This window comes from Amblyomma mixtum, chromosome 2 (assembly GCF_055824585.1).
Source record: "Amblyomma mixtum isolate Tamu chromosome 2, ASM5582458v1, whole genome shotgun sequence".
Lineage (NCBI taxonomy): Eukaryota > Metazoa > Arthropoda > Arachnida > Ixodida > Ixodidae > Amblyomma > Amblyomma mixtum.
Genome location: NC_143013.1, coordinates 26,696,593 through 26,982,461, shown reverse-complemented (window position 1 = coordinate 26,982,461; position 285,869 = coordinate 26,696,593). Strand labels below are relative to the sequence as shown.

Here is a 285,869-nt window from a genome sequence, read left to right as displayed (position 1 = left end):
CAAACGCTGTTGAAATTCGCTTCGTTCATTGTTGTGATTTTCCTTCTGCCAGTGTTGTAGGTTAAAATGACAATAACTGGCTCGCACTGTTGCTGGTAATGACTGCCTTATAACTATAAAGGTCAGATGGTTGTGCATGTGACGTAACGGTGATGCATCAGGTATGCTTCCACGGTGCAGACCGCAGGAGGTGGCGATAAGCGCTCAGGTTTTCACCTTTCTTCTGGTTCTCCAGCATGGTGGCTGCAGTGAAATCAGTACAAGCCATCTGTACTTGTTCGTTTCTTAAGTTAGTGACCTCGGCATTAGCGAGTAGACTTTTCGGACTCCGTTTTGGCTGATTCTGGTTCGCAATGCGTTCCGAATTCAAGCCAAAAAAAAAAAAAAAGATCAATGAGCGATGATCGATGACAATCGATCAAAACGTGACATCCACCCAGCTTAGAGCACTTGCGAAGAAGTTTAAAATGCAAATGGTCCTGTGCAATCAGAACTCTCTGTGTTGCGAATGTGTGGATATAAAGTTTTGTATTCATTTCACAGTTCTTAACTTTAGTTAATCATAATACGTTACAATTGAGAAATTCTCCACTACATTTGGGCGCAATAAAATGGAAAAGTGAGTGGCGCGAGAAGTCTGGTCGGATAACTCTCGCGGCCTTCGAGGAGAAGGAAAGAAGTCGTTAACCAGAAGTATCTCCCGGTGAAAGGAAAAAGGGTACGATACTAATTACGATACGATACATATTACGATACGATACATATTTCGCCCGTTACTGTACATCCATCGTAATCGTTTATATTCCATTGCTCCGAACCGCCCTCCTAGTAAATACCCCCTTCGGCAACACAGAAACTTGGTCCCTAAAACAAGGACAAATTACGGAAAACAAAAGCTCGAATATCAGATTCCAGTCGTTCTCAATAACCCATCTCTAAGTGTCATGTTTGATTTCCCAAAGAACAAGTTTAAAAAAGACATCAAAAGGTTACTAATCAGCACTGACGCAATATAATTTCGGTTTTACTTAGCGTAGCATCTCTTGTTTTCATGTTAAATTGTTTGTGTGTTTGCGTTTCCTTTTGTGACCTCCTGCCATGTTTATATACTACCTTTGATATGATTTATGGTGCACTGTCTTTGTTTTATTTATTATTTAAATACTGTCGCTTGCTGCAATGTTTTTTTGTCCAATATCATATTACTTTAAATTGTTATTTATGTGCAGCACACTGCTGCATGAACTGTTTTGGGGAACTGTGAACTCGTCAGGCCTTATCGCCTTTTGTCAGAGCTCCCTCTTTCATGTATTTGAAGGAAAATAAACCTCAAATAAAAGGAGATTAATTATTAATAAAATAATATCGTCAACTATGAATGTGTGCACGACAAAGTCATAGCATATATATCGGGCTTTAACGACAGCCCCAAGAAACGGTACAGTGCCGCTTCGCAGGCCTAGAAGCTAACGATCGCAATTATCGTGACGTAACGTCAAGAGCCTGTAACGTGTTGACCGAACATAATCAGCTCTCACGCAGTTAAATTTTATTCGGTTTTCCTACTGATCGGCAAGAAAAACACACATCTTCTTGCACGTAATCGGTTCGTAATCTTACTGACTGAAAAACAAGAAAAAAAGTGTTTTCACATTGTTCCCTTTATTATTCTATGTGGTATCATAAGTGCGTGTACATAAGCGGTTCTTGGCGTTCACTGATAACGTGACGCTCTTGCAGGGCAGAACGCAAGGTGCAGCGATAAAATTCGTCGTTAGAGGGGCGGGTGTAAGATTTCGTAAGATTTGTCTGCGGCCGAGATCTTGTTCCTCGTTCCTTGCCCCACATCTCCCTCTCTGCTCTTTTTTCTCTCTGATTATCTTTTTTAGACGCTGACCTCCGACTTGGTCAGTCGTTGCGGCCAAGTCTTGCCGTGAGGGCGCCACGCTCGTAAATCGTGCTGTTCTCCCTCCTTCTCTCTCCATCCTCCTCACCACGTGCGAGAAGGCGTTTTCGCTTTTCTTGATTACATCTATAGCGAGTTCTTATGTTTTCTTTATGCTTTCGTAACACGTCGTGACGGCGCTCAGCGGGACACGTGAAAACAAACGACTTTCCAAATACATACCGGAGGCGCGGCCTGTTCTACAAGCCGCCGGACCGCGCCGCCTTCGGTCGTCTGCCACGAACGACCAGCATCGCAGACGACGCGGGCTGAGGGCGTCTGCTACGACGGCGATCACGCCAGGAACTCACACGTTGATGCGTCTGCGTGGCGCCGCAGTGATGAGTTTTTTTTTGCTCAGCAAATGCATGCCTGCTCGGACAGTTACTAAACACACGATGCAAGAGCGCAGAAACAAAAAGATGACTGCAATAATAACTTGCTAGCCTCGTGGTTCTGCATATACGAACGCGCATGCGGTAGTATACAACCATGCATGCAGACGGAATCCTTCGCAGCAGACGACTCGCGCGCGAACAGACGATCGTACGCCGCAGGACATTATTCTTTTTGGCAGCTCGCAGGCATTTGTCTTTTCCTTAGCAGTCGAAGCCGCTGCGGGCCTGAGGGTAAAACAAGAGGCGGTCGAAGTCATGGCGAACGAACGCCTAAGCACGCATGGCACTGACCGAAGGAAGCAGCTCTGGGCGCCTAAAATGGAAATAGCGCGTTAGGCAGAGAACACAGCTGGGCCTGTGTGTTCGAAGCCCGTTCCTGTTGGATCGAGATGGATGCGCTCCTAGCGGATAGAAAAATGAAAAGAGGCAGAGGCCATTACTCTTCGAGGCAAAATCAATGTGCATGCTGCTTCATGACGAATGTCGAGACCAGCTAGTTTCCTCTTTTTATTTTATTCTTTTTTTTTCTTGTTTCCTCGAGTGGGATTCTTCAGTACTTTTGCTTCGATTGCAAGCGGAGAACAATAGGTTTGCAGGGAACAATAGCGGAATGCGCGAACAATGGGTTGTTGACCTGCAGATTCTGCAGTGCCACATGCCAAAGCGGCAATTTAAAGGAGGAACTGGGCATTTTACGCCAACAAAAGTTCACCTCCGAGATAACAGTTCCACTTGACATTACAGTCCCTTCCTCGGGTGACACTGTTTTTCTTGACATACAAGGATTGGCATTTATTTTGTTTTGATTTTATTGCCCCAGTTATTGTTTTTCAAGCAACTTTCAGAAAATGATTCCAGTGTCGATGCCACCACATGTAGTCCGCGATGTTATTAGACATGGTCATATGCTATACGCGTAAAACTCGTATTATGTAGAAACTGGTGTTGAATGCCCTGGTACTGTCACGCCGAAGTTTGGCGACAGACATACGTAGGCGGAAAAAAAGAGTTAGACTTTGCGAAGGCTACAGTTATTCTGCCTCATCAAAATCTCCAAAGAATGTTGTCTGCATTGTTCGAATTCTATTTTATACAATCGTTAAGCTTATTATTTTGCTACAACCTCATCTTTAATTCTGGCACTTGGATAGTTTGCAGCTGTTAGGGTCGTGACACTTTCATACGACAATAGTATTGATTACCATATTTGTGCAGCGCATTTAACTTTCAAGATCAGATCATCTATTTCGGGTTAAGCGTGCATACGCACACACCGCATAAATTCTGTGGCATCAACTACATGTGGCGCTACAGTCAGGGCTCTCGTAAAAACCACACTTCAATTTACTAGGAAAGGTGGCGCTCGCCGCCACCCCGATTCAAAGGGCATGCCAATACAATCTTTCCATCCACCGGTTGCGCAGATGTGGCGGTACAAATTGATGTCTAGATTGCAAGCAAAATGGCCTGGTGATTTTTCAAGCATGGACTCGATTCGGTGATTCTAAAATCCTACGAATGGCGGCAACGATTTCTATATTTAAGTTTTCATGCCTCGTTTAGTTCATTGCATGAGACAGATATTGCCGAATTACCATTTTTACGAAAATCTTGGGGATGAGAAGTGATTAACGGATCAAGGCTGACAAGGTTGGAGCGGCTGATACGAGCCATGTTGCCGCCAAGGAATAACCCATGCAGTTGATCGGGCAAGAGAAGTTATCCAAAATAGCGCGGGCATAAGCCAAGAGGCAAGGTTGACAAACATTGCAGACAACGGACGTGCTCGCCATCAGTGCACTGCGCTTGAAATTTATATGTTGAGGACAATGTGAACATCTTCGCGGGCGCACTCTGAGTGCAACCAACATGAATTGGGAATCATTATGAATACGGGAGCGACAGTTCCATCGAGGATATTCCCCGCGTATGATTGAGAAGTATAGTTTTTTTTTTTCATATTTCCTCAAGTAGTTTGCCTGTGAACGAACCGTTCCTGTAAAGCTTTCTTTAAAACTGGCGCTGAAGATAAACTAAAATTGTTCTCCCACGTATATTCCCTGTCCTCTTCCATTATGCCGGTGCCTGCAAACAGTGAGCCCGTAGCCTGCGTTCTAGCCTGTTGTGAAGAAAATTCATGTTCCCTTTACTACAAACATTGAAGTCCCGCTTCATTCTCGCCAGCCAGTCTCCCGGATGTAGCAGAAGTGGCTCTACAAACGGTTGTCTTCGGGGAACTCCACTTGACAAGGCCATTCCCACATCGACCGCAACGAAGTTACTCTCTAGAACCCGAACGTCGTGTCAGAGAAGGCGATATTTCCCAGTATACTCCAGGACACTCGAGCTGGGCCGGCTGCCGCTGCGGTGACATGGGTTGGGCCGGTGGTGGCAAGTAGTGCCGATACAAATAAAAAAGAATCAGCTAAGCAAAAAAAAAAAAAACCCTATGCGACCGAGACCCTGAGCAGTGCTTGGCGTTCGCTTATGCAGCTGTCAGGACCGGGTGGGGGGGAGGCAGCCAAGGCCTTCGCACCGCGGCTGTCAGGCACCGTAGGTGGTGTCTAGACGGATGGGGAGGTTCGCGGAACCGGGCGCCGAGGCACCACCGTCGAGCGCGCGCTTCTTGACCCGCGAACTCCCGCGGAGTGCGTTCCGTCCACGCAGCGCGCGTGCACGGGGCCGAAATAACAAGTGTTCGTGCTCGCAGCGTAGGCGAATAGAGGGGCCTCGAGCTGCGCGCAGCATGGCTAGTGGTACGCACCAGAGGAAAAAGAGCGAAGCAAGCCTTGCGTTCGGCTTCGCCGCAATGTGTATAATCACTGCAGTGAAGCCCTCTTCAATAAAAAAATCATGATTAAAAAAATTGATGCATGTTTGCTTGGGAGTGGCGTTTACGGGCAGAGTGCGAAAAAGCTAGAACTATCAGTTCTTCCCCGTGACAGACGGCGAAGGGTCTCGGTTTTTTTTTTTTTTTTATGCAGAAATGATTTTGAGGGCTTGTGCGCCCGATTGCTAGCATACCAGTTTTGTGTTCACATTAGAGAGCTCACGCCGATAAGAATAGAGAGTACGTATGTCTTCATGACCACATACATTACATACATGGTCAAGCGTAGTACATACGTTGCCTACATGCATGACCGTGTATTAGGAGGACAGGTTAGTCATATCCTGCAGGTGAACTTGCAGGAATAGTGAGACGAAGGAAAGGAAGAAGTAGGTACAAAACGGACGAACGTAGCGCCGGTAGAATACATGTATCTCTATGGGAGCTCTTGTAACGAGAAGAAGAGACGAGGAGGGGCTCGGTAACCTGATATAAGGTGGGAATGCAGCCGCGCGGCAGTTGCGTTCAACGTTTGGTTGATGTATCTGAAATTGCAGTATTAATTTCTTTGCTTCACACCTAACCTTACAAGCAACAAATGTTAGAAGGAAAAAAGAAAAATGAAGAGGAGAAGATGAAGACGGGCACAAATTTAAAATTAAAGTAGCACACTCGTCAAAGCTACAGTGAGGGTTATGACTGATGCCGTAGTGGAGGGCCCAGGGTTAATTGCAATCACCTCACGTTGTTTCAAAATGCACCTGCAAAAACTGGAATTTAACGATGTCAGCGGTGCCTCAAATCTGGTCTCCACGCGTTTTCATCTACTGGAACCGTTTTCGTCCTTTACCAGTCTTCCTGTCTTAATGCATTCAGGTCAAGCCTCAAGAAAAAGGGCATATATTCATAATAACTAAGCTTGTCACTGGCTATACATGCCGGCTATTGTGTGAACGATAAAACTATACGAGCGAATTATCGTCCTTGGTTCGGCGAAAAACGTGCGAAAAGAAGGAGCAAATCTAGGGAGCAGCACATTCCGTCTTCCTGTGGGCGGCAGATGTGTCAGCTGCCCTTTCGCGCGGTCTTCGCTCTCGCCAAGGTCATTAAAAACGAAAAGAACGTGAAAAGAGTAAGAGAGAGGGGGAGATGCAGGGATGGCGAGGAGGAAAGATTGCGTCCAGCGGCGCAAGGGCGAGGTGTAATATTTGGAGCAGCAGGTTTAATTTTCGGCTCTGGGGCTGCGTGGTATGGTGCCTCGCCAGGGAGAGGTGGCGGAGGTCACGGCTCGCGGATGAGAGATGATGTGACGAAGTGCGCGAGAAGGAGCGTGGGATGGCACAGCAGCAGTGTTCGAGGAAGGTGCGTTAGCTGCGCCCAGCGCTGTCTCGGTGGGCCGAAGAACAGCGCGCCGCAGATAGGAAGGGAGGCGCGAAGATTCTCTCTTCTCTCTCAGCGCTCCGTCTTGCACGGTTCATATATCTCCGCGCTCCGTGCCCCGCTGAACGGCGCTGCGAACATGCAACATGCCCCGCTGGTTGCGATATAAATTCCGGGCCTGGGGGCACACCCACATGCGGTGACCAATCTGTCCTCCGCCCGCATCTAACGTGGGAGAGCGACGCGTCGGACGCGCGCCGCCATCTTCTTCTTCTGCTTTCGGTTCTTCTTCCGTCTAGTCTACTCTCTGTAAGCGGCGGCAGACGGTGCAAGTGCACCTCCTCCCGTAGAGGCGCGTGATGCCAGAACGGACGGCCTAGGTGGCGCCACCGAGCGACCGGATTCGTGGTAGGCAGGTGTCGCTCCAGGATGAAGTATTGAGAATGACCTTTGCCCCGTAGAAACCTCGCCTGCGTGTGCAGGAGTCAGGTGGAGCTGCTGACGGAGTTTTTTGACCGTTTCAGATTGAAACTGCGTCTCGTTGTCGCATCAAGAAGAAAAGTGTATTTTCGAACGCATATGGTGGGAACAAGGCGTAATGTAGAGGGGGAGGGGAGGTTGAATAGGGCAGGAACGTCCAGCACTTGCTCGAGCCAAGAATTCTGGACATTGGTGCATCGTTGGTGGCGAAGGGAGTGACAGACGAGAGTGAAGATGAGAGTGAGAAGATTTAACAACAACAACAACAAAAAAGATGCATGAGCTTGAATGACAACGGCTTGAAGTGGTCCGATATCGAAGGTTGCTCGTGCAGTTCTTAGTGGGCTGTGGAAGACCAGACAGCTCAAGAAAAAGAAGTGAGGTGACTTGCTTCTCCGCACTTGTGATTACGAAGTGTACGAGTACACAGAGGCATAGAGCGACTCTAAAGCGTTATCTTTTACGGACACTGGCTTGCGCTAGATAACGACAGCGCCTTACGGGAGCAATAATTCTGTTGTCCCTACATAGACACCCAGGAACAGCGAGCCAGCAAGTAATGCGTGCGTGCGAGAGCGGCAGATACGCATTGTTGAGACCAAAGGCTGAATCCATGAGATTGCACTTTGGAACCGGATCGCGCTTCCCGGCGGGCCGCCGGGGAGCGAGCCGGTTCCAGAGCGAACAGTCTCACGAATTCGGCCCAATGTTTAACTGCGGAGGGAGGGTCGTCAAGATGTCCAAACGTTTGTTAGTCCAGTTAGTCCAGCATTGTCCTGTGTTCTTCTCCCGGTGTCTCGTACTTTCGCTGGTAAAGTTATGTCTGATATACACCAACTAGCCCACATGGTTATCTTGTTACAATTTGAATCCCACATCAGAGCCTATGAAGAGACTTTATTCTGGGTACTTGTACCATTGTCAATATATATCTCGAAGTGCTGCTTCGCAGCAATAGAGCACTTTAAAGAACTTCAGCGACTATGCTCAAACTACCAGTCTCTTTCAGTCACTTCGAAAGTAGGGGTATTCTATACTCCGTGACAACTTTCTCGTTCGTTTGAAACATTAGCACTTTTGATCGCGGAACATACAAACGCACAAAAAAAGCCTCCTTCCAACCCCTTGTCATCAAAAGGTCCCTTCAAGGCGCACATGGGTCTGTCCCGTGATTGAGGCTGTCCCCATCATGCAACATCTGACAACGGAGCAGTTAGAAGCCTTGATTCCCAGCGAGTCCAGGGATGATCAGCGACGGTTGGTCAACCGTGTATTCCGTGTGGCGAGAGAAACTGGATTCCTGGACGGAGGACCTACCCGCTGGGGACCGCAATACCTCGTATATAGAGCAAATAAACTTTTATGCGAAGCATACTAGCCGCACAACCGAGCTCTTCCTTGCTGCGCCGCGCGCGGCCGCGTAGCTACCACTTGACCTACATCGGCGCACCACGTGATATGACGTCACAACAGCTGTGAAAGCTGGGGCTCAACTCGTGCGCTCGCTTGCGGACGTGCAGCCTCCGCCGGCGGTATGCTTCGCATCCTAGACTTAACCATAAGCTAAGCCAGGCCATTTTTTTTCTCCTCCTCCTCCTCCAATGCCCGGAAGGGTCACACTCACTAAAAACAGGTTACCTGCATGGGTAACATTCTCTAGAGTGCCCGTTTACTTTTCTCCCTATAGGTATAACGGCTGCACTGACCAGCAAGTGATGGCGGGAGATTTCGGTTACTATGTATTTTGTTTTTTTTTTCATGCGTACACCGACACAATTCCATCATCATCAGCAGTAGAAGCAGCCAGATTACGTCCATTGCAGGACAAGGGCCTCTTCTTTTGATCTCCTAGTATCCCTTCCTTGTACTAAATGCGGCCCAACCTAACAAAGCAGGCTTCCAAATCATATCTTTCGATCTGATTGTCAGCAGTCCCACGCCCCGCTTTCCTTGCATTGGAGTTAACATTGTTACTCTAACGGATCATTGTTACTCTAACGTTCTACCTATCTCGGCCCTTTATTTTTACAACATTGGTATCCTATTCTTTAAGATTCTTCATCAGCATCTCCCGCTAAGCATATTTTCTCCCGGCATGATCCTGAGCAACATCGTCACGCGTTTTGCGCTGCGTAATAACTTTTTACTACCTAAGGTCAGAACTAACTACGGGAAACAATGCCTTCATTTTTCATCCTGTATCATTTTGGAACTCTTTGAACATAGACATCAAACAAACTAATACGCTTTCTTTACTCAAGGTCAAACTAAAGCTTTTCCTTCTTAATTTGTGATTTTTTTCGTTATCGATCCTATGTATCGCGGCATCTGTGAGTGTTTTATGCTAAGCATATTACTAGAGCTACACTACAGCCCGTCGAGCGCGGCGGTGAAGCTACCATTGACCACGTGATCACGTGACGTTTAGCGTGACCACGTGACACCACGTGACAACATGACGTCACAGCAGAAGAGAGATGGGCTGCCGGCGAGCGCGGTCGGCCGCGGCGGTGGAGGCTCCACATCAGAGGCGCTGCAGCTGACCACGTGACGCTACAGCAGCGGTATAAAGCTGAGCTTGCCTCGCTCTCCGGGCACTTACGAGGCGGCCAGGTGTTGGGATGCCGCCTAGAAGCAGGGATGATTTGAACGAGAAGCGAAAGCTTCAGCGTGCCACAGAGACCGATGAAGAGAGGGATGAACGTCTGGCTAAGCGGCGTGCTCAATATATGCGGCTCGGCGACAACGTTCTACAACAACTGAAGAACAAAGCGAGGAACTTTACCAAGCCTAGCCATCAATATGCTTCGCATCTGACTAGGCTTAACCTTAGCTAAGCCTCAGCCATTTTTATTGTACATTATCCTGCATTACATTGTTTGTATTTAAATATTTCAGTAACTAATATTACACTATGTACCTACATTTATTCTGTGCGTCGCTAATTAATGTGTTGTGTATTTTGTATTATGTTGCATATTGAAACTTATTTTCATGGGAGGTCCCGCCCGCGGTCTTGTACCATGGGACCTCTCGCTGTATACAATTGCAACTTTGATTGAATTCCTCAATAAACTTTCAACTTCAACTTCATAGGACGAAACTCCTGTGTGTCGGTACCTTTAAAATTGACGAGTATCAGCGGTTTGCCACATTGTACCTCCAGTCCATACTTTTCTCGTAGATTTCCGTTGGGATCTCGTTAACACGAGCTTGTTCAATGCTGTCTACCCCAAAGAAGTTCCCTAACACAGCTACTGCAAAAAAAAAATAATCAAAGTGAATGAGCGAGGCGACATTCGTTGTAGCCACTGCGTGAGCTCTGCACAGTCGCACTTGGCGTGCTGTGTAAGTGCGGCTGTATCTCGAAACAAGGCGCGCGCTCTCGTGCTGTGGTGGCTGCGGCGACGGAGACACGACGACCGCGTGGGTTTCCCTTGTTTACATTTCGCGGCCGACAGGATAAACAAGCCGTGATGGTGAGTCCTGCGCAATGCCGCAGGAAACCCGACGCGTTGTCGCGACGGCGGAGGCTGTTATGTCACACGCGGACGGCACAACAACGGCGCGACAGCGGGGCTCCTCTCGGTCGGGTCTGGCTGTCTGCGTGACACGCTTGCGCAAGAGAGCTGTGCTTAGAGCTAATGGGGCTGCAGAGGGTGTCCCGACAGAGACACTGGCTTTTATGTGCGATAGCATGCTAAGGGACCCTGAGAACATTTCCATGAATTCTATGAAGTTAATGCCGGTGAAGCGTAGCCTCCGAGATCACCGATTGGGTGTCACAGACCGGTGCGTGGCTGCCACACCACAGCACCCGCATGATATTTTTTACAACAAAGAAGAACTAATCGAAACTGAATACGACAAATGTTTTGCGACAAGAATTATTATATGAACTTGAACTATGGAAATTAACAGGGCAATAAATTAGCAAGAAATTCAAACTATGGGCAGGTGAAAACGGGCGTATGAGTATGCGTAGGAATGGCAGGTGTCAGTATAGCCCAGAATTTTAAGCTTGCCAGTCTCACGAAAGTGAAGGGAAAACGCGTTTGTTTTTGTTTTTCTTGGCCACCTGTAAAGCGCAGCGTCGCTGCCACGGTCGAGTACATATACTGACTATAGAAAGAAAGCTGCGACCGCTCTGCCACTCTCCCCACATTCTTTCTAATCGCAGTGAGAACCATTATGGTAGCGTACCCGCCGCTGTGGGTCAGTGGTTACAGTGTTCCTCTGCTGCGTCCTACAAAACGGGTTCAAATCCCAGCCGCGGCAACCGTGTTTCGTTGCACAATAAATGCAAAAGTCGCCCAAGTTCTCTGCGAAGTAAATTCACGTTAGCACTTTAAAGCGGATAATTTAAAAATAAAAAAAAATTGTAATTGCAGCATTGTACCAGTTGAAAACATGTTAGTGCCGTTGAAATTTGGGAAACAGTACGTCGAGAAGGGAGGTATTGGCCAGTCTTGCACAACTAGTGCGAGTTGTGAGGAAGATGAACTCGCATATCAATATTCGTAATAGAGACAGGTCAATCAATTTTCCTTTCACAGACAGAAGTATAGATTGCAGTCATGGAAGCAGAAATATGTCTCTGAATTCTACTGCAAGAAAGAAAGAAAGAAAGAGAGAAAGAAAGAAAGAAGGATAGAAAGAAGGAAAGAAGGAAAGAAAAAGGTCTGTCTTCCGTAAAGTAAGCCACGTAACCTGCCTCTCCTGTGCAGGAGGCGTGCGCCCATGCCCCGTTTGCCACCTGGGTGAAAACCTGAGCTCACAAAATACAGGTAGAAAGAGAGTCACTGTCCCAGTTCGCAGCGGTAATAAAAGCACACAGAAGTCACAGATGCCTGAAATTCTTGGACATGCCAGCGAAGCGAATTCGGAACGCGTGCCTAGCGCGGGCTCTTCCTCCGCTCGCGCGCCCCAGCGCTTTTTGGCATGCACTACCCACGACGACGACGACGAAAGGTGTCTGAACCCCGCTTGTTCCAGTTAGCCCGCCCGCGGAGTGGTGCCCCGCAATTAACGGGGCACTAACCCCGCGAAGAGAAGGCGCAGTGGAGGCGGCGCTACCGAGAAGCGCGGGGTTCTGGCACGGGCTCAAGGGAAACACGGCCGGCGGCGCCGGCGGACGCGCGACAATTCGCGCCCAGCTCGTCCGCACCCACGCGCAACGCTCGCACGCGCCCTCTCTATCCGGGCGCCCCGCCTTTCGCAACTTCCGTGCAGCACTGACAGTCTCGCTCTTAGATTCAAAGGAACATTGAGCTTGAGCCCTCTGATCATGAGTCCGGAAATTCCGTTTGAAAACCTAGCAGTGGTCACTTCTCGGAGGTTAGCAGATCGTCGCGCCACCTGTGAGCTGAGTTATAAATTACAGGCGGCGCCCCGTAACTGTTAGTTTAGTTTATTAGGGTTTAACGTCCCAAAGCGACTCAGGCTATGACGGACGCCGTAGTGAAGGGCTGCGGAAAATTTCGACCAGCTGGGGTTCTTTAACGTGCACTTACATCGCACAGTACACGGGCCCCTAGAATAATTCGCCTCCATCGAAATTCAGCCACCGCGGCCGGGATCGAACCCGCGTCTTTCGGGCCTGCAGCTGAGCGTCATAACCACTGAGCCACCGACTATTTCTTTCCTTTGTTCATATTTAGAGCAGCGCCGAGAAGTTCGTTTGAAAGCCGCAAGGGGTGCAACAGTTTTTTAGTTCCAATTTTTGGGCCAATCAGGGGCCCGGATTCTAATACAAGGGCCTTATAGGGGGTTTTGCAACTTTTATGATCAGATGACTTCGACTGAAAGCAACTCTACCCACTATTTTCGTTCTTAATAAAATTCAATTCTTCGGCATTTTGTGAGTAATGGTGTTTTATTGCTATCAAAAGACGTAATCATGACTAGGAAATTTGGACTTGAATATGTTTCCCCGCAACTCAATTCAAACTCATGATGTCAGTGGTGTGGTGAATTATTGACTTCGTGATATGTGGCTATAAGTGGATGGCGATAAGGTCAAGCCTCAGAGATCCGTGAACAAAAAACACTTGATGAAATTAAAATTTGCATGTGAGAACAGCCTGCGTAGGCGGTCCCTGTATTTCATATCCTGACCAGCCGCCGCGGTGGCTCAGTGGTTATGGTGCTCGGCTCAGTAACCCTAAATACGCGGGTTCGACCCCGACCGCGGCGGCCGCGTTTCGATGGAGGCGAAATGTTCGACGTTGTTGTAAATTACACCAGTAACTTAAACCTCGAGATCAACTCAACTTCTTCTTTTGGACGGTATTATACAGCGGGGATGTCGGCAGCGTTTGTAGATTACGAACGAATAGACGTTGAGCAAGCCTGTAACTGCTGCTGTAACCATCAGCAGGTATTTCTGCGACAGAATATTACGTGCTGGCCACAGGCAGTGGAAGAGAAACAACGTGGCTATAGACATGACTATCTGCGCAGCTACACCGAAGCGTTCGCGCCACTGCACTGAACTGTGCGGGCGCAGTTTTCGCGCTCGAGGGCGAAGGCAAGCCGCTGTCGTGCGCTTCGAGCGACGGAGATGTCTCGAGATGACCGCGCGAAGCGAATGGTACTAAGTGCGCCCAAATATAACGCCACCGGGCGCTGCACGGAGGTGACGAAAGGACGCGAGGCAGGAGGAGGGAGAGAAGGGGGGGGGGGGGGGGGCATATCCGTTTAGCGAAACGAAGCTGTGCCCTGCTGTTTTCGCTGGAAGTGCCGGTTGGGTGAGGTGGTGCAATGCCAAATTTGCCAACTATGCAAGCGCGGCACTAACGCGGTGCGGGTGTTCCAGGGTGAAGAGCTAGGATTGGAAACACGGCCTTCCGTCAGAGAACATACGTCCTCTGTCACGTCACACACCCATGCCAACCGAGGTAGCGTCGAAACTTTTGGAAAATATTTTTTTTTAACTTTTCATCTGTATCATCGTCATCATCATCATCATCAGCCTGACTACGCCCACTGCAGGACAAAGGCCTCTCCCATACCTCTCCAGTCAGCCCTGTCATTTGCCAGCTGCAACCACCCTATCTATCCCCGCGAACTTCTTAATCTCATCCGCCCACCTAACTTTCTGCCGCCCCCTGCTACGCTTGCCTTCTCTTGGAATCCACTCCGTTAGCCTTAACAATCAGCTGTTACCTTGCCTTCGCATTACATATGCCCTGCCCAAGCCCACTTCTTGATTTCGACAAGGAAGTTCAGTAACCCGCGTTTGTTCGCTGACCCGCTCTGCCCACTTCCTATCCCTTAACGTTACACCAAAAGCTCAGAAATACTGACACTAACCAGTAATTTATTTTTCAACCTAACATTTCGACTCGTTCCCTTCTTCAATGGAGACTGAAATGCGAGTCAGCAGCAGCATTGAGCGGTCTTCGCATTCCCTTTGTTACAGCTATCATTTTCTTTTCCATAGCTGGCTGCGATGTCCTCAACATAAGTTGAACCATTTTCGTCAGCCTCCACGCTTCTGGCCCAACTAAGAAGTGACGGTCGAATTCGATGGAGGCGAAATTCTAGAGGCCCGAGTACTGTACGATGTCAGTGCACGTTAAAGAACCCCAGGTGGTCGAAATTTCCGGAGCCCTTCACTACGGCGTCTCTCACAGCCTGAGTCGCTTTGGGACGTTAAATCCCATAAACCAAACCAACCACAGTACCTTGTCGCCGTCATCCAGCGCCACATGGCGACAATTACAGACAGGCTGTTTTATTTCCCCCCACCGTCTCTCATGCTTTCACCCCACCTTTCTTCCTGATTGTACCACCTGTGGCGTGCCCAGATCCACGCTTTTCTACTACCTTTGGGAATGTCCTTCCCCAAAGGCAGTACCCCCCATCCCCGATCCCACTCATTCTTCCTGGGAGGCTGCTTTACGGACCGCTCAGCCCGCCGGCCAGAAATGGCTGGTGGATCGGGCTTTACGTGAAGCACAAGCCCGTGGACTCCTGGACCAGTAGGGGACCACCTTGGAAGATTTTTTTTTTTTGTAATAAAGTTGTTTCCATCCATCCAGCCTTCCATTTACTCTTGACAGTGCTAGTATGTCAGGCGCTTGCGGGTTATGACCGATTCAGAACGGCCGATGCTCCTGGCGATAGGCCAATGATACGACAACCGGGCTACCTCATTGTTCGTCTTTGTAGACAATGCACTTTTGTGGGCGCTCTAGCATGCGCATGAAAGCCGGAAACAGTGCCGATGAAAGCGAAACAGCTGACGCTTGTGCGACTAAATACGGCATGGGTTGAGTGGCAGGCACCGGAAATAGAACTGGCGAGAGTGGTTTAGGGACCGCCTTTAACGCTTAACTAATCTTCACGAGTTTCGACTCTGTCCGCCCACAAGTGTATTATACGCCCTCAGGGAGTCGCCGCAAACGGTAGCTGATTGATGCATCCGTCTTTGGCTCGGTGACAATGCAGCAGGCACGGCCTGCCCGCTCGAGGGTCCTCTTCCGCGGCCGTCTCACAACTGGCTCTGATTGGCGCCAATGAGGACCCATTGGACGCGCCGCTTCCTAAAGCGCTTCTAGGCTCCATTTCCCCCTCACCCTCTTCCTCCGCGACCTCCGTGGCCAACGCCGAACCGACAGCAGCACCACCACCATGGCGCCGTCAAGGCTGCCCTCGCTGCGACTATAATGAGGAAATCTCAGCGTCACATACGCGTCGCGGGTGCGTTGCCGCGACTCGGCCTGCTGAGGCTGGCATTCTCCGTCCCCGACTCGTAGTGCCTTTAATACCGGCCGCACCGCCAACTCTGTCCGTATTGACGGCTCAGACAGCGAGGCTCCATAGCCGCAAGGAGGATGTTGCATGACTGAGTCTCGCACAACTTTCGCCGCGTCTCCTCCGCGTGCACCCCGGCCACTTTATGGCGATATCCGCTATGCCGTCCATTGGCCTCGAGAACGGTCGTTTCCTGCTAGCTCGCTCCGGATGCGGTGCCTAGATTCTGGAGATGATGTCGTTGGTATTGGGGCTTCCGTGGTCTTTCTTTCTCCAGAGCGAATGATTTTGGCGTAGTGTCGTAATTGAATGACCAGTTTAACTGGGCGAGTTGGTTTTGCTTGGAGAACACAACGCAGAAGAACAAACACGACACAAAGGACAGACTACGGCCTGTCTGTCTGTTCTGTCCTGCCTTTGTAATGTCTTCGTCTTTCTGATCGAAGTTCTACAAACTATGCGAGTAAATAGTGTTCTGACCGATGAGAATGTTATTCAGACGGGCTACAGTTAGGGAAATCACGAAAATCTGATTTTTAATGCTCTCGCCACTAGGGGCACTTGGACCAGGTTGGCCATGTAGCGGGCGCTGGGAGGAAGCTGGGAACGCTGGGTTAAGGGCAAAGGAAAGGGTGTAGGTGGGGGCAAAGAAACCGGGAGTTTTGGCCAGCCTCTCCTACCTGACCACCCGAAATTCCCGAGGAATTGTTGATGAAATTACGTATGTGCGGCAGCACAGGCAAGAGCGGGTTGGTCTTTAAGCCTCGTTGGTTGTGAACACAGCTAGCCGACACTGCTTCCTATGTACTCTGGAGTACAAGGGGATATGGCGGCTAGCCTAGTTACCAGGCGAATGTATGCTTCACCTGCAACACTGCGTCATACACATGAATGGAAATGTAGGCTGAAACCGTTTTTTTTTTTTGTTTGCAGGCGTTGATGCCGTGTCCGTTACTTCAGCTTTGACCATTTACACGCTCGCTCTGATCAACACGGCTGTTGGACAAAACCCGCCACTATACAGTTGGCAAGGCCCCAAGTCGTGTCTGTATTCGACCAACATCGTCGGACACTTCGGTACCTATTAAATTACCGAGGCACTGAGGAGTGAGAATGAGACTCCTCCTCATCTTCTAAAGATCTGGAGCTCCGGATGTGTCGTAAACGCGACACTACAAGGTTCAAAAGCGGATCCTGCGGCATGGGTATTTTTGACCAACTGTGTACATCTATTTCATTAACGACAACTGACTCAAATTTCGGGCCCCGTGCTTTCGTCTAACTTCACGATTACAAACGCGTGATCAAAACGAGGGTTCTGTACACAAAGATGTCCGGTTATGTGTGAAGCACCCACCTTATAAAGTTCGGTCACCAGTGTGGCCTCCCATGTACCCTGAAGTCGGCAACAAGCTTTCGTGGAACGAAAGGTTGCCGACCCAACGACAGCTTTACAACGCCGAGGTGTAAAAGGCTTTGGGAATTCTCCGACCGCTTATCGCGAATGTTGAGCGCGCGACATCGAGCCCCTTCGTCCAGGATATAATTACGAGGTTCTCACTCTCTCGCAAGTCCTGAAAAAGCAGCCACGTGGAAGGACAGTTGCTCCCACATTGTGCATCCTTTACATGCGGGATTTTCTCTTTAGCCAATGGCGTCGTTGTAAACGTACGATGTCGTAGCTATCACCAAAACCTTCCCACGTTCACGTAGTGGTTCTGGTTAATGACGCGGTTGTCTAACAAGGAGAGAAGTGCTGCCCTCCTGGTCGAGGTTGATACGATTCACGAGGATCTTATGATGGCAAGGAGAGGGTAGTTGCCGTCTCCAACCCTTTTCGAGCCAAACAGAGCGGGTTACAGCTGCCATCAGCGCTTGGACGCCGCGTTTACAGCGACAAGCCGTTTCAAGCGTTTCTCGGGAAGAAAGAACTTTATTTCCGTCGTGGCCGCAGCAGATGCCAGCCTCGACCCGTCGTGCCAGATAAACAAAGCAGCAGCTTCGAGCGGACAAACAGCTAGTGTGGCTGCTGTTATTGCCAGAGAGAGAATGGGGGGGGGGGGGCACCAGTCAGTCGCTCGGGATTCCGGTGCGGTCAGAAAACTCCGTAGTTTTGGGCGTTATCTCTCACTCCTCTAGCGCAAAGTGATAACGAGGGTTGAAGGCGGGAAGAACACACACACACACACAGTGGAGTGAGACGTGAACTAGAAAATGACGGCGGCAAAGCAGCTTTATACCAAGTGTACGGGCGCCGGAAATACGAACAGAATACCAAGAATAAGGCCCGTATAGCGACAGACTAGAGAGAGAGAGATTAGCATAGGAACGGCGTTGAACACGAAGCACAGCTAGGAGGAGCCGGCCTGCCTTTTACGACCCGCCATTCTGGCGCAGTGTACTACGAACACGTACGCACATACAGCCTTTCCTCTTCTTCTCATCCTTCTCTCTTTGCGTCTTTCTTTATTTTCATTCGCTTCCAGAGGGCGCGCTATTTGCACGGCGAGGCAGGAGCGGCGGCATCGGACCAGAGGGGGACGGTGCTTGTTGAGCCGCGATTACGCCGCGAGCACGAGGTTGTATATACATCTCCATCCGCTGCTGCTGTTGCTGGTGCTGCTCAACGACGACGGGCTGTTCTTTATAGCGGCTGCTGATAGCGAGCGAGCGCGTCGTATACTCCCGCCCAGATCAGGAGGGACTCAGGAGCAGCTCGTCTGGCGCTACGGGAACTGCGCGTCCAGCCTCGTAAAGATAAAAGAGCCGTGGTACGACGTCTCCCGCCCTGTGTCCGCGCGGGGTCCTCACGCGAGCGAATGCAGTCATGCACGCGAGCGGCGAAGAACTTGGGCCGGTCGAGAAGATGGCGCGGATCGCTCGCTGTATTAACGGAGGAGTGGGGTGCTGCGCATTGAGGCGTGAACAAGGGTGTACAAGGGCGTCGCGCGATAGCTGGATCAAGGTGTCAGTCCGGGTTCCTCTTGCCTTTTGTTTTTATTGCTGGGACGCTTTATAAGTATACACATCTGCATCCCCACTTTCCCGTGTCGGCATGTTTTTATCTTTCCGTCCTTCCGTCCATGGACGGACACCTCACCTGCGTGAGAGAATGCTCAGATGATCAGTGAAGAGCACCCGTGTCTTTAGTGTCTTTTCAAGCGTACCGCGTAAAGAGAAGGTTATGAGATAGGTCATCCATGTTATCCAAATGAAGAGGAGGAAGAGGAAAGAGAAGCAGGCGAAGAACACAGCGTCGACAGAACACATCAGTTTTATAGTACGAAGGCATTACTTCACGATATCAAGCTGGCACACCGGGTTTTTGTGAAGCTTTACCTTAAGGGTCACCTTGGCCAAGCCATAAATAAATAAAATAAATATTGCCGTGATGGGGATTCGAACCGCGGCGGTGTGAACAGATCAGCTGCGCTGGCCACTGCACGAGTGCACGTTGCTATCGTCGCAGCGTATCACTCCTCGTGTTAAACTGCAACACACTCGCGCGGTGCATACCACATCGTCGTCGCCTTCAACTAATACTGCTATCGAACTAATTACGCACTGCTCTGTGAATTGCACATCGTAGTCTTCATCAACTGGCCCTACTATAGAATATCATCGCCAGACGTGCCGATGACCCAGCCATAAAGTGCTTCTGATGAAAGAAAAGGCGCAGAAAATGTCTCACTTTCGATGGACAGCTAAACCTCAATATGGGAGAAAGGGTGAAGGAGGGAGTGGAAGAAAGAAGTACTACGGTGCAGGCTATAGTGCAGCAGTTGTCGGCGTCATAATCTCATAAGAAAGGGGCAGAAACACTAAGTGGAATACAAAGATATTGCGGGAAGCAAAGTGCAAATGTGCTGACTCTGGCTCCGAAAGAAATGTACCATGTGCTGCGCATCTGCAATCTTAGAGCGCTTAATCGACAACTCTCAGAGCTATCTGAGCAGGTGACAAACACTACATACGGTAACGAGTAAAAAATTCGCCACTCTTAGCTATCCAAAACTCTCCTGTTATCTGACTGCCGCGTAAGATGTCACGCCAGGCAAATGAACTGGCCAGGACTACTCAAAAAGTGAAAAATAAAATTTGCGGTGCTTCACCAATCGGTAATTCCATGTATGCGTTTTGATGAAAGTAAAATTGATTGATTGATTGATTGATGGATTGACTGATTGATTGATCTATTGATCGATTGATTGATCGATCGAGCGAGCGAGTGAGTGAGTGAGTTCAGGTTGCTCCTCCCAACTCAGGAGCCATTATTTGAAAAAAATCGGCGAAGAGCAACTACGTTTCACCTCTGAGTGCGAATTTCCTTTCCGCAACATGCTCCACTGGGAGCCAGCTGCCAGATGACAACAGTTGCTGTTGTTATTATCTCTCAGCATGCACAGCTTTGTATCTGCATGCCATTTAAAGCAGAGTTCAGATGCCCGCTTTGTTCGGACTGGATGGCAACGGCCGACCACGAAATGACGCCAACAGGACGTCTAGAGCAACACTTCAGCTTGTCTGCTCGTGGATTTTGAATTCGTGGCCAGCGGTGTCTCCGCGACATTCTCCGGAGTCGGGTCTCAGCAGCGGCGACAGCGATATAGCAATAAAGAACTTTACAGATACCTGAAACTAGGCACCAAATATAGCATATCCGGCTGTATGGTGTAGTAAAATATGGTTAGAAAATCATAAACCTCCAAAATATGGTTAGAAAATCATAAACCTCCAAAATATGGTTATAAAATAGAACGGGTGATGCTGCTTTCGTGTAAGGACTGCACCCCGCCAAACTCGCTAAAAAATTGGCAGTAGTTTAGCCTGGTTAAACCTGGAGTATTGCGAAAGCAACGAGGAGAGAGAGAGAGAGATGCGGTGGAGAGCGCGCGACAGCGGCGGCGGCCACGGTACCCTCGCGCAGCGACGGCGTCGGCGCGCCGTGTGACGTCACCGCTCCTCGCGCTTGCGCAGTATGGCCTTTGATCAGCTCCACGAAATGGCTCGGCGACTCGCGTAGTGTTGCTTTCGCAACGAAAAAAAAAAATGACGGGTGGTCATACAAGCTGCATGATGCGGCGAAGCTACGAAAGCAAGGCGCTTTGGCCTTTCTATCTACATTGCTCGTTTTTCCATTGCGCATCTGGTTTTTAGTTCCGAAGCTGCGAACTTCCGGTCAGTGGAAGCTTCAGCCCTTTTAAGCATGAATACACCTATATGGGAGGGAGAATGAAGTGTTCTAGAAAACAGCTTACTCCCTTTTTACTCCTTTCTGTACACTTTATGCAGAATGGAGTAATGGGGAGTAAGTTGTCCTTTAGCGCACTCCTTTTCGTAATAGGGATTGCGCCAGAGGCGAGCTTACTCCTTTTTCACTCTCATATAGGCGTATTCGTGTTTGATTGCAAGGCCTTCTGGAGGTAGGAGTCTGGCGGAGGGTGTGTGGGTGTTAGGGTGGTGGGCTTCTTTGGTCAGCTCCTGGTGGGTGGAGGTTTCTGGAAGGTGGAGGTAGGTTGGAGAGGTGGGTGGAGGGTGGCGCTTCTGAAAGATGGCGGCTTCACTCAGTTGCTCTCAGACCCCGACGCCGGCATTTTGCGGAATGGCTCTACTACTGCGTCGGCCTGCCTTAAGGTCATTCACGGAAGGACTGGCCGGCTTTAGCTTCCTCGCCTTGCTCTTCATTCTCCACGCTCTGGGGGCTGTTGCACGTCGAATCAGGCAACCCCCCAAAAAAGGACTAATTACGGAAAACAAAGCTAAATTACCAGATTTAGTGTTCTCAATAACCCGATTTTAACGAAATACATTAAAAAGCGATTATTCAGTGGACCTAATATAATTACATTTTTCTCAGTGAAGAATGTTTGTCATCTCACGTTGACTCTCCGTCCTTTTCTTCGGTGATTCTGTGCCATGTTTATAGGCTGCTTTGAGTATTTGGTGCAATTTCTGCGCATGCGTTTAATTTGCCTTCCGTAATTAGTTTTTTTTTTTTTTTGCTCTGTAAAGTTTCAACTTCTGCGTAGCGCACTGCCGTATACTGCACTGGGAAACTGTGACCTCCTCAAGCCTTCCCGTCTTTTGTCACAGTTCTTTTTCGTCCCTGCAAGAAAACAAAAAAAAAACCTACAACCTTCCATCTTACCGCTGTTGCCTAAGCCTTTGTTGCTCAGCCCGCTTAGCGTGTCTGGCCGCTTCGGAATCACTCACTGAAAGACTGGCCGCCATCGTCATCCTCCTCACCCCAGCTCACACCTATTTCCTCTTTCCTCCGCTAGAGGCAGTGAAGATGAATTCGCGCTGAAGATTTCACGTTTACGATGGTGGTGCTCCTGTGAGTGGAGGCCGGTGGATGAGCCGCCCGAAACCTTTTGCTTTCACTCGGCACGCTGACGTCGTACTTTGGAGAAATGACCCTATTACAGCTATCGCAATAAAAATGCGGCCCTTTATTAGTCGAGTGCATGCGGTGGTTAAATGCGCACTGAACAGTAATCTGAACTCGTCTTTTTGCCGCGGGAACTTGGCCTACACGTTCCGAGAATTCTTAGAAACGTCGAATTATTGCCCTGTGAGTCCGATTTCCCTAATTTAAATCGGATTAACATCCGGCTCCCACCTTTTTCTTTTTTTTAATTTCCCGCAGACGGTGGAAGGAGTCGACCAACACATGGAGTGCCTTTCAGGCAGTCGCGTGGAGGCTTTGATTTCGCTTTTATTTTGTTTTTTTAGGTTTCCGTGAATAAATAGATCTAGCCATAGACTACACAACGGCAAATTATGCCCACGGAAATAAAAATACGCGTGGACTCTTTGCTTTCGCCGATCACGACATATCACTCCGCCGTTGGCAGAGCGGCAAGCCGCGACGGGACTGGGTGAAAGGTTGGTCGACTGCTCCCACCGTTCGCAGGGAATTAAAAAAAAAAAAAGGCTGGCGCCCGACGTTAATCCGATTTAAATTAGGAAAATCGGCCGCACAGGGCAATAATTTGAAGTTTCCAAGAACGCTCGTAACGTGTAGATCGAGTTCCAGCGGTAAAAATACGAGTTCAGATTCCTCTTCAGTGCACCTTTAAGTAAGTGGTGCAGAACTAATCGTTTGCATGGCAAGAGGGTCTTTCCTATCGAATGAGAGTTTATAGGAGGTGTTCCCTGCTAACTACCCCTCTCCTGTAGGCGTATTCTCTCTCTTTGCGCAAACAAGTTGACATAATCAGTTCTCATCGCGCATGTGGTATAATCAAGAGTACACCCTCTATACACCTTTTCAAATTCACCTTCATGGACGCAGCCATATTGTCACTTGGCTGTAGCAACATAACTCCGGTTGGCAGATTTCACAAGTGCAGTTTACAGCGCATGTGCGACGCAGTCCGTTATGCACGTGTGCTCAATCTAGTTGTAAACAGCGGAAAGTTCTATATCACGATGATTTGTCGGTGCGTGCAAGCTTTGTTTCGCGCTTGAACTCAGCTGCTCCGCATCGCATGCTTCTACCGGCCGACGTGAGATTGGCAGGCGTTGCGCGGGACAGGAGAGTTTATTAACAGGACCGGCAGCTTAAGCTTCTAGCTAGTGTATGTTCCAGCTTCGACTTCCTATTTATAGCCCATGCGCCTCTGCCTCGAGCCTGAATGCTTAGCGCTAATCTTCGACTCAGGTCGAAGTTATGGTCGGACGTGAGTCCCAGCTTAAGAGTACCTAGCCCGTATTTGTCAAGGCATGAGATCACGATGGGCACTTGCAACCCCTGTGATCATGGTGGGGCTGTTACGTGTCAGACAGGCTCAGCCTCATGCTCCGTTAGTAGCTTTGGCACATGTCGAAGATCAGCAAAAGGCTGCGATTTCCATGTAAGCTTGCCACGCGCCAAAGGCGTGGGAGGGCTAAACGGCGCCCTCTCTATACCAGCACTCATCGAGTTCTTTCTTTCCTCCATGACCAGCATCGATCTGTGGCGTAAACAAGATGCGCCGGTAATACTTGTACATTGGCTGTTGGGTGCGGCTGGGAGTAACAGTTAGGGCTGCACCCTATAGGAATGCATGAAAACAAAAGTTTTCAAGACAGTTTCTAGCTTCACATTGCACCTATGATGTCCTTTGGGAAATAAAAGCCAAATTCATCCTAGAACAAAATGTGAAAGTACGAAACAACATTTCAAATGTTGAATTAGACAGCGCTAAAGAGGAGCTGCGCTCGTCTTGTGAGTTTCTCTATCTTTCGTAAAAAAAAAAAATATCCAGTTCGATAATTTTTCAATTATCGGCTGTCCAATTCGACCTATCGTACCACTCGCTTCAATAGTCGGTTTCTTTTTCTAACTTCAGAAGCGATGTATTCTTGAAACACCGAAACACTATCGAATTGCAACCGCCGCGGCCGTAACCAAACCTCTAACCTTGGGATCAGACCCGTATGCCGTAGCCATAGATCATAGAGAGGTTACAAAGTAAATTCATAAATAAAATGAACCCTTGACGCAAAATTATCCTTTGGGAACCACCGGGCTGCCTAGCATGCACAGATTCTCCCTGGTGAAGAGGATTTCGAAATAGCTGCGAATATCAGCGCCATGTTGCAGCAACGACGACACCATATGTGTGTTGTCTACGAAACGCCAGCGGGCGCGCGCGCGCGCACGCGTCTAAACACAACCGCCCTTGAACTCGTCGCCGCTTGAAGAACGGGTGCGGCCGTGGGGCCCAGAACGGTGGTAGCTGTGAGCGCTTGCTTCAGGCCTTTTAAGCCACACTGCGAGTGTATGACGGCTGAGGCCTTGAAGTAACGGGGAGGGTAAGCAGGCAAGCGTTTCGACGGCACCACGAGAACAGCTTTATGCGCGTGGTGGTCCTCAGTGAGCTGTGAATGCTATGTCAAAGAGACAGCCACTTTTCGTTACACTGTACACAACTCTGCACGCGGATGAAATAATTATTTATTGACTTATTGGCGTTGCCTGTCCTGGGGGAGTGGGTATCACCAAGCGATCTTCGTGTTTCATCTTCTCGCAACTTCACAACTTGCACACTAACAGATATTTATTTATTTCACAGCGCAAATAAAGCCCTAACGGCTCCAACGCATGACATGCCTTATGGAGGAGAGCTCTGGACTCATTTCTGCTCGAGCATTCTTGCGCTTTAGACGGGAAGAAAACATATCATGGCGGCGTTACTGTGGCGCCGGAGTGAGGGAACTGTACTAGAGTCACTACGGGCATATTCTCTTCGCGATTCCTTCTTATCTTCCTTGCAACCGGTCAGCCTTATCTTCGAGACTTCGATACATATATGAACCGGCGAATGACATACTATTAGGGGTGTGCGAATATCAAATTCTTCGAATACGAATCGAATACGAATACTTGGCTCCGAATATCGAATCGAATATCGAATAATCAAGGACAGACGCATTTAACCACTACAAAACATTTATTTGAGCACCCAAGAACATCACAGTTCAACTATCAATGATTAAATGAACACAAAAGGTGTGTGTATCAAAGTCTCCAACGTTATTTATTACTACAAGAGTGGAAATCCAGTAATATACGTTGTGGGGCTAGTTGGTTCATACTCAGATTTCTTTTATGCGCACAGAAAGACGCGCTCTGTCCTGTCTACCTTGTCTTATTGTGTCGTCTTTCTGTGCGCATAAAAGAAATCTGAGTGGAAATATCAGAGAAAATGGCTAGTACACAACATTGATTAAGGCTTGCTTGCCATAAGCACAAAAGCGCGTTGCTGGGATGAACATAAAAGGTTGTTGTGAAGGAAAACCAGCTGCTCCACATGGTCAGGCAGAAGTCGTTCCCTTCTAGCTGAAACGACTTCTCCAGCCACAGAAAATGCCCTCTCACTTGGCACTGAACTGACACGTATTGCGAGGTACTTCGTGCACAGCTCTAACTATACCAGCTTCGCAGGTATAGCCACAAAGAAGCTCAGCAGCGCAGTCAGCTACGGTAAGGCCCAACGTTACTCATTGCTCTGGGCGCCGCCGTGTTGTTATGTCTCTGTCTATATGACTTGCGGACCGAAATGAACGGCGGTGCTCGCATAGAATATTCGGCTATATACGAATATTCGCGCCTGATCGAATATTCGAGACGACACGAATACTTGGATTTCGAATCGAATTCGAATACTAAAAATATAATATTCGAATTATATTCGAAACTTTCGAATATTCGCACACCCCTGCATACTATGTTTAGCCGCCGGTTGTGACGTCACAAGTCAGATCTGCCAATAGTTCAAAAGTATCTTCTGGCGGGCTAGTTGGTCTGAATCGTTCATATTTAAAACTGCGCGAACAAAAACAAGGACCGAGCAAGAACACAGTAACACACACAAGCGCAGACTTCCAACTTTTATTAGAAAAGATTGCCGCAGTCTTTTTATACCCTCTGTGGATACTATCAACACAATTCCTTGCGAAAGCGGGAGGTAAGACAGAAAGAGAAATAATTGAGGCCTTTCTTATTGCCAAGAGCGCAGATCGATGTGTGAGCACGCCGTCAATTCACCTGTCTGATAAAGAAATCGAGTTTCTAGAAGGGAGCAATGCATACCGTCATGGTTAGATTTTCGCCTTCCTCTTAGTCCTGTAGGGTTCATGCGTAACCCTTTTAGCTTTCTATGGTTAGGTTCTCACTTTACACTTGTTTCATGTCACCCTTTTAGCTTACTATGCTTAGGTTCTCACTTTACACTTGTTTCGTGTTTTAGATGGCTTTTGTTCATTGAGGTATGAGATTAAAAAATTTTTTAGCTCCTTTTTATTTCTTTAGCTCCAATGTAGTGGCCTCAGAGTTGTTTTTCCGCGTTCCTGTTGGTTTCGCATTTTTTGCTCAGGTTTTAGTGATCTCTCCGTTGCCTTTTACCATGTTTATGTCTTCATTTCGTTGTTTTATCTGTGCTTCTTGGCGTGTTCGACATGTCGTGGACAAGGCACGTGGCTCACGATCTTCGTCTTTTTGAGGTAAAATTTGCGCGTGTTTCTGAGTCACTTGTGTGCCGCTAGGCGCCTGGTCATTATCGTGGATTGTTTGGGACGTTCAGAGGAGATAAGCGCACGTGTTTTAAATGTTACGGATGGTTTTGGGGTGTGTTGATAGTATCCATAGAGGGTATAAAAAGACTGCGGCAATCTTTTCGAATAAAAGTTGGAGGTCTGCGCTTGTGTGGGCTACTGTGTTCTTGCTCGGTCCTTGTTTTTGTTCGCGCAGTTTTAAATATGAACTGCCAATAGTAGAAGGGCAAAAGATAGAAGAAAGACAATACTTTTCACAAAAATACGATCCCTGATGAGGCCGTTGATGAGCGACCTTATAACAGACCCCTTATAAAGGATATCTGCGCGTCGCCACATTGCTCGTCACACTGCGGTGCGCACACGGCGCTAGCACGGTGGAAGCGGCAGCGGAACCTGTATGCGACAGCCCACAGAGGAGGCATTTCGGCACCTCCCTCCCTCAATGCCAAGGTATATAACTGGTGAGCATTGCAATCCCTTGAGTATGGTACATCACTCGAGTGTGATGCTTGCTACTGCGTGGTCATTCTGAAACAAAGGATTACCGACAGCATGCTGAGATTTGAATCCTCGATTTTCATTACGACCGTTCAGGAACGCAATGACGATGGGTGCGTAACCAGTGACACTGCACCCTTCCCTTGAAGACAATAACAACAGACTCAGAGATAACAAGCTGCGCACATAAGCACGCGCTCTCTTCCTGGGCTTCCTGCAACTCCGAGAAACAGTGCAAAGAAGACTGCTCATGCGTCAAAATAGCCTTCAAAATATATTTGTGCTCACGAAGTGGTTCCTATAGCAAGTATCGGACGCCATATCATGGCTGGATTTTCCCTGTAACCCGCTTGTCAGGAAAGAAAATGTGTCAGGCAGGGAGACACGATCTCACCTATGCTATTCACCGCCTGTTTACAGGAGGCATTCTGGGACCTGCAGTGGGGACAGTTGGCGATAAGAGTTAATGGAGAATACCTAAGTAATCTGCGATTCGCTGATGACATTGCCTTGCTAAGTCACTCAGGACATGAACTGCAAAGCATGATCAATGAGTTAGACAGGCAGAGCAGAAAGGTTGGGCTAAAAATTAACATGAAGAAAACCAAAGTAATGTTCAACAGCCTAGCAAGGGAACAGCAGTTCGCAATTGGTAGCGAGGTGCTGGAAGTAGCAAGAGAATATGTCTACTTAGGGCAGGTAGTCGCTGCTGATCCGGATCATGTGAGGGAAATAACTAGAAGAATAAGAAAGGGGTGGAACGCGTATATGGCAGGTTCTCTCAGATCATGAATGGCAGTTTACCAATATCTCTCAAGAGAAAAATATAAAACAGCTGTATCTTACCGGTACTCACCTATGGGGCAGAAACGTGGGGGCTAACAAAGAGGGTTCAGCTTAAGTTAAGGACAACGCAGCGAGCTATGGAAAGAAAAATGATAGGTGTAACGTTAAGAGATCCGAAGCGGGCGGAGTGGGTGAGGGAACAAACGCGGGTTAATGACATCCTAGTCGAAATCAAGAGGATGAAATGGGCTTGGGCAGGGCATGTAATGCGAAGGCAAGGTAACCGCTGGTCCTTAAGGGTAACGGAGTGGATTCCAGAGAAGGCAAGCGTAGCAGGGGGCGGCAGAAAGTTAGGTGGGCGGATGAGATTAAGAAGTTTGCGGGGATACGGTGGCTGCAGCTGGCAAAGCACAGGGTTAATCGGAGAGACATGGGAGAGGCCTTTGCCCTGCAGTGGGTGCAGTCAGGCTGATGATGATGGTGACGATGCTTGTAAACGGTTGTTTGTGACACAACTAAGAATCGGCACTGCGATTGCCTTTCTTTCTCTATTCTCGTTTCCATTTCCCATCTTTTTCTTGCTCCTCTCTTTTCGTCATTTCTTGCCTTCTTTTCCTCTCTTTTGATTTCTTCTCTTCTGTCTTTATTTCCGGCCAGATTTGTTTCCCACGTGGCGGCTGCGTGGCTCAGGACTCAAGTATGCCGGTCACCTTAGAAACAGCGCAAGCCCCTGCGTCAGACTGATCGTACGATTCGCACGGATGCAAATGTATGCCACCCGAGTTTGGGAACGGCCTCCGAACATCGTGCGGCTCCTTGCACGAATACGCACAGTTGCCACGGCAACGGCGCCTTCCCACCAGCTTTAGTTTCAGGACCTCTTTTCTATGCTTTTACATGGCAAGAATCACGCGAGTGCCACTGCTGCGTCACCTGAGTTTGGGAACGGCCGGAGCTATGCATGCATTCGCGCTTTGAGCACACGGCCGATCACAGAAGTCGACGTCGTCACAAAACAACAAAAGGCAGCGGAAGTGGAGGGCTTCCAATGACGGCGGCAGCGAGAGGTGGCGTAGTATGCGTCGCGCCAGTGCCAAGCTCGCCGGCGTCGCGACGGACGACCGCGACAACCGTGCGACCGGACGCCGACACCGACGGCGGCAGCGTTTGCTAGCGCAGCGACCCCTGTTGTGCGCACGCATGGCAAGCGCGACACCGTGAGACGACAACGACAACGTCGGACCGCGAGAACGAAGCCCACCGCGCACACAGAGCGTGCATGATACGCGACGCCTCGCTCACCTCCCTCCCGCGATTGTGCTTTCGCATAGATTCCTCACGTCTGACGACGCATACCGATCGTGCAACGCGTTTTTCTTTCTACCGCCCTTCTTTTTTTTTTTTCTTTCGCGCTAGGAATGCGTTTCGTGCCTGCGATCTCCGCTTGCACGGTACGCGGCGTGACTTGCGCTCGCTGCACGAATGCTTTATCGAAAGCAAAACTGCGCGTTTAAGTTCGAGCGCAGAAGCGTTCGTGGTGCGAACAAAGTGCGCATAGACTGAATGCATGTGTTCCCTTGCCGTATATTTCTCGTTTGTTTCATCATCATCATCATTATAACCATCAAGATGGAAGCAATGGACGTTTACCAATATCGCTCAAAAGAAAAGTATATAAAAACTGTATCTTACCGAAAATCATGTACGGTGCAGAAACGTGGAGGCTAAACAAAAGGGTTCAAATTAAACTAAGGACAACGCAGCCAGATATGGAAACGAGGATGCTATAGGTGTAACGTTAAGTGACAGGAAGAGGGCAGAGTGATTCAACGAACAGACGCGGATTAATGGCGCATTCTAGTCGAAATCAAGAAGAAATGGGCTCGGGCTTGTAATGAGAAGGCAAGATAAGGGCTGGTCCTTAAGGGTAATGGACTGGATTTCAAGAGAAGGCAAGCGTAGCAAGGGACGGCAAAAAGTTGGGTGGGCGGGTGAGATTATGAAGTTTGCGGGGATAGTGTGGCCGCAGGTATATGGAGAGATATAGGAGGTACATTTGTCCTACAGTAGGCGTAGTCAGGTTTATGATGATGGGAGTAATGGAAGTAGTGATGATGATGATGATGATGATGATGGAGATAATGACGGGGGTGTGGAAACAATATTAGTGATTTCGTATGTTTTTACGGCAATGTAGGGGCATTCATTCGCCTCGTATAACGTATAGCTGTACGAAAATCGAACTTCCCTGGAATAAGCGTCTTGTCGTCATACTCGTTCGTGAAAAAGAAAACCTTCGCGATTTACCATTGCGCGTGGGGCGGAGAACAAGGGCGTAGCCAGGGGGGGGGGGTATTATGGGGATTCGCCCCCCCCCCCCTGGATTTTTTCGTACTGTCATGCACGATCGACAAAAACAACACCCGGCGCCCGCGGAAATGATTCTGGATTTTTTCTACGTCTTTTTTCAGGCTGGAAAAGATTCTTCGGCGCAAACATTGCAACTCGGTCTCGATTTCGTGGCCGCGCCCATGCACCTGGAGTCACATAACCCAAGGAGCCCCATCCGAGCACAAAGCACTCCCACAGAAAATGGAGCTTTCGTACACTCTAAAAAAGAAAGGAGTGAAAGGGAAGCAAACTAACCTCTAGCGTACTTTCTTTTGTGAGCTACGCACTAAACAAGAACACGTCTATGTGGGAGTAAAAAGTGGGTAAGTTGTCCTCTAGCGCACTACCTCTAGCGCACGTCCTTTTGTGTGCTACGCACTAAACATGCATACGTCTATATGGGAGTAAAAAGGGGGTAAGTTCTCCTCTAGCGCACTACCTCTAGCGCACGTCCTTTTGTGTGCTACGCACTAAACATGCATACGTCTATATGGGAGTAAAAAGTGGGTAAGTTGTCCTCTAGCGCACTACCTCTAGCGCACGTCCTTTTGTGTGCTACGCACTAAACATGCATACGTCTATATGGGAGTAAAAAGGGGGTAAGTTCTCCTCTAGCGCACTACCTCTAGCGCACGTCCTTTTGTGTGCTACGCACTAAACATGCATACGTCTATATGGGAGTAAAAAGTGGGTAAGTTGTCCTCTAGCGCACTACCTCTAGCGCACGTCCTTTTGTGTGCTACGCACTAAACATGCATACGTCTATATGGGAGTAAAAAGGGGGTAAGTTCTCCTCTAGCGCACTACCTTTAGCGCACGTTCTTTTGTGTGCTACGCACTAAACATGCATACGTCTATATGGGAGTAAAAAGGGGGTAAGTTCTCCTCTAGCGCACTACCTCTAGCGCACGTCCTTTTGTGTGCTACGCACTAAACATGCATACGTCTATATGGGAGTAAAAAGGGGGTAAGTTCTCCTCTAGCGCACTACCTCTAGCGCACGTCCTTTTGTGTGCTACGCACTAAACATGCATACGTCTATATGGGAGTAAAAAGGGGGTAAGTTCTCCTCTAGCGCACTACCTCTAGCGCACGTCCTTTTGTGTGCTACGCACTGAACATGCATACGTCTATATGGGAGTAAAAAGGGGGTAAGTTCTCCTCTAGCGCACTACCTCTAGCGCACGTCCTTTTGTGTGCAACGCACTAAACATGCATACGTCTATATGGGAGTAAAAAGGGGGTAAGTTCTCCTCTAGCGCACTACCTCTAGCGCACGTCCTTTTGTGTGCTACGCACTAAACATGCATACGTCTATATGGGAGTAAAAAGGGGGTAAGTTCTCCTCTAGCGCACTACCTCTAGCGCACGTCCTTTTGTGTGCTACGCACTAAACATGCATACGTCTATATGGGAGTAAAAAGGGGGTAAGTTCTCCTCTAGCGCACTACCTCTAGCGCACGTCCTTTTGTGTGCTACGCACTAAACATGCATACGTCTATATGGGAGTAAAAAGGGGGTAAGTTCTCCTCTGGCGCACTACCTCTAGCGCACGTCCTTTTGTGTGCTACGCACTGAACATGCATACGTCTATATGGGAGTAAAAAGGGGGTAAGTTCTCCTCTAGCGCACTACCTCTAGCGCACGTCCTTTTGTGTGCTACGCACTAAACATGCATACGTCTATATGGGAGTAAAAAGGGGGTAAGTTCTCCTCTAGCGCACTACCTCTAGCGCACGTCCTTTTGTGTGCTACGCACTGAACATGCATACGTCTATATGGGAGTAAAAAGGGGGTAAGTTCTCCTCTAGCGCACTACCTCTAGCGCACGTCCTTTTGTGTGCTACGCACTAAACATGCATACGTCTATATGGGAGTAAAAAGGGGGTAAGTTCTCCTCTAGCGCACTACCTCTAGCGCACGTCCTTTTGTGTGCTACGCACTAAACATGCATACGTCTATATGGGAGTAAAAAGGGGGTAAGTTCTCCTCTAGCGCACTACCTCTAGCGCACGTCCTTTTGTGTGCTACGCACTAAACATGCATACGTCTATATGGGAGTAAAAAGGGGGTAAGTTCTCCTCTAGCGCACTACCTCTAGCGCACGTCCTTTTGTGTGCTACGCACTAAACATGCATACGTCTATATGGGAGTAAAAAGGGGGTAAGTTCTCCTCTGGCGCACTCCCTTTTAAACTCTAGCGGAGTGCACCAAAGGACAGCTTACTCTCTTTTTACTCCCATGTAGGTGTATTCATGTTTAGTGCGTAGCACACAAAAGGACGTGCGCTAGAGGTAGTGCGCTAGAGGACAACTTGCCCCTTTTTTACTCCCATATAGACGTGTTCTTGTTTAGAGTGTATGCTAGAAAAGACGAGAGAACGAAATGCAGGTGTTGCCATCACCGGCTGATGTTGCAAATAGAATGCATGTGTCGACACATATTTTTACGTGGACCTCGGCGGCTCGACCCGCTCCGCCACCGTGCAATTCAGAACGGGTGAACCCGTCATTTTCTGTAAGGACATCCCGAGTTTGAATCGACTGGCAGGAAGGTCTCTAAAACACAGTCTCCTGGGTGATAACTGCGTCTTTTGCTGCCACAAAAGTGTCGAAGTGCCCTGAAAAAGACAGAATCATTTCTTTCACTGCGAACAATAATTGGATGGACTTATCCTCAGAGGCCCTTTAATAGAATTTTGAGGAAATGTTCTGTTGAGTGAAATTTCACTAAATTGAAACGAACGCGCTGTCACTCATTGTTATGTAAATGCAGTAAAACCACTCTAGTTGTTTCTGAGGGAATTTATTTCCAAATACGTAAAAAGGAACACATGAATTGTGCGCATAGGAATAAGTAGAGTAATTTATCGCGAAAATTTTTCATTCACCATTGCCATCTTCGTAAACAAGGTCAGTTAGTCTATGCTGTTACTAGCTGTTTTGGTTACAATTGCCACTATTAAAAAAAAGTTAGTGAAAAGTTAGTAAATGGGTAGTAAAAAGGTAGTAAGTGCAGAAGTTACTAATTCTGACTTCGCTTTACTACTTTTTGCTGACTACTTACTACCCTCTTCGAGGTATAGTTACTAAAAGTAGCACTTGCTACCTTTTTACTAAATGTGGTCGCCAGCTACTACCTAGTTAGTAACCGTTCCTTTTGCCCCAAAATAAAGTCAAAATATAGTCAAAGAATTTAACTGGCGCAGACTGCCGTGCCAATAAATTGGTTTTGTAATTAAACATTTATGCAGGGGCATGCGGTTAGGTAGATTAAAGTGTTTCTACAAAATCAACTTCATAATTAACGCTGGTATCTTAGCTCAACCGGTACGAGCCACTAGCCCGTAAATGAGTCTGATTTACGGAGTATATAAGACTGAGATTTCCCTATACGGAGTGTATAAGACTGAGAAAAAATTCCCTACATGTAGAGGCATTCGGCTTGCAGCCTTCGGGCTGCGGCCGTGTATCTGTTTTTTCAGCCAGCGTCCGTACCGGCGGACGCGGTTGTTGCGACGCGCGTCTTCACTCTCTCTTTTACTCTGTCCTCTTATCTTTCAACTCTCTTCTATCTGCACGTGGCAGCGGTGGTGGCTCGGCTTGAGACAGTTGGCAGGCCCGTGCACTTTTCCTTTTCATCCTTCTCTCAGTCGCAGCCAACCTACATGTGCACGCGGAGTGGTGGTGGTGGTGGAATCTTTTATTGCCAATGATGTAAATCGTGGGGGCGAAGCCCCCTACGTGGCACTTGGATGTCTCCTCAATGTGAGGAGGAGGCACCCTTACAACGCGAAGGATTGCGCGAGTGTGACTCTTCCTGATTTGTGCTTTTCCTGCATTCTGAATCTTTGTGTGCACGCGGTAAGCTCGTTGATGCCACCATGTCGCATAATTTCTACATATAATGAGCGGTAAGCTTAAACCTAAGTGTGTGATTTACAGCCAGCACCCTCTGATAGCTCTGTTTGGATTCCAGAATTAGTCAAATTGACTGTGAAGCTTTTTTATTTTTTGAGTACACACAAATTAGAAAAACCACGCCAGCACACCGTACTCAGAACCTAGCAGCATATGCGAGTTTCTTTTCATTTTCTTAGTAAATACTACTAGCTTGCCGTTACTAACTGCGGGTAGCAGCCGTTACTAACTCAATGGGTTAGTAACTGTTACTGACCTCCCCGTTACTGGCTGCAGTTGCTAACAGGGTAGTAACATAGGTGACAACCAGTTACTACCCCAAAGTTAGTAAGTACTACTACATTTTTTCTAAGAGTGATGAACGATACGTTCGTACCTCTTCCTAAAATTCTCCTCGCATTTTTTTTTTTTTTGCAGATAAATTCTCAGAGACAGAGTGAGGAAACACAGAGCGAATGGGGCCTTGCTGGGCGAGTGAAAGCTGACAGATTGGAAACTTGGCGGTCATTCGGATATGAGAAGACACAGGACAAAGCAAAGCTAGCTTTTACTCACTAAGCTGACAGTAACTCGTGAAGCGGGAGCTGTCGCCTGTAGTTTCGGATTCTCCGAAATACGTCCGCGGCCGCCCGTTCGATTTTTAAAATCTCAGTAATATAGTAAAATCCCGAGACGGTTGCGACCTTTTAAAGCGACTGACCCAGCTTTACTTGCTTGTGATCGCAAAGAAACGAAGACGTTGGTTTACTGGTTAATTGGGTTTTAACGTCCCAAAGCGACTCAGGCTATGAGGGTCCTCTTCGTATTAGGAGCGGGAGGTGCTCGGTGAAACGAGCTTGACTCGTGTGCCGGAGGTGCATTTTTAATGAGCAAGCATTAGAACACCAAGTCGGAAAAATCTGTCCGTCCGTCTGTCTGTCTGAAGCCTCGGATGGTAGGTGGAAATGAGGGGAGAGTTGCTGGGTACCGATGGGCTTCTCCGGTGTGTAGAACTGTTTGGTGGCCGCCCAGCGGGATGCCGACCACCGAAATTCTGAAATATAAAAAAGTTACTTGTTTCTCGTCACTTTTAAAAAGCACCTGACGTTTCAGTACCCTGATCAACACCTCAAAACACACAAAAAAAGTGTCGTGCTGAATAGAAAGCAGATATTTTTCGGAGGCATCACAAAAGCTATTTCTTCTCCAAATATTTTGAGTAGAAAATGCTGGGAAGTGCAAGAACATCTACAAGATGAATATTCTTCAGAATGCACGCATTTAGAGACTAAATGAGGGCTTGTAATTCACATGAAAAGTTGTAAAATACAAAAATTTAGTGAAATATATGACAGCAAAACTTCAAAAGATGTGGGAGTATCAGCAGAAAAAAAAATGGCTACTGTGTGTCAGGTGCACAAATTGTTTCAAATTGAAGTGCCTAAAGGCTACGCATAAATTAAGAGCTGTATCTCAATAATGCTTTCAGCTACAAAAGAAAACCTTCATATGCCAAGCCTCACGTGCTAAACAGCTCCTTAATGTTGAAAAACACACACAGGCACCCAAAACGCACAGAACAGCAGCAAAATATCATGTGTGAACATTAAACTGGGAAGGAAAAGACCATAACACAAGCTGGCAACAGCCGAGTACAGATGCAGTAGTTGGAACACGACGATTTTCTTGCATACATATGCAAGGCATGAAATGAGACGCGCCTCTCTACTTGCGACCTTTTTTCGTATGTCATCGACTTTAGCTCAAGGTTGTTTGCTAGGCATCAACTTACAGACGCTTTTTGTGTTGACTGAAATTCTAGGGCCTCTACAGAAAAAAACATCTCGATAAAATCGCTTCATCTTATAGCCTGTTTGTCTCCACAGCACTGTGCCATCGGCTTCACTGCTCAGTGCCTTGCGGGGGAGAGGTGGGGGAAAGTAGTGGGGGGGGGGGGGGGGGGCGTACTTTTTTAAGGCAAAACGACTGTCTCTGTAGAGATGGTGGAGGATCAAATCATGGCCCAGCAATGTTGATGCATGGCAAATAACGGCCGCAATACTGCGATTATCCCCGTTACATTTCAGGCGAGACGAAAGAAAATGTAAACTGGAAGAAGGTAGGAGGCAATGTTGCTCGATGAACAGCAGTTGAGGTTTCGGGCTGGTTTCTTGATGTATTCATCGTAAAAAGTAAAACCACGCTATCTGAAATCCTCCTGGGGTTCACTGCTACTTCTATATCATTCAAAATAAAAATATTCTCAAAGGCCAAGAAGACAACATTGAGGTCGTATGTAAGACGTTCCGGATATCAGTGTGGTTTCCCATGCTTGCCAAGAAAAGTTGGGCCCCGCTCTCTTCAGTCCCACACCGATATGAAATGAATCCGCAACGAAGTTGCAGATTAAGCTGCTTCATTTCTTCGACTACATACCTGATATCGTAGCAAGTCACAAAGTGCATTGGTAGCTTTGGAACTGTGCACTGAGCGCAGGAAAAAGTTAAGCCGCACTGGGGGTCGCGTTTGTCGTTAAACACATTTTTTTGTGCCTTGATACAGAAGAAAGAAGCGAGGCGTATCTCTCTCGCATTAAATCCACCTTGCGAGACGTGTCCGATGAGATTCTGTTCAAAGTCGACAACGGGCGCCATTTTTACGAAAGCTGGACCCCTGCCCTCCCTCAGACATTAGCCGTTGTCTAACTACTTACGAGTCATGCTCAAATGATGCCTAAACGACAATATTAATATATTTTAGAGGAGATATTTTTGGTACCGTTGATTACTGCTATATGTGGAAGGAAGTGGAGAATTATTTTTTTTTATTTTACTGCGCATCAGCGAAAAAATATCCCGAAAAACTAATGTTCGATTCGCATATAACTTCGATTGCGTCACAGACACAGAACACTGCCAACATCTCTACAACCAACACTTCTACAAGTTCCACTTATGCAGACAATCACCGTTATACTCCGCGGCAAGAACTTCACCTCAGCAGGCTTTGGGACCGCTGCAAGGAACCGCTACTCAGAGGAAGTATATACGCTGACACCAGTGCATGCACGCCGCCGCGGTGGCTCAGTGGTTATGGTGCTCGGCTGCTGACCCGAAAGACGCGGGTTCGATCCCGGCCGCGACGGCTGGAATTTCTTTGGAGGAGAAATTCTAGAGGCCCGTGTACTGTGCGATGTCAGTGCACGTTAAAGAACCCCAGGTGGTCGAAATTTCCGGGGCCCTCCACTACGGCGTCTCTCATAGCCTTAGTCGCTTTGGGACGTTAAACCCCATAAACCAAACCAAACCAAACCAGTGCATGCACAACCTAGTGGGAGCTTGACATAATTTAAGGGAGCTTCCTTTTAAATTGGTTTAAGATGCGACTTCCTTGAGCACGTATACAAATACAGGAATTTGTTGCATATATTTCCGAACTGGTGGTGCACATGGGGCGACCAGCCCACTCATCAATTAACTGTATTTCTTGTTAGTCTGTTTCCTTCACTATCGCAATATTTGAAATGTATAGGGGACATTCCGGCTTAGTAACAATGGAAACTTACAGACTGGACTGGAAAAAAAAAAGTGGAATTCATTACACATGAACAGGGGGTGGCGGAATCGATGAAAACGTGACTGAAGCTTCACTAGTTCTGCCCCTTCCCTTATTCTGAACATAAATGATTCTCTGTTACTAGGCGCCGCGTACGATCTTGCATTGCATAGTAACAGCTTCTAAGCTCGTAGATCATGAAAACTGCTGGTGCGTCTCGCAACAGCCCATCGACAATTGCAGGCGGAGAAAGAACTCGGTGAACTTTCGCACAAACTGTATCTGAAGTTTGTCAAGGCAAGCCAGCGAAAGGCCGACGAGGTTAGTGACCCCAGTTTCTTAGAAGTCGTCGTTCTTCTGTTCGGAAATGTATCTCTGAAGTGTCTCTTTGGGGACTTTAGAGACAGCTGAATGTCGTGCGCCACACGACCGCCTGTCGCTTGTCATTTGCGGATGGTAAGGTCGTTTAGAAATTCTCGACGGTGACATATTCCGCGGCGGTGCAGCCCACTCGAAAGCAGCGGGTCGTGGCTCAGGGGAAAAAGCCAGCTGTGCGAGCTTAATTTCGAAAAAAAAATAAACAGTGAGGAAGTGCCCGATTTCGAGCACAGTCGTCTTTATCACTATAAACTTGGAGGCTTGAAGAACATGATTTGGAATGTAGAGTCTTTGTCAAAAGTATACATCCCAAGGGCTCTGCTTCCCAGTCCTGCAGCGCGGCTCCTCGTGCGCACTCAGGGACCCTAATGTCATGAAGATGGGAGGAACCTAAGTTCTGAACCCTCCCAAGCTTAGGGCTGTCAAGTGTGCTGTGTCTGCGTCTGTTTTTTTTTTTAATTTACAACATGAACTCCACTCTTAAAGATGCATTGATCACAACACCATTTCATCCCGCATCGATCACTCACGGAAAGTTGGTGTTCCTCGTTGCCGGCCAACATCCTGCATAAATTATTTTATTCCAAAAACATCGTCGGAGTGGAGCCACCTACCACCACATATTGTAGCTGCAAAGGACGTTGATGAGTTTAGGACAATGTTGTCATTACATTACAGTTTACCATAGCCTCAGTTGGTTCACTTTGTTTTGAATATTGTGTATTTAGCTCTGTTCCTTTTTTAGTATGCACTTTGTTTTATTTATAGCCTTCTGCCATCGCCAGTTGCTCGTTCAATGTTTCTACGAATGGTGACGTTCTAGTACAGTCGGGGACAAAAGTCTCCGGACCACGTGTTCTTCGAACGAAGCCGATAGCACTGCGATTAGTCGCCGGCTGGAGACCACACTTGTGGAGGTAAAAGTTAAATTTTTGTTCTTTCATCTCAATAAGTGCGGCCTCCAGCCTCTGTCTGATAGTAGAGCTATAAGCTTCGTTGGAGGAACACGTGGTCCGGAGACTTTTGTCCCCGACTGTGCATATTTTTGTGTTTACTTGCAACGTTTTTAGACTGTTTTTGTGAATTGATTCGTTTTGGTGTTCGTATTCCTAATTATTGTATTGTTTCGCTTTTTCAAATCATGTATTTTCTTGCAGCTAGTTTTCTTTTTGCAATCGTGATATCATTTTTTGTACGCATGTCTATGTATGCGTTACCCCTTTTTTTGTAACTGTTTCATTTTATATTTATGTACCACTCCCCTCAAATGCCCTGTGAGCCATGAGGGTATTGAAAATAAATAAATAAATAAATAAATATTAAGACCTCCGCTACAAGGCTTGGAAGCAAACCCCTTGGTCCGTACATTTTTGACGAAGACTACATGTGGAGTACCTTGCATCGAAGTTCGCATCATCTGTTGACATTATATGCAGGACAAGGCATATGCTTCCAGAAAAAAAAAATTATAATTTCACTCGACAATGCATTAGTTCTTCGCTTTTACAATATTGCTCTAGAATCTGGTGTAATACTGGTGTTACTAACTTGTCCAAATCACATCTACTGCAAAAGAGGGCAGTCTGATTTATAGCAAATGTACCCTATTGTCATCCCCCTAGTGCTTTGGTTTTTGAAATACGATATTCTCCCAGTGTATTATTTGTATCATTACAGATTAATACACTACAGAGCCTTCTTGAAAACTAACAATAATATCATAATAGCCCTTGCGAAATTGCAGGAAAGCTTTTCTGTACGACAAACACGACATAGAGAAAGATGGCACATCCCTACACCGCGGGCACATTATAATACACAGTCTTTATGTTATACGTTGCCTGTTTTGTTAAATAGATTGACAATGGAATTTTTTGACCCGGCTCATCGATCTAACAAATCTACTAAGTGTTTTTGTCGCGAGAACTTATTCTTGTAACCAAGGTTCCCTTTTAGTAGTATGTGATACAAAGCATGTTACGCGCAAATGAGTTGCATTTTTCGTCGCATTGTGTAGCGCGTATTGAAGTGGTAACTTTTTGTAAACGGCTTCTGTGGCCTTCGATTTCGCTGCATTGCCACATTTTTTCTAGGTGTCAGGGCCCTCGTCAAGCTGTTGAATACAGCTTTTAGCCCTGGTTTCCTTCTTTGCAAAAGAAAGAAAAAAATAAACTGAAACTAGAAAACTGGAACTGAACTATGTGATATTAATGCTAGCGTAACTTTCGATTTACCCAATATTAATGTAGGCTGCGTCAATATCTCTTCTGACATATTTTCTAGAGGCCGGTGTACTGTGCGATGTCAGTACACGTTATAGAACCCCAGGTGGTCCGAACTTCCGGAGCCCTTCCCTACGGCGTCCCTCATAGCCTGAGTCGCTTTGGGACGTTAAACGCCCATAAGCCACAAACCACCTTCTGGCATATTTCTTTGAAATAAAATGAAACAGTTGAGCTGAGCCCGCCGCAAGGCGATAGTGCCTGTCAAGGCTATAGGTTTCTAATAGTTAGTTTTTAGGGGCGCGCCAAGGTGACACAGAGAGGGGATATCTACGTCCTTAGAAATTTTCCGCGGGAAAACCATGTCAAGGACGAGGATGGTGATGATTATGACGACCAAAAGCCGGGACTTTCTTGAAAGGGACAACTTTTCAGCATGAGCGCTGCACGTCTCCTTTCCCTTCGTGGCACTTTGGGGCGCGGCCGCTGGGAGTGTAATCTATGCTTTACATCCCTAAAAGTATTTTGTTATCTGCTGTAGTTCATGTCTGCGCCGTTGTTATCAGTATGCCGGGGCTCACATTGCTACTGTTGCAAGGCAGTTAGTTCAGGACACTTGACAGAGCTATGACCTGTGCATGAAAGCAAAATAGTTGCGTTCTCTGCGGCTTCAGATCGGACGAGCAACCGCCGTTGCAACTCCAGAAAAACTTCCTACTTATATCAATAACGCTGGCAGGCCACAAGCTCCTGCGAGCAGATTTTTTCAACTACCAGCTAGCTAAGCGGCAGCGCTCGCACTTGGCTACACAGTGCTGACGGGCATCTTTAAAGAACCACTCCTCGTGTTTTTCCAACATTTTGAGTTTATGATCGCATCACATTCCTTGGAGTTCCTTGCTTAGGGCACCAGAAACTATTTTTTCAAAATACCGACTACAACAGTTTTTTTAAACAGCAGAAACAAAACCGAAATTCGAGTTGTGGCCGGGGACGAAGCTCAGGTTGAAGCAGCGATGACGTCACATAAATTACAGGAAGAACCCTCATACGCGCGTTGAATGGCTGAAATGACGGTCGGAAATCATTACTCCTTTGATAAACTACCGAAGACACACTAATACAAGCCTCAAAATTTGTTCTTCACACGGGGTGCGGAAAGCAACGTTAAGGTCATGTTTGTGACTTTGCAAATGCAGTGTTACCCGAAGAGATGACCTGAAATGAGGCCACAGATATAGTAAAAATTTGAATCGAGTTGAGCAGGAATTACTGCATCGGTGCCAAACTTGGTTGAAAGTATCAAGATGGGGATGAAAACCTGAATTCAGTAAATGTTTCATTAGAAAAAGAAAATAAAGAAATGAATCTTGAGAACGCTCTGGAGTTGCCCTTTAACATGCCCCTTCAGACAGACGGACGGACGGTCGGAGGAACAGACGGGTGGGTGGGCGGGTAGGTAGGTAGGAGGGGGAGAGTCGGAGTGATGGAGGAAGACAGGGAGGGAGGAAAGGAGAAATAAACGAAAGAAAGACAGAAAGGAAGGAAGGAGGACAGAATGAAAGAAAGATGGAAAGAAAGAAAGAAAGAAAGAAAGGAAGGAAGGAAGGAAGGAAGGAAGGAAGGAAGCGAGAAAGAAAGAAGGACAGAAAGAAAGAAAGAAGGAAAGAAAAGAAGACATGAAGAAAGAAAGAAAGAAAGAAAGAAAGAAAGAAAGAAAGAAAGAAAGAAAGAAAGAAAGAAAGAAAGAAAGAAAGAAAGAAAGAAAGAAAGAAAGAAAGAAAGAAAGAAAGAAAGAAAGAAAGAAAGAAAGAAAGAAAGAAAGAAAGAAAGAAAGAAAGAAAGAAAGAAAGAAGGCGCCGCGTGCTAAGCAAAGTGACTTTCGCGCCTTTTCCCTCCACGACGGCCTGCCCTGTGCTGCCGATTTCCTGCGCCTGCCGCCATCCGCCTTTAGCAAACACAATGGCGGCAAGCGCGCGGGCGCGCACATACACATAAAGGCGCGCGCGGAGGACGTCTTCAAGCTCGCACCTGTGGCAGCAGCAGCGGCGGCGGTGCCTGAGCAAAAGGCAGGATGTGTCCTCTCCCTTTTCCCGCCCCTCTCGCTTTTGCTGTTCCGTCTTCCGACTGCCAATGCTGCGAGCAGCCCGTCTTTATTTTTTTTTTGCCTTCTTCTTCCTTGATTCCCTACGGCGCTAAGCAAAGGAAAAGCTTCGGGGCGATACCGCAAACACGAGCGGCAAGTCTCTTTTATGGCAAGCCGCTAGCGCGCGCTGTGTGATGCCGCTGCGAACGCAGCCGCCGCCGGCGCAAACGTCGCAGAGGGCTCCACCACCGCGTAGGCTTCCCCTCTGCTTCGCGCAGCGTCGCCGGTGGCAAAGCAAACAAAGGCGACACATTCCTCGATGACGAAGAGATCGAGCAGCTGGCGGATCCTGCCCCTACGCTTTGCCGGGGGGTCCCTGGCTGCTGCTGCTGGGGCTGCTATTTCTCTCTCGCACGGCTGGGAAAAGCCGAGAAAACTTGCCGTAATCCTCGAAGCACACACGCGCACTGGAAGCGCAGCTTTCGCTTCGTCACGTGAGCGCGACGAACGACCTCGGCGTTCTGCATTCCCTAAAAGCTGGAATGTGGGCTGCATGCGTAAGCTGCAGACACACGAGATGCATGCAACTTTAGGCAGACGCGCTTCAGGGCTTGTTGCTTTGGGACGTTAAAGCCCATAAACCAACCAAACCAACTTATTCTCTTTTTCGCCCAACCGCGTGTGTTCCGTGTTCGTGTGTTTGTGAGTCCACACACAGCTGAAGTCGAGAGCCCTTGCGCTTGAGCCCGGTATTGTGGTGATAGATTCTTGCTACGGCTATGGCTTCGAAATATATTTTTCGCCCAGACGAAGGTATGGTGGGATAGTGACATGTGTTTATCAAGACTTACGGAAGATAGATAGCCTAAAATGTGGGGGAAAGAAGCATGGCGAAGGTGTACTAGTCACTTTTTACCCTTTTCAAAAAAGGCTAACAGAACTACAGATTAGTTACCCAGATCCCCGGATTTCGAGCGACGAAGCGTAAAAAGCGAGCTTGGTGCAAATCGCCTCAGCTCCGTTTCAAAGGAGGTGCTCATACAATCCGTCATTCTTCCGTCCATATGTGGAAACGGTCTTTTGCCCTGTTTACTCAGCACTGCCATTTTTGAAACCCTGCATTCCAGAGAGATAGATTTCCAGAGAGATTTGTTGATGCGTCTGGATTGGTGAGGGCCAAAGCCATCTCTCGCTAAGGTAACGGTTTGCACGGACCGCATTTGAGAGCATTTTTCGTCTTCATGTCTGTCCATTCTGTATAGGCTTTCTACACTTGGGCCTGGTGCTTTCGTTACTGACGTCATGTTTGATTTCTGGTTTCCAGATTCGCTCGGAATTTCGCCAAAGCCTTCCCCACTGAGAAGGCGCGTATGATGGAGCTCGCATTTCATGGGTTGTTTGCGCTTCCCCGTCGATGTTTGCGCCAGGTGCACGTATTTTTTTGTGCGCAAACGTCCGCGGAGGAAAGTAAAAATAAAACTAAACAAACAAGTGAGCTTCGGGGCGGTCAGAACAAATTGCTCAAGCGCCCACAGGCGCCGTTTGCACAGCGGCAGAAATATTAGATGAATGCTCAAACCTTATAGCTTTTTTTGTGTGTGTGACCCTGGTTTTGTGACTTTCCTGCATTGTTGCTCTCGCAGTAAACACCGTCCTGGCTTGCGCGATACCCACCTGTTTCCAAATTCTCCGCGTTCTTTCCAGCTTTCCCGCTTTTCAAATGGCTGCGAGAAGCTCCGTTTTGCCACGGCTGGCTGTAAAGAAGTTGAGGCGAAGTGGATTGAACATTTCGAACGATGCTCTTCAACTATGACGCCTGAACGCCAATTTCGCTGTGTGTTGGCAATTTGGCAAAGCTAGCCGTCAACGTTTTCGGCGGAAATGACGTCACTTCCGGTCTGGTGACGTCATTTTCCTCCAGCCAATGGGCTAATTTTATGACCGACGATGCACTTTGGCCCGATAGGGCGTCTAATGCCCACGCATTAATGAGAACACTTGTCACTAGTGGGGTGCTTGGCTGTCTAACGAAATTAGCTCGGTTGTGTTTCTCTGAAACGTTTCACACACCCAAAAAAACATGAATGCAGTGCACCTTGTGAACATCGCCGACGTCTATTGGCTCATTCAAAGAAACTACATAAGAGCGCAGGTGCATCTGGTTGTTGTTGTTCAACGTTCTGTGAAACCAGTGCAAACGAGCAAAACAATATTTTTTCCTCTCTCTTTCTTTCCCTTCCGGTCTCATCGAATCTGAACTTCCTCCATTTCTCAGGAAAGAAGATACTAAACTTGAGGGGTAAGCAGGTTAACATATTTTTAACTATTATATGAAATAGCGTTCTTGCAACGCTCCGCCCCCAAGGTGTAAAGTACAGGCGCGGCAGCGATGGGCGCATGAGCCGTAAATTACGAGCGACTGCGACAAGGAACGGTGAACCGTAGGTCGCAATGAGGTCGCCACGGCGATTACAGAGAGCCACTGTTCTTTGTGAGTGCATTTACACTACCGCGAAGTTTTTTGGGGCAGAACCGTAGTAGAATAGAACACCGGCAGGAAAAATCTGACTTACGGCTGATATGCTTCTACGAACGAACTCAACTTCAAAAAACGCCGGATGAAGATGTTCTCAGTGGTGTAGCCACTTATCACCCGGCTGAAATAAAACGGGAGAGGAAATACACTTGGAGAGAAGGAAAGAAGAGAAAGAGAGATGATACAAGGAAGAAAGGAAGGGAATGTGAGAGGAGAAAGAAAGGAGAAGTTAATGTAGAAGAAATGAAAAAAAAAAGCGAACCCATCACCTTTGTTCCGTTCTCCTTTGTTGCAATAGGTGCGTAGTTCATTCCTGCGCCTATCACCGTCTGCCCTTGATTTGTCGGGCAACTTCAGTCCGATGTGTGCTAGCCGTATACTCTTCGATCGCTGCGCTGGGGATGCATGCGAACGCCGCCTCAAACGCCAACTGATAAAAAACAAAAACGCAGCAGTACAAGAACTGTGCAGAAGGCGGTGCAGCCCCCGTCCCGCGCACCTGAGGAAGTACGCTTACCGGTCTCCCTTTACGGTCGCTCGGGACGCACCTGCAGACATCACACAAAGAGGGAAGAGACGGTAGGGGGCGCACGAGAAGAAGTGCTGCACGTGCGTCTTGCTTACTTTTCTTTCCATTTCTTCTGTTCTGTCTTTCCTCCTTTTTGTTCTCGCCTTCCTTCGTTTCTTCTTTCTTTATTTGCTAAGCCGTGGATTGCTGTGGTTTGTTTTCTGTTTTCTAAGGGGCTAGGGAGCGGAGGGAGCCAGGCAGGTGCGCGGAGGATGACACCGAACAAGGACCTCGGTCTTTGTGCTGTTGGCCCCCACCACCACCATAAGCGAGCGTTCGCAATGCATCCGCGACTCCTCGCTGACACAAAAGCCAAACCGACGAGGCAAGCGGTCGGTGACTTTTGTCGATTTGAGCCGAGAAAAAACAGGCAGGAACGGCTGACACTGCGGGGTCGGGATAAGTAAGCGCCCTGAGCCGTGACAGCTGTGCATGTTTGTTCCTGTTTGCCTTCTTTAAGCGTTCGGAGGGTTTGCAGGTGGCCTGAATATTACTAAGACACCTACATCTGGAGGGATTATAGCAACGCCGTCGTTCACCGTGAACGAAAGCTCCAGCTTTGACGAGTAGATCGGTGGGAAGAATGCTATCCAGGTTGGCAGAATAATGTGGGGACGTTCTCGTGTTGTGACGGCGTTCTCGAGTTGTGACGCCGTCCCGCCCGCGTTGCACTACAAATTGCCGTAATAAGACTAATTAGCAAGCCAATTATGTTGTGTTCCGCCTGTCATGCACCGCGCCGTAGACCTCTGATGGCAGCCTCTCGTGTCACTCCACTAAGCACGCGCTAATCACCCACCTCGGTGCTTACAGGATCGGTGTGTTCCGTGCATTCCGTAGACAATAACTACGCTGACGACTTTTGATTTTCTTTTCGTTGAAAGAAAACGCTTGTTGCGTTCTAGAAAGGCGACACAAGTTTACAGGCCTTAATTGATTTATATTTAGCTTGATTGATGTGCAGTGTATTCCATCGTGAGCGGGTATGAAAACAGAATTGTCTTTAGCTAAAATTAATTCATCCCTGCTGCACATTGTTATTGAAGATACTTAACCTATGTAGTACAAACAGTAGTTACAATGTGTATCTATTTTCTTAAGTCTCGATAATGGGATTCTCTTTTTAAATTCAGTCTTACCGAGCAATGCTTTCTGAGAGACACACTTCTTTCGCTCTTTTTGTTTCGCTTCCTCTCATCTGACATTTCTAATAGGCGTACTTCTGTTTTCTTTCACATATATATATATATATATATATATATATATATATATATATATATATATCGCATCTTTAGCATGCAGTTTTCTGATAAATGTGCATAATCAATCAGCACGGAAGTTGGAATGTTGATGAGATGAGTGTCAGCACGAAGAAAAGGTCTCGAGAGACACCATACATGATGTTCGCAAAGCTATGATTAAGAAATTAATAAATGAGAGAACGAGCAGCAATGGAGAAATAAACAACTGGCCATCAAAGCCATGATCAGTATGAGAATTGCGACGAAGAAGAAAATTCCAGGTTAGGTTAATATATGAAGAATGCTTGTATGACATTTACCGATATCATATAGATGACAGTTTGCGAGTGGAAAAGGCCGTGATACGCGGAATCCCAGCTTTTCTTCTTCACACACAGCCTCGGCGTTCCGAGAAGCATGCGTGACATTTGATGCGGCACGCGTTTCCAGAGTATTTCTTCGCACGTATGTGCGGTGCCAGTGTGATGCCAACTTGTTGCGAAGGGCTGATGCCAACGAGACTATATTGTGAGAGAAGCCAACAGCCACAGAAACCAAGGGGCACAGGGGATTTTTTAATTCATTTATTTATTTTGTGGTGTTGATCAATTTATAATACTACTGAATATGTTATCGCTTAAAGCTAATTGATTAGAAAAGCAGAAGAAAAAACAACCACATGCCGCCGGTGGGATCCGAACCCACGACCTCCGAATTACGCGTCCGGTGCTCTACCGCTGAGCTACGGCGACGGCTGTCAAATCTTCTGCTTTCGGGGGTATTTATGTTTACAAATAACCTAACCTTGGGAGTGGAGACTATATTGTATTAGTCTAAGCGTTTTCGGAAGTCGTACAACAGCAGCGAGAAGCTTCGAAGAGCAAGACGTGTAAGAACTCAAAATTATATTCTTTCACCGCTCCAGAACTGACGACTACAAACTTCTGTTGTTATTATACATAAGCCCGCCAGTTCTAGATATATTTGTGGCTGGGATGGTGCAAAAGACCCATTCATTCATGAAAAATCTGCAAATAAATGTGGAGTAATTATTCCCGCCACTCGATTTTAAATGCGCGAAGTTTATGGTGAAACCGAGTGCATTTGAGACTCAGGAATCGCCCTCTGAAAGTGGCTGGCGTAGGAATGTAGTCCCAGGGATGCTTATTCAAAAAAAAAAAAAAAATGTGTCATCGCAGCTTGCCTGCTAAAAGGCCCGCTGGCAGTGATACCTGCATTTCGTTTTCTTTTGTAGCTAATATAAGGACCGCTTTCAATGAAATTATCCTTGTTTGCCGTTAGGGGGCGGTACAGTAGAGCCCCGCTATTAAGATCCCGGGTACTGCGTTTTCCCGGCTGCTACGTTTTCGTGAGCAGCAGTTCCATAGAAAGCAATGCAATACAAATTCGTCTTTTACGTCGCAACCGTGGCAGTTTATCCACATGCTACATTGCCACTGTCACTTCACGACAGTGGTTCGTGCCGTGCCGGCATTTTGACAGCCTAGATTTATCTCGCGCGGTACGGCGACGGGTCTAAAGCCGATCTCTGTAGGCTCCATTGTTGCTGAGCCACCACCGAGTGTTCAGCGGCTTCAGGCGTGTCGTACTCACGCAGACACTCAGTACATTTAAGGACGGCGTGAATATAGCTGCGGCTGTTGGTGCACTTCGGTCACGTCTGCGGCGCGAGCTTGAACTACTGAATGCGGGAAAACGAAACTATGCCGCGGAAAACTCCTCCGCATCAGCAGCGTTGTACGAAATACAGTTGCGTGGGTTAGCTGCGAGGCATATTTCTACAGTTCGCGTTTTTCACGTTGCCTGATAGGTTAAAAACGCGATTTCTAAATTCTAATAGGCGAGGATTGTGTAGGATTCAAGCGACCGCCCTGAAAATAGTGCCGAAGCGCGCACGTGTTCTTTCTTCCCCTTATAAAAATGGTCTATAGACATCTATATACTTCTTATTGACTCTATTGACTTCCTATAGATATTGCTTTTTGTCTATTCATAGTCTATAGACCGTCTATAGACAAAAGTCTACTAAAAGTGTGTGGCCATAAATCTATAGATTGTCTATAGACTGTCTATGGCATTTGTATTGCCTATAGACTTTTGTCTATAGTCAGTCTATAGACTTTATCGACAAAAGTCTATAGACACTCTATGGATCCACACACGCTCCGTGCGCCCGCCCTTTTCGCTGCTCCCTGTCTTCTAACAGCAGCTGCTCAAGAAGACGGAGAGCTGTTGCAGGGCGTTTAGAACTTTCTGTGGGTGCGATTGCAGATTACAGAGAAGTATGTTCCCCTTACTGGAAGTAAAACAAAAACAAAGAGAAAACGGCAGGCAGCGATGTACAGCTTGAGTTTACTGCAATTTTTCGACAGCACAGTGCAGCTTTGCCAAGGTAAGAACTCCCCTGCCTAGGCCCCGGGCGCCATACAGTTGTCGCAACACAAGCAGCACCAACAACGTCAAAACATTATAGTTCATTATGTATAGAAACGAAATGTAGTTCAACGTTAATACTTTTAGGGGAAAAAAAGAATGTAAGAAATTTGTCCTACTTTCTTTGCTGCCGGCGAAATGCTCGCGCACACGCGCATACAATTTTTTTTATTAATGCTAGAGCATTATATTGCTCTGTCGCGACAGCAAGAAGTCCCCGCAATTTTGACCGCACGATTACGTCGTTCTCAGAAGATAATGTGTGCAAGTGTGATTGTGACCGATAGTGTGTGATAAATGTTGCCGTGGGAAAAATTTAGTTGATTAGGTTTAATTAGTAAATTAAACGCGAAAAAACGCGAAAATATACTTAGACGTCGAAATAGCCATGGACGTCGATATAGTACATGGACGTCACAACAGCCACGGACGTCGATATAGAATGTGGACGTTTTGCTTTCGCATTGCTCCAGTGCGGGTAGCCGCAGTGATCTCAAAACTTTTTATCATGACAGCATACCTTGCAGCATAAGCGCACCTGCATGCGCACACGCTCAGCGGAGCCACGCGAGAGCCACGGAGGCTGGGATGCAGTTACGGCGCACGGGACCAAGTAGGAGCCCGGTTGCTGACGGGCGAGCGGCGACTGAACGGTGTACGGAGATCACAGGAGGGAGCCGATGCGTCGTCAGAGCCAAAGCAGGGCAACAGAGGGAGCACAATGGGACGCCTCGTTCCTTTCCCGTCGCTCGCAGGAATGAAAGGACGAAAGCGTGGGGCGACGAAAAGGTGCGGCGCTGCGGCCGGTTTTGTCCCTCCTAGCAGTAAAGCCCCTTCTAGCATCAGTGCTACGTGGAAGGACCGCCACACCAGAAGACGGCCGCAGCAATCACCGCTGCTTTCCGCCAGTGGGCGCTGCGGCGCTGCCACATGCAACGCTGGCAACGATGGGCTGCCAGATATGAACCGACCAAACTTCCTCCACTGCTCGGCTTCAGCGAGTTCGAGCAAGTCGTTCAAGACAATGTTGCTCTTTGCACAGTTTAAAGCCGAGACATGGGCGAGTTAATACGCGTGTATTACGTGTCACACAGCAACAACAACAAAAAAAGATTAACACTATAAGGTGTGGAGAGAAAGAAGAACAGATGAGCGCTGACTAAATAGTCCTCGGCTACTCAGTTTGACTTCATCAGCTACATACCGGCGGTCGGATTTCGTTGGAGGTGAGATGAAAAAAATTAACTGAGGGTTCAGCTCTGATAAAACCGGGCAAGTTGCGTAAGCATCGTGGAGCCTGGTCGAGCGTTGCTGAAACGGTTGCTATGGCAACGGCGCTCCATCTGTTTGGCCTCGCTGCGGCTGATGGTCAACCGTGGCCACCGCCAGGAGCTACGCGACGGCTCGAAACCTGGCGAAGTATTGCTTACGCAATAAAACTTCCACGCACCGATATTTGGTGTAATCTTCCCAAAAGCTGCTCTCAAAGAAGCTCGTTTTTTTGAGCAAATGTCGATGGCATTGCACCAGCTAGGTCCCACTCATGGTGGGTGACTGACAAACCCCGCAAGAATTGCCCAAAAGCTCTGGCGGCTTCAACGCAAGAAAAATACCCTTCGAGGGTGTCAAACTGTCCCCCTTCAAAGCCGCGACCGACTGCGCTTCCAGCATCTTTCGCGGGTACACTTTGAACACGAATACGCCTATATGAGAGTAAAAAAGAGAGTAAGTTGTTCTTCAGCGCACTCCCTGTGCGCTCGTTTTATCTCTTTATAAAAGGCAGTGCGCTACACTCCCTAGCTTACTCCCTTTTTACTCCTTTCTGTTTGGAGTGTAGCACTGAAAAATGGCGTCTTCCTTGCTGCTGGTGTTTCTTGTAGCTTAAGGCTACGAAGAACGGTGGCATGATAAGAGTGGCACTTCATTCGAATGTGAAGTGCCTTTCTTCTCTCTCCACCAACACACTTAATAGGCCTAATTAGCAAACTAAGAAAAACGGAGTCCGTCGCAGCCGACCCCTGGCAAAGCTGAAAGGCAAGACGCGCAGCAGTGAGCGCGACTGGGCTTAAGACCGCACTGCTGACGTCACTAAACCGGTTTCCGCTCGCTGTTCTCATTGGCGGTGCGCTTCCAGGTGCGATGAAGGGCGCAGCGTCAGCACAGTCTTAATCAGCGATTAGGTTACTTCTAAATAAAGAAATTGAGAAAAAATTGTACTCTGTTTTTTTTTTCTTTTTGGTGCCTCGGTCAGGACACTCGCGGCTTTTTCACTTAGATAAAATTTAAGCCATTAAAGCGGCCAGGCAGGCGCCATTCTGCGTTGTCGAGGGAAGAAGAACATTTTCAAGATTGCATTTCCTCGTTCTCTTATTTTTTCCATAGTCAGCAGTCTAGCTGCTTTCTGTAGCCTTGTTAAAATGGAAAGACGGGCTAGATGGTCTTGGTACGTAGAATGCATTTTTTTCTGTGCAAAAACAAAAAACAGCACAAAGAAAGGAGATACATGCAGGACGAACGCAGCGTTCTTCGTGTGTTCATTGCGCTGAAAAAATGCATTCTACGTTTCTGTAGCCTGTCGTGAAAAAGAACATCTGCTCTCGAATGGTTGCATAAATTCCCCTGCCGGCATTGTTCCCCACCAGCTTTCGCAAACTCAATTTCGCATGCTGTCCTCACTGATATGTTCTCAATTTCGCATCTCCACATTCTATTCGTTCCTTTTATTTATTTCTAGTCCGGCCGCCGTTCCAATCTATTCCGGTTTCCTCTGCACACTGCGCCTCCTCTGCTCGACAAACATAAGCTGCTGTATATGCGATCGGTGTCAGCGTCCGCCATTTGAAGAAGTCGAAAGAGCGATTGTACTCTCTGTGGAGCGGCCTCATCGTGTCAAGCGACAGTGACAGTTCAGCTGCCACGTCTGCGCGCGACAAGATTGACCGCCATCTCCATCCTTTTGTCGAGGAGGCACGGCTGAAAGGACAGTCGAAAAAAGTGCGCGCGCGCGAGAATGAAATAAATGCCGCGTCTGCGGGCGTGAGGAACACGCGTTCCTGTATACCACGGATGTCAAGATTCGATCGAAGAAAAGAAAGGCGAGGAAAAGCGAGAAGCGTTATATAAGCTAAATTATGGGCAACGCAGCGAGCTGTGACAAGTAATATACGGGGACAGAGCATTGGGTCGGCCAATCTAGCCAATCATATTTTCCTAGCTGTAATCAAGGAGAGGGAATGGACGTTGGCAAGGCATGTAATGCGGACAACAGATTAACGTATAGTCCCTTAATGTAATGAAGAGGAACAATAGAAGGTAAACGCGGCAGGGTAGGCCTGGGCGGCAGTGGGTCAAAGGGGCAGTTGGGTTGAGGAAGTTCTCTGCAATGCAGTGGAATGGGTGCGAAGTGGATTGCGTACTAAGCAGGTACGGAGTGGGATAAGGCAAAGATAATCAAACCTGAGCTCTAAAACCATTCCAACTGCGATACAGCCTAATATATTTATAGCTATAATTTATAGCTAATTTATAGTTTTGGGCATGGTGGGGTTAGAGACAGGTGTCGTCCAATTCAAAGATATGCTGGTGGCCACAATAGATGACCTCTGTCAGCTGTGTCGGCTGACGGCTGATGACGGCTGATGACGGTTCACCTCTGTCAGCCGTGGAAACAAAATTTATGTGACTCCGATTGATTTCGGTTATGGAGAAATCCGTAAACCTTTATTGTGACTATTTCGTATATTTCAGTGCCTGCGGTCATCTAAACTAATGTTACCGACTCTAATTGATGAAAGACGCCAAGTCACTGAAATCAAATAATTAGCGGAAATTTTTTGGTGCGTGGTGTTATTTATGGAATGACTTTATCAGCAAAATCGTGCTTTCTTTTTCGATTTCATTTTCTTTCGAATTTCTTAAATGTCGGAGAACGACGAAAAAAATGAAAATTCTGAACTTTTATCGGAAAGTTTTAGTGTCAGGACAGTGCAGTGTTAAAATGCATATGATTCGCGAAATTCTCGGAGCTGGCCTTCAAGTCGAAATTATGCTCGGGGCGTCGCTCACACAAGTTTGGCTTTTGCTCTCAGATGCGGCAGGTTTCACCCAAATGTGCGGTCGGCAGCATTGACGTTCTCCGGCACCCACAAGTGCACGCAGAGTGCGCCACTGTCGTCGTCGCCTTGTCTGTCAACACGCTCCTCGTGCGCACCTTGTCGGCGGTTATTCCTGGCGAACAATGGGGAGACCTTTTGTTCCGCCCCCTTCACCCCTTTGGCAGCAACGCGCGGTCTCTCGGGGAACGCGCTTTCCGTTACCTGTGTTGCGCATCAGATTGGCGGAGCACCGCACGCGGTCTTTTTCAGGCTTGGCGTGCACGGTGCAAAACATTGCCTTCACCGCGTTCAATGCGTTCAAGTTACGCGTGCATTGCATCACGTTGCGTTCAGTGCGTCTGTAGTGCTTTCACGGCTGGCAGCGTTCGTGTGTTCCGTGCGCGCAATCTTTTTGTGCTTCGCGTGCTGTACATCTCGTTGCACCTTACAAATATAGTCTGTAGACTTCTTATAGACTTTTTGCGTTCCTATAGATATTTCTTTTTTGTCTATTCATAGTCTACAGACAAAAGTCTACTAAATGTTTATGGCCACAAATCTATTGATTGTCTGTAGGCTGTATATAGCATTTGTATTGCCTTTAGACTGTTCTCTAGGATTAATCTATAGAATCTATAGACTTTATAGACTATATTGCCTTCCTATAGATATTTCTTTTAGGTATATTTATAGTCTATAGACAAAAGTCTACTAAACGTTTACGGCCATAAATCTATAGATTGTCTATAGACTGTCTAGAGCATTTGTATTGACTATAGACTGTTCTTTAGGATTTGTCTCTAGAGAGTCTATAGACTATATAGACAGAAGTCTTATAGACAGTCTATATACTATATCTAATTTTTTTTTCTGTAAGGGATTCACCGCTTTGAGGCTTCGCGCACATTGCACCGAATTGCGTTCAGTGCGCTCACTGCTGAATGCATTCAGTGGGCTCAGACAGCAAGTTGTCGTGATTTGAAAGAACAAGATCTTGTACGTTCGTAGGCCCAGAGAGGTTCACTCAGGCTCCGCCCGCGGTCTTTAGCTCGACAAGGGAAAGTTTCAGCGTGCAGGAGAGGCACACTGGCTGGTCAGTTATATACGGCCGCGTGCTCGTATATAACCAGCCGGACACTTATTGCGCATGCGCGGTGGCAAGCACGTACACTCTCTCTTGTCCCTTTGGAACTAGCGGATTGATTGCGGGACGCCAACCAGTTGTCGTGCCGTTGTGCTCTAGAGCTTTTTAATGTGTATAGAGAAAGCCAACTACGGTGCCAGCGGCTAGATGCTGGGGGAAAAAAAATCCATGTCCCGAGTTTCACCAGGAATTATTCAGATGACAACGCCAAAAACAAACGAATAGTTTCAGACGCATAAAGCACATCCCTCCCCCTCTCTCCCTTTTTTTTTTAAGTATGTCACGGTGACGTAGCAGGATGAAGTATACGGAGATTGGAAACGGCTTGGCGCTCGAGAGCTCAGAGGTTCAGCGGGGCATGTTACAAGATCCGCTATTGTACGATGCCGACCAATCATGATCTCTCAACGACACTGGAATGCGACGTGACGTGTGCGCCGAAAAGACTTGCGTAAACGTCGTTTTGTTTTCCTTCTAGTTTAATACCACTGTCAGCCCCCCCAAAGTCCAAGATTTATGTAACCATAGATACGGTGCCCAAAGCTGAGCGCGATCAAAGTAAACGTGAAATGCATTTTAAAAATGTGAAACAAAGTTAATCGAAAGGGGGCGTGTGACACGTTCCAGCGTCAAACATCGTTCATGATCAGGAACGTCATTGTCTGGCATCCAACTTTTCCAGCTGCGCACTTATTCCTTTCATTGTGGTATTTTTCACAGCCCCAAGTCGAAGTATCTTCTTTATTGGACAGGCACTGCTTGTGACGCCAGCAACATAAGCTCTTTTACCAGTGCACCCTGTCGTAATGGATGACACGAAGCTTCAGCACGCTGGCCTAGATGGATAACACGAAGCTTCAGAGCCGGTGAACCGGGGAGTATGCAATACAATGTGGCACGCTTTTACTATTGCAAGGTTATTTTCTGAAACGCCACTAGCGCAAGTTTCTAGAAATTCATTGGCCGATGCTTCTTCGATACAGGGCTGCACAATCAGCGGATGACTTTGATTCTTAATTCATTTCATTTCTGCTAACGACACAAGACTTTTATGAGGCCTATAAACAGTCGCTTTTTTAATACCTGATGACCGCGGTGAAGAACTTTTTTTTTTTTATGATCTGGCAGCGATCCACCGTGATAGCTTGGTCGAAAGATTCTTAGCCTCCGTATACACGCGTCTCACTGACCAAGAAACTTACGCGGAAATGACACGTGACCTCTTCCAGCTGCAGAATGTGGCGCGTCGTGCGATATCTCGCAGCCAAGCTCCGCATATTTAATATCGCTGAGATATCGCAGAGCGTTTGCATATAGGTTCGCCTGATCAATTTCGTGAGCAACAGTCGGAGGTGTATTTAAGGGAGAATGCAAAAAGGCAAGGAAAAGCAGCCACAATTCTGTTATAGCCGAATACAGGTGAACAAAAAAGCGGCTCTTCCCCGTCGAAGGACCCCTTTCCGGTCAATGGTGTGGTCCCCCCAGCAGCGCAGGTAATCGGCCCAATACTGCAAATAGATGGCTTCACTCTGGGCCGACGTTTGCCAATACGTTTCCAATATTAAGGCGAAAGCCTTGAATGCCTCAGGGTTGTTGACAGAAGGTTGTCACCAAAGGTGTCACGCTTTTTCTAGTCAGATCAGAAAAACAATCTTAGTGCACGATGGGATTCGAACCACCATTCTTCCGTTCCGCAGCCGAGTGTGCAAATGTTTACGCTACTTCCTGCCAACGCATATGTAGTTCTTGTCTAGGACGCTGGAGAGTGTTTACAGAAAGGCGTCGAATGAGACGGATGCCTCCCGAACGCCCTCCAGTGTCTTCAGCATTTAAGATTCACGAACAAAGCGGCGGACGTAGTACGTCCTTTATTACAGCGAGTGCCACGAAGAAACGTGATCGAACTGTGAGGGCAGAAGCAGCGCGAGAACCATCTTTATGCCTATGGCGTCAAGACTGCCAGATTCGAGGACCTCGTTAGGCTATTCAAAAGACAAGGGAATGGAAAGAGGGGCTTCTTATCACATATATGACGAAAGCCAACAGTCCCTGAAACCAAGGAGCACAGGGGATGTCTTTTTTTTTTTAATTTGTGGCTTTCATTCGACGCGAAATTCGGAGGCCATGGGTTCGGATCCCACCTGCGGCATGTGGTTGTTTTTTCCTCTGCTGTTATTAATCTCCCATCGATGAAAAACCCCAAAATAAAAAAAAAAAGAAACCCATCCTCTATGCTCCCTGTTTTCGGTGTCTGCTGGCTTCCGTCATGTACCTATATGTGATAACGAGTACCTCTTTCGATTCCCTTGTCTCCTTTGTCACCTCGTGTGATATTCCTCAATCTGCACTCTGCGCGCGCCACTCGAGCTGACCGAGTGCGTTACATTTCTAGCCGCCTTTTATAGAAGCATCTAGAACGCATAGATAACAAACAAGCAACACTCTGGCGCAGACTACAGACACACTCTCTCCCCTCACCCCTCCATCCCCCCCCCCCCCCCTCCGACTCCCTATCAGCCGAAACATCGTTTTGCGGCACTTCCGAAAGTAAAAGCGTTTTTGTTACCTCCCTTTTTTTCTTTCTTATTCGCCCGTCCGAGATGTAAGAGATACAACGATATAGACGCCGCAGTAAAAGAAATTACCAAAAAAAAAACAATGGGAAAACCGACAAAGACAACGAAGACAACAATCCCATTTATTTTCTTTACTCCTACAACAGAAGAAAGAAACGCCCTTGAAAGGCTTTTGGGGTTGGCTTCTTTCTATGTTTTCTTTTTCGCGGCTCCTTTCGATGGTCGCGCACCTTCCCTTTCGTTACAGGAATGCATCCTGATTCCTTTGTTGTCACTGAGAGAAAAAAAGGAGTCGGAGGGTATCCCGTCCGGGGAGCCGCGCTGGAGTCGGGTGAACGACCGGAAGTCGTTGCTGATAAGAACGGATAGCAAAATTAGTCTTAACTCGTCGGAAATCAACCGCTTTTCAGGTGCCAAAGTGCCCGCAACCGCCTTGGCGATTCGAGTCGCGCCGCGGAGAGTTAAAGAAACGCCACCCATTTTGGTGGAGTGCAATGACCTTCGCGTCTTTGTACCTTGGAAAAGCAAACTGCGAATGGGCAGCGAGTGGTGCGTGCCAACTGTTTCTTGCCTTGTTAGGATCTGTCAAGCGAAAGTGTTTGCAAACTCTGCTTGTTATTCGAATAATTTTCTACACAAAATGCTTCGTGTGTGGAGTTTTCCTTTGTGTATTAAAAACATAAACCAGCCAAAACGACGCACACAGGGAGATAGGAAAGAGGCATTTGCGCCTTAAGCAAATGACTAAGGGCATGGACGTTCCGTTGCTATCCATTTCGGCGCCGCTCTTGCCATGTGTGTGGATTTTTTTTTCAAACGATGTCCACTTTTCAAACGACGTTCACTTACTGTAAAAATTGCGCAGAAACAACGAGGACAAAACAAAGACACGACACAAAGACACTTTTCAGACCGCTCACCTAAAGCTGCGTTGTGTTGTGTTGGGTTTAGTGGCGAATAAGCTCCTAAGGCCATCATCATGCGCTAGCTCATCAAAACCAATAGATTAGAGACGGTGCAAGATAATTTGTTTATGCATTCCTTTCAATGTATGCATAAGGCCTGCAAGGACATTGAGTTTTTAATAGGCTTTCCGTTTTAATAATAAACACGAAATTTCAGGATTACGTTAATGATTTTAAAACAAAAATTATGCATTTGCACGCAAGATATAACGTTATTCATTACTAACAAATACAGGTTGTCATGAAATAGTACTTAAAAAGAGCGGCAACAAACAAAAATACAAATACAGAAAACACGAACAATGGGCAAGTGTAATCAGTAACCTGAAAAGTTTCACCAGTTTCTCGTGAAATTATTGGTAGTTAGGTGAGGAAGCGATTTGTTCGCGAAGGTCATTTCCCTTTACAATAGAACGCAGTTAAATTAACTCCAGTATTAAGAAGTGTTTTGGACATGAGCACAGGTCATTCGGGCGACAAGGGATGTGGTCTATGTTTATGGTTATGAAAGACCACCGCTGATAGCCACTCTAATGATCTGTGCATCCCATCTGATGAGTTGCTTGCAATAGTGGGGAAGTTAATGCGTCCGCAACCAAATAGAATGTCGTTGGCTGATGAAACACTCTGCCCATCATGCGGTGGCCAGCGCCAACACCACCTAACTAGGTTACGCACTGGCCGAGTGGCCAATAATCAGGCTGGCATTGCGTGGAAATTAGTTTTACTTGCCATGAGTGCCAAATCTTTTCTCTTTTTTATTCACGCCTACAATGATAGGATGGGTTGTGGCTCCATCTGCCGAAAATAAACAATACCATCCGCAAACCTGTCGCATTTTCTGTCTCACATTGGGTTGACGCTGAAGTGGAGACGCGCTCGCGCCACCAAGTAAGGGGCCTACTGGTCAAACCACGCTCAAAACACGAAATAGCGGTCGATAACTGCCTCGCACCTGTCACTTCACCAGTCGCGATAGACCCGCGCATGCAATAGCGAAAGGGCCAGCCAGTCTCACAATGTTCAAACTCGCTAATAGCTTTGAGAACACAGCATTTGATGAGTTGACGTCACCGGTAACTTGAGTACCAGCATCGTTGAGGCAGAGTGGAGCAAAAACATATCCGTGTGCTGCGATATATTTGTTCGTGCTAAGGAATCACACAGGGTTGAAATTAATTCGAGTTATCCACTACAGCCACTCTCTCTCCCCCTTTGAGAGAGAGAGGATAAACTTTATTAAAAAGGAAAGTTAAAAACCTTCTCCACAGTCAAAGAGCCCCCACGCCTACCCTCTAACCAGTTCTGGTCTGTCAGCTTGCGCTGTTCACCGCCTCATGTGACCAGATCTCTTTATTTATCGTTTGCCTGGCAGTGTGGTTCGAATGTCCTCTCTGAATGATACAATCACAATGTCTCTCATTTTTCAACAACCAATTATTATTACTCATGGTGTTGTACCAGAAAAGTAAACACTTGTAGGAATGCACATCCGTGGATGGTGCGCAGTTCAAGGAACAAGGCGTTTATTACCGTAATTATACATATGGCGCCTCTTGGTACTTGTTCACACGTCATAACTGTGTTATATTCGGCTTCTAACAAGTCCTTCATTTAACCGTCTCCTACCCTGTCCAGTCAGCGAAGAATACAAGTGGTCGTCTGCTTTACGAGCTATTTTTCGAGAAACCAGATCCACTTTTTTTGGTTGGTTTAAAAACTCGAAAATTAACTGACTAATAAGCCACTTACTCTGGTTAAATCAGTTTCGTAGTTATCTCAAAACACGCCGAAAAAATGGTAGTTCGTCACCGACATGTATATGCACACAATCTGGAACTCTGCAACAACTGGCCACGGAACGTGCCTTGGTTTTGAGTCACAGTTTAGTAACTGAAACTGATACGAAACTCAGCAACAAGTAAGACGATATCGGATGACTCTGCACCACCTATAGATGCACAAGAAACTTCTTCGGCAGTTTTAAAACCGTGACACCACGAGAAACAAGGGCGGAATTCAAAACTGGAGACACGCCAGAGCATACTCGCTTGTTCGCACTTACGGGCGCACTCTATTCTTGTCTTTATGTTTGTTTGTTTGTTTTTCTTGCAAACACATCTTCGTGTTCCTTTTTAGTTCCTCTGTTTTCATACCTAACATTCCTCGCTCAGACGAGGTACAACCTCCCTTCTCCTTCCCCCTTCTCTTTCCTTCGGTGTCTATACTCAGGCAGGTCCACCTTTGCTTTTCCAACGGAGTCAGCCCGCAGCTATTCCTGAGCGCTCACAGAATGCACGCTCTCTCTCGCTCTCTCTTCTCGGTTCACGTGCGGATGTATGCACACACGGGCGCCTCACGGATACGCCTATACCAAGAACAAGCCGCTCCTCCTGTGTTGACTTGACCGTGGCTGGAGTCAGGGTCGACGAAAGAGCGCCTCGGTGCGCCAGCGATCACACACGGGGCATGGCGTGCTTTGGTTCTTTCTGCTGCTTATTTCTTTATTTTCTCTATCTCGATGCATACCACTTTAGTCGCCTCATTAGCCGCTTCCGAGGCGAAGCCCGATTTTAAAAACTCCGCGAGCACTTTCGCCCCTGATTTGGCCGTATTTCTAGCGTAGAAAGACGAAAACAAAGAAACGAAGTGTACACGACCCGGCGCTGTGTCCCGTCTACTTGGTTTCTCTGTCCTCGTCTTTCTGTGCTAGCCTTCCGGTCAAATATGTACCAACTACCAACTAGTCTGCAAGAATTTTTCATCCCCTGATGTTCGAAGAACTCGCATAGCAACAATAGCTGGCAACATTTTTTAATAGTCCACATCGGGGCAGCACCACCCACACTCCCCCTTTCACCACTCACTCGAAATCAAGCTTCCCACGGCCTAATGCTCGGCTTGTCTGTGGTGAAATGCTTGAAAAATATATATATACATATAGGTCCTTGATCTCCTTGTGTATAGACTGAAGGCATGTTTCCCATGGCTTTCTAGGACCAACCCTTATAAAAATGCTCTATAGACAGTTTATAGACTTCTTATAGAGTTTATTGCCTTCCTATAGATATTTATTTTTGTCTATTTGTAGTCTCTAAACTGTCTATAGACAAAAGTCTACTAAAAGTGTATGACCATAACTCTATACATTGTCTGTAGACTGTCTATAGCATTTGTATTCCCTATAGACTGCTCCCTAGAATTTGCATAGAGAGTCTATAAACTTTATAGACAGAAGTCTACATACAGTCTATTTACTAAAAAAATTGCTTAAGGGAAGCTGCCTTTGCGCATTCAAACCCAAATCATCGTCGTCATCACCATCATGACAGCCCCTTCGTCAGCCTCTATGTTTCGGCCATATTTTAAGGATATTTAAAATAGACTCCAATCAATTTAATTCGCTTGTTGTGTCACTTTCACGCCAAGCGGGTACCGGCTGATGACAGCTGCTGCAGTGCGCGACGTCATCACCTCACTTTGCCACGTGATGCTGTGACGTCATTTTGTTTGAAGTACTGGATAAAACAGCACAACAGAAGACGAGACAAGAGAAGGACAAACACCAGCGCTGTACCAAACATGTACCAACCAGCACGTATTTGCGCTCTTCTGGAAGTCATTTTGTTCCTTACGACCCTCACCATTACCTCCAACGCCGAAATCCTGCCTTATACAACTAGCACTCCTAAGAGTCACTGGAATAAGAAGGTTACTCCAGTCGTGCAGTATCTCGCACCTCTGAGGAGTGATATTCCAGAAGGGAATGCTACAAGCTAGTAAGATATAGTATAGGCCTCTAGTCACCGCTGGCCCAGGAATTCGCAGAACAACAAGTAATGCTTTCCTTGGCCGTTTGTTTTGACGCTGTCGAGCGAGACGCGTGGAGCTAAAAGCGTCCTGGCATCCACTCTGCTGGTGCCAAATTCCACTGGTCGATCCGTGGGGCACTATTTTGTTTCCGCGGGTGACAGCTCAAGTTTCTGAAGTTCCTTTAGTCATTTTACAGTTTTTCTTCGTTGTGTGATCGTGGGTTTATGGGTTTATTATTGGTTCAGTAGAAGCAAGTTTCCCAGAATCCACGCATGAAAGGATATTGCACCAATTGGCTCTATCAACATCCGTCTTCTCACAGCCAGAGATAAATAAATAAAAAATGGGGGAGGAGAGGGGGGGGGGGGGAGGACCACGTCAGCGGAATCTACATGGGGACATGTGGAAGGACAAGAAAGGACCGCATTCTGCTATTTTGTTGGGTTGAGTTACAACCCCGTGAGAGTGCTTTCAGTTAGTTGCTGGTCTCTGAACAACCGTCTTGTAGGATTGGCAAGTGCCTTGGGCACAGCCCGTCAATCGCTCTGGATGATCAGCCAGTCACTGGTGAACCCTTTGTTCTCTGTCTGTCTTTGGTTTGGTTTATTGGGGTCACTTACCTATTACTGCAAGAGGGTGTTCACTAATCTTTATTGAATATATGATGCTTACATATGCACTGTAGTCTTTTCATTGTTCTGTCCGTGTTCTGTTGCTGCCGGTTTTAATGTACGGGGGTGCGCCCCTCTGTCAAGCCAGTCATAGGCTTTTTGGGTGTACCTCTAACATCCTTGATGTTGAAATAAAGGTATTTGTATTTGTATTTAACGTCCCAAAGTGACTCCGGCTATGAGGGACGCCGTAGTGAAGGGCTCCGGAAATTTCGACCACCTGGGGTTCTTTAACGTGCACTGACATCGAACAGTACACGGGCCTCTAGAATTTCGCCTGTCTGTCTTTGTTTGCCCCTATATATAGCCGTGTCGGGCCTAGAGCTTCACAATGTTACCCGGTGGGGAAACTTGCTCTAGAATCCTTCATCCCTTGCAGAAATGTCAGGAAGTGCTAATTTCTTATTTGTCTTGGCTAATATTTTGCCCGAAGCATGGATTCGTCTTCAGAAATATAGCCTGAGGATTCCTACCACCTGGATAACAATGCAGGAATAAGCTTTCCCGGAAAGAGATAACATTAACGAGCACCAATGCCTTTTTACGTAGGCTTTTTTGAGTTAGAAGAGTTTTTTTTTTCTGTATAGCATTGTCAGCAGTGTAGTTCGTCAGAATGCAACTAGGATTCGCTAACTATAGTTGGCTGGTTAACTAATATGCAGTAGTAAACTGTTTAACTATTACTGTTAGTCTCCCTATTTATTGAGAGGCATGTAGCCCAACATAAGTAATATTCATATCTGTTTCTAGAATTTCGAAAACGCAGTTATCCTCGGCGCTGTCGCCCAACAAAATTTGCCTTCATCGAGTCAAAATACATGCGCTTTCGCGAACCTTGCAGGCAAAGAAACCCCTCCAGTGCACGTAACTCGTCAAAATAGCCAAGAATTGTTGGGCCACAGCGCTGAGGTATAGCTGCGTTTTCGAAATTCTAAAAACTGATATGGATATTACTTTCGGTTGGAAACATGCCTGGCAACAAATAAGGAGATGAAAGCAATAGTTATAAAGTTTACTCCATATTAGTTAATCAGCCAACTAGTTAGCAAGTCTGAGCTGCAGTGTATTCTGATGCGCCGCACCGCTGACAATGCTGTGCAGAAAAAAGTACTCTTCTAACTCAAAAATTTTATTTTGGAATTTGAAGAACATTTTAAGTGAAACACCTGGTACGGTCACGTAATCATCCATGTTCTTAAGCTTAGAAGAACAGGTTGGATTAGGAGATGAATAAAGCTATATCCTCAATACAATACATGGCTTTTATGGGAAGACTCCTAGACAAAAAAAAAATTGGAGGCTTATCAAGGTTAAGCCCAGTGGATGCGAAGCATGTCCTTAGCGTTTGGAGGCATCTTGACCGCATACACGCCCGGCGCAAAGACGCTGGCGCGGTTGCGGGCACAGAGACTGACGCGACGGCAGGCGCGCGCCGCCTCATCCCTGGCGTGGCGTCACATATCACGTGATGCAGCGATGGTGGCGCCGCCGCCGCGTCGCGCGCGACGGCGCGAACCGAAGCGTGGAGGCCTCCGCCGGGCGACGTCCGACGGCGCGATATGAGGCCCCATCTGCAGCCGGTGTGACGTCATCGCGTGACGTCACGTCATGTGATCTCACTTCAAGGGTAATGGTGACCACCGCCGGGAGGCGACCGACGGCGCGATATGAGGCCCCATCTGCAGCCGGTGTGACGTCATCACGTGACGTCATGTCACGTGACCTACTTGAAGGTCACTTGAAGGTCAATGGTGGCCACCGCCGGGCGTCGCGCGAAGGCCCGAAACCTACGTTAATATGCTTCGCATAAAAAAGCAAAAAAAAAGACGCGGTGCTCTGATCACTCTGCCACCATTCACGCTACTAATCGCTAGGGAAGCATTTCTGCTACAGTTGGACACAGACTTTCGCGGGTGCCTCTGCACATTATTGTTGCGAAAGCAACACTACGCGAGTCGCCGAGCCATTTCGCGGAGCTGACGAAAGGCCATACTGCGCATGCGCGAGGAGCAGTGATGTCACACGGCGCACACATCCGCCGGTCACACATTCGCCGCCGCCGCGCTCGTCAGTTGCGCATGCGCAGTAGCGGCGCATAGCTAGCGTGCCGAGGCTGCCGCGCGCTCTCCATCGCCTCTCTCTCTCTCCTCGCTGATTTCGCAATCCTCCAGGTTTAACCATAGCTAAACCACTGCCAATTTTTTCTGCCCTAATGCGCCTGGCCTCCAGTGGAAAAATCTGATCCATTTGTGTCGTCCTAGGAGGGTTTGATGTCGACGCGGCGTGTGCGTCGGAAACTGCGGCAGTAGAACCGCAATTCTCGATCTCCTCTGTGTATGCGTTGGTGATTCTAGTTGTGTGTTTGCGCGCGCGCGTGTGTGTGTGCCAGAAGAGCGGACGCCATTTACATCTATATGACCTCCTAGGAACTGTACTTCTTCAGCTCTCGAGGCCACCGTTTACGAGCCTACATTCCCGGAGGAGTGTTTGAACAGCCATACAGAGGGAGGCGCATCCGCCCTTTATGTACTCGACAAAGAGCGAGCAGACGGATGCCTCCAGTTCTTCGCGCCTGTAAAACGTGGAGCAGACGACGCGCCCGCCTTTACGTTTGGAGATGGTCTGAGTGCACGCCGACCGACCTTCTTCGAAACTTTTCTACAGGCTCGAGCACGAGGGGCACTGGTCCGCGGAACGGACAACCGGGGCTCTTTGATCACACACACTGGTTGCGAAATTCCCCACATGGCCCACTGCCCACGTTGTGAAACCGGGATATTTTATTGGTTCAAAGCTCAGACAGACGGACGGACGGACGGACGGACGGACGGACGGACGGACGGACGGACGGACGGACGGACGGACGGACGGACGGACGGACGGACAGACAGACAGACAGACAGACAGACAGACAGACAGACAGACAGACAGACAGACAGACAGACAGACAGACAGACAGACAGACAGACGGACGGACGGACGGACGGACGGACGAGTTGGTAGATGAACAGAAACGTCACATTCGATAATTAAATTGCTCAAAGCATGCAAAAAGGCAAGTTGTACATGGCGTGCAACCAAGGCTTACTTCTGAGATGGCGACTTCATGTGCTAACCTCCAGAGATTAACTGGTCAGAGGGTGTACGCGGGTTATGATTTGGAGCTTAGCGACTACAGTTACATTACATTATTGGATTCATGCCTTTAGAATTAGGCCTAAATTGAAGTAGAGTGATTTAGGTGATATTCCAGGATACATCGTCAGACGAAGTTGGCATTTATCAGCTGCAAACGTTCCTCTTTGCTGTCTGGGATTATTCTCAAAGCTGATCCCACACATGCCTCCGCTCATCTCACTCTCCATGGTCACCTCGCACTTGTTCTCTTGCATAAGTTGCAGCTTTGCAGCAAATCTTTTGTGTACTGCCTGCAGAGCATAATGCGGAGCGCCCCGCCGTGGTGGCTCAGTGGTTACGGCGCTCGGCTGCTGACCCGAAAGACGCGGGTTCGATCCCGGCTGCGGCGGATGAATTTCTTGAAGGCGAAATTCTAGAGGCCCGTGTGCTGTGCGATGTCAGTGCTCGTTAAAGAACCCCAGGTGGTCGAAATTTCCGGAGCCCTTCACTACGGTGTCTCTCATAGCCTCAGTCGCTTTGGGACGTTAAACACCAATAAACCAAACCAAACCAAACCATAATGCGGAGCCCTGTCGACGGTGCCCAAATTGTGTTGCATCGGCGAAAAGTCAAATCGCACCTATGTCCAACATTCTCAGCAAAAATTTTGTAAATTGAAAAATTGCAAGATTCTGTTATGAAAATATTGAAGGTAACGGTCCATTCTTCTGATATGTAGCAAAATCTTTCTTTTATAGTGTTTCCATCGATAGCATCGAACAGTTAAGACTGCCATAGAAAACCAATGGGGAACGCTTTTGACGATAGCAGAAGCGTGAATAGAAAAAAAAAATACATGTGCGGATATATTGGTTGTTATAGTGCAATCTTCCGTTATATGAAACAAAAGTGCGTTCATAAATGGTTTCCCGCTAAAAAAATGCTTTTGTCCATAATTTTTGTGTATGAGTGAAGCGTTCGCAATCCATTCGCAATGTAAATTACGAATGGACTAATTTTTTTTTTCAATTTATGGCGATCAGATTGGGCGCATTGAAGCAACTTGATAATCGGGTATTGGTGGAGTCAGGGACAGCTTGTATTCACTAATGTACTCGCTGAACTTTGATTTTTAAACATTGTGGCAGTTGGCATGCAAGCTGACTTCTGTAACCGACCGCGACAGCCTCAAATTTATCGAAGATCATTTATTCTTTTCGCATTATTGGCGAATCCCGGAGACAAATATCACGCGTTTTGCTGTGAAGAAATTCGATCCGCAGACAAAAGGCAAGGGCGTTGCTAGGTTCTAGCATCGGCGTGCGGCAGCATATATTGTGCAAGTTGATCGATTTTTTGTCTTCTTTTAGAAGTCGACGACCCGTTAAACGTTTTGTTGCTACCAATATCAATATCGTCGCGCCATGCGTGTGTCTTGGAGGTCGACTCTTTTGAGTAAGGCTTTGCTAAGAAAAGGTTTCTGAAGGATTCCTCTGAGACAGCTGTGAAATTTCTTCGCATTCTTTGTCGTCCTCATTTATTCCTGGTGTTTTCTTGCTTTTCGTAGAACATGTTTTATGTATTTGTTGACAGTACAGGCATTCGGCAAGCTGTTTTTGCAAAAATGTCAGGATTCCTCCGAGATCTTCAGTTCATTTTGTTTTGTTATTAGAGTCGAATACCCCCTCGCCCCTACCCCCCGAAAAAAAAAAGGAAAGCAACGCTAACTACCAGTCAGTCTTCATTAATGGGGCCCGCATAGATTTCAGAATTGAGTACTGGAATGAAGACATGAATATTAGAACTGCAGTACAGTCGCGCCTCGTTGATATGGAAACTTTGCTTCTCGAGCAAAATTATCAATGAAACGATTCATCCACGTAAAGAACCCTGAAGAGAAAAAAATTTCGATATAGCACTTAGTGATTAAGTCCTTCTTGAGTGCATAGCCGTGTGCAGTGGAGTGGAAATCGCAACATTTTAGGAACTCCGAACGAATTACCCTGGCCGCCATTATCTTAAAGTTATCTTAGTGGTGCAGGAGACATGGCATCTCCCGTATACACAGTCGGCTTACATCAGCTTGAACATGGCTTTAAGCGCAGCATAAGCTTGAATACTGGAGAGAGAGTTTTCGTCGGAGCAATTCGTGCAACACGACAAATTAAAAGGCGTGTCAACGAGGCACCTTTGCTAAAGCATGAAACCAGCAAAAAAAAAAAAAAAAGGCCGTTACTGACTCCCTTGCACTTTTCCGCTGTCTTAGCACCGCATAATGCCTTTGGCTGGAGCCCTCCACTTAAAACGCACGAGAAGAGACATATGGTTGGGATAGCCGTAGTTCCCATCGTCGCTGTCCATATTACCGCGTCAAAATTACATGGTGCCCTAATGGGCTCGGTGCATTTTCACCCTGTCCACTGATCACACCACGAGTTTTCATATTACCGCAGCGTAAACACACTGGATACACTTGGTCCCCAGAAATATTGTCCATAATTCGAGTTGCCAATATTGATGAGGGTCGTACTAACGGAACGCGGCTTAATTCAGTGAGAGGGCATTAACTCCAGAGACTGGTGTCTCTTCAATTATCCAATATTACCCGCTGCACTCCAGCTATAAAAGCAAGTTCTTTTCCTTGCACGAATCTTACATACAGTATGAACCGAGTATGCACTGAAACTAAAGTTAATGGAAATGTGTAGTCTGCTTCACCGTAATGCAGATTTGAGAAAACACGTCATATTTAATTATAGATTTTTTTTCCCGTTATAAAGTTCTGGCCTTTGAAACAGGCTATCTTGCAGAGGCTGCAGAATATTTTCGCCAGCCGAGTTTCTTTAACGACAGCCAAAATGTACGGTACATGGGCGTTTTTTGCGTTTGGCTTCTAACCCGAGATCTCGAGCTCAGATGGAGAGCGCCATAGTTTTAAAACGCGTAAGGCCGCTCGAGAACACAGCCCCAACCGGCAGCTATATAAGTACGTCAACTGAAGTCGGTTAAATCTCAACTCATATAGATAGGTAACGCGCTTGTCTACGCAGCTACGCGCTCAGTTGCCTTTTTCTCGGTTTGTCTTGCTCTTTCTGTCGTTTTTTTTTTCTTTCGTCGGAAACTAATTCGTACCATCACGTTTGTTCTGGAGCCCTTCTTCACCTTCCCCCCCTTTTTTTTCTTTGCCGCACGCGTTGGCCAGACGTTTGTAAACGCTCGTGCCTTCCCTCCATCTCTTTATTTTCTCTTCCCTCCGTCGCTGTCTTCCATCGGCAGCGTTCCGTTTGAGTTTTATTTGGTTTGCGTTCTTTTCCTTCCGTCTCTGATGGTTAGACTTCGTTTGCGCGTGCAACGAGCAAGCCACGTCTGCGGCAACGATGCGTCCTCGGCATTTAAACGCACCGGTCAATCTTCCCTTTTTCTTTATTACTGAAACACCTGCAGCGCACGTATTCTCGAGCCTGCTGCATATTTCGTGATCTTTGCGGGACCAGATATTTAGGCTTCGACTGAACTTTCTCGCATCGGAACTACATCAATAAGTTTCAAGTAGATCGAGCGCTGACACTTTTCAAAACACTACAAATGTGTTACAACTACCTGGCATTGTGCCATCGTGTTACTTCTCGTTCACTGTTTCTGCTCTGTTTTTCATTCTTAACCTTAATGGCGTACAACTTATTGGGCGATTTATTGACACATTAATTGTTTAATTGGTCCTTTGAAATTTTAATATTTGTTCGATTGAGTATTTTGATTATAAGGTTATTTTAAAATACAGTAAGTATTTGTAATTTGCGGACTGCATGTATGATTTTACAATCCGAACACTGAGCTGTGAGACGCGCCGTAGTGTTGTGCTCCGGATGGATTTCGACCATCCGGTGTTTTTTGACATTGCATGCTTTTCGACTGCGCTTCGTAATCGCTGCGAAGAGATCGAATCAGTTTCAGAACTTATGGCCTTTCTTTCTTGCTGGCTAAAGTCTCTTGCGTTCCCATTAGCCTGCAGACACGAACTAGGAAAATATAAAGTCCCTTTATGAGCTTTTCTAAAAAAAGCTAAGTACCGAAAACGTTTGCGGCGCCGCCGACGCACACTATTGGACAGCGCCCACTTCCGGTTGGGAACTAGTACCGTTCCGCCATGTTCTTCCTAAGTCGTCCGGCTGCATAGTTTGACGGCGCTTGCACGCTACGTTTCTTCGTGACGCGAGAAGCGCCCGGACTAACCTCCACTGATCGCAGTCATGCAGAGCTGCATCTACGTTTTTCCAGATTACTGTAGATGATCCTGACCTGGTTGTCTCGAAGTTTCCTTGCCGGCTTTTAATTGAGCGATGCCGCGAGCGGCCGGCATTTCGTAGTTCGGCTACTGACGAGCACGTCTGTTGCTTACGGCGCCGCCGAGTGATTCAGTTGTTTTGCGGGCGCAAGTCAGCACAAATAAAGAGCTTCGTTTGCAAGTTTTGTTGCTGTCTTCCTGACCGCTGGACTGCCGTCACTACAACGTGACAGTATAGTTGTGCTGGCCACGGACATTCAGTGGAGGTGACTTTATATTTGTCGCTGTTTGCTGGAAGTCACTTTAGTTTATCGGGCTCTTTTTTTGTGTCCGCAGCAGCAGCCGAAATTCCGGGCTGTTGCACCTTCGGGTACTCAACCCAGTCAGGAAAAGGTCTGGCGTTGTTTTCAGTGCCGCTGGCGAAGAACGATATTGTGCGACAGAAAGCGTGGCTCCACAGGATTGGGAGAAAAAATTTCAAGCTGACGAATTCTAGCAAGTTATACGATGCAAGCTCAATTCCTGTTTTCCATCGTTGAGATTCGATGCTCTAGTAGCAAACTTTGGCTGGCGAGTCAGAATTGCTAAAGCTCCCAGCTCGCACTATGCTTGACGATTGTTTGATTACGCGCTGCTGTCCGCCTTTGTCATTTCGTAAACATGCATGTCAGTGCAAGTATGCGCGCGTATTTCAGCCTACGGCCCCACTCCGGCACCTACTGCAGCTGGTCGATTGAGATCAAGTAGCCAAAACCTTTTCGCTCAGTAATGCGCCCTGAAACCGTAACCTCTTGCGAAGTGTTCTGCGGTACGCCCTGCCAATTCTTTAATAGTACCGCGCGACCGTCGACCAGCCGGCTTGTCAGCGCCTGATGACAGCGCTGAGCGGCAAAACGAGCGAGAACCAGTGCATCTGAAACAAATGCGCTTATTCTCGCTTGATTCGCGCTCCGCGCCATGATAAGGCGTTGTCCAGTCGACGCTCGCGCGGTACTATTAAAGATTGGCGGTGTGTACATAACTCGCGCTCCAATTCGATGAATTTACATGTGTTCACACTCGCGCATAGCATGTCTGATTTATTGGAGTGTCTGCTGCACAAGTGCTCTACGTGCCAAAAGTTTGTGACGCGGGCGCAAAGGAATTTTATTGCTGTGCGAAACCAAGGGTCAGTCTCAGCATCCAGTGCCCATAATATTCCTTTCATTCTATTCTCACCACACAAGTAATCCGCGAGGCAGCACCGTAATTATTTCGTGCATACCGGCACCCCGCAGACATCGGCTTCCGTCTGTCCTAGAAATTCATGAAGGGACTTCAGTGTGTTCACCTGCACAGCTAGGTTTTTGTATTTTTCATCTTCATATATATTCCTAATACGACTACCCTTCTTTAAAGCTCCATTTTACTGAAGATCAATTCGAGCCCATAATTCTGAGGAAGCTTAGCATAAAGAAACAAATGCACTGCTGTCCCGTCAATATTCTCTCACCGGCCAGCAAAACTGCCCCGCAAACCGCCACAAACCGCCGTTGGTAGTCTTTGCAATAATATGCTATATATAAAGTTGCACGCGTGTCCGTGTTCTCTCGCGAACTGGCCGCCGCACCACAACTGCAGTTTTGCCGCACTCGCTGTCTCCGACAAAACTGAACGCAAATCACATTCGGAGCGCATTACTGGCACGTTTCCCTTGTTCTCATACCAAGCTCATTTACTACATTTTTCACTGCCCCTTACAGCAAAGCCGCGACTCTGCAAGGTCCGCCGTTCCAGTGCATACAACCGCGCCATCGGAGCGCGTCAGGAAGAACATGGCGGACGACGCGAGCCGCAAGGGAAAGGGCGGTAGGAGAGGAGGGACTTGTCGCTACTTAGCAAAGCTGATCTAGGGACTTTAGGAAAATAGACTGGCGGAATACATTCGCTAAAGGGCGAATCCAAATTCCCCGTTAAAAAGGCTTGGCGCACTCTCGCATCTCGCGACATTTTAAATTAAAGAAAATTGAAGGACCACGAAAACAAAGGCTTGCGACAGACTCTGTCGCAAGCCGGTCGACTCCGAACGGCAAATTGGGCGCGTCGTCTTGAAAAGTCATTTCTGCCTTGCGTCTTCGGAAGACGGGGTCATGCACACCCCGACTGATGTGTTATTATAAAGGCCGCATGTGACGCGGCAGGATGGCAGCTGCCTACCGAGCTGTTGGATGCGTCCTCTGCAGCGACCAGGTCGTTGCCTCAGATCTTGCGGAGCGTTGCGTGGTTTTTATAGGGCCTGCTGAGTGGCGTGCAGATTTATGGGGAGACCCACACGCGGCGGGAGCTGCAGCGGCCTTCATCTTCACGCCTTCCGAGTCGAAGAAGGCGCGCTGGCTTTTGCTCGTTCCCACCCCTACGCCACCAACTCCGCGTTGTTCCTCATCCTTTCCGACAGACTCACACTCTCCTTCTCGGGGTTTTTGAAGCGCTTCGCGCTCGAGCACACGCGCTTTAAGACGCGCTAAGTTTTGGCTCGCTGACGGACGTCATAAATTACGCCGCCTAGCCCGCTGCGAACCGCACTCTTTCTCTCTACGGAGCGCTTGAGTTGGTGGTGCGCCGGTAGCTGAAGACACGTGGAACGATGGAAAAAGTCTGTGAAATGGGCAGGAACTTAGGGGAAAGGCAGGCGCGAAGTAAGTGAGGGAACACGCAGAGCGCAGTCTTGAGAGGTTCTCGCAAAACTTTCCAGTGTTTCTCATTTTCTTTACTCCTAAACAACTTAAGGAAACTTGTCGGTATGGATAAAACGGGCAGCGACTATGCGTATTGGGACTGTCATCTTCGCCTTCAAAATCTCCATCATCATCATCATCAATCAAATTGAGTCCATTGCACGAGGTAGATCGATCTCCTGACAGCCAACATCCGAAAGAAACCGCCAAGGAGAGAAAGAGGGAGAGAAAATATGCTTTATTTGCGGCCAAACTAATAGCCCTGTCAAGTGCGAAAGTTAAGTGCAAGTACGGAAGTGCACTTCAGCACATGCAGCGACACTTCAGATGACGACACGGGCCTAAACGTGAGAGCAGAGCACGGTGTGGAGCAGAGTATCACTCGGATACAACAGTCTCCGTGCGCTGTCTTAAAGGTGCACTGAAGAGGAATCTCAACTCGTCTTTTTACCGCGGGAACTCGATCTACACGTTCCGAGCATTCTTAAAAACTTCGAATTATTGTTCTGTGCGGCCGATTTCCCTAATTTGAATCGGATTAAACCTCCCGACTCCCGCCTTTTTTTGAACTCACAGCTGAAGGTAGGAGGAGTTATCTAACACATGGAGCGCCTTCCAGGCAGTCGCATGACGGCTTCGCTTTCGCTTTTATTTTGTTTTTAGGTTTCCGTGAATAAATAAATCCAGTCAAAGATTACATAGCTGTAAATGAGGCCCACGGAAATAAATATACACGTGTACTCTTTGCTTTCGCCGATCGCTACGTATCGCTCCGCCGATGGCAGCGCGGCAAACCGCCACGGGACTGGCTGAAAGGTTGGTTGACTCCTCCTACCGTCTGCGGTGAGTTCAGAAAACAGGCGGAAGCCGGGACGTTTATTCAGATTTAAATTAGGGAAGTCGGCCGCACAGGACAATAATTCCAAGTTTCTAAGAATGCTCGGAACATGTAGATCGAGTTCCCGCGGTAAAAAGGCTAGTTCAGATTCCTCTTTAGCGCACCTTTAAGTCATCTGCAATGGTAAACGAAATTTTCTTGAAGCTGCCTGTGGGGTTTAACTCGATATTTATAAAGTCTCCCAGAAATGATCTATGAGACGCCCTACAATTCACTCTAAAATGAAGGGCCCAAAAATTTATATCCGATGGTATAGAAACTGATATTATGGCGTGAGAAAAAAAATTCTGTGGCTGAAAAAGCACCAACCTCATACCAGAAATAACGAGTAGAACCGTCTCAGCTCTCGCGCTCACTGTTTGGTATTCGGCTCAAAAGAAACATTTCTAGCTTTTCAGATCATTCCTTGCTAAAGCTGCGTTGTTGAGGAACATGAAACAAAAACGCAAACAGTTCATTAGTCGAAAATCTTGGTGCATGCTTGGAAAAACAAGCGATGCGCGTTAACAGTGATATATGGATAGGATGTATCTGTACTTACTGCACAAATAATGGCGGGTGTCAGGAATCTCTGCTGCATTCTTTGTTACCGCTTTATAAATAGGCTCTTAATTTTCTGGTGAAGCAGATTTTTCGTTTCCTTATTTTTTGCTCCACGTGCGCATTTTATGATAACCGAGTTAAAACGGACATCTACCCGAAGAGCTGCATTCTCGAAAGCGTAGCCTTTCTCGAAAGGCTTGTATGTATTCTCGAAAAGGCTTGTATGTTTATTTATTAACGTTTTCTTGCCATCGTCCAAACCGTTCCCCATTGGTTTTCTATGGCAGTCTTAACTACTCGATGTGAGCAATGGGAAAACATAAAAAGTTCTTGCTACTCACAGGAAGAATTAACCATTACCTATAATATTTACACAACAGTACCTTAAAATATTACAGTATTCGAAGCTTTTGTACAGGAATGCTAGAAATGTAACCGCATTCCGCATTCACATATCCCACATACTACACGATTCCTATAATATAGTTCACAATACACAATTAATGAACAGGTGCTCCGTGAATTCGCCCCTTCAAATCACGAGTACAAGTATAATCAAAACAGAGGGAAAAAACGTATCTACATGTACCTGTTTGAAGTATGTACCCTCACAAAGATTCTGATCGGCCTAACGTTTCAACGGCATCGTTGTTTCGTGGGCTATTCTATGGAAATGTATAGGCTGCGTCGAACATGCAACGGCCCGATATACAGGGTGTTTCACCTAAGACTTTACACAATTTTTTAAAAGAGGCTTTTTGAGTTACAGGCATAGCATAGTTACGGGTGTAGTGGTAAGTGGTGTAGTGCATCACAATACAGCTACGACGTGCTAACTAGCAGGATGGTTGACTGATAGTGAATAGTTTACTTTTTAACTTTTACTTTTAGGCTCCTTAGTTATCGATAGGCATGTAGCCCTCCGTAAATAATAGCCATATCAATTTTACAATTTCGTCAACGCGGTTGCCCTTGGCGCTGTGGCCCGGCAAATTCTGGCGACATCGCACCAAAATACATCACTTTCCAGAAGCTTGCAGGCAAAGCAACCTCTCCAGGGCATGTAGCTCGTTGACATAGCCAAAGTTTGTTGGTTCACAGCGCCGAGGGTAACGGTGTTTTCGAAATTTTAAAAACTGATATGGATAATACTAGCAGTGCACTACACGCCCCTCAGTATTTGAGGAGCCTAACAATAATAGTTAAAAAGTTAACTATGCAATATTAGTTAGCCATTGTGCTAGTTAACACATCTTAGCTGTATTGTTATGTACTATACCGCTGATAATGTCTAGACTAAAAAACCGCTCTTCTAATTCAAAAAGTCTATATTTAAAAATTGTGCAAAATCTTAGGTGAAATACCCTGTATATGTGGATGATAATGTGCTCCGTGGTAGGGGTCAAAAAAAAAAAAAAAGCACTACAACGCGCTATTCCGCGGGTGTGTAGTGCGAAGCGAATAAGTAACCAAGTGTCGAATGCAAATTTCGTTAGATACTTTGCATAGAAACATCATTCACTTTAACTGCTCACTACGACTGAAAATATAAAGATCCGAAATATTCTATTGTGTTCACGTGCAGCATTCGCGTTAGCAGCAAGCCCAGTAGTGCATGAAAAACTAGCTTAAAAAATTAAGGCTGAGAGATGGGAAAAAATGTCATTAGGTGAACACATTCCCGGAACGACCTGCTATTTATAACTTCTGCGCTATGAAAATAATCAGCTATGAATTAAACGTACTTTTGCTTGCAACAAAACATGCATTCGTGGTTTGTATTAACACTTTTCGTTGTCAAACATAGCCCAGAGGAACTCAAATTATGGTGATTTTTTTTTTAACTTCAATTTGTACTGAATTTTCATACTGAAGCTTGTTTATGAACCTCTTAAATTCAAGAAAATAAAAATACAACCAAAAAACGAACAGAGTTATATATTCTCCTTTCGAGAATATAATCACGAATTCAGCAGAAAAAAAATTGGGCTAAGGGGAGCGTGTTTAATACCTTGGACACTGGAGGGTCCAATCCGTCAGTTCGAATAAACCGGAAGTACGTATTAACCGGCTCCGAATCAACGTTCGTTCCACAGCGACCGTGGCAAGCACAGCAATGTAATGATCGCATGAAGGTGCACTGAATACGCGTCTGTACACTGAACACTTAGCGGCAGGCCTGTCACACTCGCTCGTTCATCTAATGAGAAAAATATATTAAAAAAAATGTCCGTATACTTAATACGCGCGATGGCTCGCCAGAATTTAAAGGCACTCTGTGGAGCAGTATGTAACGCTATTGACGTCACTCAAACGGAATGATGTAGACCTTTCACATTTGCCTTTTTAGGCGCACCCATATTTCCACTGGGCTGTGCCAGCGGCGTTCTGATTGGTGGATTTCACACAAGCATCTACTGTGCACGCACTGCACAGTACAACACGCACGCGCGCTCAATCAAGCTGTAAAGAGTGAAAAGGTCTGTCGATACGTTACTGAGGGATTGCCTCTGGATGTACGGTGTGCAGCGTGCCTTTGGCGTGCGGAAAAAAAAAAAAAACAGACAAAGAAGATTTTGAGTGCGATTTTTTTTTTGTTATTGTTCGCTGTGAACAATTCAGCGCGCGTCCGCTTGACGTTATATTTTGTGCGCACTATTTGTGCACATTGTCTTACGCCCGCTGTATCTCGCGCGTAGAGCAACAAGATTTATAGGCTTAGCATTCCTCCTCTGAAAAGCGTTAAGCGTGAAGCGAACGCTTATGCTGCAGTTAGTTCCTTTAAGCATGGAATTATTCTGCTTACCGCTTAATCCGAAAAATAAAAGAATAACATAGATATAGCGGCGCAGCTATCTACTGGATGTTATTACTTTTTAAAAGCAGTTAAGCACCTTTCAATATGCTTTAACGTCTTCGCCTTCAGTTCTTCGGAATAACCATTAGCTTCCTGTTCAAGAAAAACATGGAAAAATTATTACCATCTGAAAATCATTCGTAAAATTACGGAAAAAGTTTTTGTGAAGTTCAGGTTTTACATAACTGGTTCCTGATTTCTACAGTTGGTTACATTGGGCCGCTCCTCACGGTGTTCTGTACACTCCGCTAGCCAATAACAACAGTAAACGAAATCAGCTTTTTAATGCTTGAATTTATTAAAAAAGTCAGGTATCGATATTCCAGATCTTAAATTTTTTTTTCTTGCGATGAGCTTCTTGTTAAGGTAACAAGAAAAGTTTTAACACCGTCCGAAATTTTGTCGTGGAGGAATTGTGTGCGCGGAGGCTGAATGTGGGCAGAGTTTCACTGCAGACTTAAGTTGCATCCGACAATGCAAATTACTCAATAGTTCAATACCACTTTATGGTGTGAATGCTGCATTACTTGCAGCGAAGGTGCATAGTCATATACGTGTACATAGTCATATACGTGTACAGGAACAGTGAAATGCATTGGAACAAGCCAGAACATTTGGAGAGACACTTTTAGTACGCGCGACTGCCACTATGTGCCGCATGGCACTGAACACCTAAAATTGCCATTGGAATTTGAATTTTTGGTGTACCCCATTCACTTCCTATGACCGTTATAACTTGTCGGTGTTAGCGCAGGAAGCATAGTTTACAGATCAGATATTGCAGCGCGCTCGAAGAGCGTCATTACTGCCAGATATGTCCGCGCAGCATCTCACCGCACTCTACAGTCATGTTAAAATAAAAGTGAAACTAACCCGATTGAGTCATATGGTGTTCGCTTCTAGCGGCCGATAAATTATGCTAGTTGGAGGTGTGCGTAATGCCCACTAAATGTCGGTAGCAACTTTAATGTCCACGAAAACTGGGCTTGAGAGTTGTTTTTTCTTTCTTTTTACTTTTGCGTATAGTGGCTCTTAACCGCTGAGATAAGGTACCAGACTTAATTATGAAGCTGGGATTGTAGAAACAGGTTAATTTACCTAACCGCACGCCCATGCAGAAATGTTTAAATACGCAAACAGTTTATTAACGCAGCAGTCTGTGTCAGTTATATTCTTTGCTTTTTGGGGGGTTAAAAGAACGGTTGCTACCCAGGTACGAACTAGCGACCATAGTTAGTAAAATGCCAGCAAGATTTACTTTTACCAGTTATCGTGTACCTTGAAGAGGGTACTAAAAAATAGTAAGTAAAAATATTAACATGGACTCAGAGTTAGTAACTGCTGCACTTACTACCTTTTTGCTATCTTTTCTTCTAAGAGTGTTCATATTCGAGGTCCAGACACGAAATTTCGTTATATCAGAGGTGGCGTGCTTAGGTTCTGTATATCCGAGGTTAACATCCTATAGTTCGTTATATCCGAGGTTAACACCCTAAAGTTCGTTATATCCGAGGTAGTATACTAAGTTCGTGCAAGTAGTATATAGTAAGTTCGTTCGCAGCCCGGCCACCTGTCCACCGTGCCAGGTGGGCCACCTGTCACTGGCTACTGACAGGCGGCCATTTTGAGCAGATCCTTCTCATGCCAGCGCATTAATAATTACAAGAGCCGCCGCGGTGGCTCAGTGGCTACGGTGCTCGGCTGCTGTCCCGAAAGACGCGGGTTCGATCCCGGCCGCGGCGGTTGAATTTCTTTGGAGGAGAAATTCTAGAGGCCCGTGTACTGTGCGATGTCAGTGCACGTTAAAGAACCCCAGGTGGTCGAAATTTCCGGAGCCCTCCACTACGGCGTCTCTCATAGCCTTAGTCGCTTTGGGACGTTAAACCCCATAAACTAAACCAAACCAATAATTACAAGAAACGGCTACAGGGGTATTGCGCTCGGTGCCAGAACAGAGAATGTCTCCTATTCTATTAAACTGCATCCGAATAGCACTTATTTTTTTGTACCCAACTATTCTCACCTCGTCGTCCAACTGCCTGCTTGTCGGCCTGTCCTGTCGCACGGTCACTATTCATGCCCACCTAGCGCCATCTGTCAGCAGCCCGTAGTGATGTGTGCAGTGTTTTATGTTTACCTGTAATTGAGAGAAAACTAGTGTTTCGGCGGGATGATGCGCGGTGTTGATACTGATGGCCTGCCAAAATCAGTGGGGTGAACGAAACATTACTAAAAGCGTCCAACGGTAATTTTTGATTGTCAGTGCCACTCGGCACATCGTAGCAGCGGCGGAAACTAGATGCGTTCAATTGTCTAGATTTTTTGGGCTTGATGGCATTCCGCTATTCTTAACAAGAGGTGATGAGTTCCACTCTGTCGCCTCTGCGGCGACCACATTTCGACGGAGGCTGAACGCATGAACTTCCGTGTACTGGGGTATGTGAAAGAATCTCGGGTGGTCGAAATTAATCCGGAGTCTTCCACCATAGCTTAGCTCATAACCCCTATCCACTCGGGATACATTCACGGTTTTCTGCCTTATCTCGGTGGCTATCGATCTCCATGCCGCATTAACCATGCTGTGCTCGGTTCAGGTCTTATTTATCCAACCGCAGAGCGACAAGTGCTCGGAACTATTCTGAAGCGCGGCGAGGTCGATAACGAGCAAATCGGCTGACACTTGCCGAGTCGTACTCGCCGGAACAACGACAATTGAAGTTCAGCTAGCGACCAGCACAACCCTACAAAAGTCGAGAAAGAGAGAGAGAGAGGGGGGGGGGGGGGGGTGAAGAAAGAAACCGCTGGTTTGAGCGTGGTTTGTCGACTCTCCGTTTGGGATTGTATGAAAACAATGGGCATCCCTTCTTTTTCAGAACATCTCTGTTCCTTTAGTTTCGCTAAAAAGGGCGGAAGCAAGTTAAACGCTTTTGTTCGGACTTCTCTGTCTTTTTCGCATGACGCAGCACTGCAGATGCTCTTCACGGGGCTTCCTATTATTTGCATATAGGCTATCCAACACGAGCAAAAAAGGGGAGAGAACACTGCTCGAATCGAAAGGAAGATCGAGTGGCATCTTGTCTTGCAGACGTGGAAATACCCGGCAGCGCAACTCAGCTATCGCAGCTGCTGCCTAAACTGCGACAATACACGTACTGCGTGAGGGCGTTTTCGCGTAGACATATTTGCCCGGTCGAGAATGAACAAGTGGCTACGCTGCACAGCAACCTATTGTACTGTTGCTAGGCGCTCAATGTAGGATGGGAGAGGAACCCGGAAAAGAATTTCTTGACGGGAAATTATGTTGTGGCAATTGTTAATTGCTGACTATTAATATTAAGATGATTGTAATATTATTAATTATGACTATTACGACGTTGCAATCATGAAATTGAATGTCGTTTGTTTTTAGGGAGAAAAGATACTATAAAAACATGAGCAGAATAGTGAAAAGCTGAGATATTACGTTTGAAGTGAAGGTCCGTATTCAAAACTATGGTTATCTTCACTAGAAGGCTGGACCATAAGGAAAGCCGATAGGAAAAGAATCAATACTTTCGAACTTTGGCGCAGGAGAAGACTCTATACAGAGAGTCTCATGGACTGCAAGGAGGTCAAAGCGGTATATATTTTATAAGAAATCAACCCTGACTTTTCCTTAGAAAGTAAAATACTCACACTGACTCTCCAGTACTTAGGCCACGTAATGAGAGGGCAGGATCCGTTAGAAACGGCTCTGACGATGGGAAAGATGGAAGGAAAATGGATTCTATGGATTGACAGTGTGAACTTCCAATTAGAGATGTAAAATGTCATGAAATTTTGAATGGAATGAAAAAAACCATTTTTTTTCAGGTTTTTTTCATGAAAAATTGGAAATTTTGCAAAATGTATGAAAAACAGATTTATTTGCGACAGCCCAACGATCAATAATAATGCTCCGAAGTTCAGTCGAATATGCAGTTATAGATGTCATATTGTGACACGAACTTCTTGTTCTATTGCACCGAGAAGATAAATAATCATTTGCACTTGAGGCGAATATGGAGATATAAATATTATATTTGTGGAACGAACTTCTTGTTCTATTGCACCGAGAAAGGGAACATGAAAACTGATCTATAAGTCACTCCATATCGGACTCAGAGTCACTGTCGCTGGATGCGGCACTACGCGCAGCAGCATGGCTTGAAGTTGTGTCCACAGCTAGGTTCGACTGCACATACATAAGCTTTCGAACGCGTTCCCCTGAAAGCCTGTTGCGAATCCTTGTTCGCACGTTTCCGAAACGTGACCAGTTTCGTTCGTAGCTGGCGGTTGATTGTGGTATCTGCAGCAGTCGGCAAGCCAGAGGAGTTAGCGACTGGTTGGTGCAAAGGCCTTGTCACCAGGTAGATGGGGCCACGTGCATCGCTGAGTACCAGACGCCTGCCCTGGATCAAATTCCTGCGAATTTGCTCTACTCTGCTACGTTCAAAATCAAGAATCTAGGCTTGTATTTGGCTAAAACCGCTTACGCGCACAGCAGCCTATGTTATTTATGCCGTGTGTGTCGCGTGGTAGAATTTACAGCCATTTTGTTCTACTTGAGCCGTGAGGTCATGTATTAGTGTGTTTTTAAGTCAAGCCTGGATCTTATATGTGACCTGGCCTTCAACCCGCGTACTCGCAGCACAAACGTTTTAAAAGCGCTACCTGGCACCGGCGATGACGACTGCTCTCCAATCGTTCCACGATGCACACTGTAATGCTTTTCAAAGCAAAATAAAAAAATTAAACTAAAAGCAAGCAATTATAAAACCTTGAAATTGCATTGTGAAATTTTCGATGTTTCTTTCCATTTTTCCTGGTCTGAAAAAAAAACGAAAAAAACCGTTTTTTTTTCAAAATTGCAGTGTTTTTTTCAGGCCTTCACATCTCTACTTCCAATACGAGCCCGAACAAGCTTCAGCATGCTGAGCCTGAGAAAGTGACAGCAGAAGGTAGAGAGCCTAGAGTCTTTTGGTCCACAATGCCGATATAGGAGTCGGTCATCGACTGCGCGACAGTACAACATTAGTTAACTCAGTGGGAACCCGCTAAATCGAACTCATTTAATAAAACTTCCGCCTTGTTTAGAATGATCTGATCGTCTGGTCAACATGAACTTCGTTAAAAAAGGCTGACTTAATTCGAACTCTGCGTAAATAGCATAACCTATATCGGCTTCCTTCTGGTATGAATTTCGAGAGAAAACTGTATAACCGCGCCACTAACAAGGTTGTTAGCTTAATAGTATAATCATAATGTCTCGCTAGTGCTTATAAGGTTAAGGATTGAATATAGCTATAAAATGCGAAAAATATTAATTCGCAATGAAACAAAAAATATACAAGCATGGATTTATCCGCTAGCAGCGAATCTCTGCTACATCCTTCAAAGCGCTCTGGGCAGGAAAAAATATATAAAAGCGGGCTTTCCGAAGCGGATACAGTCAGGTCCTAGCTCTTTGAAGCTGGCAGCTTAAAATAAATAAATCATTACGGATGGTGGGCGTTTTAAAGGTCAGTAGACATATTTTGAAGATTGATTCCTTCGCTGATTCATTATTCTGCGTTTTAAAAGTGATTAATGAACGCGAACTAAGTTCTCGTAAGCGAGGAAATGTTAATCACTCCCTCGGAGCCCTTCCCTCGTCCTGCACCTACGTCTTAAATTCAGTGACCCAGCGGTCGACTACTTAACAGCCAAGCTTCAACTCGCCTGTAGTAACATCCTGATGAAAAGCTATTAGGTTTCGAAATGTTTTCTGTCAAAAACTTGGTTGGCGTTCATTCCTCATGAGGATCCACAGCGCACAGTATTCAAGAGACACAACACGAGCGCTAAACTTCCACTCAACGATCTTTGCTTGGCGCTGACAGCCTTATAAGATCACTTATAGTACAAGTATAGACGACTAACAACGATTATCTTGTCAATGAGAACAAAAAGCACAGTAAAATCCACCAATCAGTGAGCACGTTTCTCACTATCACCCGCTGCCTTGAATCTAAGAAAGCTGTCTTTTCTCGATAATGACACCGAAAGATCACTGACACAATTGTCCAATCCCTCTTTTTCCATCGCCGCAGCTTCAATTATCTCCCTCGTTTTTTTTGTCTCTATTTTTTGCTAGCACTGAACACTCGCCGAACTTAGGCGCGCACTTGAGACCACGGCAGTGACGAGCCAAATTACCTGGCCCCTCATCTCCAACGTTTCTGTGGTGCTCGCTGAGTCGCTTATTCAGGCAGCGGCCTATCTCTCCGGTATACAACTTCCGCATGAAAGCGGCATCCTGTATACAACGTTATAGGTGCAAGTTACAAAGGGGTTCTGATGCCGTACAGAGCAGGCCTTCATGTCCTGCTCGTACGGACTTGTGTGCTTACACATACGGGACAATTTTTTCTGGGGCTGACATGCAAATTTTAACTCCAATTTTGTCTCCAATCTTTTTGAGGCTGTGGGAAAGCCTGCGAATACAAGGCATTACTTTAATCAGAACCCCTTTGTATCTTGCACCGATAACGTTGTATACAGGTTGTCGCTTTCATGAGGCAAGTTGTATATCGGACAGATGGGCCGGTGCCTGAATAAGCGACTCAGCGAGCACCACAGAAACATTGATAGTGGGTAGTCATGATGTCGTTTGCATCCCCAACCACTCAGGTTCCACCGAATGTTTTCGTTTGAGATTATTCTGCTTGTCTGAAACTGTCTGAAACTCTGACCTAAAAGGCTGTATGTAGCTGCCGCTATAGTCGGGTACAATTAAAGTGCGAAACGGCAGATACCCCTCAAAGAAAGCCCTCCAGCCAATGGCGTCGACCGATTGTCATGACGTCATGGTTAACCTCTTATACCCACTAACATGAGATCGCAGGGGTTGGCAGATGACAGGGGATCAACCACGGCTTAGTCAGATTAACCATGTCGTCTTGAAAATCAGTCGACGCCTATGGTTAGAGGGCCTTCTTTGTACAAGAAAAGGAAGCGGCGAAGGAATCATTACACAAGATACGGCCTCGATCATGTGGGGCGAGGTGCGAGTTTGTGTGTTAGGTCCATGCCAATCACTGAGTAGTTAAAATTTGCCGGATAAGGATATTTTGCAGGAGACATGCTTAGCAGAAATGGTAAGGACACTCGTGACAATTAAAACTTCATAAACTTCGCCTTCAGCAGATATAAGCCGGCCTCCGACAGCTCGAAATCGAAAGCGACAGAAAATTTCCTTTAACTAAAGGGTGCCTTTTGAAAAGACTTTGTGCTTACAAGGGCCGAGCCAGCAAGCCAACAGTGCGCTCTACACATACCCGGCAATTCTGGACAAAATCGTTTTTGAACGGGAAAGAATTTCTGGGCGCAGTTTTTTCATAGTAAGAGTTCACTATAAAATCAATATACCCACAGATCTCCCGTCAGCAGGCTTGTATTTTTTTTTTCTATTAACGTTTTTGGTATCATAAAAAGCGTTCCCCATTAGTTTTCTAAGGAAGTATTAACTGCTCGATGCGAGCGATGGAAACAGTACAAAATAAAGATTTTACTACATATCGGAAGAATGTACCACTACCTTCAGTATTCTATGCCAGTACCTTACAGTTTTCCAGTATTCAAAATTTTTGTCTCCAAGAATGTTTCACACACTGAATGCAGTGCGGACAGGCGGGTGTGGCATGTCATGACAGATTTGATTTTAAGCTGTAAATATTGATTAAAAAAAAGGAAAAACTTGGGGGTGTCATGCTGTGGTACCTCAGCTGTGATACTATTCGGAGAAATCCAATGCATGATAATGCGGATTCCACGCTGTCGTGCCGGCGCCCACATTTCGCTAGCGGGCCTGTCTAAACAAGCGCTGCGCGCTCGCCGACGCCCAAAACAGGCCCAGACTTTCTCGGACAAGTCGCGACATGCAGCGTGACTCACCCCGACGCCGCGGCGCCGACACGGACCCTTCCTCCTCTCCTCCTCTCCGTCGGTGCGAACTCCTCCGCCGCTCGCTGGCTCTCGACCATTGGTCTAATTTGAACGGTGGCCAGTGATTGGAGGATTTGAACGGCTGGCTGCCGTAACCGTTTCCAGTGGCTTTAAAAGCGGAGCCGCGCTGTACCCGAGCAGCAGACGGGCGGCAGAAGAGCCATCACGCCGGAGCTACGTTCGCCGCCGGGGCCGCCCTTCGTCTTTGTGCTGCCCGTGGTGCTCTTGGCCCTTGTATCATGTAAAAGCCCTTGTACATACTGTACATAAAGTTCATTTGACTCACCGTCGCCTCGACCGTTTCCTGGCTCGGACTCCCAGTCCCAACAGTGGTGACAACAGTGGGATGCCTCAGTCCCAACAGTGGTGGCAGCGGTGGGATCGACCGGCGTCAGCTACCTCGGCGCGGTGAGTGCCTGATGTTTTCCCCTCAATTCGCCAGACTGCTCTAGCACACGTGATTGTAGTTTAGAGTAGGGCTGTGTGTTGCACTGGAGAGAGCTTTGTTGTTTCGAGCCAAGTCGGAGCGCTTTGAAACGAAAGCTGGTGCGGAGGGAGTAAACGAGGCGTTTTGGAAAGAATTACTTGCGCGTGTCATGCTAGTAGTGCTATAGTAGTGAGCGGCAAGGAAATTCTAAGAAAAGGGCGAACTACAAGAGGCTATTGTGCGCGATGGAGAACTTCAAAGTGAAGGAACTCATCGAAATTTGTGAAGAGTTGGGCATTGAGTTAGGCCCCGCAAAACAAAAGCATGCGATTCTTGAGATCATGCGGAAGGAGAATGTAACGGCTGAGGAAGCCAATGAGGCCTGGGAAGCGATCACTGAACGCCGTGAGCGCGAAGAGGAGATAAAACGGCGTGCTCGCGTCAGGAAACTGAGAGGCCTCGAGCTTGAAGCGCATGAGATCGATTTCGAGAGATATAAAACATTGTCCGCTCTGCATGAGACTAACGGTCAGCAGCTGATAGACAGGCCGCAGCCCTTCGTGATCGCCGAGGATATGGCGAAATATTTGGCAGAGTTTGAGAGCGTCTGCGAGAGAAAGCGCGTTGAGCGGAATTTTTGGGCGCAGAAGTTGTTAGCCTTGCTTTCCAGCGAAGCGTATGACGTTGTCAAGCGCCTATTGGACGGCGGCTTGGCGGACTACGATGAGCTGAAAAGCTTCTTAATGACGAGATATAACGTGTCACCGCTGGACCTTCGCCAAAGGTACATGCGAGAGAATAGCACCCCATCGTTTAACGACTTTCCCTACCAGTTTAAAGCCGACATTTTAGAATGGCTCGAAAATACGGAAGGTTCGGAAGATCGTGACACAGAGGTAGAGTGCGTCGCTGTAGCGCAGCCCTGCCAGTGCGGCACAGAGGAAGGTAGTTCGTACGTGGCAGATGTAACTGCTGCTATAACAGTGGAAGTTTCCCCGCATTCGTCACCTGAGGAAACCTCACTACCTCCGGATAACGTAGTCACAGCATCGGACGATGCACTTACAGAGGTCTCGCCCATTGAGATTGTGGTGGAGTTACCGGAAAGCGGATCTCCTAGCGAGTCAAAAGCAGGAGAAGTTGCAGAGCAGGGCAGAGAGGATGTCCGTCTGGACCTTAATGAAAGCGCCAGTTCCAACGCTAGCGAAGTAAACGTGGATGACACACCGGATTGTGCATCGCAGTCAACAGAAATGCAGAAACCTGAGACTTCCGATCAACGGATGCGGACGCATATAGAGTTTGCGGACGCTGAGTTGTGCGCTAGTGTTTGCAGCGAGCGATTCGAAACGAGTCCCGTGCTTTCGCACTGCTCTGAGCTTTGCGACTTTCCAGAAAGCAGCTGCAGTAGCGGGAACACCGCGACTGAGTGCAGAGCCGACCCTCATCCGAAATTGGCTGAAACGCGTCAGGAGCATGACGAGAGCTGCGTGTCAGCAGTAATGTCAGTAGAAAACACTGGTTCGTCTGCGCCTGAAGAAACTAAGGTGCTGGACGACAGTGGAGAACAGAACGTTCCAGACGACATAGGGGCGGTAGACGTCAGCCCGTCCGAGAAAGATGAGGACGAATGCGCACTCAGTGACGCTGACAAGGAAGAACGCAGTTTGGAGGAGGCTAGTAAAGGCGCCAAAGACAGGCCTGATCTAGGTAGCACATATGAATCAGCTGACAATCAAAGCGACGTTGTCAGAGAGCAGAAACTTAGGCGACGGAAGCAGAATGTGCTTTCACAGGCGAAAGTGAAAGGAAAGCTCACGATAAAAAGCTGCAGCCGGAAGGAAAGGCACCGCCAGTTCAGGAATGTGAGCTATCGCCACAAGGTGATAGCGAAACAAGAGGAACAGTGCTGCCGTCGAAAGGAGAGGAAAGGCAAGCTCAAGAGAGAGAGCTGTCACCGAAAGACGATGGAAGGCAGGCAAAAGAAAGAGTGGTGCCGCCGAAAGATGAAAGGCAGGCATAAGAAAGACAGGCGCCGCCGAAAAGAGAGAAAGGGCAAACGCGCGAAAACGGGTTTCCACCATCGGAAGCGCCAGCGTCGCCGGCAAAATGACTTCAGTAAAGTCAGTCACGTTGTCAGCCCTGAAACTAGCGTCAGAACCAGAGCTAAAGAAATGTGCGAGGCATCACTATCGCGCAGAGCGAAGCGCATAAGTGTGCCGAGGCTCATGGATCTGGGCAGTAGAATAAACTGCAAAAAGAAAGCATACAAGCATTCACGCGAGAAAGAGTATCTTGGGGGGAAACCGAGATACAAGAGAGCGCTGCCCGTGAGGCTAAAAATTAAGGAGCGGGGCAAGGGCGAATCTTGCCGCCAGCACAGAGAGAGCGAGACGCGCAAAGGCGCGTGTTCTCAGGACGGCTCTCTCTTTCCGCTGCAGTCACGGGAGAAACCGCGCTCCCACAGAAAGCGGCACGCGCGCACAGGGAAAACGCGAGGACGGCTCGAAAAGCGAAAGATTGTACGAGGCCGCAGTGACAGGGGCAATAAAATTTGCAAGAAACAGTCTAAGCGCCCGGCCAAGCACAGTTATCGCGATGAAAAGCCGCGTGTCAGGATAACGCTATTCGGTAGGCGTGAAATCAAAAGGCCGTGTAGATACGAACCTCACATTCAGCGGAGAGGCAAAAAGGTGCGCGAGAAATTGAAGACTCTTGGGTCTCACTTGCCACCACGAACAGAGAGAAAGAAAGAACGGTCCCATCGGAAGCGTTGCGCACTCGCTATGGGACGTCGCGACTGGCGCGCGAAGCGCAAAGAAAGGGACAAGTTGCCAGTCTATGAAAGCGAATCGCTCTCGTACTGTAGCTCCCGTAGAAACTGGAAAGACAAGTACAGAGAGAAAGAAAAGCGCGTATACCGCGAAAGAGGCAGAGACATTAACTACCGCTGTAGTAGAGAGAGAAAGAACAGCGCGTCTACCGCGAAAGAGGCAGAGACGTTAGCTACCACGGTAGTAGAGAGAGAGAGAAAAGCGCAACACAGCGAAAGAGGCAGAGTCACTAGTTTCCGCTGTAGCGGGTGTCGTTTACCGTCCGTTAGAAGCGAGGAAAACGTAGACGCACTAAGCCGTGTGTTCTAAGCAAGGCTGGCTTCGCCTCCTCGTGACCTACATTTTGTCTCTTCGCGAACAGCTGTTTTAAGTTCGCTCGTAGATCGGGGAAAAATTTATGTCCTCATTTGTGGCCTCAGCTGAGTGTCTTCTGGCCGAGTGATCTCAAGAGAGCGAATTTATTTTGCATTCATTTCATTCCGAGAGTTTCATGTGTTTGACACTTTGTATGAGTTAATTACTTTGGAGTTCTGGTATCCCACATGTGTCTCTTGTAGAAGAGGGAACAAAAAGGGGACAGAACTATTGCTAGCGGAGTTTTTGTGACCTTTAAGTCTGGTGTATTGACGGGTGACAGAAGGCACTTGCTCGTGTTGGGTGTTGCCTGTTGTCGGTCGGTTCTTGGCAACATGCAGAACGATCAACGACCGATGCTGAGAAGCAAGCTCTTCCGAAGGACCGAGCGAAGCTGATCCAGTCACCTGGGCGACAAAGCTGCGGAGCAGTGATCCTGTCCTGACGAGAGGGACCCGTTCTCGGGAAGGAGCCTGGAGCTACCTGCGGCTGAACACCGGACGAGAACTTGGAGGAGCCTGGCGTACGAGCGCGCCCCGCATCCGAGCCACGCGGAAGTAGCTCGTCTTCGTGGCGCATTGTCTGGCGGCGGTGGTGCTGTCGTGCCGGCGCCCACATTTCGCTAGCGGGCCTGTCTAAACAAGCGCTGCGCGCTCGCCGACGCCCAAAACAGGCCCAGACTTTCTCGGACAAGTCGCGACATGCAGCGTGACTCACCCCGACGCCGCGGCGCCGACACGGACCCTTCCTCCTCTCCTCCTCTCCGTCGGTGCGAACTCCTCCGCCGCTCGCTGGCTCTCGACCATTGGTCTAATTTGAACGGTGGCCAGTGATTGGAGGATTTGAACGGCTGGCTGCCGTAACCGTTTCCAGTGGCTTTAAAAGCGGAGCCGCGCTGTACCCGAGCAGCAGACGGGCGGCAGAAGAGCCATCACGCCGGAGCTACGTTCGCCGCCGGGGCCGCCCTTCGTCTTTGTGCTGCCCGTGGTGCTCTTGGCCCTTGTATCATGTAAAAGCCCTTGTACATACTGTACATAAAGTTCATTTGACTCACCGTCGCCTCGACCGTTTCCTGGCTCGGACTCCCAGTCCCAACAGTGGTGACAACAGTGGGATGCCTCAGTCCCAACAACGCGCACGAACCTTATTTTATTTTTGTTTAGTAAACCCTCCTAATTTGAGTGCTGAGGATATGTGCGGAGTAGGTAGCAATACACAGTTCTGGTCCTGCAGTCCCGATTTTACAAACAAAGAAAAGTATAGATTCACGAGAAAGTTGTACAAGAAAAACCAGGATTGAGTGCAGGGAACGGGAATCTGCAATAATTTGCATCTTGAAACGGTTAACTACAGAAACCGATCGCCGCCGTTCGAAAGTTCAAAACTCGTTCCCTGGAATGCTTCGTAGTAGAACTAGTAGAACGCCAAGCACGGACGAAGGGAAGGGACGTGCACGTTTGCGCGCAAAAACCGTTCGCCTCCCGCACGGCCCACAGAAACGAGGAGGCATCTCTCGTTCACTAACAAGAGCGCGAGGACGGCTTCTTTGAGGCGCGCAGTCGGGGAGAAGCGCGAAAAGCCGATGGGACAGGCCCCAGCTTCGGACCCCAGCTGCGGGAGGGGGACGACAAACGCATGCACCAGCGCGGGCGGCACACAAAACACAGGCAGGCCCGTGCTGCCGCCGCTTCGTTTTTTGTGTTCCCGCCATTCCCGCCTCGCCCGCAGCGCAGTAGTCGCAGGTTCTTTTATGCGAACGAGAAAGCGTGGGCGCGGCGCGGCACCAGCAGGGCAAGCAGGGCCGCAAAGCACAGCCTGAATAGACGAGTGAGAGAAGGCTTTGAGAAAGAGCGGCCCGTCAACTCGCGTCCTCTGGTGACGGCGCTTGCAAGCACGTTTGCATCACGTGACTTATTTCAGCCAACCGGAGCGCTTCGGCGCGGGCGAGCGTTTGTGTATGGGCGTAAGATTCGTCCGCATCCCGCAAGGAGCGCAAAACGCAAGCAAAAAGACGCGGTCGGCCCCCTCCCGCTCAAGCAACCGCGGCGGCGGGCGAGCAGCGACGAGGCAGTGACGGCCGTGCGTGTGTTTGTAAACGGGCGTGCGCTCGGGGTACCGCGATGTCTCCGGCACTGGACCTGAGCGGCAGTGTGCTACGGCCACCGGTGTGATTCCAAGCGACGCAATGACGACGCTGCAGAAACTGCGCGATCGGTGACCCGGTGCGGCGGGCCCTCTCGTGCGAGGAGAAGCTCGGCCCCGGGGAGCAAGCAAGCTTCTTCGGCCACGGCGGCCGAGCCCGCTCCGCCAACATGGCGACCTTCTCCCATTGGGTCTGGGTCGTTGTTTGGACACAGTTCGTGCTTTTCCTGACGCTTTCGGCGCCCGCGGACGGGCAGAAGATGTACTGCCCGTCCAAGTGTCAGTGTCTTGGCCAGTTCTTCGACTGCAGGCGGCAGGGATTGACAGAAATACCCAGGGATTTACCGTCGTGGGTCGAGATCCTGTGAGTACTGGTGACAGTTTTCTTCGTTTCGCTTTTGCCGATTCCTCGCCAGAGATTGCGCCCTGCCCGGACCGCACGTGGAGGTTGATCGGTCCGTAGTTACCCGGTTGCCAAATTGCGAACGCCGTTGGCGGGGTACTATTGTTCCTTGCATTGCTACAAACGACAGCCTAATAGATTGCACGGTTCCGTGCGTAGGACATACTGCTGTTGTAACTCATCGCTGGTCGGCTCCAATCATTTAAGGATCTCGCGCCGAATAATGCGTCACGGTTACGTGAGTCGCAAGCCCTTATTCGAATGAATATGTATCGTGGCTAAACAGTTGCGTCAACACGAAACGGCAGCCGAGCGCGTCCGGCGGTTCTCCGAAGCTGGTTGCGGCGTCCTTCGTTAAGCCTAACGGCTCTCTCCAGCGGTCTCTCGCGATAGCTTTTGCGCGTAATTAGCTCTTCGAGGTCGTGTTCTTTTCTTCTTTTTCTCGTCGCCTAGCACCACGCACCGCGTAGCGAATGGTTCTTCTGGCCCAGCTGTACCGTGGCCGCTGACTGCGAGCCTTCGGTATCAGCGGACCGCTTTGCCGATTCCGTTACCGTAGGCAATTAGGGGCAGAGGCTGCTACCCGGGTCAGCCGTAGTTGGGTGCACGGTCGCATTGGGCTTCTTGGCCGCTCTTTCTTCCACTGCTAACGGAAGCTTTCCCTCTAGTTCTCGACCTTTTTCTGATTCGAACCCCGTAGTATTTTGTATTAGCGGATCCGCTCAGTGTGTCTTGTTGCTGGGAGTCCCTTCTTTTGACAGCATTTACTGTGACTTGTCGACAGGCGATGTGTTGGGATTTAGGTATTTGGGGTCTTGCGTGCGAGAAGTTATTTTATCCGCGTGGTTGCGGTCCCTACGCAGAAGCAGCAGTCACGCAGAGCTTGGCGTTCGAGCCAAACAGTTGACAAGCAAAAGCGAAACTCCCAGCCAGGTGTTCAGTGGAGCGCGGCGCGCCGGCGCAACGCAGTCTGCGATGCGTAGCTCATTGTAACCTTGATTCGTGCTCTTTACGAGCGCCGGAGAAAGGGGGTAACGTGCACTCTTCCGCTAGAACAATATGTTCGCAGCCCTGGCTGAGGCTTCCCTCGCCCGACCCCCCTTCCTGGGGCTCCGGTTCGTAATCGGAACTAGCGTAGCGGTTCATATTCGACGGTCTTATCTTTCCTGCTGCTGTGTACGTTTTTTTCTTCATTTGTGGACTTGTACTATAAGCGCAGGTGGGCTTCATTAACCGCTTGTTTTAACATTTCGTTCTTCTCTGTCGCCGCCTGGCGTGCGCAGGAAAATTTTTGTTTCGCTTTCGACACTTTATTCGAGTTTTTCGTCGCTGCAGTACAACTTTTCAGCCGTCTACAGCAGCGCACGTGTATAGGGGTTTAAGGTCGCGCAATGTCGCATGGCTCGTCTGTTTTTTCTTTTTTTTTTTTTTGCGCAGCTTCTGCTGCCACGTGCCCTGATGCGAAGTTCGGTGCTTTTCTGGCATGTCGGCAGCGTTGATGTGAAGTCTGGCCGTTACAGAGCGCAGCTTTTTAGCGACCGCATTGTACGAGAAATGGCTGTTACTACGGGCCGAGTGACTGGCGTCTAGATTTTATTTTTTTTCTTGCGTGGAGGTAGCTACAATGTTATAATGAAGCGTTCGCGTCTGAGTGCCTGCGATTCTTGGGGCTAGAAATGTCGGGAGTCGTAAATTCCCCTGCTAACATACGTCCGCCGCCTAGCGCGCAGTTCGAACGGACTGGCAGGGGGAAAAAAAATAAGCAAAGAAAAGAGATTGCGCTGCTCGAAACTTATTCGGTCAAACGTAATGAAGCTTCATTTCCAGCTTGTACGTCGGCTTTTTCGTGCGATGTGCGCTTATCCGACTGCTCTGTCAGCTGTAGCAAGCGTTCTGACACGAGCGGGAGTTGAGCAAAGAAAAAAATAAAAATGAGGAGGTTGGATGTAGGTTTCCAAAGCACCGGCTGATTGCTTGCCTTGCCGGAATCTTCCGGAACAAAATGAAAGCAAATCTCGTTGAGCATATCTCCCTTAAAGGTGTTCACAGCGTTATTTAAACTTCGCGGTGATATACGCTTCGTTTTAACGGCTCTCGGTTTTTGAACTTGCCGCCGTTCTCAATTTTGCGGCTTGATGCTCGCGCGCTTTAGTGACTTCGCGTCATATATGCTCTCAACCACGTCACCAAGGGTTTCTCGGCACGGTGGGGGTATACGCACTCCCCCGTTACGCCAGGCTTATATGCTTTCCTGAAAGGGGGGGGGGGGGGGGGGGCGTTAAAAAGAAGACGTTCCTCCTGCTTGGCCGTTTATCACTGCCTGTCTAGCTCTGTGCAAAGCCTGCTGCGGGATTCTTAAGAATGGACATAAAATTTAAAACAAAAAGCAGGCAGATAATCCCTCCCCCATCTCTTTTTGCCGTGAACGTTCAGTAAAGAGAAGCGGCTCATATAAAGCGCCTAAAAACTCTCCCCTGACGGCTGCTCACTTAGCGTGGTATTCAAATTGGTTTTAAAACACGCTTGGCGAGACGTACGTTGAGCTTGTGCAACGTCTTTTCAATCTTCTTGCGAATGACTGACGCGCGCTCTCCGCATTCTTTCGGTTTGTTTTTATGTATCTTTTTTTTCTTTTCTGTGCAACTAAGTCAACGCTGTTCTCCTCTTCTCTTCCTTTTCATTCTTTTTTTTAGTTGCTGTTTCTCATACTGCAAATAGCCGCGCAGCGGTGGTCTGGGAGGTATGAAATATGCAGCGTGTGTGTGTGTGTGTCGGTTTCTCAGCTAAGCGAAAATGAGGTATATAGTACCCCTACCTGAAAAGGCAGAGGAAATGAAATACACGTGCATGTGCGCGCGTTACTACGTAGCAGGTGGTTGGGGCGGATTTTTCTTTGCGTCCGTGGCGCGCGAAACTGTGCGGCGGCGGTTCACTGGGTCGCGCCTTCCTTCGATTGGCGAAAATACGCGGCGAATGTGAGTGTGCGAGCGAGCCGGGTTGTCGGGCGGCCATCCAAACGGAGTCCCTTCCAGGACTTTCCTTTTCATTTTGTTTTGGCTTTCTGGTTGGCTCCGGTGTGTGTGTGTGTGTGTGTCTTCGCGATGTATTTTGCCGTCGTTGGTTCCTTGCAGTGATTCTGGCCTGATATTCGGAGTTGGCTGGCTCTCCCTCTGTCGGTTTGGAGGGTCTCTGAGAGAGCGTGGAAAGGGAGAAAGCAAGGAAGGCCGGCGCTACGAGGTCACCACCGCACAAGAAGATTCTTTTTTTTTTCGTGTTTTGTTCATTTTTTCACCCCTCGACCTCGAATTTGTCGTTGGAAACATGAGCATCTGGCGAAAAAAAAAAAAGGGGGGGGGGGAGGGGGGGGCGTGATAGGTTCCTGCTAGAGGATAGAGTATATAAATGAAAGTGCTCGTGTTAATTTATGCGCCGATTAATGACCTTTCGTTCGATCGGAGGCCGTGTGGGATAGGATGTGGCGAAGTTTTGGAGCTTGTCGCGTTTGCTCCGTGACTTGGGTTTGATACGAATGTCCATTTCCTGGGTTTCCTGCGAAACGTGAGCGTGATGCGAACTGCCGTGGGATGCGACGTCGGCAGTCACGGTCAGTAGAAACGGGCAGTGCTTACGCCGCATCGATTGCGTGATCCAGTTTGTTAGATCGGGTTTTGTTAGATGCTATTTCATTAGAGTGCTGATTTCTGCGCACACTGCGTCGCGAGCGAAGCCATGTTTCGTAGAGTTCCTCTTGTCAAACGGGACGGGCAATTTTCGCGCTTATTAGCGCGCGCATCTAAGAGAGATCCGTTACCTCGACTTGACTTATAACATGGGTTTCTTTGTCGTCCTGCATGGTTTGTCTGGTTTACGATTGAGCCTGTTTGCGCTTTAATTGGTCCGTTAACACTTGAGAACCCCCCCCCCCCCCCCCCCCCCCCCCCCGGTTTTTCACCGGTACACACACACACGTGCGCACAGGTACTACATCCGCTCTGCGTAGCGGACCCCCATTAGCTGCTTGTTATGCCACCTCTTCTCACCTCTGCCATGTACCGCGCGCTGTTGATCGCTCAAAGTCCCATTAGTCTCGTGTAGCCGGGTGCCTTTCCAGCCATTGTTCGCCGCTACACAACAACCGCGACGATGTGTGTGCAGTAGGGGGGTGTATATCGCCGCGCTCGCGAGGAGGTATCTACCCGGGCCTCTCGCCGCCCAAGGTTTCTCCCGTGCAGGCTGGAAAGGGGGGGGGGGGGGGGGGGGGGGCAGGAGCATATTCGGTCCTTGCCAAGGTTGTCCAAGGCAGCGCGCGGTCCTCCTTCGTCGGCGTTTGCTCAGCTGCTGCAGCGGCCTTTCTTCGAGTCTTGGCGCGATTCGCGACAGTCGGTCGCGGTGACTGTGCCAGCCCCGGAAAAGATTGGGGACGGCGAAAGAAACGCGTGAGAAGCCGCCGTGCACTTATTGGCACCGGAGAAGGGATCCAGGTGACCCCCCTCTCTCTCTTTCTCTCTACGCCTGCTTTCTTTCTTTCTTCTCTCTCTTTTTGCTTTTTAAGCCTTGCTGGATGCTTTATTTAGCAGTGTTCCGAAACGCACCGCAAACGAATGCGCGTCCCCACCGTCCGTGGAGCGCGGGGTCCGCAGCGCAGTCAATCCAATACACAGTGCGCATGTGTGTGTGGGGAGGTCCGAAGGCTGCCGGGCGGTCGACGATGTGGAGTGTTGGGGGAAGGGTTAACGAAAACGAAACTGTAGCGAAGGGCTGAAAGTGCGCCCAAGTCGTGACTGGGCGGCTGCCGCGCGAGTTCGTTTTGCGTCGCCCGTGTCCGGCGCCGCGAGGTTTGGTATGCGGCCTGTTTTGCGAGCATACATCATACGGCGACAGTGAAGTAGTGAGCTTGCTTGCTGGCTGGTTAGTTCCCGTGCGAGCGAGGCTGTGGGTGAAAGAAAAGAAGGAAGAAACGAAAGAAGGCGGTTATTTCTAAGGAGGAGGTGGCAGGGTCACAGGCATACGCGTGCAAATTGCATTCCTTACGGTTTGACGAGGGCGCTGCTTCTAGGACGAAGGAGCGGGGCGTTTCGGGGTCACCACACCGTTGATCGTATTCAGTGAACTCGGCTTTGTGATACCGCTGTTGTCAGGAGCGCAAACTCTGGAAAGCTTTCGGAGCGTTTCAGCATCGCGGTTTCCAGCTGTGCACGGAGCTCCGTGCCTTCGCTAGTGTAGTCGCTTTTTCCTTATCAAGCATGGGCGCGGTGCAACGATCCTCTCGGTGCTTTAAGTTTGTCATTTCTCCAGCACGGTATAGTGCCGACTTCCAAGCTCAGGCTTTTGAATTCGTTTACAGCGGCATCCCTGGCCGAGAGAGGCTAAACAGCGTTGGTGGCGACCCGTAAAGGAAAACGCACACAGGTTGCACCATCACGCATGGTGCGACAGAGGCGCCACCAACCGCGCGCATGCGCCGTGACGTCACGCACGCTTCCAACGTAGCTGCACAGTGTTTTTGAAGTGGCCTGCGGGCGTCACAAACTGGCGAATACAATGTGAGAACATCGCGCCCACATAGCTAACTGATCACCTAGTAGAGCCGTCGCTATTAACTTCTTGACCGCTTGGCTATCACTCACTGTAGCTGTCACGTTAGGGGGCGGAGTGGTTTAGATATCCTTTGCTCGGCGCAAGGTGTCGCTTCACGAAAGCAGGCTTGGAAACCTGTATCGCCGCTCTTAGTCACGGTGATTCACGAAACGATCGGCCCTGACTTTGGTAGCTCCTTCGTGGCACGGAGCCCGGTCTGGTCGAAGGAGGTGCTCCATGGTGGCCTGAATCATCCGCGCATCGTTTCTCCCCCGCCATGCCTGAAGCCAAGCTTCGCGGGAAGCACCATCAACCGCGGGGTAGACGCGCGTTTGTGGCGAAACAAAGTTGCATGCAGAGGGTTTCGCAACTCGGCGCCGCCTCCCCAAAATGACAGCGACGTCGCTGTGATCACCGCTGCGCGTGATCGATCAAGGCGCGCAACAGCATCAGCCGTGCGCGGGAAACGACGCTGAACGCTCAGCAGCCCCGGGCCCCGTCGCCCGTGCGACTAATAACTATCCCCAGGGTGTAGTACCTGGAACGCGCCTTGTCTGGCGCGCGCGCGCGTGGGTTTCGTCAGCAACTGGTTCCACAGCGCAATGTGCGGCCGACGGAGTGACACGCGCCGTCAGCTCGCACACTCACTGCAGCCTTTAACATGAGGCGTAGCGTGGACGACGACGGTGTGACGAGCGCGCGTGCAACCTTTGCCGAAAGTTTGAAGGCCGACTGTCTGCCTGGAGCTGCGAAGCCGGATTTAACGATCGAAGGCGGGCGTCGGAGGCGCTTTGCTGGCTGTACTTGGTTACAACTCAAGAACTAAGCGGTTTTTCCTCGTCGAAGGACAGGGAGCTGCAGATTAAAGGGCATAGTCTCCTTTCTGCATTGTGGGGCCGCTCCCTGCATTGTCACGGTAGCGGGTCATGAGAATCGGCCGACACCAATGGCTGGAAGCGGGTCCTTTGATTAAGAAAAGCCGCTTTTTTTCTTGAGTTGTATCTGGCTGTAGTTCCAGGCCATACTCTCGGCACTCGAGCATGGTTCGCTGAGGATGAGCCGTTGAGGCGACATTTGCAATGGTTACAAATTCAGCCGCAGAATACTCTTTGAAGACGACCTGCCCAAGTCACGCCTTATCGCGAATGCGACAAAGCATCACGTCGTTTTTGCTTAATGAAATCCAATGTTTGACGAAATCTCGTCTGGTCGGGTGAATACATGTTAAAAATAAAGTACGTTAGTACGCCCGCGTACGCTAGATGCCTGCGGCGATTAGTGCAGCGTACTTAAGCTCTGTGTTTGGAAATTTTTTCCTTCAGTGAACAAGGCTTCCGTGTGGAAGCCGAAACGTCTGTCATATTGACTACACCTTTTTGGTCGGTGCCTCTTTATTTTTAACACGTTTTTGCTTACTAAGCCTTCAGCGTAAACATAAATGTTAAGCCAATCCAGTCTAGACAGCAACATTACTACTAACAGCATTCAGCTGCGAAGGCCCTGTTAGGTTCAGTCTGATGATTGGTCGGCGAGCCAATGACGCCCAATAAGGATATCCGCAAACTGACGCCCCTAGTCTGCGAAAACCGTTCCTGAATCGGAAGGGTGAGTGTTGGCGCTTCAGGAATGGCCGTCTACGATTGGTAGATCGGTGCACGGCGCCTTGCGAGTGTCGTTCTGTTGTTGCCTTCCGAGTTTGGCGACGCACTGGAGCGCCGATGCCAGTCGCGAGTCCAACTTGCGCTCGCAGTTTCCATGCGGCTTGGAGGTTGGATCACTTTACAGGCTTACAGCCTAACTGGATTAAAGCGCCCCGTGGCAACTTAGTTTCTACTTTTTTTTCTCTCGCGTGTGAGCCGGCTAAAAAGAAAAGGAAAATTGGGACGTACAGCTCGGCATTTAGTTTTTTTTTTCCACATTGCACCGTCGCGTCAGCTAGAAAACAGACATCAGCGTTGTCGCCCCGGGGTAGACTTAGTATTGACCAAGTTGAGAACACCGCGCACCACATACATAGGAACGACCGAAAGGAACGTAAGATCACAAGGCCAGTGCCGCTTACGCCATGTTCTCTTTAGCTATTAACCAAATAGCCCAAAACCGAACACAGACTCACCTCGTTATAACGAAATAATGGATATAACGAAGGAATGACGGTTCCCCTTTGGAACCTGGGTCAACACGGGCATGGAACGGAGCTACGGTTATAACGAAGTAATCGCCAGTCCTCTTCAGCTTGGTTGTAACGAGGTTCAGCTTACTAGTATTGCTTAAAATATCGCTTGTTTAGCAAGCCTGGTTTGACAGAGGTCGGACCCACAGTCGACGGCGGTCACCTTCGCGTCGCGTCAGGAGGACTGTTTGGGAAGCTGTCGTATGGTTTCACAAGGAGGTACTGTTTTAGCCAGACTATAGGAAAGAGTGCGGGGCCGAAGCTTAGCGCCGAAGCCAGAGGTTCATCTCCTCTGTCACCGCCACCCACCAGACGACGAGCGAAGCCTGTTGCTACACCGGCGGCGGCGTTTGCACCTGGCGTCAGCCCCGTTGCCGCCACCACGCACGGGCTGTGGCTACGACTCTCTCTCTCGCTGTCTGCTGTGCGAGTGCGGGCCTGTATCTCGCTGCTGCTGCTGAGTCGGCGCGCGCTGTTTTAACGAGCGGACGCGCCTTTGCGCAACCGCCGCATGCTTGCATAAGAGCTGCGCTGCGTGTGTGTGAGTCGGCCTGCTGCCGCTTGTGCGGTCGGGGCGTGCGAGCCGCGCGCACGTACGCTTTTCCGCTCTTCCATTCTTTTCTTTTTGTATAGTTTCGTTTTGCGGGAGCGGGAGGATAGAAGAAGGAGGAGAGCAAAAATTACGTGCGCGCGAGCAGGGAAATGAGTGAGGGAGAGGAGGAGAGGAGTGTCGGTCAAGATGGTGGGGGGGAGTCGGCCGGTGTTAGTGCGTGCGTGCACCGGGAGCCTTTTGGCCGGGCGCTTGGTAGCAACGGGACGGTGGGCGTGGTTATTCCGGGAATTTCGCTATATGAGGCGACGGGGAGGGAGGGAGGGAGTGAAAGACACACGCGTGAGAGACACGGCTGTTGCGCGTCGGGATTGTTGCGACAGCCTTGAATGGAGGAAGAGCCACAAACGCGCACACGCCGGTGGTACTCGCGTTTCTCTCTCTCTCTCCCTCACTCTCTCAAGGTCGATCGTCGCGAAAGGCGGGTGAAACGAAGTGACATTGCCAGAAAGGAATTTGCAAGGAAAGGTTGGTTGGTGGGTGACTCGCTGAAGATTCGTTGTCAGCGCTCGCGGGGGGTGCGGTCGGGACTTCGGAATTGCCGTTGGTGTTCTCGGTGTCGGCTTGTGTAGAACATTAGTGTTGTTAGGCAACGTTAAAAAGAAGAAAAGGAACGAACAATCAAGGATGCCGACCCGTCTCCTCTTATGGATGTAATTCAATGCGGCATGCTAGTCCGGCTTTGAGGAGAGGAGCGCATTTTTATCGCAAGGCTTCGTCTCATCGTCAGTGCGTCGTCGTGGCTTCCTAAGAGCATCGAAACATTGCTCATTTGTGTTTGTTTTAATCATCAAAGGCTCAAGCGAAGTGTTAGCGTTGCGCACGGTGCGAGAAAAAACAAAATAAGTGTAGCGCAAAAATGCAGATATGTAGTATCGTACGCGCACGGTACAGGAAGACCGCGAGTGCCAAGCGGAGAGTTGGTTCATTCGGCCCGACGTGTTCAGGACGCGGAAAGAAAAAAAGGGCGTCCCACGGGCAGCAGCTGCAGGTCGTTCTTTCTTCTGCGGGGTGCGCTGAGGGCAAGGCCGTTGGCGGCGCGCGATGGTCGCCGTGTGCGCGCGCGTGTGTGTGTGCATGCGTGTTATTGGTGGGGCGTTGCCTCTTCTTGGCCCTCCGGGGGTCAGGAAAAGGCCGCGTCAGATTCGGGGCCAGGCGCAGATACGCAGCCTTGGCGTAGTCGTCGTCGGCAGGTTTTTGCGGACGAATGCGCGCGCGCGTGTGCGCGTGCCGTCGTCTGTTGGTGGCGAGGAGGGCCAACCGCATTTCGAGCTTGCAGCATGCGGCCGCACCGACCGCCAGGTGGACTTTTTGCGCATTTGTTTTTGTTGTATCTGCCTCTCCGCTCCATGCCCTGGTAGGCACTGCTGGAGGTTGCTCCCAGCCATCTGCTGTACCGGCACGAAAGCTCTAAACGAGTAGATAAGTTGACGGGATAATCGTTGCTCTGCTTGCTGAAAAACTCTGTAGAAGTGCAAACTGGAGGCCGTAGAGTTCGTAGCGTAGCACTTTCGGCGTCTTCGTTAAAGCTGATCTCCTACCACGCTGAAGCAACAGCAGATTATTGTAGAGTTCGTTGTGCGAGTCGGCAAAGCTATCTGGTCCGATTAGTGATTGTTTTCAAGAAAATTACCCCTCCTACTGGCCATCCACGGCTCGATGGAGTGACGGCGATGCCTGTATACACCTAGCAACCATCCCGTGGGAGCACCAGCACCAAGGCCTAGCTGGTCAGGTCCGTCCTGGCGACACGGTCTCAAAGAGCGAAGGCTCTCGAAATGTGACACACGACGGCTTTGCTTGGGAGAAAATTTGCAACGCGAATAGCTATAGCGCTAAATAGTAGGGGTGTGCGAATATTCGAAATTTTCGAATATAATTCGAATAGTATATTTTTAGTATTCGTATTCGATTCGAAATCTAAGTATTCGTGTTGTTTCGAATATTCGATCCGACGCGGATATTCGTACCCAGACGAATATTCTATTGCGAGCACCGGCGTTCATTTCGGTCCGCAAGTCCTATCAAAAGAGACATAACAATATAGCGGCGCCCAGAGCAATGCGTAACGTTGGGCCATGCAGTAGCTGACTACGCTGGTGAGCTTCTTTGTAGCTATGCGTGGGAAGCTGGTATAGTCAGAGCTCTGCACGAAATATCTCGCAATACGTGCCAGTTCAGTGCCAAGTGAGAGGGCATTTTTGTGGCTGGAGAAGTCGCTTCAGCTAGAAGGGAACTAACTACTTCTGCCTGACCGTGTGGAGCAGCCGGTTTTCCTTCATGACAACCTTTTATGTTCATCCCAGCAACGCGCTTTTGTGCTTATGGCAAGCTAGCCTTAATCAATGCAGCGTACTAGCTATCTTCTCTGATATTTCCTCTCTTCTATGAATAATGTTCGAGACTTTGATACTTTTTGTGCAGCCACACACATCTTTTGTGTTCATTTCATCACTGACAGTTGAACTGTGATGTTCTTGGGTGCTCAAATAATGTTTTGTAGTGGTTAAATGCATCTGACCTTGATTATTCGATATTCGATTCGATATTCGGAACCAAGTATTCGTATTCGATTCGTATTCGAAAAATTTAATATTCGCACACCCCTACTAAATAGTAACCTAACAACGTCCGGTTTCACTTAGCGTCTACTCGCTACAGTTTGTCCCGCACCGCGACCAGGCCGTCGATCAACTGCGTTGTCACACCGCACTCGTTTTCTGAGTGGCGGCCTCGTTAGCGTTATGGCCGCCCGATCGCGGCGCTCGGTGAACAGCGCGAAAGCACCTTCTCGCGAGCGACCCGGAAACAAATGAACGGGCGTTTTGTCTGGGCGCGTAGCAGCGCGCCACTTAAAAGCCATGCGCTAGTTTGTGCGTGTGTGCGTGCGTAGTAGAGTAAGTCGAGAAGCGGGCTCGTAGCGCTGCCCGCCTTATATTGCCGCCTACGTGCTTGGTCTGCGTGGTGTCTCCGCGCCGTGCGCGCGCTTTCCGGGCGCTCGGCTCCCTTCTCGTTTCGTGCGACTCCGTGGGAAGCGTGCGGCGGGGCGTCCCACGCCCGCCCGCCGGGTGTCTAGGTTTGTTTCTTTTCTTCCCTCTCTTTTCTCTTGGTTTTCTTCTTCCATAGGGCTCCTTCCGCGTGGCTAAAACGCTCGTCGCTCGACTCCCACGGCGGTGCGCGAGCGATTTGTGTAGTAAGGCGGCCGGACCTGCCCGGGACCACGAAGACTCACGTGAGCGATGGGGGGGGGGGGGGGGGGGGGGGGGGGGGAGGCACTTGTATTGCGCGCGCCGTTATGTGGACGCGCGCTCCGTCCCTCGAATGCCGGTCACGGAGGCACGAGCGGCTTTTGCCGAGGCGTGCACGCGCTAGGCGGGAAAAAGAGGTCCCCCGCATTTTACGTACGCCGGGCGGTAGCTGAGCGTTGGTTCTGCTGCTACTCCTGCTGGGCGGTTATGCGGTGTGAGGAGGTGGGGATATTACGGCGAATGTAATAACCTCTCTTGCTGAGCGCTGCCTTTCGGTCTTTTCACGCTTTAGAATTCCGATGGGCGAATAGCGTCCAAGTACAGAAAGACCAGTGCCAACGTCTTCAAATTAACGTCCGGCGTCTTGAAAAAAATTTTTTAAGACCACTGCGTTGAACCGCATTGGAGCAGTGCGAAAGCAAAACGTCCACATATTATATCGACGTCCGTGGCTGTTCTGGCGTCGAAGTGTATTTTTTGGCGTTTAATTAGCTAATTACGCCTCATCAACGAACTTTTCCCCAAGGCTATATTTTCTCACACACTGTCACAGTCACACTTTCATACGTTCATCTTCAGAGAACGATGATTAATAATGCGGAGCCCGATGATACTACCTGTAGCTTTCGTGCTCAAAAGTTCATGGTCTTTAGAAAAGCTCAGTGATCTTTAGGTGCTAAGGCAAGCGAAGTAATTGCGACGTTGTTATGGTCATGGTTGTACTCGGAACTATTAGCATATGTAGGGTACCAAACCGCTATACCTCCCTTTGCGTTATATACTTTTATCTGGTAGGCTTTTTGTAAGGCGGAAGCCTTTAATGCCTCATCATTGTAAGCAGGAGTTGTCGACAGAAATGTCACGCTTTTCAATTGGTCGTGACGTCACAGTGCGCGAATTTGAAACTGAGCCAATTGTACTTTGGCTAGTAACCATGCAACCAAATCAAGGGATGGCATAGTGATGCTCCAAGTAAGTAGGAATGAGTTTAGTTAATTGGTTAATTAACCAATTACCCTAATCAACCCTTCTATTCCGACCAGACAAAGAAACTCCACTCCGCCATGCCAGCTCGATGGTTTGGAATTAACAAAGGCTCGTCTAGTGAATACGGTGTCTTTGTTTTTTTAATCTCATCTTCTGGACTAAACGCTTCGTCGAAATCGTGCGCCCCCGCTACAGCTTGGCTCCGCTAATACACACGTCGCTGTCAGCAGCGCACTTACTTCCGAGGGCTCGTCAGGGGGCTAGTAGAAAACTAAAAAAAGAAAACGCTGCTCTGACGACAGGCTAGTCAGTAATCCGCGGAAGAAGCGAAGCGGCGGAAAGCCCGGGAGAAAAAGTGCAAAAAAAAAGGGAAAATAAAAAGTAGAGGCGCGGAGGTAGTGATTGCTCGAAGTTTCTATCCACTGATTGCAGTGCGCATGACCCCGGTCACGTAGTGCCGCTGCTTCAGCGGTGCGCCGGGAGGCGTTCACCGCGAACGTGTAGAGAATGCTCTCGTGGGCTTCTCGGGAGATAACATTGTGTGCGTGTTACTTATAATGGGTTCGATTGCATAAATGCGCTGCGCGGCAGATTTTATTCGCGCCGAGCGCCCCGGCTTTGAAACGCCCCGTTGGCGAAGGGCGTCGCTGGTTCACCCACCGTGGTGGCTGAGTGGCTGTGGCGTTCGGTTGATGAACGCGAGGACGCGGGAGCGAATCCCGACCGCGGCGGTCGCGTTTCGGTGAGGCCGAAATACGTAAGACGTCCGTGCGAGTTCAGCCAACACCACCTAGACTGTTCAGCGCACGTTAAAGACGTCCAGGCGGTGAAAATCTATCCGGAGCCCTCCGCTGTGGAAGCTTTCTCTCTCTCTCTCTCTCATCTGTTCTTTCTCCTCCTCCCCTTCGCTCACATTTCCAAACACGCGGCCGTATTGCCCCATAGACAGCCGCTCAGATCTGTGCCTTTCGAATGCACGCCCGTGCCCGTATACGCTCCGTTAAGACACCGAAAAACCGCACACCTTTGCGCATGGTGCAGCCGAATTCTGGCACGAAACGGACCGAAAATTCGTTCAAGTTTGCGAAATTCGAATTAGGGAAGTTCTACAAGCGGGATCTTTTCTTATGCGCGTGAACTCAACGCAGCCAAGGGCGCCTGTTCGAATCAGCCGGAAGTTCGAGTTAACGAGGTTCCAGTCGTGTACAACGAACGACTGGCTAATAAATTTCGCGCATAGCGAAGCAGGCAGCTTCTGCAGTGCACGCGCATTGTAATGGAAGAAACCAGCCTCCAGGAGCGGTGCTCTCGGTCCCCCATAGAAGACGGAAAAGTTACGACGTCGTCCGAGGAAGGGCAGCAGGGCGGGGCCCTGTCGTCGGGTTTCCGCAATGTGGACCTATCGGCGGAAACAACGCCCGTACCCGAAATTAACGACACCCGTAAACCGGTCGGAAAACGCGCTGGGCGGGAAAAAAAAAAACGCTGCGGCCGCGCGCATGTATATATAATATGCCTGCAGCGCGCTGCGTGTTGTGCGCCCGAAGGACGCGCAAATGGTTTCGGTTGCGGAGTAAGAAGGGGGGGGGGGGGGGGGGGGGGGGGTCGGTCGACGAGGGTTATGTAAACCTTCCCTTCGGGTCGCGAAGAGGCTAATTCCGTTGCTTTTGTTCCCGCGCAAGGAACATTCAGTGTGCCAGATCTCGAGCAGTGCAGAGGCGCCGTCGCGGCGAGTGTACTAGTTTAGCTGGGTGTGTTCCAAGGGCGTTGTCCTTTTTGGATTCGGCACGAGAGTTTCGTGTATAGCGCCGTTTCGTTACGTCGGTGTGCCGTTCCTGTTTGTTGCACGCCATGGCCGGTGTGGTAAAGCTGTTAGTTCAGGGCTATCACAGGAAAGCATTCGCAGGTGCTTATGTCGAGCGATGTTCCGTGTGTATGTTTCGGTATCCTGTCGCTACGATAGCGGGCCTCATGCATGGGTGCTGTGGTTGTAGACACCTCCCCGCACAGGCTCCTGTGTGCTTGTCTGCGCGAGCATTCGTGAGGTGAATTTCTGTTAGCGAGAGAAAGGGACGGAATGTATTAATCGGGTTGTCGGGAGCACATGGCTTTTTAAAAAACTACAGGGTCATATTGCTCGGGTCTTGGTATTATAAGGAACCTTAGATCCGCAATTTATGCACATGGTAGTGCTCCTTCGCGGGTTCCGTTGTTAGCGCCGGCGGTAAAAATAACGGAAGTCATTCACGCGACAAGAAGCTTAGTCCAGTGACAAACAGTTCGTTTAAACCATCTGCAAGGCAAACTTTATATGTCCTGTTTTCTTCGCTCAGTTTTACCCTCATCGTCAATGACCCGACTAGCTCGCCAAAATGTCCTACTTCAGAAAACTTTCTTGCAGCGGGCTGCCATGTCTTATTCAAGCCCGCCTGAGTTTCTTTTCTTTTCTTTTTGTTCTTCAGTGATTTTTCGTCAACTTGAACTCGCTTAATTCGAACGTCCGGTTTATGCGAACTGACGCTCTGGCCCTGTCGACATCAGTTTTTACTTTAAATGGCGACCCTCAGTTCTATCTACGCTTGAGACGGACAAATTGTCGGTCTCCTTTTTTTTAGCTTGGAATACGCGAGTTCCTTCTCGACATCGTCTAATCCAGCAGAGCAGGCAGGCGAGGGAGAAAAGGGGAGGAGGGCAGCGCGCTACTATTGCCCGTCCGGCGTCAGGTTCGAGCGGGTGCTGTCCATCTGGGTGTGTGTGTGGCCGGGCTCGATCGCCGCCGAGGCCCAGTTCTCGTCGTCGTCCGGCCGGCACCCCCTTCCACCTCCCGTCCTCCTCTCCCGCTGGAGGCCGCGTCCTTGCCCGAGGCAAGGCAGCCTCCGCGGGCGCGCGCAATGCCGCTGCCCGAGCGCTCTGTTCCTTTGAGGCGGAATGCGCCGCTGCTGCTGCTATTGCCGCGGCTGCATAAGCAGCGGCGTGCCAGCTTCTTCCCCTCACCTTCCTTGACTCTCCCAACTTGTTTCGCCTGGTCGTCTTAGTCGTCGTCGCGTCGCCGTTGTTCCGGCCTTCAAGGACGAATCGCCGCGGCTTCGCGCAGCTCACGCCCATCTATCTGCTCTGCACGTGCGGGTTTCTGCTGCTGCTGTGTCTGTCCCACTCGCGTATACGACGACGCGCTGGTTAATCGTCGCGGCCGATCTGTCCATACGGCTTGGCGTTCGAAAAATCGGCGTACTTGCCGCACGGCCCTGTTCGGACCGAGAGACGCCGGGTTGGTATAGGGGAGAGAGCTTGCGTTGGCTGTAATTAAAGTCCCACCACCGGTTACCTAACGCGCGCTCACCGGAGTCCGGCTGGGCGAAGGTTTTTATTTTCGCTAAGTTTATCCGCCACTGCGCGTCGCGGTTGCGGCCTTGTCCGAAGCGGGCTCGGACGACGAGCGACTTCCAGGACGCGTAGCGTCAAGGCCTCGCACAGTTGGAGTTTGTGGACGATCGCTTCGGTTGAGTCGGGTTTGCACGTTGAATTGCGTTGTCGTGCTAAGTGTGAGCATTCGACAATATGTGCTGCATAATTAGTGATCGATTTATAATCTTTCGTGCTGTTTTTACCGCCGTCTTGACGGTCATTCCTGGCCCCGTTATCGTCGTGAGCTTGCGGAGAATCACCCCACACCTTGGGGCCCGCCGCGTTTTGCAAGTGGTGTCACCAAAAACAATTTGAGGAGCTATTGTGAAAGCCGTTTTCTTACAACGTGTCTCGCAACTTTCGACGCGGCGTCTATGCCGTTCAAGTAATGAACGGCGGTGTTTACCCGAGAGTGTTCGGGCAAGCCACGGCTGCTTGACATCTTCGTTCTAGTGCGCCTCGCTTACCTAATGCTTTTTTTATTATTATTATTATTCACGGTCAAAGTCGTTTCAGCTGCACACTGTTCGGACTTGTAACGGATGCTGCAGGTGATTCAATAGCGGCTATGCGACGTGTTTTATGTGGGTCAAATTCCGACCTTCCATTCGACATATTTAACTCGTTGTGTGTGTTTTTTTTTGTTATCTTTTTTTTCCTCTCAAATACAACTCTAAAAGTTTGCAGGTTGAAAGACTGGCGGCAACCAGCATCCGGCACAAACGGAAAGCAGTGCGTGGGTGTAGGAAACCGCTTTGAGGATATAAAAGTAGTAGTAATTAAAAAAAAAAAAAAAAAACAGGATGCGGCACAGCTGCAGGAAATAGGTGAAAAAAAAAGCAAAAAATTTCACGATGGACTGCAAATGATGTCTAGATTGAGTCGACGCAAAAACTGAATGGTGCCACCCTTTCCCCTCTCTGTCTCAGTACTTCCTTGAGTATACGCCTCCCCCATTCGTCCGCACACTGCCCGGCCGCATTCGATATAAGGCGGTGACGCAGACGGGCGCAAGTAATAGAAGAGGGAAACTCATCGAACGGCTGTGGCTGCCAAGAGAATCCTCCTGTGCCAACAACGCGTGTAGGCAATTCGCGCCACAGCGATCGTCGCGATTGAGGAGCGGCGGCAGTGCGCTTCGCTTTCCTCCGAACAGGGGGCGACGTCATCGCCGCACACGTACGCGCGCCCTGCGTAGAGGACGACCAGTGCCCCCTCTCGGCGTACAGGACAACGAGTCGTAGTGGGAGGGAGGAGACGTGGAGATTCCTTTCGCGCACCGCGCGGGCTTGGGCGCGCTTGGACACCAAGATCAGTTAGTACAGTGCACTTCGCCGTATTTGTTCGTACGCGAGCGGGCATTTACGCCTTCTGTCTCTCGGAACAGAGGCGCGGAGGACGGAAGGTAGCTGGGCTTGTTTATGACTGGCGTGAAGAGGCATTATTTGTAGAGATATATTGATTAGACAGGAGGAGAGAGGCCGACAGGGGTAGGCAATATTTTACGCTTGTAAAGGGTTTTTAGAAGCCTTTAAAAGTGTTCGCGCGACACTGTGCATACCGCCACACGTGCGGCGCAGTGTTAGGCGAAACAGTGCAGTTGGCGGGGAATAACAGAATGGGCGTCGACGAAGTCATCGAAAGGAATAGCGGCGGACGAGGAGACCGGGGAGGAGGTGGAGAGGCGGAATCTTTTCACGCATTCCGCGCGTTGAGAGGCGCGTGCGTGCGTGGTGTCCGGCGGCTGCCCGCAGCGATGACGCCGCGCGCTGGGCGACGCTGGGGCAATGCGGAAACTGGTCGAGTGGCTGGACGGCAACCTTGGCCGCCAAGGGCTGTCCGCTGCCCTCCCCTCTCCGGTTGCGACACTCTCGCGTTTTTCCCTCGGGGCGAATTGGAAAAGAGCGCGTGACCAGCGAGCTCATCGTTAAAGGCGGCTCGCTCCCTCGGCTTCTTTGCAAAGCGAGGTTTGCGCGGCAGAGAATGGAGCAGAATCGGAAGTGCCAACGCGCTGCGCGCACGTACAGCCGTCGCAATATATGTATGTGGAACAGTGCTTTGGCGCATGATTTGTTTTTTTTTTTTTATATAGCCATAGCTTTGCGCAGTGGCGGACCGTCGCCTTCGCCAACTGACACCGCTAGGCAGGTAATAGTCAGCCATCTGAACGTAACACCCGAAGCGCCGCATAGCTGTCGCGACTCGAAGTAGCCGAAGAAATAATGGCGGTCAGAGGAAGATGAATTTTCTGAGAGCGCAGTTGCAATATATGGATGCCGAGAGTGCATTTCTGCTGGCCGCGCCATTACGGGAGGCCACGTACAGTCTTTGTCAAAAGTTTAGAGCCCAAGGGGTTTGCTTCTGAGCCTTGTAGTGGGTCTCCTGTATTATTCCTGGAAGTCCAGGAAAAGGCAGGACCAGAAATCTTCAGGAAATTTGGAACGCTGAAGATGCATTACGAGCCACACAGTGTGCTTCAAAAGCAAACCCCCGGTCTCCAAACTTTTGACAACGGCTGTACTTTTAAGGACCATGGACGGATGGCGACCTTTAATAGGAAAAAAAAAAGGTGCTTTTTGACCAGGATTGGAACCGTTCAGCCAAACGAGTTGAGCTGAGCCACAGCGACGAGTGGTAAACACAAATCAAACTGGTCACGCGTCGCTGTGCCCTGCGGCACATCGTTCGCCAAAGGTGAGCCAATATCGCGCGCGCTTTTCGTCTTTTATATGCGAGGCGGTGAATTCACCCGCGTGTTTGTCGCTTTCTTTCTTCTTTCGCATGCTCCCTCCCACCGTTTCCTGTTGGCATTATTACTACGCATCTCCTTGGCGCCTGTTCCTCTTGGGATGCGCGCCACGAGTCACGCTGCAGCAGAGCTGCGTTCGAGAGTTTAGCCGCGATTTTCATTAAAGACGCGACGCGCACGCGAGCGCGTATAGTTCGTTGGCTGGTCGCACGCATCTGCGTTCCGTGTTTAGTTTATAATATAGCCCGAGGGACAGCTTGGCGCCGCTATCGTGTTTTCGATGTTTTAAACAGCGACGATAGGCATCATCTGCCTGTCGAATGACCTTCTCGATCAACTTCGGGCCTCCCCTTCCGAGCTATATCCTGCGACTGCGGTGGGGCTTTGTTTTCTTTCTTCTTTTTCGTTTCCGGGTGGAAAAAAATAAATAAAGAGTGCCGCGTGGCGTTTTAGAATCCTGATAATACGCACTCCGAGGCGCAGCTTCGGTTGGAATGGCGGCACCCGACTTTGGGCGATGTGCGCCTTATAAAGAAACTGTAAACACCAATATATAAAGGCTGTCCAGAACATTGGATTATCCTTGGAGGATGTCAGATATGCAGATTTCGTCGAAAAAAAAAAATGCGGCCTTGTTAAGAGAGTAAATGGGGTGAACGCCAAACACAACGCGGCGATTTGCCATGCAACTTGCAAATTGCTTCTGAAATGAGAGGCCTTGTGTGTAGAAAACGAGTTTTAACAGTTGTGTACGAGAAAAGAAGTTAGTAGGAGAAAAACAATTGTCTCAAAGGGTGTCACTAGCCGCCGGACTGATCATGGCACATCGTTTCGGAGTTCTAATATACACTCTAAACACAAATACGCCTATATGAGAATAAAGAGGGAGCTAGCTGAACTCTTCTTGCGCACTTTTTTTAAAAGGGAGTGCATGAGACGACACCTTACTCTCTCTCTACTCCTTTCCGTTTTGGGTGTGCTAGTCGCGCGAAATATAAATTCATTCATTTATTTCCGAGTTTCCTGCTTAATAGGACGGTTTAGCGTATCGGTCGATCGGATGAATCTAATCGCTAGGAGACCGCTCCGTAACCAGCACATCTAAATGAGCGAAGTGCTGGGACGTCGCGCTTATTATTAGTCCGCTTAACCGCAGGCGTTCACCTAACTTAAATTGAAACTCGAAACAATGGAGAAATGCATCAGAACAAGCCTTGTGAGTTGGTACCCGACTCAGTCACGCGACGTCGACGGAGTGGTGTGATCCGTCAAGTATTGCTCAAACGTGTGGGCGTTACTGTTCACGTCAGCACACGAGTCAGTGACAGCTGGCGGCGCGGGCGAAGGCGGAGGCACGACTTAAAAAAAAAAAGAAAAAAGCACGTCTCTAAGTTTAGCGTCGGTATTACTTTTTTTGCTCTTTTGCCTATAGAGTGTACGTGTGCAACACGGAAGCGCCTGCTCTGCGCATTGTTCCGCGAAACCAAGCCAAACCAAGCGCGCAGCTGCGGGCCCTTGTTGGACGTGTACGCGCTTCCGGTGGTTGAGTCACGTCTGAACGGCGTTGCCGGGATGAGGGCCAACCGCGCACGGTCGCGGGCTTGCAACTATTGGCACGAGGCTGTACAGCGCGGCGGACGCCGAGCGAAAAGGGTTTGCAAAGCGAAGCGGCAAATCTGGGTGGAGGTATACTATACATGTGCGCCGTGGTGGTTCTCAAATGAGAGACGCCGAATCGCAGCCTCACCGCAGCTGGGATTCGAACCCGGGACCTCGGGTTCGGCAGCCGAGCGTTGTATACTGAGCTTCCCCAAGGAAATCGGGGAACCGACTGTATAGCGGGATTTTTCGGGGCCGCCTTTAAAACGCGTGCTTCCGGTACCGTTCCAGCTCTCGGCACTGTGCACGGTGTCTTGGGTCGGTGTGTGGCTGTTGCTTTTGGAGCACTGGACTGCGGGCTCCATCTATGGTTTCCACGTTTCTGCTTCTTTCAACTCTTTTCACCAATGATCTGCAACTACTACTGCTGCTAATGCGTTCGAGTTCGAACGTGTGATTTCGTGCTCTACCCCGCTCCTTCACCAAAATAACATAAGCTTTATTGGCAGAAGGCACTCGATTGAGAGTGGTGGCCTGAGCAGGAAATCAGAAGTTTACGCTCCTGGCTATTTAGCACTATGCGCTGGCGGCTGCTGCTGATCTTCCTCTTTACACTTAAGTCGCACCTCGTTATAACGAAAGGGTTTATAACGCAATATCGGATATAACGAAGGGGTGATGATTCCCCTTGAAAGCTCGTTCAACACGGGTTATTACGAAGCTACGCCTATAGCGAAGTATCCTCTTTATGCTACAGCTCCGCCGCGGTGGCTCAGTGGTTACGGCACTCGACTGCTAACCCGAAAGACGCGGGTTCGATCCCGGCCGCGGCGGCTGAATTTCTTTAAGGCGAAATTCTAGAGGCCCGTGTACTGTGCGATGTCAGTGCACGTTAAAGAACCCCAGGTGGTCGAAATTTCCGGAGCCCTTCACTACGGCGTCTCTCATAGACTCAGTCGCTTTGGGACGTTAAACCCCAAAAAACCAAAACCAATCTTTACGCTACAGTCCAACCTCGTTATAACGAAATGGTTTATAACGCGATATCGGATATAATGAAAAAGTGATGATTCCCTTTGGAAGCTCGTTCAACATGGGCTATTACGAAGCTACGCATATAACTAAGTATCCTCTTTACACTACAGTCCAACCTCGTTATAACGAAAGGGTTTATGACGCAACATCGGATATAACGAGGGAGTGGTGATTCTCCTTGGAAGCTCGGTGAACACCGGCTATTATGGAGCTGCGGCTGTAACGAAGTAATCTCCGGGCGCCTTCAACTTCGACATAACGAGGTTCAACTGTACAACTGAAAGAACGGTTTCGCTTCCATGTCTAACGCATAGCGCGGAGCCGTCCACGTCTCGTAAGCCGAGCGCTCACCGCTCCCTTCCTGTCTTCGAGATTCAGGTGTAAACAAACCGCGTCTTCTCTCGCGTAGTGTATATATCTCGACCGTGCGGCGTGTGTGTGTATACACGATGCCGCTTCCCGCTATCGAGTACGCGGCGAAGGACGGCCGCGCTCGAAGTAAACGGGTTGTTGTATCGCGCGCCGGAAAAGAGAAGCCTTTTCCCAGGTTTCGCTCCTCTTTCTTGTTCTCTTCTCTTTCTCTTCCGCGCTCTGTTTCTCAAGGACCTCTTCTCGTGCTCGCGGTTGATAGATAACGGTGTGTCGCTATACTATATCTTGGTGCCCCCCCTTGTAGTGGTGCTCCGGTTTTTTGCTACTACACGCCGTCTTAGCGTTTGCCGGCGCTATCGCCATCGGAACTGCTTGTGTCCATAGGGAACCCAAGCTCAAGTTTGGGAGCGCGACGCCAGCGCCGCAGCGGCGAGCAGCGGAAACTCGGGGCGGCGCCGTAGCAGACGCCCTGCTAGCTTTGTGTGCACGCGCGACGGGAGAGTCGCGCGAGGCGCAATCTTCGCGTTGACAGACGCGGTCTCGGCGAAGCAAAAAGGAGGTAGTGCGAAGGCCGTAATGTAAAAACCAAAGCGTATGTACACGGTGATCCACTCTTACCGCGAACACGCGAGTATGCGGCCGCGCTCTTCGGAGAGCCAGTGAGTCTGTCACTACCATCCACGAAAAAAGTGGCAGACGACGCGCAGGCAAGTCGCTCGCTGCTCGATTTTCCAGCCTTGCGACTGCGAGTCGCAAGCCGCTGAACTAATCGGCGAGACAGTCGAGCTTTTGGCAATGACGCCGTCCGCGGACAGTCGAGCTTTCGGCAACGACGTCGCCTGCGGCCACGCCGCGGCGACGAGCTGCGCTGCTCCCTCGCTGCCGTAGTCGTCGCTAAGCCTAACCATTTCGCATCGATGCTGCAGCTGAGGGCACTTCGCAACTGGCCAGCGCTGTAATCAAGGTGCTACTCGCCTCACCGTTTTACTATGTTCACCGTCACATAATAAAACAAAGACGTGATCGATTTCCGTGATGCCTTTAACTGCGGAGCCAGGTGACAACAGGCGAGCAGCACTGGGCATCAGCAAAGCGGCTTTGGAAAAGAAATATGCTTGTATCGCAGTTATCACTTCTACCAGCAGCTCGGTATTGGCCAACGATCCTCAAAAATGATTCATTTTTGACGTTGCTCTACTCCAGGGTTTGGTATGAACGCGAACAAACAATATTAGCGTATTTTTCTGACGGCGGCGGCAGGCCGGCCCTGAGAAGAGCGCCGCTGTCGCTGTCATCATGACGCTTATACGACTGCGGTACACATCAATACCGTCACGACATCCTCCTGGTCGCCGTAGTGCATTGCGAATCGCACCGAGCGCGAGTGCAGGAGACGCGGTCAAAGCAGACGAAATTCTCGAAAGCGCGCAAGCAGAGTTATTCCAGAGAGTTTTCGTTTCAAGCGAGAAGGCGACCCGCAGGTCGCACTTACAAGTGTGAACAATGGTGGTCAAATGTTTAGGGGGTTCCCCCAAGGTGGAGTAGAATGTTGACGAACTGTTGCCTGGTCGCATGTCCTTTCGACTCGCACGTAAGTGGATCGCCCTGCGCATCGCATGCAACAACTGACAACTACGATCAACAAGTGTCTCGCTTTATTTCGCAGAGCTGATAGTACTTCGCATATTTCGAGCACATAATTATACAGGGTACTTACCTCTATAGCTACATGTCATACAGTACGACGTTAATACTCACTCGAGAAACGCATTTTACAGTCAAATGGGCCTCCTCATCGTCGATCGTCTGCTCCACACAGTAGACGCGACTAATCAGTTTCCCTCCTTTAATTAAGTTTGCATTGCAGTACTGCGCGTCAGTCTGAACGATCGTATTGTGGCTCATGCAGGCGACACATCGCGACAGCGCTGGCGCGCGCACGTGCAAGAGAGCGCGCGTGCAAAGAAGCGTGGTGAAAGCAGCGCGAGCAGCGAGCAGCGCCCCAGTTTTTACTTTTCTCCCATAGATGGCGCTGCACATCAGGTGCAGCAGCGCCACCCGGCGATGCTTTGGGAGCCTATAGTTGTGTTTGCCGCTCCTTATCCTGCGCTTGCTACGCGGGATTTTGTTTTTTCCCCTCTATTCTTGACTTCGTCTTCGTTCGGATCCCCTCTTACGCGCTCTGCGATGTTGTTCCTCAAGGCGCCGTAGAGAGGCGCTGGATGTCCTTGCATGCAAATCAGTGCGCGCTGATTGTTGGGCGCAATTAGTAACAAAAGCGAGCGCCTAGCTCCTAAGCTGTCATCCCTCAAGAGACGTACAATACGCGCCGTTTATGAACGTATCTCGGTTTTTTTTTTTTTTTTAACGGTATTGCGTCCCGCAAGGCTGGCTTCTGTTGAACAGAACGATTTTTGTTTAGTTTTTTTTAGTGTCCCCAAAATGGCTTATTCATTTACTGTTTCGTAAGCGTTGATGGTTTCGCCGAATGAACACGAACAATGCCCGCAGAGTTAGCGACGCCCGAGAGAGCGCTAAAAGTGGGCCGTAAAAGTTGAGCCAAAAACTTTCCCTGCGTTCGCCGGCTGTCGTCCTTGATAAGTTCTGCAGCGATGTGGGCAAGCGGCCGCGATTATGAGAGCAAGGACGAACAAAGAAAATCATAAGCGCAAAATGGAGCCCCTCGCAGACTTCTTTCGGAACCCCGTTTATTCCCATCCCCTCTTCCTTTCCCCAAGCTCCGCTGCAGTTTGGCGGGACGAGAGCTGCGCGGCGACCGCTAATAAACTGTACGTCCCATTTTAGCGGCTACGCTTATAATCGACGCTGTTTGCGGCGTCGCCGCTGCGCCACTCTCTCTCTCGTTCTCTAAGCGTGTGCGCTTTCTTTCTTTTTTACTTTCTTTCTTCCTTTGCGCTGCCCTCCAAAAAAAAAAAAGAAGAGAATATTCGTTCGCCGCACCAACGATAAAAAGAAAAGAAGAAAAAAAAGAAAACGCGGGAGTGGTCGAGCGGGCAGTGGGTAACAAAGTATGGTCTGAGGAGAAGCAGCCCCGCAGTGCAGCGGAGGAGGACGAGAACAGTCACGTTGGGACGGAGCGCGGGCTTTTTTGCCCTCTTTCTCCCGTCCCGGTCGCGGTCTTTTTGTCGAGCGGAACCTAAAATGTGAAAAATAGGGGGTGGGATGCTTTTTGAGCGCGTTCGCCGGCCCACCGAAACGGCCGGGCCGTTTTGTCGGTGGAACGGGGCTGGCTGGGATGGCAAGTGGGGTCTTAAAAAACAAAAAAAAAGCAAGCATCAAAGATCAAGTTTGGGGTGGTTGGGGAGGGGGGAGGGGGGGGGGGGGCAGCGCAGGATGCGAGTTCTTATGACAGGAAGAGAGGCGGCGAGCGAGGAGACGGAGGTTGGAAAGGAAGCGCGCACAAATAAAGGAAAATGTGTTTACGCCTCATGATATTCGTTCGCGCACCGCGGAAAATGGCTTCTCCGAGAGAGGGAGGAATGGCGGAGGGGGGGAGGTGGGCGGGAAGCGAGCTGCTCTACCGCCTCTACGGAGTGGCGGCCGACCGGCCGGCCGACCGGCCGGCCTAGCAGCCAGTTTTTGCCATGCGGACCCGACAAAACGCGATGCGCACGTGTACGGAAAACTGGGGGACGCTTTTCGCCCCACTCCTTGTGCCCCCCCCCCCAAGCTCTTCGAGAACGACGGGGGGAAGACGCCCAGCTACTTCGCCCAGACTGAGGGGAAGTAATGGGAGAGCTCGTCGCTTTTTGTGGGAGTACTTCGCGGCGTTCGGCGTCTTTTGTTCCGCTAGGCACCGCGCCTCGTATTCGCGATCGCTCAGCCGAGTTGTGACGTCGCCGCAGTGTGTCGTATTGTGTGGAATTATCATTTGCCTTTTTTCCGTTAACGCCGCTGGTTTCTCAAGGCGCAAAAAGTAGGGCCGAAGTTAGGACTAAATAAGACGGAGGGCTCTACTCCTTGCTCGCTCGATTGTTCGCACATCGCTGGTCGTTAGTCGCATTTCGTGTCGCGTTCGTCGTCTCATTGAACCGAGAGTCCCCCTAGCGGCGGCTTTCATCGCCTGAGACATATATGCGTGTCGAGGGCCGATATCGCCAGGCGTCTTACCCAACGACGGCGCGTATATAATATTATTGGTCAGGAACTTACTTGGCTCGGGCCGTGCAGGAGGCGGCGCGGTCAATAGAAATCGACCCGGACTACGTGCGCAGTATAACGGATCAATCGCTGCTCCTCGGTGGAGTCCATCCGATGCGACGGCGATCTACGATGATCCGCACTATCGACCCGTATAATAAATTTCCCGTCCTCTGACAATAAGGCCCTCCCCTCTATTGACACCATCCGTTCTCGGCGCGTAACGATCGGGCCGACCGTTCCACTCCGCCCTTGCTGCAACATAGAGGGGATGGGATCTTCGGGATCGGAAGATACCAGGACGCGTTAGCATCGAGGATCAAGAAGACACCGGCGACTTCGATTATTGGCTCTCCGTGTACCGCCATTCCCGATGATGACGACTCTGGCGCCGTCGGCTCTGCTATTCTCCGATGGCTCGAACTATAACAAGAGCCCGGGGATCGTCGTCTTTCTGATTGCGCTCTCATCCTTTGACGTGCCTCCTCGTTCGTTGTCTGTGCAACGGACCGCCTTAATATGTTATTATTTTCCCGTCTTGCCGTCGCGTGTGGGCGGCAGGCGTAATGATCTCCATAAGATCGGTCTGTTTTGCAGTCACTTGCGCGGTGCGTCTGTCTCTCGTAACATTAGTCGCGGGTCCGATTCGACCGCTCGCCGAGTGGCGCAGTGCGTCGTGAAGAGCCCAGCTCTCGCGGTTCGCTTCGGTCGTGTGGAGAACAGTCCCCAAATCCTCGTCGGCCTTCGTGTTAGCTCCACTGGTGGGAGGGATGCGCAGTCTCGAAGAACCGGACCCACGTATTTTGTGTCCGTGCAGTCGGGACCGCTCAGACTGATTCTTGCTCTTTAAACAGAAAGGGGTAAAAAAGGAGTAAACTGTCCTCTAGTGCACTCTTTTTCATTTAAAGGACTGCACTAGAGGACAGCTTATTCCCTTTTCACTCCCATTAACCCGCGATACATTATTGGTGCGTGCGAGTAGTCTCAATCTACTCTGTTCCATAAAGGCGTATTGGTGTTTTAGAGTGTGGGGCGACTGTTTACTTCCGTTTCGACTGTTCCTACGGGGTCGAATCGAAACCAGGAGTACGAGGCTTGCCCTTACCTCCAACACGCGAATCTGAGCGCATAATTCATATCGCGACATCTGTTCCTTTCTTCTTTTTTTTTCGATGAAAAGGGAACTTCGCATTTTGTCTTCGCTCTGAGCGCGACTGAAGCAGGGGCTGAATGGTTGGCGTTCCCGGGAGTTTTCTCTCTGACAGGCGCGGCGGTTTCGCCATGGGTGCTCTTGTGAAAGGTGCGTCGATCGTGGCGCGCAGTCTCAGGCGGGGAAGAAGAAAGAGAGGGAGGGGGGAGGGGGCGACGGTGATGACTGCGTTTGCGTGTTCAGAAGTGAGCGAGCGTGCCGTGGTTCACGCCAGTTTGAGCTCGTTGCTCGTCTCAAAATACCGCCGCGGCCCTCGGCACGCGTAGCGACACGGGACGCCGGGCTGTGGAAAGCGAACCGACCGACCGTATTTAAAATAACGTTCGCTGAGGCAACCGCGGCCGTAATCGCGTGCGCACCTTCCCTTCCTTTCTCTTTGTTTTTTTTTTTTTTCTCTTTCGCGAATTATGACGGTGTTGCTTGTGACCTTCCGTAGCCCTCGGCAAGAGGTTCCGCTACCTTTCTCTCTCTCTTTGTGTTCCCGCTGTTGTTTCTCGCGTCCTGGCCCCTCGAACCGCATGACTTGTATTGCTGGCCGTAAACAGCGCGGTGGCAACACTCCTTGTCGTGCCCTTTGTGTCTCTTCGAGTGGTTGTGTGGGGCCGGAACGTGAACGGAACGAAAACAAAAGAAAAAAAAATGGATAGGACGGGCTCAAAGAATGAGTTTGCTGGCGCATAGCAGCAGCGGCAGGGTTTGTTAAGACAGAAGCCGGTGGCAGCGCGGATAACGACTCTCCAGAGAACAATCGGCCGTCCCGGGAACGACGATGGGTAGCGGCGTGAGATTGATAATGAGCGCCCGCGCGCGCGCGATAACGTGTCGCTGAATGCGGCTTACAGAAAGGACGAAGAGCGGGATGTGTGGGGGGTTGGGTGGTTCCGGACCACGGGCCCAGAGGAAGAGGGTGCCGAAGGCGGTAGGGTTGCTCAGCGGAGGTCCGCTACATAGTTTCTGTTTCTCCATTCGCGCCGTCTCTTAAGCTGCGTTATCGTCTTTTCCCAACCTTCATCTCTGCTCTCGTATTTCCTTATCCGTTCGCATGTCTCAAAGGGCCTCACCGCCATTGCATCGTTGGGGTGATGTGGGGTTGTAATGCAAAACCGGTGAAATGTAACGATGCTGAAACCGACTGAGTTATTTGCATTTCCCGTCCTTTCAAGCTGGCATGGAATCGGTTTCAGGGTTTGCTGTAATCTGGCGTCAAGTGGAGAACATAGAATGACGGTCAAAGGAGTTCGAAACTGACGGTACAGATCGCAGCACTTGCAGTAACTGACACCGTAGAGAAACGAAATACGGTATTTGGAGCAGTTCGGGTCTTACTACGCAGCAACACCGCAATTAATTAAACAAGATGCCGTTATGTGTGCCGTATGCCCAGAAAGAGAGTGCACTGTACTGTATGCACTGTACTTTTTGTACGGGGTGCTCTTTTTAAAGGACTTGCGGTTATTACGAAATCCGAGCTGGGTTCTGTTTGGCGTGCTGACCAGGACAGCGGGTAAGCAATCGTCTTTTTAATCAGCCGTAGTGTGTACACTGTGATGACTATCTTTACGCAGGAGAGCTAGTCTTAGTCTCCCTTAGCGACAAAATGATCAGCAGGTCGAATAGCGCGAATTTCGTAACTGCGCCGCTTCGACGTCCCGGCCAGTTGTGGGGGAAATAAATAAACGTAGCGTAGCGGCGCTCTCCTCCTGGGCATCAGGGAGCAGCAGCTTGCTCGGTGCCTCCGCCGCCCTCACGAATGACCGCAAATACACACCGCCCCCGCCTTGTCTCCGTTTATTCGGGGGTGATCTACGAGGCACCGGAAGTGCTGCACCGCCACCCTCGCGTGACGACTGAGGAAGAACCATCCCTTCGTTCAGGGGGAGGAGAAGGAAGCGCCCTCGCATCGTCGCACAGTGTTGACTGTTTCTCTACGTCTGGGCCCAGCAGCCGAGGGCTCCGACTTGCACGACAAGACGTGAGGCGTGTTTTCCGGGTTTGCGAACCCGAGTCCCACGGGAGGCAGTGGGGGGCGCTCCGTGTTGCTCCTACTGCTGCCTGGCGTGTGGGGAGAAAGAGCAATAAAGATAGAAAAGGGAAGATGGGCGGCCGGCCGTTTTCTCTCTTCCCGGAATAACGCCGTGGCCGAAATAACCGCCTCCAAGGTCTTCGGCGCTCGAAAATAACCGCGCGGTTTTTCCCTTTCCCGTTTCCTCCTCCTCCTCCTCTAGTCTTTTTCCTCCGCCCACGGCTTCCTTCTCGTGTGTGTGCTGCTGACTTATTTCTACGCGCTTCTTGCTGTGATAGAAAGTAAGGTAAGCAGGCACTTGAGAGCGAGCGCGCGCTGTCTCAAAACAAACCGGTGCCCCAAATTGCAACGGGCCGCCGGAAATTGGGTAGGTCTCCGACGAAAAAGAGCAGCCGCGGAGAAGGCGAGGTGCATAACCCATCCGTGCCGGTTGACGGCGGCTGTTTATAGGGGGGCGTCGTCTCGAGCGCCCGGGGCGGCAAGGCCGCTCTGTGAAGGTCTCCGATTCTTCCCTCCCCTCTACTACACCCCCCCCCCCCCCCCCCCCCCCCCCCCCCCCCCCCCCTTCCACACACACGTACTTTTTTTTTTAATTTTTGCTGGTGCATCGTTGCGGCGCCATCAGTCGGGAAGGGGAAATTGAAGAGTTTCGCGCCCAACGCGTCGCGCCGAGTCCTGACAAGGCCATCAAAATGCTGCCGTGAAACTCTCTTCGGGCGACGCATCCCTTGTGGCGTCCTGTGTGGGGCCGCCATGCGGCGTGCTGAAGTGCTAAGGCAGAGCACGGGGGGCTATGGCGGATGCTTTCCTGGTGCTGGTATTGTTACGACTCGAGGTAGCGGCATCCCACCGCTGTTCACCAGTTGTTGCGGCTCGAGGTAGCGTGTCCGGGATGAGGAACGGTCTGAACTTCCGAGTTGGAGATTACAAAAACGAGCAGATTTAATGGCAAGAAACTGAGACACTTATTTACAAAAATTTACAAAGGAAGAACAAGGAATCAAAATTTAAGAGTTCATAGCGTCGAGCGTCTGGATGAGCCTGATACCCAAGGCTCAGAGCCACTGGATGAACCTATTACCGAAGGTCCAGAGCGTTCGTGCTCACTTTGGTCGCAGGTTATATAGCCCAAGGCTCCGCCCTTTCACCAGGCGACAATCCATCGCGACACAAAAGATCGGCACTAGCACCGCCATCGAAGACCTGTTGAGCCCCCTCACTAGGCGGTAACTCATCGTGGCACAAAAGATCGCCACCACACGTCACTGCCAACTAAGACACCTGTGGAGAGCCCGCACGTGGGAACTGGCGAGGATGAAGATAAGTCCGCACCACTGTAGCACTGAGATAGCCGCTCGCGTCCATCAAACACAGCTGTGGCAGGATGACGTCACAGACGCAGCTGGCCAAGACACCTGTTGAGAGCCCGCACGTGGGAACTGGCGAGGAAGATGCTAAGTCCGCATTCCTATAGCATTGTGTCCTGTTGACGTCACAGCCGCAGCCGCGCAGGCTTCCTCTGATTCGTTCCGGGTTTTTTTTAAGACGAGGGACACCCTTTCTTCTCCTGTCGTCGGTTGCTTCTCGAAGGGGAGGTCGTTTTCTCCGAGCCGGGTGTGGGAAGAGCCTCATCGGCCACTTCCCAGAAAGTCACCCTTTTCTGTGAGGTCATCGTGGGGTCAAGTTGAAGTCAAACGACCCGTCAAAATTGCCGCTACGTTGAATCTCCCTCCGTTTCATCTCGGGTCTCAAGATGGGTCGTAACAGTATGGAGAGAGGCTCAAAGGTTCAGATACCCCTGCCCTGACTGAACGTGTGCTTATCCTGCACACCGGTGTGGATGCTGAGCGCTGTATCCCATATACAGCTTTGATTCTTAAACTTTGCTAGCGCCTGTGTTGTGCTCTTCGGTGTTGTTTTGAACGCGATTTCGGAATGACTAAATTTAATAGCGGAAGGCTCCATGTCTGCCGAAAAAGCGCCAAACGATGGCTGAGGGTAAATTCACTGACGTCGAAAAAGAAAGCTGCTGTCGTTAGGTGCAGTTTCGACGCGCTCACCCAAAGGCCTACAGCTTGCCGATACCGCCAGCCGGAGTGTCACGAAATGCGTACATCTCGAGGATCGTCGAATCGGCGCTGCCGGTGTGCTTGAGCGTTATTAATGCGCCTCTGGGTAACGGGAGTTGAGAGAGCGAAAGTAGTCGTCGGAAACGCCGATAGGCAGGACATAAAGTCTGCTTTGCTACTCGACCGTGGTGATATGGAACGTAGGGACGAGGAGGGCAGTCTGTGATAAGGGCGATGTTTTTAATGAGCTCGACTACCAGCTCCCTTCAGCGCAGAGGTGCCTCACTAATGGGTCTATGTACTTGAACACGACGGATGCGTCATGTTCAAGGACGTACATTACTGACCATTCATTGGTTCTAACCCCTAGTCGAGCCACAGCCCTTGCCGGCGATGTCGTGGAGCTGTGCTTCGGTTTCGGACCCGAACAGTCCGCCGGGGAGGACCAGTCGTGCTGGCAGCTGCGTCGCCGCTAAAAGGAGCGAACGAACAGGTCAGCGGCGAACACAGCTGCGCCAAACGACGTCGCGCTCGGCGCTGCTAGGCCTTCGGGCGAGCAAAAAAAAAGAAAAGTAAGGGGAACGATTGAGGGAGGGAAGGGGGAAAGCGCGGCGGCGCTAGGCAGGAAAGGGCTAGCGCTCGCGCGCGCGCACGTCGCCATACAGTCTGCCGCGACTGGCGGCCAGGTGCCTCGGAGAGAGAAGGGAGAGAAGTGGGGGAGGCGAGCGGCGCAGCGGCTGACGCTGCGCTACGCGCGTTGCGCCTCCGTGTTGCGGGCGCGTGCGTCGACCACGTGTTCCCGCTCTTTCCGCTCGCCTTCTTTTCCCTTTGCCGGCGTTGCGTCGTTCGTCCGTCGCACGCCGACGCAGGGCGATAACAAACAACACGTGACGTGCGTTGCCTCCTTCCTCGGCGGGAGGGGGCGAGCGTGACTCGAGAGGCCTTGCTTGGAGTAGACGCTCTTTCCGTCTTTCCCTACTTGTAAATTCTTACAAAAACATTTCAAGCATCCTTGGCTTTATACTTCTGAACCGACCATTCGGAGCGACGAGAAGAAAAATCCGGTGAAAACGCAGAATGCGTGTGTGACTACTTTTGCCAGGACGCGGACGTCCTCTCATTGTTATACGATTCCTAGCGGTAAAATGTTGCCGCGCTGGTGTCATGGCTGGGAGCGTAGACGCTTCGCCCGTCTGATGACAGTAATGGCCGAATGCGAGGAACCGTTTCGAGAATGTCTGCCCTTAAAATGTCAAGCGTTTCGAGTGATTCCTACCTGGGGACTTCAGTTTCATCTTTAATGGCCGGTGAAACGGTGTACATTCGAGCGTCATCAGTTCATGGATGGAAGGCACTAGAAGCAGAAATGTCGTGCTGCCCTCTATACAAGAATACGCCTGTGTGGGAGTACGTTCTCCATCGCATACCCTTTTATACAAGGGAGTGCGCTGGAGGACAACTTACTTTTTACTCCTTTCCATGAGGTGACCGATTGCTTGCTAAGAGCGAATAAAAAATGCGAGAGAAATCTTTGAAAAACATCTTGAGTTTGTTGCCAACACCCTTTTTAGAAGAGGGAGCTCTTATCAACCTTCCATACACCTGTCCTGTCTGCCAGCGTATTTATTGCCGCTTCGCGACAGCCAGATCGCGCTCGCTACTCTCTGCATCCGGTTTTGCATTCGGTGCGCTCGTGAAGGCAACTAAACGCAACTACGTCCCGTATGTTAGCGACGTGTGCGCCCCCCTCCCCCCCCCCCCCTTCTCCCTGCGTCCGTTCACTGGTTGATGTAAATGCAGCGCAGAGGACCTGGGATAAGGGCGGCGTTGTATGTCCGCCCGCGTGGGTCTCAAAGAAAACGCGCCGTAGTGGCCCCACGTCGTCGTGCGTTCCTAGTTTATCGCCGCAGCACAAGGGGGCGGCTCCCTCTGTGCGGTTAGAGTGGCTCTGCGCGTGGTAGTATGCGCACGCCCTCGTGCGGCGGCGACCGGCTCTCCGCGATGCAGTGAATGGCTAATCGGTCGTCGCGCACTTCCCAGGGAAGCTGCGGCGGGGTCGGGGACCGAGAAGAGTTGGCGTTGTTGCCACTGCTACCGCGGGGTCTTGCGCTTGGAGGACAGAAATAAAGATAATAAAGTGGCATAAAAAGAAGGTCGCGCGCGGTCACCGCCGCCTCTGCGTTTCTCGCGCGCGATGTCAGGAATCGTGACATGCGGAAGAGTTACTCGCTCAGCCTGTGCATTTGCTCGCGTCGCCTTTGCCAGTACGTGCGTGCGACCCACACAGAGTGCGTATACGAAACTGCGTGCGCATGCATAGGGCTGGCTTCCGCTGTCGCTCGGACGGATCTCATCTCGAACGAGGTCGTCCGGTGGTCGCCCACGGCTTACGCGCGCGGCTTCTTACCCTGCCCGTGTTTGCGGCCGGAATACGAATGCCGCCGCGGGTCCGTGGGCGAGGGTTGGGTTGCGGAGCGGCGGCGGTACGAGGGTACGGAAAAAGACCGAGTGGGGGCGCATGCCGCTGGCTCGGATATCGGAGGGGCGTGTTTACAGCTCGAGCAATTGTAAAAGGGAACAGCGCTTTTAGGCTAGCAGTCAGCCCATAAGTCTCTCAGTTTAATCAATTAAAGACCCTCTGTGGAAGAAACATTGTCTGATTAGTGCCGCGTTTGAAATTCGATGCGGGAGTGAAAAAAAAAAAAAAACTATGTTTCGATCGTGTCTGTGTATACTTCCGCTCCTGAAAACGCTCATGCGTCGATGTGGCCTTTGTAATATTTGCACTGGGGGGGGGGGGGGGGGGGGGGGGGAACAAACTCGCTGGGCTACTCGTGGAGATTTCGCTTTCTTGGCGTGTAACTGCAACGGCAAGGGCCGGCGGAGATGTTGATTTTCAAGCTGCGTCATGCGAGCAGTCTGCGGCTGTACTTGCCACTTCACAGTGTCTACGTGCGGCACATTTTTGGGGCCGTTTGTGTATGCACGCATGTATTTAGGGCGAGCGACATTTGGAGCGCATGCTATTGTCGCGGCGAACGTTACGGTCGATGACCCGAATGTTCGGCCCGTGCGGTTGCGGTCTCAGCAGTCCTGTGTGTGGTGGAAGAGTCACTGTGCATTAGTTTGTCTCGGACCTGTCCCGACATCGCACTGACATCGCAGAGCACTAGGGCGTTTTTTGCTTTTCGCCTCAATGCGGCCGCCACGGCCGGGGGGGATTCGAACCCGCAACTTTGGTCCCATCATTGGGAAACGATCGTGAATGGGGCACCCGCTGCGGGGTAAAATATTTCAGGCACTCCGAGTTGGATTCGAACGAACGCCGTCTCAAATGTGCATCGCCTTCGTTTCGGTGTGCTGTGCCGTCTCTTTAACGGCACCTTTCTGACCCCTTCTTTGCCGTCTACTGGGGCACGGCACATGGCGCTTGGAGAGAAGGGGTGTGCGTGCTACGCTCTGCTAGCACGCTCTAGCGCTCGTAATTTTCATCGCCCACGTTGTGAGTGGTTGCTGCCAGCGGACTTGTATGCACTCGTTGTGTGAGCGCCCGTGTGTGTGTGCGTGCGTGCGTGTGTGTGTGTGTGCCGTTTCATCTTTCTTTCTTTCTTTCTTTCTTTCTTTCTTTCTTTCTTTCTTTCTTTCTTTCTTTCTTTCTTTCTTTCTTTCTTTCTTTCTTTTTGAGCCACCAACGCGACCGCGTTGCCGTCGTCTGCGTGGTGAGTGAGTGACACGGGCGTGTACAGAAAACGCGCTGACGCGAGCGTCAGTGGTTGGACGGGGACGAGGCATTCGCGGGTGCGTAGGGTGGCGACCCGCACCCACGGCTTCTCTCCCTTTCAACCTTAACGAGGTTGGAATGAAGCAAAACAGTAAATTTCCATGCCGTGAAGCAAGAATGCTGTAACTACGAAGGGCTGGATTGCACGGCTGCCGTTTGCGCAATAGCTACACAGCTAGTCCCGTATATCGGTGCTCTCAAGTGCTGGGCTATCATCATTGGAAGCACACTGCTCGTTTTTGTTTTTGTTTTCTTTATTTTTTTACTTTTTAGCTCCCCTCCTCGTATCGTGGAGTAATGGGGGCTGGAGTGACGGAGGCGTTGCCCTATGATCCCCCTGAAACACGCCGGATGGTTTGCTCGTTGTTTCTCGATTCATGCGACAGCAGGCTCACCTTCGACGCGACTTGCCGCCTTCGGATGTTTTTCGCCGCTACGAGCTTATATTTTTATGACGATGATCCCCCGCGCGCGCGCGCACACACACACGCACACGCACACACACACACGCACGCACGCACGCACACGCACACCGATTAATTTTTATTATTATTATTATTACTAGTCGCCGTCCATCTGTCCCGCAGCGCCTCGTTCCTTTGGTGGGCGTCCCTGTTATGCTCTTCCTCCCTGCGCCCACGTAAACGCTCTCCGTTGAGTCGCAGCCGAACATCCGCCTCTTATATATCCACCCATCTCTTAATGGGGCCTGAGAGGCGCGTTAGTTGGCTGTAGTAAACGCTGGTTACTATATATTCTGGACCGCGCGCGTGCGACACCCACGTGTGTTTTGATGAGGCGCGTGGGCATGAGTCGCCGCGAATCCCACTGCGGATGGAGGAGGCCGCTATGTGGCGAGGGAGGCACCCGTCTTCTTAATCGTGTGGCCGCGCGGCTTTCGTTTTGCCGGGGCGGTTAATTGCGCCCGTGGGAACCTGTCTGTTGGCGACGCGGACGGCCTTGCCGCTTATACTAACAACGGCGCAAACGCGCTGAGGTAGCGCGTGTGTTGCGTTGCTGTAGGCCGCCTCTTGGCACTGCTCGCGTCGTCCAGGACATCACGCCTTCGTTCGACCGCGGTGCCGCAGGTTTGGAGGATAGCCGAGGGTGAGAGGGGACCGCACCGTCCCCGACCGCTGGTACTTGCTAACGGGCGCGATTCAAGGCATGTGTTACCGCTGAAGGCGTCGCGTGTGTTTAACATCGCGCTTACAGAATCGTGGTGCACTTGTCAGTACGGACTCCACCAACACTGGCGTCTCTTGCACGCGTACTCTTGGCAGAAACTGGGTGAAGTAGGACTAACCCCACCGCTTAGTCCTCGCGATGAACGGTCTACTCGGTGTGGGGGACGAACTGGGGTCGACACCCCTTAGGCAGTTAGTCCCTGAATGGGCGGTCGTTGGCTCTTTAAGAAAATTAGTGATTGTGGCAACTGTGTCAGTTTCCCAAAAGACTAATCCCTGTAGCTTTTTCCTCGCTGGCGCAGTCTGCGGCTTTCTCTTTAAGTAACTGTAAGCGGGGCTATCTCCTCATTAAATACTCGCGTCGCCGTAGTGCAGTAGGGTGCATAGTTGAAAATCTGCGCCCGCCTCCGTCAAGGAATCGTACCAGATGGATTGAGCCACAAGGGACACGTGGGCCCTCTGAGGAATCACTTTGTGACATCATCATCATCAGTAGCAACAACTGCTGCTGCTGAGCTTACCCTCTCGAGCGCTCTATGTTACCTGTGTGTGCGCGTGTTTGCGTGCGTGCGCGCGCAAGTAGCCATCACGAGGCGTAGCCAAGAAGTTGGATACGCGTGGCTCCGTGCAGCAGCAACAACAGCCTCTGCAGCAGCTGTTGGATGCGCGCTGCGCGTTGCCCACGCACACCTGTGTGTTCCGCGGCTGTCAGCGCCGTCGATTGTTCTTGTTAGGGGAAAGGCTGTCGTCGTCTTCTCGCAGCTCTCCCGCGTAGCAGCCTCCTGTTGGTGCGTAGTGAGCCAGCGCGCGCGCGGCATAGCGTCTCAGACAGACAGGGCACGTGGCTTTCGCGCGCCTCGCCTTTACATTTGTGTTTTTTTTTTTTTTCAGTTTTATTTATCTTCGTCATCCACCCAACCATCTCCTCCTTGTGTCACCAAACATCTTTCTCGTGTATGTTTCAACTCCGTTTCTGCCGTTTGCGACGTCGTCTTTGTCTTCCGTTTCTTCCGTTCTTGTTTTGTTTGTTTTTCTTTCTTCCTTGAAAAAGAGACGGAGCTCGGGAAAACGCGGGAATCGCGCGGGCCACGCTGTCTGCAGTTGTCGGCCGCTGCGCTACGCTAGCGCGCGCGCCCTGTCAAGCTTGCCTTCGCCCCCCACCGCGCGTTCCTCGCGACGTCGACCTGCGGGAACAAGCACAACAATGCAAAGACGTTGGAGGGCGGTTTTCGCATCTGTTGCCGCTCTCGAGGAAGACGCCGCTGCGGCAAGCTGCGTTGCTGCTGCTGCTGGTGGGCGGGTTCGCTTTCTTTCCATGACGTCTCTCGGTGACGTTCTCTCGTTCTCCGTCCGTGACGTCTGTCGGTCTCGGGACTCTCCGTGACGTCAGGAGCAAGTCATGTGTTAGCGTAAACGTTAAGATTGTTAGGGCTTCCTACGTCGTTCGAACGGCGCATATGTTTGACCAGGAAAAAGAAAGGACATACATTGATTCACCCCCATCGCGTCTTGTGCTTAATAATAGCGCCTAATTGCCTCGCTCGTGCGCGACTTTAAATCGAACTTAACTAAGCAGTCGGGGCAGGTGAGAGGAAGAGAACTAGGGAAAAAAAATTAACATGGAAATAGCGAATGCAAACTGGGAAGGAACAAAAGAAAACAAAGTCGATTCGGCGGGAAGAATTCGTCGCAGCTGCGTTTTTAAAGAGCGCAGCTGTTTCTTCTGAGCAGCGTTTTCGTTCTTCGGGGAACCACGTGTTGCGGGCAAATTAAGGCTGTCACTGCGAAGCGCGTGATGGCCCCACACGCTGTGTCGTCGTCCGAGCTTCCTTGAACTTGGCTACATTAACCGCACTTCTCTTCCGGTAGTAATAGTTAGCTCCTCCCGGACGTGCAACTCGGCTTAGCGAACGCGACGAACGGCAGCGCGAGGCGGAGGAAGATTGATCCTTGTTTCCCCGGTCATCGCTATGTCCTGTAAATCAAAACGCGGACAGGTTTATGCGCGGGACGCGGAGCGCACGCGTTACAGGCCGAACCACTCGATTGTTCGGGGCTTTGTGCGATAAGTGCAGTTAAGTAACGCGCCCTCAAACGTGGCGCCTCGTGCGTTTGGGCTTTGTGTCACGTCTGAACGATTACCTATGCTAAGCCGGAGGAGATCCATCTCTGCAGCGTTGGGCTCCGCGTCGATTCTTTTTTGAGTGGGACGCTGAATTCTCTTCCGCGTCCTTTTCCGCGTCCCCCCCCCCCCCCCCCTTCCCTCCCTCATGTGGTGCCTTATATATCGGCATCTTCAGGCTTTTAGTAGCGGCACTTCCTTCATCTATATTCCTTTATCGAGCCTGTAAATATCGGTTTGTTTTGATAGCGCTGTTTTTGCCAAGCTCCCCTTGGGTGAAGTGATGAGTTTCGGTGGCGCCGGCTGGCGACAATCATTTGTACTAGGTGGTGCCTTCGGGCCTTCAGGCGCGTGACAGGCGGGTGACAGTTGTTTTTTTTTTTTCTTTTCTTTTTAGACTTGTTTATTCCAAATTCGCCTTTGCGTACTTTGGGTGCCGGGTGTTTCGGCGCACCCACTCGTCGTGTCGTTGTGCACGTCGAAGGAAGGATAGAGGAAAAGACGAAAGCTCGGAACAAGTACGAATAGCCGCAGCGCTGTTGAAATGGCTCGCGCGTTTTTTTGGCCGGCAGCCCCGTGCGCAGATCTTGTGTGTTGAAAGACAGCTGGACGGCCCGGAGCCAGGATCCCTCGCCTCTTTCATGGGACTTTTCAGGCTCCTGCTGTGAGAGATAGAGAGAAGAGTTGAGCCAAGAGGCTTGCTCCATTCTTCGCACCTGTGTTGACGTCCGACCCAAGCGGTGTAACTTGACACCCGACGTCTGACCTAGCGGCTATAGGTGGATACGTACAACCACCCCTCCACCCATCTCTCGTTTAGCAGGGTTGACGGTGCCAGCGAGTCTTTTTTGCATCCTCTTTCTGGCGGCTTCGTCGTCGCGGCGCGTGACTTTCTCTACTGCCTGCGTCATCGCTCCGTTTCTCTCATCGCTCTTCCCCCCCCCCCCCCCACCCTCTCCACCCTCGTGTTTTGTATTTGCGAGGTGTTTACTCACTCGCACTCGGGCGTACTGATTGTCTCGCCTAAATGCGTACAGCGTTATTTGGGCGAATGCAGACTTCGATGCACTTTGATGAACCTCGAGTGGCCGAAATGAATCCGGATTCCTTTGCTACGGTTTGTCCTGTGCAGTGGAAAAGACAGCCGTGTGTGTGGTGTGTGTGTGTGTGTGTGTGTGTGTGTGTGTGTGTGTGTGTGTGAAAGAGAGAGAGAGAGAGAGAGGAGGTCCCTTGGCTTTCACTTCTGTTTCGTCTTGATTCGCTGCAGAAATGTCCTCGTATCGTATATTGCTCCGCTGTGGGAGTTTCTCGTGTGAAAACTTAGTTACCCATTTGGCGCCTATTCTGCGCGTAACAGTGGACCACATCGGGCGTTAATTCATTTCTCTAGATAGTCCAACGTCGCAACAGGACATTACTTGAGAGGGATGGACTTCACAAAAAATCTACCAGATGCAGAATGACTAAAAAGAAATTAGCGATTCTTATTGCGTTACAAATGACAAACATAATGGTATACTGCGCGCTACTTCACAACACTACAGACGACGAGGCAAAAAAATAGACTAGTTAATACACATGTAACACTTGCTTTTATGCAATTTTTAGCCCATGGTGGGTCCGGTTAGTTGTTCATGATAATACACGTGGCGCCCCACCGCCTATCCGTGCTTGATTATGTTTATCTGTTTGTATTAAGGCAATGGAAGGATTGCTTCGAAGATTGCATATGTCTCCTCTATGCCTCTATGTAGTAGCGCGCAAGTAGTGTACCATGATGCAGAACCAACTTGCCCCCGTTTTCGGTTTGCTGTCAAACATCATGAAATTATTCCGGCACCCGATTCCAGTCTCTAGTCGGCTGTCACAGCATGCACGGCTTCTAGTGACGCAAAGCATGAAGGGACTGCGGCGCCGCGTCGCCCTGGCTCTTATTTATCCTGGCGCGCGGGCGAGCAGTCAGTCAGTCCTTTTGCGGGGCGCTGTGCCGCCGCCGCCGACGCCCTCCGCTCTCCTCCTGGCCCCCAAAAAGAAGCGAGCAGGTGAGGCAAGAAGCGGCTCCTCAAGACGGCCGGCTCCTTCGTAGGTTCGTTCGTCGTCGCCAAAAGAAGGAGGGGAGGAGGTTGTCTCCCCCCCTCCGGACGCACCTTTCTCTGCCCGCCGTCCTGTTCTTCCTCCGTCCGATGCGCGCGACTCGCCGGCGCCTCGGCGTTTAATAAATCGGGCCCCCGGCTTCGCTGCCGACGGGAGGCGAGGCCGTTGGGGGGGTGGGGGGGGGGGGGGAGAGAGATGTTGGCCCATGTTCGTTGTCATACCGGCCGGCCGGAGTCCTCCTCCTGCGAGAACGATGGAGGAGAAGGAGAGCCTAGGCAGGAGAGAGGGAGCCATAGTTGCGGCAGCGGGTGTGGGACTTGGCGCCTCCCGTTCCTACTTTCTCTCTCTCTCTCTCTCTCCCTGTGTCGTGCTCACTCACTCACCCACAGGCTGTGAACCCGCATATACTGCCAAGGGACGGTGGCCGCCTCGACGCGTTGCCGCCAGTTTGAGTTTTATTTTTTTTTTTTTTCCCCTCCCGGTTACATATTTTGGTTTGTGTTCGCCGGCTTCCCCTGCTAGCGGCGTCTTGGGGGGATTCACTCTCCCATGTCGCGCGGCTGTCCCGGGAGCCTCTTTTCTTCGCCCGCCTTATCGAGAGCGCCCGGGGACGCTTCGCGGAGCGAGCAACGGGCGTGATAACGCGATGTGTGTTAGATGCCGTGTTATCGGGCGCGTGTCACTTTGTGGAGCGCCTCTCGTTGTAAACTTGACGGGACCTATACTGCCTGCCCCCCCCCCCCCCCCCCCCTCCCCGCAGGCGTCTTCTTTGGCTCGCTAACATAACTGTTACGATGTGACAAACTACTCGAGAGCCGCGGCGGCTTGAGGCGTTGTGTGTGAACGAGCGGGAGCGTGTACAGGGCTACCCTTTCATATAAGGGTGAAGGGGCGTTCGTGTTTGACAGAAGCGTGAGTGACAGCTATCTGCACTTGTAAAGGGGATGTGGGAGAATGTGACGAGGCTGTTTTCGGGGTATCGTTGCGAATGTGTCAAACTGGTGGTTGCGAATGTGTCAAACGTCCCTTCCAGCCAATGGTGTCTGCCGATTGTCATGACCCTGCAAGCGTGACAATGCAAGGAGCGGCGTGGCAGTGCATGGAGATAGACCCTATCTCCGACCATGGAAAGAGGGTACTATCCCCTTTCATCCTCCACACCCTGTATTCTTGCCTTAGCAGGCTCGTGAGAATCGGCCGACGCCATTGGCTGGAATGTGGGGTCCCCTCTGACGGGGAAGAGCCGCTTCGTTCTGGAGTTGTATCCGCCTATAGTTGGTCACTGCCGTCGAGTGGGCGGGAAAAGAGTGTGCGAAGCAGTAGGTATGGTTTCTATTTGTCGCTTTATTGTTTTTCGTGGCAGTGTTTTTGCTCTAGGGCTATGCTAAAAGCACTCCACGCTTTCCGACAGCGGCATAGCACGCCACGGACCCTCGGATGACGCGATGTTCTCGGCGGGCGGGCGCTCCGTCTCCGAATCCTGTTTTGGCCTAAGCGCGCGTTGCTCCATCTGGTACCTTCACCCGCACAAAGAGAGGCTTTGCCCGAAGAAAAGAAAAGCGACTCTGAGGAACTGTTCCCGGCGCGTTTTTCATGCGCGGCGCGTCACGTGCGTTTCTTCCTCCTCCTGGGCGCAGTATAACCTACCTGTTGTTGTCATATCCCCCTTCGTGCACCCGGACTCTGCGCACATATTTATGAACTTGCGAACGAAGTATGCGTGACGCCTCCCCCTCTCCTTTCTCATACTTTCCCGTTTCGCAACGCGACGTGCGTGTGTGTCTGCGGCGGTCGCTCACGGCGTCGGCGCCGTGTCGGGGACCGTCGTACACACTAAACAATTTCTCACCCTTAAGGGTGCAAATCAGTTTGTCCCCAGACGAACACCCTTTGCACCCAAATGGGTGCTCGAAAAAGGGTGCTGAGATAGGGTGCAGACATCAGCACCCTTAAGAAAGGGTGCACAGCATGAAATGTTGAAGGGTGTAAAGGTTGCACCCTTACTAAAGGGTGCTATTTTAATCATAACACCCTTCAAAATGGGTGTTGGAAGGGTGCTCCGCATTGATTCACCGAACAAGCAATAGGCTAGGATTGATGCAAGACAGCAAATGTGTCCATATATGTAGAATGATCGAATCTGCAGACAATGCTGGTTGACAGGCCACTGCTGGCAACACATTGCATAATGTTCTATAGCTACCCAGTTTTTTGGATCACATGCATGTATGCCAATCGAGGGCACCTCCATGCACACATGCATGTGCCGGATATGCTTGGTCACCATCCAGACATGCCTGCAAGGAAAAATTCATTAAGGAAAACAATGCTGACCACTTCAATAGTAACATACACTTCCTTGACAACACAGGCAGATAACCCATCATACAGCAGGGCCACATTTTCCTCATTTGAGGCATGTGCGGCACACGGAGCCTTGTATATATGCATATCAGAGTGCACATGAGTGAGTGCATATGAGGCTATAGTTTTGGCATAGCAGAGCAAATTTATTAAAAACACCAATAAAACACTTCACACAATGCGTCTACATATCACAGAAAAATACACATCACCCTGACTATACTTAACTACACATTTTTTTGATTTTATTGAGAAACTTAGTAGCCACTACTCTTGGTGTGCTTAGTGTGAGGCCAAGAAAAAGGCGCTCTAACACTACAAGCATATTGCAGAGCTTGAGTTCGTACTGGACACTGAAGAGCCAGTTGGCCGATAAAACAGCCGCCAGCTCCTCCTCTGCGTTTTTGACCATGAACAGTTTCTCCCGATCCACCTTAATATGAAGAATGTCTGCTTCTTCAATCTGCTGTCCAGTGAAAATTATACATGGCGTTGCCGGAACGCTCAAGTCCTGTTGTGGCAAGAAAATATTTCATTATTAGAAACAGCCCATGAGGGATTAATTCAATCCCATCTCTCCATGCTTAAGTCACCCTCTTCATAAAGTTGTCTGTACATTATACATTTTTTCAATACAATACAAAGAATGTTAACAGTACAAAATGGCTTGTCTCATATTTACACATGCAATTTTCGTTTATACGCAATGTTAACTTTTGGACCATAGCCAGCAGCACTCACAATTCTTAGATGACAACTTTATTACCTTTATTTATTTATAACACATTTGCTAACAAAATTTAAACCATTACACTAAAGTAATTACATTGATATTAGGCTTCTCCTGTTTAATGTATCAGATTAAAGCTCAGCAACGTCTTAGACCAATGTTTTCAGCAAAGCAAATTAGTATAGTACACACGCATTCTAGCAGCACAAAATTAAGAAACTTACCTTCTCTCGCACAAAAAAAGCTGAGAGCCCATTCATCTCTTTAACACTTGCAGACAGTATCCGCACAACTGCGACTGTTAGGATGTCTGCAAAAGCAAAACATTTAGAGGGAATGTTTGAATGCACTTTTTTAGTATCTTCTTAAAGTTCCCTAATTATATGACAAAGGCTGTTTAGAAAGTGAGTTGTTTGTAATCTTCTGTGCCCACAAGTAATGAAACATTGCTGCTAGGTTAACATTATCTTATTTAAGTCTGCTCTATCTTGACGGCCATTCCAACGGGTCTTCAAATATTGTCTAGTGCTTGACACAGCTAAAAACATTCCTTATTTACACATATAATTGTGCTATATTACAACAGTTTTCTATTCCGCACACTAAGCAACATGCCATCAAATTCTTTCCATGCAGGACCAGATACGAGTTGCAAACCTCGAAAGAACCAAACCTTTAAACACAGATGAAGTCTAATGAATGCTATGCCTATAAGATGAAACCCTGCAAAAATAATTTGACACAGAGTGTAGGTCTGAAATCTAGCAATAAAGCCTTTGTAACACTACTCACATCGCGTTCGCAGCCTCTCTGGTGCCATTTCTCCAGCACGTCGGAGAGAATCCATTATGCTTGCTTCGCAAGGAATGAGTTGCATTTGGGATGATTTTATAATCTTGTCAATCCCCTCTGCTATGCAAGCTGAAGGGCTGACCTTCGTCAATCTCTGAAAGTCACTGCAAAACTGAAAAAAAAAAGTATGTAAAAGTGCTTTACAACAAAACAGCAACGCATACAAAGCGGTGATTTTACTTTATCATGGCATCTACTGAATATAAGGCAAGGAACTGACGAATGCACAGTTCAAATGAGCACTCTGACCTCACAAAATACTAACACCACCTTATTTCTGAAGGTGTACTTGAGCCTGAAAATTTCGAGTCACACACGAAAGAAAACCAAAAGTTATGGTGCTGACAGTTTAACCTTGGCACAAGCACAGCCTTCGTGGCACAGCTAATGGGTCTTCTGCCCAAATGCATTTGAGCACTAACTTTTTCACCACATCAATTTTTTGGAAGCAGTAGCTGAGTTTTCTTGTAGTACAACAGAACATGAGTGCACAGATGTGAAATCTCAAGAAATTTTGGAAGTTAGAAAACAGCTATTTTTTGTTTTCTTCCCCAGAAGAATGCAACATTAGGGGGAAAAAAACGATAAAGCACATTTTCATTCAACAAACTTATCTTGAAAATCAGAAATAAGTAAAGAATTTTGTTGACATCAGAGCAAAAGTGCTGCAAATCGTTTTCAGGAAAAGTTAGTAACAATGCATAGAATGCAGTTGACGCAAAGCATGGCATCAATCTACCAGGTATGACGGTTCAGTGACTAACGTTCGGCCGCAGATTCCAAGGTCGGCAGTTCGACCTTGGCCACTGTGATTGTATTTCAATAGAAGCGAAATGAAAAAACGTCTGTCTGCTATGGGATGTGAATTATGTTAAAGAATCCCAGATGACCTAAATTAATTCGGAGCCCTCCACTACCTTGTACTTCAAAGACTTGACTTGCTTAAGAACGTTCAATCTCATAATCAAAAGAGTATACCGGGGGTACTGAAGTCTGCTTTAGTGGAGAAATGCGAAAGCAATGTGCACTACTGCTGTTTCTGTTGGTGCGTTTGTGCAAGTGGCTCTTCTTGCCACAAGCACCCATAGGGTGTGACCCATGTTGCTCTCCAACTAGGAGTGCACACTTTCTGTTCACACACTCGATGCACAGAACACCGCGTCATGAGCCAAGAAATAAATGCTTTCACATTAAAAAATAGCAATCATTTCTTCGGCTAGGCAAAGTCAAAACAGCGTGGTAGTTCGAGCTGCTTTCATTGATATGCTTCGTTTTGTTTCACTTGGTTTTGCATCTTAAAATGTTGCCACGCTAAGGTGTGTAGGGTGTGTCTTCCTTCATGGGCTAACACCCTCCCCCCCTGTTACTGTCCAAGCTTACAACCTGATTACCACCTGCATGGTTCTTGCTTTATATGTTGTTAGTCCCTGCCCAGTGATTACTACTTAGTCGCCTGAATGTGCGACATCAGCATAAATTACCCATAGTGCATCCCCCGCTGGAGGTAAGCAGTGAGCCCTCGCTTAAGACACACACAAGTGCTAAATGCAGGAACTGCTAGTATAAGTGTAGTCACTAGAGTCTAACTACAGCAGTAACAAAATTGTTGCATCACTATGACATCATCGCTGGGTAAAAAAAAATGTATGCTCATGCACCTTTTCTTGCATTAAGGCTCGAGAGCATACAGGTACACAACGCTTTGTATGCATTCCCCCCGTAGAGCAGCTCAGTGTGCACATTACCAAACTGCGACCAGTTTTTTTTTTTCACAACACAGATAACGTTGGAATCAGGAGTAGCCGACACATGACTGATGTCAGCAGTTGCTTGCTACAAAGACATTGCCACGATGTGGATGGTTGATTCCCAAACAGCTCATTTAGACAAAATTTTATAGTGCGTACAGTGAGGTGCTACTGTGCAGAAAATTCAGCTTCGAAAATTGGCATTTTTTCTTCCATTTTTTCAAGTTTTACTCAATCACTCGCATTTAGTGTGCATTAAAAATTTGTTTTTCGACCAGTCACAGAACCTATATTACTTTTTCAACAAATGCTGCCTCACCTAAGAAGTAGCCTAAAATAATGTAAATGCTGTCTCTCAAATATAGTAGGAAGAGTTGACTTAGCTTTTCAAAGTTCCTTAAGTAAGGGTATTTCTCCTTTGCCTCTTGAACAGTACTTGTTGAAAGCTCAGTAATCCTATGGCGGGAAGTCAGCGACATCCTTTCCTAGATTTGCAGTTCATCTGGGGAGGCTTTTTGCCTGGGGAGGAGCAATCTTTCTATACACTGCAAATGCTATAAAAACTGCAGACTGACGCTTCATCAGACATGCATCTTAAGAAGATATCAAGAGAAAACAACCAGAACATCTATAGAACTTTCATCATTAACACAAGAGGAGAGACCTCCGTCAGCATGCCTTCGATCACTCTTGAAGAAGGAACTGCTTTATCTGAACTCTTAAGCTCCTTCGTCTCAGAAATTGTCTCCCGCTGTACTACTGCACCCTAATTGTACGCCTTCTGTGTAAGATTGAGTAGCATGTCTCTGCCAGCCAATTCCAGCACTAAATTCACTGTCAAGGTTCCAGAACTAGTCTAGTATATAGATTAGGAGGAACTGAAATGCATAAGATCAGTAATGAACATTCTCATGGATTTGTTGGATAGTATCCTGAAGTTAGCCTCTATTCTAAATGCAACAAAAGGCCATAGTGAATGCCTATGTGAAGCGTGTTGTGCTTCAGAATATTTATGACGCTTGGACTTTAAGAATCTTAATGTTCAAAGCCAGTGTTATGATGAGGAAAGCAGAATTACATCCAAGCAGAATCTCGGTGATACAATCACGTCTGTAACAAATTTCGATATGATTCGAATTCATAAAATTTCGTACCACAAGTGTACTGTGTATGAATTTTAAAATCTGATGTGTAGAGAAGTTTTACTTGAAACGGCGGCAATATAAGCATGGGAGCAGCGAACACGCCAGTGAGCAATAAGCATTATCCTGACATCAGCACCGCCATGACTGCTAGCTGAAAAGTGCACACTGCAAGCACCGATAAAGTGAGCAGCAGGCAAATGTCGTTAGCCATAACGGATAGGTGTGGTTTCAGTTTCCATGCTACAGTGTATTGTTCATTTGTTTCTGAACCCTCTTTTCCTCTTCCACGCTCCAGCACAGAGTAGCAGGTTGATATATAGATATGTACCATCAGGCCGACTTCTCTGTTTTTACACTAAATAAATTTTTCTTTACTACATGGTTAACAGGCAAAACAAATATTAATTTGCGATCCTGTGAGGCTCATTATTGAGATCATACTGTACCGCTCTATGCACTTACAGATTGAAGGACACATCAAGGCCATTTTCGTGGTCATCTCTGCCACTGGCCACAGTCCTGTTTTCGTGGTCATCTCCGCCACTGGCCAGAGTCCTGTCAGACACAGTGGGCTGCAAGAAAAAGCCAACAGCTCATTCATGAATTCGAAACTGAGTTGTGATTTCACTGACTACACGACTACTGAATCCAAATACCTCTGAAGATGTCGATGCACACTGCTGCTCACTGACATGTGCACGTAGCTGAATTTTGGACAAATCTGGGATACTGTCCTCAGCAGAAAGGTTGACGTATTCATCAAACGTCTTGTCCAAAATCTGGAAACGGCAAATAACAATTGGTTTTTATACTGCGCACGAGTCTCAGGAAAGTCCATGCAAGACAAGTTGGTGCGGCAAGGACCGCCGTCACTGCCTCCGTTGCCTAGTACAGCAAAACAAAGTAAATGTGCAACAGCAGAGCTATGCACACGGATTAGAAAACAGACCAGTAATGTACACTAAATTTATTCTGATATGAGCAAAATCACTAATATGCATTTGCATGGTGAGCGATCCTCCACCGACCACTACAAAAATCAGCAAAGTGGATGAAGTGCTTGTACTGGGCATGAAATGCCTTTCGCTCTTGTGTGTGCTAGCACGTAGCCCCACAAGAAGTGTTTCAGCCTTTTGTTACTGACAAACATAGTTATATTTTCTTTTTTTTTCTAGGTTATGCTTCACAGCCGCGGCAAATCGAATATTATGTCCATTGCGGACTGTGCAAGGCAGCAGCGATGACAGCTAGGTTGCACGGCGCGACTGCTAAGGCAAAGCCAGACAAAGGGAGAGCAGCAGTATGGCAAATGGTTAACGTGTACAGTCAGAGGGTGACTGCCTGGTTAGTCAAACTACGTATGGGTACTATCTCCGGGCGAATAGGGAAATTTTGGAAGACTCAGAAAATAAGCTACAAGACAAGAGACATGAAGAAAACGCTTCGACAGCAACGCATCGTATCGTAGCTGGCCGCCGTCGCCCTGAGGTTCATGCACATAGGTTTCGGCCGCGAAGCCCGAAACGCGACTGTGAAAAACGAAACGTTTAGCGCCCCTCCAGTTACTGTTTATTTCAACCATCGCCAGAAATAATAGCACAGTTCAGCAGTGCCTGTTCTCGTAAGGCCATAGTAAAAATAAAAACTGCTGCATGTAATCCTTACACATGAATAGCGCAAAAGAACATAAAGGAAGAGAACAAAATGTGCCATGTGCTCTTACACAAACAAATGTAAAAGCTACAGCTCGGCCCGCACGGTTACCAAGCGGAACACGACGCGAACCAGGCGCGAACCATATATTCCACTGCAAATTGTATAGCTCTGGTCCTCACGTGCATGAATATGCCATGCCTCTCTTAGCGATGTGAACACCATCCGGATTCGAACATTTGCCGAAAAGCCTCAGTTGGCAGTATTTCCGCGTAACGCTACCTTATCGGCTGCCACCGCGATGGCTCAGAGTTGCACTCGGCTGTTGACCCACAAGACGCGAGCTCGATCTCTGCCACGGCGGTCGCATTTCGATGGAGGCGAAATGCTAGAGGCTCGTGTATTGTGCGATGTCAGTGCGCGTTAAATGAACCACAGGTGGTCGAAATTGTCCGCGGCCCTTCACTCTGGAGTCTCACAAAAACTCGGTCGCTTTGGGACGCTAAACTCCATACACCGCCACCTTATCAAACGCAGCTGAAAACAAGCAAAGGAACACACGTACACTTGCCTGGAACGAGCATGACGCCAGGTCCAATTTGCCGCCAAGAACCGGGCACGCGCACACTGCGTCTTTGAGAGCGCTGAGGGTGCCGCCCTGAAGAATTCCACCGTGCCCTGAAGCGTATAGGCTCGTAGCGAACGTCGTTCGCGCGCCGACCACACCAAAGTGTGGTACGTTAACTAGGCAACGCAGCATCGCGGGGCAGAATCGTACACACACGGTCGCACGCAACGTTTCGGTCGCACGCACTTCCAAACAGCAGGCTCTGACAGATGCAGCAATCTGTTGAAGCGGCGACGGCACCAAGAAGAAAACAACATCACGTGACCGTAGCAGAACAAGAGGCAGTCGCGAAACTTCTCACACACAGCATGCAAAGAATATTAGCAGTTTAAAAAAACTTCGAACTATTAGGCCTAAGCCGATGTTTCTGCCATCTATTGGGAAGAAACAAAAACACAACCGCGCAGTTTGGCACACTAAAACTGCACAAACATTTTACAAATTTCTTCATAGGTGTCAGAACAACTTAAAAGTTCTAAAATTGATAGACAATTATGGGATTTGTTTGAGTCTTTACTGAGAGGACTAGGACTCCCAGCGAGGGTGGCCAGGCGAAGGCCTCTCACGAGTTTTCTTTCCTGCTTGCGTTGCTTGCGTTCTTTTTGTTCTCGAAAGGCCAATCATGGGTTGGTGCGTTGCGCTTGGTGAGTGTTATCGGTGTATTAAGGCTCTAACTGCGCAGGCACACTTGCAAAGCTAAGACGACTCGAGCAGTACCAAATTTAATGTCATTAATTTTAATTCTCATTAATGAATTAATTGATTGATTAATTGTCATGAATTAATTCTCGTCGCATGACACTAGCACCTAATGTCATTAATCGACTGCTACACGGGAACATGTAATGTCATTAGGTTCGATTGACATTCACCATCGAATGAGTTAGGGGAACTTTCGCCTTCGATCTCGAACCGAATGCGTACTCTGGACACCAGATACGCACCACAAACAAGCGACGCGAAAAAATAATGTGCACAATGCCAAACCTAGAAAGTATATTTAATTAGTTCTGCTAACAAAAGTTACTGTTGGTGTGAATCTGTTCACACTAGAGGCTGTCGTGGATAGCTAGTACTCTCGATCTCAAAAGCAGCCAACCGCAGCGGCCGAGCGTGAAGGAGGGTCTTCCCCGCGACCGTCGGTAATTTTGGGTTGCGTGTTTCTTGCTGGTTGGCGTTCCATGTTCGCTAAGCTCGAAAGTACTTAAAGACGTAACTGAGTTCACCTTTTGGAAGTCATTTCCATGCTCCGCGCGTGTCCGCGCGCCGCCATGTCAGCCATTTGGTTTGTTTACATTTATAGGATTTGTGGTTCACTGTGTAAACATTTATCGCTTGTATTTGCTGCTGCTATAAATTACATGAGTAATATGCACACATAATCGCTATGCATTTTCGACAATAAGGAATGACAAAGCAAACTGTAGTATTCTGCAAGGCAAATAAATACGTATTCTGTACAAAGGATATCAGCTGTAGTTCTCGCCGTGTTTTTGGTTTAGATATTTGCTTATATCTTGGTTATATCTATCCGTACATTAATAAATATACTCAGTTCCATGTACACCCTTGTGAGCACTTCAGCACCCATTAGTTGTAGCACCCTTCTTGCTCCCTCGTTTACACCCTTCTGGTAAATGCACCCTTTGCTTCCTGCTTGTAGGGTGCTGCGGCTCAATAGGGTGCTCAAAGGGTGTGAAATAGGGTGTAAATTTATGGCACACCCTTTTTTGCACCCTTAAGGGTGAGAAATTGTTTAGTGTGTACGTTACGCGGCGTCCCGACGTTTGCGCTCCTTCGCTGTTTTTTTTTCTGCCCGTCGCGCGTATTTATGCGACGGACGCTTCGCGAAGGCCGCCGCCACCGTCCGTTTGTCCCATCCCGCAGCCCGGCAGGCGGGATCATATTTTGTTCCGCGCGCGCTTTCTCACCCTGTCTCCGCGGGTCCGCTCGTCTCGGTGGTTGGCGAGACCCCCCCTCTCCGCCCCCCCCCCCCCCCCCCCCCCTCTCTCTCAGGCAACGCACAGCGCGAGAGGCGGACAAGGAAACGGCGGCACAAACGTTGACTCGCTATCTGAACTTATGCTTGAACGTACGCCAAGTTTATAGTATACTGCGGACTGCCGTTAATGCGAACTCGTTTAGTTCGAATTATCGGTTATTTCGAACTGACGCTTACCACGCGATTCGGACAAATGTTCGGTTATCTTCGGATTCTGCTTGCCGTGTCGAGGGAGGTTTCGGACGTTGAGTCCTTCTCAAGGACTGGCGAAACGTAATCAGAATAAGTAACCGGCCTTAATTAAATAAGCGAAACCAAAGCAGATGGAGAGAAAAGTTCGGGGTTTTGTTCACGGACGAATTTTCTTCTTCAGCCACGAAGGTTTGTCGAAGACTCACAGGTTACATTTTCTTGTACATCGAGGCATATATAAGCATGACCTCTTAGTAAGAGCTTATGTTTATCTTTTGGTAATTATTTGTTTGTTTATGAGCAACTTCCCAATTTTTGTGTCTGGGCGCCTACAGTTATCACCTTGCATGGGTTCGTAACTCGTAAGTAAGCTTTTATTCCTTTTTTTTTACGGGACCTTTACTTGCAGTGCGGCGTCTCAGCTCTTGTTGCTAGTAATTAAACACCCGTAATAATTATAAAATAATAAGGGCGAGACACTTCCTGGGGGCAGCAGTATTTATTCTTGTCTGGAACCGTCTAAGCTCATATTCGTGCGCCGAATTCCCAAAGGGGGGGGGGGGGGGGGGCCTGTTGAGCGCCGGTGTCGGTACTAAACGGTTTAACTAATACTATACGGTATTACCAATAAAATAAGATAGAACGCGATTTGAACGAACGAGTATAGAATAAGTCGCCAACTTGTTCTTGTGCCTGTCTGCTTAGAAAGGGAAAGAAACGTATACACTTGGCCGAAACACTCCCGAGAGAAATTGAATTTCAAATTTTGCCCCGGCGATGGCCTTATTGTCGCTTTCGTAGGACTAGCCCCCGCCACCTCCGGCAAGCGAGCTCAGTTCTAGGGACACAGGCAGCAGGGAAGATTTATTGCGCGGAGCCGCACGCGCGGTTTTCTCTGCATCGCGTTTTTTTTTTTAATGCTGCGTAGTACAGGCTGCGTGGGATTTTCTATTCCTGCGTTCTGCTCTAATGTTCGCAGAAGAATAAGAGGACACGAAAGCAAAAGCATGGGTAACTACGTGTATATATATATAAAAAAAAAGAAATTCGTGGGCGATAATGTTTTGCTTGGCTGGGATAGCGATTGCTCGCGGATTCGCCGCTGTGTTTGCTGCTGCTGGCGGTTTGTCCTGCGACTGCGGGTTCATCGTGGCGCAGCCGTTTCCCTAGTAAAATGCTACAGAGCCATTCCTTTATTTTTATTTTTATTTTTTTCAATGTGTAACGAGTATACGCGGAGGACGAATAGGCAAAGAGAGAGGGAGAGGCCGTTGAGATGCGAGAACACGGGATGCGCCCGCCCGTAAATCGTCCTTGTCGCCTGACGTATTTACGGCCTCCTCTTGGTCGCTGCTCGACGGAACAACCCCGCCCGCGTCCACCTTGGACGGGTCTTCAACCTCGCGCGCCGAGGAAGAAGACCCGAGGAAGAGGACCGTATCGAGGCGAGATCTTCGCCGGTCTCCGGGAGGATGCCGCTGCGATCGGGCACGTGTTTTGAATGGCCCGGGTGAAATAAAGCAATGATGAGAAGAGGATAATGCTACTCGCCGACTGTCAAAACAGGCTCTCGTTGAAGACGTCTCGGGTGCAGTAGCATTGCGCGTTGTCTTTTGGAGGGAGCACCGCTGTTTGCATACGTGGAGTACTCGACACCGTCGTGCAGCTCTCAGCGTCGTCTATACTATGAGGTATGAGGGTTGTTTATACAGGCGTGAGCAGTATGAGAGGGAACAGAGTTTGAGCATTCATTTATTGATTGCACCATTATTACGTGCGACGAACACTGTTTTAAGGCGGTAGCGTTAAAGTTCCCGTTACGCAGAAAATCCGGCGTCGCCGTTGTCGGCGTTGTGGTAGCAGCGCATGTATTTCATTTCCTTTTATCCTTTTCCAGTTTATAGAAGCTCCGTTTTCGATGAGTCTGGTCTCTTTGTGTTTAGAACACAGCACCCTACACTGCACTTCCATCTAGTTGTCATACAGGGTAGCTTACTCTTTTTTTTTTTTTTTTACTATGTATAGGCGTATTCGTGTTTAGAGTGTATCGATACAGGCCAACTTGTATCTGTCCTCAGTGTCCTTCAAGTGGATTCAATGCCTCACGAGGTCAAACCGAACTTAAATGCGTGGTGGTATGGCACCAGCTATGGTAGTATGACCACGTGATCATATGACTATGCATCCATTTGGTACCTGACCCTTGACCTTGATATTTGATTTGAGACAGTGGAGAGCATGCTTAACATACGTGTCGCTCGTATAACTAGGTTCAAGCCGCGTCGAATCCCAGCCATTTTTTTTTTTCCTGGACGAGCCAGTTCGCGTAGCCCCTGGCGTCGTGTTCGGGGTATTTTATCGCCGTTTGCGTCTCTCGCGACTGAGCCACGGCAGAGTGAGCGACCTGCTAGTCACGCCACGTTGTCGCTTGTCAAGCGGCCCGCATTATGTGACGCGCGCTCTTCTCCTGTCTCGCGAGCCGGGTTCAGCGGAAGTGATTGATGGGGGGGGGGGGGGGGGGGGCACCGGTTGTTTGTCTCTCTTCCCGCATGCCCTATCGGACGCAGGTTTGTTATTGCGTCGCCGTGACTCGCGCTTGTTGGTGAAGCCGCGCAGTTTTCCGTGGTTTGTTCGCCGTGCATGCAAACTCTGCCATCGTGAGCGGCGAGCAGTTGTCTCTTTCATATCTGGCAGGCAGACTCTTCTAAGGCATCGAATTAAAGCTGTTCGGGGTTGTTAGGCTGTTGAAATCAATTCGGAATTCGTTGAGAAATTATATTGTGCGTTGTAAAGCCAGAGGATGATTGTGTTAATGTCTTTATGCTTATAAATCAGAGAGAGCAACTTCCCACGCATGTACTCGTTTATGCACTCAGCATTCAGTGCGAGGATTTTGCACTCACCTGTTCATTTTGCAGCACGGCTGTTTAATTATTAGTGTATTTTGGCACAGGTGTGCTCTCAAGAAATATGTCTGGAAATTAGATCTGACGTAATGACTATTCAACGTTCTACGATGATTCAGTGTACTCGTGCGTGCCGCGAAATAAATATAATAGCATTGTTAGCTCCGTGGCGCCTGCTTCCTAGGATGTAGCGCAGGCCTAAAAGCACTGTGAAACAGGTCTGTCTTGGACGCTAGGGAAGAAGCTTCCCTTTGTGTCCCAAGCCAGTTCTGCCCACCATTGGCAGTCCTGATCGATTGAGGGCAGTTTATGTATATAGTGGAATTTGCAGCATGCGAGGACATTATGCAGACGGGGGTCTTGGAGTGAGCATTGTTGGAGCTTCGATTTTTTTTTATATGTTTTGGTGAAGAACATGTCGTCGTCTTTTTTTTTTTTTTAACGGGTTGATTTCTTGTTCCATTGAGTCAAGTATTGAATAACTGTATGATTTTCTTCTAGTCTTTGCCATTTTTGTGTAACCCCGCCCCCCTCGTCTAATTTTTGAATAAGTGAATGAATATAATATCTTCCCCGCTTTGTCGTTCAGGGGATCCGACCAATGACGTCACTCAGTTTTCTCTGCTGCCGCGCGCAAGCAGCGACGCGTGGCGGAGAATGGAGCGGGAGAGGTACAGAAAGATGTAGAAGTTATACCCCTGTCAGACGAGCAAGTTTAGTGTCATTTTCAACGAGTGACACTCGCCTGTAGTGTCATTCGCATCGTGTCACACGATGAACTTTAATGACACTCGCTGCTGAACGCACTCGGCAAGAAGTGAGTTTGGGGAACTCACTTCACTTTTCCCGAGGGGCGAAGTGTATAGCCTCGGTAGCAGCGTTTCGAAATTAGAATACAACGTCGGCAATAAAAATGGCGTTTTATTGAACGCAGCTAATTTTTTTTGCCCTCTTGTTCATGTAAACTTATTTGCGTTGCCATTAAATATATATACTGCACATATTCCGACATTCTTGTTTTCAGCTGCAATAATTTTTTAGGCAGCCGCAGCGGTATGGCTATGGCGGCTAGCATGGCAACCGTAGTACACTGTAACCATAGCAACCATCTGTCCATCTGCAACCGTTTCGGTGTGACGGTGCAACAGTGCAGTGTTTGCAATCCAAGGAGGCGCTCGAATGCACATGTATGTCGCCACCACTTTTTGCCAATCAGATTGTGTCAGCCGCGAAGAAACGTTATCGCCGTGTGTCGCCATGATGCTTCAAAAAGTGAAGTACTGCTCCTGGCTTGTCTCGTCTTGCGAAGCCTTTTTTGTAATCGCCAATATTGCACAAAGCTCCTTGATAATCATAAAAAATTGCTTGCAGTTTGGAATCTACAGTACATTAACTGTGCATTAAAGCTTTGAAGCGCGAAAAGTAATATCTTTTGTGCCTTACTTGAAAAGCCATCGTCACCACCATCAATTCCGAATGACACTTTATTTTTCCGTGTAGCAGCACGCCCCGAAAGTGTCACTCGTTCTGGAGAAGTGCACTTCGTGAAAGTGTCACTAAACTTGCCCGTGTGACAGGGGTATTAGTGGAGCAAAGCAACTGCGTTTTATTCCTCCGTTAGATTTTACGTCGTGCGTTTTTGAATCGTTGGGAACAGACGCCGTATCCTCACCCGACAGTGTCGCGAGGCCGTCACAATTTACGGTCTATTCCGGTCTGTCGCTCGCAAAACCGTACCATCAGGTCTCCCGCGCACTCACCTTCGATCACGACCCGTGTCACCCAAGATGATGAAGGAGCGCGTTAATTGGCGGTCCCGAGCGACATTTGTTAATCGCGCGCGCGCCGCTATGTACGTCGCTTGCAAACGACCGTCCTTTTTTTTTTGATGCCGAACAAAAGACACGTTTTGTTCGTTTCGGGTTCTCCCGAGAGATGCGCCCTCTGCTGAGGAGCGTGTTTGACAGCTGCATTCGTGTCGGGGCCGTGTCGAGGGTGCGCGCGACGTTTATTCTGTCATACTATACGCGCTTCCGATTGCTCGTATGTATCTTCTCTCCCGCTCAGCCCGCTAGCGTGTGCTTTCATGCGACGAGGCTGGTGCCGCACTTCGAACGTGCGAAGGAACGAATTCGCGTAGACAAGCAGTCGTTCAAGCTTAACGAGTGTATTGTGTTCATTTTACTCCCCTTCCTCCACGTCCTCGGGGCGGCTGATTTATAGCGCAGCCACGGGCAACATTGCGCAGCGTTTCAGTTCCTCGGGGCCGCGGCATGCAGCGCATGAGGTAACGTCGTTTTAATGGGGCGTTGTCCGTGCTCTGCCGTGGTTCGGGACTTGCTTCCGCGCGCGTACCACGAAATGCGTATGCCGGCCGGCCGCTACACTGTACTGCACCCTGCTGCGAATGCGTTTTTTTTTTCTCCCCTACGTGGCGTGCATGCCGCGCGCTTTGAAAACGACAGTCGCTGGTCTTTGGCGTATGCGCGCACGGACACGCACGCACAAACACGATTAGCGTCTCGTTCGATCTGAATCACGTCCGGGGCGTATGCTGCTAGCGCGGGGGGGACCCACCGCGGCGGCAGATAGGGCCGCCCTGAGAAACGTCCGAAACGAGCTCGAGATAAGCTCTAGTCCGCGGACGCGGCGGCGCGCTTATTCGCCGGGTGTGCGTACACCGAGCAGTTTGTCACGGGGCTCGGCGGGATTGGTCGGACCCCGCGACCGGGTCGTGTTCGCATCGTTTCCGGCCAGAATGGGAGACTCGTCGCGGTGATTGCGCGAAAGGCGCAAGGTTTAGAAGGCGGGTTTGAGGAGTACCGATCTGGTGTATGTACTCGAGCCACGTCGGCGTCGTGTTGCTGTCTTATTTGTACTCCCTTACAAATTTTTTTGGACAGTCTATAGGCTTTTTTTCTTGAATCTCTAGACTTCCTATAGAGAAATCCTAGATAACGGCCTATAGGCAGTACAAATGCTATAGACAGTCTATAGACAATCTATAGATTTATGGCCATAGACTTTTATTAGACTTTTGTCTATAGATTGTATACATTGTCTATAGTCTATGAATGGACAAAGAAATATCTGTAGGAAGGCAATGGAGTCCATAAGAAGTATTTAGACTGTCTGTAGACCATTTTTATAAGGGCTGTGCACGAGCAGGGCATCGTCGTTGGAATGTGTGGACTCGTGAACGTGTCGTGGGCTCTTTTGCTAACCGTATGCGCTGCGCGCAGTTTTAACAGGCTAAATGGTATACATCGTAAAGGCGTGCCAGTACAGCGCGTCATCGTGTACTTCCAACTCCTCTTGCCTGCGTAAACCGCTGTTAATCATTAGCCGACCCTGCAGAGTAGCTAGCTAGTTGTCCCGGCTTCATCCACATGCCCGTTTCCGCGTGCCTTCCGCCACTCAAGAGATATGTACCGTCTATCCCGCAAGGCGCGCATGCATGAGATCAGTCGGCGTGCTTAGAATCGTCGAATGGTGCGTTCACTGCGGTCGCCGTCCTTGGGTTTGGTTCGCACCGATTGGCGCTCGTCCCTCGGCTTCGGAGCGATTGCACACTCATCAGCTATGCATCTCGCTCTGTCGCTGAATTAATAAGACGAAACGAAATAGTCGGTTTACTCACGCGCGCGCGCTCTGGACCTCCCGGCTAAGATAGCCCGGCCCGCTCCCGATAGTGAACCGCAGCTCTTGCCTGCCGATCGTCACACTGGTTATAGACAGGAGAAAAAAATTAAAGAAACTGTTCCGTGGTGGCTAACCAACCTATGCGCTATCTAACGTCGTAAGTACCCTCAGTAACATGTGCTCGTTAGAAAAAGAAAAAAAAAATGAAGCTGCGTTGTGCTGTTCGGCGCGCTAGTAAAGCTCTCCTTCGTTCGTGCTGCTCGCTCTGTTTCTTCCGTTCTTCCTTTACCGATTGGCTGGCATTGCTCGCTGTGCGCGCTTCGAGCTCGCCTAGACGCGCGGCGGGTCGAACCGGAAACGCGCCTCGTCCCACTCGAAGGGAAATGATGGCGAGGAGGCCGCTCGCAGTCTCTCCGTTCTCTTGTCTCTTTCTGCGCGGCTCGACCTTGCCTCTCCGGCGATGCCAGGGGCCAGCGGCCCTGCCGCTCAAGCCGCTCTCTCCGTAATCGGTACGCAGCGGGGGCCTGCGGGTACGTAAATGCATCACACCCCCCCCCCCCCCCCCCCCCCTTCCCGGTATCCTGTGCTTCACACACACACGCGCATCCACCGTCCTCGCTTTGTCTTCACCCCTTTACGACCCTTCACCATTCCGGCGCGTAGAGTAGCAGGCTTTGAGCTACCACCTCTGCCTCGGGCCAACCTTCCGGTCGTGCATTTCTCCACTGTTGTCGTCTGCACACCGGTTCCCGCTTTGAGTGCGCGGGAGAAAAAGAATTTGCGTTGCCGCGCTCGCGTTGTAGAAGCGGTGGTGTGTGCGAGGCCCGTGTGTCCTGGCATCTCTAGATCATTAGGGCATTTTAGCGCAACGTTTCACCCCCCCCCCCCCCCCCCCCCTACCCTGTAGCGCTACCGCCAGCCTGCCAACTGCGCATGCGTAGACGGATCCATCCGACGCGTGATACACCGCCCGCGCTCCCCGTAGTGGTTGGTGCGTGCTGCTCTCAGCCGAGCAAAACAGGCCGGCGTGGCCGTCCACTTGAGGTGCATTAACGGGGCTTCCGGCGGCCGATCCCGCTATGTGCGGGGTCGCTGGGAAAGAAGCCCTTGTGCTGCTCTGGGCATCTGCTTCTTTTCTAACCGTGGGCCCGGACTTGTGCGTGCGTATTTGCGCACATACAGACGCGCGCGCTCACTATCTTTGTTATGGGACGTCGCTATGCGAGCGATGCGGTTGCCTTTTTTTTCCTCCGCCATATCCTTTCCATATCCTTTTTTTTTTTCCTCCGCCACCACAACGCTTTCTTTTCTATCGGAGATCTCCTTCTCTGGTCGGGGTATTGCATACGCGAGTAGCAAGCGCCTCCACGTCTCGTTGCGCCGATAAGTTTTACGCTGCGGACTTTCCTGCTCTTACATGGGCCACCGCGGTCCTGGACTAGGGACGCTCGTGCCGTATAAATCAGCCATAATTTTCAGTCGATCAATTAATCAGTCGGTTATTTCACGTCGAGATCGATTAAAGCTGACTGCACTTCTATGCATCCCTGCTACAGGGTTGCTCTTTGGCGGACGGGGACGTTTCGGCTGGTCGAAGGACATCAGGTCCGTCGTCCCACTGGTCTGCTTCCATACATGTGTAACAACATTGCTGTGTCGATTAATTCCTTATTTTCCACTTCCTTGGCGTTAATTCTACGAGCTGTGCCCGTTTCGCAGTTCGCGTGTGCTTGAGAGCGGCTCTCAACGTCTCTTCGTGCAGAAAGAAAGAAGGATGAAACAGAAGCGAACGGTCACTGAAGTATATAGTATGGCTGAGTAGGGAGGGAGTGGGGAGGGGGGGGGGGACTTGTTAGCGAGAAGCGTTCCCCCATCTGATAGCGAGTGCGCTTTTGCGTGTACGCGTTAATCGAAGCGTGAATCGCTGGTGCGCGTCGCGTACTTAGTAGCGGGCGCTACACTGCGCTCCTCCACTCGGGCGTGACTTGGATCGAAGCTGCTCACGAAGCGATGGATGTTTCATCGGCGTCTTTAGGGATGACGTAGCACCGTGCCCTCCTCCCCCTCCTCCTCCTCTCTACGCACGTTTCGCGCGCGCTCACTGAGGAGGAAGGCATTTTCCTATAGCCTCTTCGCTCATGTATCTCTCGTACACGAGTGCCGGGGCTTTTGTTACGGATCATTTTAATTTTTTCATTATTATTTTCCGTTCTTGCACCTATCGGCACCGAGCGTGGGGCGTGGTCGCTTAAGCGTCGTACGCGGCCTCTTAGCAAAGCGGCGTGCAGTGCTCTTATCAAATGTCTTTCGCAGCGCGCCGAAGGCGTATAAAACGTGCTGGCGGCGTAATAAAAAAAAGAAAAATAAACAGATAAAGCGACTGTGCATATCCGTCCGGCCGGCGCAAATAACGTATACGTACTGAACGGTCAACTCCCACCGTCTCTTCTGGCTTGCTCGCTCGTTTCACTGGCTTTTTTTTTTTTCATGGCAGCGTCTTTTGCATGAAACTCGCGCTACTTGTTTTGTCGGCGCATTTATTTTCCTTTTGCCGCGGCGTCTCTTTTTCAATTAACTTTTTTTATCCTCCACATTCGGCAACTTGTTTCTCTTTCGCCTTTCTATCACTCCGCCATCGCTCGCTCTCTCTCTCTCTCGGTCGCTTTTCAACCCTTTTTGTTTTTCGTTTTCCTAGTTCCCTCCGCGGCGTTCACGTCCCGTCTCTCGTGGCGGCGGATATGCGTAGGCTTTCCGAGGCCGGCCCAGCCAGACTGCCTGGCTCTCCCGGGCCCGCTATCAGTCTGAGCGCGCGCTCATATCTGAGCCTCGGGCGCGTCGTAAGTGTATACACGGTGTACGCTGGATTTTCCGTTGGTGCGCGCGCGGGCGAACGTGCATTAAGAAAAGCGGATGGGAAAACGTGTGCCGCGAGCGTGCATGTATGTAAGCGGCTGCGTGATTTTTATCTCTTCTTGAATTGCGCCCCCCCTAGCAGTCGCTCTTTTATTTGTTTTCTCTCTTTTCAACTGCGTACTCTGTTTTAATATTCGGTCCCTGCGCCATGCACTGCACGCATCACGACGGAGGGTATGTATATAGTGTATGTCAGGTGGGTGTGCGGTGCCTCTTTGAAGTCTTCCGTCTCCTCGCTACGTAATGTGCGAGTGCTACTTCCGGCGCTTAGCATAAAGAATAAAAAATAAGCAAAAAAAAAAAAACCCCGTCTGGAGCTCGCCGATAACGCAGACGCGGATCCGCGTACCCGTGGAACAACCCGTCGGGTATAGTTGCGAAGTGGTTACACGACGCCCTATCGACACGCAAGTAGTTAGTGCGAGCGCGCAGCCTTGCTTCGCCTGGCTGTTTATTCTGCGTATGCACGTGCGACACGCGAGATGCGTCGTCCGTCGTCTGCTTTGCAGCTCGGGTTTCGCCGTCGTGCCGTGAAGTGGCTCGCGCGTTAAATTACAACGCTGGTGACGGACTCGCAGCGAATGTGCTGTTGCGATCGCTTACGGTGCATTGGTAACGGATGGGGGAGGGCGTTTTTTTTTTTTTTTTTCAGCGGCTGGATGCAAAGCTTGCGCCGCCGTTGTTGTCTCTTGCACATTGATGGCGCCACCCTTCAAGGAATTAAATTCACATTCCGTGTACTAGTCAGAAGACACTCCATGGGCAGTCTGTGGACAGCTCCCTGAAACTTTTTTGCGGAGGGTCAATTGAGCGAACCTCGTATTTGGGACGGGATGCAACTGTACCTGTACGAACGGAGCTCGACATGTGCTTTGCTCCTTCGATTTCAGCGGAACGGCACGCGTCTTCCGGAAATCGCCCTTCGATGCTCACCTTTTGTCGCGGTCGCGCCTTTACGTTATGGTGCATCGCCTCCATCGCGTACCGAGAGCATCGATACCAGTATTGTGCGAGCGTGTTGCAGGTAGACAGGCGGCTCCAGGTTTTCCCCTTGAGCACGCGTTCAGCCTACGGTGATCCATGGTTATTGCACTCAGTTACAAGTTTTGTTAGCTTTCTGTTGACCGTCAGAAACCTGATTAGTGTTGAATAGGAAAATTGCCGAGTGCTGTAGCCAGGTTCCGCCTACTGCGCCCCCCCCCCTCCCTCCCTCCCTCCCTCCCTCCCTCCCTCCCTCCCTCCCTCTCGGTGTCTCTCGCTGTCTTCCGCATGTCGCCCAGTGTGACGAAGGGGACAGGAGCTCGTACCTGCTTGTCCGTTGCGTTTTCATTTGTTTCGTCCTGTCACCTCACGCGCTCGGCGCGCCGTGTCCGTTTTGGCGACCGCCGCTGCCTCGTTGGCGGTATATGCACTTGCATGCACGTTGTCGGCGGCGGCCATTCGCGGAAACGGCGGCGGAAAGCCTCAGCGCTGTCACGATGTCCATTTGGCAACGGGCCCTCCCTCACCTCCGCCTCCTCCGGCTCTAAGACGAGGAAAGAGAGGGCTGTGTGTGTGCGGAATGGGCCCCCATTTGCGCGCGGCCCGTTCATCGGGGCGTTATCTCTTCTTCCCTCCCCCCCCCCCCCCCCCCCCCCCTCCCCCCCTTTTCTCTGGCTCGCCGCTGTTGCTAAGCGCGGAGCCGTGTTGCGCGCGCTGGCCGGACCTGCGAGGCTTGTTACTCATTCATTTGTTGATGCAACCGTCGGCGGTACAGGGTAGGCAGTTTGGCCCTTTCTTTCTTACTGTTTGGCTATCCCCCTCCCCGTTTTTTTTCTTCTTGTTTTTTTCTCCCGTGTCCTGCTGCGACTGCGAAGGCCCATACTTCGTATCCTTTCAGCGGCTCTGTTGTCTGCCGTGTGGCAACGCGATAAACGCCCGGCCGGTCGAGGATGTGGCGTGCGTAGTTCGCAATCGACAGACTCTTTATTTTATTTTTTTTACTCTGTTGCTTTCTTCGGGTCCGACTGTGTTGAGACAGTGTCCGTATTGCATCGACGGGAATCGCGGGTGCGATATGGTGGCCTAATTTCGCCTCGACTGTTTAATTTTCGGTTTTGGGCGGGTGGACGCCTGTCGATATGCAAACGTCTTACGCTCTGGGCAGCAGCCGTTTTATTTCCCAACCTTCGAGCGAACCTCCGCGCGATAAGGTGTGGATCTGCGCTGCGGTGCCGCCGCGCTCGGTTTAGTCCGAGAGCCGGGCGGCCGAGCTCGCACCTTCGCTACCCGGTGAATGAGCAAAAGTGACTGTGAATTATTATTTTTTATGAAATCAGCATTTGTAACGTCCCGTAGCCAACGTTAGGGAGTTTTAGCACAGCGCACTACACAGGATCGAACTCGGGACCAGGACGAACTTTTCTTTAACTACGAAGTTTCTGCGGGAGCTATACAGCTTTCCTTTGTAGCCGTATGACTGCGCTTGGGTGGATGTCAATGAGTAATTACTCCCTTACTGTACTTCTTCGATGTGCTGAAGTTCTCTAGTAACTATTGGCTACGCCGTGCTGGAGGTACTCCTGGTGATCGTGGTCGACCGTACTCTTTACGTGTGCAGGACTCTCGGAGGCGCCGTTTCGTCCCCATCGAAATGCGACCGCGGTCGTCGGGGCCCCGAGACACCCGGGTCCCATCATCGGCGTGCGTGCCCCGCGTGGTAGTTGCGCAATTTGGTCGCGCGCCCGCTTTGACTCGCTGGTGACCGCGGCGGTGCAGATCGATAGCCCTTGGCCCGAAGCGGAGGAGACGTATTTTCGCGCGTCTGTATGCGTTGTACGACGGGTGAACCTCGTAGTGAGAACGTTTAGAGGACGGTGGTGCGGCGGCTCCGGCAGCCCGTGGTTTCCGCTCCATTGAACGACGTGGCGTGGTGGTCGTTTCTTCCTTTCTTACCTCATTTCGTTGTTCATTTCTTTCTTGTTCTTCGCGTGCCTGGCGGGCAGCCGCCGCCGTAGTTTCGCAACCGGCGTTGTGTAGAGTACGAGCCATTCGGACAATAATCAGCCACACATATTTCATCGGTTTCGTCATGGCTTCGCTCTGGCGTGCCCCGGCGCAGTCCTTACTTGGCGACCGGGCGGTGCTCCTCGACGATCGTTTCGCACCACGGGATGGGAGCGGCTCGTTCTGTTGCGCTGACTGCTCTGAACCTGCACTATACGTAACCACCGCCGCCATTGCTGTCTTGGCGATGCCCCGCACGCTATTGCGAGCGGCTGTCGAAATGAGTGGCTGGAAAGCTGGGGTCGTTATTGCGGCCCGCGAAACAACGGGACGTTTCCTGAAGACGGGACGTGTCCTGAAGACGGGACGTGTCCTGAAGACGGGACGTGTACTGAAGACGGGACGTGTACTGAAGACGGGACGTGCCCTCGCATAAGTTTCATAAACACAGTTCGTAAACTGTCCATAGACAGGCTATAGTCGTTCTAATGGCTGTGAATTAATTTTTTTGTCTTTCAATTCAATGTAGGCTGTTCTTAAACAGCCTATTGAAATTTATAGACTGTCCATTGAAATCTTGTAGACTGTCCATAGTCCGTAGACTCTATCGGTGTCTGTGGGCAGAGTATGGGCTCTATATTATTTTTTTTTTGTGTTAGGCTAGCCTCCGATGAGAGAGAAAGAGAAAAAACTTTGTTTTGAATCGAAAGATCCGGGTCGCGCTGGCCTAAGGTCGGTGGCTGTGGGATTGGCGGACGCGACGCGCCTTTCTGCACAATGGCGGGGCTTTCATAGCGTCGCGGCTCACAAAGCTTCCTCTTCTTATTTGCCATTTGCCGGCGGCTTTTACTGGAACGTGCGCGGTTCCTGAATGCCACTGGCGGGGATTCATCGAGCAGCGTCCAAGTGTCCTCCGGACCGAGTCTTTGGAGAAGCGGGACCGCCGCTTTTTGAAATGCCGTGTAGAGCTTCTCCCGCCACTGTTGCGCTTCCTCTGCGATGTGGCTCGTCTTCCCATGTTATGCAGATCACCCCCCTCACCCCATTTCCATACCGTTTAGTTTGTTCATGTTTTTTTTTGTTTTTTTTTGTGTTTCTTTCTGCCGGGCGCTGGCGCCGGGTGTCGTGACGCGAGCCCCGCTTCTGTGTAGCGTTTCTTTGACAGGGCGACAGACACTCCATGCGTTGTAAAAGGAGAAGCGAAGAGATGATGCTGCACGCGTTCCGCTTTGGGCGCCGGGTTTTTTCCTCTTCTTTTCTCACCCCACTTTCCTCTCCGCTGTCGCCGTGGCTGATGGCTCGGTCGAGGAACCGGGCCTGTCTGTGACAACCTCGGGGACTCTTTTGCCAAGAGGCGGTCGAGCTCTCAGTGGACATCGTCCTCCTGTGGCGGCGGTGTGTTTTTGAACGTACATACCTGTTTGGCGCATCGGGCGCTTGTCTTCTGGGCCTGTTTCGGCCGGTGACCTTTCGTCATCAGTGGTCCGTGCACAGGCGTCGCGGCCAGAGTTTTTCCCGAGAAAGAGCGAAATCGGAGACGCTCCTGTGTAACTAACGCACACGGTACTGTGACGCGTTGACTTTGCGCGGAGATCTGTTTGCGCGCACAGTTATCCGTGTAACCCCTGCGTATTTAAGTGGATGCAAGTCTACTTTGGTGACCTGTTGGCTTTCACGAGCACACTATGCTCAAATTGTGTGAAATTTTAAACGTATTTATTAGTTCCCGAGGTACTTATTGTCGTTTATTTTGCTTGTCGTGCGTGGCTGTCCCGGAGAGACAGCGCGCATATACTTACAACGGCCAGTCTGTTGGACGCGCAGACATTTCAAACTAGTCGCCGACTCGGGCGCGAAAGGTGGGTGGAGTCGCGATGGCTCGTCAAGTGGTACTTGCTCGACACCTCGCGCGAAACGCCTCATGCACCGGGCTACCACGGCTTCGAGCTTGCCGTTTCTCGAGAACTTGCCTAGCCTTATTCACTCCTTTTTATTTGTCCGGGTTGATCGAGCTCTCTCTCCTCCTTCTTGTCCACATAAATAAGGGGCCCTCGTCGAGCCTGAAGTCCGGTTCCCGCTGCGCCGTGCAGGATCTCGCGGGGTTACAGGCTTCCATGCGAAACGACCCGCTGAGCCTTGTCCACTTGTCGTGCGGGCGGCTGTGCCCCGGAGTATAGCACCGGCTCGTAGGCGGTGCAGTCTCGGCCCTGCACCATTCCTTTTCTTCCCTCTCTCTGCACCTCCTCGGGTTGGACATGTATTAATGGAGCCTTGGAGCCCGCATGCAGCAGCAGCGGGCGCCGCCGCCCGTCGGCTCACCATCTCCATCACCCAGCGGAGGTGTGGCGTCGGCGAGACGTCTATCTCTGGCGGAGGCGCGCTAATCTGGCGAGGTCTCGTTCGGCGAGGTGTCGGGACGACGGCGGGAGGACGCGGCACCTAATTTAAGACGGGGAACCTCTCTCCGGTCGAGGCTCACTGTGCTTTTATTCTTTTTTTTTTTAGCGTGGACATCATTTCTGGGGTGGGGATTCGGCGGCTTGTACGCGGATTATATGAATGCATACTGCATACTTCCCTTCATTTTTTTTTTTTTTTACTGTGTGGCTGCGGAAGGAGTGGTTGTTGTTCGCGAGGTGAGGGTTCGCAGCTGTTGATTGGGTTCGTAGACCCGTAGGGCCGTCGCAGGTGTGTGTGTCTTGTTAACGTTAGTCCTTTCAACAGCTGAGCTAGTTCGTGCATTCTGCACCAGTGGAGGAGACAGTATCGTGAAGGTGAAGCATTTTCCCGCGCCGTTTTGTCTCTTCTTTGTCTGTTTCGCCGCTGCAGTGTCCAGAGGAATGGTGAAGTCTGTCCTTTCGCTTTTCTCCTCTCTGCCTTTCATCATGCTTAAAAAGCTTCTTCCCTGCCTCACTCGCTTTTGTGAGACAGAGACTTGCTCGTAGAGAGCTCGTAGAGACTTGACTGCGCCGATTCGCTTTATATGTTGCCCGCAAAAAAGAAAATACAAAAAAAGGCGATGATAAGGGAGTAATTGCTCGTGCTATCCACCCACGCGGCTTCCTGGTCCGGGGTTCGAACCAGAGTCCACTGCCTCACCGGGGCAGTCGCTCTACCAACTGAGGTAACCGCGACGGCAGGAATATGGTAGGGCGAGAGCGAACTGATCAATAACACGAAGTGGAAACGGTGTTGGTCAGATGTTTGTTTGTTCCATGTGAACAGTCCACGGTGTCGACGCCCGACATTCGTTGATCCGCACGGATCGCGTCTCTCCTGACTTGTCGAAAGCAACGTTTTGGCGGTATTCTCTGCTTCTTGTGGAAGTATAGTGCATCTTACGCGAGAGCCGGGGTCCTCGCGTGTGTGGGCGTGTCGGGGTATCCCGTTCAGCGGTAGACTGCTCGAAAGCCCTCACGCAGGCTGTGCGGCTTTCTTCGATCCCGAAGTGCTTCGCACGCGTCCTCTCTCATCGTTATGTATACCATCACTGTACCGAACAGATTTTGGTCTGTAGAGCGCATCCTTCCCCGGCACCCATGGGTGGCTCGAGGAGGCCATTTTTCATGCGCGCTCCATCGCCTCCTTTTCTCCGAAGGCGTTCGGACGCGCTCTGCCTCCTCTTTCCGGGCAGGCGTGTGCGGAAGAGCGATGGAGATTCCGACGAAGCAGACGGCCGATTCTCGCGTTCGCCTGCTTCTGTGCAGAATTCTTCCCATCTCGCAAAAGGCATGCAGCGTTGGGCCACTATTAACGGGAGTTGTTTCGCGCGATTAGATTCGTCCGTTATTTGATTGGCTGTCGGCTCTTCGGCCGACGCCTTTGCGGACTTTGCGGTCTTTGCGGACGCCGTCCGCTTATACATCTTGAACTCTTCATAAGTTGAAGAGATTGCGTCCGGCTTCTGGAGTCGCTGAACGCTTCCGATAGAGCTCTAGCTGTCGCAGCACTGCGCGTAATAGCGGCGAGAATACGCGGACGTGGAGGATGTGGAAGAGGAAATGGGCTGGGACCGACGCGCGCTCGCGGTACGCGTTTTATCGGTTCTTCGCCCACCGCGCTTAACGGCGCCGCGGACAGACCGGATGCGTGTAAACGCCTCGCCGCCGCCTTCGGAGCGCTGTTTCGCCTTCGTGGTGATCGATGGCCGCTGCGCGAGCATCGGATGGCGTTATGAACCGCGCACGATTGTCTCTCGTCTTTCTGTACGTGTGATGAGGAGGCGGCGGGAGAGCTATATGCGATGCACTCGTCTCGCTTCGCTGGCTTTGCGCGGAGATGGCGATACAATCCGCTATGCGCGCCTACGCTTCTCGCCGCCACGTCGCTGTTCTTCGTGTGTCGTTCTTTGCCATGCCTGCTCGTTCTCCTTCCCCCAGCTTAGCCTGACGTATCGTTGTCGTGCGTTTTTCACGGCGCTGCTTATTCGATGGTGTGGCCGGTGTGCGGGACGATTCGCGCCAATCGGGTGGTCGCCTTCTGCGAAGTCCTCGATTTATTCTCGCCATCTGACGTGGTTTTCCCATCTCCACCCGTTTGTCTTCGTGGGCCCAGCGGCGTTTGCGGCGGTATTTCGAGACTTTTTGACGCGCAGATTGCGTGAATGTGTGTGCAGCGTGCGTGTCTAAAACGGGTGGGCCGTCGATTGTGGGGGAAGTAAAGTGAAAGGTGTAGCGCGTTTGACGCGCAGATTGTGTGAATGCTTTTGTAAGCGTGCGTGTCTAAAACTGCATGTGTTGTCGGTTGTGGGGGAAGTAAAGCGAATAATGTAGCGCGGCGGTGGGTGAAGTTTGTGCGAGAAGCTCTTCTCTCGTGTAGGTCGCGCAGTAAGGTGCTTTCGTCCAACGCTCGGAACTTTGTTTTGGGAGTTACGTGGCTATCCTTCGGGGCTCGGTCAAACACGTTCTTCGTGTCGTATGAAAGACACTGATCAAAATGGCGCAAGCGGCGAGCACAGGGCCAGCATGAGATGTGTGTCGGACAAAGTGCTTTCCCTGCGGGGTGCCCCGCTTTCAGTCCTCCCCCATCACTAGCTTATCGTTGCTGGAAAGGCTTATTCCGCGAGGCGTCAAATGCGAGATGCAGCTCGCAGATAACGTCGGAGGAGCCGTGCGCCGCTCGCATTATAACGTCCGCATTGACGTGGACGACGAGGTGGAAAACTCGTGGGCGTGAAACGGCACGAACCAGTGAGCGGCGCAGCGTGTCTCGGTGTGTGTTTGCGCGCTGAGAGCTGCGCGTGAGCGCGGGCTCTTTCTTTTTCTCCCTTCCTGTTATTCGCGTTCTTGGAAATAGCCGTCCACGCGACTCTTTCGCAGCCAGGCGTAATGGGTGCGCGTAGAAGGGACCATTATCTCTCGCTTACGGAGTGTGCGTGCGTGCGTGCTTGCGTCTGCGTGTCGAAGGATAGCGATTTCTCGCAAGTAGAAGAAAGTGAAAGAAGAAAGACCGTTGTGTCTGTCTGCGGTGGCCTCGGATCTGTCTGCCGACCACTCTCTCCCTCTCATTCTTTGTATATGAAAGCGCGCCGCGAACAAACCTCACTACATTTCCTTTCTTTCTAGCTTTATTGCTTTTCTTTCTTTTTTTTTTTTCTGGTTCCGTGCGTCATCAGGCGGTGCAGTAGTACTCTGTGATGGACCAGTGGTAGTTGGTCACTGCATGGATGCGCTCACTCGGTGATCACCGGTCATCTCCGTGCGCTTACTATGCGGCTCTTTGAAGCTCCAGGCGCAATCGTATTGTCGCGTAGCGAGCTTCGCAGGTTTCGCGCGCCAGTTTCTCTACAAGCTGAATGTGTTCTTCTCCCCGCCGTGCGACTGTTGCTGTCCGTGTGCTCCCTGCTGTGCGGAGAGCCATTAGAGGGGCTCACACTCCGACATTTGGCAGAGCCGTTTTCTCTGGGGCTCTTTGTAAGCAGGCATTGTGCGGCTCCTCCCCGGCCTTGTGTGAATGTTTAGTTAGAGTAAAACGCAGTAAACTGCGAGGGGAAGAGGTCGCCCACGGCCGCGTCCGGGCCACCAGAGCGGGCGCGCGGACCCCCTGTGGTTTGCAGGAGAGTCGCGCGAAGTGATAGCCTCGGGCGGCACACTGCCCGGCGGACCAGATATGCCGGAGACGAGCCGCGAGGGCTGAAGGCGCGGACGGCGGGTCGCGTGGTGCACCGACTGCGAGGTTTGCGTTCCCTGTGTTTCGGGTGTCGTTTTGTGTGTTTGTATCTGTGTGCCGAGTGGAAATGCGCGCGTCTTCGTGGAATTTTACGCGGTGCTCTCGAGTAAACAGCCTCGTGGGCACCGGCGTGCTATTGGCTGCTTCTGTTTTAAAGAAATCCTTGTCATTGGCCCCGACAACAGCATTTCCGATTGGCTACTAAAAGTGTCCCCAGAATCCTGGGCAAACGTATTTAAGAGCGGAGTTTTGGCGCGAAGAGAGACTCGAGAGAGGAACGGCTGCCTCCCGGCTGCTGCTCGGGACCTCCGCTCCAAAGATGCTGCACGCCCCGGGGTATGACTGACGGTTTTACTATGTGACCTCTTATATTTCTGTCTTAGTTTCCAAGTTTAACCAGTGATTCGCATCTATCTTCAATAAATCAAGTTGACCAATGCATCTAATCGACGCCTGCTGGTCCCCTTCTTCGATGAGGCGGAGCCACCGTTCCGTCCCGACGTACGCTTCGCTACAAGTGGTGGAGGTGCGGGGTAGCGAAGACCCCGCTCTACTCGAAATGCGCCCCAATCTGAGAAGTGAGCAAAGCCGGACGCCCGAAGACATCGCTACGATGACGATCCCACAACCTAGACCATCTATCGCCCCGCCTGTGTTCAGGGGAACCCCGGAGGAGTCCGTGGCGGAGTGGCTGACCTGCTACGAGCACGTCGCTTCGCTCAACTCATGGGACAACGACACAAAGGTGAAATTCCTCTATATTTCTTTGGACGGCGATGCGAAAAAATGGTACACTACGGAACTACTTACTGGTGCTCAAGTTCATGGATCGAGTGGTCGGCGAAGCTCAAGACTTGTTTCAGCAGCCGCCATGCTGCGGAAATCGCCTGCTTACGCCTGCAAAACCGAGTGCAGCTGCCGTCAGAATCCCCAGAGCAGTATTTTTATGACATTCTGCAGCTGTGTGCGAGGGTGGACGCCAAGATGCCAGAAGTGGATCGACTGCGTCATTTGCTGCGGGGCCTCCAACCGGCGACCATGGAGAAGATGATAATCGCCAACCCGAGCACATGCGCAGATTTTTTGCAGACATTGCAGCGCCTCAGCCAAGCTGCGCTGATGGGACTAACTGCTCGAGGTCTGCCGACCCAAGCCAACGCCGCCTACCTGACAACCGAGCATAACGCTTGGGGATTGGCCATCCCTGCAGCACACGCCGTCTACGGAGAGCCTCACATGTTGCCCACCTTCACCGCAACATCCCACGGGCAACAACAAGCGGACGCAGGTGAGAAGAGATTTGAGTCAATTGCCGCCTCCCTTGAGTCATTATCCGCGCGGTTAACGAGGATCGAGGAAGAACTCTCTCGTGCCCGTGTCCCGTGGCCCCTAAGTACGTCGCGTGCCGACGACGGACGGCCACGGTGCAACTACTGCAACCGAAGCGGCCACATAGCTCGTAACTGTCGCCAGCGATGGAGAGACGAAGACCGCGAGCAAAGAAGTGTGCGCGCCGATCAAGCCCCCAGTTCGGGAAACGGGAACGGCCGGGCCTAGGTGGTCAGCCCAGCCGGTCAGTATGTGTGATGAATGAGAAACAGCTTCTCACAGTCCCAGTCGAGATTAACAACTCGAAGACCACCCACTTGATTGACACCGGCTCCGACAACATTAGACCAAATCCGGAGAAAATAGCCGCGATCGAAAAGCTCCCAGCCCCAAAAAACAAGAAAGGAGTTCAGAGTTTCCTGCGAATCTGCAATTATTATAGACGCTTCATCAAAGACTTTGCTCTAATTTGCCGGCCTTTGACTAACTTGACCAGAAAGAATGTTCCTTTTGAGTGGGATGCGGCTTGCGAGGCGGCAATGCAAGCGCTCAAAGAAAAACTGACTTCGTCACCAGTTTTACGCCAGTTCGAGCCCGGCAAGCCCGTCGAGATCCATACCGATGCCTGCGACTACGGCATTGGTGCTGTGCTGGTCCAGAGGGAGGACGGTCGAGAGCATGTTGTCGCGTACGCCAGCCGTCATCTTAACAAGGCAGAAACCAACTACAGTACAACAGAAAAGGAATGCCTGGCTGTCGTGTATGCCTGCAAGCAGTTCCGCCCGTACATTTTTGGAAGCCAATTCACCGTGGTCACCGATCAAGCCAGCCTCTCATGGCTGATGAATGTCAAGAATCCGAACGGACGCCTCATGAGATGGTCCCTGCTATTACAGGAGTTCGACATGACGCTGAAACACCGCCCTGGTGTGAAAAATGCAAATGCCGACACTCTTTCTCGCCTGCCACATGAACCGGCACCGGTCAGTGAAGAAAACTTTGCACCGCTGCTTGTGCTGGGTCGCGTGGATTTAGGTAGGAAGCAGAGGGAAGACCCTTGGATGAAGGAGATGATCCAACACCTCGAGAACCCGGATTCACCCGTTGTCAGAACGCTGAGAAGAACGGCACGGTGTTTTCGAATAATCGAAGGTGTGTTGCACAGGAGGGCGAATGGATTCGAGGAAGACTGCGACGCAATGGTCATTCCAAAAAGCTTACGAGCTGAAATAATAAGAAGCTGCCACGATGATCTCACAGCGGGCCACTTCGGAGTCAAGCGCACCTGGGAGAAAATACGTAAGCGCTACTTCTGGCCTAAGATGTTCGCACAAGTGACGAACTACGTGCTCTCTTGCCCTGACTGCCAGACTCAGAAAGCCCCACCTGACAAGCCGATCGAGTTCCTCCAGCCTATACCTCCGACAGAGCGGCTTCACCAGGCGTGCGAAGTAGTCGCTCAGCGCGGGAAGCAGCGGCAGCAGAAGAACAAAAAGGCATACAACTCGAGGCGACGTAATGTTTTCTATCCGGGAGACCTCGTGTGCGTGTGGACACCTTCTCGGTCGAAAGGGAAGACCTACAAACTGCTCCACAGGTACCACGGGCCGTTCCGTCTACTTCGGCAAGTGGCAGAGAACAACTGGGAAGTCGTCAATCACACCGGTCGCAAGCGAGATGTGGTCAACGTCGGCCGTCTGAAGCGCTGCCACACTCGTCTGGATTCAGAAGAGGACGCCGACGACGAGTCACCAGACAGCGATTGCGGTGGCGATGGTGGTCGTGAGTCCGCGCGCAGTGCTAGTGTGTATGCAAAATCAATACCTGCTGTGTCCCCTACAGTGCAACCCAGCGATCACGAAAAGTCGGATGACAGTGCGACTGAGACGTACTCTTACAGCAGGTCGTCACCTGATTATGGCCGTGCGGGGGCTCACACCGAGCCCAAAGTGGTCAAGACGCATGGGTATGAAAGTGACACCGAGGAGTACTACAGTGCAGATGAAGGAACAAACTAAAGTAACTGTTGGACTGCCCCTTCCCACAGACAACTTGTGTTTTGTGCCAATCTGTACATACGGACATTTTGAGAGTGCAATGTAAAGTTTTCGATTGCATTGTTAAATCTGTATGTTTCTGCGTCCTGCCTGTATCATGCTTATCTAAGTAATTTACGCGTTCGTTTTTCCATGCCTTGTATAGTACAGCAGATGTATTTATTGTATTCAGTTTAGTCTTGTTGTGCGTTACTGTCTAGTGGATTTTCTTATTTTATTGCCTTGTATCAAGTGTGCACGCCTTTCCTTTGTATTCGATTCTTGTAAACGAGTGGGACACTCTTTTTCGTAGGAGGGAGGTGTCGCGTAGCGAGCTTCGCAGGTTTCGCGCGCCAGTTTCTCTACAAGCTGAATGTGTTCTTCTCCCCGCCGTGCGACTGTTGCTGTCCGTGTGCTCCCTGCTGTGCGGAGAGCCATTAGAGGGGCTCACACTCCGACATTTGGCAGAGCCGTTTTCTCTGGGGCTCTTTGTAAGCAGGCATTGTGCGGCTCCTCCCCGGCCTTGTGTGAATGTTTAGTTAGAGTAAAACGCAGTAAACTGCGAGGGGAAGAGGTCGCCCACGGCCGCGTCCGGGCCACCAGAGCGGGCGCGCGGACCCCCTGTGGTTTGCAGGAGAGTCGCGCGAAGTGATAGCCTCGGGCGGCACACTGCCCGGCGGACCAGATATGCCGGAGACGAGCCGCGAGGGCTGAAGGCGCGGACGGCGGGTCGCGTGGTGCACCGACTGCGAGGTTTGCGTTCCCTGTGTTTCGGGTGTCGTTTTGTGTGTTTGTATCTGTGTGCCGAGTGGAAATGCGCGCGTCTTCGTGGAATTTTACGCGGTGCTCTCGAGTAAACAGCCTCGTGGGCACCGGCGTGCTATTGGCTGCTTCTGTTTTAAAGAAATCCTTGTCATTGGCCCCGACAACAGCATTTCCGATTGGCTACTAAAAGTGTCCCCAGAATCCTGGGCAAACGTATTTAAGAGCGGAGTTTTGGCGCGAAGAGAGACTCGAGAGAGGAACGGCTGCCTCCCGGCTGCTGCTCGGGACCTCCGCTCCAAAGATGCTGCACGCCCCGGGGTATGACTGACGGTTTTACTATGTGACCTCTTATATTTCTGTCTTAGTTTCCAAGTTTAACCAGTGATTCGCATCTATCTTCAATAAATCAAGTTGACCAATGCATCTAATCGACGCCTGCTGGTCCCCTTCTTCGATGAGGCGGAGCCACCGTTCCGTCCCGACGTACGCTTCGCTACAGTATGATGTCCTTCCCCCTTTCCTTCTCGTTCTTTTCTGCCTCGACCTTTCCGTCGTCTCTCCCTGTGGTCGTAATAATAACGGCCGCGCGTTGTTCATCGTCACCGAGTTTTCCTTTGTGGCCTGTACGCACTTTTGTGCCGTTTCCCGGACTTTCTTTTATTACTGCCCGGGCTGTGTTCCATTGCTTTTCATCTCTTTATGTGTTACCCGTGCAGAGGCGGTGCCGTGGCTCAAGGGCGCCTTTTTGCGTAGCCGTTGTCGTCCTGTGTACGAGTTCGAGCTGTCTTCTTGTCAAGAGAGAGAAGGAGACAAGGGTAAAAGAAAAGAAGAAGGAGAGATAGTACTGAAATGCGAAGAACGGCTGCAAGAGGAAAGGCAATGCAGGCACTCTGCTGCTAAAAGGCGCTGTTGCTTCCCCTTTCACGATAAGGTTGCACCGTGTTTGCGGTGTGTGACGCAAATCGTGTACGTGATTGCCTGGTTTGCGGTCACGTAGGGGCGTTTTTTCCGAAGAAAGCCTCTGTACGCTTGTCGCCTTTTTTTTCTCTTTTTTTTTGTTTCCATGTTTTGATGCCGTCTTGCAGTGCTGCCACGTTTGATTTCGTAACGCCACTACACTCAAGTCCCACAGACGAAGACTCCTCTCTCGAGTGCATTCGTTTTTTTGTTCGACGCACACGCTGCAAGCTAGACGACCTAGTCTCCGCGCTGTCTCCGATACAAGCTTTGCGTCTTTCTTATTTATCTTCTTTTCTTTTTTCCCCCTTTCTTTCCTTTCTTTTTTTATTCTGTCGGGGCGGTGCTCCTTATCTCGTACGATTTTGTGAGACAGATTGGCGCTTGGCGAGCGGTCGGTCGAGCGCTGGGAGGTCGCTGCTACGACGGCGTCCCCGTACACTTTATGAACGGCTAGTTATATTGCTGCTGATTGCTACTGGGCGCACCTTCGGCTGATTCGAGCAGCAAAGAGTTGATCGGCGAGCTTCATATTTGCTTCGTTTGCTTCTTTTTTTGCTAAAAGCGCAGGTCGCGGGATTGGTGCTGTCATCCACCGCCTATTGTGAAGGTCGGGAAGGACGTCCCAGTTTTCGCTAATGTACAGTCCTGTCCACTTTTAAAGGGAACTTGAGATCGCCTCCGCGCTTCGCGGAGCTCTGCCGCCGAGAATTTGCAGGAATTGTCGGCACAAGACGCATGCGCAGTAAGCATGGCGGCTGGTCTTTCCGCGTATGCGCCTCATGCCGCCTATTCTCGCCGCATCTAGGCAGCAAGGGTTTGTAAGGCGCGGGGGCCACGCGATCACATGTTCCCTTTAACAATGGACTGTACTGTATGGTAGGCGGTTTGTCGCATGTCTTGCATGTTCTCGCTGTGCACCTCGTACTAATTGGGCGAGCTTCTTCACGGTAGTGGGCAGGCTCCGGGCTCAAAGGCTGCTTTCAGCGAAAGGCTTATTCGCGTTGGCCACAAATTTCTTTTCCGAATGCAGGCGCAGGTAAAGGGAGGAGCTCAAAAGTTATTGCTCAAGAACCGAAGTTTCGTTTATTTAGTTACATGGAGGAAAAATACTCCAAACAAACAAAAAAGCAGCATTGCTCTCACTTGTGGCTGCATGCTGGCTTATTTGTTCATTGTGTATTCAAATCGAATAGAATGTTATTATATTTTAGCAGCCTTCTTAGAGGGGAGCGGAAGAAACAGGAGCGAATGCAAAACATAGGCACTCGGAATTAATCTTGCCCTCGCATATATATATCTTGTACCTGCACGTGATAGCACAGTTGCAGTGCAGTATTCGCGTGTCATCAAAGCGCTCCCCCTCGCCTCTTCATGCGCCCTGAGCACCGCCGGCGGGTATCGTGGGGGTTCCTAAGAGCGGCCGTCGCGAGCAGTTCGGGGCGCGTCCAATCTCCGAATAGCATCGCCGGGGCTAGATGGCTGTTGCGTGGAAGGAAGCGGCATCTCACCGGGCCGGATCGGCGCGCATAGTTCTCCGGCTCACACCCTCCCCCCCTTCGCCTCACTCACCGCCGGCGCGGCCGGTACGCACTCGCATGCATCGCTCGGAAATTACCATCGCGCGCCATTATGCACGCTTTGCGCTGGAGGCATTCGAGCGTGCTACGACTGGGCAGCACAGGGGGATGCGAAGCTTGCAGGCTGGGCTGCTCGGCCGGTTCGCGATTTAAGCTGAAGGAAAGGGAAGGGAGAGAGGGAGGGGGCAGCAGCACCTTCTTTGATCGCTTTCAGTTTACTTCATTTAATTCTTTTTTTTTCCTATTATATCGGAAGGAGGAGTTGCAATTAAAAGCGGACGAGCAGGTTGTGTAGGGAAATGACGTGCTCGCCGGATGGCCGGGGCAGCGGCGGAACGGAGCGCATTAGAGAATGGGGGGAGGGAGGGGGCATTTCAGGGTAGGGCAGCTTCGCCGTCCTCTTCGGAGGCGTCGGACGCCAAGATCACTTGGCCTGATATGGAGCGTGCCATGATGGATCCTGGCCTTAACGAAGTGTGCACCCCCCCCCCCCCCCCCCCCCCCTCATTTTTCCGCCTCGTTCCTTAGATCTACGTCCACCTCGTGGGCCGGTCCATACCTTCGGATGAGTTGAAGAGGAACGGGGAGGAGGGGTTGAGGGCAAGCGAAAGCGACGGTAATGCCGGGGCTTTGATGATGATAGCTGCGACGACGAGGTTAGGCCTGAAGGCATGCTTGCGAAAGCTGCGAAGGTAGGAGGAAATGAGAAGAGAGGGAGGGAGGGGGAGAGGGGGCTGTGTGTGCGCTTGGTCTTTCCTAGCTTTTAATTCCTGATGCTCTTCCTTCTCCCCCTCCTTCATTTTTCGGCTCTTCGTCGGAATTATTACGTAGCTCCGTCTTCTCCTCCTACCTTCCCTCTCCCGCGGGGCGTACTAACTTCTTTCATTTTTCTCTCTATCCCGCCCCTTCATCTTCGCCTTTCTGCTCGTGGTCCTATATGGTAGCCGGACCGACGCCGCAATTCATTAGGCGCCCGCATGTCTAACGAAGGCGCGCGCTCTTAGTTCCCTTAGTCGTGCGCGCGTTCACCGTGCCTGTGCTTGCATTGCATCCGTTCTACTTCTTTTTTGTTCTTGGTACTCCTCTTTCGGCGGCTTGGATCAAGCGGGCGAGGAGAGGCGGACCCGCGGAGTTTTTTTTTTTTTAAAGTCTTTTTTGTTCCGTAATGTTGGGCCGACTACGCTTCTGCTTGGTGGAACAAAGTGCGCTAACTAAGCTCTCGGTGATGACCCTCTTCGAAGCCTCGCGTCGGCGGAGCGGCAAGTCCCCCTTCGCTAACAGGGAGGAGGTAAATAAATGTAAAAAAAAATATGAAAGCACAGGAATTGGGGCTCTAAGCGCGCGAAGTTGACGATAAATGATGATAGCGGGGGAAAATGAGAAAAAAAAGAAGCAGTAAAGCAAAGGGAGGGGGCGTGAATGGACGGGAGGGGGGAGGGGGGCAGGTGCTCGCCGCCGCTAAAACAAAAGGACCGCTCAGCCGCCTGCTGTTCACGCTGCAGTGCTGTTCAGCCCCGCGCCGCCCCTCGTTCAACGGGGAGGAGATTCGTTGCGACCAAACGATGTGCGAAGAAGCGCGGCTGTGCTCTGTTGTGCTCCGCGGAGGCGCGCCCGCCCGTGGAGGGCGCCAGACGGCGTGCAGCGGAGGAGGGTGGTAAGGGGGGAGGGGGGCTGCATTCGTATTTTCGTTTTCGGGGAAGACCTCCATTTATCGTCTTGTCGAGGCGGGCCTGTTGCGGCGCTACACACGATGGGGAGCGCGTTCGTTCGCTCCGTTTCGGCACATGGGACTTGGTGCGCCATGTCCGCGAGAGAGCGTCTTTGCGAGTGCGTGCCTTGCCCCCATCCCCGGTCGCCGAGGCAAGATTCGCGCGGCTGCTGAACAGATGACGTCGCGAAGTCTGCTGCCCGCCGCTCGTGAAGGGGAGTCCTCGCGCAGAAGCTGAGAGCGGAAATGTGTTGCGCAAGTGCGTGTATGTTCGAAGTTATAAGCTTCTCTGTGCACGCATCGTCCTTCGGAGCTCCGCGATCGACGGACAGCGGACGGACCCAAGTTACGCTGAGGCAGATCGCATGTTAAAAAAAAAAAAAAAAAAAAAAAACCTAAGCGGATTCATGCATTAGCTACTATTACTGCTATTCGTCGGTATTTGAGTGCTAATAGTCGGAGAAGTGAGCATGCTTCTCACCGCAGTTCTCTGCCTTTTTACCAATAGCTGAATAGGATACTTTCGCGGTGGCAGACAGCGGCAGTTAGTGTCATCCAGGTGTGCATGGTAGCGGGCATTGTCGTGGTGTGTGACACATACTGTTCCTGTGGTCACTTGCTCGCCTAGTGGAGAACCGCAGTATGTGAAGGGTGTTTTCTTTTTCCGTTTTCACTTTTGTGGAGCAGCAGTTCGGTGCCTTGTCTGCTGCCCCTCGATGATTGCCGCTGTCGCAACGCGTGACGCAGTTTTGACAATATTTCGACGAACAGCCGCCGCTCGGTACCGAGTTCAAACCGTACGCGCCTCAGGAAAGAACCAAAGATAGACACAGAGTTCATTCTCGTGCGCCCCACGTGGTTTCGCGCACGACTGCAGCGCCCTCGCCTTGCGGACGTGTCGGACGGAGGCCAGCGGCGTTTTATCGCCTCCGAGGCGGCCGCCCATCGCCGTTCGAACTCGCCGGTCACTGAGCTGTTATGCCCTCCTACGAGCCATCGTTCGTAACGTTCCCCCCCCCCCCCCCCCCTTTCACGCTGATTGCTGCTTTTTCGGCCCTACAGTTTTCGTCGGTGCTGCTAGTGTTGTTTTCATTCTCACCCCTCCTCACCCGTTTCGTTACCCTCTCCCTCCGCTCCCGGTCGCGTGTGGCTGTTTATTATTGCGCCCTTCCTTTCCCATCTCCTTTCACTCTTCCTCCCTTCGCTCCAGGCCCCCCTTAGGTTACCGTCGTTTTGTTTCTGAGAGGCACCAGCGCAGGCTGGCAGAACTAAACACGATGGCTTGTCCGCATGCGAGCTCTTTCCCATCCCTAGATGAGGCGAGAGGGTAGGTGTGGGAAGGAGCAGGCTTGCGTTCGTTTAGGTTGCCCTGGCCCACCAGTCTCACAGTGCAGGAGGCCGAGTAGACTGCAGGCTACCTCTCGTCTCCTCGTCATCCTGGCAGCTCCCTCTCCAACCGTGGATGCCTTGCTGCAGGACCTCTCTGGCCACTTCCCCTTCACTCTTGCTCCCTACCCTTTTCCTCCCTGGCTTTGCAGCACACAACCGATTTTGCTGCCTCCCGTTTCCCTTGACTGTGCAATTCTCTCGGGCGTTTTGTTTGGAGAGTCAAACTTCCGATACAGAAGCGTGGGCAACCCCGACTGCTGGGATATGGCGGCCAGATCGTAGTCGTGTTCTGAGTGTTGTAACGGCGCCCTCTAACACTGGCTTGATGCTTAGTTGGGGTCATCCTCTTGTCGTTTCCCTGCCCTTGGCAGCTCGTGCAAGTTGCGCTTTTGGTCACTTAGTTATCAGTTCGTCCTAAAGTTGTGGCGTCACCGAGTTTGCAGTTATGACTGTGTATACTATAAGACCTCTTTTGCTGCTACTGCTGCTACTTCGACAAGGACGCCGTAAAATTCCACAACCTGCCCGATACAGCTGTACTAAAGAACAGAGAAATCTATCGAGAAACATTGGTGATTATTCAGGTAGCGCTCTGTGACGAGCATTCGATTCGGGCCGGCGAAGTTGAAAGACCCTTACGGCAGTTCATTTCCTACATTTTTTTTTTGTCCGTAGCGTGTCCTTATTGGAGAGCAAGGAACGTGACCCTTTCAGTTGCATCGCCAGTGCGCAGGTACATATAGGCGCGCATTCATCCTCCTGCCCTGTTACGTATACAGCGTACGGAGAGCGTTGTGCTGGCGGGAATTCTCTTGCCTATAGGGATGCCGTGCACGTGCGCCTACTGCGGCGATCTTACGTGCGCCGTAGTTCGATCTGAACGGGTGGAAGGAGAAATTTAGTTGTGTGTGTGTGTGTGAGAGAGAGAGAGAGAGAGCGGACGAGGGAGCGAAGGGCATGCTATGACGCATTGGCCACAGTTTCGAGGCCATCGACGGAGGACAAACGGGGCAGTGGTATGAGGTTACTTTAATGAAAACGCAGTGGTTAGATAAAGAAATAGTGACTTCTTCAGTAGTCTTCTTTGGAGGCTAGTAACAGAGTTGCGTACGAGTCCCAAGCCCATACAGGACGATGGAGTGATTCAGTGCTCAGGTAGACGACCATTGTATAGTGTATGCGCTTGTGAGATTTGCTGTCTCATGCCTTGAGTCTTTGGGCTCGCAGAATATATGTCTAAAGTTATCCTGTAGCATACTGTGGGAGTGCTGGGTACCGATCCCCATACCTCTCGCAATATCTTACTTTTCTAAAGTACAGCAAAAATCGCCTTTTGCATTAAAAAAAAAAAAAAGAGTGGTTTCTCGCTCTTCATCGCCGTACCCTCTCCACTCGGCGGCATCTGGCGCGATGCCCTCGTCCCATTGGCTACAGCTGGCGCGGCGCTCTCCGGACTTTCCCCAGCTTCTTCCCATTGGCTGCGGCTTGCGCGACGCTCTTCCGAAATAACCCGAGTTACTCTGATGCTTCAAACACAAGATTCTTGCTCGGGATCGGTATACGTCTGGAGTAGAGCTAGAATTACCTTTCCTTGATGTGTACGTTGGATCCTGTACCCTGCAGCCTCACGTTGCCAGTCTCGCGCTCATACAGTTTTATCTGTACCACAAAATAAATTACGTAAATCGAAGGGTGTTCTTCGAGGTAGTTCGTTTTTTGGAAGGGCAGGCCTAATACAGTTGCTGATGGGACGCGTTAATTTGTAATCCGAATTATTTTTTTTTCATACAAAAAGTAGTAGCTACGTGCTTAAACAACAGTTAAGCCAGGTACTGACTGCGGAGTGTCTTATAACGTACGCCTCCGGCCTCGTGTGCGGCAGATTTTTCGGACAGACACGTCAGATTCTCCCTTCTCTCCCCATCCATTCCGCATTTTGTTTGCTCCCCTCTCTCTCCGGCGGGGTGTGCTGGACTGTGTCCCCGCGCCGGCGCGGCGTTGTCTTCCCGAGGGGACGGCACCGAGATGGAAGGCGGCGGTCCTTTTTATAGAGCGCCACTTCAAAAGAGGGCCAATGCGGCGTCGGCACCGCATCGGATCTCGGGCTCCGTGGCGTAGCCGCCTGCTAAACTGGGCCTCGAATGCCGTCACCCCCGTCTTCTTGGCGCTCGAACTCCTCCGCTTGTCTTTTGTCGCCCCGCGCGCTATTTTATTCTCGGGCGATGGCGGCGGCAGTGGAGCTGTGCGCCTCTGTCGCTTCTGTGCCTGCATGCGAGAGGCATCTGCTTTCTTGTGTGTCTACCCACGGAATGTGTGCCGTCCTGGTGATACCGACCGTCCGGGATAGAAATGAGAATCTCGACGACCCGTCTTCGGTCGCGCACTCCGCAAACCTTGAGCAAATTTTTCGGTCCTCTTCGAGTGCGCGAATTGTCGGTATTCGACATGCGATAGTTGGAGCGCCGGCTACTGTTTCGACGCTGTCGGCTTCCAAGTCGGCTAACACCGAGGACATTAAGTGGCCTCTTCTTGTCTGCTTTATCTTCCAGCAAGCACGTTGCACGCGTATTAGCGCTGGGCGTTTCGATTGGCACTGCGCGCACCACCTTACTGCCATTGCCTGGTCCGACCGAGCGCCGCCCTGACTGTGATGCTATGGCCCTAGGGGTCCAGTATAGAGCTGTGCACGGGCCGCAAATTTTAGCCCGCGCCCGGCCCGAGCCCTACACTACTGACGGAGGCCCGGCCCGGCCCGACACTGAAAAAACCTAAGCCCGCCCGGGCCCGGCCCGAGTTAAGGCCCGGCCCGGGCCCGGCCCGACCTGCAAAACTGAAATTGAAGTGACGATGAAACAGAAAGAGGTAATTTGAGGAAAATCAGTTTATTTCAATGTTTTTAAAATGCTCGGCTCTCATGGTCTAGATGAAAATTAGTGAGTATATGCAAACACGGCGCATGTAGAGAGTTATCACTCCAAGTTATTATGTAAAAACAACAAATTCTCCATTGATGACGGCTTGAGGCAAGTGCGGCGCTCCTGCAGATTAGTTTCGAACCTTGCAACAGTAGGGCGGCTAGAGCCACGCAGGAGCAATCGCGATCGCGAAGCCCGGCCGGCCCGTCCGAGACAAATATACCGTGGCCCGAGCCCGGCCCGGGCCCGGGCGAATAGACTTCCGAAAGGCCCGGCCCGCGGGCCGGGCCAGGTACGGGCTTTCGGGCCGGCCCGAGCCCGTGCACAGCTCTAGTCCAGTAGAGACGCACAAAACGCGTAAGCCGCTCGCCGGACACTTTCGGTCGGCCAAAGATCTCGCGGAGCGCGCACGTTACTTGCTCTGCAGCCTGGAGAAATGCAACCCCCCCCCCCCCCCCCCCCCCCTTTCCTCTCGGTCATTATCGTGCTGCGCACCGGGCGCCCGTGTGTTTATAACGAGCTGTCGGGATCGTTGACTGCTTTCCGGCGCTACCTGTGATGATGCTGAGGCCGGTAGTATACCGCGTGCCCTTCTATGCCTGGAAGGTCTCTCCATCTACGCTTCTGCCGTGGCGGCGGTCATTACGGCGCTGCCGTACGCAAGACGAAGCCGTGCGTCGCCGACACCGGCCCAATTGGCGGAGAAGAGCCCGGAGGGAGGGGGGGGGGGGGAAACGTCTCTCTTCGAAAAACCCGGTAGGACACTGCACTAGAGTCGTTTTCTCTCGTCGTTGAGGCGTGGCTAATCTTCGGCTGGCCTGGAAGTTCGGGTTGCATATTATGCTCCGCGCTCGACACTGTCCACGTATCTATACGTGACCCCCTCCCCATCTCTCTCCGTGTTCCCACTCCCTTTTCTGCTCAAGCGCAGGCGAGGAAGGCATAATACCCGGCTGTTAAGACGGTGCGCGCACGGCGCAGGAACGGATGGCGATTTCCATATGCATGTCCACGGTGGAGAGTCATTAATTCGCCTGCGCCGACGGAGAAGCTTCTGGCGCGCGCGCCTGCTTTTTCCGAGTGGAAGAGTGCGCTCGCCGACGCCCGCGAGACGGGCGGCGTTGTTGTTGTAAGCGGCGACGGATGAAGGCCGCGAAAGTATCGCTCGCGCCCCGTGAACGATATGGCACGTTGAATGCCGCCACCGTTTATGAGGAGCTCTGCCGTGCGCGTTTTGTGTTGGTACTTCGGAGGGTGTATATGTTGCATACGCGCCATGGCTCGTGTCGTCGACCTTTGTGAGTATGCAGATTGAGCGAGGGAACGCGCCGATATTATAGGCTTGGGGCCGACTTGCCCCTGTGTGTGGACAGGGTTGGGAAGGGAAGCGTCCGGACGAGCGTCGCCCGCCTCGTGTGATCGTATGCTGTAGCCTTATTAAGCCTGCACGGTAGTTATTTGTGATTACGCTGGGAACCTTTGCTAAATAAGTCTGTGATACCTGTCGGTGTCGGCATTGTACGCTGTTTGTACTGCTCGTTCGAGTTGAAAACGCGTTTGTTTAGGTTATCGCGTACAATGCGCCAAGACGTTTTCTATAGCTCCTCTGTATGTGTTCGTCCGTGTACTGAGAAGACACTTGCTCCAAGTTCATCGTGCTATGTTTCGTGGCGTTTGTACAGGCGCGGTTTGGAGCTCGCCCTTAGCCGTGTCTGTCCATTGGCGCACACAGGCGACACACACAGCGCTGTATGTGTCGCTTCGTCTGTCTCCGTCCATTCTTGTGGGCTGCTGCTTTTTTTTTTTTTTTTTTTCAATAGTGGATACGTGCCGACTAGCCCCAGCCCATCACTCTTGAACAGAACGTGCGTGATCGCACACCGGCAGATGGCACTTTTTCTTCAGATAGATGAATTCAATGGAAAAGAAACATAGTGTAGAACTATATCGATTCTGGAAAAGGCAGATCAGGAAAGAATTTTTCTATGATAACTCAAGAGGCAGTGCCCTACTTTTTGAAGCTAGATCAGGGTGTCTTAGAACGCGTAGCTACAAAAAGAAATTTAACGAAGAAGATGACACATGTGCAGTGTGTGGTAGATCTGTGGAAACAATTGAACACCTCATAATCAAATGTGATGGTATCCATCCGGATGTCGATGCAGGCACAGTGACTCTTTCTGAGGCCCTAGGGTTTAAAGATAACAATGGTCATGTAAATAAATCTGCAGTGGAAGTCAGCAAAAAGCGATTGGAGGATTGGTGGCTGAAAAGCAGAGATGTGGAATAAGGTTAGAATAGTAGGAAACCGTAGGCAAAGTTGATGGAGAATCTTAATGAGAATTGCCAACACAGTAAACAAAAAAAAAATAAATAAAGAAAAGCTGAGCATGGTGGCAATTGCCACCACCCCGTTTCAAAGGGGGCGCTCCTATCCATCCATCCATCCATCCATCCATCCATCCATGAAGGAAAAAATGAATGAATGTTCGAACTGAAGTAATGGCTATATATTTTTATAGTGTCTGGGGTACCGGCGAAAAGGCGCTGAAATGCGTGCTCAATGCATCCCCAGAGAGAGAGAGAGGAGCAAACTATACACATGTGATGCTTGAAAAAATAGTATTAGCGCTATTACGGCCGGCACGGAAAGCCAAAAAACGAACGTGCCAACTCGAACAAAACAGGATGATAAGTATACTGAACAAGACTGAAATCTGTGTTATGACTCTTTTGTTTCTAGACGTGCAGGCGTCCAAAAGAAAGAGAGAGAGAAGAAATCCGCTTTGACCTGTTTCGTTTAAGTCAACCCGGGCCTGGTGCGACCCTGGGAATGCGAAGAGGAAGATAGGAGGAGGCGTGACACAACGGGAGAATTTTAATTGCTTCGCGCTGCGGCGGCTGAGAGCGAAAATTCGTTAGTCTCGGGCGAAAACGAACTCGGCGTGGCAGCTTAGAGAGGATATTTCCCCGAAATGCGCCCATACTCATGAGACCGCGGACGTGTTTTGTTTTACTATACTTGCGCGGTGGTGCCGATGTATATGTGCAGCCCTGACCTTCCCCGCCTACTAGCCTGACGGCCGCCGCGGTGGCTCAGCGGTTATGGTGCTCGGCTGCTGACCCAAAAGACGCGGGTTCGATCCCGGCCGCGGCGGCTAGAATTTCTTTGGAGGAGAAATTCTAGAGGCCCGTGTACTGTGCGATGTCAGTGCACGTTAAAGAATCCCAGGTGGTCGAAATTTCCGGAGCCCTCCACTACGGCGTCTCTCATAGCCTTAGTCGCTTTGGGACGTTAAACCCCATAAACCAAACCAAACCAAACCTACTAGCCTGACGGCGGTGCAGTCAGCTTTTTTTTTTTACGGTCTTTATTTTATTATTATTTTTGTGTGTTGGCGGGGGATGAATTCATCTGCTCTCGTTTCCCTATCAAACTGTGTTATGGTGGAACCGTGACGAAAAGAAACAAAAAACAGACTAGACTGCGTATGCTGTATGCGTGTATATATACGATGGCGCCGTCTCTTTTGATTCGTCTATAGCTGGCAGCCTGCTCCGCTGACTCCCCTTATCGATGAATCTAGGCCCGGTGTAGTTTTTACGGCGCGGGTCCAAGACCGATCGGCGACGCCACCGGCGGCGACTGGACAGGCAGGCGCGCCTTTCCTGCGGGGCTCCCGCTGCTGTTGCCTCCAGCACGAAAGAGAAAGCTGGGGTTGCCCAGCCGGGGTGGCAGTGAGCGTCGAGAGGGGGTGAGAGAGAGAGTGCGGCGAGAAAAGCAGCAATAATCCCTAAAACAAAAGCGGATTCGGCACACGCGGAGCCTGCCCGCGTCGTCGTCTGGGGAGCAGCACCGCCGGCAGCTATGCGATGAGCGAGAAACGGAGAAAAGAGGGCCACGAACGAGGGGTGGGGACCAGCTCCCCCCCCCCCTCCCCCCTTCTTGCTCCCCTCTTGAAGAACTGTGGGTCCCCTCCCCAGCCCGTCCGCCTGGCGCCTCCGAAGAAATGCCGCCGAATATCTTCTGCCGCCGCCGCCGCCGCTGGCTGGTGTGTGTGCGTGTGTGAGAGGGGGAACTGGGGGGGCAGTTTGCGCTTCTACCACGGCCGTCCCAGGTCCGCTCCTTCTTTCTCGTTGCGCGCACTTCGTTTTCACACTTTTGTTTCTCTCTGGGGCGATGCTCGTCACTTTTTATTTTCGCCGGCTGCCTCCCTCCTTGTAACAGGCGAGCGCAGGACTTTGCTCGTGTTTTCTTCGTGCTTGTGTCTTTCTAGTTTTGTTTGCCGCCTCCGCGCCCGGCAGAACTGCTTGATTGGGTTGACCGCGGAGGTCACGTGGCTTCCCTTGTCTAGCACAGCACACACGCACGCACACACAGCATTGCGTCGCCCCTGCGGCTGCCACACCACCCGCCGGGAAATCTTCCGCAGCGGCGGCCGCGTGTGCGCTGCCCTGCTGATACAGCGGGCTACACGGAGGAGCGCTGCCTCTCCTCTTCTTATTCGCCCCGTGTGTGCCGGCGCCTTCCTCCCTCTTCCTCTTCAATCGGGTTCTCACTGCGAGGAGCGAACGGAGCGACGCAACAGCCGCGTAAATCATTGTCAGAGAAACATTTGACAAGTTCCTCCTCGCCCCACTCACTCCCTTGGATGTTTGCTTTCTGCCGGCTTTCGCTGTTCTCGCTGCTGCTGCAGCCGTGAAGCGAGCGGCACGTGCGTTTGCGTTCTGCGGCGTGGAAAGAAAGAGCGAGGAAGAAAAAAAGAAGAGAGTGATGGCCAGGCAGCTGCACGCCTCATCACACCAGCGGGGTTTGGAACGGGGAGAGATGTGTTCTGCTCCTCTGCTCGGACGACGAAAAAAGTTGCCGCTCAGCTTGTTGTTGTAGCCGCTGTAGGCGTTAATGAATTTGCGGAGAGATTAACGAGCCCCGAGAATCGAACGAGAAAGGGAAACACTGTAGTACTGGGAACGGGGAACTGGCGGTGTGTGCGTGCGTGTGTGCGCGCGCGCTGTGCCCGACGCGAGTTCCTCGTACTGGTCGGCCGAGAGGTATGGTGAGGCGCGTTACTGCACGGTTTCGCGCGGCCGAAGGTCGTCCGGCTTAATCGAGAGGCGTCGATCCAGCGCGCATGCTGTTTTTCGCCCGCCGGAACGTTGGACTAAGTTTTGGAAAGCAGCGTGCGCTAATGGGATCTTCGCGACGGTGGGTCCGGTGCTGTCTTGCGTTCCTAAAACAGCTGGATATTGGGAAGGTATGTAAGGCACTTGTAGACCGCTTTCAGAGGAAAGTAGCGAGAGATAAGGGAAAAAAAAATGTTATATACATAGCTTTTCGTTTATTCTTCACCCGGCTATGTCCGAAAATTCGAGCTCGAGCTGCTTGCCTTCGCACTGCATGTCCATTGGTCAGATCTGTACTGACTTGCAGCTGTGTGAACCGCGGTGCTGTTTTCACATCAGTTAGGCACATCACACACACGCACGGCCAGCGGCCGGCGCTTGGTCCATTCGCTCCATTTTTACTCTCCCACTGTTCTCTCTCCCCTCTGAACAGCGGCAGTTTCCGCTGCCATACGAATAGGCCGTTCTTGTGCGCCAGGCGGGCGTATGATTTACGTTGGAAGCGTGCGACGCATTTCCTCTTGCGGGCGCGCGGGCTGGCATCGCTACTCTGTACTATTATTATTACTACTATTACCGGCGGCGGGCCTCAATGGCCTCCGCGAGCTTTTACTGCGGGCACGATGGCGGGGGTGGAGAAGGGTAACCGTTGGTCCTTCTGGTTAGCCGCCTCACCCGCCGTGCGCACTCAACGAGCCGTGAAAAGCAGCAGCAGCAGGAGCGGCGTCGTCGTGGTCGTCGTGCGGTGCGGTGGTTCGTTCGCAGCTGCGGACAATTTTCGTCGGCGGTTGAGCGCTCCCTGTAGACGTCGTCGTCCTCTTGAACGCTACGGGGCTGTTAATACGGCAGCCCTTTGGGCGTGCCGCTCATCAACGCGTGGTGCATGCGTTTGCTGCTGCCGCTTTTGCAGCCGACAAAGGGCGTCTGACAGGGCTTCTCTGCTTTCGTAGCGCGTGCGCGTTGAATTAGCGCCGCCGACGGCAGCAGTTTTAACACTCGGTATGCCGCGAATTAACAGAAGAAATGGGCTGAGGCAGGGCGTGTAATTGGAAGGGAGGATAACCCTTTAGGGTTACGGAGTGGATTTCGAGCGAGACTTCTGAAGGCAAAGATACCAGGGGGCGGCTGGGAGCCAGGTGTGCGGGCGAGATTAAGATTGCCGCAGCTGACACTGGAAAGGGGTAGCTTTAATTGAAGGAAAACACGACGTAGTAAGGCTGACGATGACGTTACCGTCGCCCGTGTGAGCAGTGCTGTCGCTCACTCGTCTTGCTTGGAGAGAGCAAGAGGTATTTCTGACATGTGTGTCGCGTGTTTAGCCTTTCTCGGTTGGCCAGAAAAGCAGCGCGAGCTCGCGGATAGAGCTTCCTCCTTCCTCGTACGCGCGCTTCCTTTCAAGTCTTCTAGGCCTCGTGGTAAGCCAGAAACTGCGTAGGGCGGCTGTCTTACCAGTCGGAGGAATTGACGCTTTAGTTTGGACCATTTGCGGTTAGGAGAAAGAAATAAAATGTATAGGGGTACAGACCAGTTTGGGACGAAAAGGATAAATGTAAATAGCCGAAGACATAGTCTTCGCGTTTTCACGCGCGCGCAACTAGACAGTCCCCGTCGCGCTCCCCGTCTCGTTGTGTTCCCGACGGGAACGGATTCCGGCGCGCACTAGCCGCGATGCCAGCGGAGCGGAGGGTGAGCAGAAAAGGCTGCGGAAGAGAGAAAAAAGGGCATCGGCGTGAACCCTGCTGCTCTTGTCAGTCCCCTGAGGAACGCCCCCGTGTATTACCCCCCTCCTCTTCCATCTCGGTCTGAAGAAGGGGCGAGCCGGTGGCGTCTTCCACTGCCGCGGCCGCTTGCTGAAGTGTCGTGTCTCCGCGTCGCGACCCGCTGCTCCCAGCTCCCGTTGTCTGCCCTCCTCTCCGTTCTCCTGCTTTCTTTCTTTCGTGCGCGGCTTCCTTCTTTTGTCGGGGCCGGCTCTCGAAATATCCCCGCTGGTTCGCCGAGCAGCAGCAACAGCAGCCGGCAACAGAGACGAGTCCCAAAGAAGCGGAGAAAAGGGGAAGCGAGTCAGTCGGGTCGCGCCGCGAGCTTCTCCCTTCCGTTCTTCTCTCGTCTCCCGTGCGACGTGCCGATCCGTCGCAGTCATCCTCCTCCCCCTCTTCCGCGTGACTGAGGGGGAGAGGGAAGAGAAGCCCGTGGGGCCCGAACTCTGGGAGCTCGGGCGGCAGCTCCTTCGGTCTGCCTCCCCCTCCCCTGTGTATACTGCGCGTCTCCCTTGTTTTTGCTGCTGCTGCGCGGACGCCTACGCACAGTCTTGTTGTTCCGTCTGCTTCCGTCTCTCCCCGCTGCTGCCGCTCTCCTCCATTTCCTCCGTGTCCACGCTCTCCCCGTTTCCCCATCGCCTTCCCTCTCTTCTTCCCCCGGCGCATTCACTCGGTCGGCGATGACCTTTCCCTCGTCTGCGCCGCCGGGAAGCAGACGTGTCGGCGTTCGAACACTCGCTCGCATTCTCCCTCTCTGCGCGATGTCCTTCCGTTCCCGAGAATGAGCCTTCTCCTCCTCCTTCTCCCGTGCTCTGTCGTACCCGTCAACAGCGGGCCCCGGGCCCAACGGAGCTCGACACCGCGAGGCGAAGAGACTCCGCGAGCAGCCAGCTGCAACGTCAGAAGGTCGCTTGCGTGATGCTCTGTACGTGGACTTGTCTGTCTTGTTGGCATTGTGATCGTAGAAAGTAAGGGACTTTGACGTCGCTCACCTTTGCCGGTGTGGAAAGGTTAACATTGTTTGCACGCTTTTGCGCCACCGAAACCGCAACACAGGTGTTGAGGCAGCAGAAGTGAAGTGAGCTTTTTGGCGGAAGCCTGCAGCTGACTCGCGTTCGTAAGCGGTCCGAAGGACACGACTCCGGGCAAGCGGGCACGTTTTGTACCGCCTGTAAAAACAAGCGGCGTTGTTTGCCCGGCCCAACAAATGAACGGAAGAAGCGAAGAGATAACGGGTGTTGGCCGCTTTAAGCTCCTTACACTGCGTGCTTGGCTCTGTTCACTGGCGATGTTCTCGCGTGCTCTTTCTCTTCTTGGTCACTTTTTTTTCCTTTCTTTATGCTACCGCGAGTCGTGAGCCAGGCAGGCGCCTGGCCAGTAAGTCACGCTCGCTTTGGTGTCCGTCCCGAGGTCACCGGTTCATATCTCAGCCAAAGAGAAGAGTTACGCTCGGATGAGTCGAGCTCTCCTCGACCACCTCGAAGACGTATACACGCTGTGGAGACGGCGTTCGTATTCCGCGCTTCGCCCCGACGCGCAAAACAAATACTAATCTCTCCGTTTCCGTTCTCGAGCGCGTGATCGGCAAATGCGACGATTGTGCAACACGGCTTGCCGTAGCTGCTGCTGCTGTTGCCAAACGGTCTGTTTGGCGCAGTGCGCGCCCACTTTTTTTTTTTTTTTGTTCACAACAACAAGGTCGCCTGTTGCAAAACGCACCTGTGTGCGAGTGTCGCTGGCTTTTCCTGGCGAGCTTACGCAGCAACGGTCTTCCGCTTCTTGCCAGCGTGCGGTGTTTCCACGGTCTCGGGCGCATCGCCTGGCCAGCAACCACTGCAGGCTGCCACGTTAGTTTTATATCCCGGCTTATTATTTTGGCCGAGCCTTTATTTTTCCGTATACGCGGCGCGTCGCATCCCGATTTTCCTCCTGGCGAGGTTTCGCTTGGCACGAGAGAAATGCCTTCTGTAATGCACGCGCCGCCATAGAGGCGCGTCTTCTGTATGTTGTTCTTTCCTCGCTACAACCGATTGGGATCGGCAGTAGAGATCGGCACGTACCGCAATGGGCGAGCTTCATTTGCAAAGTGCGCCTCGACGCATGCGTACGTTAGAAATAAAACGCGATAATAAATGTCCTCCCCACACACCCCCCTCTGGAAAAACCTTAATCCTTTCGAGCGAAGAGCAGCGCTTAAGTGCGCCTTGAACGAGCGTGCATGTATTATGCGTGTGTGTGGGAGGGGAGGCGGGAAGGCTGTAGGTGTTGGAAGGCGACGCGGAAGAATCGGGCGGTCTTTCTATTTTCCTCGTTTTTTGTGTGTGTGTGTTATCTCTCTGGCGCGCGTATTTGCCCTCTGGACGTTGGAGACAGCGCCGCTGTTCCGTATCTCCTCAGGGTCTGCCTCCCTGGCGCTGCTTATCTCTGGAGCATTGCAACCCCCTCGTTATCAGCGATTCCGCAGCTCTGAACTGCGAAAGGTCAAACGGCCCGTTGCCTTCGTTCCTTATTGCCGTTGTACCCGTCTGTTGGAGAGCGCGTTGCACCGTCGCTAACGGGAAACGGTGTGGGTTGAATAGAAGCGATCTCGGTGGAAGGGGGAAGGGGGGGGGGGGCAGATATGAGAGAGGCCCCGTTAAGTATCGAGGATGGGAGGGATCGCGTGATTGGCTCGAAACAAAAATGGCAAACCGCACATTCGAAACTTGTTCATTCCTTGGATTGAGTCGTGCGCTTTCTCGTTCCCTTTTACGGTGCCTGCGCCGTCAACTTCCCGTTGTTGGAAGCTTTCTCGCTGTCTTGGTAACGGCGTCGCCTTTTGATGTATACTTTGTGACAAATTCGGTACTGCTTTGTTGCGCGAGGTCGACGAATATAGACGCGTGTCGGAGTTGGCCGTTTGCCGATGAATCCGGGAAATGTCATCGCTTAGGTCACAGTGTGCTGCGTTCACGCGTGTCCTCGCTTTACTCGCCGTAAAAGCCGAGATGTCGTCAAGGTCGGCATGCACTCCTCGAAAAAAAAAAAGAAAAAGAGATAAGAACACGTCGTGGATCGTTGTGTGTTGTCGATCTGACGCGGGGCGGAATCTCTCTCCTTTTCCACTTATTCCGACTCCCACTCGCTCGAGTTTGCATTGCATATCAGCCGGCCGGGCGGGCACTTTCTGTCGGAGGCCCCATTCCGAGCACTGTCTTCGCACGTCGGCGTTGGTCGCCGATAGGGACTCGTTCCGCGCATGCCAGCGATGCCAGCGTGTGCGCTATGTGTACCGATGCATTAGCGCGCAGGCTTTCTCTTATCGGCGCTCGCCCTCCGGGAGTGGGAGGGTCAGCTGGGTCGAGAGAGTGGTTGCGGTAAGCGGCGAGGCGCGAAAAAGGTCGCCGGGTGAGCCGGCGACACCGCCGCCGCCGTACCTTGCCGCCGCGTGCTCGAATCGTGCGTCTCTTTGCAATAATGGAGTAATAAAAAAAAATTGAAAGCTAGGCGGCGGCGTCGTGGGGGTCCTGTCCTTCGCGCCCTTGGTGCTACGCAGGCTGGTTTCTTTAGCGGACGATTGCATCGTAGCCTTGGGTGAGCGCTGCGTCGTGGTCGTCCCCGCCGTTCTCCCTCTCCACAGCCGGTCGCTGTGGTCAAGGAAGGGTGTGGTTGTTCGACGCCTTCGGAATGTTCCGAGAAGCATCCAGTAATTAGACTCGACCGCTTGGCGACACGCTGAAGCCGTGCCCGTCGGGTTGTGCAAGGGCTGCTGTTTGCGACGCTTCCAGCGTTTCGCAGGAAAAAGTGTGCGTGTTTGCGGGAGGGGAGGGGGTGCTTTGAAAATCATCCTTTTTAGGCGCCTCGTTGTTTTGCTCTCGTTCACACTTGTGCCCGGTGCTTTGTTCTCTTGGCTTTGTGCCTGCGCGAGCGCGGAGCCGTCATATCGCCCGGCTCGCATTTCCTCTCGCTTGCACGCTCTTTGTACATGTACTGGGCACACGCACGAGCGAGCTGTTTTGTCGGACTTCCTCGTTCGGGTTCATAGAAGGAAGGCTCTTCCTTTCACTGAAAGAGGCCGCGTTTAACTGAACCTAACCACGACTCCGCCCCCGTAAGCACGCTTCTCTGTAGAGAGCGGATGAACTGTATACACTCTTTTAGATGCCCGAACGCTTTCAACCTCCGACCAAATCTGCTGGATCGCTGAAGAGCTCCCGTCATGCTCAAAAGGGAGGCCTGCTGAGTAATAGCGGAGGGGCTGAGCTGAGAAGAAGCGTACATGTGAATCATAGAGCCCTTCTCCCCCCTCTTTCCCGGCCTGAATTTTTCTACAGTTTGTGCGCACTTTGGCTGGGACACTGAGGCAGCCTGGATGCTCGGCGATCAAGAGCACGGAGGGATAGAGAGAGCGATTGAATCGGTTCCGAGCGGCTGCGCAAATGTGCGTGCGCCGCGGCGCCCTCCTTGACAGATCACGCTCGCGTCCGGCGATGCGAGCGCGCCGCGTGACCCGTTCGTGCGTCAGCCCCCCCCCCCCCCCCCCCCCCCCCTCCCCTCCCCCCGGCGGCGTGTGCGTGTTGGCCCAGTGAGGAAGACGAGAAAGCGGCCAGCTGCGCGCTGCTGTGAAACGCCCATCGCGGAACCGCTTTCTTTTCTCTCTCTCCCTGCATCACCTTCCCCTGCTCGTCTCTATACTGTCAGATCGGCAGCTTGTGGAAAAAAAAACAAAATTGCGGCTTCACGCAATTTGCTGCTCTGGACGAGAAAAACGCGATCGCCTGCGAAAACACGCCTGGCAATGGCGCTCGCTCAGCCCGTCGACAGGCGACCGTCGTTTATTTTTTCGTTTTTCTTTTTTTTTCCTCTTGCTCCTCACGCACGCCTTTTTTGCGTGCTGTTGTGCTTGTCTGGTGCAAATCTGAGACAGCCCTTTGCCGGAAAACTTCGTGCGGAGGCGGGTGCAGCGAAGGGTACGGATTGGAACTGGATGTCTCCAGGCTGAAGCCTTCTGCACCGGAGGGTTGATCAACCGGCCGTGGTCCGTTAAGTCGCCAACCATCTGGGAGCTTAATTTGCCGAATAAAGTATAATACTACTACTACAGCAAGCTGCTCGGCACCTCGTTTATAGCAAGGTCGCGGACAAATGCGTGCGCGATATTTATCGCCTACCGACGACGCTTTAGCGTGCGCGAGGCGTTTTCTTTGTTTTCCCCATCTGTTTGCCATCATTTGTAAACGGGCTTCCCAACAGCAGCCGGCTGGGGAAGCGTTCCGCTTTCATCTGCCGGCCGTATAATGAGCGAAATGAACTGTAGCTCACTGCGGTTCGCCCAGTTCCCTCCTTGTTGGCAAACGTTCAGACACCCCCACCCCCTGCTGACGGGTAGAAACGTGTAATCGTTCAGCACAAAGATCGAGGTTCTGCACGGCGCGCGCACGCGCGTCATGATTCGCAAGCTGAGGAAAGGATGCCAACCCGCCCCGGCGAGCAAGGAGAAACGGAAACTTTGGGGGAACGGGGGGCGGGGGAAGGGGGGACGATGTCTGCGTCCCTGCGTACGTATTTATAATCTGGCCACGTTCTCGGTTCGTTCCGGTGAATGACGATCTGCCGCGCATTAGGCCAGCAGGGTCGGGCTAACGCACACACACACATGGCTGAACGGCACGACCACGATACATACACGCGCCGGCATCCTTGCGTACTCCTCGCTTGCGGGCTCAGTTTCATGCAGCGCCCGAGGTCAACCTCGGGGGCGCTAGTGTCGCGAGCGATCTTAGTGCTATCCGGCAACCGAAAGCGCGGGGGAATTTGGAAACCATGTTATTGCATGGGTAAACGATCTGGTTACTTTCTCGTCATTGGCATTCGAGGTGGTCGACGTTAATCTGTCGAGCGTTTCATGTTCGTAACAGCTCCTCTCAGACGATGATCTCACGGTTGCTGCACAGAAATCACGGAGGACAGCTGCGTCTATTTTGAGATGGTGCGCGGCCGGCTGGGTCCCGTTCAAGCCGCGTTTTTTTATTTTCTGCTTTTGAAAGCCTGCTCATCGCGTAGCACTCACATCCTCATGTTTGAACGCTTCCCCGTCGTTGTCGTCGTCCTACGCGTCTTCTGGCGGCGAGCTTGTTTTCGAGAGGGACGCTCTCCCACTATGCTTACGCTACCATCAATAAAAGAGGTCGTTATTTGACCCCATCTCGCGCCCCATCTGCGCTTGGGTGTGCAATGCCGTGAATTGCCTCTCTTTAACCGCGTACGTCGGTGTCCCTTATGCGTCGTATTGTGCACTCGACGCTGATGAAGTCGTTTGGTTTGGCAAATGTTGCGCTGACTACCGCAGCTGCAGTAGGTGAAAGAGATGTCTGCGTTGCTAGTGTTTGGGTCAGGAAAGGAGAAACATTGGCTCTATAAGCCCAACAGGAAGTTTTTTTTTTTTTTGAGGGGGGGGGGGGATTACACCCTTGTGAACATTGAAATGTATTACATTACAGTGCAACGCATCTTCTTGCATGCATGTTTTACCTACATTGTGATGTGTAGCATAAATTTCGGCCTCGATTGTGTATGTGTTGCTCAACTCAATGACACGTGTTTCCTTTAAACGCTGTGACCAATTTCTGTTTTTTTTTTGTTTATTTCTGGTGCAGGGACATAAGCCATAACGAGTTTACTGTGTTGAATACCAGCAGCCTTCAACACATCACCCGCCTGCGGCACCTGTGAGTAAACTGCCACTGATGGTCTTTTTCACTAATTTGCTGACTATGCACATTGCATCCATAAAATGTAAACTAAGTGCAGAACCTGGCAAGCTAAGCAATCGGTTTAGTTATTGAGATAGCTGCAGTGGAATTCCTTCTCGATTTAATTTGCAGATTCAACTTGATTTAAAAAAAAAAGTGACAAAACACAGCACACTAAGTGGTTGACAGCGACACCAAGTGATAAGAAGTGTGCCTTGCAAATCACTGCAGTAAAAGTAGGAGTGCTTAGCTGTATGCATTCAGCATAGCCTTAGGCTAGGATAGGGTAAATTTTTTTTTTTGTTCAAACAGCACTAATGGCCAAATCCACTGTCTCATTTCAGGAAAGTTGCACACAACAAGCTCTCTGCGATCCCAAACCTTGGCTCGCTTGCACATCTAACTGATCTTAACCTGTAAGTTCAAGCCTTTCAAGGTTACTTGAATGCCACGTTGACTCCTATACTTGTGTAGCTGGCTCTGACAAAGTGTTTTGCTTCCACTGCAGAGCTCACAATGCCATACCACAGCTCACCAGTGACCTGAAGAAACTCCCTCTTCTGAAAAACCTGGACCTAAGCTTTAACAAGATCACATCCATCCCCAGTGGCATCTTCACAAATCGTTCAAAACTTCAACATTTGTAAGTTCTAGTCGTTACTAGTGATTTCATATGTATGGCCTACCATGGCTTTGTACAAAGCATGCACTTTGAAATGGCAGATTTTTTGAGTGAAAGGCATTTGATTTATCGATTAAAATGTAGTAGTAGTAGTAGTAGTAGTAGTAGTAGTAGTAGTAGTAGTAGTAGTAGTAGTAGTAGTAGTAGTAGTAGTAGTGACATTAGGGTTTTGGGAGGTCAGCAGCGGCTGGGTCCATAATGCATGAAATATAACTAAACACGTTGTTCACAGAGAATTGTGTTCAAACATGTTTTCCATTCTTATTTGTGCAGATCACTGAGTTCAAACAAAATTTCAAGTATAGAGAAAGGTGCTCTCAACAACCTCACCAGTCTGGAGACACTGCTGCTCAACAGGAATCGTCTCGCCACCATTCCCAAAAACCTGTTCCTGAATCTGAGCAGCCTAAAACACTTGTGAGTTATCCACTTGCTGTGCCTACAGAGGTTTTTCATTCTGCAGTATTGTGCGTGCTGATTTTTTTTTGTTGTACTTTTGCATTTAACAACACTGGTGCTGGGCTAGTTGCTGATGGACATGTTAGCGAAAAACAAAAGTCGTCACGTACAAAGAGGACTTTACTGGACAGGCACTAACTCAAGATAGTTGACTTGAAACCCTGAAAACCTTAGCTAGCTATGCTATGTGTTTTGCACGAAATTTCCTTTTGTGCTTGTGCAAGTATATTTAAAGCAAAAATCAATATAATGAGGGTCTGTTCAAAGTGCCTTTAAGTGGAGAGAAGAGAGCACAGTAGGTGATCCTTGGGAATCTAATTGTCACGGACGCAAAGAGCCCAAGGCATTTGCAAAAAAACTTGGGTAGCAGATGTGTTCAACAAATGTGCGAGCCTAAACTATTTTCAGACCGCTATGTCTGCCTAATTGTTAGAATGCGCAGCACTAACTTTCTTTAAGTATTAATAAATGCATTACAGTCAATTTTACTTGTGAAGAGCACCATGCGTGGTATTGTGTCAAGTAGCTTTCAAGTGCCACTCTTAGTCTATGCGTTATTCCCTAAGTTAAACTCAAGTGTGTTCTGTTCACCTTGTAGTCTTCTCATTTACTTTGGCTCATTGAAAGTTTTTTGAGGGTATTTGGTGTCCAAGCAATATGAGCAGCTTGTCATAAGTTTTGACGTCTGTCCTCCAGGGAGCTGGACAAGAACCGGATCCGTGCAATCGAAGGACTGAGCTTCAAGGGCCTCGAGGCATTGGAATCTCTGAGCCTGCGCAAGAACCTCATCAGCCACCTCTCCGATGGGGCTTTTTACTACCTCGGCAAGATTCAGACCCTGTGAGTGGCTCCCTCGCTTTGCTTCAGTTCGATGGTTGCCGAATGATTTAGGCTGTACCTGCGCTGTGAGGAGTTGGGGGTGACATCTCTGAATGGGGTTTGGGTAGGCTTGTAAAAGTCCAACAATTGAAACTATGTTGCAACAGGTTTTCACTATAATTTTGACTTCTTCCTTCACTCAGTGATCTCACTATTTTTTTTTTTCTTGCTATAGTTACCTTCCTCCTTTGCTCAGTGATCTCTCTCTTTTTTTTTTTTTTGTGCTATCGTTAAGTGTGACGTGGCTTTTTTCTTATTATTCCCAATTAGACAATACGGGCTTTATTTATAACCGATTCCAGGGATAAAGCAGCTTCTCGAACATTTTGTTCTCAAACATTTTCCTTGTTTCAGTATTATTGGCATGTAGCAGTCCTTGTGAAACATAGCAGTGAGCTGATGAAAGCTTGGAGTGAAATGACAGGTTTTAGCACTAGCCAAGATCAACTGCTGTAAGGGATTTTTTTTTTTTTTTTTACAAACAATATCTGTTCTTTTCAGCAATCTGGAGTTCAACAACATCACAGCTGTAACTAGTGGATGGCTGTACGGCATGTCTTCATTAAAGCGGCTGTAAGTGTTGTGCATTTTCATGTTTCTCACTCATGCGATGCTGTTTTAAAGTGATTCTGGGGAGAACTCCGTCCAGTATTGGGTGTTGGTAACTTGAGATAGTTTGCCTTTTGTGGCTGTGTTGATGTTTGTTCAACACCAAGAGGCGTTTTTATGTTTCTGAAGTATTTGGAGTTGAAAAATTGAATATTTTTTTGTGGCACTTGATTCAGACCACTGGCTTTGAGATAATTATGTATGGACTACATGGTCACTTGCCGAAAGTGGGTGCCGGTGGGGTCTAGCCTCGGATATCTGCAAATGAAAAAGTCCTTCATGGTATCACAATCACACTTTGCTTGTAATTAGCCTGTGGTGGCAATACCTGCCTATCATTTTTTTTGGCATTTTCTAGCTCATAAAAGTGAAAGTAGTGAAAGTAGCCTCTGTGTCATTAAAGTGAGGTAATCAATCTATAGGCTGACGCAAGTTTGTCTGCAGTATCCCTCTGAGATTGCGTGCCGTATCAGCATCTCACCACCCGATGTTTTCTCTTTCCTGCACAGAAACTTGACCCACAATTCCATTACCGAGGCAAACATGGGCGGTTGGGAGTACTGCAAGAAGCTGACCCACTTGTAAGTCAGCCATGCTTGAATTACTTCCACCTCTGCATTTTCAAAAGCTGGTACTTCTCCTACTTTGTTTTACACTAAACTACTGTTCTTTGATATCAAACTGCAAGCGTCTTATTACTCTTGGAATCAAGGAGAAGAAATGCACATGGGCAGGATATGTAATTCAATTCAATTCAATTCAATTTATTCTCCAGTTATACACTGGAACGTTCTCCGGGCTAAAAGGACCGACTGGGCCTTGACTGAGTCCCGGAGACGTTTACAGAGCAGTGACAGGCAGTACATACGGAGAAATACTATACAATACAAAAGTTAAACAGAGTATACACATATAAAAAGTACATACATATATACAAAGCACACAAAAGAGGACACTTATACAGAGTTATATAACTATGGACAGATAACTGATGGCCTCTTAGGGTAACATAGAAGATTTCAGGAGAAGGTAAACACCAGAAGGGTTAGCATATAGTCGTGTGGGTGGATATGATCAGCAGTTTGCTGGCACAGGACAGGGTTAACTGGAGATCACTGGGAGAGGACATTGTCCTGCAATTTTTTCCTGCAGTAGGCATAGTTGGGCTGGTAATGGCCACCTGAGGATTCAGGGGATGGTTTTAGTGATGTCTGAACAAGCTTTTGTGTAGCTTTTAGCCCAAGAGACCATCCAGTTGTTTTCTGGAAAATAAAGATGTATTGTATTGGTTCTAGTTTAATTCCAACTATTTGAGCAGTGAGGCTTGGAGAAGTGGCCAATGGAGCTGTAATTAGGTGTAGTAATGTCTTTTTAAAGGAGATATATAAAATGACAAACTGTAACTTCATTTTTTTTTTTTTCATGTTTCAGGGAATTGACCTACAACAATCTTCAGGCCATCACTAAAACCACTTTTGCGAAGGCAGAGTCTCTGCGCTTTCTTTACCTTGGACACAATGCGGTCTCCTACATTGAAGAGGGGGCTTTCAAGCAGCTGAACCAACTGAAGGAGCTGTAAGTACATGGCATGTGGCTAGGATGATGATGCTAATATTTGAACTCTGTCATAGTAAATTTACATACATTCCACAGGGAATTATCTTGAGAAATGTGAGATGCTTCAGTTGCTGTGCGTTTTCCTTTTCCACGTTGGTGTCTCAACACGCAGGTACTTATGAAGGCTTGCAGATTTTCTTGACTTTGACTTTATAATATGATTATGTTATAATTTTTCACCAAGCAATCTGTGTTGGCTTCATTTAAAATGATGACTGATTATTTGCTCTACTTTCCTGGTCAGCATTTACTGCGTTTTTTGTCACATAATGTAAAAAATATTTTCTGATACACATTTGAAACACTGCATGCAACTGCTGCTAGGCATTTGTTAAAATGGGGGAGGGTAAAAAAACATCTCTCCATTCCCCATCAGCATTTGCTAAATTTGCCGTAGCCAGTGGTTTGGCATTTTCTCAGTGTACGGCACACATTGCCATGCTTTCAGGTATCTGGACCACAACGCCCTGTCGTGGACAATGGAGGACACGAACGGACCCTTCCTGGGCCTGAGCAGCCTGTCACTTCTCACCCTGTCGGACAACTTCATCAAGTCCCTGACGTCGAGGGCGTTTGCCGGCCTCGGCCGCCTGCGCTCGCTGGACCTCTCGCGGAACCCCATCACCACCATCAGCCAGGGCACCTTTGCTCCCCTGCGCAGAAAGCTGGCTACGCTGTGAGTGCGCAGGGAACTCGTTTCCGCCCACCCTTATGGTGCTCGGCTGCTGACCCAAAAGACGCGGGTTCGATCCCGGCCACGGCGGCTAGAATTTCTTTGGAGGAGAAATTCTAGAGGCCCGTGTACTGTGCGATGTCAGTGCATGTTAAAGAACCCCAGGTGGTCGAAATTTCCGGAGCCCTCTACTACGGCGTCTCTCATAGCCTTAGTCGCTTTGGGACGTTAAACCCCATAAACCAAACCAAACCAAACCATCTTTCTTATTTCTTGGCCTTTTCTTTTCTTACTTGTGACGTGGCACGTGTTACATATTCCTGATGTCCTGTGTTGGATGTCATGTTTTTGTTGCAGGTGATAAAATGTCATTTACCGCTAGGCACACAGGTCTGCAGAGGACATGGTTAATTGCAGATTGATAGGGGAAGCCTCTGTCATGCAGTGGATGTTGCTGGACTGATGATGATGATGACACAGACCTAGCCACTCTTGTCTAGAACGTGCAAGCAGTGTGTTGCGGGGAAAAATATGTGACAAAGCATGGAAATAAAGAAATGAAATGAGAAGAAGGTGGGGGAGAGAGGGGACAGCAGTTGCTGTGTTTCAGAGACAGTGCTCATATACAAGCAGCTCCAGTTTAAAACGGAACACATTATGTGCATTCAGTGTTATTCTGCGAGTTTGTGGGAGAATATTTTTTTTTCTTTTGTTCTTAATAGTTTGTTTTAATAGCTTTCCACTGCATGGGTAACACCCCTGAAGCATTTTCAGTTTCTGTTGTACCAGTAACAACGGAATTAGTTTTGGCGTGCGAACTGACTGTTCCTGTTAATATTCAAGCTGCCCGTAAAAATTTAGTTGCACGTGTACGCAAGCCACTTAGGCACAAGCACTGTACTTGCTGTTACATGTTGTTTTCCCTGCTCTACAGCACATCATTCGCATGCTCTGAATAAGTGTAGTATAGCTATAGCTGACATTCTGGGGGGTTTTTTTTTTTTGCTTCTTTTCACTCTTTTTCTTGTTTTGGTAAGTGCACATAGGCACATCTGGCACTCGCTTGCTGTGCCAGTAAAACAACACTAACAGGATAAACAAGATGAAATGAAAATTAGAGACAGGTAATTTATGCCCGTCTTTTCCCTGTCTTCATTTTACCTTGTGCTTAAGTTGTGTTCTTCCAAACATGGCAGGCGCCTTTGAATGATGTACCAACTAGCCTTTGTTGTTGCATTACATGGCTTTACAAGCGACTGCTAGGCTGTGTCCAGCTGTGGAGGTGCAGTGTGTTGAGTGCTGTCTCTAATTTGCAGCCTCCTGGACAGCAGCAGCCTTCTGTGCGACTGCAACCTGCTCTGGCTGCCTGCGTGGATCGTCCGCAAGGGCTTCCAAGCCAGCGTTCAAGTGCGCTGCGGCCACCCACCAGCACTGGAGGGCCTGCCTGTGCTCGACATCGCTGCCGAGAACTTCACGTGCAGTGCGTATTCTTATTATGAACATCAGAGCCTGAGTGATAAAAGCAGGACAGATACGAGCACAGGCATTTGTACGTGTTGCGTCAGAGATTCAGCCTTCGTTACACTTAGTCAGACGTTCTTGACGTGCACATTTGTTCAGTTGTGGGCGGAATTTAACCCTTACCTTTTCTCTTTTTCCTATCTTCCACACTTCTCCCAAAACCCGGAACAGATGATTTTCCCAAGCCTCAGATCTTGCTGCAAAGCCCCGAGAACCAGGTTGCTCTCAAGGGCCAGAACATCACGCTTGTCTGCAAGGCAGCAACCGCAAGTGCTTCAAGGCTGGAATTTCAATGGAGAAAAGAACAAAAGGTGAGTCACAAGAAAAAAAAAGCTGTATTCCTACTGTGCTTTATTAATGGACGTATGGCTGGCATGCTTTTGATGGCTTTTTGAATGTGTTTTTGGTCTTTGGTATTTGATCAGTGTAACGTGGGCTCGGATAGGGATTTATTCAAGTGATCATTCTTTTACGTTTGCTGGCAGTTGCTACTGTGGCAGTTAAGACTTCCATATTTGAGAGGAGTATTTGATTTCCAGCACCCATTGTAGTGCCTACAAACCTCAATATTGTTGCCTTTCTTTTTTTTTTTTACTTACTGTGGTGGCACAGTCGTTATGGCATTCAGCTGCTTAGGATGAGGTTGCACGATTTAATCCCAGCAGTAGTGACCGCATTTCAGAGGAGGGCCAATGCTAAAGATGCCTGTGTGCCGTACAATGTCGGCATGCACATTAAAGAACTCCAGTTGGTTGAAATTAGTCCGGATGCCCCCAACTTTTTTCTCCCTCCTTAATCCCTTCCCTCGTGACACGATTCAGGTGTCCGCTCTGAATAAAACACTTAATCTGGCTTTTCCTTTCTGGAAAGTAATTACTGTTATTGTGTTCTCGTTTCAAACAGTTCCTCTCCGATGTTGAGACAGAAGTATCTGAGAAAGTGGAGCCGAACGATGTTGTGGTCTTCACAAGCTACCTGCACCTGAGGAATATCCAAAACAAGGATGAGGGGCGGTACCAGTGTGTGATTCGAATGTGTGATTCGAAATCAGTTTGGCTCCGTCTACTCCAACCAGTCCAACATTAGCGTGTATGGTGAGTGACTCAGACTGGACCTGTTTCTGTGTCAGCGCTACATCAGAATTCTTCTGACATTGCTGTTGTCATTGTAGTGTGAAGAAGAAAGGCGGATGCATTGAGCCACTTCTGAGATATGCTTGTAACATCTGGAAACCAGAATGAAATGAATAATCACTGAATAACAAAAACACTACAGTGCCCAGTTCACTGTTCTGTCTTTCATACTGCTCTGCCTAAAGAAATGTAATGCCTTCTCTTGTCCTCTCGCCATTCGTTAGCATCTGTGCTATAGTACAACTGAAGCATTGTTGGCCATTGGTACTGTGCAGTTTCAGCATGTGTAGACTGACGTTTGTTACGAAACAATACGGACATCATCCGGCAAGGGAATTTCTCTGATTGTTCGACGTAGCGAGACTGCCTAAGCGGCTCAATAATGTCTGGCTTCTGACGCAAGTGCAGTAATTTTGCATGTGCTTTGCCATTTCTGAATGTGTTTACATCAGTCTGCTAAGGTTTCGGAGAAAAGTGCCAAGGGCTTCCCTTGAGGCATAGAGAAATGATTTTACACTTCCTCAGTGTATGGCTGCAGTGCTTTCTACTGCTTGCTGCTCCTCACATGTGTGTAAGAACACTGATGTAGCGGCATTGTAATTCTCTCTCTGCATTTGCAGTCCTGCCTACATTCGTCAAGACACCATCCAACTTGACGGTGCGTGCGGGAGGCACGGCGCGGCTTGAGTGTGGAGCCACAGGCCAGCCAACACCGACAGTGTCTTGGCAGAAGGACGGCGGGGACGACTTCCCAGCCGCCAGAGAGAGGCGGATGCATGTCATGCCCACTGACGACGTCTTCTTCGTCGTGAGTCTCAAGGCAGCCGACTCGGGCGTCTACACCTGCACTGCTCGTAGCCGAGCCGGTGTGGTGCGGGCCAATGCTACGCTCACTGTGCTTGGTGAGAGTCCCATCTTGTTCTGCACTTCCCGAGTTGTTGTAAAAAAGTCGCCCATTATTGTACAGCTTGCACAAACTTATGTCATGCATCTAAGTTACTAACGGAACTGCTTGGGTGGTGTACCTGTTTTTATTTTAATTTTTTTTTTATTTATTGATAAGTTCTGATTCATGGGAGGAACAGGCAGAAGACCGTGTGGTGATAGCAAACATTGGCTTTACATCGATCTTGCCCACTTCTTACTTTGCAGTAGTTCACACAAAATATGCCGTCACCTTTGTGTATAAGCATTATTTCTTTCGGTGCAGTACACAAATGAAGCATAGCCTGCCTGACCTCTTACCTTTTTAATGCATGCTTACTGTCGTTCAGGTTACTTCCCAGAGACACTGCTGCACTAACGATGTTGAGAGATTCTAATACAGTCTAGCCCGGTTATAACGAAGTTGGCGGGAATCGGAAATCACATCGCTATATCCGCTATTTCGTTATATGTGGACTACGAAAAAAAAATGAAAACATCGGCATACCGATTTATTGCCGCTGAAAGAAGTCGTCCAGCGTCCCCTGAACACGTTTCGCGAGTGCGGACTTCAGGATTGCGGCTTCCATACCATCCAACTGCGAACCAAAGATCTGGTCGAACTCCTCGATAACGATAAAAATGAGCCACGCTTCCAACATGCACAATGCTGCCGCGCTTTCTCCCTGCCTTGCGCACCGCGGCACCGACATAAAACAAAGCTCGCGCTGCCACACCTCCTGCAGACTGCAGTCCAGCCGTGGCGCCGACTGCCTGGGAGAAATAGAGAACCGAGATTGGCCAAGACGGCCGCTCTCTGCGACGTCATCGGAAAAAAAATCGTCTCTGTTCTTTTTTGCATTTTTCCCCTGCGCGGCGCGCTCTACCGCTCTACGCCGTGACGCCGTTCAAGGACGGCGCAACACGAGACCGGCGTGCCAGCGATGCAGTGAAGCAACCTTTCGCTCCGCAGGAGAGCAGACGACGCCACGAAAGGACGCCGTCAGCCGAATTTTGCTCTTATTTTCGCGGTAAAAATCGCCTCAAGGACGCAAAAATGTGTTGATTGGCAGATTATTTTTCGGTTGGTATTAAATCTCTTCGTTATATCCGCTGACACGCTCTTATTTACTTCGTTAAAACCGGACCCAAAATGTATTGAAAATGCAAAAATGGGAATGGGAAATTGAAATCCCTTCATTATAACCGCTATTTCGCTATAAGTGGCTTCGTTATAAACGGGCTAGACTGTAATTGTCTGCTTGAGTAACCCTGACGCATAGTAAACCATGGAAACTTGTTCAAGCTCTGGTCTGGAGTTATTCTTCCTTCGTTTGCAGTGTTTAAAACAGCTTACTGTAACGCTACGCTCTAGGCGTTTGTTTACACATGTGCCTTTTCTCGCTCTGTTGCAGAAGCGCCAGCGTTTGTGCGCCCCATGCGGAGCAAGCAGGTGGCGGCCGGGGACACGGCAGTGCTGGAGTGTCTGTCATCGGGCAGCCCCAAGCCCCGGCTGACGTGGCTCAAGGACGGGGCGCCCCTGGTGACCACCGAGCGCCACTTCCTGGTGGCCGAGGCACAGCTGTTGGTCATCACCGACAGCCGGCCCTCGGACTCGGGCCAGTACGCGTGCGAGATGACCAACACCCTGGGCATCGAGAGGGGGCTCTCGCTCCTCAAGGTGGTACCAGGTGTGTACTGTGGCAGAAACATGGCTGCCGCCCGTGCCCACATTCTGGAAGTGTTCACTTAGTGGTTACGTCCACTTTGGTTTGTGCCAATTTTGTTGGAGCCCCAAGTGCGGAAGTGGCGTCTGCGTCACGACAGCTGACCCACCTTTCCTGTTACGTAATAATAAGTTATATTACAATTTTCCTGATCTTCGTGACACATTATTACTAGCTCCCATCAGAACATCGCGCCGCCTGTTTAACCTCCTCAGCATTCAACGTATACATGGATCGACCTTGGCATTTAATAAATCTTTTCTTCCAACTGCAATAGAAAATTGGAACCTGCTACCCGACTACATTGTTAACGAGCGCGACACTACTAAATTTCGACAGGCATTAATTAATCACTGTACTGAATAAAAGACACTTCTCAAACTTCACCCAGTTACACTTATTCTTTTTCTTGTTGTTGTTGTTACCGCCTAATTCAGCCTTGCGCCCTTCATTATTGACCAACGTTGTATTGTGATGTATCGTTCATTTTATTGTATTGCATTATGTTTTGTATTAACGTATTATTCTCAGTTGCATTTGCTTTGTCCCCCCCCCCCCTTATGTAATGCCTCAACAGAGGCCTTTAAGGGTAAAATAAATGATGATGATAATCTTGGCTGAAACTGTTCTTGCCATTGCATCAGTAATGGTAGTATAGTGCAAAAGTGAATGTTATGAAACTTGTGCTTTAAATACTTGCTATTTATATTTAGGCATTTGAAAGCAGAAATAGATGGCTGTATTTGATGGAAAAACCTTTGGGAGGCTTGTGCATAACACAATCCTAGACGACGGCAGCATCAAGCTGACTATACTGAAATTGGGTGGGGATTGTGTACTAGTTCCTCGTGCTTCCTGACAGTGTTGAGCTTGTGCAACAGGCCACGTCTGTGGTGTGTGCACATCCCGAATTGACGTCCTTTTTTCTTTTTTCGTCTTGCCAAAGAATGCGCATTTCATGGAAAAATTCATTCGTTCCCAAAAGTGTTTATTCCGCAGAAAAATTGAGTGCAAACGAAATGGCAAAAATTACGGGATACCTAGCCTCTGGGCTAGTTATCGATCTGTTGTATGAGTACATTATATAATGCAGTCCAGTGTACCAGTATATATTTTTACATACTAACAGAATGAGCTGTACTGTTAAACAGCAGTATTTTTTGTTGACCATGTAAAGTTGTGTAGAAATTTGTTTCTTCTAGGTGCTTTATTCCATGCTTTTGTCCCTAGAAATGGTGTATTTTGGGGCTCATACACATATTATATACCTTCGCTAAAATAAAGATTCCTATTGTGAGCGTCTATCACAGGGGTAGCTAAAGAAGCATCCCCTGGTAACCTGTTCCTGCTCTCTCTCGCCTGTGCAGCCAAGTCCACGCTGGGGCCCCTGGGTCCCGATGCAGAAGGCATGACCACGGGCATTCTGGTGATTGTGGTTGTGGTCAGCATCGTGGGGACTTCGTTGGTCTGGGTGCTTATCATCTACAACAAGATGCGCAAGACGGAGCGCCCGGCCTCCAGCACGCTTCCGGAGGCGCCGCCGCCCACGGAGCCCCTGGCGAGGCCCCCCGAACAGGAGCCCTTCCTCACTGCTGAAGCCAGTGCCGATGGCATCCACGAGGCACGGGACGTGTCTGCAGATTCGGGTTCTGGTGAGTGCGCCTTTTTTTTTTTTTTTTTAAAGCAGTGCTAGCAGTTTGGCACACATTCAATTCAATTCAACTTCATTTATTTTCCAGAAAATTCTGGCGGCTGCCTGGACTAAAAGCTGTAGGTATACAGCTTGACGAGGCCCAGGCAGCCGTTACAAGGCATAGGAGCAGACTTTGTTGAGAACATTGACATACACACACACAAAAAAAAATAAAAACGAACACATAGTCAGGTTACAGTTTTCACAAAACAGGACATCCAGAAAGCACAAAATCATCAATAAATTACAATAGGGAAATACACAAAACATATTTACATAAGATACAAGGGAGCAGCTGTACTTTGGCGCGAATTATACGTCAGGAATTATTTTTGAAGAAATAATTCACGCAATGCTTTCTTAGTAGGGTTATTTATGTCTTTATATCTATTTAAAATTACTGGAAGATTGTGCTGTAATGCTTGGAACTTATAGTCAGTGCGAAAATGGGGAACAAACCAAGTGTCTGTGTTGCGAGTATTAACTGTGTGATCGTTCTGTTTCAATAGCGCAGTGCCTTCAATCATAGACCTAAAGGATGACGACAGATGAAATGAAAGCAATATTCGGAATTCATACATACTTTGAATTTTTAACACACTGAATGTTTCAAAAGCTTGCCGTGTGGTTGGTTGGTTGCACAATATTAAGTGTCTGTCTGCACATATGCATAGGATGACCAGAAGTGCAGAGTAGAGGTGGGACCATTGAGTTCGCATAATCTCCTGATCTGGCTTCAGAATGGCCTTGCTGTAATACACCTCTTTAATTTGTTGGATGATCTTAAGGGGGGACACTGGTCTTGAAAAGAAAATTTTATTAATTTAGTCATAGTTATGAAATTTTCAGGGCACATGTATTTTTGTGCGCTGATTCTAGATATGTCATTTAATTTCATGTAAAACAATTCCTTGAGCACTGATGCACTTTTTATGCAAGTATTTTGCGGAGAGTTTTGAAGAAAATTTGCTGCAGGAAACTCGCTGAAATGTATGCCATTGGGTTCTCTTGACACCAAGGAATACAATAAGGGTAAAATTATCATCCTGGCTCTCATAGAACTTGAGTAATAGGGTACTGAAGCTGCCACTTCAGGAACAGGAATACACACTTTCCTTCTAATTTCTGAAGTGACAACTTCAAAACTCTATAACTCAAGTTCTATGATAGGCAGGAAGACAATTTCACCCTTATTGTATTCCTTGGTGTCAAGAGAACCCAATGGCATACATTTCAGCGAGTTTCCCGCAGCAAATTTTCTTCAAAGCTCTCCGCAAAATACTAGCATAAAAAGTGCATAAGTGCTCAAGGAATTGTTTTACATAAAATTAAATGACATCTTTAGAATCAGCACACAAAAATACATATTCCCTGAAGATTTCGTAACTGTGACTTCATTAATAAAATTTTTTTTTTCAAGACCAGTGTCCTCCCTTAATTTGGTGAATTTAGTGGTCATCTGATGACCTTTTTTAGGGGGCGGTATTTTTAGTGATTGAAGAGAGGGTGCAAAAAGGAACGGCAGGGAGATTAACTATGCACATGCACCGTTGGCTGCCCTACACGAGTAAGCGGCACAAAAGAAAGGTAGAGAGAAGGAACATTGAGTTTGTCGTGTTCGTAAAATGTGAGCAGGGTCATGGTTTCATTGTGGCCATTAAGAACAATGTCAAACAGTGGAGAAACGTTTGGAGGATTGATTCACTGAGTAGCGCTAACACTGAAAAAGGGGAGGACTGTGCACCTCATTGTCATCTTTTGTTTTTGTGGTTTGTGTGGAAATCTTCACGCATCGCTGGGAGCAGACCAAAACTGGTACTTTATTTCGCAATTGATGCTTAGCGTTGCCTCATGTATACCTCGAAAAATCCATGTCTGAAATGAGTTATGCTTTGAGCACCATTGTCCTCATGGTTTGACACGCTGGATTTGTTTTAAAAAAAAATTCTGCCATTCAAGTGAGCCAGAAACTAAAGCGCATCTTAACAGTCCTTGCTCTCTTTGTCTAGAAAGCGTACAGAAAGCATGCCCTGTCGTTTTTTGTCGTGCAGACAATTCAAGCAAGGAAAGCGGCCACCAAAGCTGCGATGACCTGGCTTCTCAGGTGGACACCAGCAGTCAGACATTCATACTGGGTGCAAGCAGGGTGCCGTTCTTCATGCGAGGTCAGTGCCCTGCTCATCGTCACCTGCCTCTCTTGCTGCCGTAGCTGACTATTCTCTGCAGGAAAAGATGGCTTGCTTCTAGGGGTGTGCGAATATTCGATATTTTCGAATATAATTCGAATATTAGATTTTTGCTATTCGTATTCGATTCGAAATCCAAGTATTCGCATTGTTTCGATTATTCGATCCCATGCGAATATTCGTATTTAGCCGAATATTATATTGCGAGCACCGGCGTACATTTCGGTGCGCAAGTCCAATCGACATAGACATAACAACATGACGGCGTCCAGAGCCATGCGTAATGTTATGCCATGCCGTAGCTGACCCTGACTGTGCTTGTGAGCTTCTTTGTGGCTATGCCTGTGAAGCTGGTATAGTCAGAGCTGTGCACAAAATACCTCGCAATACCTGTCACTTCATTGCCAAGTGAGAGGGAATTATCTGTGGCGGGACAAGTCGTTTCAGCTAGAAGAGGACGACTCCTGCCTGACCGTGTGGAGCAGCTGGTTTTTCTTCACAACAACCTTTAATGTTCATCCCAGCAACGCGCTTTTGCGCTTATGGCATGCTAGATTCAATCATTGCTGAGAGCCATTTTCTGTGAAAATTCCACTCTTCTAAGAATGATGTTCTAGACTTCGATACTTTCGGTGCCGTCACACACACCTTTTGTGTTCATTTACTTATTGATAGTTGAACTGTGATGTTCTTGGATGCTCAAATAAATGTTTTGCAGTTGTTAAATGCGTCTTTCCTTGATTATTCGATATTCAATTCGATATTCGGAACTAAGTATTCGTATTCGATTCGTATTCGAAAAATTTGATATTCGCACACCCCTACTTGCTTCATTTTCCAGCATCAGTTAATGGAGCACAGTCCACACTCCTGTTTCCTTGGAGCTTTACTCACTTCATGGGTTTAGGAGGCAGGCGGTGCTGTGTCCAAATTCTTTAGAGGCTTAGCTAGTGTTTCCACATGCATTCTGAATCTCGGAAGTTCATTGTCATGCTTTTATCTGCTGGCAGTATGCTTTTCAGGGGCTAGAAGAACTCAAGCTGTCACTGAAGTGCACATTGAGACGCACTGTGTTGTTATATTGTATGTCTTGAGAGGTGTTCACGCGGAGACCCCGGCATGGTGGGATGCGCAGAAAGCCGCCCAAACGGCACCTCCAGCAGCACTCTTTCTACCATGCCGCTTTCACACGGGAAGCAGGGAGTTGAGGGGGACATCATTGTCACCATACGAACCATCAGCTAGGACTGGATGCTGCTGTGGGCGCACCGCAGAACACAGGCTATGAACTTGCCAGACAAGAAAAAAAAGAAACGGACTGGATGTGGCAGGGAGTTAGGTGGACAGATGAGGTAAAGCAGGTGTCCGCCATGAGTGAGACAGTTACTGTGTGTGTCCCATTTCCTCATTGCTGCCCCCCACTCACAGACTTCTTGCATTTTCTGCTTGCCATTACATGCTGCAGGTCGAGGAGAAGGCAGCAGCCTGAGCTCGGCCAGTGGCAGCAGTGGGCAGCCAAGCCCTCCCCATGTGCGGGCAGCCCTGACAAGTTTTCAGCCTCGGGCAGTGACCGGCACTCTCTCGGAGCAGACAACACTGCGGCATTTGAGGCACCCCGCCATGCTCGGGCCTTGCCTCCCCAGTGGCTCCCCTGTCCACTTGCGAACGGGGTCGGCAAGTGGACAAGCCCGGTGTCTCTCGGAGGGCCAGCTAGGGCCCCGTGCGGCATCTGTTCCGCTTGCCCGCCGTCATGTCCGAGTCCGCCGTGGGTCCAGTGCAAGCAGTGAGAGCAGTGGGGCCAGCGGCGGTCGTGGCGGCGGCAGCAGCGACGAAAGGGACTCCGGCTTCTCCACATTCCCGCGGAGTGTGCGGAGCTGGAGTTCAGCATCCTTGCATTGCCGGCTGCAACCCAAAGGTGTGTGCCCATGCTTGACTTTGCATAACAACTTCTCTTCTTTACCGTTTCAGTTTGTGCATGTGACTTTCTGCGTTTCTGCACGCTGCAGAGTTTCGTCCTGAAAACAGTAGTGTGTTGCACCTGTGAGAAAATATGCAATCGCTGCCATTGCCAGCTAGGGCCATTGCATAGTGTCTTGTTTTTCAGAATAATTTCGGCAGTGAACGTTCAAAACATCTTTGCAGGAGCTCATTTCTGCACACCATTGTTACTGCTTCGAGCCATTTAGCTGTGCTATAGTGCACTTTTAGCAAGTGACACTCTTCCTCAGTGCACTTTATTTTGCACACTTGACGGGCATAGGTTGTATCCTACTATAGTGTGAAAAACACGAAGTAAAAAAAAAAATGAAATTTCACAGGACATGATGCCAGTGCCCAGGGGGAAAACTCCCGTTTTTCTTGCCTTCCTTGTTATTTGCACTAGTTTTTGTTTTGGAGCTATTCGACCAGCACCAACTAGCCCAACTCTGTTAGCCAACCACAAAGCATTATCATCATTATCGCACCATTATCATTGACCAGATTGTGTCCACTTCAGAGCAAAGGCCTTTACTAATGCTGTCTAATCATCCCTGTCTTGCACTTGGTGTTATGCGGGGATAAATGGGGAGCATTGAGAGAGGGGTTTTCTTTCAGTTGGCATGAGCTGGCTGCTGATGATGATTTTTGTGCTTGCCTCTATCGAAGAAAGGTTTTTCTAGTTGGTGCTGGAGGGATTAGCTCTGATGCGAATAGCACATAGAGTTTAACCTGTGCGCCGCCTTTGCTCTTGGTTCTTTTTCGCAGAGATTGCCCTCAACAGTGGCAGCGTGGTGACAGTCAGCGGTGCCGGTTCCCAGCAGTCGTGCTGCCTCACACCAGCCTCGGTGAGCCAGCAGGACGTGTCATCCGCGGCAGCGGGGCAGCAGCCGGCTGTGACGGATGTCCACCTCTCCCCAGGGAGGCGGCGCAGCAAAGTAACCCTGAACACCGGCCGCAAGAGGCCACCGCAATCATCCGCTGCCCATCACCAGGCAGCAGCCACTATGGCTACGGTGGTCTAGTAGCCGCCGAAGAAGGGTGGTGCACAGCACACAAAGTGACGCATTCTCCTCACGGACCTGAAACGTTGCAAGTGCATGGGCATACTGCAGCTGTGCTTGGCAGCACAGGTGGAACCAGCGCAGTACCTTCATGACGCCGCGCCGCTCCATGCGATGAGGTCCTTCGCTTGCTGGGCAATGCTTTCAAGCCGCATCTGGCGAGCGTTTCTGAAGTGCGCAATTCTGCAGGCTGCTTGTGGTCGAGTCTGACGTTTTACACCATGGGGGGGGGGTCGGCCAAGATTAGCTGCTTCGCAGAGTTTGCGATTAATGGCTCCACCTGTGGTGTCAAATGTGGCAGCAGTATGTCCTTGTCTGTATATTTGTTAAGCAGGAATGCTTCGGCACTTGGCGGTTAAAAATAGTGTCGCGTAAGCCGAAGCGCAAGCTACAGAAAAGTCAGCTCACTTTACCACTGACCTGAAGGCAGATGAACAGCTCGTGTGACTGACTACTCTTTGCAGAAGTTCCAGTCCTCACCACAGCCAGATCGTTAATTTGCTCCGAATTAAGTCTCACTTTTCAAAGTGAGGAACAACTGCTGAAGAGAGCGGTGCTGTTGAATTTGTCATGCTGTAGCAATGCTCGGTTGCCAAGACGTCGCCAAACAGCCCTGTTTGGCTGCCAGTTGCTGAGGTTTTCACTTGCTGTGCCCTCAGACAAAAGACGACGAATGCGTTCCTTGTTGTGCTGCACTGGAAATCGGCCTTGCATCATAGGGGGACACAATTCCCATGCGAACTGGTTTGTAAATCTAATGTAGTCAGGCTTTTCTTTAGCACTGAAAAGTCTGCTTGGTGTTAGCGAAGGGATCTTTGCTGTGTGAATCTGCTTTTTCTTGTTTTTCTTGTCTTGTGCCCATTGTGCGCAAATATGCACAGGCACCTTTCATTTTCGTCAATCTTACCCCTTTTTGTTGTTCACAACTTGTTCTGCCTTATCTTGCACTGCTAAAATACTTACAGAAACCGTTTTGGCTGATAGGCTGGTAGGTTTTTGCGGATTCTACTGCTTTGGCCTTGTTTCGTTAGGCCGGTCGATACACAAGGGGTTAGTGCCGCTCAACTTGAAACGCTGCGTGGCCCCCTAGGGTGCAAGGCTGTGGCATTTCACTTGTTGCCGAGCAGCCAAAGATGTAATTTTTTTCAAGGAGGAATCCCGAGTGATGATGCCACGAGCGTGGTGTGTGCGTCTGCCATTTCCAAGTGATGGGAGATGTGCTAACCTGTGCCATGTTTAAAGAAAAAAAAAAGAAGAAGAAACAGTTACCTGTCGTGCTCCTATATGTCCTGTGCGTGTATACATTCTCAGTGTCCATGTGTATATAGTGAAGTGCAAGACATGTTGCGTGTCTCGGGGTTTTAGCTACATAATGTATATAGCAGAGCACCAACACCACCACTACCACCTTAATTTAAGAAGACGAAGGAGAAATGGAAGTCATTGTGTATAAATGGTTGTTTCTGTGGTTGTAATACATATCTGTGGAATTTCTTGTAAACCCACTTGTTCCTAGGGGTTGCAGTGTTGTAACATAGTCGCGTCGCTGGCGTCGAGTCTATATATATATATATATATATTATGTATATCTATGTATAACATTTTGTGCCTCACATAGTAGCCGTCTGTGGCTCAGTCTCTTTCATCTTCTGTTGAACGGAATGTCCGAAAGAGTGGCACGTCTGTGGAAAGCTGTCTGTTGTGGGGCTGACTCTTTCTTGCAGCAAAAGCTGACAGGAATCACAGGTTGCAGCCCGAGTGGGGAGCACGCGAGTCAAGCCTTTCTCCTGTCAGTCTCGTGTACATAACGCAGATCAGCATCTCTTGCAGAGTCATTTCAGAAAGAAAGGTGCCAAAAGTCATGTTTTTCACCACTAATTAGTGAAAGACATCAGACCGCACATACTTCACCGTCTCGGCGACGGCTGCCCCGTGCATAATTCTCGCAGTGTAAATTCAGCAGTCAGTCTCAGTTCACTTGCATCAGTTTTCAGCAGCAAAGAGCAGCCTCATTAAGAATCTAATGTACAAATTAAGGACTTAAGGACAGGGAATATAATTTGGTTCATGCTTTTTAGCATAGTTGTTATTTTTCAGATTTCAGAAAAGCCATTACCACTTGTGAGACTTGGCGATGTGGCACCTTTGAGAGCGGCCACGGGGGAAATTCATGTTTGCTTTCCAGTGCAAAAAAACAAGAAAGGAAAAGAATATTCTTTGTAGGTTGTGACTTGTGACCAACAAAATACTACTACACAGAGTACCTGTATATTTAAGGAGAGCCCCATGAATGCACCGTGGCCAGTTGGGTCATCCCGACGTTTTCGGTTTTTCTTTTTATTTTGCACGGCATCTGGAGATCTGTCCAGCAGCTTTTGCTACCTGTTCGGGCATTACCGAGGCCGAATTCTCAAGTGAATTCTCAGTTCTGTGCTATTGGCGCACGCCGTCACAGCTTGCAGCTCGACCGTAGTGTGTACAAATCTCATTGGTGCTGCATTACAGTGGCGTGTATAGGAATAGAGTGAACCCAGAAACTGAGTGAACTCAGAATTTGGCTCTCAGGTGGAGACAGGCCTTTCAAACTATGTTAGCTCAAATGTCAGTGTCTCATAATCATTGCAGTCAAGTGTACATATAGGCGATTGTACATAGTTGTATAGCTCTTGCGACAGCGGGATCGTTGTAGCATTAGTCAATGTCCAGAGAACATAGTTTTATTTAAAATAATGACACACTCGTGAAAAGAACGTTTTCAAACAGGGAGTGAGAGAAGGAGAGTGTAAACATTCGTTTAGCAGTGAATCAACCCTAGCCTGGCATGTACTGAAAGAGTTACTCTTGTGCTGACTGGTCTGAAGTAGGGTAGGGATGCTTGATTGGTTTTCGCTGGTCATTCGCAGCCGAAGAGGATATTTTGCTCAGGCAACAAATTTGCACGATGTGTTTACACGTACAACCTCCTGGTTATTGTTTGTCCAAATTTCAAATTTTCATTCAAGCTTTGATTTTCATGGTGCTTTAACTTCCTTTGCTTGTTCACCCTGAAAACATAGCAGCAGTGTGTTGTGTTAATAGCCGACTGATGTGCAAGCCATATTTTGTACAGTTCCACTCAGGAAGGCACTGAGGTCAGTTCTAATGTTGGAAGAGAAAACTGAAACTGAGGAAAACATTCCCCATCCGCATGATTTATGTGTACAGTCTTTGCAAGCTGCAATGCCCAGTGCCAATCGTCGTGTGTCAGGGTTCGACTTCTACTTTTTCTGAAGTTCCAAAGGGCAGTGTTTCTTTGGTGTTGATATATATATAAATATATATATATATATATATTACACGTTTGGTATTGTAGATAGAAAGTTGTAAGTAAGTGTATTTAAGACTACATTAATTTTTTTTAAGAGTGATGGATATAGTGCCACTGCAATATGCCAACTGTCTAAAACAGTTCAAAAGGTTTTTTTTTTCTTTCCCTTTCTTCAATTGTGCCATATGTGTTCTCAGAGATTGAGAGCTTGCTCGCATTGTTTTAACCTGCAAATAAAAGCCATTGATGGTGTTTTTAGTAGAGACAATCAGTGACAATATTTTGTGTTGCTCATGCTATTGAGTTAGTTCGCCAAATTTTTTAGCCTGTTGATGTTAATTTTTCCCGTTAATCCATTTTGCCATACGCACCAGCAGATATTATCTAGTATTGTTTGTTTGTTGCAATATGCAGTGGCAATATAACGAGTTGTAATAAAACTCAGTATGCACAGTACTGTTGTTGTTCAGTGAATTGACACTAACCGAAGGTGGTACTCCTGCCTTTTCCACCATGTAACTCAGAGGGTCTCGGGTAGGCCGGCCTTGAAAGGCGATAGACTTCTGGAACCCACAAAACACTGATGCAGGGAGGTGGAACATGCAACTTCTGTACCTTTTGACAGTTTTACTTTCACAAGCAACGTCACAAATACAATGGCAAAACACCAGGATCCATAGTGTCAGCAAAGGAATATGAACATGGGAACCCACTGACACCTCGCATGCTTGCTTCAACAGCAACAGTCATTACAGCCATGGTTTTAAGGAACTACAAACAAAAAACTGCCTTTGGATAATGAGGTACTGATACTGAGCATTACTTATGCTCAGTAACGTTTAACCATGCTCATAAGGTGGCATCGAAACTCTTAGCTCGGTGCCATTGCAAACAGGCCTCATCTGACACTGACTGCATTGCAAAGTTCCTTTCAAGTCTTTTGCTAAGAACTGAGGTTTTGAATCTGCAGCTACTTATGTGATGCACCAGCAGCTGTTTGTGAGGATGCTAAAAAAAAAAAAAAGTAAGTTAACAGAAAGCAACTCCACACCGTCGCAAACCTGGTATGCACTTGCAGGGTGGGCGACGTAAATTTTGCAACAGAGATAAATTGGATGAATGGCGGTCACAAGCCACTGGCTGATCAGCACACAACATATGGATGTTCATTTTTTGGTCCAGCCTCGTCCTCTTATATTGCTTCACGCACCATTTTTTTCTTCTACGTACAAATAAAGATTGTTATTATTAATGTAGGCAAGGGTTAAGAATGGCATAAGAAATATGGCTGCAGTGAGCTAGACTAGGATGACAGTGATTCTGTAAACCTGTTCTGACCAAAGTGAAGCAGTACAGCAAGTAAAGCGTAGTTGTGACTGTTGCGTGCGAAACGTTCCTGTGTCAGTGCTTCCAGCTGATAGTACGTCTACGGGGCACGATATGATTGCACACGCAAGTTCTCAGACCTACACGTTGCTATACACATGCTACTCGGCAATCCCCCGCCCAACCCCGTTTTTTTTTTTTTTTTAAACGAGAAAGAAAAATATGTACAAGAACCATATTGCTAAAACAACCACAGCATGAAACTGCACACACCACACAACCTCAGGTGCAGGACGGCTCAACAGCTCGTCGTTGAAATGGGTGAGCTTCTCGCATGGTCTGGGACGCATTTACGCACCAAATAAGTTAAGCGACACCAAAGAAAAAAGTGCTAAGGAACCATATCAAAACGCACTGATCGAACCGAAATATGAAGAAGCGCCCGAAGGCGCACACTCGATTGTCGAACGTCTTCATTGCAGCAGTTCTTCGTCGGTTTCGTTTTCGGCTAGGGCCGACTTTCGGTAGCCGGCCTGACCGTTCATCCTCACCACACCCGTCGTGCGCGACTCTACATCGATGGTGGCCGGAGAGCTTTCGTCGTCCTCATCGTCGTCGTCGTCTTCGTCGGTGGATACGTCGACGAGACACTGGCTCTCAGTCACCCGGTCACCGTTTTGGCTCAGCTTGACGTAGCGGAAGCTTTTGGCACCTTCCCCGTTCATGATCCTCGCTCTCCGTAGTAGGTAGATGGAAATGAAGAGTACGCCCAAAGCGCCCAGTACCGCTAGCACGGCCAGCAGCGCATTTTTCATCGTCACTCGATAAGCGCGCGCAGTGTACTACGTGCGAAGGGGCCCTCACTACGGCTCACATAGTTGCGCGCTCTCCTATCGACGTCGACGCTTGTTGTCCGGTTCGAGTGAGTCACAGGTACGAGCACATGAGTATAATTGATGATATCGCGGCTGCAACGGTGAGATTAAAACGCACCTGGTAACCAAGACGGAGTATGGGCCTCCTAACGCACTGAGTTATCACCACAGTAACAACGGGAACAAAATTTTGGGAAAGAAAATAAACAAAACCAAACAAATGGAGTGCACATCAAGGTTTGTTGACGAAAGACAGCATATTGCGCGCAATTGAGCGCTAACGCTGCCAATACGTTACGAGGTGCTGAGTGAGAAACGTGCGAAAAGAATTCGATTTTTAATGTTACAATAGCACAGTTATTAATAAATGAAAAGTGAGCTGATAAGTGATAAACTTCTGACGTGTTTTCTGAACCGGACGTAACCCACGTCAGGCGTCATGCTGCGTGGTGGGGCCAAGTGCGGCAGTGGGCTGGGTGTGCGGAGTGAAAAGAACCGGATGCGTTGAAGTTTGGAGTGCAGCGGCATCGCCATTGTCACGCGGCTTCTGCTAAAAAATGTAAAAAAGTTTACGTGCTTTCGCTAGTGTTGTGGCTGCGTATATTTTTACTCATGTCGCTTCCTAATGCCTTGAAGGGCGTTTTGTACGTGTTATAGCTTTGTTAGCTCCACTGGGGCAAATGTAAGAGCCTCTGGCTTATTTTTCGTCTCGCATGAGCGCGTTGTACCACTGCTAGGCTGTCCTGTGGTGCTCGCATGGCTTTGTCCACGAGCTGCATTTATTTGTAGCGTTTTACTCATTCATCACCACTTTGTGTATGTAATTTGGTCCCTTTCGATTCGCGCACATGTTTTCGTGCCAGCCGAACAGCGTCATGCCTCTAAAAGTTGTTCTTAAGAACTTCTTGAACCACTTTGAAACTTTGGAAGCGCGCAAGAAACTGGGAGACGACCTTTTCGAAGCCGAGTTTCAGGTATGTGCGCTGTTTTGTTTGCCTGCTCTGTAATGTGTAAGGTTTCTTGCATGATAATTTGCATGTTTCGCCTGCACAGTGATACAGGATTGGATTGTCGGCGCCTAAACTAGGCCGTAGACAGTTAGATACAAAAATAGCGCCGTGCCCCAATTCCGCTTTATTCGGAATACGATGTCGCGGTTTTCCGCGCGTCGCATCCCTATTTTAGCGGAGCTCAGATGTACCACGTTCCGTCTGATCTTTTGACACGAAAGTCGCATTCTTTCTTATCGCGTGGTTTCTAATGTGCGGCCAAAGCTCTGTTTTTCAGTGCATCGACCTTGCATTTGTGTGCTGCTGTTTGACAAAAATAAACATCCGTGATTGTAATCGCTGAGAAGATGTCAGAAATTGCACATTTCTCTTTACGTTCCAGAGTTTGAAGGAACTGACAGAACGCCTGAAGCTTGATCCCGAATATGCTTGTAGTGAAGGTCAGAAAGAAGTCAACCGAAAGAAGAATAGATACAAAGACATTCTACCTTGTAAGCATTACTGTTTTCTGCGTTGTGTGATATCCATCATGTCACTGTGTATTAGCATGTGAAGTAAGACTTCTTTCAGGTTGTAGCTGATTCATGATCTTTGAAATAAGTGCCCAACAAATAGACGAAGATAGATAAAGGACAGAAACGATGGGACAGGGGCGCAAGTTCCAACTTTTATGACACACGAAGCCAGGTCACTAAAGTTAGAAGTGGCACCCCTATCCCATTGTTCCTCTCCTCTCTTTGTCTTTGTGTATATTAAATGCACACTTATTTTGAAAAAAGCGGGTGGAAGATCAACTAATATCCAGATTATTCATGCATTCTGCACTTGGAATTGGGGCAGTCCCAAACCAAAATTACAACTTTGCTGGAACCTAAGTTATTGCTTAGGATGTGACCATTTTAAGTCCCATGTTTCAGCACCTCCTTTCAGCTGTTGTAGGTACGAATTGCGCACGAAAGACACACACAGGAAGAAACACGAGGGAGACTAGGGATAGTTTGCACTCTTTCAGTCTCCCTCGTGTTTCTTCCTGTGTGTGTCTTATGTGCGCAATTCGTACCTACAACAGTACGCACCAACTCGCCCAACAAGAAGTTCTTCTTAACTTCTTTCAGCTGCCTTGACCTCTTCTTCCCCCCCCCCCCCCCTTTTTCCCCCCTTTGCTGACATCACGCATGATTTATTTCAACTTGTGGCGCATTTTGCCTTCAGATAACTGCTTGTCTTCTAGCTGTCAGTGTGTGCACAGTGATTGCAGCATCATGATTTACAATTGTGCAAATAAAGATAATTTTTATCTGTTCATTCGAGCCATTAAAGTGAGTACTGGCTAGGTTCGTTTCAGTTACAGAGGTGTATACATGTTTGAAGCCCATGATGTCAACCTGCAGCTGCTTATATCTACTGCATTTTGTCATTTATCTTCAGTACTGATGTTAAAATTTTGTGTATTGTTACGCTCCATGCAAACACTGTTGCCAAACAAAGCTGTGCGAAAAGAACAAGGACAGCAAAGAAAAACTTACAACACACAAGTGTTTGTGTATGTAGCGTTTCTTCACTGTTGTTTTCGTGGAGCAGTTAGTTTTTGTATAATAATGTACTAACCAGCCTAGGTACACCACCATGAGTGTACCGAATTAGGTTCTAATGCAAGCCTTTTCATATAAGCCAGTCTCAATGGCATGCTGTTTATATGTGTTTGGGAACATACGAGATAAGGCATTCAGTTGCTTTTTAAAATTCGGAGGCCGAACTGCAGTGAGAGCCTAGTGGTTTGAGTGTCTGCCTCGCATGTAGGAGGTGCGGAGTTCGGTCCCCAATGTTGCCAGGTAACCGCCAGTGATACAGTGGGTACATGCTTTGGCCTGGCCTGGTGCTCAGCTTAGTAAGAGTGAAATGCATGGGAAATGGGTCTTTGCCTCTATTTTGAGTAGTGCAAAAAACTCTGTGCAGTGGCGCTCTTTGGCCAAAGCTTTCCTTGTGCTGTAAAAATTCATCATCATCAGAATTGAGAGCTTGCACCTCCAGAGAGTCTTCCTTTTTTTATTCAAATCAGTAGCTTTTATAGTTAAACAATATCGAACTGACACTTGTAGAAAGTTTCACACATACAGGTTTGATATCGCTGATTGCCTACTTAATGCCTGACACAGTAGAACCACATGTGAGGAACCCGAATTTTTCGCTAAGCAGACTTTCTGCATGTATCAGTTTGATTCTGCGTAATTGTTCAATTTAGTGATTTGGATCAAACTTTCAGGTAGTCTTTCCGAAACTTCTGTGAAGGTAGTTGCGGTGCTGCCTTCTTGCTTTTTGTAAAAGCTTTTGTGCTGGCTTTTTGATGAAAGCAATGCTGTCAGTATCTTTGCAGTGTGTTTGACTAGCTGAAATTGTTTCGACGCTGCTTTTGAGGCCAAATGCAGAGCTGGCATATGTGTATCGCAATGCATCAGACGTGTCTCATTTGACGGGATGCGCCAGCGGAAATGTGGTAACGTATGCAAATGCCCTTTGCCGTGGCGAGGCAGCTCGCCGGATGTTGCGTAACGTAAACGTCAAGGTCCGAATAAAGTAATTCCTTGGAAGTGTGACCTCGGATGTAAATATGTGACGCATGCAAGCAACCCTTCATCCATGCGAAAAGAGAACAGAGAGAGAGAGAGACTGGCAAAAAAAGTGATTTCATGCTGACCACTTGAACCAGCCATTGGTTGAGGTGCTGATTTTTAGATCAATGCAAATAACATTTTAAATTGTTGTGAAAATCTTGTTCATCTGAGAAAAATCTGTTTTTTCTTCCTTTTTGTTTTCTCTTCTGTGGTGTCATTTGTCATACATATATTTTTGCATTTTACTTCTCTTCTTGCAGCATCCTTCTTTTTTTAAATTTGTCATCATCAGACATCTGTTTCTGTAGCCAACTTTAAAATGGTTTTAAATATAAATGCACTGCGTTGAACAGAGTGAGCTAAATGCTTGCTATGCTGTCATTTCAGATGACCTGACAAGGGTCATTTTATCCGAGTACCCAGGAGTGCCTGGTTCAGACTACATCAATGCCAACCTGATCAAGGTATGGGAATAGCAAAGAGCTCCTTTGTATGTTTTAAAGCAGCCTATGTGCTGTGCCTCAGTCCTTTCACTTAGCTGCTGCAGTTGAGAGCATTGACACCTGGTGCAATGAGCTTGGCTCAGGCATATAGTATTAGTCACAAGGCAAAATCCTATGCAGCAGATAAGCTGCATATTTGTTTGTGTTTGTGTGCTTGCTATTAAGATGTTTCAGAACTGAAACAAAAGATGACTGCGTATTTTGGCATTGCGATGTATTCAGGAAAAAAGGGAGCCATCATGCTTTTGTGTGTATGTGCATTGGAATACCTTTCGCAGGCAGCATGAGATGAAGTTTTGGAGTCATTCATTTGTCTTATGCCGTAGAGACTTACTGTGAATGTGGTGGAATACATATCCTTATTGGAAATGCAAGGTCATAGAAGCATCAAATTTTCTTCCCTCAGTGTTGGCTAGCTTCTAATATTATAGCCTTGTGTAAGAAAGCAAAACCCTCTTAACATTTCAAGTTGCACAGTGCAGGATGCATCAGAGCTGGAGCTCTATAGTAGGTGTTTCATCTCATTGCGTTCTGATACTCTAATGATGCCTCTTTTTTTTTTTTTTTCCTCCCCGCTTAGAAAGTACTACTAGCACAAACAGCATTTCAAACACAATTGTTAGAACATTGTTTCCTTAACCGAAGCGGTGGTCTAGTCGTTTGGGCATCCACCTCTCGTGTGAGAGGTGCGAGGTTTGATCCCCAGTGCCGCCGGGTACCCATCAGTGATACAGTGGGTACAAACTTTCCCCTGCCTGGTGCTCGGCTTCTTTAGAGTGAAAAATGCTTGGGAAATGGGTCTTGGACCCCACCTTCAGTAGGAGAAGAAACCTTGTGCTGTGGCATTCTTTAGCAGCAGATGAGCAATTCATCATCATCAATATTGTTTCCTTCAATCCATGACACTGCAAGGCACAGGATTTCTCATTTGGTTTGGGTTAAATTTATAGCCTGTGGCTGTGATACCGTTCACTGCGACACTGAAGTAGTGTTGGAATGCTTTAGTGTTTATTGAATGCTCTAAGAAGTTGTTTTGATGACAATACAGCATTTTGGAATTATGGAATCATGAGTCATGTTCTATAAAGTGAAGCGAAGCAAGATGCCAATTCATTACTTCATCATAGGTCGATTGTACGACAAAGGCATCCTTGTCTACTGCTTGGCTTAGTGTAAGACCAGTGTTTCTTGTGTAATCCCACATTGTCAGTTTGTTTTGGTATTTTACTTCTTGCTCTCTGCTGTGTAGTAAGATTCTTTTAAGTAGTAAACTAAAGCGATGCTTCACACGATCACCCAGGGGGCCAGTGGTTCAAGAGCCTACATAGCATCCCAGGGACCATTGCCAACTACAGTCATGGACTTTTGGAGAATGATCTGGGAGTGTGAGGTGCAAGTCATCATTATGGCCTGCAATGAGAAGGAATCCGGAAAGGTGTGTAAACTGCAGCTGCGGCACTGTAGCTGGGTGTAAAGCAAAACTGAAATGCATGCTTGCAGGCCCTGTAGTTCAGCTGCTGCATAAAATTCTACGCATAGGGTGTTATCCCACACAATTTGATGCAGCCTATAAAAAGGGGCTAGCAAAGCAGACATTTGGGCTATTTGGTGTGAATTCATGGTGGAAAAAAACAGCTCAAACTAAGACAGAAAACACAGAAAAGAGGGGAGACACTACAAGTGCTTACTCGCAACTAAAGTTTATTAGAAAGAACGGAACAGAATATATACAATGACCACCCACGAATGCGTACGTCATAACAGATTACGTGCAAGGCGTGCAAGATGATCTAAACAGGAGCATCGCGCGTGTGCACCCGGTTATTTAAGTACCTGAGTGATCCTTCAGTGGCCTTGTCAGATTTGGAATTTAGGTACTTAAATAACCGGGTGCACACGCACGATGCTTCTGTTTAGATCACCTTGCACGCCTTGCACGTAATCTGTTATGACGTACGCAGTCGTGGGTGGTTATTGTATATATTCTGTTCCGTTCTTTCTAATAAACTTTAGTTGCGAGTCAGCACTTGTAGTGTCTCCCCTCTTTTCTGTGTTTTCTGTCTTAGTTTGCGCTGTTTTTTTCCATCATGAAAAAGGGGCTACCCTGTAAAAAGTGACACCAGCTGATTGTCTTTTTCTTGTTCTTCTGAAAGGGGGAATGTTCAGTTGATTTGCTTTAGCAGTTTATAGTTTTATTTAGGAATTGGATGTGACATGAAATGTCAAAGCCAATGTGTACTTACAGCTTACGTAGTATAGTAATGGTGTGTCGATCCCATCTGCCATGTGTAAATAACAGCTCTTGTTCTCAAACATGTTCTAACCTGATGTAGTATGCTTCAACTTATGTTTCAACGGAAGCCTGCAAAACAGCACATGTTGTTTTGCCTTGTGTGATTTGTATACAGCAGAGAGTGTCGGTGGGTAACATACAAAAAGGTGTTTGTCACGCTGCATGCATAACTGTATCATCAGGAGTCTTAGGAATCATGTGATTGTTGGCTCTACTAAGGCATCCGTTTGCTGTTATCTTGGAGAGCATTCTCATTGCTGTGGAAGCCTGGAGCAATTTCCGCTGGTGGCAGCAGAATATGTGTTGATCATTCTGGAACTACACGTTTCCATTGCCGTCTCTGAGCACTGGCCAACAGGCATCCTTTATTTCAAAAAGTGGGATTGAAATGTTGACCTTGAAGCTTTACAGTGTTTTACTTTGCCTAGAGCTGACTATCTCAAAGCGCATGACACGAGCTGTCGCCTACAACCTTGTTATCTTTTCATTCTTGCAGCAGTTAGGTAGCAGGATCTAATGGCGACCCTTCCTTCTTTTCTTTCAGTACAAGTGTGAACGATACTGGCCTAACGAAGGAGAGAAGAAACAGTATGGAAACATCACTGTTGAATTGGTGAGTTGTAAGAAAAAAAACTGCGACCTGGTTTTGTCAGTAACCACTCGTTTTGACATATTCTCAGAATATTTTGGTAAGCCACCCGGTGTATTACTGCTAGTCAACGTGAAAATTGATACATGTGGTGTATAGGGGGACCACGTTTTCTTCACTTCCAGTGAATGTGATTATCGCAGACTGCTTGTGCAGTACTCTTATTCCAGTGATTTTACATTTTATTGATGCTTAGAGCATTTCATAAGTCTCTCCACAAGTTCACTAGTATTGTAGTGTTTGCAATGTGATTTCTTAAAGCAGAAGAAACGGTAGCTTTTTTCTTCCAACTTTTCTCCAGAATGCCTTATTAAGAAGTGCAAATCCATCGCACATTTCATGGTTTTGCATAACTGGAAGGCTATGTCTTGTTTTACCCTACATTGTTTGTATTCGACCTCAAAAAGGTGCTCCGAGCGATTTGAGTGCAAGTCAATTCTCTCAAACTTTTAATTTTTTGCCGCTTAATAGTTTTGCTAGCTTGCCTTGATTACATGCTTGTCCTAGATAGAAATCGCTATTCCATATGGATCGCAGTACACAGTGGCACACATTGTTCTAAGAAAACATTGGTTCTAATTGCAGGTACATAGTTTTGGATTTTATTTTTCTCAACCTATGCACATGCATGCATGTAATTACAAGCACAGTTTCTCCAGCACTATAATGTCAGTGGTAGTCAGTGCTAAAAAGCAGGCCAGGGTTGGGATTAAGTAAGCTGGTCAGCTAAAATCCAATCAACGGCCAGTTATGCACCTCATTGTAATTAGAGATTTGTCACTGAGTGCTATATCACTGTTTATTGTCTATAGCTGTAGCTATGTCAGTTTTAAGATTTCAGAAGCACAATGTTCCTTGGTACTGCTGTGGTAGCAGTTCTGGCACTCCTGGTGTGTTAAATTGAAACCAGGCAGCTGAAACTCTCCTGCAGCCATACATGCGAGCGCACATCATTCAGCAACATGTGTGTCGTTCTCCGTACCATTTGGGCGGGAGCAGTGACATGCCGTTCGTTGTCTGCTGCTGCTTTTCTATGCAACCGCAAAGGCAATGAGCATTGTTGGATGCAACCGTAAAGGTGATAAGCATCGTTGGACAGGTGATGTCAGCTCACCCGGTTATTATCACCTTCTAGATTGCGTATGAGGCTACTGATCACCTTTGTGGATCTCTGGTGGGAGAAAAATTAAAATTGTGGTCATTATTGGATGTCAGTATAACAGGCTGTAAAAAATAATACGAAACTTAGAAAAGAATTGGTGCAGTCAGTTGCATAAGAGCACACCTTGCATTTCTTTTTTTCTTTTCAAATCTTTCATATGTGATGATTTCTTTAGGCAAGTCATTCCTGCCATTAATTGTTCGGTAGAAAATAAGAAAACTGGAGCTCACTTCTTGCTTGCTTGTTCAACTAACTAAGCCTGAAAAAATACCAGCCAGTGTGCAGTCACCCTCAGAAGTTTTCGGAATACGGAAGACACAAAAACGTTTTTAAAAAATAGTTATTAGATTTAAAAAATAACATCCCCTTTGCTCCTTGGTTTCGGTGACTGTTAGCTTCTGTCATGTATCTCATAGCCAGAGTCGCTTTGGGACGTGAAACCCCATAAACCTAACCTGTCCTATCTTAACCTCATGGACACGGTGTGTGGAACACGCAGGTGAAGTGGAAGCAGGTGTGCCCAGACTTCCTGCTCCGGACACTGCGCGCCCGCTGTGGGCCTGAGGAGCGCACCTTGTGCCAATTCCACTACTGGTCGTGGCCAGATCACGGTGTGCCCACGTCCGTGGGGCCCATCGTGGACCTGGTGCGGCTGGTACGTGACTGCCAGGCCTCCGAAGCCCTGCCCGTGCTTGTCCACTGCAGGTGGGTGTTGGGGAAACCCTTGAGGAACCTGTAACTTACCAGCAATAGTGTAGATGGTGCAGATTATAAAGCATGTCAGACCTCAAATTGGCGAAGAAAAATACACAAGTGTGTGTAAGATAGCAGTAATTGCAGCTGTTGTGTTGTAACTTGTTAGTGTAAGGTGCTAACTTGCCGTGAGGAGGTCCGAATCTGGGTGGGTACTGCACCGACGCCTGCAGTAAGGGCTTCCCGGACATCACAGACTCCTCTTCCGACCTGTCCCTTCTGCCTTGCTCCTGCTACTGAGGTGACGGTAGCCCATTTCTTGATAATTTGCCCGGAATTAGCCAGGATTACCTCCCTGGCTGCCCACCAGACACAAGAATCTGGATGCATGGCCTCCAACACCGGGCCTTGTTGGCATTTATAGCCGACACAGGTCTGCATATGTATATATAACTGTCTTATGCCAAAGGGCACGTTTATGCAAATAAAAAAAAAGTGTAAAGTGCCCATATAGTATGCCAGGTAGGTGAAAGGGGCCGTGGGGTATGTAAGGTACTCGTAGTGATGGTGAATAGCGCAAACACACACAGACCAAGAAGGAGACAAGACACATTCAGCGCTGTGTGTGTCTTGTCTCCTTCTTGGTCTGTGTGTGTTTGCGCTGTTGAACCATCACTATGAATCTACACCAACTAGCCCAATCTGCAGTTCTTCTACAGTGTAAGGTACTCGTTGAGTAGTATTAGAGGGCCCCTTCCATTAAAGACAGAAGAGCCATGGTGGCAGGGTAGGATAGGTAGTGTAAAGAAAAGGAAAGTGAGACTAGCTGCAAACTGTCCTGATGGCTGGTGGCATAATTGGTGGCATCGTGAGCATATGCTGTGTGGAAATCAGTTCTGCGCAGTTCTGTGCAGTGCTTGAAGGCAAAATGCCTTGATGCACTGGTATTGTTGAAGCTGTAGCTCGTTGATTTTGCAAGTATTGTTCTCTTTCTGTGAATCTTGTCTACTGGCTGCGCTTTGCACACTCACGCAACAATAACCAAAGAGTAACACTAAGAATTTACAGAAAGGCGCTTAGCTTTACATTTTACAACGGAGCAGTTTTGCCCCTTCAAGCACCAGATGACATGCTCTTGCACTTAACCTGTCATAATATGCCAAGCAGATGCGGCTGGTCATCTGTGTATTATTGTCAACTGACCCATGGCCTGGTGTGTTTTCTGGAAGCCACTGAAAGCTGTACTTGGGTATGACTCGACAGTTGGGACATACCCGGGCAGGATCGCATTTCAAGAAACTGTTGCTAGCTGAAGTGTTGGGAGCGCAACACCTTTTCAGGGACACTGTGGATGAATCCATCCAATTGTTATTCCTAGTAAAAATCGATTCTGCTGCTCTTTCTGGGTTTTGAGTTGTTTCAGCATTAAAAGACATCGTACTATTGCTAACAAAAATAAAGTTTTCATCATCATCATCATCATCAGCCTGACTACACCCACTGCAGGGCAAAGGCCTCTCCCATGTCTCTCCAATTAACCCTGTCCTTTGCTAGTTGCCGCCACTGTATCCCTGCAAACTTCTTAATCTCATCTGCCCACCTAACTTTCTGCCGTCCCCTGCTACGTTTGCTTTCTCTTGGAATCCACTCCGTTACCCTTAAGGACCAGCGGTTATCTTGCCTTCGCATTACATGCCCTGCCCAAGCCCACTTCTTCCTCTTGATTTCAACTAGGATGTCATTAACCCGCGTTTGTTCCCTCACCCGCTCCGCCCTCTTCCGATCTCTTAACGTCACACCTATCATTTTCCTTTCCATAGCTCGCTGCGTTGTTCTTAACTTAAGCTGAACCCTCTTTGTTAGTCTCCACGTTTCTGCCCCATAGGTGAGTACCGGTAGGATACAGCTGTTATATACTTTTCTCTTCATGGATATTGGTAAGCTACCATTCATGACCCGAGAGAACCTGCCATACGCGCTCCACCCCATTCTTATTCTTCTAGTTATTTCCCTTTCATGATCCGGATCTGCGGTCACTACCTGCCCTAAGTAGACATATTCTCTTACTTAATGGAACATTTTCCCCGCCACTCAGTCTCCACTCGTGACGAATCATGGACTTTGTGATTGCTGGCCGGAAGCAGATGTCATTGTAGTCTAGTCTCGATGTTCAAGCAAAAATGCACTTCACATCTGTGCAGTTTCCTCATGAAAACTTATTTTGTGGCCTTTTCTAGTTTATTAATGCTCCATTTCGAGGGAAAGTGGCCTCTTTGTTAGTGCAACACGGTAATAGATTGATACAGGCAAACTTCAATTGGCTCTCAGTGTCCCACGTTCACCGTGGCGTGGTTCATTGGTGGGTCATGTCCCGTATGCAAAATGTGTGGCCACAAAATTCCGAGTCACGTGATGAAGATATGGGATAGCTCTCCAAGTTCAAAGGTCCTGCGAAAAGCTCACATGCATAGAGTTAGTGGTTAAGTTTTCAGAGTGCCACATTCCTCTTCAGTGCATTGCCAGGCTTGGAAGAAAAATGGCTGCTGCAGCTCAATGTTGCCACAATGGCAAACACTATGATTTGCAAGGACTTCCCATAGAGTGGTAGGCTTCCAAAGCTTCCTTCTGAGCTTTTCTCTAGGACCCACATGCATGCGCAGTATGTTGCTCCAACGAGTTATAAAAATTAGTTTCCCTTTCATTCTGAGTGCCCGTTCATGTTATCTCCGAAGTTAGCTGTGTGAACTATGCAGAAGTTTATTTATCACTTATAATAACAACGTTGCAAAGGCAGATACGCAAGGAACACGAATGCTCTTCCAGTGTTGGGAACGTCAGTCAGGGCCAGCCATGACGCTTCCAAATCAGGTGGTGGGGGAGAGGAGGATTGCGGTACTCTGAAAACTTATAGAGTGACTCTGCACATGCGTGGTCACTATTTCCATCTGTTGGCGGCTCGGTGAAACTAATTTCACCAGTGGCTAACTGGTGAGCCACTAGGCACAAGGATTAGGGCTTTCAAAAATCACTGGGCGTGTTCAGTTTGTCCTAGCCTTTCCTGTGCAGGTAATCGTACGATGCCGGTAGAAAGAGTCTGTGGTTTCATGCCGTACTAGTTAAAAAAAAAAAAAATGAACTGTGCCCTTGTAGTGAGCCTGCGGCTACAGCACTCTGCTTTCACTAATTCAGCTGCCGTGGTGCTGAGAAGAACAGAGCAGTGCTTAAACATTGAGTATATTAAGTACAAATGTTGTTTGGGTAGGGAAAACTGTTATTGTACTGTTCTGTCTTTTTTTTTTAGTTACTCATTGTTTATGGTTCAGTGCTGTTAAGCCGCATTTTTTCTTTCATTTTTCTTTTTTTTTTGTCTCCTCCGCAGTGCTGGATGTGGGAGGACTGGAACCATCTGTGCCATAGACTATGTGTGGGGCCTAATGAGGGTTGGGGTGAGTACTACTACATACTGACCTCCGGCATCCTTTGCCATATTGCACGGCACCTTAAACACTTGTTTATATTTGGTTTAACTCCTGCCATTTGGCACCATTAGTTTTTTGTTGTTGGCTTGACATTGTTGGCTTTTGTGTAGACCTTAACTCTGTTAAGCATATTGAAGAGCATTTTGTTTTGATTTTGCTTGTCTTATCGCTTTGCATTTGTTGAATTTCATTTGTACATCTAAAGGACTGGTCTTGATAGTACAGTGATTTCGGCTCCAAAAATTCGGACAGCGCGATATTTCGGACTTCGCTGAGGAACCGTCGCGCACCTCATAGGAACGTGTACATTTTCACAACCGATATTTCGGACTTTGCGGGGTCTAAAAGTTCGAATTTTCGGACTAAAATAAATGCCAACAATATTGTGGTGATCATTTTTCAATCGAAAGTTTTTTTATTTCGGCCTAATGTAGACGCGAGCGGGCATTGCTGTCGCTACCAACCCGTTTGCCGCCACCGTGAAAGGCGTTATCTTGGATTTAAACGGAATCGGCTCGGCGGGCGCAATCGGACTGGCTTGGATATGCTTGGCTATTTGTTCTCCATCGTTGCTATTCAAGATAATGAGATGTTTTCCATCGCCATCGAGATGGCCTACAAAGGGCGCGCAGTCGCATTGAACACGGTACAGCGGGACAGCTGCAGCGTCCACCGCGGCTTGGACAGCGGGGCAGCAAACGCGGTAGACAGAGGGAGGGAGGGACTGCATTCAGAGGCGCTCGCGTCTTCCCGTGGGTTACCTCTCGGTTTTCGCGAACGTCATTGCCCCATGCAAATTGACTGTTCTAGCTTCGCGCAGCGAGTGCATTCATTCGCAGCATGACCGCGGCCGCGTCGCACTATCTGGTATAACGATGTAATGGGGTGCGGACATGAAGAAAGCACGGCTATGACTCGGATAGAGTCTAATATTATCGCTTGCAGGCGGAACATGAGGAGCAGCAATTTTGGCTATCTTGAAAGCAGATTTTTCGCAGAAAAGTTTATTTTTTTAAGTTCACGGATTTTTCGGACTGTTCGATCATTCGGACCATTTTTCGGGTCCCGCCGAGTCCGAAAAATCGGTCAGCGACTGTACTATTAGGCTCCCAGTTTATTTATTGTGTGCCTTGGCTGACAGCACAAGTCTGTATTGCAGTGGATTTTTGATGCGCTGACCATTCCTTGTGGACAGCAGTTAAGGGGCACATCTAAATGGTGATCACTGCTGCATTGTTACAATAGTGTAGTAAGCTTTTAATGAATGCTTTACATAGTGTTTAGTCAGTGCCACTTGTGCTCCAAGAACATATAGAAGCTGTGCAGCATGCAGCAGTGCAATGATTGAGTTAATTAAGAAATACTACGTTATTATTACAGATGGTTCCTGTGTTTTCGGAAGTGGTTTCATTTTTGTAATACGTGGTGATCACATCATTTTGTGCTATAGAAAGCTTGGAAGTATTTATTCTCTTTGGGATGGCATTTCATCTTTTCAGAAACTGACAGACTCCTTCAGCTTGTACCAAATCATCCGAGAGATGCGAATGCAAAGGATAGCTATGGTGCAAACTAAGGTGCGATGGTTTCGCCTTTTCTTGGTTTGATTTCTGGAATTTTTGCGGCTGTTACTCACAATGCGCAGATAAAAAGCGGGACACTGGTCTGTACAACTACCTATCTAAATAAGGCACGTGACGGCCGGAATAAGCTAGCGCGGATGCTGTAGTTAAATTCGCACCATGTTTCAGGTTTTTTTGGTGTTTCGGTAATAAGACACTTTAATTTTTGCCCTGCTGTGAACGGTAAAGTGGTGAGCAGCCTTGTCTAGAGCGCTCGGGCGGTGCACTTCCTTGCAAACAAATCCAGATTTTGTGGCAGCCTCTAGGGTCCAGCTGCAACGCTTGCACGGAAGTAGCGCCAGATAGCCTCGTAAACAAAGCAGGCACGAAAACTTTGCCGTGTAATGAGGGGCTGCTCTCTAATTTCGGTTTTTGTTACCAAGTGCGCACTGCTCAAGCGCTCTAGACAAGGCTGCTCACCACTGTACAGCTTTGTCGCTCATATTAGCAACTTACCGTGAATGCAGTTTTTTTTTTTTTTTCGGAGCGAAAACTGAAGTCGTTATTTACCTTTTGCACACTCTAGTTAGTCTAAACATAGGAAAATTCTTCAGCTCTGTGTTTACATCGTAATAGGGTTGAACCATGTAACATAAAAGATTATTTTGGCTTGTAGCCACATGATGTTATGCATGGGTATGAGCAGAGCATGTAATGTAAAGGGAAGATAACCGGTGGTCTGTTATGGTAATGGAGTGGATTCCAAGAGACGGCAAACTGGTAGGGTGCAGCAGAGCGTCAGATGGGTGGATGAGGTTAGGAAGGACGGGACAGAACGGGAAATAAGTAGGATAGCTCTTCATCCTGCTGTGGACATAGATAGATAGATTTTGATTCTGTTCGTGTGATTGAGAACTCTTAGTTATCGTTCTACCGTCTGTTTTCCAGGAACAATACGTACTTGTTCACCGTGTAGTGGCCGCCCTTTTCGAGCAGCAGTTGCGAATAATCGATAGCCACACATACGAAAACCTTGATGAGGATGGAGAGCCTCTGCTAGGCTCAGGTGGCAACATTCAGAGCAACGACAAGATATACGAAAACCTTGACGACCTTGGCCTGAATGACAGGAGTGGCGAGAAAGAAAACACTGAGAATGGTAAGTGATTTTTATTTATTTTTTAGTTTCATTGTCAATGCAGGTACTCTATTCTGTATTCTCATTCAGTGTTCACTGTGGCGTGCGACTGAAATGTTTAAGGCATTTAATTTTTTTCTTTTTTCAGATGAGAAATGTGATAAGGAAAAAGAAGTTGTTGCTGGTTCTGAAGAGTCCTTGTCAAAGGCTGCGCCATCACAGGAAGCTACGCCTGACACGGCTGGCACTGAGGATGCCTCCCAAAAGCAGGCTCGAGCTAACCGCTCCATGTCATGGAGCCCTGAGCCCAACTCTGTGGCAACTTCATCGTCTGCTCTGTCGTCCTCTGATGCAAGAGGAGGTTCGCGCAGTTCAGTGATCACTGATGACGAAGACAGCCAGTCTTGTAAGGATGATTCCGTGCAGACCAAAAAGTGCCTCACCAAGAAGAAGAATGGTGAAGACCAGGGCAAGGCCGCAACTTTGAGCCGCGTGCGAAGTCTCTCTGCAACAAACATTTGCCTGGATGATGCCCCACCAGAGAAGGCAGAGACGGCAGAAAGTCCCGGAAAGATTGTCGGGAAAGCCACCGTTATCCGCCGTCCCAGCATAGCGAGGCTGAAAGCTCTATTCGAGAAGTCTGACTCGGAAGAGGTCAGTGGTGGGGAGGCAAGTAGGAGGCGGCCTGTTTTCCGGAGCTACAGCCAAAGAGTCGCGCCGCGGCGGCCTTCAGTGGCCCAAGTGCCTGATGGTGTAGAGACGCCATCTGTGTCCAGATTCAAACCACTGCTATCAAAGCGCAAGAGTTTGGGTCCCTCGGCGCGAAAAGCGAAGGAGTTCCGAGATCAAGAGAAGACCCAGAGACAGCTGGGAGCAAGTTCAAGTGCAGCTTCCAAAAAGGAGAACCAAGCAGAGAAGTCTATTAATGCAACTTCAGCCAAGGTCACGGCTACCCCTGTGCAAATGGTGAGCTCGTCAACCGACGCCAGTGTTAAACCGCCAGTCCTTGTGACAAGTTGGTGTGGTGATAGCGGTGGTGGTGGAGGCAGAGGTGGTGGCGGCAATAGTGTGTGGGAAAAGAATGTCCTCTACAAGTCATTCAGCAGTTCTAACCTTGCTGGCCTTGCAACGTCACAAGGTGGCTCTGGTGTGCCAGTTTCGAAACCCCTCTCCGGAACGTCGAGGAATTCATTTTCCAGCAGCGTTTCATCAAAGATTGGCCAGAAGTGTGATCCACCCCCGCAGTTGCCAACGAAGAAGCGGACAGTGCAGACCTTTTACGCTCCTCTTCCATTCTACACTGTTGACACAGCAAGGAAGTCTCAGACCCTTCCTGCTGTCAGTGGTGCTGATGATGGACAACCTCAAAAGAGTGAGCACCTGGGAAGCAGCATCTACGATTTCTTACCAAGGAAAGGTGCTGACGCACCTCCCAGGCTTCCTCCAAAAACAAAGTTCACAAAGTCACAGCCAACAGTTGTTCCAATTTCAGCTTTGAATAACACTTACGTAAACGTGTCAGACATGATTCTTGCTAGAAACGAGCTGATGTCTCGTTTATCGGATGGTCGGTATATGAACGTCAACCAGGAAGCAAAGGAGAATATGAATCTCATTGAGAATGTGATCAGGCAGCATCCTCGTGGGGCTATAATTGATCTCACATCGAGGAAGTCATTCAACGATCGCATTGCTTCAGCTTCCGTTTCAAAGTATGAGCAAGTGTGGGATGGGAAGACATTTGTGAAGAGGAATCCTGGTGGCAGTGAGGCCGAGGCAGTGAAAGGGACCATTGCTGGTCAGTCTGTTAATGTTGAAGGAAATCAGCGATATGTTGCGCGGAGAGATGGCTGTGAAAGTGGCACATTTGCGGATGGCTCCAGCAGCAAGGAAAAGTCTGCAACGCTTCCCTCTGCATTTCGCACGCATGACCATGCTGGTCAGAAAGAGCTGTCGCCTCACAGTGCAAGGCAGGGCCCCCTGGCTCTGTCTTCATCAGACATGGACACCTCAGACATCTACACAACGCACGACGAAAGGTCGGGCACAGAGTATGACACACTATTTGCCGAGTCTAGTGATGCCACTGAAACCGACGCACCTTGCGAAAAAGATGCAACGTGGAAAGGCTTGATAGGTCTCCATCCAGGACATGCGCAGTCTGTGCCCCTGCAGTTGGTGAAGAATGTGCCCGGTTCGCACACCGAGCAGCGTGTTGCCAGAATAGTTGACACAGAAGTGAAGCGACCTTTACCACCGTACGAAACCATCTACCCAACGCAGACTGGTGTTATCAGCAGCAGTGGCAGGGCCCTCTACTTGGCAAGTAATCCACCCCCAAAACCACCACGCACTTATGGCTACTGCAGCACCAAATACGAAACGGGACGCATTGGTGCAACTGTGGGCTCGCCAAAGAAAGCTCAACCTCACGAAAGCATCTATCAAGTGCCTCCGCAACCGAGAACAACACCACACATGATATCTCGGCCACTTCACCGACTCCCACCTTCGTGTGATCCGTTGGCCTTCGCACCTTCATCAGTGCCAAACTTTGGTTCCGTCCCATTTGTTCCTGTGTACCATCCACGCCAGGGAGTGTCGGCCATCAAAAGCTCGGATTACGAAAACGTGTATGCCTGCCGCTCGGCAGCTGTGGCGGACCCACAGGTGACGAGGCAGCAGGGGGCGCGCATTGTGAAGCACCACTCTGAGTATCGTCCCCAAATCCGCGTGCCTCGACAGGAGCCTGTGGAAGCCACAAGGCCTGGCAACACTGCGCCACCTGCCAAGGTCCCCCTGCAGCACTCGTTTTCCGATGCCAGCATCTACGAAGCACTTCGTGGTTCACTTTCTCACCAGCAGCAGCAGGTGCAGCAAGAGCAGCAGAGACTAGCTGACATCCAAGCCCAATATGCAGTCGTGGTGAAACCGAAGAAGTCTGGCCTGCAGAAGAGCAAGACAGCAGTGTCTGAGAGCGCACTTCTGGGACCTCTAGGGCCCTCTGCCCCTCCGCGATGCCGCCGTCAACCGCAGCAAGACTCCGCTGGTGAGTTGTGTGCATTGTATGCTAAAGCTGTGTGGTCATTGTGGTGATTGTGGGAAATACATGTGCATACATTCTTCTTTCTTCCCTTTAGATTCCTCTGATGGGGCAGGTTGCAAGGTAAGCATGCCATTGATTGAACTGTCTTCAATAAATAGGCTGTCGTAATAGTTCCCCTTGAGCCCCTTGGTTTAAGGCTATGAACTCTTCATTCTCTGGTTATTACATGGCACCTTTAAGTGGTTTAATCATTGTTTGGTGTGATATGCTGAATGTTGGGAATGTTATGAGTACTGAAGCCTTGCTATGTCTTATTGAGTTGCATTGCTTGCAACCGCAGCATAAGCATTAGTTTTAGCCCATAGCACTGGTCTCTCACACTTAGATTTTGCAGAGCTGTAGGATTTGATGGTAGGATTTGTCTGGCACCATGTATAGCTCTGTAGCTGACCAGACTTGCTTGCTGTTTTCCAGGTTGAGAAGCAGGGAGCTGGTGATGATGTTGCACAAGTTCATATGAAGCCCAACAAGAAAGGGTCAAACAATGGAAGCAAAAGTAAGTACGCATATAAACCAGTAAGGGGATTTTCTTTCTATGCATTTTACTCTTGCATTTGTTGCTTAATTCTCTTGCTCTTGATTGGTTGTTATGGCTGATTCCCTACATTTGATTTACACTCACTTTAAGAGGTACTGCTATGGGAAGCTTGACCACCATTTATTCAAAAATCTCAAGACTTCTTCCTGTTGTAAACTTTAAATTTGTCTGGATTTTGAGAGCGAAGTACCACACTGAGAAGTTAGGAAGTTAGAGCAAACAGGAGCTGTTTTATGGGCACTTTCCACCAGTTGAGATTGCGGGCTGTTGTGCAAGAGGGCCATCGGATAGTGCACAACCAGCAGCCATAGCTGGGCGCTCCTCCGTTTTCTTTGTAGCTTTTTGTTGGGGTTCCTCAAGCAGCCACCACCCCATTGCTGTTGAATGGGTTTGGTTTTAAAACAAACTTCTTAAAGGGCATGCAAGAACGGCAGTTAGCCGACTGCACTGTGCCCGGTTGCGAGAAGACTAGGTTTTGCATGGTTGTGTTCAGGCTGCAAGATGCAGCCAAGGCACGGACCCCTGGGGTTTTGAGGGGGGTGTGCGTAAGTTATGTCTGTTGACAGCTATGTCTATGTTTCGACAGTAATGTCTTTCGACAAAGGGATTTAAGAGCAGCTTTTTGGCGCGAAGGGGGAGATCAAGCAAAGACCGGAGGAGAGACTGGGGAGGTCAGAGATATCAGAGGGCAGACTGGGCCAGAGCAGAGAGGGGGTCGAGGGCCTTCCAAGCTGCACTGTAGCAGCTTTTATCTCGGCCTCCTCCATTATGTACAATGGACATCAATAAAAAGAAAGAAAGAAAGATGGACCCTGAAGTGGAGACGCAGAGGCACTCGCAGAATTCGGAGAGAGACTTCGCTTAGGGAGAGAGAGATTGAGGAGAGAGTCAGCGTCACGTGACAGACAGAGCAGTGCCTACCACTCTGGCCTAGCGTAACTGTTTTGCTTGACCCGTGTTTATAAAGTATACATATTGTCCCGAAGAAGTTACCTAGTCTGTTCTGCAATGTGTCGCCAGATCACTGAGCCATCAGGAAACATCAACATCAACATCATTGATCTTTGATCATCAGCATCGGTCTCCAATGACCATTCTTCAAAATTAACTACACCAGTATGTGCTTAGTCTTCTATCGGTAGTTTTCTACAAGGTGTTAAACACTGAAACGTGATGGTCTGTGTATTTCTGCTATGAACACTGTACCACTTGCACAGTGGAAACTTTTCATTAATGGCACTTTTTCTATGTGAAAAGTAAAATGAAAAGTGCCGCCGCGGTGGCTCAGTGGTTATGGTGCTCGGCTGCTAACCGAAAGACGCGGGTTCGATCCCGGCCGCGGCGGTCGAATTTCTTTGGAGGAGAAATTCTAGAGGCCCGTGTACTGTGCGATGTCAGTGCACGTTAAAGAACCCCAGGTGGTCGAAATTTCCGGAGCCCTCCACTACGGCGTCTCTCATAGCCTTAGTCGCTTTGGGACGCTAAACCCCATAAACCAACCAACCAACCTATGTGAAAAGTGACACATGCGTTGCTGTTTTTTTGTGATGCAGGCCAGTCCAAGGAGGGAAGTTCTAGTGGCAGCGAAGGCAGTGGTTTCATCTCGGGAACTCTGAGCAAAGCCTTTGGAAGGTTGAACCCTTTCTACAAGGTAAGCCAAGCTGGCCCAACAAACTCTACAGCATTTTATTTCGAGGCACCATTCACAAAAACAGCAAGAAATTATACCATAAATTGCGAGGCTTGCCTTTCTCTGACAGACGGATATCATGGTAATGGCAGTGCAGAGAAAGGTTTTGAGTGTACAGCCAAAGTCGCACTAGTAGTCTGTAAGGTAATGGCTCTTTCACTAGTAATTAGTCGCTGCTAAGTCATGTGACTGCATTTTATATAGGTGACTTGGGGGTAGTTGAAGTCTGAAGTGTTCTTGTTTGTACAAAAATTCTTGGTTTCTGGTTCAGTTGACCACAATCTAAGCCTGTCTCTGGACAGCTCTAAATGGTTGCATGCTGAAGTAAACAAAAGAGTCATCTTTGGGCAGAGAGCTGCTCACATGACAGACTCGCTTGAAATGCACTCAGCTTGCCAGAGTGAACATATCTGGTCTCGGTTTGAAGTCTAACTTTGCCACACAAAACCCAAAACCCCATGGTGAGGGTAATTGTGCAGCACATATATATATGTGTGTGAAGCCTGGCATTGGCATGATATACCTAAAGCAATTCCATTTTGCACAGCTCTTTTAGTTTTATGTAGTCACCACATTCATCATTTGCCATTATAAATTGTGCCAATCTGCGCCATTGCGTTAAACCTACTGCATGCTGCTACAAATAGGTGGGTTTTGATGAAATTGCACCAATGCTGCGTCATAAAACTATCCCTGTAGCCAAGAACTGGGGCAAGTGTGAAGTGGTGCATGATTCTTTGCTTGACTCTATGCTTGACGAGAGAGACCCAATTTCATCCTGTCTTGATTTCTATAAAAGCCCTTTACTATCTAGTTTTAGCACACGGTGTGCGCATATTTTGAAAATTTATCCCGACAGCTCTAGCAACATTAAACGAACATAGCGTGAGCTTGTGCATAAAAAATATTGTTTTGAAGAGGCTGAAATAGTGCTAAATGTTGGTCCTGCTATATTTATGAAGCCTTTGCTCAGCACCATCACATGTCCCTTAGGGTCAATACATTACCACGAGTAAGTTTTCGTAAGCGTTACAGCTGATAGTTCAGTATCACCAACCTTGCGTTCGTTGTAATGGCGCTGTCGATATCCAAGCTTCCAGTTTGTTTGTGCGGTAGGACCATGTAAGCTCGATTTTCAGGGTAGAAGGTTAAAAGTACGATTAAATTGCAGTTCTGACTGAACTGAGCCACTCCAATGATGGGGCGCTATTCTCTATGTTGGCATACAGTGACCGCATTGCACATGCGTGATCTCGAGCTTGAGTCTTTGCCGGACACCTTCAGCACTAGAGCTTGAATTATATTTACAATGCGAGGAACCCATCTGAACAGAGTTGCAAATATTTGCAATGTTTGCAATATTTGCAAATATTTGAAGGGGAAGCAGCAAAGCATGTGGGGTGCACACGGCAGCACCATAACTATGACCAGAGGAAAGTCATTGTGTTCATTGAGGGGATGACTGCATATGCATGACAAAATTTTCCTTTGGGAGAAGCACTGCCATGTTGCACTGCAAGAAATTGCCATGAAACGGTGCAGGTGTGATTGCGGTCCTGCTGCATCATTGCAATTCTGACTAAGCACAGTGCCCACCCTCATCCCGGAATGATCACTGACCGATGGCCTGTTTTTTTTACTGCAGCTTTCCGTAACAGAGATCCTTGTATTGGAGAGTGTTTGAGGATGCTAGCTGTGCAGATACCGTGATACAGGAGTGCATAGTCATGTGACAGTTTTTTTAATCTTGCTAGCTTTACTTTAAGGGTAAAAAAAAAGCAGCCATGCTAGATTTACGCAGAAGAAAACAATAAAAATGGGTATTTTTCGGTATGCCCTTCAACTTTGGCTTATAAAATTTGTGCTAAAATTAATGTAACAGAAGCTTGCTAATTTATCTTTTTTAACAATTAGAAATCAGACACATCTAATACATAATAAGGATCTTGCCATGATTGTTGCCTAAAATCCTGTACTTTTTAAATCTTCATGTAGTGCTTTGTCCTTTCTTAAACACTGGCCAATGTTTGTAAGTGTTGTAAATGTGGTTTAGCCTAGCACCCCCATAATATATGAAAGAGAGTCGGACTAGCGCTGCACTAAGGGCAAGTGCTTTGATATTTGGTGGGATGATAGATTTTGTGGTATCTCGAAAGTTTTGGAAAAGTATTTGTTTGAATTTGGCACCAGACGTAGGCTTTCTCTGAGGTGAGGCAGCGGTGTGGTGGTGGGGTACAAAGTGTAGGGTAGACAGTTCCACTCGGTTGGTAATATCATGAGCTAAAACATTAACCCTCTCGTTCCCCTCAAGGCCCTCATGGCGTAGGGTCCATGTAATGCAGTGTGTTAGTGGGGCAGGAGCCCAAGATGATCGCCACCTGAGTGGATGGTCGGCCTGTCATGTAATCGCGGCAAGCTGGTTTAGAGTCTGTGACAATGTGGGTAGGGGCATCGATGTTACCGAAATGTTTAATAGTTAGTGCCACTGCAGTGGCCTTCCTGTGGCTGCACTCTCGGCTTGTACAGAGGCCGTTAAATCCAGGTTTAAAACTGGTTAGGAAGCGAAGGGGTTAATGCATACTGCAACGCTTGGTTTTCCAGATGACATCTGCAGCCTTTTTAAGGCATGCACATTGGATCATAGGGAGAGAAAACATTTTGTGCCTTTCTCATAATAGATTTTTTTTCTTCTTTAGAGCAACTCTGGAAGTTCTGAAGAGGCAAAGAAGAAGCCCATGACTCAACCTGCAAGTGAGTGTCACTGCTTGATTGTCACTCACCTTTGGGGAGGAAACTTGGAGGCTAATAAATAGCCTTGAACTTAAATTGAGGATGATGCAATGAGCTATGGAAAGGAAAATGATAGGTGTAGCATTAAGCGACAGGAAGAGAGCTGAGTGGCCCAGGGAACAAACGCGTATTAATGACATCCTAGTTGAAAATGCGAAGACAAGATAACCAATGGTTGTTAAGGGTAGCGGAGTAGATTCCAAGTACAGGCAAGCATAGCAAGGGGCGATGAAAATCAGGTGGACGGATGAGATTAGGAAGTTTGCGGGATGTGATGGCTGCAGCTTGCGCAGGATAGAGCTGATTGGAAATATATGGGAGAGGCTTTTGTCCTGCAGTGGATGTAGTTAGGCTAGATATGATGATGATGATGACAGTGTTTTAGAGGTGTTTAAGAGCCTTAATAAAGAGTATGCTTTTTTTCCTCTCTCCTATACCAGCAACAAGCCCCAAAAAGCCAGAAGTGCCTAAAAAGCCAAGCAACATCTCCGTGCTGCGAATGTCCAAGAAACGACCGGCACCGCAGCCAAAAGTCTCAAAGGCTCCAGACTTCTCGGACCGCCCTCTTTCCCAAGGCCCCAATGACTCCTCGGGGTCTGAACACTGGACGCAGGTCTAAAAATGCTCCCGACACTTTTCTGCAATTGTCTTATCGCACAGAAAAGATTCAGTGTGTGACCAACCCATCCTTGTTTTGTTTGGGCACAAGCTTTCCAGTGTGTTGACATCAACTTTTTTTTTTCTCCCCACTTATTGAAGGGTGTTGTCTCCTTCCCCTTGTGAATAGAATGTTGTAAAGTGAATACATTAGCTTTGGATGCTGCTTGTACTCGGGAGCGAAAATTACCCTATGTTTGTTCAAAGGCGTTGCTACTTAAATAGTGGATTTCAGAGCCTGTCAGCTCTCCACAATCAGTGTGTTGAGACAGTTGATTGAGATTCACTCTTTACACTCATCTGTCTGGCTTCTGCTGAAAAAGTTTTCTGGGATGCTAGAGATGAGTCCTATCCTAATATAACCTTTGTCCTCTCCTTTTTACCTGCTTTTAGTATTTATTGCTAGCATTACTTTACAAGCTTTTTTCCCACTGTTCTAGGTTACGTTTTAAGTTGCAGAAAAACAATTGCTGGACACTCATTTTAACAGCTTGTTTTGCTGCGGTTGTGTATACTTGACTGATTTTATGCCTATTACTATCTCTTCTTTTTCGGTTATTTAATGGTAGATTTTCATTTCACTTGTGTGTAATGGAAGGGATGCATGTACCTGCAGGAGCCTGTGAAATCCGTTTTTGAAAGAAAAGAAATGGCTCAACGAACCTGCATAGACTGGGCATCCAAAGAAGCTCCATCGTGCAAATAGGCTTGCAGGTATCAGAATCAGAACGTGTTCATGGTCACCAGTGCCAGTTACTGCTGCTTCCAGGTAAACACAAGAATCGCAGTCTCGCACCATAACTAGAAGACTCATGTCAACTCCTACACTGCTGTTGGCGCCTAAAAGTGTGATTTGTCAGAACACCATTCATTGTAATGTTGCAACACACCCCCTAATGTGTTTGAATGGGCGTCCTGAATGATGTGGGTGCGGTCATTCGATTTGCAAAAAGAGCAATGCCTGAGTCAAAATGTGACCTTTTGAAAGTCTGGAGTTTGCTGCTTTTATGTTGCCAGTTAGTGCTCCCAGTTTCTATTTTGGCTCTTGCCACATTTTCTTGGGTCATCGGTGCTAAAATGTCCTCAGTGGTATAACACCTGTGCTACGTTATTGCTTGATATGATGTTTGTATTGTCATAGGACCTTCAGCGCTATTTAAGAATGTGATGAACTTGCGGAGGTACATTGCCAGTTTTTAATTTTCTCTTTTGCGACGTTTTGACTGTGCTCTTAGCAACTTGGTGCCTACGTATAAAAATCTCTCGACTCATTTTACAGCGTTCCTGTGTAGTATGTGGCCAATGCAGCACATAAATGATGAGTTAAGTTTGCATTGCTCGTGGATTTAAAAAATGAAGAGGGAAGTTGTTCATGGCAGATTTATGTTGTTGATTTAAGCTGTTACATGATGCGTCAGTTCCCAGACACTTGGTTAGCTGTTCTGGAGGAGTTTTCTTGTGGTTGATTGCAACGAAGGTCTGACATCATGCATTGATTTCTTCAACCGCGGTGATAGAGGTAGTACCTGTCGTGTAAATGTCATTTTAATCTACAGTTAGTGTTGGCCATGCCCCCCAGTGATACACTTGCCTTGCTGCGAGCTTCTCTTCCTTAATTTTCATTACAGTGCAAACCTGTTGCTAAGTCGTGCTGTGGGCTGGGTACTTTTATTTTTATTTTTTCTGCCCAATCTAGAGTATGTATTCAGCTTTGGTTGACATCGTTGGCGCATATGAAATTGGCAGTGAATGCTCGGATCCGGTTGTTGCAACTGCCAATTTTTCACGCGAAATTGTTTAATGCCAGTTCTTAAAGGATTAACATCTATTCTTTTTTCCCCCTTTTATGTGGGCCACAATGCAGACGCCTCCGATAAACATTGTGCTTTAATCCATGGGTTTGTTTCTTAAATTTTCAAAAACCTAGTGTAAGTGGGAGCAGCACAATTCAAAACCTAATGCACAAATATTGTGCATTAGGTTTGAACTTTGAACTTTGAAAGGTTTGAACCTTTGAACTTTTCAAACTTCTGGAGTGGCAACACACAACAGTTGCAACATCTTACGCATGTTGCTAAATTTGTCATGCTGACTTTATTCAGAAGTTCAGCGTAGAAGATGCTTGTTAATGAAAAGAAAATTTGGAGCAGCTTTTGCACGATTCACAGTACTGTTGTCTACGTTTCGAGGTTAGCAGTACTATCACTCTTGTTTTATGTGCAAAAACAAAAGCTGAAATTTTGTCTGTGTCTGCCCTTTTAAGCCACCTTGGGTTACTGTATGTTGCCTGCTGGTAATAGATGGTAAGCACTTTGATTTTAGCAAGCCGATTGTCGCCAATGCTCTGTATGAACCTCATATTTCAGCGCAGTATTGTTGCTGGCTTTCTTGGTTTTATTTTTTATTCGTGGCAGAGATTTTCCTTGCCACTGTAAGCATTACGACTTTCATTATAGAGTTCCTAGCAAAAAAATTTCTGCTTGGTTTTAGTTTTCGGCTGGCTTTCTTGGTGCATCAGGAAGCAAACACCTGATAAATTATGTTTTAGCGTACTAAGTTATTAACCTTCATTATTTGATTGCATGCATTGTGAATCATGTTATGTGTTTTTAATTCAAGGTCGAATCGAGATTCTTCCTTGGCCATTTACCCTGTCGCACATTAAGTTTGTGAGTAGAATGTTGTGTTATCATGTGATAGGCAGTTGATAATATGACTGTGCTGTAGAAATGTTTGTAACGTGCAAGTTAGTTTTTTTTTTTTCTTTCATAATCCTGTTAGTTTTTTTGCTGCATTTGTATGTTAGCTGGAATGAGAAGGGAGTGTTCACTTGTTGCAGGTAGTTGCCGCTTAATGTATATATGTGGCATACAAACAGTGATAACTCTGGAATGGAAGTGTGCAGTTCTTGCAACTGCTCAAGCACATTCAACCCTGTAATGCCTAGAAAGAAAATGCGGTAATGTGAAAAACTGGTTGATACGTCGACAAAAATGTGATTTTACTCCGTTTCATACATAGCAGGCAACACTGCCAAAGCTAGCACACCTGTTCGCGCGGGCTAAGTTTGCACCCACAAAGATGTTCGCTCTACTACCAAAGCGAACACAGGCATATTTCGTTGCGACAGATCTTAAGTGCAATGAATGGCAATCTCCTGGACTTCGTTTTACTTCTTGACACATTTTCGTCCTCCAACTCAGTGAGACTTTGTGAAGTAAGAATAGCTTTGGCGGACTGATACATGGCTGGTAAAGCGAATTGCTGTCATTCCATCTGCGCCTAAAAAGTAGTTCACATTTAGTGGAAATTTTACCCAGAACGTCAGAGTACTGGGCACATCACAGCTTCGACCGCAATCGCAATTTTCAGTGCTACCACTTCGTTTTATACTGCTCTTCGCTTTCGTCCAAATACTCATCGAGGCTTTGAAAAGGACAAATGATACTTGGCGGAGTAATATGGTTTCGCGGACGCATTACATTCGTAGCGTCTGCAGCGTTGCCTGCTATGTATGAAACAGAGTACAGCGTTCAGTTGCATTTCGCAAATTAGGATGATTTCACCTAACAACTGAACCTTGCACACACAGTAAATAATTAGTTACGTTCAAAATCGTTACACTCCTTGTTGAAGTAGCAGTACTTCCATTGAAGCTTTGATAAAAATGTTAGAGAATTTAGTTTGTGCAATACTGTCAAAATTTGTTACACTTAACAAAACTGTTAAGTGTACAAGTCATATGCCAGATATGCCAGGCATTACAGGGTTAGTCGCCACAATTGCTTCATCTTGTTCTGGCCACATGCCATGCAAGCCAGTTTGTTTTAGCGAGTCCCAATATCGAGCTTCGGATGTTACCATGATCTCCCGTTTCCTGTTGTCAGTGTTCACAGTGTTGGAGAAGTCAAGGATGGGTGTTGAGATAGCACTATTTTTAGACAATAGAATGTATTTTTGACACATTTTATGCAGCAAGATGTTCTTGTTATCAGTGTGCATGTGTTCGTGTTGCCTTAAATTTTGCAGTGCTTATTTTCGGGCTGAACAAGAAAAAAAAACAAACTTGTGCAGTGATGTCCCAGTCCCATCAAAACGTAATGTTTTGTCTTTTAAAAAATTTGATTCTAGTCCCTTCAGGCTAGGGGTAATTAGCGCAATCAAAATGCAAAATCACTAAAAGCAACGCTGAGGATGTTAGAGATCTGCTTTAACTGGAGTCGGCGAAAAAACAGTCAGCACTTTTCATTGTTTAGCACCGCACTGTCGCACTATTTTGCTCAAGAGAAGTATGCTCGAACTTTGACTGCCCTCTGTGTTCACATTGCGGGATAGAGGTCACATCATTGCCTTGTGCTGCAGTGCCTAATGCCTTGTCCTCTGCAGCTTGTTCCTAATCGTCCAATTCACATTTTGCCCTTTCTATTCACACTTCCAATTCTCATCGGTTCCAAATGATGTGTTTAACGTGCCAAAGTGACAGAGCTTCATTTTTTTTCTTTTAGTGCCAGTGAGCTAGCGTTGTTTTAATTACTTAAACAGAAAGCCTATGTGCACATGGTGCTGTATGTTTTCCATCATCTTAGAACAGTCTCTGCTAGTGTCCAGAAATGCCCGCTAGAGAAGCTAAAACATTTATCATCATTCGAACATTAATTGAAAATGTTATTAATGTACAATTTCTTCTTGGACAGGGTGAGAGTTTTAGTTTCATCCAGGGGTGCAGAATGTCAAAATTTGGCCATAAATCGAAGCAGCAGCTGTTGCAATTTTTAGGCTGTAATACCACGTGTTGAATGTACATTGTTGTGTACAAGTGACTTGCGAAGCAAGGAAAGCCTTTTTATCATGTTTACTCACTTGTACTGAATTTGGTTTGGTTTATTGGGGTTTAACGTCCCAAAGCGACTCAGGCTATGAGGGACGCCATAGTGAAGAGCTCCGGAAACTTCGACTACTTGGGGTTCTTTAACGTGCACTGACATCGCACAGTAGAGCTCCGGAAACTTCGACTACTTGGGGTTCTTTAACGTGCACTGACATCGCACAGTACACGGGCCTCTAGAACAATTGCAGCATGTGTACCTAACAGGTATGCCGTGATCCCTGTTGTTGTTATGGAGCAGTTCAGTCTAGGTTTAGGCTTTTAAGTTATTTGATTGCTAGGCTTTGGTCTTCATTGTTTAGCTTGTAGCATTTGTCTTGTACAGGGTGCCTTAGTGCCCATCAGTGCAATGTGATTTTAATTGCAAGCCTACTAGGGGTTGTCTGTCTGAGACGTGCCTTCCGTCAGGGCAGCATCATTTTGCGGTTTACATCGGTTGCTGTTTCATCTTGCATCATTGCCCTTTTTAGATGTGAAGTCATGGCATTTGTATGTACATACTCAAATTAAATTTCCCATTCATTTGCTGTGCAGCTGTGTGTTCAATGGTGCAGGTGTGCACAACAATGCTGGTGTAGATGATTTTGCCTTTAGTCAACACTAGGACAGAAATCATACCAAGTCAAATTCAGTTTAATGATGGCACATGATGTCACAGTATGACTTCAAGACTCTAAATGACAAGAATGAAAAGAGTAGTTTGTGTCTTCAACGAGACGGATGCTCTCTCATGTAAGTGCAAATCATTATGGCACTTCTTAATGTCTAGATGCTGGCCTCTGGAATAAACATGACAATCCAACACACTGCCGAGCACTATTACGCAGTCATCTAGAAACACTCAAAACACACCGTTTTTTTTATCAGCATTTGTAATGTAACTGTCACGTACAACATTGTGTACTCTGTCAATTTTTCAGGCCACATCTGCTTTTGCGTTATCTAAATCTAGTAGATGAGCACTCGCAGTGTCTCTGAAGCTAAGTTATCAAAATCCTGAGGAGTGATGACATGCTTCCTAACTCTCCAGACATGAAGCTTCAGTGGTGCTAGAAAAGGCCCCACTTTAAGACTCGGAAGCAGACCTTGTAGCCTGAAGATGCTTCATGAAAGATGTAAAAGCCAGTGTGCTGCTTCCAGCGCTTTTAATTCAGTAAGCTGCCTGTTGTGCTCCTCCACGGTTTAAGTACACTCCTTTTAGTCTTTTACTGAAACTCGGACAAACTCATTCACCACCACACAAAAACACAAGTGGAACTTATTCAAGCTGCATGATTCAACCCTGAGTATTGGGGCACATTCCTAGACCGAGTGCTGAAATGAACAAACAAAAGTAGTGTGCAATGCAGTTTGTTTCTGACATTGCTTTCGTCACTTGTCTGCATTGACAACTTGTGCGGACTCATGACCCTTATCACAAAGCTGTTCAGCTTTAAAGTGAGTAAGTAGTTTTCTGGTTCTTTCACTCCTGCCACTAACACTGACTTCTTCAAGTTGTTATAACTAACCAGCGTAATTTTGCATTTGTATCGGATTATTACACACATGCCATTCTAAGTTTTAGTTGTCACGAAAAAAGGTGCACCTTGGGATCTGATAAATTCGGCATACAATTTTGAAAAGCAATGAAAAATTCCACTCAGAGGGTGCTGTTATGCGGCGTATAACTGCAGTGCAGAGCATGTGGCTATTTGAGTTCTGCCGTAGTTGTAGTCAAGACTTGCCCGATGTATCATACTTACAAAGCAGGAATTCACAGGAGGGGGAAACTGCACGTTTGGAGGTGCACAGAGAGAGAAATGGCTGATAAGCTCATCCTTGGAAAGCTTGATGGAGCTAGTCCTGTGCTCTCCAATCTCATTTGGTTCTCGTCAGCTGCGTACCTCTAAACATGCAGATGATCTTGCCAAACGTAGAAAGGTAGGAGTTCCCCTCCTATATCCTTGCTTTGTGGCCATACCACATGATAAGAATATCTCATTCACTGGAGAGTTCTTGAATTCAGTGATCGAAGCTGAATGTAAAAAGATATAAAAGGCAAAATGTACCAAAAAGATGCCAGAGTTCCAGTACACAAGATATCAAAATGAGTAAGACAAAAGCCTTAAAACACAAAGAGCATTGCTTTCTGTCATTCATCACACTGCATAAACAGTATGCCATTGGGCATTGGCCGTAATCCACTTCAACAAATATGGTCAGTCAGCTCATGGGAACTCACAGGTGCAGAATCTCAAACGTAGTGGAGGCACTAGCCTAGCCAATCCGTATGTACAGTCAGCAGCAAAAGTTTACGGGGTGATGGCGTGCAGGAAAAAATTTACTTCCACGAAGTCGCACAAGTTGGTCACCTAAAATGACAACAAGCACGAGGGGACAAATACGCTCCATCTTCTAGTAACAATGCCAGGTGACAGGGTCACAAGGCAGTGATACAGTAAAGTTACCCTAGTTAATTTGGACTTCAAGGGAGTGGAGACAATGTCCGAATAATCCGAAGGTCGAATTATCAAGTGCCCCCCCCCCCCCCCCCCCCCTCCAAAAGAAACCTGCCAGAAACCGTTTGCATCCCTGTAAGTTTATTTGGTGAAAAATGACTGCAACCACTTTTTTCACCCGTTCTGATCTATTTCATCAGAGTGGTCAACTTCAAAGGAGGCGCTCATGGTTCAGCCAATCAGAGGCATCGAGCAGTCACGAGATCTGCGAGCGAGGAGCGCGCTCGAACAGCTGTACGCTTGGGGTCACATGACCAGCCGTGCTGCGATGCTAATGTCAACGGATATAGCGGGCTTGATCGACTATCAGCTCCACTATAACATATAGAGCAATGGTCGTCTGATTTTGAGACGAAAACGGCAACGACGACATTGGCAGTTCCTCAAAAAAGGGTTTGGTTTTGGTTTCATGGGGTTTAACATCCAAAGCGACTCAGGCTATGAAAGACGCCGTAGTGGAGCTCTCCAGATAATTTCCACCACCTGGGGTCCTTTAGAGTGCACCGACATCGCATAGTATACGGGCCTCTAGCATTTCACCTCCATTAAAATGTGACCACTGCGACTAGGATCAAAGCCACATCTTTTGGGTCAGCAGCCAAGCATCATAACGACTGAGCCATTGCAGCGGCTGTTTAAACCGAGAACTCCAACCCCTATGTATTACACAGACGTAGGATGGGGCCCCGCTGGCAGTCTGAGTTATCCAGATTTCTGAATTAACGAGGTTTTACCGCGCAATCAATTTTTGTCCAAGGAAATACATCAACTTTTGCTGCTGACATGTACGCAGTCATACACAGTTCAGCCCTGACCTGCCAAATACACTTTTAAATGTTGGTGCAGATGAGTAGCCGAAGCACTCAATCATCCATGCGCTTGTATATTCAAATGTTTTCAACCAAGTTAAGTGTAAACTGGAGGCCGACACATACTTCAGCATATCTACACGACTCTGTAACACTAGCAGAGTTCTGTCGCCATATCTCCATATTAAGAGGCAGCAAACATCTTTCAGCCATCTTAATGGTGCCGTATGCTTACGAGCTTGGCATTCATTGTATGTACAGAAATATGCTGCCGCAGTGAGTAGCATATACAAGAGAGTGCAGTATCTTACAAAACATAATTTTCTAAGCAGAATCTAAGACCTCCTGAATATCAAGAGAACCCTGTAAAAGATGGTTTATAGCATACAAGTGAAGGAGCAGGAATATGGTGAGGAGCACAGTATTGCTTGTGACAAAGTGACCATTTTTAGTAACAGCACTTGGCTATAGATTCAGCAAGGGTTCCTCGGTATCATGTACAACCCTTTTGATAATGTCCTCCGGAAACCATTGCACCTACCTATTGGCAGTATTACATTTTGTCGCTGCAATGAACTGGAAGCTAGGACACCTTTCTACTGACCCCAAGGACATTAAAGGGGCGCGGAGGACAAATTGAAGTTGGCCTGTATCGATAGATAACCACTCTCTAAGTTGTTTAACTAATAATTAAGCACTTATAGGCCAGAAAATGCTAAAAAGTTAACGAAGGTGCTGCCACCACCATTCATTTTTGCAAGCCAACTGCGTTGTGGCAAAACGTTTCCTGCGTGCGGATCCCTCAGGATAAGCTACACAACTGTTCACTTCCAAACAGTGATCACAGAGTCCTTTTCAGTCTCGATGTCACGAGTTTTAATCAAGTGGTAGGAAAACTCTTAAATCCAATTTTATCGGCAATAAATCTTTTTGCTGCCCGGCAAACATCCAAACAATTTCTACAAAGAACCAAATGTTGGATGAAGTTGTCCTCAATGTTTCTTTTAAAACCCAGCTGCAGTGCCTGCATTATGAGAAAGTTTGAAAGTCACCTCTCATCCCATTTCTGGTGTAAATATATACATTTACAAAACCTAGTAGCAGCACCCAATGTGGAGTTCCCACTTAACAGGGTGCATGCAATTAGCAACATTCGAGTCACTACAGCAAGAATCTGCATAAAGACACAAATAACATTTGTGTTGTTACCATGGCAACTCAATATCTTACAAAAGCCCACCATTTCTAAGAGGAGGAAGCTCACTAGCAGACAGGAAACTGCTTTACGGCAAATGATGCGACTCCAGCTTCTCATGTGCTAAACGTAGGGTCTTTCTTTTTCCTTGCTCTCTGGCCCTTCGTCTCACAGACCATGGAGTAACTGCTACCGATATGGGTGCAATGGTACGAACATTAAGTAAGCTACAAAGTTTCAACAACCTCACTTGCATCTCCCAAGCTTGTACTTGCGCATGATGTCTACGAGGAATTCGAACCGCTGCACTCTGTTGCGCAGTCTGTGCTGAGGGTTCTGCACGTGGTCCGCAAAGTAGGACGATGGCTTGTGCGGCACATGCACGAGCCACACATGGGGAAGCACAAGAAAGACGTAGCCCGCCGCAAAGAGCTCGGTCACGTGAGTGATCTTGTTCATGCCGTAGCCTGTGAAGCGCTCGTCGTACAGCGGAAGCTGGCCAGTGTTCTTGAGCACCAGGTACGGCTCATACTTGTCACTGAACGTCTGCACCACGTACGGCTTGTCGGTGCGGTACCACTTCCAGTAGTCTGTGCTCTGGTGGGACTCGGGTGTAATGTCATGCCGAAACGGCTGCACGAAAGGGTCCTGTCTGTGCAGCAGCTGCATGAGCTCCTCTTTTGTCTGGGCAACGCCGTCGGTTTTCTGTGGCAGCTCCAGGTATTCAAAGGCTGGGACCACAAATGCTACCTTGTCTGTGTTGGCCACCGATCTGTCATTGAAAGGCAAGAAGAATTTAGGTCTCAGGGCAAATGGTGCCCACTTTGTTGCGCCACTAGTACAGCACTGCTTCTCTTCGATCTTTACTAGAACACTCATGGAAAAAACTGTGTAAAGGGATGGGGACACAGCAAAGAAAGAGACAACATGAGTGCTGTTTCCTTCTCCAAATCCCTCTCCTATCTTTGTTGCTTTTTCATGACTACACCACCAACAAAAACCAAGCCAACTCGTTGAAACAACTTAATGATGCCAGTCTAAGGACAGCCACTGAGGACAACATGAAGTTTGCCTACATCGATTATTACTGCATTCTAATGATAAAAAGAGGCTGTTTTCACTGACGACAAAGCTTTTGTAAGCTAAAAGTGCCCCCCCCCCCCCCCCCCCAAAAAAAAAGGAAATACAGACTATAAGAGACTGCTTTCACAAGTAAACTGTGATGACATCAAGTAATTTTCTGTTTACAGACCTCTAAGGGCAGATTACGCTGCCATCTACTTCCAGCCAGTGATTACAGGGTCCCTAGTGCTCCAAACATCGCTATCACTCTCGTGAGTTTGAACTGAGCAGAGTGAAAAATACTCAGTTTTCAACCTCAAGTATCTCATCCATACGCCTTCTGCCACCAAACAACAAACGCCAACAAAGCCACGGAAAGCCAAACAAGCCATTTTTACAAATAACAAAGATTCTGTAAAATGGTGCATTTTTTTTCTCACAGCTCGATTTGCTCCACATATGGTACTACTATGCTCAGTGTCAAATATTACCTTGTAGAAAGAAGGAAGTGCTTGTGAAAGTCTGGCGACGGCTGGAAATCAGCATCAGCGGTGAGAAGGTATTCGCAGTTTGTTTGCTTTATGGCAGCATTGCGCAGGGCATTGATCGGGTAGTCTCCGGAGCCTGGCACACCATAGGCGAGTGACACATGGCTGTCTGGGTGCAACTTAAGGTTCTGCAGCTTCTTCTGGACATACAGCTTCTGCCAGTCGCCATCTGTCTTTCCTCCCTGTCAAAAAGACACACATTTAGACAGTGTATGCACACTCCACGTAGCTGTGCTATTACAGTGCATGCAAATAACAAAGACAGACTGATGTAATCAAAAGCGTGGTTTCTAATTTGACGTGAAAGGGCTGAGAAGGTGCAATCAAGTGCAAGAGTGCTATATATCTGGAGCAATAAAGAGGGCCCAGTCAAGTACGCTCAGTGTTTGAGGAGTATAGACACCCAATTTTAGTTGCATGTTTTCTTCTCGGTAATATGCACAAGATATGCACTCCACCTTGGGGGATTCCCCTAAATATTTGGTCAACACTGTTCCCACTTCGAGTTATAGATCAATTCGCTCTCGCCCTACCATAAGCTTGCCGTCCCGGTTAGCTCAATTGGTAGAGCGACTGCTCCGGTGTAGCGGTGGTCCCGGGTTCGAACCCCGGACCAGGACGAATTTTTTTTAACTACGAAGTTTCTGTGAAAGCTGTATAGCTTTCCTTTGTGGCCGTATGGCTGCGTTCGGGTGGATGTCAATGAGTAATTACTCCCTTATTACAAGATATTTGTATACCTGGATCACTATGTGAGCCTACGGCCCGCTAAACAATTTTGTATTGCATTTCTTCTGCCATGCTGCTTTGGTACAAATTTCAATAATGGCTGTGATGTCAAAATTCGATTTAGGGCAAGTGAGGCTAATAATAATAGAATCATCGAAGCACTGTTTGTTGTCATTCCAGCTCTGGCAACCAATTAAAACAATGCGTCAGCCATTATACTGCAGTTTTTTTCGCAGCCATCACTTGGTTGTTTAAACCAAAACTGAAACAGCATCAGAGAAGAAACTCAATCCTAAATTATTTAGTGGTCAGATGGGAATGCCAAGGGGTGATCCATGTGTACCAGTTAAAAATTTACATGTGTCATATGTGAATGGCAAAACCTACACTCAATGCAAGGGACTGTAAGAAGGCGGCATTCACACTAATTTCAACATTTCAACACCGCATGGAGAACAAGTGAACGCAAATCATAGGATGAGTTAAAAGCAGTTAAATGTAACCGATGGCTGACATTGCATGAAGGAGACACAACAGTGGACTGCCCTTTCTCAGTGAATGCTAGCAGGCAAGCCCATATATGATGCTCACAATACAAGCATTCATAATTGTATATTGTGTTGTACTGCAACTCCCTAATGATGAGGAGGAGATATAAGGCTACTTGCTGGGCTAGTTGGTTTTCAGGCTTCAATTTTACAGCGAACACAAGATGGGGACATAAGGAGTCAACATCAGTGCAGCTTATGTCTCTACTTTCTTGTGTCTTCGTCTTGCATGCACCGTCTTGCTTGCATGCACATGAACGGAAATAAACAGAACAAGCTTTATCCTTCGAACCCTGCGTACGCATTCCCTGGTGGGAAATGGTAGCCATGATATGTGCATGCTGGTACAGGTGTCACTTGTGCAATTAACTATATGCATGGATGCATTTTGTTTCTCTATCTCTGCCAGGATCAACTGGAGTGGGAATCCTTTGAACAGTGGAGTGTGCTCCGTTTCCTCCTGTCCACACATGTGCACGAAATGGCTACAGGTCAACGGAGGCACTGCTCCAAACACAGCCGCTACCTTGACAGGCACGTAGATGACCAAGGAGACAGGTCCCTCCCACAGCTGCAGCGTGTGCTCCAGGACCGGCAGTCGGTCCATGGACAGCTGCGTCACCAGCGCCACGTCTTTGATCAGGTGGCGCTTCTTGGACGAGCGGACCTTGCCCAGCAGCAATTCGTACTTGAGCTTCTGGCGGCGGTGCACGGGAGACAGGCTGCGTGCGGACGTCGGGCAGTCCTCCAGCAGATCGCGGGCCCGGCAGCTCTCGCTGGCAGCGGGCTGGACCAACGGCGTGAGCCGCACGTCCGTGAAGTGCACCACGCCGGCGTAGCCGTAGCAGCTGAGCATCACTGTGGCCGTGGCGATGGTGCGGTCGGAACGCGACGCGGCGTAGACCCCCTCGCGCCGCTCCAGCGTGCTCGTGCTCGCGGGGTAGGGCACGCGCAGGAACTCCTCGCTTCCGTCGCTCAGTCTGACCAGGACCAGAGCCCCGAGGAAAGAGTCGGCCGTTTGAGACTCGAGCTGCTCGGCGGAGACGCGTAGCGAGAGGCTGAAGCTGCGCAGCGTGAGGTTGCGCCGGAACGAGAGGTGCTGGTAAATGGCGCGAACGGTGCCCCGTTTGCAGGTGATGGAGAAGGCCTTGGAGCAGAGGGCCCACGGCTCGTTGAAGCACTGGATGTTGGACGAGACGGTCGCCTGATCCTGCCACCATCCGTGGACGTCGATCTGTCCCCTGGCTATCACATCGCGGGACAAGACGTTCGATTCTGAGCCCGAGGAATAATCGCCGCAGGGCCACCCGCGCAAGGTGCGGTTTGCGGCGCCATCCGTGTCATAGAGGTCGGTCTGTAAACGCCCGAACCACTGAATGAAGATGTAGATTACAGCTGTGGATAAGGCGGAATAAATAGTCACGCCGTAGAATGCGACGCGGATAGCGAAACGTAGGTTTCTCATTCTGATTCATGCCAGTGCCGGGCTGCTCACACCTCTACTGTCAGATGAGGCCAGCCAGCGAAGGACGGTGCCTTTCAGGTAACTTGAAGCCCCGGTCGTGAACAGAACAACGGAACTGCAAGGTCGCACCGCACCACCGACTGCAGTTGACCGCAAACGAGGAATAACGACCGCATTCCTAAAGAGAGCCGCACTGCTTGACCAGACGACGCTTCAGCCATGACTGCAGGCATTGCGGGTTAGAAAGTTGCCAGCCCCTTTTCTTATTGGTGTCTGTCTTAAGCCGCGTCTGCCGCTTATGACTGACTGATTGAAAAAATAAAGCCACCACAAACATTTTTTATTGTTTATTTTATTCAATAATTTTCGTTTTATAAGTAGTTCTTAGTTACATTCGGTACACAGTATTTTACTATAGAGGCCGGAACCGGCTAAAACGCACTTTGTTTTGCGCTTTCTGATTGGTTTCTTTTTCGCGACGTGTTGTTTAACGCAGACCTTTCATTGGCTTCCGCTTCACCACTTGCGCGCCATCGTACGTTCGCGTAGTTCGCGCTTTCTTTTTTATTTGCGCGCGCTTTCTCGCTTTGGCTCTTACTTTTGCTCTTTCCTCCTCCGCCATCCTTGCTTCCACTTCCTTCCCTCCTTTTGCTTTTCCCCCCATCGCCATCATCCGGCCATTTGAGTGGTGGTGGTGGTGTAGTCTGTTGTGCTTTGCGCGGCTGCGTAATGTGTGCTAGCCGTTGATGTTTCGCGTCGACCGCGAGAAACACACCCTTGAGCATCCAAGCAACGGCTAGTCTCACACACAAGCAACAGAAATGCCCCTCGAGGTGCAGTGGCCCCTTCCCAACCTCAGCCAGCCCAGCAAATTATGGCAGCTCGGAAGTTCTGTTGTCGTTCCCGCCGTCGGCCTGCTGGCAAAACTCTTTCACGGTAAGCGAACGTTCAACTACGCGTGTTCTTGAAAAACGAGCGTGTGACTGGAAACTTGTCGCACAGTGGCGTGAATTCGGTACTGGAATCTGCAGTGTGTTCGCGAATTTGATTACTTACGTCTTCACGTAACTAATCGATTGTTTACGCGGGGCGTGTTTGTGTAAGCATTGATGTAACCCCTCTTCCGCAGTCTTTAGCCACATAACCTGCGCAATAGCTAGTCGCATTCGTTTCCTCATGGTCGGGCGTGCCGGAGGGTCTCCCAAAAGCAGATGGCGAAAGGATTTCCTTCTGGGAAGTAGACGCAGTCGGCTGCTTCCGTTCCATTTAGCGGTGCGAGAGCCCTGCTATACTTGGGTAAAATTTTAAGCTCAGCTGGGGCGGCAGCTCTGCAATGCACGCCGCGAGACCTTCCCTTGCTATCAAGGTAAAGCGCCAAGGCAATGCACTCACGCTGCCAAGCCGGGCGATTCCGTATCGGTGATCTGAAGGTGATAACGCAAGGCCGAGTTCGGCGATCGAAGTGATTGCCCTCCGCGCACTCGGTTTGACTCCGAGTTTAGCGTCACAAAACATCCACAACCGGTTTTGAGGGCATCGCAGTATCATCTGCGGGCAGCATGGAGTCACGCGCTTGTTAAGCGTTTGCTGTGTCCGCCGCGCGAAATGGGCAGCTGGTATTTGTAGCAGCAGTCCACAGGGAGGAAGGGACGTGTACGATTTATTTGGCGCCTGCCATGTGCTAGTTGGGCAAATGGTTGAGACCCTCTGCAGTGTTAGAAAGACACATCCTCAGATAACGGGCTGCGAAAGCTTCCAGTGTTCCTTTCTATATTCTTTCTGATAACTTGCACACACGTGTAAGTATACGTGTCTGTCTGCACATCGGGTTCCATCGTCGTATGCGTTTTTTTTATTCATTGTCTACCTCGAAATGAAACGCCAATGGTTGTAAGTACAGATGTATTGCTTCAGCTTCATATTATGTATCGTGCAATTAAAGGGAGACAATTAAAAACATCTGCAAAACAGGCCTTGTATCTGTGAGTTAAAAAACACTGCTGATTAGCATATTTTATTACTATTAACATAGCATGTATCGTTTGTTCCTTACCTGGCATTGTTTAAACAATGTCAAATTGAAGTTGGCCTTTGTCAACAGAGCACCACATTATAACGACTAAGACACTACTTCACTGAGAATGGACTTTTTATATAGGCAAGACAGAGAGAAATGAAGTACAGGTCTCTTCATCACTGGCTGATTTCGTAGGTTAACTTCCTGCTTTGACACAGTTTTTTGGAAGCGTGGGCCACAGAACTGTTCACTTCAGTACAGTGATCACAAAGTCCTTTTGGGTGTAGAGGTAATGAGTTTGAATAGAGAGTGTTGGCGAAATTTTGAAAATTTTGTTTACAGTAAATGCATATTTTCCTGCTGGGCAAACACCATTGTAGTCTGAAAGAACCACTGAATCGATTTTATAACTCCACGAGTTATGCGCCACCGCTAGCGGTTCACTGTTCCACATGAATATTCATTCTGCACGAATATTCATGCACAAATAGTGGATCATCATTTGAATATTCGTATTTGATTCGGTTTTTAACTGCACGATTCATGTTGGATTTGGTTTCGGAAAAGTAGTATTCGCACACACCCTTCATATATATGTATACTTTAAAGAGCAATTTATTCCCTTGCCCTTGTGTATTTTCTAGAAGGGACATTTTCGGGGAGAAATCAGGTAAAACCCAATGGTTAACGAATGGGTTGAGGGTGTAATAATTGAGTAAAATCGTATTTTACCCATAAACAAAGGGCTGTATATATATAGTGGCCTCTTGCTTTTTCTTTTAAGTTAGCATTGCAGGTCTGGTTCTTCTGCATTGTAGTCTGATCTGCTAAGATGTGTGAAAATGCCATTAAGTACCTTTAACTTGATTAAATGACTACCTTCCCTCCGCTTAGACATATGTTAGAAAGGGCTTTAAAAAGAAAGAAAAAGAAAAGTGCCCTGCCCGCACCCTCCGCGTAGACACTTGAAAATAAACAAGCTATTTTAACGTCGCCATTTGTATGCACTTACCCTCTCTCATTCTAGAAATGCAGGTGCGTAGTCATGATGCAGTTTTTCAGCTTTTAGTTTTCGTGACATTTTGTGGTTTTCTGGTTGTTCATTGTGGCCTCTTTGTGATCATTGCAAAAGACTTACAAGTGTAGGAGGCACCAACCACATGTGGCACAGATGCGTTTTTGTACATATGGAAGCACTCGAGAGCTGCAGCTAATGCGTGTGCGCTAATGTATGCACAATACTGGCACAAACCACATCACCTACAGCTGTGAACACAAAAACTCACAAACACACATGCAAAAAAAAAAATCTTGTTCCTTGCACTGATTGAACAAATGCTTGCCAAAACCACACATAGAAGCAACATGTAGACAATCTACAGTGAAAACTCTATTAAATCACATTTACACCCACCATTCACAAGTACCATATTTTAACACAACAGCTTTAAGGCTTTCGTTTAGCGGAGAACCTGGCAGCATGCTTTGGATTTGGATGATGTTTGATACCTGATCATTGTAGCCGTTATGTTTAAACCGACTGTATGTTTATATATTGGCGTCTCTCATAGCCTTAGTCGCTTTGGGACGTTAAACCCCATAAACCAAACCGTTTATATATTTAGTCCGACCTTGTTCTTAAGTTTTTTTCACTGTAAGAGAAGCATTGAGTTTTATTGCACACCTTGCATGTGATGCACTTAGAAGCTGAATTATTCCTGGGCATAGACCGTCACGATGGAGCATTCCAATTGGGAGTGACTTATGACTTATTCTCTTACTTCCACAGGGCTACATGGAATTCCGTTCATTTTGCTTCAAATTTAGTGTCAAGTTTGACATCTGGCCTCTAGCCAAAGGTTGAAAAGCTCTGCCTTTCGATTTTTGTGAAGGGCAAATGAATGACACTGTTTATAGAACCCACTAGTTTTTGTGTGCAACTGCGAAGTAGGTTGCAGCTGCAGCTAGCTTTTAAAGGTACACTGATCATGATGCTGTGTGCTATCATTTGCCTTTCAGGCCCTGTGTTTGGCACATGATAGCCATAGATGCTTATGCACAATATTAACTGAACACAACACAATACCCAACAGGATGAAAAGCAAACTGAAGGATTGTAAAATATGGTCCCTGAAGTTCAGGGCCTCTGAGCCACTGTTTAATTTGCGTTTTGACACTTATTTTTGTTTCCGTTGGAAGCATCTTTGATGCGGGATTATACATTTTTTACACTTTAACCCTGCTTATGGCCTTGTCTGTGACAGTGTTCTAGAAACCATGATGAGACAGGCTTACGGTGGTATTCACTGCATCTTCTTGGCTAGGTTTAGCTGTGTTGGCCTAGCTAACGGCACTTAGCCTGCTGGTTAAAGGGGTCTGAAACACCTTCTGAGTAGAGTACATAAACTCGCTACGTAAACTTGCTCAATCACTTTGTTATGCTGTCTTGGACGTCTGAGCCAAGTAATGCACTTCTACATGCAGCAGAGAACCCAACAATTGTGCATGAGGCTTGGTGAGCCCTTTCTGGCGACTTTTTCTACTCGTGCCTTCCTCCGTTTCATGCTTCTGCGTATGCCAGTTAAGAGATAGCTATTAGATTCTTTTAGATGTCATGTAGCTGCCATGGCCACAGCCAGTCAGCCGTGTCCCTCCAGCGTGTCTGGGCCCAGGGTAATTCCTGCATACGTCGGCAGTGGGGCTGGCACAGGAGCACCTTCCTTTCAGTGTGCAAAATATGACTAGAGGAGAGGGAAAGGCATGAAGACGCTGAAATTCAAATTTTGACTGCAGATAACTCGCATATTCTCTGTGATCTGAATCTGCAGGTTGACTGCAGATTCTACAAAATGCATTGCAGAAATTTTTGGTGGAGGATATTTGTGAAGTGGCGTCATCTAACATCCCAGGCATACCGCACCTTTATTGAGAGCCCCCCTTTCAGAACCCCTCTAAACCAGCATACTCAAGCCACCGTGACCAAAATGGCGTGCAAGGTTTATCTTTTGCAGTAGCTCGCATCAACACCAATGAGGGGGGCTTTTCACTATTTCTGCATTTGATAAACAAAGTTTCTAGACTGATGCTACAACGTCTAGTTATCTTGTACTTTGGTCATCGGTTACTTTAATGTCCATTTAAGTGCAGGTCGTCATCTTACTGAAAGATGTTCTCAAGGCACTGGCTTATCTAAAGCATTCTTACTGTTTGTAGCAGGAACTGCAAATGACATTTCTTCAAACAGCTTATGTATTTATGACAGTAGAGTTTGCAAGCAGATGTGGAGAAATCCTGCTGGAATGCCTGTTCTGCACTACCACAAAAGTAACTTTGAAAGTGTAGCAAAACATATGTGTGCATTGCATTTTATAATGTTAATGTGGCACTCTTTGGTGAGATTGACATAGCATGGCTGTGTGTTTGAAAAGTTATGTGCACATTGCATTTTATACTGTTAATGTGGCACTGTTTGCTGGACATTGACATAGGATGGCTGTGTGCTTGGCCAGTCATACATTTAATCTCTCCTCTGGGCCATAGTTTCGGAAATGGGCATATGAGGTTGTTTGGCGGGAAAGATATCCTGTCTACTGTGCATCTTTTTGATATGCTCAAGTTTGTTGATCATATTATTTAACCTGTTCTCAAGAAATTGTACTCGTAGCATCCCACAGTGTAAGCAGGCAGGTGAGATCTCATTGGGAGACCACAAACTTTTGTAAAAGCCTTCTTTCTTGGTTCCTCTCTGGCTTTTGTGCTTCAAATTCTGCATTTCCTCGTGTGACCTATGGTTGTCTGTTTTTCTTTCATTTGGTGTTTACGAAAGAGCCACAGTTTCTTAAGAGGGCACAGAACCCACACAGGGCCCGAGTATTCCGCATCTCAGGTGAGCTTCCCTTGTGGAACTCACTTTTGTCTCGGTCTTGCGACCACTTTTTTTTTGTGTGCGTTCACAGTTTGCTGATATACCTTAAGGCTCACGCTACTTTCCTGTCCTGTGGCAGCAGCAGTGCATTGTGTCTCGTGATGTGCCAGTTTGTGTTTTATACACTTCGTACATTCTTAATGTTTTGTCACTGACGTTCTCATTTGGTCTCTTGTGCTCGCTCGCTTCCACGTAAGCCTCTGCACCATGTGCCTCATTTTGTGTTGCATGGCATGCCATTAATGCTGGTAGGCATGTCGCATCACCATTCTTTCTTCAAATATTTATTGTATGTGGCTTACAGCTCAGTCATTTTAAGAGGGATGTTTGTAGTGAAACTAACTTGGGGTGTCTTTGGAATCTGTAAATCTTTGAAAGAAATGTTTATTGTATGCATAGCCGATCACATAATCTGTTTCAGGTTAAGTGTAATTCTTTTCTTATTTGTCGTAGCTATTTTGTATCACTTCACTTACTGTTTATTTTTTTTTTTTTCCTGCTTTAAACATAGCATTCTGCTCTCAGTGCAATCAGAATTTAGAGTGGGTGCAGAGTGTTGGTTTGGAACCATCAATTTCCACTCAGAGCATGCTTTAAGGCATATTTATTTAGTTACGATCTCAGTGCTCGTCTTATTTTCAAGTACCTTGCTATGAAGATAATAGGCTTGGTTGCTGTACTGCACTTTTGTCAAATTTTCTTCAGTTTTACATTTGGTTACGTTATGCAAGGAGGAAATGTGCACATGGCATGTGTCCGGTAGAAACCTTATCCCTTTTGTTGCACATCATGCCAATTTACAATACCTTTTAAACTTGCATCTCACTTAAGACCTTGGAGTGCATCAGTACACTGGGATGACAGTTGTAGATAGTGATCTCACATTTAATATTTGTAGTGCGCTTTTGCTCGCTTGGTGTGAACAGCTTGTGTCTAGATGCAGTGCATTATTTGGTGTTACATAGTTCAAAAAACAATTCGTGTGGTCAAAGATGTGAACGCAACATATGTGGGTAGCACATATATGTCAGGCTTATTTGGATGTCTGTTTACAACACTGCAGGTAGCTATTGACAGTGATTCAACTTGTTTGAACCCCAGCTTTATTTCTCACATAAGACTTTAGACTCATAGCATTGCCATGGGTGTAAACAGCATTTCTGAATCATTGAATACCATCACACTTTAGTTATGGTTGCTTAGGTCACCTAAAATGTGGCCTTTTAAGCTTGTGGTTAAATGCTGGCAGCTGCTGTGCTAATCTGTGCTTGCATCAAGCAGGTTCCAAGCCATCCTACATGCTGTGTATTAAGCTATTCATTCCAGTAAGCTTGCCAGAAAGCTTGCCAAATAAGTTCATGTTCTTGTATTTTTATATTTTTGGTTGAGTACACCACCTATCCATTATCATAAATTCTATCCTTGCTGCCTAGCCTGCTTAATGCTGCACGTCTGTGGTATTTTTTTTTTCTCATGTAGTATGAAATGCATACCTGCCTGGTATTGCTCCTGACTGGGGCTCTTTTTATTATTGTTTATCCTCACTGTGTGTTGCTTTTGCACTTTTTTTTATTCAAGGCTGGCTCAACACAGTGAACGTTTACAACAAGGAAGTCCTCTTCAATGCCATTGAAAACCGACCAAAAGATGTGCCCTTGATTACAGTCTGCAACCACCACTCTTGCCTTGATGACCCTTTCATTTGGGGTGAGTCTGATGATGCTGCACGTCCTTGTTTTTCTCAGTTAGCATTTGCCGGTGGCTCATTGTGAGGTGCACAGTGTTTTTCCAGGGTGTAAAATCTACTTTTGCAAGCTGTTTCAGGTAGTAATGCTTCAAAAAGTATAATAAAGCATACACAGTAAGCTGTTCAAGTTTTCTTTTGCATGCAAATGTCTTATAAGCAGTACACAGTCAAACAGAATACAAAGAATGGGAGCTCCTCATGGCTAATTGCCCATTCAACCTCCAGCCCAGCTGATTATAGCCGGGGCTGTAGTCTGTTGTTTTTCCCTCTAGGCTAGTGTATAGCAAAAAGTTCAGGAATGCAAGTGTCATCTGTCCTGTATGGAAAGCTTGGGGCAACTGAATGGTACAATGGATAGAGGCAAGATGAGACAAATGTTCATTTTCCAAAGAGGTGCTAATAACGCCTGCTGTTCCACTGTGCAAAAATACAAATGTATCACATTACGAAGACAGATTTTCACAGCAATAATTATGAAATGCCTCTAGCAACACCAGCACGTGGCAAAGGGCTGCAGTTTAATGAGGTTGTAGAACTTTGTGAATCTAAGTGCATAAAATATAAAGAGAAGATGAATGAGGCCTTAGAAATAGAAGAGGCCAAAAGAACTTTATATGGAGAGTGCAGCAAAAAAACTTCATTACTAAACAAGCAAACACATGCCAGAAGCCTGCACTCTTCAAATGTATTAGCATTAAAACCCCCACTGTGATAAAGTGCCCGGTACTCACGGCCATTCTGTGGACACTCATTGTCTTCATAGGCCACGTGGATTGACATGCATAAGCGCCCATTCCAGCCTTGCACAGAGCCCCAAATGTGGGGCTAGTCGGTTAAACATAATCTTAATTCTTTGCACACCACTTTGAGGGACAGCAAAGAAAGACACCACCAGATGATGCGCATCCTTTTTTTGTTGTCCCTCAAAGCAGTGCGTGAAGAATTCACTTGGAGGTCGTCTCAAAGCAGGGTTTCATTTTATGTGTGCAGGGATGCTGGAGCTGAAGCACATACTGCGACAGAAGTGCATGCGTTGGAGCGTGGCGGCGCACGACATCTGCTTCACCAATGAGCTCCACTCGCGCTTCTTCGCCCTGGGCAAGACGGTGCCCGTGTGTCGGGGCGAAGGCGTCTTCCAGAAGGGCATGGACTACTGCATCGAGCTGCTCAACCGCGGCATGTGGGTCCACATCTTCCCCGAGGGAAAGGTCAACATGGTCACACAGGAGTTTCTGCGCCTCAAGTGGGGTGTGTCTTCCTTTCCCGTCTTTCTGTTTTTTTTTTTTTTTTTTTACCTGTTCTCCTGCTTTTGTTGCCCGAATGGTGTTCAGGACAGCATTAGATACGGCTGTTGTCATGGTAAGGACAACATTGAGTTTGAAAAGCAACACTGTTATTGCATGGTGGGTCATATTTGGGTGATACCGCACACATGACACTGATTGACAAGGCACACAGAATCCACTGCCTTTTTATTTATTTATTTTATTTTATTTATTTATTTATAAATACTGCTGTCTCTGAGGAGAGACATGGCAAGAGTGGGTAAATACATGAGTAAAAACAAATAACATGGGTAGCATAGAAATAGATAACGCAGAAGTATTAAAAACAGATCAACGGGTCAAATTGTCAGGCAACTGGACAACAAACTCTTCAATTGGCAATGAACGAAGTGCGCCGTCCAATCCATTCCAAATTTCAACAGTTAGAGGGAAAAAAGAAAATTTAAAACAATCTATATGTGGTTTGAAGGGAACAAATTTTAATGGGTGGTTCCGTCGGGTTGCACGTGCGCTTGAGGACACAAATATGAAGGGTGCCTGAATGCCAGATGACGTGTGAACGATCTTGTGCAGCATAATGATGCGTTCACGTGTGCGCCTATGTTCTAAAGTTTGTAAAGATAAACTGTGCATATGGGAAGAAGGTGAAAACTTGCGATCATATCGGCCGAAGAGTCTTGCATTATGGGATGCCATGCTAAGATCTTAATAGTAGACCGTAGCAGTGGCCTAGTTTGAGCATTTGCGTCATATTTGGGAGGTGCAGTTGAAGCAGTCTATAAGTAATGGAGATATGATGAATTAGTGGAGAAACTTGAGCAATTTCAGCATAGTTCTGATCTTGTTATAGTGGGATTTACTTTGTCTTCATTGTTCCATTAGGGTTAGTGCAAGTTGACATGACAATAGAGGCAGTAATTAGTGCTACCCTCGATATTTCAGTCTGTAGTTGAATAATTTGTGCCCTCCGCGTCATTTCAGTCTATAGTTGAAGAACTTTAATCAGGATTTGCTCCATGTTATTCCTCATTGTAACCCTCATTGTGACTAAACGGCCTTGTTGGTAGTCAAATGCATGAATATTTAAATGACTAGTGTCCTTGGTGAACAGCCTGTTTGGTGTTCATTATTAGTCATGCTTGTGACAGATGCTTTCTGCAGAACATGCCTTTGGGTACTCTTACATCTCCCAGCTTCCCTGGTGTGTGGAGAGATTTCTTCGGAGGCATTTTATTTGGCATATTCCAGGCGTCTTTTATCAAATTGGATTTATGAATGAGTGCGCTGAAGAACGATTCTTTGGAAACAAAATTGTTTAGGCTGATCTGGTGTGCATGTTTTTATTTCTTTGTCACTCTTGAATTTGGCTGAGCTGCCTGCTTGCTCAATTTTCCAGGTGTTGGCAGGCTGATTGCCGAGAGCAAGAAGTGCCCCATAGTCATTCCATTCTGGCACGTTGGTAAGTATCCTTGCCAAAAGGTGGTGTCAGTGGCCTGTTTTGGAAATTCATTGCCTGTTGCATTTTCAGGCATGAACAACGTCTTGCCAAACAAGGAACCCTATGTACCACAATGGGGACAGGTACGTCTCTAGCTTTCTTGCTACCGCTGTACTGCGCTTTAATTGGCTGTGTCAGATTGCTGCTTATTTTTTTCAAACTTTTTTGCATTTGAAATCTTTTTCCTAATTTCTTTAGGTTTTCTGGATAACCAGTTATTACTGCAGTGTCCGTTTGTTATATTATTATGCTCGTATTTTTCGATTGTTCTACTATGTTTGCCACAACTGTGTGGTGCTGTCCTCTGTCTTAAAGGCGGAGCATGTTCACCACGTCACGTCATTGTCTCAATGAAATAATTGTCTAGTGAACTTGAATATATAGTGGTGCAGTGAAAATGTAGTTAGCTACAGTTGTCAGGTTATTTTTTTCCTTACTTTATTAGGTGAGTGCAGGTTCAAGTGATGGTTGCATTATTTTCCACTTGCCATTTTTTTGTCTGCTGTCGCCTACATGTTACAGTATTTATTACTTACTGCAAGCTTGTTTTTTTTGTTTTTTTGTAGTGGTTGCGGTGAGGCTCTTCACATTTTGTGAAGACCAGCTGACTGTTAACTTGGTTTCTTTATGGCATAACCATAGCTAAGTAGCTCTGACTGTGCTGAATTTTCTAGCAAATGCTTTTCAGGCTGATGCTGAGTTCACCTCTGCCACATCCGAAAAAGCTGCTCTGTTTTCCTCTTTTTCTGCCGTTTGCAGTTAGTGACCATTCTAATTGGAAACCCCATCGACTTCACTTGCCTGCGCAGCACCATGGTGAAAGAAAACAAGAGTGCGGTAAGAAAACTACTCTGTAGGTAGTTGGATAAAACTGAAGGACCAGGCGGCATATCTCCTCAAAGGAGACCTTTCACAAGTGTACACAAGTGTAGGCTCCCATAGTAGACTACCATAGAGAGTCATGGCATAACATGACAAATATTTCGCTGCTGAAATCTGCTACAGTGAGGCAGAAGCTGCGCATGCACAGATGAGGCATGCACCTGCCATTGCGCAGCTGCACTTGGTTCAGAAAGTTTTAGGGCAATTCATGTTCTGCTACACGGACTTATTTGCGCAGGTACCCAATGGTATGTGCACCGTGACAGTTGTATGCATGCACCTGGCCGTTGCTCATTCACAGATGCTGCTCAAAGAGATTTAGCCATTACCTTCTCGTTTCAATGCCGTGTCGGGAATTAATTGAATGAAACAGATATTTCTTGCTCGGCATGCTTGCACATCCCTTCCTTCGAGCACTTTTGTTAAAACAAACTAGTTTCCACAATCTCTCTATGTTCCAAAAGCCCTCGGCTACCCTTTGAATGAAAATCTTGTTTTACACTGGTGATTTGAGGCAACCCCCGAAATAAATTCGTTCCCACTAGAATTTGCTACAAAGGCTCATTAATAGTAGAGTTGTAGCTGTTGCAGTCGGACATTTTTGTCATGGGTGTCATTCATGCTGTGCTCTGTCTGTGGCAGTTACTCACATGCTGGTGCAACTAGCTTCTCCAAGTGGAATTTCTGTGCACGTTATGCTATTCTCGGCATAATTATTGGCACAGAGCTGTGGTGCATGGAAAGATGTTCAGAATGGGTTTGGCTGTATTTGCACTCTGTCTGTGCAGGGATTGTGCATTGGCAAACGCAGTAGAGCTGCAGTAAGAAAAAAAACCGTGCAAATAAACTAAGTCAAGATATGACACATAACACAGGCTTCAAGGCTGTCTTACAACTTACTCACAGTAGGTATTCTGGTGTGCTGGCGAAACAAACCACATAGGTGTGGAAGCTGTCACCTTGCACTCATAGCTTCAACTCTGCTGTGAGCAAGTTATGAGATGGTAGAAAGCAAAGCTTAAAATCCTTCTCCTCAGGTTTGAAAACAAGCAGTGCAGTGAAAGAGTACAGCTGCATATTTTGGTCAGCACGTTGTTATTCATCAGTCTTGGGCGGATTGGGTCACTCGTGAATGGAGTGGTTGGGTGCGGGGTCCCATTTGTACCGTGCACTTCTTGGACTTTTTACTTTTATCACAAAAAGATAGGGTCAGTATAATTTTCCCGTGTAAAATTTCTGGCTTGGCGGGGTGTGATACGCATTAGTGGCCACTCAGAATGGTAGCCCGCGGAATTCTCACGGCCTTCACTATACCGTGCGCATGCATTTGCCATCACCAATGAGGATGAGGAGATTGGCCATGTTGAGAGATATACTAACAGGCTTGATTTGAATTTTTATCGTCTTTTGTATGCACACGGGTACAATATTTTGCAAGACAGTCTTGACTATCTGGCATCTGCACTGCACCTGTTTGTTCATAACGTCTAAACACAGTCGGGAGGCCTTCAAGTTGATACTGCCGCATTCTTTCTCAAAGTAAAAAGAAATAAATAAAACAGCCAGATTTGCACATAATTTTTTTTCACCTAATTCCCCAGAAAATATCACCGATTCTTCCACGATCATCTCGACATTATAGTGCTGATACATGCATGACCAAATGCATAACACACTATTTTTGCCGGGATGTGAGTGTGTGCAGAGCTCTTCGCTGCACCTGTGTGCGGTGTGTGTGGAGTAAGAACTGGTGTGTGTGCAAGACATATGCTACATGTGCAAAACAGGTGCTGCATGTCGTCTATGCGAGATGAGTGCCCGTCTCCTCTATAACCCAGGCCGCCCCAAGCAATTTATTGTATATTATATCATCACCTTCTATTTGCATCCCGATTCTCCTTTTTCTTTCCCTTTCCCCCCTTCCCCAATGTGGTTTGGTTTGGTTTGGTTTATGGGGTTTAACGTCCCAAAGCGACTAAGGCTATGAGAGACGCCGTAGTGGAGGGCTCCGGAAATTTCGACCACCTGGGGTTCTTTAACGTGCACTGACATCGCACAGTACACGGGCCTCTAGAATTTCTCCTCCAAAGAAATTCTAGCCGCCGCGGCCGGGATCGAACCCGCGTCTTTTGGGTCAGCAGCCGAGCACCATAACCGCTGAGCCACCGCGGCGGTTCCACAATGTGGAGTAGTGGGCAAAGGTCACCTTACCACCAGCCAACCTCTCTACCTTTCCTTTCATTAAATTCTCTCTCTCACACTTTTTGGTCTCAAGCAGAAATGCGCAACATATATAATACAGGGTTGTACTGTAATGATTTTATGGAGTTGCAATGACCGCTTCATCGAATGACTGTAGCAGAAGTATTGCTATTGCAAACGTTGCTGTCGCACACTTGTGCTAAATATATTGTTATTTTGTACAACCACATCCTTTACTAAGTACATTTCGTGTCTGCTTGAAAGGGAACTTGCATTGCATCTTTTTCTGCAGCCAGGATGCCTTCTGCAGTTTCTCATCGTGCCTAGTATCGTGTAGGCACCAGCTTTGCACAAGGTTGGAATTCCTGCAGTGCAGTCAATATGGCATACATTTAGAGTGCCATTATATCATTGCTTTGGCTGAGTTGGATGAGGTAGTGGCTCAAATGCTAGTAGAGAGATCTTGAATCACACTGGCAAATAGGACTCCTTCCTTGTTTTATACGTGCATACTTTTGAGCGTTTGTGCAGACATCTGAACATTACCATGTAGTTTGTTTTGGTGACACCTTCAAGTGCATGCTATTAAAATTACTCATGGTTTTGTACTCGCCTGCACAGCATTATGATGACAATAATTCGACTATTTTCTTTCTCTTTTGCTGTTCAGATGGAGCAGCGAAAGAAGATAACAGATGCCATCCAGGATGAGTTTGGGCAGCTTAAAAGCCAAGCCGAGACATTACATCACCTCAGCCTGCCATCCTCTTCGTAGCCCTGGGAAGAGCCGTTGCTGGCAGGCTTGTCTCGTGGTCTTTGCTGCTCATCGCAGAGCTTGCCTTGGTGCTTTGTCGACTGGAATTGTAGCAGCAGCCTTTGCAGCTGTTTATTGACAGAAAGAAAAAAAAAAGTGTTGATTGGGAAGTGAACTGCGACATCACGAGCACTTGTGCTTCGGAGTGAGAACGGTTGATAGATGCAACCTCACATCTGGTAGAGAAGGCATAGGTTTTGAGAGCTCTAGCTTACTGGCAACAAATCACAGGAAGGAGTACCTCTGCTAAAGAGAGTTATGACCCAGGTGGTTCTTTCTTAATTATTGACAGTAGCATGTGTGAGAGCTATTTTGAATGTTTCATCAAGTTTTGAACTGTCTCACGGACGTTGATGCACGATGAATTGGCCTATTTTTTGCACCAGGGTGTTCTTTCCTGGCATTTGTATTCATTTTTTTTCTCCATCCCTTTATTTTTGTCTCCTTCTGCATTGATTGCAGTTTGTCCCAAAGGCAGTACAAAGAGTTAGTGTCCACTTGACGTATAGGAGAAAATGCCCCTGGCAAGCTTCTGAACTGTAGGGTTTTGTAAGTGACCATGCATGGAAATTTTTGCACACGTCTGTTATGTACTTACTGGCCAGTACTACAACTCCACTGTGCACAGGAATATGCGTGCATTTGTTAAAGCCCGTTTGCATCTCCACGTCATTTGATAGCCGAGTAGGTGTGATGCAGTTCCTTTCACCACTATTGTCTAAATCCTTCTCCAGTATTGTTAGACACCAAAATTTTGATCAAATAGTAAAGAGGCTTTAGCTGTGCATAACAGAAATGCACAATGTTTAAGGGAGACTGTTCTACTGACTCCTACTCCTGTGCTTTGTATGCATATGTTAGTTAAGCATGATTTGTCTTGATTGTTTTGATTGCAAGTCTGCTTAAAACTCTGCAGATTTTTCTGGCATTCAGACTTACAGAACCCTGGAAGTAAGCTTTGAAAATTGATGTGTCATTTCTATTGGTCTCGATTGTACTGCTTTAGTGCATTGCATTTCTTGTGGCTCGTCACGCTTCGAACTATTCCATGCTGCAGACTTTATCACAGTAGACATAAAACTAAAAAGTACCAACTGCATTTCTTTGCCTGATTTGAGGTCAAGTAGATGCACTAGAAACATCTTAATCTTTTCGCACACATATTAAGCCTATGATTTATCACATACGCATTAGATTTTACAGATCCGCTCAGAAGCCATTATTATTACTTCATTGGTTGACTAGAACTGTTACCAACTTCTTGCCACTGAAATTCCTAGCAAACTGCTAGTTTCTTAGGAAGTTCTTTTTTTGCGCTGTTTTGCTTACTGGAAAATGTTGTGCAGCAAGTTCAGATTTTCATCGATGAACTTGATGGTTTCAGTCGGTTGTTTGGAGATTCCAGTTTATTTTTCCTTTTGTTTGTTTTGTTGTACGCCTTGTTCTTGTGCCTTTAGGAGGGGCAGGATTTTACCTATTGGCAGTTGACCTTCTCGCTATTGGGTATCGCAGCGCACCGTACAGTGCACTAGATTGAGAGAGATTTTAATGGATCAAGGAGAGGTCTGCCTGGTTATGAGCCTAGCATGCTACTCCACAGTGCACTAGATTGATTTGCCCACTTAACCTATCAGGATATTATTCCACATGTGTGCACAGGCTTTTCTATTCAGGCAGTTATGTGCACACTGCTATAGCCACTCGGAACATTTGCTGCTATGCCTGATTATGTGTAGCATTGTTTACTGATGCATTCGATGACAGATTCGGTGGATGCGTTCCATTTCATGGCGATTTAACGGCAATTTACCGTTTCTTATGGTAGTGACTTTCTCGTCGGGCATTGCAGTGTCTCTGATACGGCTTATCGGGAGTGAACAGGAATTTGCAGGTGTGGCATGATTTCACTTTTTGTAGTTAATGTTGCTTGGTTGAAGCCACTGAATAAATTCATCTCGCCCCATATGCAGTGCATTCATATTGCTATTAACTGTAATGACTGCAGGAAAAACCGCTTAGTTCTGTCATTTTTGAGCAAACGAAAAATCTCAATGAGTGTCGAGGGTAGTTGAGTTGTGCATAATAGCTGCATTGCGCTGTGAACCATAGGGTCAAAAATGAAAGCTTGAAAATCGAAATTGTTCATGTCATGTTTGTTGTGTATGGTTTTAGAACTGTTACTGTTGATTCTATGGACACTGTGATATGTATATTGGTTGTGCTCTACGACGAGTCTGAATTCCTAGCTTTAATTCAGTCAGTTTCAATACAAATTTTGTGATGCTGCAGCCAGCGGTAGTGTAGTTGACGTTTGTAGAGACTATATATATTTTTTTTTCTTTCTGTTAAGAATGGGGCCTTTTGTTTGTTGCAGTGCGACAGATATCTTTGTGCTGTGGCTTGCTGTCTTGCCTCATGTTGTATTGAGACGTATTGTTTTTGAGTGCTAGGGGCCTACTATACTGTCTGTTGCAAAAGTTGCACAGTTTCTGCCCTAGTTGCATTTTACATTTGGTTCATGTGCAGCACTACGGTTTGTTTTCTATGCTGTTCTTTCTTGTCATGATTAGTGCTTATAAAAGTGATTTTTATAAGCAAAAGTGAAATTTCTTTATTTAACATTTTAAAGCCTTGGTCTTTCTATATTTAATACACAAAAAGTTTGGCTCCTGACCACCTGGATTGCAGTCCAGATTACCAGACCTGTGGTACTAGAGTACTTCAGCCTCTGTTTGTAAAATTTCTTGCTTCAAATACTGCTGTGGCTGTAGTAAACATGTTTTATTATTTGGTTGTAATTTACTTCAAATGTTTGACCATTGAAACTGAAAATTGGTTTGAAGCTAGCCTGTCTGCCGTGCCACTTTTTAACCACCACCGTGGTAATGTGCTGTGAATGGAATTCAGACCAGATGTTTACCTTCAACTTTAAGCCTAGTTTAAGCGAGTTCAGGGAAAATAAACTGCTTCGCTGATGCCACACCTTGTTTTTATTGCAAGTTCAGGAAGGCTTTTTTATGGAGCTTTGCTGTGTATTAGCGGGTGGGCCTTTCTATCTTTTTTTTTTTGTCATTCTGGGTAGTTTGTTTGGCTTTTAGGTTCTCGGAGATGAACTATACTCTCTTTGGGTTAGGTATTTGTGGGGCATTACTTTTGATGACATATGGAGCTAAATGCTTCAATTCTCTTTGCAAGGAGTATTGATATTGTTTTTCTGATGGCAGTGCAACTAGGGCAAATCACTGCTTCTTTTTTTTTTTCCTGCGCCAAATGCGTTTACAGACAAGGAATGTGCAGCCTTTCTGCAGTCTTTCAGGATTTTGAGCAGCATATCAAAAGATCTGTTAGCGTTACCCAACACTTGTTAGGCTCAGGAGTTGGAGTAAAATTCTGAAACTTTACAGTGAAATTCAAGTGTGGTTTTGCAAGGATAGTCTCTTACTGGGATGTTTGTACTTGCAGTCAGTGAAACTCAGTGCTTTGTTTGAACTGAGAGCTCTTACAACTGCTGTGAACTATGACCATATGGATGGATGCTGTTCTGGTATTGGCACTGAAATAGACATGAACTTTTGTTGTACAAGTTTATTGCATTGAAATATATAAAAAAACATCAGCAAATAAATGACTGAATCTCCAACATTTGAGGTAAAGGCCTTTTCCTCGTAACTTGTAGCATATGCCCATTTTTTTTTTCACAATAAAGAGTAAATACATCACTTGCATATCACACATCACATGCGTTCACATACTGCATAATTTATTTAAATTACCCACTGCAATGTAAGGATTCTGGCAGTGAGTAGGATACTGCTGCCTAGTAATTTAATTACAGAGCTGGCGAACGCCAGCCAATGGAAAATGGCTTAAGTGAGGGCTTCAGAATGAAGCTCTCTGTCACCTTTGTGTTAAATGTTTGTTTAGTGAAGCACATGTGAGAATCGATGTGCAGTGACTTCAAATTGTGGACACGTGCTTGTAGATTCCTTTGCATGTTTTGGCAAAGGTGGCAAGCAGTGTCTTGAAGCGTAGCTCGGCGTGGTCACGAAGTTAATAATGACCAAGGCTGTGCTTCATGTAGGATATCTATGTACACAACATAATCTCTTTGTTGGCTCATAAGTGGTGTCAAACTCCTCTCGACACATTTTGTGGCTATTTACAACGAGTGACTAGGCGAACTACAGACACAACTCTCGCGGGCAAGGCATCTTGGGCATATAAGCAGTCGCACAGAGTAAAACTTTGACGATGGCGTATGTACAGGTGGTTTTCAAAATGGTGCGTGGAATGTTCGTGAGTCTGGAGCTGCTCAGTTGGTCTTAGTTTGCAGTAGGTCAGCAATGGACGCCCACTTGTGGCTGTTCTGCAGACCTTGGTCAACGATGCTCCTGAAGGTTTCATCCCGATTCGCAACAGTGCCAAACGTGTACACCTGCAATAATTGCACAAGGTTATTGCACTTGAATGTGTTTAAGCAAGAAGCTTCTTGTAGCACTGCTTTCACATTGCGGTGCATTCTGGTTCACCTATTTAAACGGCAGTTTTGTCTACATTCATCAAGAGCTATCTGAATGCTGTGGCATTCTAGGTGCACCATTCTCATTTGTCTACTAATAGTGAACCTTGCAGTGTGTATAGCTGCCAGCACTCCTGTGTTCCATTGCTGACTACTGCCAAAGCTTGCTACACACTAGCATCGTGCACTGGAACAAAACTCCCATTTCCGTTACGTGAGCAAGGGAAGCTTGCACAACTTACTCAAAAGATGCTCAAGGTGCGTGCTTACCCACATTGATTTGATCTCTAAGGGGATTAAAAATTTCTTTGAATTAATAGGAGCCTTTGATGGGACGAAAGCGTCATTTCGAATAAACCGGATATTAGAATTAATGACATATTTTGCATGCAGAAACATGGTCCAGTGCCATAGTCAAAGTTTAGATACTTATGTGATAAAATTGGAGCATTATTTTCATTTGGCGATGGTTACCTGGATGTCCAAATTTTAGTAAAAAATTTTGATCTCTAAGGACATAGTGCAGTGCACACGCTGATGACACCTTTAGCAGATTGTTTTAAGTTAGCCAGCTATAACACACCATGTGTAATGACTACCTTCTCGCGTTGTTCAGTTAAAAACTTGGGGGACACTTCAGTCACCTTAAAGAGTTATGCAATAGCATTAAAGGGTCGCTACTGTAGCTGGGGGTTTCCCTTGCACACCCCTTTCGCAGATATTGACACGCTTGTTGCCATCGCATGCAGATTTATTACACCACGACATCTATATTAATTGATGATGCTAATTAGTGACCCTAATAAGCAAAGTATTCCTGTAATGCAACTCGCCTACTGTGCAGCGCGAGGTGCTCATATAAGGCCTCCATTTATCCCACTGAACGAGCGTTCCTCAGTGGTGTAGAGGTAGCGTGCCTGGCTCCTGACCCGGTTCAATTCCACTTGAGGAGTTGACAGCACTCGTGTCGTCGTGTGTTCCTTCTTTTTATCGTCTTGTTACGCGCTTTTTTACCATCATGAATCACCAACTCGCCCAACGAGCATAACCTCTGCAATTCCACTTGGCCTTCTTTTCGGAGACTCTGCTTTTCTACTTCACTACCCTCTCGAACAATCGGGATTTTCCAGTCACAATGACGCCGGGTTTTCCACCGAAAGGAACCTTTGACGCCATCAAGATAATATAGGAGGGTTGCACTGAGTACAAAGCAGAAACCTACCTCGCCATTCTTCATGGTGACTATGAGTGAAGTTCCATCGCCGGATATCCACGATGATGGTTTTCCCTGTAAAGCAACCAAAAATGCAATATTTCAGTAAGCATTGCAGAGCCAGCGAGTTTCCCAGTGAATAGAGCGCAACTACATAAGCTTTCACTGGTTTAGCAGTTGGAGAAATACTCACTTTTTCGAGTTTTGAAATTTCCGAGAGGTGGATGGTAAGATTCTTGGGGTGGTGGGTCTTGTACCTCAGGAAGAGCAGGTAACTGGAATACGGAACGGCAGCATTTACATTTAATGTTCATGGAAGTGAAATGTGAACGTAAACAGCGAACGGGTTACGGTGCCTCGGGATTTTGTTATCGCACCGTTAACAACGCTATTTGGAGGAATACTCGTACTTACTGGTCTGTTAGGTACAGACGGCCGCTGCGGAAAGCAGATGTGAGCGAACGTTCCTTCTTGAGTAAAGTACACTTCCTGCCTTGTTCCCAACCTGCGAAAGAAAGAAGTGCTCTTTTAGAGCGCGCCGATTGAATATGACGTGCGATAACGCATCACAGATGCTAAACTACTAAACAGTGACAATTGCGTGGATGCCGAAACAGTTTCATTGGCGAGCAGTGCGTTCCCGTAGATACCTATGAATTCCTCGCACATCATCGCACTCCAGTCAGATAAATCCGCTTCTGCTATTCACACTTAGCACGCTCCGGTGACGTATTGCGCTGCTCCCAGTGCCCCCATACGCGCGGTGCCGCCTTCCGAAGTCGCTCAGCAACCCATGGGCAGGAGAATTCCGCCCTCAGACTGCGGCCATTTAGACGCAGAAGGGATCCTCACGTAATGACTGCTGCAAAGCTTGCGCACGACGCCTTTTACAGTGGCATTAGTTAATAGACGCCTTTATCATACCGCGTATCGTGCTACCGTTAGCGTTAACGGAGTACCGGGAGCCGCCAATGCGCATGCGCATATCGCCTGGAGGCCGCTAGGTGGTACCCGGCAGCTTCACTCACGCCTGCCGCATCGGGACCAATCAGGGCGCGCTCACTGGCAGTGGGCGGGATCCCGGTACTCCGGTAACGGTAACACGGTATGCTAAAGATGTGTAACTTCGTTTCCCGTCATCGCGGCGTCCGCCTTTCGTCCGTCAAGCGGAATGAGAGGGAAATAGGAGGATCGCTGTAGGAGAGTGGGAAGCACTGTTCATTGGTCCACGCCTGCGAGCTGTCAACGCGAGCTTATTCGTCTTTCTCTTCGGTGCGGCGCTCGCACGCACCTACCCCGTTATCAAGGAGCTGGCCCATTCATCACCATCATCCCTCTACAGAGTAGTGGCGAAGAGAAAGACGAAGTTCGCAGGACGGTAGACTGTTAGCAAAAGCAAGCTCAAATGGGAGTAAATGGCATGTCCTCTATGGAGTACCAGTATGGAGTATCACGTTTACTCCTTCTGATAAAGGATATTTTGGGGAATTCAGGGGAGTACATTTTTCTCCCTACAGAAATGGAGCACAAACATGGCGCCATGTCTGCTGCTCGCAGTTCTTTCCTTCCTCCATGGCTGCTCGGCTCACTCTCACTGACGTGCCAGTGTCGGGAACGGACAGGAAACGGCATAGGCAGCCAACGAACCAGCTTGGTTGCTCAAATGCGTCAAGTGAACGCACATGGAGGTTATGGCGCTCGGCTGCTGACCCGAAAGACGCGGCGGCCGCGGCGGTCGAATTTCGATAGAGGCGAAATTATAGAGGCCCGTGTACTGTGCGAGTTCAGAGCACGTTAAAGAACACCGTGTGGTCGAAATTTCCGAAGCCCTTCACCGCGGCGTCCTTCATAGCCTGAGTCGCTTTGGGAAGTTAAACCCCCATAAACCAATCTTCATTTTGCTTATTAGGAAAAACTGCTATGCAGGTGCCAGCTCGACGATTTGCTACCTACTGTGGGAGTACGCCGGCCTGTAGCAAATCCGCGCCCAACACCCTCGCCCTCGATATCCGCAACGTAGAGGACCGAAGCCCCGGGCGTTCGCTCGCCTGTGATCATTACTCCAACTTCCCATCTACCGTTGGGTCCCACCACGTGAAGACACCGAAACCAGTATCAAGGAAAATACGCAATCATGGGGATTTTGCAAGCTTTTTCACCGACGTCATACCGGTTGCCATTTTGTTGTACTACATGGAGCATGGTGAAATGCAGCGTCCATGTCTAATCGGCTTACCACCACCTGATTCGGCCTGCACCGCTGAAGCTACGCGCTCAACAACAAGGTGGCGCCCGTGATGTCACGCGAGTACCCCACAGATGGCGTACCTTGTAGACACATCTCCGAGGTGGGTATGTCGAAGATGCTGCTAAGGACTTCGTCGATGTCATCCCCTCGGAAGGAGACGGGTGACTGGGACCGGCTTTCGTTCCCGTTGTTGCTGATGGTGATCAGAGGAGGCTGTGTGAGAAGGCAAAGTGAGACCCGCAATGAGACAAATGTTGCATCAAATGTTGCATCAAATGTTGCACCAAACGCAATACACGTATGCTTCTAAAGTAAGGCTCTGCGCAGACTGCACGAAGCAAACACTGTCTGATTAGCGAAGACGAACCTGCGTAGCCCGTTCGCTGCTGTCACCGAAAATCTTGGAACTTCTTTCTCTGGAGAAGCGAAAACGCACTTCGGGTTAAATTTTTGTGCGACTGTGTGTGTGATTTTTCCCGCGCGTGAAGGAGACAGAAAGAGAGAAAAAAGAAAAGTGCGTCCTTCATGCAAATCGGGTCGGCGTTCTTCTCCCGGCGTAGCACGTGCTTCGGTTAACTGAAATTCCTATCTGTAAGCAGCGTTTGCTCCCATGGAGCGTAGTCTGATATACAGGACATGCGCCAGGCATGCTTCTGATTTAAGGACGTTCGGCGAATAAAAGACGAAAACTGTTGAGGGCAACAAAAAGGGATGGCTATTCGTGATTCTATAATCAATGAAGACGTGAAACAAGCATTAGAGCTGTATTGGACAGGCATTTTATATGAGAGGTGTGGATAGTAAATTAGATGCTGGTGTTTTCAAAAATAATGTATAAAATTAGTGGTTCGTGTATGAGGGAGAGAGGGGAAATCATTTTACATGACAGCTGAGTAGCGCACGTTGACAGAGACTGGTGTCTATGGTGTGAGAAGTTTTTGTACGCTGCACCAACCCTCATAAAAGCAACACTGCTTTCGCGGGGAGTGTTTTAAAATCTGTAATACAAAAATGTGCGCAATAAATTCTACATTTCGATGTTAATGAAGCTGGCTTAAATGTTTTTGCGGTATACGGTGACATGTGATGAAATAACGATCGCTCGAGCGCTTTTCCTAACCTTATCTTTACAAAAATTTTTAGACAGTCTATAGATTGTCCATAGGCATCATTCTATAAAGTCTATAGACTCTCTACAGACAAATCCTAGAGATCAGTCTATAGGCAATACAAATGCTATAGACAGTCTGTAGACAATCTATAGATTTATGACCATACACTTTTAGTAGACTTTTGTCTATAGACAGTCCATAGACTATGAATACACAAAAATCTATAAGAAAAAACAAAAATTCAGGGGGCACTTTGACTGTCTAAAGTGCTTAGAGGCGAAGAAAGCGTTTTCCGCACCACTTTGACTGCTTCTGTGGCACTGGTGGCGTCACATGTAATTGAGTGCTAATTACTAAGTGATGACAAATCATTAATTAATGGTTAATTATTGATTAATGCCTGAATGCTAATTAACTGATAATTACCCTTAAGCTTCGCCTTTAGGAGTGGAACGCGACAGCGCGTAGTAGCGCTGCCAGGGTGTCCACGGAACACCACCAGCCGTTCAGCGCAATTCCTTGTCGTTTGAACGCAACGCTTTTTGAGGAAAGGAAATGGCGCAGTAATTCTCTGTCATCTCGGTGGACACCTGAACCGCGCCGTAAGGGAAGGGAGGAAGGTGGGAGTGAAAGAAGAAAGAGATGGCCCGCAATGAAGAAAATGAAAATTGTATTTGAGGAAAGGAAATTACGCAGTAACTGTCTCAGATATCTCGGTGCACACGGGTCAAAATTCAGGACAGGTGGGGGGGGGGGGGGGGGTGCACTTTTCTGACCTAAAGTGCGGTCACTGATGTGTGGTTAAGATGTTAAGCTTCGCCGAGTGGAACGCGACAGCGTCTCGCAACGCTGCCAGGGAGTCCATAGAACGCCATCGCCCATTCGGTTCTACGCCTCCCTCGTCGGTAAATTGGTTTTTGAGGAAAGGAAATGTATCTGTCTCTCATATCTCGGTGGACACCTAAACCTCGCCGGAAGGGAAGGGAGGAGGATGGCAGTGAGCGAAGACACCGTATTCACTAGACGCGCCTTTGTTCATTCCAAACCATCGAGCTGTCATGGCGTAGCAATAGACACACAAAAAAAAGCTGGCATGGCGTAGTGGATAGCATGCTCGTCTCGCACTCCGAAGACCGGGGTTCGAATCCCGAGCTCGACGAATTTCCTACTCGGTTTTATTTATCTATATGGCCTGACTAGAAAAGTTAATTAGGCTAATTTGGTAAGTAAGCAAGCAAGTAAGCTCAGTCCCACTTATTTGGAGCATCACTATATGATCCCTTCAATTGGTTGCATGGTTACTAGCCAAAATACAATTGGCCCCGTTTGAAATTGGCGGACTGAGACGTCACGACCGTTTCGACCAACTGAAAAGCGTGACATTTCTGTCGACAACTGCTGCTTACAACGATGAGACATTAAAGGCTTTCGCCTTAAAAGTCTATAAGAAGTCTACAGACTGTCTATAGACCATTTTTTATAAGTGTAAGTATCATTTCATGGTCCCTTCGAGGAAATACGAACTAAATGGCTCGCTATCCGGAGCGTGTCGTTCGACCGAGTGGAGGGCCAGCCGGTGTGACGTGACATGGGCGATATGTTTACTCACCTCGGACTTCTTCTTGGAGAGCTTCTCCTTTTTCTTGTTCTGGCGCGCCTGCTTCTCGATCTCTGGCCCCGTGGGCAGCTCGTTCCACAGGATCCACGCCAGGTCGTACTTGGCGCGCACGCGAGGGAACCGCACGAACACGTAGTCCAGCACAAAGGCCTTCAGCACCACCGCCGTGCCTGCGGCCGGACGGGAGAAAAGCGCTCAGGCATAGTAACAGACCCGAAGGCGGGCACATTGAGGACGTCAGTGAAGGTGCCTGGGTATAATGAATGAACGGACGTACAGCCGGCCAAATCTTTAGCTGGCGTGCGCGACGGCCGCTTTTTTTGCGCTCCTGCGCTTTGTGACGAAGCAAACTTGGGGAAAGCTCAATGTTAAGCAGGAGTTTAGTGAGCCTCTGCTTAAATCTGATATCTTAGCAAGTTTGCGCCGTCATAGCTGCAGGAGCACGGAAAACGCTGCCGCCGCGCACGCCAGCTAAAGATTTGGCCGGCTGTACACCCTGTATACAGGACGCCGTCCCAGGCCCCCATCTACTCTCTGAGCCTTCTGTATGTATTAGCGATTCAACGGTGACCCTTGTTACGGCATCATTCTTCACACACAAATTAACTGTCCTGCCTCGTGTTAGGACCCTGCAGAAGTAAGCTGCCATCCGGCGCTGCTCTGCCATCTAGTGGTCTTCTAAAAGAGTTCAGCGTGCCACGAGCAGTACTCACGGACACAAGTTTGCGGGATGCGGGTTCGCGGAAAGAAAAAAAATTCCGTACGGTCAGGCAAATAACTTAGAAGCATAGGACATGCACACTCCGTTACCTAAAATAATACCAGCTGACTGTCAAGCGAGGCAACGCAGAATAATTTTCTTTTTTTTTTTTTTTCTGCGAATCCGCATTCCTCAAACTGTTGTCCACGACTGCATCTATGCTGGCTGGTATCTGCATCTACTCTTAGGTTTTTTTTCTTGTGTCATATAACTTTCGCGCAAAGGAAACGGTTGCGTGAGACAGTTGCGGTAGAGGCAGTTTTACGGCTGAGACAATCAAATCTACAGGCAAGACTTGCTCCCAGTTTCTTCCTTGTCCTACTTACGCTTAAACGAGATAGCAAGGCGCCTGTCGAACGTCTGGCGGCAGGTCCGCTTACGGTTTCGTCTCCTGTACATGCCAAAAGCTGACGTACACGACCACGTGTCGGGAAAAGAAATCTTTTACGGGGCTCTCTAGTCTGTCCAGAAGGTTTGCATTTAAGCGGGGAAGAAGCTTACCGAGCACTTTGACGACTTCCGAAGTGGGCCTAAGCAGGGAGTACACGGTTAGGACGCCAAGGATGGCCAGGACCTTGGCTGTCACCGCGGGCTGCCTCCACGTCCACAAGCTGCAACAACCGACGGGAAAACGGAGTGAGTTGCGTCGGTATGGCGCTAGATGACCACTCCGCGTTATCTGCATTTTTTTTTTCTCGAAAATTCGCAAAACTGAGGCGCTATGTATGGTCTCGCTCGTAACGTATTTTTTCTTGGGAAAAATGCAGCCTGAATTCAAGAAGGTCACCTAATCAGTCAAACGTAGATCACAGAAACGTGTGGTACTGTATGAAGTACATTAGAACTTCTTTGCTTACTGGCTTTGCACAATTGGCGCGTACAGGTCGAAGAAGTATGAAAGAAACAGTTTTTGGCGACGATTACTCGTAAGGAATGGATAAGAAAAAAAAATGTTGTTTCCTGAGTGGTTGTCTTTTCCAGACATGACCATGATACCTCGTTATAACGAAACGGTTTATAAATAAATAATGGGTATAACGAAGGAATGATGATTCCCTTTGGAAGCTCGGTCAACAAACGCTGTCGCCTATAAAGAAGTAGTCGCCGGGCCCCTTCAAATTCGTTCTATTGTGGTTTAATTGTAGTATCTTTCAAGTTATAGGCTGAAGTAAAAATGAACTCTCGAGTACGACCCGTTCCCTATCCCTGCTTGTAAACAAACCCGTTCCCGTTCTCCGAACTTCGTATCAATATCATGACAGGTGAAAACTGATAATAATGTGTGACAGATACTCACCTGAGACCCTTGTCGAACGCGTCCGACAGCACGTGAAAGGTTTTCTGTAAAGCAGGAACGAGAGCGACTTTGAGGTGCTGTTTATTTTGCTAGCGAATAAATATTGTTTCTAAACCGAGTGAGCACTTACCGCTATCTTCATGTTGAGGGACATTATCGCCGGCACCTTGTCGATTCCCATGCCTATGCCGAGCTTCTTGTGATCGGTCTGCGACAGGTAGGAAAATAAAGCTTATTTAACATTTTGTTACATGTGCGTTCCGAGTCTACAAGCGTCACTTAAACGTCTGAATAAATTAATCATAACGTAAAGTGCTACAGGTTACAGGGCTTAATGTCCCTGTAACTTATTTTATGTAACCTGCACGAAAAAGTTGGAAAAAATAATTGACATGTCTCACCGTGAAGACCTCGTCGGGGACTGCGCCAAGAAGGCCTCTGAAAAAGATGCAGCGAAGTTTCTTTGTGAATTTCAACGAAAGACGAAAAGCGTCGAGTAACTGCAATGCCACCTGTTATAACACAAAAAAAGATAAAGAATTTTCGTGTTCAAGGTGACTGATTCCAAGAACCAACTAGCCCCAACCACATGCCTTACTCAAGGTCATGGACTGCCCAGGCAATAACACTGAATATCGTTCATGCCCTTCCTGTATTTTACAATCCGATACTCAGCAAGAATTCCAATATCCAGCAATAATTCAGCCGGCCATTCCGTGCCTACGGTGCGCATGACATCGCAATTTGATCGGAGCAAGCAAATGGGCCTGCATTCACCACGGACAACTATATATATATATATATATATATATATATATATATATATATATATATATATATATATATATATATATATATATATATATATATATATATATATATATATATATATACCCGCCGCGGTGGCTCAGTGGTTACGGTGCTCGGCTGCTGACCCGAAAGACGCGGGTTCGATCCCGCCTGCGGCGGCTGAATTTCGATGAAGGCGAAATTCTAGAGGCCCGTGTGCTGTGCGATGTCAGTGCACGTTAAAGAACCCCAGGTGGTTGAAATTTCCGGAGCCCTTCACTACGGCGTCTCTCATAGCCTCAGTCGCTTTAGGACGTTAAACCCCAACAAACAAACCAAACCATATATATATATATATATATATATATATATATATATATATATATATATATATATAGCAAAAGCAGTGACACTGCCGGGAGACTTACTTCATGCCCAGGTAATTTCTGATGAGTCCCAGTGCTGCCCCCACGAAAATGAGCGGCAGCAGGCAGTCATTCCAGAGCCCGTGCAGGATGGCCTGTGGGTGATAAGAGAGACTTGTCTCAGCACTTATGCATCAAGCTCGTAGGGCGCGCGCGATAAGTCGTGACACTGATCTTGCAGGGTGTGAAGCTACTGGTATGTGTTTTTTTTTTTTTGAGGGGGGGGGGGGGGCTATGTGCGTATTAGTCACTGCCTTTTAATTTGTCCCTATGCCTTTTGCTTCCCTGCTGCCTTCGTCTTTCGTTTCATAAGCGACTAGGGGCAGGGTACATCGGAGGCATACGCGCGCGAAACGACATTGAGACATTATCAGGGAACATCTCGCCTCCAACTAACTATTCGAAGCAAGTGTTTGCGCTCTAGACGCCTATACTTTCCGCTGGGAACTACGCGTGTTCCCAAGCATTCTAAACACTATCGGGAGCTAATTTAGATTCAAGCTAATATCTACAGGCATCACCATATGCAGGCTTTTCACACTTATAGGTTTTATACGTAAACGTTCGCAGTGAGCGATCTATTCTTGCCGTATTCACGGCGGTGATCAATAGCGGTGATGTTAACACTACAGTGAGCAATCTGACTTCACTGCACTGTATGCAACACTGCAAGTAAGCAAGCTTTCGGTAAACGCTTGCTCTTTGTTATGTGTCTTCAACTTTAGAGCATAAACGAAACCAAACCAAACCAAACCGAAAACGGCGATCTGCATGTGGCCTCACCGCAACGATCAGCAGGGTCTGCAGGGGCGACTTCCACTGGAGGAGCTTCGTGCCCTCGTGCTGCATTGCCCGCAACGAGCAGTCGACGCACGCTGCAAGACGAAGTGGGAAACGAGCGCGTGTGAGACGCGAACCCTTGCTACCATTTTCCCTCAAGCTATCTACGATCTTTATTCCCTATATTCATGCTACTCGAGTGCAGCTCCGCGGTTTGTCATTAAGTTCTGACGTTGTAGACCAGTGTAACTGATGCTCTTGAACCAATTAAAATAAGTTGCGCTGTGGCGTAGCACATAAAAGTGACGAAACGGAATTAATATGCACAACTACGCACTATTTTTCAGCAAAAAGCTTAAAGCACCGCGGCAGCTATGGCTATAGCGCCAGCTAGTCACATGCTGTACTTGTAAGGCTGTCTATTCGTAAGAGCGATGATTGTGATTGGCCATGCATGTTTTGTTTTCTCGTGACAAGTAAATAAAATGACGCTTTCTATTTGTAATATTTGTATGTACGCGTCAACGCAACGACAAAAGACGTAACTTACCGAATCTGAACATGGTGTCCTTTGTGCTGGAAAGTGAAAAAAAAAACAGAAACCGGGTTAGGATCTCGCGAAGCCGGCCGTTACGCTGATGCGTGCACTTGTTAAGCCGCACGCTCATTTCATACAAGTTCTGAACAGTCAAGCAGATCAGAATCGCCACCAAAAGTAAGGCCGAAAGGTACGCTGAACGTATAAACTTCGAAAGCCTCGTTCTTTGTCCCGCACGCCACATGGGGCATGACTCAACTCGGCATAACAGTAACCGGTAGCGCAATGTCGTGGCATGCTGTCAACCATTCCGTCTTTGCTTGGCTCGCGGTGTTGTCAGATGAGCAAAAAGCCCGAGAAATCGTGTTCTGCACTGATATAACGAAGTTCTGATATACCGAAACTTGCGGGCGCTAAAAATTATTCAATGAAATCGGGAACTTCGTAATCTTAAATAGCACTCTAAGAACTCACGGGAACAAGAAATTCATTGCACTCTGCCTTTCACCATGAACTTTTGTAGCGAGTTTAGTGGAATTTCGAGCAATTAACAATTAAGCTACCTCTTTGTCTTTAGTTTATATATTTTTAGAAACTTTGTTAAACTGGTACTGAACCGCAATTGAGTTCGTTCTTTCCACGGTACAAAAACATTCAGCTCAGAAATCATGGCCTGTTCGCTGTATGGAATTATTCGCAAAAACGGGTCTCGTGGAATCGAGGTTTAACAGCACGGTGCCTCGGCAGTTGGAAGGCCAAAGAGTGGCACGTACTACTTGAGCGAGAATGCATCGTCGTTGTCCTTTGGCGGTAGGTCCGACACCTCGACGGGGTGCCACTCGGAGAAGTCGTCCTGCAGCTCGGCGAACCAGCGCTTGAGATTCGTCATCTGCATCGTCAGCCAGTCAGCGGACTTCTCCGCCGCGTGGGACCGCAGCGCCGGCGTTTCTGTACAGACAGGGTATGCATGGACCCCGAAATAAGGAACGAGGTATGATGCGAAGTTACCTCTAGTTTCGGAGGTAAGTGGGGGCAGATTTGATGTGCTGCCTAGTTATTCGGTGAAGTGTTAAAAATCTTAGACACTTGTCCTGAGCAACTCGTGGTAATGAGCTTACGCCATTCAACGCAGTACGACGCAGTGAAAGGTGGCTGTGATAGCTTAGGTGGCAGTTTAAATGGCGGGGCACGGACAACGAAGACGACCGTGCCATTTGTCGTGGTGGACAAGTATACCTATAGGGTTAGCGAAAAATAGGTCGCAATGTATACGCATCCTCACCTTCTTTGTTGCGCAAGTGAACTAATCGTGAATAACAATTTCGAGTGAAATATACGTTTTACTGAGTAAGCGTGTCTCGGACACGCTTACTGTTCCTATTGCTCCTCTGCAGCAAGCTAGGCATTCAAGAGAACTCAGATGTCACGCAGAGCAACGTTACAGGTACCTGCGTTCTAGGCCGCTACTGAAGCCAACACAACCAACCTAAATATCAACAGGAATGGGAAACCACTTACCACAAGTGACCTTGATGCTTGGAATCCTGCTTGCACTGTTTTGGACCAGGGGGCTCTGGGGTGCTGGTGGCTTCCGTCTGAACAGCAAAAAGATAACATTTATCCAGGTGCGTCAGGTAACCGGAGTTAACTGCGACCTGCTTATCCAAGCTGGCAATATAAAGTCTGGCTGTCTATTTGGTATCTCTGATAGACGTTCTAAACGTTTAGCACTCATTGGGGCCGCCAGAATCTACAACTAAAAGTTGCAGGGAGAGAACTGCACGATTGTGCTCGCATTAGTTCACCTTCTGTTTCGGAAGAAAAGAAATCCACCGATAATCAAAAGGTACTGCGTCCCGCCTCTATTCACAAGTTCCGCAGTTTGATTCCCAGCATGGACTCCTGTATAAACGCTGACCGTTACAAAAAAGCAAATAGAAGATGGTGAGCGAGCGCCCACTCACCTCTGCCGCGGAGCCGGTCGCTTCATGGTGAGTTTGGGAGAACTCGAGTCGTTCTGCGAGGACTTATCACTCAGTGAGTGGAGGGCGTCGTCATCTGAAACTGAATGAAGGAAAGAACCGGGAGGTTCAATCAAACAGGCAGCACAAAGCGCAACGTAGGGGCTAATACAATGAAATGAAGATAACTCAGAATCGCTTATACGCGAGCGCATGCGAGTGTTTATCAGCGGAAAGTTTACCTTCCGCCATATTTCGCGCGTTGACGCACACTCCAAGGCAGAGAATTGGCATGGACTAACGAAAAGGGCCAAAACACGTTGCTCAGCAGAGTATAATTGGGGAAGAATGTGCTAGCGTTATAACCACACCTCGCTTGCCGCGTGCGCCGAAGGAAGGAACAGAAAAAATATAGTGCACTGAATAACAGCGGCTGTTCAATTGCTAATAATTTCCAGCACAAGACTGTACCGAAGCACTAATATAAATAAATGCAAGTAAATAAAAGCCTCTCGTTCCCAGTTTTCGACGCTAATGATGTAGTCAAGGAAACAGGAAATACTGGCGTAAAAGTTTCAGTTCCCTGGGAATTGAACACGCAATATCGTTTCCTGTCAGTTTTTCACACGAGCACATCTCGCGCGAGCTTTTTGTAATACCTAAACACTGTCGTATGTGGCATCGAATTTCCAAGAAGTGGAAATAAATGTATGCTTCGAATGGATAATATTTATTAAAGCGCGATTTAGCGCTTGATTTGCTTGCACCGAAAAAACGCATAGTGACTCAAGAGAAAATTACTGCAAGGGTAAAGCTCTTTTTAGATACGCTTTGAGATCTGTGCTATACCTTCTTTACGCAGCTTCACAAACATCCCTGCGTTTTAAAGACACAGTTTGTCTGTTCAGCAGCGCTGAAATGCATCCAAACGCGACACGCTGGTTGAAAAGAACTTCTAGATGAACCGACCTTCTATCCTTCCTACGAGGATGACGCGCTTCAGCCGTTGTTCAGATGGGAGTACAATCCGAATGAGTGCCGGCAACCTTACTAAGATTACTTCACGCAGAAAACACTGTTAACACAACGTCCCAATTCGATCAACGTGCGGAGAAGTATAGACATACTGCAAAGACAGACCTCACCCGCTTGACGACTCCACAAACGCTGCTCGTAGTCACGTGGTATAAAGCACAAGCAAGCTGAGGTTGGCTTAAAGCATCGGCACTTTCTTTCAAGGCCCTACACGTGCAGGCACTATTGCTGCACGATTTCTGAGAAGCGAACAGTATGTGGGGACACTTCAAAGCACTCAACTATAGCCACCGTCGCGTGCGGGGAGCCTTTTGCTTTCCTCTTGATTATTTTGCCCTCCTTATCGCGCAGACTTCATCTCTTTCTTCTCGACGCGACAGATTGCATGCTTGAGACGCGCGATAATCATCGCTTGCAGGTCAGAAGTGCGTTGCGGCCCGTCGCGATACAGCTTTCCCTGAGACGTATTGATCGCGGACCACGTGTCCCCGAAGCAGTGTCTGTTGTGTGCAGGCTTCTGCTAGGTCGTAACGATGAGCACGTATGTGTTGGACCATCCACTATTAGTGACTACGGACACGAGCATAGGTGCGGTAGGTTCACCCATGGTTCAGTTGTTTGAGGTTTGCGAGCTGTACACGACCCATTTTTATTCTAGTTCTACTTCAATCTGAAAAGAGATGCTGAGGAGGATGGTGAAGCGAAGGACGGTACTGCACACTGACTAAACCTCATCTGAACTATTAACAAGAAAAAAAGGTGTTTGAGGTACCTCTGTGGTTGTATTGGTGTTGCCGAAGACGTTTAACTTTGAGGCGAATCAAAACACAAAACAAAGTGAACAAGGTTTTGGAGGGAAGCCTCAGTATTCTATCTAGCCAACGTATCGACAAGAAGACTTTTCGTCTAGAAAACGCGTTCGTTCATTCAGAAAGTACAAAACACCCGTGAGCTGCGCGTTGTCAGTGCACGTTGAAGGATACCAGGTGGTCGATATTAATCCGGGGCCCTCCACTGCAATGCCTCTCTCTCTCTTCCTTCTTTCACTCCCACCGCCATCCCTTCCCTCACGACGCGGTTCGTGTGTCCACCGAGAAGTGAGACAGCTACTGCGTCATTTCCGTCCCTCAAAACCAATTTTTCGCTACTCAGTTTAGCGAGAAGAATTCAACTGTGTTCATATATACCCTGGAACGGTTCACGCGATCCCGAGTCGTCCCTGTGACGCAGCATAGTGCGCGGGGTCAGTACAACGTCTCGAGGAGTCCCTGCGCCAGAGGTTGGGAATAGGGGGTGGGGGCGTGGATGCCACATCATGTGAACACACCTCCGGGACACACTGCCACTCGTTCTATAGCAGTACGCGCGAGCTACTTTGCAAAGCCCACCCATTCGTCGTTGAAGTATCGCCGGCTCGTGTCAGTTCCCCCAGCGTTCCTGTCCCTTAGCTGCATGCTCGTTCAAGGCAATGGCAAAAGTTCTGGTTTCGGGGTTGAATGTGTGAACACAGACGAGCGGAAATAAATGACTTCACTTCGATGTTGTTGCTCACGGTGCGTCCGTGCACCGTTAGTAATGAGAGCGATTGCGGTAATATGTGGCAACTGTGGCCTCAAGTACCGCGGAGTCTCTACGTTTGGCGATACTGCCAGGTCGTATAGCTCCCATTAGTAAAAATGAGGATGACTGGTTGCGAACAGATCATATGAAGCAGAGGAAACGCCGTGTCGAGATTCTTGTAATGCGCGGACTATCAGCTTATGCCAAGCCTATACTGCTGCCCCCAGGTATAAATGACTTCGTGCTCCCCTTCGCAGAAGGAATAATAGATGGAAGGAAAGCAGGAAAAAAAGGTAAGGAAGGAAGAAGATAAAAAAGTAGAAAGCGAGAAAGGTAGATAGGAAGGAAGGAAGGAAGGAAGGAAGGAAGGAAGGAAGGGAGAAAGAAAGAAAAAAGAAAGAAAGGAAAAGAAAGAAAGGAAAAGGAAGAAGGAAGGAAAGAAAGAAAGAAAGAAAGAAAGAAAGAAAGAAAGAAAGAAAGAAAGAAAGAAAGAAAGAAAGAAAGAAAGAAAGAAAGAAAGAAAGAAAGAAAGAAGGAAAGAAAGAAATAAAGAAGGAAAGAAAGAAGGAAGGAAAGAAAGCGCCCGACGCAAGCGCACGCCTTTTTCAGTATACATAGTAGCCGATCGCCAATCATGAATTTATATTCCATCCCCTTGGCCCGACGCAGACAGAGGTTGCGTAAGTCGACACAAGCGTTGCGCGTCAAGGGTTTATGGCCCTTCGCGAATGGGCGGATCCTTCCGGCGGCCCTGCATGACAGCGCAGGTACATTCAGCGCGACCGCTGAAAGTCATATGCACGTCACCGGTGTGTAGATATAATCCGTGAAAATATCCACCGAGCCATGTACTTGAGCTGTCAGCGCTGGGGGTTAACACGCAACCCACGGCGGCTATCCCGTCGGCTCGGGCAAGGTGAACTGGCCGGCTGGGTGCAAGCTATGCTGCTGGGTTAGATTGAGCCGCACCCTTGAGACGACGACGTCCCTGTCAGCGGTGGGCCTTGACAGTGTTGAAGCAAGAAAACGCAGAGCTAATTGGCGCGCAAATCTCCTCGCTGCCTGAGTGTGTTTGCTGACTTAGGCGGACAGGTTGCACGCCTGTGGGCCCTCGGTCACGTTTACGCATTCAGATGCAGTCTCGGTGTCTACAGCGCGTTGTCACAAGGTACACCGCAGTGTGGAATCCCACAGGGCAAACAGTGAGTGACGATACTCACCGGGCATCTCGAGGTGGCTGCAGTCAGAGGAGTCGCTGTCTTCGCCGTATCTCTCGGTGCTCAAGAGCTTCTTTTTCTTGAAGGTAAACTGCAGCTCGTCTTCCGTACCCTGCGATAACCGGAGATAGGCGCGTTATCGCAGCTTTAGTGCGATTGCTTGTGCAGGCAGGCACTTGGTAGGGCACTCCGCGCATTGTAGACTCCGCATCGAAATGTTGAGAGCCCCCTTTCTTGTGTCGCTGTGTAAAAGGCGGTAAGTGTGGCACTGTGGTGTCACATTCGTCACCGTCTTATCAAGACGTTACGTAGTATTGCGATATCAAGGCGTTGGGAGCTCCAGTGCACGACAACATTTTCATGAGCCTGGGAATATGCGCCCTTAGTTCATTGATTGATTGATTGATTGATTGATTGATTGATTGATTGATTGATTGATTGATTGATTGATTGATTGATTGATTGATTGATCGATCGATCGATCGATCGATCTCGTTATGCATGTGGTTTTGCTAAAAAGGCGTGTCGTGGGCAACAAGTAATGCGAGATTGCGCGGAGCGGTACTATTTACAGAACACACGAAACAGTGATATCCCGAATTAGTAAAAGCACAGCCGTATCCCTGCTTAGTTCGGTCATAGTGGTACAAGGGCTGTTCGTCTAGAAGTTTGTTTCAAAATAATTTTTCCTAATACATATACTATATTCACAGAAATATGCGCGTTGACAAAGTGACGCCACCGCGGAACCTGCGAGATAGAAGCTTGTGCGGTTATTTCAAACGACGTCATAGATGTACTGTTCAGCGATACAGGCATATACCGTTTTCCTTCGGTTTCTGGCACACACCTCCCAGCGGCAAGGTGACCAGAATTTGTGCTGGGTCATCTGTGGTGTCAGTTGCCCACACGAAGCGCTCTTGTCGTGTACTGGCATCACAGATAAAGTTCATCACTTTTACACGGCCCGCTCGTCCTTCTAGAATTAACTTCTTACATTCTTAACCAATACAGTGGTACGCCTAAAGTTTCTAGCGTAGCCGGTGCATGTTAAGTTAGGTTTAGCTTCACCAGCTAGGTTAACTTAGCTTTACTGCCCACTACAGTCTCGGTTGCATCAATCTATGGGTAATCTTATAAAGAGCGAGGCTCACGAAGATAAAAATAACAGAACAAAAAGCAGAAAGATGCAGAGGTTGGAATTTTCATAGCAAGATGTCCAAGAGGAAGACGTAGAGTAAACAAGCAAGAAATACGAAGATGTAGAGAGTCCAAGCGCATAGGAGGTAGATGAGCGCTTTGTATGCGCTATGTATACCTGGTCCGAGTGGAGGGACATGGTGTCTCCGATGGAGTCCCCAAGGCTGGGAGCCCTCTGGAGGTCCTCCTGGGATGAGCCATTCTGGAGCCCGATCTTGGTCAGGTCGGGGCAGGAGAGGTTCTTCATCGACTTGTTCAGCGGCACTGCCAGGGACGGCACCTGCAACAGCAAGCCGCCGTCGGGCCCGAGGGCGATGGTGAGAAAACCGTTGGCGCACTGAACGCCGACCGACCAGCGTCGCATGGCTGCGACCGAAGGGGCTGCGTATAGCAACACCGCGACTTCGAGAAGCACGCACTGCAGGCACGCGCACTCACGAAGCGAAGGAATTCAACTGTGCGGAGTGTAAACGCGTGTGTCAATATAAGAAACAGCCGGTAGTGGAGAGGAGAGGCTGCTACAAGGACTACGCGACAACGCGGCCGTTCCACTTTAGAGGAAAGTGTATCGGCTGTGGAGAAATTTCGCCCGCGTGCAGAGAATGAGAATGAGACGATTAGTGGAGTTATCGAGCGAGCTTGAAAGCGAAACGAAAACAGAAATTGAGACAAACAAAAAACAGGAAAAGTAAAATCAGCAAAAACTTATAGTCCGTTTTCATGCACATTCCCGTCGTCGTGTTGTATGCGACGCCGATAGCACTGATTGCGCATTCCGATACTGCCGCACGTTTGTTTGCGTGTTGCGGTGTTTTTCCTTTCAACGACAGTGAAAGCGGCACTGCTTAGCCTTGCGTCCTACGCGAAGGATTTCAATGCGACGCACGGCTTCGTGATACGCGAGCAGCTTAGATTAGAGAGTGTGAGATTTTATCTCGCGTCCCGCGAAGGTCGGTTGAGGGAGTCGCTGTGACGTATAGGATGTTTTGCATTGAGTCGAACCTTTAGCGTGTGTCGCTGTGCTGAATAAACTATTAT

General features: G+C 48.5%; 6 protein-coding genes across 13 annotated transcripts in view; 3 read left to right on the top strand and 3 right to left on the bottom strand.

Moving 5' to 3' along the window:
- Positions 1-90,742: 90,742 nt before the first annotated feature.
- On the top strand, positions 90,743-208,822 carry lbk (leucine-rich repeats and immunoglobulin-like domains protein lambik). Its single transcript, XM_089570945.1, is given in 20 exon segments — positions 90,743-91,255; positions 187,820-187,891; positions 188,260-188,331; positions 188,424-188,558; positions 188,871-189,014; positions 189,753-189,896; positions 190,437-190,508; positions 191,054-191,125; positions 191,976-192,119; positions 192,610-192,837; positions 194,151-194,314; positions 194,527-194,666; positions 195,259-195,387; positions 195,389-195,449; positions 196,109-196,390; positions 197,828-198,103; positions 199,507-199,791; positions 201,884-201,997; positions 203,484-203,933; positions 204,764-208,822. Coding segments are annotated over 20 exon segments (3,435 nt in total). The 5' UTR covers positions 90,743-91,061; the 3' UTR covers positions 205,021-208,822.
- On the bottom strand, positions 135,592-141,086 carry LOC149358762 (uncharacterized). Of its 2 annotated transcripts, none has more exons than XM_089570947.1 (4): positions 140,760-141,086; positions 139,192-139,314; positions 138,998-139,107; positions 135,592-135,754 (listed from the first exon to the last, which is right to left on the bottom strand). In XM_089570947.1, the coding sequence occupies exons 1-4, from the start codon at positions 140,946-140,948 to the stop codon at positions 135,730-135,732; spliced, it is 447 nt and encodes a 148-aa protein (XP_089427073.1). In that variant the 5' UTR covers positions 140,949-141,086; the 3' UTR covers positions 135,592-135,729. The 2 variants fall into 2 exon arrangements, with proteins under 2 accessions (XP_089427073.1, XP_089427072.1); XM_089570946.1 differs by lacking the exon at positions 135,592-135,754 and adding an exon at positions 136,139-137,909.
- Positions 208,823-211,017: 2,195 nt separating the features above from the next.
- LOC149358760 (uncharacterized) lies at positions 211,018-239,865 on the top strand. Of its 2 annotated transcripts, XM_089570944.1 has the most exons (16): positions 211,018-211,126; positions 211,431-211,541; positions 211,960-212,068; positions 214,577-214,653; positions 215,993-216,127; positions 217,530-217,598; positions 219,296-219,501; positions 222,869-222,935; positions 224,468-224,545; positions 225,479-225,689; positions 225,817-228,717; positions 228,809-228,834; positions 229,189-229,270; positions 230,866-230,963; positions 233,699-233,753; positions 234,233-239,865. In XM_089570944.1, exons 2-16 carry the CDS (start codon positions 211,443-211,445, stop codon positions 234,409-234,411), a joined length of 4,392 nt encoding a protein of 1,463 aa, XP_089427070.1. In that variant the 5' UTR covers positions 211,018-211,126; positions 211,431-211,442; the 3' UTR covers positions 234,412-239,865. The 2 variants fall into 2 exon arrangements, with proteins under 2 accessions (XP_089427070.1, XP_089427069.1); XM_089570943.1 differs by having other exon boundaries at positions 211,050-211,541.
- A 2,013-nt stretch (positions 239,866-241,878) lies between these two features.
- LOC149358759 (uncharacterized) lies at positions 241,879-248,440 on the bottom strand. Its single transcript, XM_089570942.1, has 3 exons — positions 247,250-248,440; positions 245,390-245,628; positions 241,879-244,608 (listed from the first exon to the last, which is right to left on the bottom strand). Exons 1-3 carry the CDS (start codon positions 248,186-248,188, stop codon positions 244,083-244,085), a joined length of 1,704 nt encoding a protein of 567 aa, XP_089427068.1. The 5' UTR covers positions 248,189-248,440; the 3' UTR covers positions 241,879-244,082.
- Positions 248,441-248,718: 278 nt separating this feature from the next.
- Taz (tafazzin, phospholipid-lysophospholipid transacylase) lies at positions 248,719-266,199 on the top strand. Of its 2 annotated transcripts, XM_089570940.1 has the most exons (8): positions 248,719-249,124; positions 254,032-254,091; positions 255,709-255,837; positions 256,868-257,125; positions 258,560-258,622; positions 258,692-258,744; positions 259,421-259,498; positions 262,416-266,199. In XM_089570940.1, the coding sequence occupies exons 1-8, from the start codon at positions 249,010-249,012 to the stop codon at positions 262,518-262,520; spliced, it is 861 nt and encodes a 286-aa protein (XP_089427066.1). In that variant the 5' UTR covers positions 248,719-249,009; the 3' UTR covers positions 262,521-266,199. The 2 variants fall into 2 exon arrangements, with proteins under 2 accessions (XP_089427066.1, XP_089427067.1); XM_089570941.1 differs by lacking the exon at positions 254,032-254,091 and having other exon boundaries at positions 248,725-249,124.
- The window catches only part of LOC149358757 (GRAM domain-containing protein 4-like), a 159,887-nt gene continuing 139,823 nt past the window's right edge, over positions 265,806-285,869 (bottom strand). For 4 of the 5 annotated variants that reach the window (XM_089570937.1, XM_089570936.1, XM_089570935.1 and 1 more), the window contains exons 2-19: positions 284,950-285,111; positions 283,635-283,743; positions 279,823-279,922; positions 279,377-279,453; positions 278,632-278,806; positions 277,871-277,896; positions 277,324-277,415; positions 276,544-276,635; positions 275,728-275,764; positions 275,457-275,534; positions 275,327-275,370; positions 274,531-274,640; positions 273,261-273,439; positions 270,620-270,752; positions 268,706-268,796; positions 268,485-268,566; positions 268,301-268,366; positions 265,806-266,994 (exon numbers count right to left, since the gene is read on the bottom strand). In XM_089570937.1, coding sequence (XP_089427063.1) covers positions 266,872-266,994; positions 268,301-268,366; positions 268,485-268,566; positions 268,706-268,796; positions 270,620-270,752; positions 273,261-273,439; positions 274,531-274,640; positions 275,327-275,370; positions 275,457-275,534; positions 275,728-275,764; positions 276,544-276,635; positions 277,324-277,415; positions 277,871-277,896; positions 278,632-278,806; positions 279,377-279,453; positions 279,823-279,922; positions 283,635-283,743; positions 284,950-285,078 — 1,743 coding nt within the window. In that variant the 5' untranslated portion in view covers positions 285,079-285,111 and the 3' untranslated portion in view covers positions 265,806-266,871. Of the gene's footprint in view, positions 266,995-268,300; positions 268,367-268,484; positions 268,567-268,705; positions 268,797-270,619; positions 270,753-273,260; positions 273,440-274,530; positions 274,641-275,326; positions 275,371-275,456; positions 275,535-275,727; positions 275,765-276,543; positions 276,636-277,323; positions 277,416-277,870; positions 277,897-278,631; positions 278,807-279,376; positions 279,454-279,822; positions 279,923-282,041; positions 282,123-283,634; positions 283,744-284,949; positions 285,112-285,869 lie in introns of all 5 variants that reach the window. The other variant, XM_089570939.1, reaches the window with a different exon arrangement.

Coding starts and splice junctions, on each gene's coding strand:
- LOC149358762 (XM_089570946.1), bottom strand. CDS start 140,948: ATGCTGCGTTGCCTAGTTAACGTACCACACTTTGGTGTGGTCGGCGCG. Junction 139,315..140,759: donor TGGCGTCATGCTCGTTCCAG/GCAAGTGTACGT, acceptor TGCCGTTTCCAG/ATTTTGGACAAGACGTTTGA. Junction 139,108..139,191: donor GTGCATCGACATCTTCAGAG/GTATTTGGATTC, acceptor TTTTTCTTGCAG/CCCACTGTGTCTGACAGGAC.
- LOC149358760 (XM_089570943.1), top strand. CDS start 211,416: ATGTTTTCGTGCCAGCCGAACAGCGTCATGCCTCTAAAAGTTGTTCTT. Junction 222,936..224,467: donor GGGGCCTAATGAGGGTTGGG/GTGAGTACTACT, acceptor TCATCTTTTCAG/AAACTGACAGACTCCTTCAG. Junction 229,271..230,865: donor GTCAAACAATGGAAGCAAAA/GTAAGTACGCAT, acceptor TTTGTGATGCAG/GCCAGTCCAAGGAGGGAAGT.
- LOC149358759 (XM_089570942.1), bottom strand. CDS start 248,188: ATGAGAAACCTACGTTTCGCTATCCGCGTCGCATTCTACGGCGTGACT. Junction 245,629..247,249: donor TCATCTACGTGCCTGTCAAG/GTAGCGGCTGTG, acceptor TCTTTTTGACAG/GGAGGAAAGACAGATGGCGA. Junction 244,609..245,389: donor CACTTCCTTCTTTCTACAAG/GTAATATTTGAC, acceptor TTTCAATGACAG/ATCGGTGGCCAACACAGACA.
- Taz (XM_089570940.1), top strand. CDS start 249,010: ATGCCCCTCGAGGTGCAGTGGCCCCTTCCCAACCTCAGCCAGCCCAGC. Junction 258,745..259,420: donor ATGTACCACAATGGGGACAG/GTACGTCTCTAG, acceptor TGCCGTTTGCAG/TTAGTGACCATTCTAATTGG. Junction 259,499..262,415: donor TGAAAGAAAACAAGAGTGCG/GTAAGAAAACTA, acceptor TTTGCTGTTCAG/ATGGAGCAGCGAAAGAAGAT.